The 288358-nt window shown below is 43.6% G+C and overlaps 5 protein-coding genes across 8 annotated transcripts; 2 read left to right on the forward strand and 3 right to left on the reverse strand.

The window, feature by feature from the left end:
• Positions 1 to 12688: 12688 nt before the first annotated feature.
• Positions 12689 to 15074, reverse strand: ALG13 (ALG13 UDP-N-acetylglucosaminyltransferase subunit). 2 transcript variants are annotated; one of them, XM_063170937.1, is made up of 4 exons: positions 14955 to 15074; positions 14376 to 14541; positions 14056 to 14194; positions 12689 to 12822 (listed from the first exon to the last, which is right to left on the reverse strand). In XM_063170937.1, the coding sequence occupies exons 1-4, from the start codon at positions 15033 to 15035 to the stop codon at positions 12711 to 12713; spliced, it is 498 nt and encodes a 165-aa protein (XP_063027007.1). In that variant the 5' UTR covers positions 15036 to 15074; the 3' UTR covers positions 12689 to 12710. The 2 variants fall into 2 exon arrangements, with proteins under 2 accessions (XP_063027007.1, XP_063027008.1); XM_063170938.1 differs by lacking the exon at positions 14955 to 15074 and adding an exon at positions 14770 to 14841.
• Positions 15075 to 31975: 16901 nt separating this feature from the next.
• SERTM2 (serine rich and transmembrane domain containing 2) lies at positions 31976 to 37288 on the reverse strand. The gene is made up of 2 exons (XM_063170342.1): positions 36764 to 37288; positions 31976 to 33812 (listed from the first exon to the last, which is right to left on the reverse strand). The coding sequence occupies exon 2, from the start codon at positions 33230 to 33232 to the stop codon at positions 32957 to 32959; it is 276 nt and encodes a 91-aa protein (XP_063026412.1). The 5' UTR covers positions 33233 to 33812; positions 36764 to 37288; the 3' UTR covers positions 31976 to 32956.
• A 30414-nt stretch (positions 37289 to 67702) lies between these two features.
• Positions 67703 to 151783, forward strand: DCX (doublecortin). Of its 2 annotated transcripts, none has more exons than XM_063170344.1 (7): positions 67703 to 67907; positions 69401 to 69791; positions 79928 to 80268; positions 126083 to 126185; positions 130883 to 131020; positions 138106 to 138200; positions 140617 to 151783. In XM_063170344.1, the coding sequence occupies exons 2-7, from the start codon at positions 69428 to 69430 to the stop codon at positions 140671 to 140673; spliced, it is 1098 nt and encodes a 365-aa protein (XP_063026414.1). In that variant the 5' UTR covers positions 67703 to 67907; positions 69401 to 69427; the 3' UTR covers positions 140674 to 151783. The 2 variants fall into 2 exon arrangements, with proteins under 2 accessions (XP_063026414.1, XP_063026415.1); XM_063170345.1 differs by having other exon boundaries at positions 67704 to 67907; positions 130883 to 131005.
• Positions 151784 to 161460: 9677 nt separating this feature from the next.
• CAPN6 (calpain 6) lies at positions 161461 to 219547 on the forward strand. Of its 2 annotated transcripts, none has more exons than XM_063170346.1 (14): positions 161461 to 161682; positions 169268 to 169354; positions 170179 to 170350; positions 196752 to 196883; positions 197721 to 197929; positions 198611 to 198803; positions 203075 to 203268; positions 204843 to 204920; positions 206092 to 206287; positions 208908 to 209030; positions 211388 to 211590; positions 212675 to 212796; positions 216157 to 216293; positions 217112 to 219547. In XM_063170346.1, the coding sequence occupies exons 3-14, from the start codon at positions 170186 to 170188 to the stop codon at positions 217292 to 217294; spliced, it is 1935 nt and encodes a 644-aa protein (XP_063026416.1). In that variant the 5' UTR covers positions 161461 to 161682; positions 169268 to 169354; positions 170179 to 170185; the 3' UTR covers positions 217295 to 219547. The 2 variants fall into 2 exon arrangements, with proteins under 2 accessions (XP_063026416.1, XP_063026417.1); XM_063170347.1 differs by lacking the exon at positions 161461 to 161682 and adding an exon at positions 166862 to 166983.
• Positions 219548 to 220342: 795 nt separating this feature from the next.
• Positions 220343 to 235540, reverse strand: LOC134425604 (serine/threonine-protein kinase PAK 3-like). The gene is made up of 13 exons (XM_063170348.1): positions 235389 to 235540; positions 234701 to 234856; positions 231043 to 231092; positions 230087 to 230221; positions 229516 to 229669; positions 228546 to 228609; positions 227618 to 227666; positions 226237 to 226349; positions 225279 to 225396; positions 223915 to 224014; positions 223601 to 223797; positions 222435 to 222572; positions 220343 to 220841 (listed from the first exon to the last, which is right to left on the reverse strand). The coding sequence occupies exons 3-13, from the start codon at positions 231058 to 231060 to the stop codon at positions 220713 to 220715; spliced, it is 1215 nt and encodes a 404-aa protein (XP_063026418.1). The 5' UTR covers positions 231061 to 231092; positions 234701 to 234856; positions 235389 to 235540; the 3' UTR covers positions 220343 to 220712.
• Positions 235541 to 288358: the final 52818 nt, after the last annotated feature.

Consider the following 288358-nt stretch of genomic DNA (forward strand, 5'->3'; position numbering starts at 1 on the left):
GGGTAGAATGCTATCTGAGGGCCAAGCTGGTATCTTGCCTCTCAGTTGCTCACAAGACTGATTTTGTGTCTTTTTATCCTCCCTGTAGTTAGTACAGTGCTCTTTATTTTGGTTGCTGTTTTGAAGAAATATTTGAGACTCCTGGGCCAGCTCAGTAACATGGGACTGCTAGGAGCAGCCTGTGCTATTAGGGGTTTGTGACTTATTCTGATGCAGTTTAAGCTTTTCTAGAGCTTCCCTTGTTCTCTCTCCAGGTGATATATATATATATACACCCATGTCTACAAACCAGGCAGATCCCCTGAGTTTAAAGGGGAAAAGGTGCAACTACCAGAAGTGCCTCTCAGCTGTAGTTTTACCAGAATAGCACAAACTCTCTCCCAGCCAGTGTGCAGCAAGAGTGAACAGGAAACAAGTGGCCAGCTCATGTTTTTGAAGGTTCCTACCTGGGCATGCCGGAGTCGCGGTGCTGTCTGGGAGGGTTCTGCTGGTGATAGGGCTTGTAGGGTGCCATGGCTGCAGCTCCCTGGGAGCAGTGGATGGGAGGGAAGCGCCCTGAGGGAGCACTGTGCTGCAGCCTGGGGGGCAGCACTGGCTGGCCCCTGCTGTAAGCCACAGCCATGAACACTTCCTTCCCACGGACCTTCTTGAGCATCCTCTTCCGTGTTTTCATATCCATTTCTGCAGTTTCCATGAAACAGAAAAGATTTACACCTTAAACCTGAGCTATGGCCTCAAATGATAAAGTGAAGAAGAGCCCATAGAGAAGAAAGCCAGAGGCATGTTCCAGAAAAAAGTGCATTGTAAATATGGACACTACAGACATTTCTTTAAAAGAATCAAGCAGGAATTCATGATACAAGCATCTGACACGGGAACACCTTCCCAGCTTCAGCTGATCCAACCAGTACTCAGTGTTAAAATCTCTCTATGCAGGCTGTATTTATTTATAAAAGTAAAAAAACCTCACAATTCCTCCTCCAAATTAAATTGAACCCATATTTAAGTGGGTTCCTGGTCCATCTATGCATCTCTGCTAATGCCCAGTCAGACAAGCTCTCTGGTTCACTGACATGTGTTTTTAGATGGTTCTCAAGGGGCAAATTTGTTCTGGGCAATTTTGAGCAATACCAAATTTACTCTGTATTTCAACAGATTTGCTCTATTGAAAAGTTCAATTCATCCCTGTCTGAAAGATAGCTTTCTATAAAACCCTTACAGTGACCAAGTTTTACATCACAGGGTGAATTGAGTCCATTCCAATATCCAAAGACTGCTACAGGTACAGCTCCCATGAGCAACTCCTCTGCTTCCCCCCAGGGAAGAAATGTTTCTGGAAGCATTGTACAAACCTATTCCTGAGAAGTGTCCACCTGTTACTTTCTGATAAGCTCCTCTTCTGTTGTGAGCCATATTCCAAGCAAGGACAGGAGCCACTTGTGACACTGGCTTTAAGTTTGCCAAAGGAACTGTGTGCCTGCAGGAAGGACACCCATGTTAGCAGTGCCCCAGGGATACACTCTGCACAATAACATAAGCTGAAGCAACACCAAGACAGAGGAAATAGCTTGTGAAATAAATAATCTGCTTCTCTGGCACATTACTGCTACTTGTTTAATAAGAAAAGACAAGCTAGGCTTTAGGTTAAACACTATTTTAGTTTAATCACTATTATTTCCTGGGTCAAGTCTCTCTCCCCAGCCTGCATCTGTGTGCCTCCAGAGGTACACCTAAAAGCAGGGTACAACAGAATTTTTGCAGGATGTTGTCAATCCCAGCTTTGGAGGAGGGTGAATGATTCAACAGCAAGGGGGAGAAAGTGATTAGATTCACCAAAAGTGCCAATTATTTTGTTGCTTGGGTACAGCATAAAAACTCCAGAGAAATCCAACAGAGGAGGGCAATTTGCTCTCTGTGAATTAAGCCCAAGCTGTAAAGATCACTTTTACATTCCAGTGAAGGAAAAGCAGCAAGGTTTCACATAAAGCATTACAATAATGATTTTGGTCATTAGAAAAAAAAGAAAGCCCTCAACCATAAAGAGTTTAAACTCAAAGTCATCACTGCTTACTTTTCTGCCAGCTCCTCAACAAATACAGTCAAAGTGTTGCTATCCTGTCCAACTTCCTGGATGTGAGCATTGTAATACTTCTCTCCTGGTTCCAGACGCACCTGGAGGGAGAATAAGGAAAGCTCTAAAAAACTTGAACTGCATCAGGATATTGCCCACAAACCACTAACACAAAAGGCTGCTCCCAGCCAGTCCCACATTAGTGAGCTGGCCCAGGAGTCTCAAATATTTCTTCAAAACAGCAAAAATAAAGAGCAGTGTACTAACTCTAGGGAGGATAAAAATGACAAAATCAGTCTTGTGAGCAACTGAGAGGCAAGATACCAGCTCCCTAACTTATTTTTATCCCCTGTGCCCAGCAGATAAGTGCCAAGGAAGACTGCTGCTTAAGAACTTAAGGAAAACAGAAGATAAAGTAAGAAAAGGAAAGCTCAGCTCAGTAAGAAACGAATCACTGAGTGAATAATTAGCACTACCTTAAAGATTGATAAAAAAAAATGGGCCCTCACTACATACGACATCAGAATACAAAGAAAACAGACCTTCCTTTCAGCATCTCCTGTCCAGATCATTCTACTCCTCCCTTTTTAGCTCTTCCTTTTTTATTTTATAAAAATATTTTGCTACTTCACTTTTGAGAAACATAAGACTATCCAGAATTGTTGCTTAGCCCAAGTGAAAAACCTAAAGACAACCACATCAAAAGCACCCCCTGTGCATTTTGAGCTCTGCCTGGAACTTCCACACTCAGAGAATGTGGATGACTGGTTTACATTGAATCCCCAAACTGATTTTCTATCAGACTACCAAGTTTAAAGGTAGATTTCAGAAAGAAATTTCATTTAAAAGAACACCTACAGGGAAGAGAATTAGAAAAGCGTTAGAGAATTCTATGAAGTCAAATGACCTCATTGTTTATCACAGTCCATTTAAAGTAGTTTTAACAGCTGATCAGAAGTGAATCTCCTTTGAGTACTGACCTGACACTTATCTCCTAAGTAGTACTGTCTCCCAGCAAACACCATGTAGTCAGTTTTTTGAAGCTCTAAAAAGAAATGAATAAATAAATGGGGGGAAAAAAGCCTTTCAGCTACTGTTCTTTCTTCACATATCCTAAAATACTTCATGACAGCAGCCAACTACAATTTATAGGCCAATTGAGTTAAATACTTCCTGTGCATACCTGAATATTCCCCATAGTAACAGTGGAGTAACTCTAGGTGCTCTTACAATAGACCATAACCAGGCTAAGTCACATGAGACCAGCAACAGCCAGATAATGCAGCAAGCAGCACTGCTACAACACTGCAGCTTCTGTGGTGGCACAGAGCTAATCCTGCATTTAATATAAATCCTGGAATTAAAAATGTTGGACATCTCTTATCCTGCCAGAGTCCCAGTGGCACTTGGCAAACATGAAATGTCATCCAGGAAAAGCTAACATTGCCTAAAGTCTCCTTGCTGTTAGATTTCAGCTTTTTTTACCTCTGTTCCTTGCCTGGCTTTTCTGCACGTCAGTATTCTACACAGATAATTGGTTACCACACTGTTCCAAGAATTTTAATGATCCTCATTACTGATTACTCCGTGGTGAAATGCTGGAGTTCTTCAGCATGCAAAGCACTTTGGGTCAGACATCAAGCATCACTTAAAAACTTATCTTTCTTGGTAACTTCTTGCTTTACAGATCAGCCACAGTGAATGCCAAAAAGCAGCCAACCTTTCCCAAGCCACAAGAACCACAAAATCTCCGCAGAATGTTCAAGCCCAGGAGGGCTAGGAGGCAGGAGAAAAACTCATCTGACAGATCTCAATGCTATATTTGAGATATTCATTATTATACAATTCTGAGGCCAAAATCGTGCTCTAAAAAGAAGTCTCTGCACACATGCTCTAACAAAAAACTCTCACATTTGAACACTTTCCAATACAACAGAATGGCAACAGAGTTCTGTGCTCTGCTGTGAATCCTCCTATTTCCTGTGTACAGTCAATGAGTAGCAGAGATCAGATTTTTAGCAACCTTGTACCATTATACAGTATCCAAAGCTGGGTATTTTGTGCTTTGAATGGCAGACAGGACACCAAGAGCATGTCCTACCTACAGCTGTCTGCTGGGTTCACCCCTGCCCTTCACATTTCAGCTGTGAAGAATCAGGTGACAGGACTCAAGATTCATAAATTTAATGCTAACCCTACTACAGGAAGAGCTTTTTGACTTTTCCCTTTCCAAAAGATACCTTTTCTACTGTCCAGCCAAACATCAAACTCCACATTTCGATAGATGGTAGAGTCCAGTGCCTTTAGCACTTTATAAGGAACAGGCATCTTTGGAGGATTTTCTGGAGGCTAAAAACAGAATTGGAACGGAGCATTAACAAGTGCATTTCATGTGTTCAGCACAGTCTCTATTCTGCCAGCATCTGTGCAGCATTTAAAAAAGTACAGATGCTATTTTCCAAAATTTTCACTTCCACTGTATTTCCCTAAAAACTAAAACTCAAAGAGTATGAAAACAGATTCAGGCACTCAGGTGCTGAGCAAACTGACTCTGGAAAGCAGAACAGGCTCAAGAGTAACACTTGGCATTGTTCTGTACTCAAAATTAATCAAAGGAAGCTAACCAGATCAATGATGCCACAGCTTCAAAAGTAAGTGAGCATTTCAGTTATTACATCTGAAAACTCTGCACAATTTCCAGAAGTATTCTGAAGCAATTTATACTACAGTCAAGACAAAAGTGAACTAATTTAAACCATATTCTGGGAAAAACAAACAAATCAGGAAACATCTGCTAAGCTCCATCTTTTGGGGAAAATAAAAATCAACTAGAGAAGGACTAGAGAATTTCAGAAAGTAAAAGAGCCATTTCCAGTTTAAGAGAATCTCAAGGGCAAAACCAAAAGACAAGTAGATGGAAGAAATAAACCACCTACTAACCAAAAATACATTTTTAGAAAGTGGTAAAGAGGATTTAGCCCTAACAAAGGTAACACCATACAACAGGAAAAAACCCCCAAAAGCAAACCAGAAGGATTTTTCCTGAAGTGCCAAACCTTTTGTTCCTCAATGCCTTGTTTGAACTTGGTTTCCTGTGGATTGTCAGCATCATTGCCTTCCCAGTCGTCCAGTCTAAAAAATTGAAAATAAGATTACAAAAGCTACAACACACAATTTCCAGCCAGGATTAATATCACCAACTGTTCAGACAAGCTGAAAAAGCACCATGGTGCCATCAAGTGGCACATTTTGCCTTAAACACCAGCAAAGTGCAATGCAGTGCAGGACCAGCCTTTTCCAAGCTTTAAGAACTTGACCTTTGCTTGTTGCAATACCCACCCCTAATGAGGGCTTGCATTAGGAAAGGATGGAGGTGATCCCACTGACAGAGTTCTTGCACTGTCAAGGACAAAAAGACACTGTGCCAGGTACCATCAAACCAATGCTGTCTGCAAGCATTCAGAGGCAGCTCTCAAGCCTTTCAGAGCTATGGAGGCTTAGAAGAATAAGTCTCTCATTAAAAAAATAATTTAAAAAGCTCTAATGAATAAGGAGCAATTTTGCTTACAAATAAGCTGTCATTTTACAGAGTAGCACACAACTATAGAACAGCCTGCAGCAGAGGACAGTCAATTATGTGGCAATTCCCAACTCCAAGAAAAGCACGCTCTCTTCAATGATATACCCGAGCTTTGTGTTTGTGTCATAACATAGGAAAAGAAGAGTTAATACTCCATAAAAATCCATAGAAACTTGGAAAAGTTGTCTTCTGCAAGGTTTTTAAGGTGTTTTTTTTTTTTTGCTTTCCTCTTACCAGATCCCCTTCCCAAAATACTACCTCTTTTCTGATGGATTTCGGGGCACTTTTTCATGGAGACAACCAAAGTTTGCATCCTCACTTCCTACAGGAGCACTGTTTCTGTTCTTCTTGGATCCACTTCGAAACACCTCAACTGCAGACCTTAATTCTTCCTCATCCATGCCAAACACATCTTTGTAGAGGATCTCATATAATACAGCTGAACAAACCAACACAAAGCTCGACAATATGAGATCCGTAAGAACTCCTGCAGTTTAAGGCAGGCAGATCTTCAGATATTATCTACTGTTAAAGGGCTGTACTGACATCAAATGCAGTTAAGGACAGGATCATAAAGTAACTTAGTTGGGAATAAGGGACCTCTGGAAGTCATTTAGTTCAAAAACTCACTTAACAGGTAAAAAAAAATGAGTCTATGCATAAAAATATACCAGAAGTGAGCTTCCATCTCTCTTCTCCCCACCCCTGAAAACTAAACAAACCCTGCCTCTAAACATATGAAAACACACAATTCTCTTCCACATAAAAATGATTTCAAGTTTACCCTGGCAAATGGCAGCATTTTCCTGAAATTGTTTTGTATACACAGAGTCATAATGGCCGTTACCGGAACAACACAGTAAAATCTGGGAAAATTAAAAAAACAAAGTTTTAAGGCTGGAATGATGTAATCCCATCAATTATGATGAATTCAGTAAATTCTGATATCCTTTTATTCTACAGTTGACACCAACTCACCAAGAGAACAGTAAATATTCTCAATATAAACATGAAAAAGCTGAGCTTTTTTTGAGCTGTACCATCAGCTCAAAACTGAAATTTAGGTAAAGTCTTTATGTAACTTTGTATCATACAAAGAAAAAAAACCCATCTGTACATCCTGCTGTATTGAACATGAAACAGGAATTTGTTTCCAACACCACCAATTGCTCAGGAGGTAAAATAAATACAACCCATTGCATGCAGCACCCTGAGACACACTATCCCAAGTGTCAAAGGCACATTTCATCCTTCTCTGCCTGTAAGATTAGAGGAGCATTTACTTCTCTAGCCCTTAAAAACTTGCTTTTTAGAAGCAGAAGAGATGCTTTCTGCATCACAGGCATTGACACATCATGTAAACATGTGCCACCAAACTTCTTGGCACACAACCACAGCCAACTGCAATGGGCAGGAGCCCTGAGGCAGCTGTCAGCATGCTGCCAGCGAGGATGCTGCCCAGAAAACTAGCTCCCAGAAGGAGCCCAGATGCCAGGACTCTTCATTCTGGGTGCTCTGTGGATTCTGCCAACACAAGCTCTCCTCTTGTGGCGAGGAGGAGCAACACCAGAAGGAGCTGCTGCCCAAACTCAACAGAGTAATGCCAGATAGCTGCCAACACTTAATGAGACTTCTGGTGGGAAAGCCTTGAGCACTTAGACCATGCTGTTTGATTTTTAAACTCAGCTCATTTTAGAATTAAATTAAGCTACACAGGAAACTGTGTAGATGAAGAAAGAAGCACAGGTAATGAAGACAGCAATGCTTGTCAACAGATCAGTAACAGCTGCAGCAGCACAGGTTCAGAGCAGACGGGCCACCTTTGCAAATCTAGCAGCCCACACTGAAATCCATGCCACAGGAGCTTCACTGGCATCATGCCTGAAGTAGCCACATAATTGTGCACCCACATCTACACAGCTCCAGAGGGGTCAGATGCAAGGTAATACACAGTATTTGTCTTTATGCTCCTTCCTTTGGCTCCTACTACTATCCGCAGTTCTGATGTACATAAGCTGTTCTAATAACTCTCACTCTGAACTGGGATCGGTTTGTAGGTCACAAAAATCAATCAATTTATTACAATCATCCCTTCCCATTAACTTCCCCTTCTCGGGGAAAAAATTAGACAACCCATCCAGCTTCAGTGAAAGTAAAGAAACAGACTGGCAGGGGAACAGCAGGAAATTTCCCTCACTTCTACTGACCTTGTCTTCAAAGCCATTGTCTGTAGCACGTGTGGGTGCCTTCCCGGGGTACCGGTACACTATGAAGTCTCGCCTAGGTAGGCAGAGGGAAAACAAGACTTGCAAGAGCACACTCTCAGTAAACCATCTTATAAGGAAGTTTCCAGGGAGCAGTTTAGAGCTGTTGGTTTACAGAAAAACCAAGCAAAGCACTTTCCCTGATAAATGAATGCTACCATAAAGGAACAGCCATATGAGCAAACCTATCTTGAGGGGGAAACAAAAATTATCTGTGAAAGGCCATGATGCTTACTCATAGATTAAGTCAAGTACTTACACCTACAGAAGGGTGTTCTAGTCAAAGTGACTTAGGCACCCTGCAAAAGGACTAGAACCTCAGTGCAGGGAGCTAGTAATTCCTGCTTTACTGTTCTTACTAGTCACTTAATTCCTGTTCTTACTATTCAGTCTAAGTGACTTAGGCACCCTGCAAAAGGACTAGAACCTCAGTGCAGGGAGTTAGTGATTCCTGCCAAACTTCAGATGCTCCTTTAGTACTGGGACAGAGTGAGCCTGCAAAAGGAGGCTTTTATCTCCCACCACTAGAGAGCCAGACTGCTTTTTACAATTGGCATCATTTAATTAGCTTAATTCAGCAAGACAGCAGCACCTGCACAGTTCTGTGTTACCTCTGAAATAAACAGCAGTGTTTACACACCAGGTAGGGCAGGTACTCCTCACTGCTGGAGCTTTCAAGAACACCTACACGAGTTTTAGCCATGCTTGTAACTACCACACAGTGTTTGCACTGCACACAGCTCCTCAGTTCTGCCCATTTTCCAGTCTTCAGCCACTAGAAGCAAACCTGACATTTAAGTTTAATATCAGCAAAATGATAGCAAACAAGCATCTCTGGAAACTGACCCTGCCCTCAACCCCCATTAGAACAGGGGCTGTGATGGCACCATTTACATGTCAGTTAAGTTTTTTAGGGAAGCATTTTTCATCCTGTTTCATACCTTCACCTCTCAGTGGCAAACACACAAAGTTTTGGAGCCAGAATCCCCACACCAAAGGGCAAAACAAAGTAAACCTTAAGAAAGGGGTACGTACTTGTACATCATTGATAAGGCACTTATTTCCAGCTGGCCAGCACTTTCCTAGGCAATATGATGAGATTATGTGAGATAGCAGAAGAATCTAAACATCAACAACGATATTGCACATTTCTGTAGTATTAGAATTCTGTACTATTAAAACATCTGTTCAAAATCATCAGTTTGTTAAAGCAATAATGCACTGAAAGTTGAGATACAAGGATTTGGGGGAGAGTGAGGTAAAAGGAGTCTGCTACATGGGGTGGCCACAATTACCAAAATTTTTAAGACTGAGCTGCTCCAACACATCACTTTAGATATTATTTTTTAAAACCCACATTTGTTTCAAAAACTGCTGCACTCACCAAAGTTACTGGTTAAAGACTAAAGAAATAGAAGTCTGAACAGTAAAGGAGGAAGCAGGGAATTGTAAAGCCTGACAGACATTTCACTTAAGGTGTACTCCACATATTTAGTTTTTTTTTTCTTAAAGAGTTTCAGTTAGGAATAAGCTTTTTACAGTCCAGCCTGCAGAGACTGGACTGCTCCTTTTCACCCATGCAAATTCCCTACTAAAACTGGTATTGTTTATACATGTACACTTTATTCACATTTATCAGTACAAACCCTTAGTATTACTTATGTAATTGATTCCCCAAGATCTGGGTCTATCTATAAAAACCCCTCAAATTCAAATAATCACATTTCAAACAACTATCTGAACACCTTCCTGTTCTAGTTTCTTCAGATTTAAGTCTCTTAATAAGTCTAAAATCAGGCTTACCTTTGGATCTCCTAGTCGTTCTAGGTATTTCTCAAATGAGCCTTCCACATACTTAAAAAAAAAAAAAAAAACAAAGAAGAAAACAGATATAAAAACTTAAGCAGTTAGAAAGCAAAGTTAAAATTAAACCTAAAGACTACTTAACAGCTACCAGCTGTTGTTTTGGAAGGGGCAAGGCACATAGAACATAGGAATGATTTGAGGTATCAATGTGAGAATACCAAGAGATTCTAAAAAAATATTAAGGATATGAGTCCAAGTAGCATTCAAGTTCCTCCTAGATTAAATGAAGCACTTCAATGTGATTAGAGGGAAAACAATGAAAAACCCCAAAACACCTCAAAACCGTCCAACACCACAATGCACACACACAAACTGCCACGGACAAAACCAACCAAAAACCATATCTCAAAACTCAATGACTTTATGTAATTATTCCAGAATTTCCCACCATCTTTTGATATGAATTTCTCGCTCCAGAAACCTACGCATTTCCCACCTACTAAATTCTGCAATGGTCGCTCCACAGACAATATACTACACAAATAACTTGCCCCATTCACTACTAAGTGGTTTCAGAAACTTCAGAACCAAAGGCAAGTAAAACTTGTGTAACTGCAACTCAACATAAGGAAGCAATCACTCTGTCATTTCCCCTGTCTTTCAAGCATCAAGTGCGCCAAACCATCGTGTTCTCGGTGCTAAACCAGTGACCCCCTCCCACAGCACTTCCAAACCGCACGCACCCAGCTCAGACACAGAACTCGGGGTACTTACGGATTCAAACCTCGACTGGTGCTGCCTCATATACGAGACGCAAGCTTTCCTAACTTCTGCGTGATGAATTTGAGATGAAAACAGCTGGGGAAATAACGGTAACAAAGAGATAACGTCAATAGTTTAACCCACGCCTCGCGTTAGGCATGAATCCTCCAGTCTAACGCCACCACAACAGGAGGCGGTGCAGAGGCTGGGGACACCTGGGGACACCTGAAGCTGAGGGGAGCCCAAGCGCCCGGAGCCGCTCGCACCCATCCCCACACACATTCCCAGCCATCCCTGTGCCACCTCCTCGCTCTGGGCTCACGGCCGGGTCTCCAGGAGCTCTCTGGGGGCACCCCCGGCCCGCCCCGGGCCTGAGGCGCCCCGGCTGCCCCCAGCCCGGCCGGCTGCGCACCTGCTCGGAGACGGCTCGGAAGAGGCAGGAGGCGTCCTTGGCCGTCATCTTGCGGTACAGCCCCAGGCTGCCCAGGTACTCGTCCATGGCCACCTCGCTGAAGGACTTCTGCCCGAAGTACTTCTTGGAGCCTTTGTGCATCTTCCCGGCCGGGGCGGCTGAGGCGGGCGCGGAGACGCGGGCGAGGCGCGAGGCGCCGGGCGCGCGGCCGCCGCTAATAAGGCGCCGCTAATGAGGCACCGCGCCCACCTGCGGGACGGACAGCCCGGCCCGGCCCCTCGGATCCCGCTGGGGTTATTTTAGGTTGGTTTAGGGCAGTTTTTAGAGTGCCTGGTGCCCGGCGTGGGTGCGCATCCCAAGCCCGTGGGAAGCGGCTCCTCCCGTACCTGCCTTGGCTGAGCTCAACTTCATGGCTGGGCTGCGGGGAACCAGCGCGGACATCGCCCCGGTGGTTATCCAGGATTCCTCCAGCTGCCGAGCTGGAGGCGAGTTGCTAGCAGTGGGTTTGAAATAACTCCGTAGAAATCGTTAAGGGAGTGAAGAATCTTAGTGGGTCCTAATCAAATATCTGGGGCAAACTTTGGGGGATTGGCAAAACTGAGCCTTGCACAGCTGTGCGGCCTGATTTGTTCCACCTGTGGCCCATCGTGCTTGATTTGAATGCTTCTATGTACATTTAACTTCCTCATGAAAATTGTACTTAGACATCCAATGGGCCAATTCAGGAGTTTCATCTTCTTGTTTTAAACAACAAAAGCAACCGCCCGCCCCCCCCCAATAATGTCTTTGTGGGAAGGGCAATTAGCACCAATTATACACTTCTAAAGTTCTAGAGCATTAGAAACCTAAGAACCTGCATGGAGGTTTTAAAGTCCAAACCCCCTTTGGTTTTCAAAATATTTACTTGAAGAAATCGATGTAACACATCATTGCCAAATTCGATACTCTAAATGGGAAGCTCTGATCAGCATCAAAGAATCCCAGAAAGGCTTGGGTTTGCAGGGACCCTAAAGTTCTGGTTTCAACACTCCTACCATGGGCAGGGCACCTTCTAATATACCAGGCTGCTCCAAGCCCTGTCCAGCCTGGCCTTGGGCACTGCCAGGGATCCAGGGGCAGCCACAGCTTCTCTGGGAACCTGTGCCAGGGCCTGCCCACCCTCACAGGGGAGAATTTCTTCCTTACGTATAATGTAAATAGGAAACACTCGGTTATGATGGGGTAACACCATGCAAAAGGAGCAATTGCATTGCCAAGCCCATTCCTGTCCTATGTTTTGTGGGTAAATCACCCAAACAAAGGGCGGCAGTTTGGCAGCTTGTAACTTTTTTCACCTGGATGCACCACATGCCTTTTTCCCTTTTGAGCCTTAAATAGCTCACTTTTAAGCTCTCTTTTCAGTGATTCTGTAAACACACCAACCAAGAGCTGAAGGCATCTGCAGGACATCACAGGAACATCAACAAGGACAATTTATTTCCACCTGTACTTGGCAAAAAAGGTCAAGAGACCACAAGGCATATGCCATGCCTGTAAAGAAGTAGTTTAGCTTGTCCTCATCCGTGGAATTACCATCTCAGTGCAGCTTTTGTGATAGAAATAGGTCTGTCCATGCCACTGGACAGTGCATACTCCCTCATTGTTGGCATTGTTCTCTTTTATGCATAAAGCTGAATGAGTTTGATGCCAAATTGGAAGGCATTTAATATCAGTTAATATTAAATGATATTTTCTTTGAGTGTTTGGCCCAGTTGCAGATCTTAAGTGGAGGAGATGACACATTTTATTCCAACTTTTATATTTCTGGTTTTTTGTTTATTGTAACCCAAAAACTTTATCCAAGAATGAAGCAAACTTTTCTGGCTGTCCAGGAGGAAAAGGTTTCAAAGCTGACAAGTCCATCGATTGCAGTGTCTCCACAAGAGTGCTGTAAAAAACAGACCAAAGGCAAAAATTAAAGAAGAAACAGCCATCCCACAGGAAATGTTTTTATACAGTTTTCTTTCCATGCATCCATACATGATTCTTTAGCATGGAAATATTAAATAAGGGTATGTATGGAAAGGAAGAGAATGCCCAGAGCAGCAGGCCCCAGCCAGCACTGGCTCGTAGGCAGCATTGCTGAGAACACACTTCCATCAGCTTTCTGAGACAAATTCAACTTCTAAACTTTTTAATCTTCTGTGGTCGCAATGCTGGGAGACTGAACAAGATCTGAGGCTCTGCTCCATGAACCATAAGAGGAAATCCATCCTATCTGAACACATGGCAGAGTTCTCCCCTGATCACAGAGCCAGAAAGAACAGCTACATCAATCTGTTACTTGCTATTAGCAGGCTGCAAATAAAGCTCAAATGCTTGGCACTGCCCAACACAAAGAAATAAAAATTCCAAAGCTGACAGAAGCACCAAGCTAATGAGTTTAAGAAACTTGCTCAATTTAAATGAATGCCAGGCCTGGTCTGTTCAGAAAGCTCTTCTGAAACATATGAAACTCTGCTTGCAGGGCAAAGGAACAAGATGCAGACTAAGTAATGGGAGTTACATTTTTTCTGCCTTCAGTTTAAAAGTAATCTTTTATTTTTAGAGTGGAGTTAATCACAAGTAAAGAGAAAACAGTAAGATACAGTCAAAACCAGGAGAATAAATAAACCAAACAGGAGTCAGGATGAACTCTTAAAAAAAGGAGCTAGGGGTTTTGGTGATGGTGGGATTTTTTCATGCATTGTTTGTTTGTGGGGTGGGTTTTTCTCCTGAAGTGACAGGCAGTAGATCTGTGAATTTCCTTGTCAGAGGGTATGGTGGATTCAGGAAGTTTGGTTAAAAGGGCAGCCTGAATGAGGACTTGAAGACAAGGGTACTTAAAGTTACTAACCAGAAAATATCTGATTTATTAATCCCCTGAATCCAAGTGTTTTTCTTTTTTTAATCTAAGTACATGTTACCTCAAACGGAAAAAAATTATTATAAGAGGTTGTGGTAAAAAGGCTTGGTAAGTGTGGTAAATTTCTACCTAGTGTTAGTGTGTTCACTCTGGAAAATGTAATATCCAGATGGAGATGACAGAGTAGGATGTAAATTTCCTTGCTGCATTCTCAGCTGTGCAGTCTCATGGACTGAATGCTCTTGCCCAGCAGGAACAGCCCCAGCAGCTCCATACCTGCAGTTACAGTACAGGACACAGCCATCTCTGTGCAGCTGTTTGGCCAGCTCAAGCTGATGGTTGTTCATCAGCTTGTCATTTATTACTACTATTAGTGGTTTTCCTTTCTCTAGAGTCTCCAGACAGCTACCAGCACCTATGAGAGAAACAGAAAACATGGTGAGAGATCAAATAACCCCCTACTTGCTGCTGAAACAGGGGAGCCTCTAGAACAACCCAACTCTAGTGTGAACCTCAGCACTCCCAGCCAGCCCACCCCAGGCCGGGGAGATTTCATCCACGGACCTCCCGCAGCCCCAGAGGCAGCCGGGCTGTACCTGCGTGGCTGATGACCAGGTCTGCTCCCTGCAGGTCCTCAGCCAGCGAGTCCTTGAACCGGAACGCTTCCACCGCCACGGCCGGGCTGCTGCTGGGCTGCGGCTGCGGCAGCGAGCCCCGGCCCACCTGCAGCACCAGCTTCTGGTAGCCGCGGCTCTGCAGCGCCTGCGGGCACGGCACCGGTGAATGGAGGCGATAACGGGGGTAGGGGAAGATGGTGGAGAGATGCAGGGTGAGGGAAGATGAAGAGAAAGATGGAGAAGAGGGGGACAACGGAGGTAGAATGAAGGAGATGAAGCAGGGATAGAGAAGGCGTGTGAGGGGTGTGCCCAGCTCCCGACTACCCGGCCCCGGTACCGCCGCCCTCTCCCCGTCCCTCCCGGCTTCACAGACCGTCCCTCCCCTTCCTCCGCCAACACTTCACGCTTCTCCCCCGGGAATCCCCGAACGGCCCCGGCGCCCTCAGGCACCCCGGGACGCGGTAGGGAGGGCGGGGCAGCCCGCGGCGCGCAGGCGCCAGCCCCGGGAGGGCAGGCCTGGCCTCCGCTGTGCCGCTGTCGGTGTCTCGGCCGGCTGACCTGCAGCGCGGGCGGGGAGCGGGCCGTGGCGATCAGCTCATCGAAGCTGGTGGTGCCCACGGTGACAAACACGGACTTCATGGCCGCCGGGACGGGCCGGGCCGGGCCGGCTGCGGGGCCGCCAGAGGGCGCCGTGCGCCCGCGCACAGCTCCCGAAATGGCGGCCGGGCTGAGGGGAGGGACGGGGCGGGCGGGAACGCCTCCTTCCCTCACGGGCCCGGCCCTCCCTGTCCCTCCCTGTCCACTCCCGCGGCTTCTCTGCAGGGATGTTTTCCTGTACGCTCGTTTCGGCGTGGCTGGAGCCGCTGCGCTATGGGGTTCTCCCTCTCGGTGCCGCACCAGTAGCGATGGTGGCCGCTTTAACGAGCCAACTGTCCGGCAGCGTTTAGAGGCTGTTTCACGCTTTTAGACTTTAAAGGAGAAGAGGTAAAAAATAAATTTGAAAAAGAGATTTTGGCCTCCACGTATTATTTCAGCATTGGGGACGCACATAACAGCCTGGGTGGGTGTGTTCAGAAGTGCCATTGCCAGAGCAGGGCCACAGCCACCTTCCCTGTACAGACTGACACTGGTCCAAGCCTCCCACAACACTTATTGAGGGAGTAACACTTTAACTTCTACTCCAAAATCATGAATATTAAATGTGCTAACACAGTTATGAATATTAGATGTGTTAAATGTGTTCACTGAAGAGTAAGAATGACCCCTGAACAGTTGCACAAACTGAGCTGGCAGTTTTGTTTCTTATTAGTAAGTGTAACACAATGCATAATTTGCCACAAAGATAAACCAAAGTTAGACATCTAAATCTATTTATTCCCTGAATTAAAGTCAACAGATGAGGTCACAACTGTATACACAGTTGTGTATACATGGTGTTGGAAGAGGGATGCAGCTTCTTGTGGAAACCTCTGATTGCCATGTTAATACCTTGTTCACAATGCTCATTAGCCCCCTGTTGTTTTCATTTCGCCTAATGAGCCACGCTGAAATGTACTTATTTTTTGATTAAAGCAATAGTGTTGACAGCAGACACTGTCTGGGGGGAAAATGCTGTAGAACAAAACATTATTGGTGTCCTGAGTGCACAGGGACAAGTGGCTCTGCCCAGCCTCATCCAGCTCTTGCTGTTGTCCCTCAGGAAAAGGAATTTGGGAGCTGAGGGTGGCCACAACACCAGCCAGGTAAAGACCTCACAAACAGGGCACAGTCCAGCAAGGACATGGACACAATGTCAGCCCCAGGAAACCCAAAGAGCAGTTCATGAACAGAATTAGCAGCAAAGACACCCATGAGTCACCTCTGTCATCCCAGCAGGAGAAGGATGTGGTTAGGTAGGTTCAGAGGAGGGCCACAAAAAGGCTCAGGAGCTGGAACACCTCCCCTGGGAAGCCAGGCTGGGAGAGCTCAGTGTTCAGCCTGGAGAAGCGAAGGGTCCAGGGACACCTTGGAATCCCTTCCAGTGCTTAAAGGGGCTCCAAGAGAAAGCTGGAGAGGGACTTTGGACAAGGGCCTGGAGTGACAGGACACAGGAAAATGGCTTCAAACTGAAAAAGGGCAGAAAAATTTAGGCTGGATATTGAGAATTAATTCTTCCCTGTGAGAGTGGTGAGGCCCTGGCACAGGGTGCCCAGAGACGCTGTGGCTGCCCCTGGATCCCTGGAAGCATCCAAGGCCAGGCTGGATGGGGCTTGGAGCAGGAAGGTGTCCCTGACCATGGCAGAAAGTTAAAACTGGATGAACTTAAGGTCCCTGCAAACCCAAACCATTCTATGGTTCTATTTAAACCCCAAGGTTAAATAAAGTCCCTGTCCAAGAGTGTGAGTGGAAGCTCCAGCTGAGACTGGTCACACAAATAGTGCAGTCAGGGCCCTGACAGCTGTGGGAGAAGAAGGTAGATTTGGGATGAAAAGGAAAATGCTAAATTTTTCAGGTGTTGGAGAAAAGGTTCAGCACCTGGTAAAGGACAGGATAATGAAATGTTAGAGATTTTGGTTGGTTTTTTTTTTTTTTGTTTTTTTTTTTTCTGTGTGTCATTAGAAGTTAGTGTCCTCTGCAGCTAGCAATTCCAGATTCATGCTGTATAGGGGTTAGAAGAAAAAATATTCACATGTAAAATTGCAGTGACTTAAATTTGAATTTTCACTGGAGGATACATTCCACTTGCACATTGAATCAGACTTGTTAGGGTGATTTTAAATGGAAGAGAAAAGGGAAAACCATCCATTAAGGGACTCAATTTCATGCTAATTTGTACCTGCTGTTTTAATTAGAAGCTGTGTAGGGCATAAGTAGAATTTTGCCCATGAGTGCTTAGGCTGAGGTCTGTGAGAACTACAGATCACTCTCAAAATGAGGTGCTTGGAGCTGAGCCTGTGCAGTTTTGAGGCAGGTAGAGGTCATGTAATCCAGGCTTGGTGCTCTGTATTGCTTCATTGCTGCCTCTGTGATAAACCACAGAGTGGTCACAGAACTGAGCTGCCAGTGACTTGTTTGCAGTTAGATCAGCTCACTGGGCTGCACAAGCAGCACTGCCAGCACAGGGAGGTGGCAGAGCTGTGGTACATTGGATTTAGTCTGTTTTAGACACTGGGGGATTGCACTTGCATTCATCTTTTTTTGGCCAAAGCTGCAGGCACATTTTCTGAGCCCTGTGGCTCAGGCAGCTGAGTGCCCATAGCTTTGGGGCAAACCTTGTGTGAACCTAGCCCTGCTTGGGCGGGGCAGTCTCTCTTTGCAGTGCCAATTGTCTCTCTCCAGTCTATATGTGTGTGGTATTATCAGGATAGTCCAGAACTAGGGGCTTAATCTGACATAACGTGGTCCTGGGCCCCAGGGAGGGGCTAGGATAGGGCTGAAATGGAAAATAGATTCTCATGAGAGCTTGCTCCCATCTGTGTTTTATAGGGCATAATTTATATTCTCAGATTTTCTTCCTGTGACAACATCTGGGCAAGCAAGTGAAGATGTCATGAGTGCAAGCTGTGTTTTGTTGAGGGAGGAATGACATATCCCTCCCCTCTTCTCCTGAGCTGGTGTTTGAAATGTTTCTGGATGGCTCAGTTCTGAGCACTGTCGCTTTGTATTCAGTTCAGCTTGCCACAATTTGCCCAGAAAGCTCTATAATTATATTATTCAGGGGTAAGAAAAGTGAATGAAAATAAACTAGTCAGCTCACATCTTTGTTTCTGAAAACTATATCCTGCCTTTAGTTTGTTCCTGAAGTCTAAAGGCTGGCCCACAACAGTGGAGAAAAAACTCAGATGACCCTTGAAATGCATGGAGCACATGTATCAAATAATGAGTCATTAAAAAATACACACCAACAGGAAGACAGGAAACCTGTATGAGTCTACAAACTTTGATTTTATTTGAAGGAAATAAAGCCAATGACTGGCTAGTTATTGACTTTCCTTTCCCTTGTATTTTGTGCACAGATTGATTCTCCATATGGCTTGTGATATAATGCTGCAGTGGATGACATGAAGCACAGGAGAGCAATTAGACTTCTCCACACTAAATTTATCTTTTTCTGTGTTTATAAATGTGCAGAAAGAGTAAAGGTAGTCTTACTTCTCTTTCTGATTTGCTTTATATAAATTTGAACTGAAAAAATATTTGCTTCCTTTTCCTCTCACATTGAGATATAGTGCTGTACCTTTGAGGGTTGATATTTTTGTTAATGTAGGGAGCTTTAAAAATCAGATGGAGGATCTTTTGGGGAATAATTCCTTCATATTACTGTGATTCAGAGATGCTTGGCCTGGGAAAATAACAGAGTAGCATTTGTCAGGCAAATGTCAATTTGAAATATTTCACCACATTTCTACATCCTTTGAATTGTGTCTTTGTGGGGCTGTTATTTAGCAGCTGGATTGACACAAAGGCTCAGGCTGGCTGGAGGCAGGGAGAGGTTGGATCACCTCCTCCTCAGGGCTGATGGCAGAAGACAGACACCAAAGCACAGGGAGGAACTTCTCTGACTGAACATCTCACGCGTGGAGTGGAACAGGAGGCTGTGGCTCAGCCAGAATGAGTGTCCACCATCTGACAGCTCTCATGGATTTTTCTGAATTTTGCCACATTTTGTGGTGTGCCTTGAGGCCCCTAGTTCTAGAACTATGGAATCATAGTTTTTAAGGCTTTATGTTTCTGAAGAAGAGACGGAAAACCACTCAGTGACTCTCAGGACACAAACAAAATTTGTTGGAGATCTATAACTATGTATCTGTTTGTTACTCCTGTTTTGCTCCCTATTTAAACAATGTAATGATCCATGTAGACCTGAGCTTCAGGAAGCTGAGTGTTTACTCATTTATGGAAGTGAAGTGCTGCTGGCCTTTGCTCTGCCATGAAGCAGGAGGGCGTCTCTGCCCTGGGATACAGCACATGCTGTGTTTCAATCCTTGTTACAGGACTGTGGCTGGGCTGATTGCTACCTGGAGCTGGATCCTTACTGATGCTCAAGGCCTCTGCTAGTTTTCTGTCATAAATGAAATGCTCACCTAAAGAACCAGAAAATGGGCTTCATATCAAATAAATGAAATTTCTCAAAGCTGTCAGTTTGCAGTAGTGTTTGGGTTATTGGGAGATTAAAGGAAATAATTTGAAGAGCGGTGGCAAAGCAGGCCAGTGTGCAGAGCAAGGAGGGAGTCAGGTCCGTTGCAAGGAGGACTCGGTGTTGTGGTGTCTCCTGGCAACTGGTCCCCTCAGCTCCCCTGGGATCATGCTCCTTGCTGTCTGTGGAAAACACTGACCACCATTCCTGCCTGCTGGCCACCAGCACAGACCTCCACAGCAGCACCCTGCCGCTTCATATTCCTGCATAATCCCTCTGACAACCAAATCTATTAAAAATTCATTCCCATCCAGGCAAATCAGGCTCCCTGAAATCAATTGAGCTTTGTTCTCTCAGGGCAGCTTGTGCTGGTGCAAATATAATCAAATCCTGAGGTGCCTTGCATGCATTTTTACAAGCACTGAGATGGAATTCATGTTTCAATTATTCTTTTTGATGTGCATTTTTAAAGGAAATTAGAATATTATGCTCAAGTAAACCAACAGTTTTAGATCTTTAGGAAGGAACTCCAAGTGAGCCAAATTCCTTTTCCCAGACAGTCCCAATTATCCAAGTGCATACGAATATCTTTATTTGTCACACAGCATAAAAATGGGTAAGGAGGTGAACCCAGTGTGAACTCAGACTAAATTTCACTTCTGTCCATTTGCCTGCTGTTCTCCAGAAGCTGGCTTGAGACAGCAGCAGTCTATGTAGACAGTTTGAATTGTTCTCCAGAAGCATCCAGGGACTCCTAAGTCAGCCCACTGATGAAGTAAATGGATTTTGGAAAAATGCAGACTTGCTGAAAATGCCCTACAATGAATAAAAAGCTGCTGTGATTCTGCCAGAACAGCAAAGGGCTGTTGGGCAGACGTGAGCAGTGTGTTTACACCAGGAGAGGGCTGCCTGCCTTCGCTGCAGTGAGGGCACCCAGCCTGCAGGCTCCATTTTGCTCCATCTTTCCTGCACAGCATTAGCATCTTCCCATTTGCAAAGCCTGCTTTTAATTGCCAATCCGCCTCTCAGAACCAAAGAGAAACAGTGAAAGCATTTGAGGTTCACTTCCCAGCCACAGCCAACACAGATCTGCTCAAGGTCTGAGAATCCAGTGATGTTTCATGGACTGAGCCTGCCTGTTTGCAGCCAGTCCTGTTCAGAGGGTCTGTGCCCTCTGCAGCATCCCCTGCTGCTTTGCAACAGCAGCAGGGGTGCTAAAAGCAGTGTCAGTCATGATTCATTTCTCTCTGCTGTTTGTTTGTGCTAACAAGATGATAGCTTATTATTTACAAGCAGTCTAGCTTCCATCAGACATTAGGGATCACAGCAGCCACAAGGTACTCAGCAAAACCACTGAGCTCAATTTGGAGATTCTTTAACAGCTCTGGGCCACCAGGGTTTTTTTTGTGTGCATGATATACAGCATATACTGAGAAGAATCAATACCAGAAATGTTTTTGCATGCATTTCCTGTTTATGGCCTTCTTTTTATCACCAGAAATGCTAGAAATGTTTTATGCAGAGTCAAACCAGGAGGTTAATGGTATGCAGTGAATTTCACAAAGATGAAAAATTGTGGCTCTTATATTTTAGTGTTCTAAAGATATATGCAGAGAGACATGTAAGAGACATCTAAAGTCATATTTATGCCTGGAAAACAGTTTTGAGTGTGTGTGCATGTGTACTTTACAAATAAATCCTCTTATTTAGGTATCTGCTATTTAGGTGAATCTTCTTTCAGGATTTCTTGTGTCATAATTCCAGGATAACATTAAGCTGTTTAAAATAAATCATCATTCTACAACTTGCTGGGAGATATTGGACCAGATTCATCCCAGGTGTGACTGAACTAGCTTAGATCTAAATCAGACCTTGGTGTTACAATTGGGAGAGCCATTATTACTGCAGGCACTAATGTCAAAACAAAAATATTTTTCATTATCTTGCCTCTAGAGAAATCTTCTGCACTCAAATTAGTCCTGTTTGCTTCACCCTTAGCACACTTATGCATGGCCATCTGTACTTAATCCATGATAATTTTCCTTTTCCTTTTCCTTTTCCTTTTCCTTTTCCTTTTCCTTTTCCTTTTCCTTTTCCTTTTCCTTTTCCTTTTCTTTCTCTTTCTCCTTTTCCTTCTCCTCTTTCCCTGCTGAAACCAAGAGCTATTCAGCTGCTGAATGTTTGTGTACATTAAATGAGGCTTTGTGTACCAACATTTCCTGTGCCATCTTAAAATGGTGATTCATGGTTAAATCCATCCAAAAGAAGGGCCTTGGTTTTGTTTTTTGATATGTAAGTGTATCACAGATTGGGCTGATGGCTGAAGCCCTAAATCTCTCAGAAGTGGGGTGAAGCATGGCAGATGTACAGACAGCTCAGCTTTATGTGCCTGGCTTGGAAGGTGGAACTATTAAAGCTGAAAAATTCTTCCCACTTTGCAGCAAGGTCCATGTTTGATCCTTTTGGTGATGGCTCTGAGGTTTCAGTGTGGGTGTGGGCAGCTGGGCCACCAGAAATTGGCCTGGGGACCCTTGCAGGCTGCTGTGCCACCCGCAGTCAGCCAGTGCTGAACTTGACCCAATGTCTTTGCCATGAAGCAAATGTTGTTCCTTTTCTGTCCCTTATCAAAAGGATGGAATTGCCTGGCAGCACCCACACTTATATGTTGACACTTGTGGCATAACTAGTAAAATAAATTAATTTTTCCAAAGGTAATGAGCTCGATATTAAAGAAATGATTCATGCATAAGATCAAAAGGAAATGTCTTCTGAAGGAGTGTCCCATGTCCCTCCAGGGCCTTAGATCTCTGTCATCATAGGCAAAATCATTCCCTTTGGTTTCTTTGAACCTGGAGTTTTATTTTTTATTTTGAGGCAGTGACTTGGTGAGGATTCAGGTAAAATCTTCATTGATTCTGAGATTGGTATTACACAAGGCACTGCTGGGATGTAGTGATCCCTTACTGTTTTCTGTTTATGAACAACCTACCCCAAGGTGCTAATTAGCTCCAGGAGTTGCATGTACACAGAGCATGGTTTGTTCCTCTGTAAAAATACATTTGGGGTTGATGTGACTTGGCTTAATTGTGAACATCCTCTGTTTTCTGAAATCAGCAAGGCAATGGCAAAAATTTGTGAGACTGGTATTTTTCACTTGAAAACTACTTACAAATATTTAGTTAATTCTTAATAACAACTATCCTCAACAAGGTTTGTTAGATGCAATAAACACATTTAAATATTTTTGTTTATCTTCCACAAAATCTGGCCGCATCTTGTTTGCACTCAGTAAGATCTGTTCTTAGGGGTTGGTACCTTTGTTCTGTGATTGTCACCAGCTATTTTCTTGTCCCAGGTGCTGTGCAGGCTGGAAGAAATTCTTCTGTGTGCCTTACTTTGACATACAAATATCATTTTTGCCATGCCAGGTGTTTGTGTTCTGACTTCAAGGATGCCTCAACAAACACAAAGCAAAACTGGTTGTAATCTGTGGCTTCTGAGATTGGGTAATGCAGATGCCTTAAACTGATCTTAAATTTTATTTTGCTCAGAGGAAGGAGGTTCATGTCAGACTCAGATGAAAGTTTTGAAGATATTTGTGGGTTCTAGATAATAATGGTACATCAGTTTTAAATTGAACTCTGCTTCAGAAGTGGCTGCAAGAGGAGAGCCAGCATGATCTCCATGGGTTTATGTAACAAAAATGAACACCAATTACAGTGCATTTTTTCCATTGGGACTTAGCCCATCATTTTGTCTAATTATGGTAGGAATCCCACAATGGAGAAACCCTTCCTCTGTGAAGAACTAATTCCCCTTAGAAATGCAAAAAAATCTTAAAGAACTCCAATTACAATGAATTTTGCAATAGATAAAGAGAGCCTGCACCAGCCACAGAAAAAAAACCAACCCAAAACAACAAAAAAACCCAACCCAAACCAACCAACCAACAACAACAACACCACAAAAAAAAAACAAAAAAAAACCAAAAACAAACAAACAAACAAAAAAACCCACCAAAATAACCCAACCAAACAAAAACCCCACAAAACAACAACAACAAAACAAACAAAAAAAAACCCTCAAAGAAACCCCCCAGAAAACCATGAAGGACTAGCCTGGAGACGAAGAAGGAATGTGTAATAGTTTGTATAAACTCCTCTCATACTTTACCTAGGCTTGTATTAAATAAAATGACTGATCTATGAAATGTTACTGTCAATTGATTGCTGATGGATTTATTGACATACAATCAAGAAATATTGTTGGATTTGAGAAATTTGGGGAGAAAATGGCTGAAAACATGTTCTACACCGCTAAGAAATTCTGAGACAATGGGACCAGTGGTTCTGTCACCAGGCATGTTACATCCCAGAATGGGTTGCCTGTGGTCAAGAAGGGAAAAACTCTGATTTCCTCACTCACAGCTCTAATCTACATCCTAAATTCCAGCATTGATTTGATTGGATTTCTGCAGATCTGAGATGGTTCACTAAGCTGCAAAGCTCTGCTGAGGGTTGTTCAAAAGACTGCTGAGTGACAAAAAAGGGAGAAGAGCTGCAAGGCTTCTTTGGCACAGTGGAGGATGAAAATGACAAAGATTAGGCTGTGGTCACTTGGGGATGAAAACTCCACATACACGTATTTTATTTTGCCTGATGTTCTCTTATGAGTTTAAAACCAGCAGTATTAAATAAAGAGGCAATGTTTAATATTGAAATTGCCTTTCCCAGCTGTCTGGTGAAATTGAATCCAAGCTCTTATTTTCCTTCAATAGAAAGCAATATATGTTCATACTTCATAACACTGAATGAAAGATCTTTCAGACTCACTTACAAGAAAGAATAAACAGCCTTCCCCAGAGCAAGACTGCATTTATTTGCAAATCGGTCTGCTAAAAAAAAACCCAAACAAACCAAATGATGATTACTACTGAAAAATGATACCTTGGGAACTGAAAACCTGGTACAGCTGGATCTAATCACGTGGATGGGGTGACAACAGCTCTCAGGCTTCCTGGCTGTAGGGATGTTTGTCACGTTTGTCTTTCCTTCAAGGAAACCATTGAGAGAATTTATACACCCAGAAAGACAAGCCCTTGCAATTCTCAGACCTTCCTGCTTCAATAACACTGAACTCAAACCATGTAGGGGCAGTCCAGGGAGAGCTGGTTGTCTTCTCCTTATTTTACCTTTAAATTACATTCAAAGATTTTATCTAGCTAATTCCTTGCTCTCAGTTTGCTGTGTTCTTCTGGGAGTGGTTGTCACAGTGATGTGCCAAGGAAAATGGAAGGAGCAGCACACGGAATGTGTGGAGGGGCAAACGGGGCACAGCCAAGCAGCAGCTCCTGAACCTGACCTCAGTGGAAGGGGCTGCTTGTCCCAAAAGATTTTCAAAGCAGGGCATAGCTAGAGAAAGCAGACTCCTGGTCTGTCTGCATTCCCAAGTCCCAGGCTGGCAGTGCAGCTTGGACTCCTGCATTTGGTTTGGCTGTTTCTGGTTTCTCAGCATCTGCTGCCTGCTGAGAGGGAGGGCACATTGCTCTGAAGTGAGAAATGTCTGGGCTTTTTGTCTGATGTATCCTAACATGTATTTTTACTCTCTATGAACATTGCTGGCACTCTGCTGGGATTCCTTCCTGTGATTTACTGTTGTGTTTGGATTCAGCTGGATTATGGGTAAAACAGTAGGAGAAAGTCTACAGTCACACATCCATCCACAACAGACCTTCCTTGGCCTTGCACACCTCCTCTATGGATTAATATTCTCTGTGTCATGGGTACTCGTGTGCCTGCATGAACTGGACACTCTGACCCAAAGTTTTCATTATAAATATCTTCTTCTGTCCCCTGCTCTTGAGGTATGAATAATTCCTGTGTTCTCAAGTTTCCTCAGGAGGATAAAAAAAAAAAAAGAGGCAACAATGCTGAACTAATCAGTATTCATAAGATAGAAAGGCTTATCTGAGCTTTTAAGTGACAGAAGTGACACCAAATGCAAAGGTGTTGTCTTACAAGCTTTATGTCTGAGCTGTGAGCTCATGGATATGGAAGGCAGCTTTCTAGAGAAAGGCCTTCAAGACATCCCACTACTCAAAGTATGATAATCTCTTCCCAATCTCTTTGTAATTGCTGTTGTCCAGCATGGGCCTTGAAGGCACTGTGTTACTCTAATTTTTAAAGATTTTTAAACTTTCTGATGTTTACATTCTTGTAACAAACTTTCTCACACGCTTTCTGTAAAGAACTTATTGTTTTGCATTCTTTTATTAAAAAAGAGAAATTTAATAAACTCTTAGTTTGTCCAGTGTCATTGGAGAGGTAGTACTTTCACCCTCCAATCCACTATCCGTTTTAGAAATCTATAAATGTTTAAGTCAGAAAATAAACTTCCTTTTTTTCACCTTAAAAACAGCAGTGTGTGTGCATTGTGTTGTTTCATGTCCTATAGTGACAGCACTGAATTTCCACAAAAGCAGTTTCCTTTTGGAGACCTTTTTAGAATTCTAATCCAGCAAAATTCATTGAAAAAGTAGAAATAGAACAAAATCTCACCTAGGCTAAGTATACCCTCAGCCTGTCAGCATTTATTTTCTAAATTGCTTTGCACAAATTATTATTCATCTGAGCAGTGTGAGTGGAGGGAAGCAGGTCAGCAGAACGATGATGTATCTCTAGTAAATTGATGGATACTTACCAGCAAAGGCAAACAAAGGAAAAGCAGCCTCAGCACTCTGATCCCAGCGGTTTCTTTCTTCCTGAGAAGCTTGCAGAAGTGCACGTGGAGAATACTGCTGTGCTGGGGTTGTCTGTTACCCATCCCTTCAGTGCTGGTCATGCTCTGAAAGAATAAACAGCTTGGGAATTCAGCCCAGCATTAGCCCAAACCAGGTGCATTCAGGGTGCTTCCTGCTTTCCTCTGTTTTGTTGGACACAAAGAAGAAGAAGTCACATTTCTTCCCCTGGAGGTGCCAACAAGAAGTGCAAACTGTTGTGGTGTTCCCATCCTGACAGAGTCAGTGCTGAAAGGGCTGTTGGGAGCTTTCCCGGGGTGTGAAAGCATGAAAAATTTGTGAACAACAGCAAGCCCACGTCAGTTTGATTCTGCAGTGACAAGCTGTGAGATTTGCCACTGAGTCCACTGCAGCAAACCTCACCCCAGCCCAGATCTGAGCTTCCTGGGGCATTGTGTGCTGCTCATGCCACACCAACTTGGACACGTCCTTGTTACCTAAAGATTATGGAGTAACATGACAAAAAGTGCTGCATGTAACTGCTGGGAGCATGAATTAATTTGAATTAGGGTTGCTAAGGCAGAAGGAGTAAACTGGAAACACTCACTTGTGAGTGAGACAGAATTCTGGTATGGGAAGAAGAATGGGAAGCTGGAGGATGCCAAAGCCTGTGGAACACTCAAATGCAGCTCAGGTGTTGTCCTGTAGAGTTTCCCAGTGCAGAACTTGCTTGCCCACACAGCTCAAAGGGCAGCCCAGGGCCAGTTTGCTTCCAAATCAACCCTGCACTGCAAGGAAGAGCTTCTCTGCCTGTTGTTTGCTCACACAAGTGAGCAAAATATCACACAGAAATATCCCAGACAGGCCCTCCTTGATCCTTCAGCATTGTTGGTTTGGGTCTCTTTTGGTTTTCTTATTTTGTTTTGTATTGTTTTGGTTTTTTCTTTTGTTTTTGTGTGTGGGTTTTTGTTTTGTTTGTTTGGTTATTTTGTTTTGGTTTTTGGTGGTTTTTGTTGTTTTTGTTTTTACCAAAACTGCATAAATAAACTTCATCCAGTAGCTAAGTGTTTGAGGACTTATAGAGGAACTGGCTTCAGGACAACAGCCCAGCTTAAATAAGCTAAATTTATTGCTTGCAGAGAAGAACAGACTTCAAGCATCAAAGAATGTTGCTGAGCTCTCATTTGGCTTTCAGGTGCCTTTTGTTGTTTTGTAATTGATTTTTATTAGCTGGTACTGTGGGAGTAGGACTATGGCCATGCAGAGAGAATTAATGCAGAGAGAGTCAGCTTAGGAAGTCTGTGGCTATTAGCTTGATCAAATTGTACTTTGAAAATGGGTTAATAAATCTAGAGGAGAAGGGAGGGAGGAGAAGGTATTTTGAATTATTCATCATTTGTTTGACAAGTTTACATAGCCATGAAATGCAGGTGGGAGTATAAGGAGTGGGTTATTTATTAATTACATATGAGTTGCACAGACCTTTCCCTCTTGCAGCCAGATCTGCTTTCACAACTTAACTTTGACTACAGCTGGGCAAATTCTTTTTACCTTCAGCTGAAGAAATTCGAAGTGAAAAATCCAATCCATCAAAATTCAAATCCAGTTTATTTTTCCACTCTTAACATCAGTCAATTTAGATGACAATTTAACTATTCTTGATAATGAAAGGGCTGAGGAGGGAATGTTCATATATCACATTCTGGAGAGCAAGTGTACAAGAAACCAAATGATCACTGTGGGTTTTTTAGGCTTAATTTTGATATCTTTGTCCCCACATGAATGAGTGAACACCAGGAGCTGAAGACTGCTCTTACCCTTGTTGGAACTTCACAACCTTCTGGAAAAGCCTGAGGAAGGTGAAGATCTGAGAAGGCTGTATGGGGTAAGGTTTTGGCAGATGGAATGCATAACATGCAGTTCCTTTTTGTGAACAAATGTGAAATCTGTGTCAGGAACCATAACTGAAAATACCTTCCCTGATCCACAAGTATTTCTCTTTTTTCCTTAACATTCTGTGTAGCCTTTTTTTGAGCCCACTGCAAAGATCAAGCAGACTTCACCATCTCCAGCTTTATTTTTCTACTAAAATGTCAACATTTGAGTCTACAGCTCATGCACCAACAAAGCACTGTTTGGGATTTCCCCTTTCCAGATATATCTGCATCTGAATTTGTAGTCATGAATGCCATTTCCCATTTTTTGCAGGCACATGAATAAACTGAACCAACTTTCTTTCCATACCAGAATTAAGCTGAAGTGTAGACACAACACAAAGATGCATTTCTTTGGAAAAAAGTGCAGCCATTCCACAATTTCACCTCCCTTGCTGCCCAACCTGTAGCAAAAGCAGATCTGTGGCATTATCACAGAGGAGTTGTCTGCATGTGTCCTGCTCCCCAACCTGCCCTAAAGCTGGAGCTGTCTGTCTGTACTTCCCTCCTCAGCAGTCAACTCATCAGTGACTCCAGGGAAAGATATGTAAGGAAATATCAATTCCTAGTCAGGATAAATCATACATCGAAGTTTCCATTAATGCTGTCAGTTAAATGGATGGGTGACTTCACAAAATTTTGAGGCTTTGAACATTTTTAATTTCTTTTTCAAGTAAAATCCAAAAAGATCCTTTGGGAAGGATCAAGGATCAGGGTTGAACCTCTGCTGAGTTATGTTGTTTGCAAAATCAAGTTTTTCTCTGCAGCTCTAAGAGGGTATTGTGGCATTCACATTCTCTGCAAAAATCCCTTCGCCCAGGATTTTTCTCCTGGGAAGCTGAGAAGCCTCAGAGAAAAAGGAAAACAATTCTTATCTCATTTGCTTCTCCTGTGTTTTGCTCCTTTGGAATGTGTTTGGAGATTGTTTACCCACAGGGGATTGTTTTATTGGATTCTGGTGTGAGTTATTTTGACTCATTTGGCAAAACTCTGGAAAGAGTCAGGAGTTTTCATTATTATCTTTTTAACATTCAGTAAGTATCCTTTCTGCATTCTTTAGTATAGTTTAGTATAGTATTCGTTAACATAATATAGTATCATAAAGTAATAAATTAGCCTTCTGAGAACATGGAGTCAGATGCATCATTCCTCCCTGCCACAGGGGACCCTGCAAACACAACAGGGTGCGAAAATATTTACGTTTATTCTGACATAGAGAAGGAACAGATTCTACATATCCACCCCTAAGGGTCTGTTAATACAGAAAATTCCTGCTTGTGGATGGAAACCACGTGGGTGAGATTACTCAATGATTAATGCTGTGTGGTTTGGGGAGTCACACCCTGCTCCTGACAGCTCCCAGGCTAAGAACCCTGCGAGATTTGGGAGCACTGGTGGTGATGCTTGGGTGTGTTTTCTGCTCCTTCCCAACAACAGGTGGCTGTCCTCCCCCGCAGGCAGGGCGTGGAGGAGGTGAGGAATTTACTCAATACTCTATTTATTCCCAGTGTCTGATGGGAGTAAGGGTGGGGGCAAACTGTGTTGATTCAAGTAATACTCACACAGAGTGGTGGGGGGTTTTCTTGCCCAGTTGGTTTGGAATAGCGGGACCTCCTGAGCCTTTCTGTGGGCTGGTCCTCCAGACCCACAGGTGAGGACATACAGAGCACTCAGTGACAGCATTGGTAGCACTGTGCCTCTTTATTTTTGTAAAAAAACCCATTTTCTGTAGCACATGGACAAGAGGGAAGGGAACAGCCTGCAGGAGGGGGAGGGTATGGCTGTGAGACCTGCGGTGCTCCAAGATGCAGCAGAAGTTCCAAAAGATGCTCCAAAACTGTGCAAAAGTTCCAATAACCACTTCGGAAGGCCAAAGGATGCCAAACTCCACTAGAGGCCACTCACCAAGCACAGACCAGCACACCCAAACACTCTATTCCCAGACACATCCCTCAGGTCTGGGACACTGCAAATGATAATGAAAAGAGGGGAAAAGCATTCTTCTATTTCTCAGTGGGAAAAGTTTTAAAATATACTGGCATTTTGCAGACAAATGAGGCACACTGGGTGCCACTGTAGATGTGTCAAGTGGGACACAGAGACTTTATGTGAAATCAAGCTTTGGAAAGGAAAACTTGTCATTTTCCTGTGAGAAGATAGGGCAGCCTTCCATAAGAGTACTCTATAAAAATACCCAGTCTGCCCAAAGATACCATCTGATATATAAAGAGATTACTCATTTATTTAAAGGATACTTACTGAATAAGTTTTAAAGTGTTGTGGGACTCTTCTGAATTAACATTCCTTAGTGTGATGGAAAGAAGCTCAGTCCTGACCTGTACCTCAGGGGCCATTTGGGCTGAGGTCAGAGCACTCAGAATTTGATACTGTCATTTTCCATCAGTAGGTCTGATATTTTATATCAATAAAAGCTGAGTCTGTCCTGCAGACTCTTGGATACAAGGCTTTTCTGCAGATAGTTGTGCTGGGAAGCTGATGTGGTTGAGTTGCTGATTCAGTAAGTTAGAAGAGGGTCTAGGTAAGTGGTAGCTTTTGAATGGAGAAGTTTGCCAGGGCAAGTCATATGTTGAGCCTGGGCTGAGCTGCCTCATGAATGACACATACCAAACCAATTTGAGCAGTGTGGATTTTTGTTAATTTTAAATGTCATTGTCTAACTCAGTAGCCATCTGTCTTAATCCTGATCATCACAAAAAAATTTGGCTCTTGTGCAGTTCTGAGAGTTGAGGAGCCAATCTTCAGATCCGGTGTGATCCTGCCTGGTGTTGTCTCCACAGAGGATAACCTGCATCCTGCCATTTTTCCAGGGAAACACAGCCAAGCATGGCATGGAGAGACACTGCTTAGAGTGAATTTTTTGTGTATTCCCTCACACAATCACTGTTCTGGTTCACTGTCCAAGCCAGGCTGGACATTGGGGCTTGGAGCAGCCTGGGATGGTGGAAAGAGTCCCTGCCCATGGCAGGAGGTGGAACAAGGTGATCTTTAAGTTCCTTTCTAACCCAAAACATTCTGGGATTCTGTGATTCACAGGGATTAATGAAGTAAAAGGAATTATTCAGTATAAGGAAGCAATGTTTAAATGGTTTTGTACTCAATACATCAGTGAGAAGTTGCACTAGTCCTGCCAATGGATCCAGTGTATCTGGGGGGGGGTTTACCTGTTATTCTGTTTCCCTCCCAACCATCTGCAAAAGCCCAGGTATCCCCAGTCCAAACAGCTCACCCAGACCTTCAAAGGTAAGCAAAAGAACCTGTTGTACACAGAGCATTTGAAGAAAAATTTTGTGCTACTATCACAGGTCCAAGTGACAGCGTCTTCTCTAATTTTGCACTGGGTTTGTGTGAGGACTTTGCACTGTCCAATCCCTTGGAGAGAGGAGAATTGGCAAATAAGAGTGTAGGTATGTGTGGAAAACATCCAGGGGATTTTATTGCTGAGCTAGAGTTAGACTGTAATAAAGTGGACAAGCTGTGTGAAATACCTGCCCTTTAGAGATGTGGCTGAAACAATTCACTGAAGGTTTTTCTGTGAGAGGCAGTGGCTGTCCCAGGAGTGCTTTGCCATATTTGGTTCCATCTTTTCCATCCACAGCAGCAAATGCTACCTCTGTACGTCACTCATAGGACTGGGTCAGATTGTTGTTCCATAAATCCAAATAAACATTTCTTTCCCCCGTGAGATTTCATCAGGGTATTTGAATCCAATCGTATCTTTCAGTGCTCAGTGAGTTTATTTTCCATCTGCATGTTCCCTGTTAGTCTGTGTTCCCACTAATTCCTTATTGCAGTGCCAGGCCTGGGCATCTCCTCAGCTTTCTTTGGAGGAAAACAAACGAAAAATCTTTGGAAGAACTCGTCTGTCTTTTGAGGAAAAAAACCCAATATGGATATGAGAGAAGATGTTATTATGAAGTGGAGTCTGTTGGGAGAGCAATGTCAATTGGGCTCCCAAAGCTTACACTGCATTTTAATGACTGAGTGATACTGGGGAGCCTAAAAGCATGGGAGCATAAAATGTTTGCGTTCTGCTCAGTTAATATAAAGAAGGACTAAGGAAGAGGTAGAGTGTCTTATAATTTTTTAAATCGCATTTCCTGCTGCTGCTGCTTCTTTTTGTTTTAAACCTTGCTTCAATTTTGGCTTTATTCTCTTTCCTCTTTAAAGTTCTGTCTCTTTTTGATATCTGGTGTGCAACTATTCGCTAAATGGGTTCTAATGTCAGAAAGACGTAGTTCCAGCAGGTGATGAAAGATTTCTATATTTGTGAAGATCCATTGTTTAATTGCCATTCAAGTGAAAGAGAACAATTTAATGTTTTCCTTCTTGAATGTGAGAAATGCCTGAGAATTTTCAAGCCACCCACAATTTCTGTGTGTGCCCTGTGGGCTCTTCCCACTTACACCACTTCAGCTTTGTTGGTTCAGAGAGAGAGGTCAGCAAACACAGGCTCCAGGACACATTCTGCTATGTTTCTCTGGGTTTTTGGCTGTCATTAATGTGGCTTTTCCCATTTTCTGCAAGGTTTTTAGGGGGGTGTGAGCCTTCCCTGACAGCAGCAGGTTTCTGTGATGTCCATTTTATGGAGGCTGCTGCACACATGCTGCCCGTGGTGCCAGCGACACCCTCCAGATGCTGCTGAGGCTTTGCAAGAACTTGTGGGGCTCAGCAGGCAGCCAGAGCTTCTGTCCACCACCTTTGCTGAACAAAAAGCACCTTTCCCAAGCACAGAGCCCTCTTTGCTGTGGGCTCCCTACGTGGTGGGGATCCTGCTGTGCATTTCCACGTCCGTGAAGTGCTGCACGTTCTCAGTGCTCTCTGGGGAGGTGATGGGGGACACGACATGCTTGAGGCGCAGGAGCATGGAGAAGAGCAGGATCAGGAGGAGAGCCAGCAGGGTTAGGAACAGCCCCACGTACACATAGAGGCCAGAATATTTGTCTGCTGTTGTGTCTACTTCAGTAGCCAGGGTTGGAAGGTGGACGCGGCCAGTCAGGTTCCCGCGGAACTTGAAATAAATCTCAGTCATTGCTCTCTGTCAGCTTTGGTCCATTTTCTGTATTTACCTTCAGATCTCCTGTCTCCCCTCACCAGGCTCACAGAGGAGGTCAGGAGAGGAAACTCAGCACAGATGGCAGGATGGCTTCAGCAGGAGCTGCTCCATCCCCTCGGTGTTGAGGCTGCTGCTCACACAACTGAGGGACAGGCCTGTGCAGACCATTTTGCACCTCGCTGTCATAATGACAACGAGCATCACACTTGTGCTTTACACTTCCTTCTGGCTTTTATTCCATCCTATAAATACTTTGGGCCTCCTCTTGGTAGGTCACCTCCTCTGGATGGTGAAAAGCTTTGGTTCTTGTCTCAAGCTGAGCTGCGAAGGTTGGCACAGCTTTGGTCTTTGCAAGTGTTGTTTTTCCAGACAGACTGAGCAATCAGCTTTCTGCCAGCTTCTCTCTCCCACAGCAGGTGGTTTATCCTTGGGTGAGCTGGGGAAGGTTGTTTTTTGCTTTGCCAAACGTCTGGGAGGATCTCTTCTCTCCTAATTCAGGGCTTAAGGAGTCTGGAGTTCCGAGTTTCTCATTAGGAACGGTCAAAAAGTCAGATTTCTAAAGGGAAAAAAGCGTGAGAGAGATAAATGACACCAGGTAGCAAAATAGCCTAGCCTGGATGTGGTATCTTTAGAGCAAACAGATAAGAAAACCCCTGTAATGCTCCTGGGAGGCACTCTGAGATGAGGAGAAGCACTGAGTATTTAACTTTAGAAAAACACAGTGCAAATCTAATGGTTGATGTCCTCTCTGGTAACACATTATTAAGGGTAATTCATATAAGGGTAATACATTATTGCACAAGCTGTGCAATCAGATGTCAGAGAGGAAGGGGAGATATGAATCCAATCAGTGTTTTTCACCATGTGTCTCATTTATTGTGTCTCAGCACCCTCTTTTTCTGTGGCTGGATGCACCTGGCAGCTGTCCAGAGCCCTACCTGTCCCCCTGCTGCAGGATGTGACACTTCCCTCTCCTGGCAGTACGATTTACTAGAAATTGGGGGAATTTTAACATTTTTGCTGTTTCAGTTCTTCCAGCTGGAAACAGAAATGAAAACTCTGAAATTTCACTGTAAATGGTGCATTCAAAAGCATTATGTCTGCTCTGATAAGACCAAAATTTTGGTTTTAGCTGAAACAAAAATGGAAGCACTGAACAAACTGATGCAATAATTTATAATGTCCACTGCCTATAAACCTACACAAGGTGTAAATAGAGTAATATTAACATGGTAAATAGAGTAATATTAACATGGTGATATACTATGATAATCAGAATAAATGAAACAAGAGGTCAATATAATAAAAGCTCTGACACATTTCACCTAAATGACAAATTGCTGCAAAACATTTTGACTTTCCAGGGACTCAAACTTTCACTACAAGCAAGAAAGACCTGCTTTGGCTCATGGGATGAGGAAATATCTGATTTGCTGAGTTTTGGAGAAGGGTCATGGGGGCTTGGGTACACTTTGCCTCCCAGCTCCTCCTTCAGTACCAAAGCATTTGAGCTCAGTGTTCTTGCAGGGGCTGACCCAGCCCTTCTGGAGCTGTATTTTCTGTATTTATTTTCTGTATTAACCTGTAGTTACTCTGGCAGAGGGCTTGGTGCTGATGCAGAGGTATGGGCAGGGCAGCCAGGCTGTTCTGCTCTCAATTACAGGGCAATAACTGTGATTTTCACACTTGGAATCTATAAATGGAAATTCTTCTCCCGTGAAGAATATTCTCGTGTTACACAGCAGGTGGGGAATAGAGGGTGTGAAGGTAACTGTATTAAATTCTGTTCTTACAATGTGATTTCTCTGCTGATAATGAAGTGCAACCAGCCTGGAATCCGACACTTGTGTGAGTTGAAGCACAGAGCCATGTCTTTGCCCATCCCATCTGCTCTGCTGCTGAGAGAAAAAGCCAGAGCTGGTTTCTCTCCTTAACGAGCAGACAGCCTAATTGCTTTATATCCTTCATAAAATTAGACTGCGGAATGCTAAGGACATTAGTCTGAAGTTCAGTAATTAACTACAAACCAAGATGCTGGATTAGTAAAGCGCAGCTGGGTATTTATTGAAAAAAGGAGCAGATTAATAGTAAGAAGTATTAGGAATGGGGAGCTGACACTGTTTGGGGTTTTTTTTAGGCTCAACTATAGATTTGTCAGGAGCAATCAACTATTCAGACTATTGAAAGCTGCAACATTAACTGCATCTTCTCCAGAAATGAGCCAGAAATAATTCAATAGCTCCAGGCAACCCCAAAGATTTTTTGCTTTTCAATCTACCAATTATCCCATTGAGCACATCTCTTTGGATACCATTAGATTCAGATTTTGTACACTTCCCTCTAAGGAAGAGAAGCTGAATGACTGTAGAGACCAACATGATGTGAAAACAAGTGGTAGACAATAATTCTGTGTGTAAAGCTGTGTGTGACTCAGATTAGAGGAGGCAGAATCTCACTGGTGACCATGAGGAGCCCTCAAGTTCATGGACACAGGAGCATTCCCTGTGATCTCATTTTCCAAGATTCAGTCATTCTCTGGCTGAACAATGCTCCAATTCTGACTGATCACTGGTGCTCAGTGGGTGCAGACTGATTCCAAGCAGACACTTGGAGGTTTTTTTATCAGTTTGTGGCTTTTTTTAATCAGGAATTAAAAAAACCCAGACCCAACACATTTCATTTAATAAAAATCTGCAATGGAAATAGAAGCCTTCATACACAACAGGAGAAGGGTTTTTTCCCCACAGTGTGTCTCTGAGCCAGGAAATTCATCAGCCAAAACTTCATGGGCACTGACATTAGCAGCCTCCCACTGCAGCTCTCAGGGTGTGGGGAGCTTCAGCTCTGGGGAGCGTTTATGAAACCTGCATTGCTCTGCTCTGCACCTTTGGAGGTCACAGGGGAGCAGAAAGAAAGATTTTCCCCAAACACTGCACACAGGCAGTACAAATTGACCCTGCAGCTGCAGTAAATATTTTTGTCTTGCCCACCTGCTTCCTTCTACTCCCGTGCTCAGTGTGAGCGCCACTTGCCAGCACAGCACCTCTGAAAGTGCAGGCAACTTCCCTGAGCTCCCCTTGGCCTCTCCTCCCTTCCAGCCCTCAGGACAGTCCCCAAACTTACAAACAGGTGAGTGGGACAAAATAGAACAATTCCCTGTGTAGCTTCTTCAAGTGCACCCAGCTGGCTGGCGAGTACAGGGTGGTTTGGGGTTGAACAGAACACACAGCACCAGGATGGTTTGGGGTTGAACACACAGCACCAGGTGTGCTCTGTTCAGGTCACCTTTACAGAAAAATATCAGCACTGATAAACACAAAAAACCCATCAAAATTATCAATGCCATCAATGGCTTGCATTTTCTCCCTCGGGGAGAGAAGAGAGGTAGGGGGGTGATTGTGTCTCCTCTTTTAGTGGCAGAGGAGATATTTTGTTCTCATGCTGAACACCTGTGAGGGTGCTGGCCGTGCTGGTGCACAGGGAGAGAAGAGAATAAAGCACAATTACCTTTCAGAGCTGGCAGCAGGGCTGGGATGAGGCTCCAGAGCCCCTGCTCCACACCATGAGCTCGCTGCTGTTGGTGTCCCCGGGAGCATCTCCTCGGTGGGGTCTGTGCAGAAGGCTCTGCTGTCCTGGAGCCAGCACAGTGCCCTCCAGCCCAGTGCACTTTCCTCCTCTGCTGTGGATCTCCGAGGCAGGGATGGCACTGAAATCCCGACCCTGGGATGCCACCAGGGCAGGGTGGTTCTGCTGATGGAGGGCACCGCTGATGATGGGCACTGCTGATTGAGGGAGGGCACCGCTGATGATGGAGAGCACCCCTGGGTCCCTGCAGGGGCAGGGCAAGGGCCAGGGAGCTGCTCTGGCTGAGCTGCTCTGTGGGATGGATGCGGGCAGAGCCTCCCTGCCTTTCTCCCTCCCTCGGCAGCACCAGGAGGGGATGAGCCGAGCTCCGGCTCCGAGCGAAGGGAGGGACGCTCTGAGCTCAGCTCGCTGCAAAGTTTGTGCGAGGCTCGCTTTAACTCTTTCTCGCTCGGTTTAACTCCTTCTCTATGGCTTTAACTCTTTCTCTCTCCGTTTAACCCGTTCGTGCTCGCAAGGCTGCGCTGCCGCTTGTTGAGGAGTGAGACATCACCCTGGAGAGCAGCTTAGGGTTCCTCTCGTTTTCTAGGGAAGTTCAAAATTTGGGGTTTTTTTGTTTGTTTTGTGCCTCCTGGTGAGGGTTCCTAACCCCCCTATTCGCCTGATCAGTCCTAATTACCGCAGTAGCCTACTTCTGTCCCTTCCAGTCCTTACAGACCGTGACCTTAACACCACATCCTTCGACCCTGCAGGGGGAGGAGACCCTGTTGTATGCATCCTGTCCAGAGCACGGACACCTGTCCCCTTCCAGCCCTCAGGACAGTCCTCAAGCGTTGCTCTTTGGCCGTGCAGGTTTTGGTGCATTTTTGTCCCTGTGCCTGCCGGTCGGTGGTTTGGGAAGGGCTGTGCTGAGTTTACAGGTCCTGACCCCGCTGAGTAGTTTGGAACTGCAAGAATAAGCACAGCCCCAACCCTGCAGTGTTGTGGGCAAAAATGATTTTTGCTGATTTATGAATGTGTGAAGCACAAATTTACAGACACAGAAATGAGGCAGGAGGAGCCAGGGCTGAGTGAGAACCCAAAGCACATGGATCCCTCTCACTGCCACACCTCCCAGCCTGCATTTCCTCACCCTCCTGGGCTGACAGAGTGGGGATGTTTTGTGACAGATGCCAGTCTGGGATGCACTGCTCTGGGGTTGCTGTTGATAATTGCTACCCTGAGATGTGCAGGATGTTTCTGCTTCGGCTCTGTAGCTGAAGAACGAGTCTGGACTCTTCACTTTTCCATCTTGAGGTTGTTTATTAATTCTTATCTATAAAATTTTCTCTCTGCCCAGCCGAGGTCTGCTCAGCAAGGCAGCCACAAGCACTCTGTGTTGTCCTTTTATACTACAAACTACATATAACATATTTACACTTAATTCCCAATACCCATCACCTGTGTTAGACAGTGCCCTTCTACTCTAAACCAATCCCAAAGTCCCAACATCACTGCAGAAAATGGAGAAGAAGAAGAAGAAGGAAGGCTGGACATGCCCAAGTTCCTCCATCTTGTCCCCATAACCCCCATACCAAAAATCCTAAAATCTTCATTTTCACCCTGTGATCATTTTGCTATTACACCATTCAAACCTCTGTGACTTTCAGGTCCTCAAAGTTGGCAACTTGCTCCAAGGGTCAAAATCAAATCCCCGGGTGCTCTGGGCTGTGTGCCAGGGTCTCTGAGCCCCCTGGCAAGGTTCTTAGCAACTCTGGGTATCCAAAGGGATGTATTGAGTTCCAACAGACTGCAGCTGTCCCCAGGGTGTCACCAGCACATGAGATGCAGTTTGCACCTCTGAGCAGCTTGGGCAGCTGTGTGCAGCTGTATTTCATGTGCCCATGTCCCTGTGCCCCAGCAAGGGCTGGAGGCACCTTCATGGGGTGGACCTCACCTGCAGCTCCACTCTGGCCTCTGGGTTTGTGGAATTTCCTAGGTTGTTGTTCATGGCCTGTGTTTGGGGCACTGGAAATAAACTTCCCCTCTGAAAAGTAGGTCCTGCACAGGGGTTTTGGAAAGACCTATTAATTCGCTGTCTCTGCAGCTTTCTGTGTGACAAAATAGAGACATTTAATCTCCAAGCTGTCTCCTAGAATAGCTTTCCCTCCCTGGTTCCCCATGGCCACAGCCTGAGCAGAGGGGCCAAAGGGTAATGAAAGCCAGAGCTGCACAGCTCTTTCATCCTCCTGGGATGCATTATAAATCCATCTCTCCAAAGGCTCTTCAGTCTCTGGAGCTCACAAGCACAGTGTATTATTACAATGCAGCGCTCTTTAGATAAATAAAACATAGTCCCTTAAAAGAAACCCCAATTCCTCCATGGTTCTGTGCAGGGATGAACTCTGTAAACTAAGACATAAAAGGCAGCTTTGACTGCTGACTCGTTCATATTTCCTTTGTTGCAATATCAAGTGCTGTCCCCAATATTGCAGTCTATGCCACCATTCCCTGCTAGGCACACAGGAATGAAAGTACAGTGGTAAAGCAGAAGGAAGATTGTGTATTTTTCCCCTGGAATTGCTACAACTGCTGCTTTACCAACAAACTACCTCCAAACCCTTGGTACACATCCTTGTATTTAAGAAGAAAGAAGTGAGAGCTCTGTTTAAGCAGGAATTATGTTGCTGGTTGAATTTATGAGACCCAGAAGAGACAGATATGTTGAAACCTTGCATCCTTGCTTGCTATATAATGCTAATGAGCAGTGCTGAAATGAAAGGCTCTCTCCCTGTCCATGCCATCCAGCTTCTTTTTGTTGATTTTGCAATAAATTATCTCTCCCTTTTGTAGGACCAAGCTGCTGCTTGCTGGGTGGGTGCACTTGGATTTCTTGTTTGTTTTGTGGCAGGGTATAATAATGACAGATGAATTTTAAATACTGCCACAATTTATACCAGCTGAGGCTGATGAATACTCGACTGAATGATTGCTGAATCCCCAAATTGTTGAGAAGTATGTAAATTTTTGGGGCAATCAGTGACATAAAATAAAGGTGTACAAACTCCCTTGGAGATGCTCAGAGATACGGCCCCAGGGAATGTATATTTTTAAATAGCCCTTGGGAATTTGGGGGCAAAAACCCAGGGAGCTTGCTGGACTCTTTCCTGTGCACCATTTGGCCCATGTCTCAAGATTTAATCAGGTCATTTTGCACATCTTATAACAATCCCCACCAGTCTTAGAGTGAAATTTGGGTTTTAGAGGCAAACAAGATCTCTACATGATTGTTAGTGAGTACAATCTGTGTGTCCCTATAGGGATTCTTGGGTTACCCTAACTCAGGAATCCTATCAACACAGTAAATGCATAATTTGGGGCTTTAAAATTTCCTTTCAGTGCAGCTGCAGTGACTGGGGACACGCTAAAGCAAGGGGTAGTTGTTTGTCTTGGCAGACTGGGATCTGTTTTTGTTCTAATGTCTTTTGTTCTGTACCACAAACAGGCTTGTAGAACACGTAAAAAGACATGTTCTGGTAGACTTTGAGCCAGGGGTCTCTAAAGGATGGAATTTAAAATATGATAAATATTCAGGTTCCTGTGAAATGGGTCCAGCTGCCAGCAGCTTTGAGGAGAAACCCCACAGTGCAAGGGGTGGCAACCTTGGAAGCAAAGACAGTTGCCTCAGGCTTGTTCCTTGCTTAGGCCCCAGCCAAATGTACTGACTTCTCTCTGTCTCATTTCTTTTTCATGAAAAAATAAAAAATTATTGTTCCCTTCCCCCGTAAGGGCTACACAAATGCAGTGGTCATGTGTGCCCTGCTCCAGCAGCACCCTTTCCCTCTGTGCTTTCCCACACAATCTCCTTTTCTCCAGCACACTGAGCCTGAAAATGCTCCTGAGTTTGGACTGAAAGAGTTTTGTTGCTTTGAAAGGCTCCAGGGCTGTTTTGACAATTTGGCTTTGTTTGGAACTTCATCATGGCAATGCTTCAGTTTATTTATAGAAACTTAGTCTCCCACAGATGACTGAAGAAACTCAGTGTTGTCTGATGTCGCTGCTAATTTTTAGGAACGTTTCTAATTTGATTTACAGTTGTCAGTGAAGGGCTGCATTGTTCTGCACAGAATTCTGTCTGGAACAGCCCTGGGCTTCATTTTTGTGAGTGAGCTCGTGGGGAAGGCATTGCATTTCCCCAGCATGGCATTAGCACTGTTTGCAGAAGGAAAAGTCAGTGAGGGCTGGCTCAGGCAGGGCAGCTGGCAGTGAACAGGGTCCTGTGAACACCTTTGGAGCAGGGGCTGTTTGGGAAGCAGATTCCAGCAGGTTCCAAGCTACAAGTTCATGTCAGCCACCCTCCATCAAGATCCCACATGGATCACGTGGGCCTTGGCAAAAATTTATTGAAAAATAAACAGATCTTGTGTTCTCCAGCCCACAGTCTGGAATATTATTATTATTATTTCTCCTGAAGCAGGATAGTTCTTGCAGCAGTGCCTATTTTTAAGGGAGTTCAGCACAAACTCCAGACCCAGGAGCTTCATGCAGATCTGGAGAAACTTTGAGATGTGCTGATCCTTTGGTTTTGGCTGGCTAAATACAATATTTTGGTTGCTAAAATACAACATGAGAGACAACAGTGAGCCAGTGTGCTTCAGTCACTGAGAATGGCTGTGGCATTCACATTCTCTGAAAAATCCCTTTGCCCAGGATTTTTCTCCTGGGAAGCTGAGAAGCCTCAGAGAAAAGGAAAACAATTCTTATCTCATTTGCTTCTCCTGTGTTGTGCTGGTCTGGAATGTGTTTGGAGATTGTTTACCCACAGGTGATTGTTCCATTGGATTCTGCTGTGAGTTGTTTTCACTCTTTGGCCAATCAGGGCCAAGCTGTGTCAGGACTCTGGAAAGAGTCAAGAGTTTTCATTGTTATCTTTTTAGCATTCTGTAAATACTCTTTCTGTATTCTTTAGTATGGTTTAGTATTCTTTAATATAATATAGTATAATAAAGCAATAAATCAGCCTTCTGAGAACATGGAGTCAGATGCATCATTCCTGCCTTCATCAGGACATTTCCCATCAAGTACAATAAATGGGCTCTCGTTTTTCACCCAGCTTGTCCCAGAGCTCACCAGAGCTGCACAGTGAACACCACACGTGGGCCGGGCTGTAGCCACTGAAAACCTCCAGGAGATGAGGCTGTCTCCCTGCCTGATGGACAAATCACCCATGAGGACAATGCAGGGTTGTTGAGTCACCCATGGAATTTTCTCCTTCCCATCTGCATGGCAGGGTTGGTGCCCCAGGGGACACCTGGCACCTAACCAACACCTGAGGTGTGTAAATGAGTGAAATTTGAAGGTTTTGTGCTCTCTGCATTCCTCTGGGCATTCTGGATGGAGCCTGGAAATGTATTTTGTATTCCCAGCTCACTTTCCCCCTGCCAGCTCCATGCTCTGGGTGAGGACAGCATTCCCTTGGTGTCAGCCCATGGTCACTCCTGAGGCACTGGAGGACACCTTGTCACCACAGAGCCCTCCCAGCCCAGCAGAGCTGTGTGCTGAGAGCCCTTGGGCTCCTGGGGGCTTCTCCCAGATCTCTGCCTGCAGGAACAGCTTGCAGGGTTAATGCAGGATCCTCTGAAAGGTGCTTTTCACAGCACAGGGGGTGTCAGGAGGGTCTCAGATAAAGTCACACATGTTAAAACCAAGGCACCCCTGAGCTTTCCAGGCAGCCCTTGTGACCACAACAGTGATCAGCAATTCCTGAGCAGAGCCATCCCTGAGCTGGAGCTCCCTGTTGAGCAGGATGGCATTTTGGTCTGAGCCCAGTGCTCACAGAGCCAGGTATTGACAAACTCACTCCTGCCAAGGGACCCACGAGGCAAATCTTTAAAATATGAACAGATAATTCCTGGATTGTGACCAAATCCCCCCAGCCAGGCCATGAAGCTGAGTGCAGGGTGGGGAATGTGAGCTGCAAAACAGTTAAAGCCTTCTCTGAAGGGTTGGTGCCACATTATTTGCGTGATTCACAGTTGACAGATGGGCTTCTGCCTATACTGAGGGGGGACCAGTTCTTCAATTACCATCATTAAATAATAATCATGACCGTTTACACTGAAAGGAAAACAATTTTGTGGTGATCCCCATTACACCAATTTTTATTTCCTTGGTTTGTTTGTTTTAATTCCAGTCTTGGGGAAGAAGGTCTCTTTTCTCAATTCCCATTTACAGAATATGCAGCTGAGAGAGCTCTGCCCACCCACACACTTTAACATTTCAGATATCAGCATTTCCAAGCAGGCTGGATGAACTCTTTCTAAACCTGTCTGGAGGAAGCATGGTTGAAATCTTCACAGCAGAAGAGTGAAAAACAGTGATAGATGCAAACACTGCCATCTCTGCCGTGCCACCCATTTCCACTGCATTTTTGAGGAAATCCTCTGTTTGGACGCATCTGTTCTGTACAGGAGAGCACAGCACAGGAATCCCGAGCTGCTGGCAGTTGTACTGAAAGAATTGTTGTAGCTAAAGCTAAAAAAAAAAAAAAAAAAATCTTACAAGTGATACAAAAGCCATTCAGGTGTTTCTCTTTAATCCCTTCTCAACAGTAGGGATCCCTCTCTTGCCATGGCTCCCTTGGCTTCCACCCCAAAGCATTTGTACCTCAGCATCTGCCATTTACTGACACTGAGCCCATGTGTTGCCTTGTGCAATGTTATCCCACTTTATTCTGCTGCACTGAGGCAATGAGCAGAGACTTAAACCACATAAACCAATCCTGAAATCCTTTCTGATTCATAGGGAGCCCAGTTGTGTCATAGGTGGGACAGTCACAATACAAAGCAACATTCCATTTTCAGAAGGCTTCAAACCCTGTTTTACTATAGCCTGCATGCTTTTTATACATCTTACAAAACTCATAACTTTACATTTTACTCATTGGTCACAAGAGACAAACAAAGTGCTCATTGGAATAGGCAGTTGCAGGTTTCTCTTATTTATCCTTCTTTCTTTCTTGGTTTCTATGTGAACAACCTTGGTAGAAAATTCTTTCAGGGGTAAACATGGATTCTCTTATCAAATATGGATCTTCTTATCGAACTCCTCTCTGGCTCACAGAAGTCACTGTAAAACCTCTTCCACACAGTTGGTGCTTGGGGAGTGCTGAAGGAGAGAGCAGGCAGGATGAAGATGTGAATAACGACTGCACAGTTCCCATTTTGTTCCACATTTGTGAAACAAATTGTTTTATACAACAGTTTTTAACTTGTGCTGTTTCCATGGGAGAGTGGAGATGGTGTCAGCCCAGGCAGCCCCTCAGTCTGAGCTGTGGCAGCAATTCCTACACATTTCTAGTAAATCTAAATGGGAGAATGTTTCCATTTGTTGCCTTTGTTTGTCTAATAGCAGTCAATTCCCTCTAGAATATTAGAATAACAAGTTCCCTCTTCCCCAGCCTCTGGGTCAGTAGCAGAACAAGCTCACTGGCCAGTTCCACTTAATTATTGTTCATTTTTGTTGAAGGAAAGAATAAACATCCCTGTGTGATTCTGCTTAACTGATGTGTCTGGTTATTAATAGCCAGTTTTGGTCTCCCTTCCAGCCTATGTGCCACAAAATATACAAAATATCCTTCTGTCTCCAGGATCAGGCTGTCTGGGAAGAAACTGTTCTGTGAAAACACTGGACAAAAAGCTTATTGAACAACCCTTCCTTTTGAACAGAAGACTGATCTCTCTTTTTATTTTTAGCCTATTAACAACAAATGTTGCTTTATTGCCTCACTTTTCATGGCTGAAGATGTGTTTTCAATTTGGACAAAGATCTCTACCCAGAAAGATTCACCACATGGGTCTTTTCCTCCGCCTTGCCCTACACAAACTCTCTGAGTTCTCACTGGATGCAGGTTTATCCATTGCAATAAATGTGTATTTTATGATTTGCTTTTTGCAAATATTAAAATGAATATTGTATGTGTTGTGTTAGAAAGTAATGCTGTGTTAATTTTCTTAAGTAGTGTGTTAAATAGAGTTTTAGGTTATAACAAAATGTTAAAATAGAAACTATGCTATGTAGGATACTTTTTTTAAAGAAAGGACTTGCAGTGAGATAGCAGCCACAGGACACCTGAATCTTTCAGAGAAAGAGAATTTATTGCTCCATTGTCAGAAGAAATGAACTTCTTCCCGCCTCGAAGGCGCTGTCAGGATTCAGAGGAAGAAGTTGACACTGACCAGACAGAATCCTGTGTTTGAATGGAATTTATGCATCGTGTATGAGGTGTATGAATATGCAACAGGTTATTGTTTTTAAGGGTTAATCCTCTGTTAATGTGGGTCCTTTTTAGGGCTCGTGCTGCCCAGAAAGAGGTACCAAGACATCTGTAACTCTTTGTTTCTACTGTCTCATATTATCCTAATTCAATTTGCCTAAATTATTATTACTCTAATTGTATTACTATTTTATAACCATTTTATTACTATTAAACTTTTAAAATTTAAAAAAAAACCCAAGTGATTGGCGTTTTTCACATCCATGCTCCAGACTGACTTTGCAGCAAGTCCCAGCTTCTAAAACCCCAGAAAACTTCCAAAACTTTTCCAGTGCCTGGGCATCAGTTCCAAACTCTGACCATTTTGCCACGTGGATCTCGTGCAAAATCAGGTGATGCTCTGGAGAGGACAGAGGGGCTTTTGTCCTCCTCCTTTTTGGGCAGCAGTGACCAGCTGAGAGTCCCTGGCTGCAGGGAGGACACTGGGAAGAGGCAGGGTGTGGATGCCAGGCTGCTGCTGGATGGAGATGGGCTTCTGTCCTTCAGTAATAGCTGCCTCTTCCAGTCAGGTCTCATAAGCTCTTGGAGGTCTCTACAACACACCCAAGATAGCTCAGCTACCTTTGGAAGCATTAAACAAGCAGGATGGCTTCTGTTGCAGTGTTGGAAACAAAAAGATTTAATAAAAGGCAAAATAACAGACAGAAAAACCAAGCCAGGTGCAAGAGGCTCCTGCTCCTGGTAAAACACCTCACAACAGCCATCAGTTTCTTTGTTCACTTCTATTTCTGGTAAATTGCTCAAGCAGGACTTTCTGGCTCCTGTCCAATTGGCCATCCTTCAGTCTGAGGTGAGGTCCCCCAGGCCTATGAAGTGAAGGCATTTTCACCTAATTGAGTAGAGAAACTTCTGGGCTTCATTCCTTTTTGAGGGGACAAAGGATGGCTTTGTCACTCCATCAACAGGGAGCACATTCCTGTATCTCACCCTTTATATACATCTAAAAAGAAGGAGGAGAAAGGAACATGAATTGAAAAAGTCTCTCCCTTGTCGACAATTTGTAGTTATGCCAATAATTTTTAAATTTGGTTCTAATTTTCTATCTTAACTTTGGTGAAATGTTTTCCTAGGCAAGCCTCAAATTTCTGGCTATATATGATTTGAACATAGAGGTAGATGAACAACTTTTTGACACAACAACATTCCTATATCCGTCTGATATTTAAACAGCAGTTCCATTTGCCCAGATTAAGGGACATTTAAATAACCCAGGTCAGCTCTGCACACCTGACTCCCCCTGGAATTGTAGAGGATCCCTAGGATTTTAGTCCTGTGCTACAGGGAGGACAAGGCACATCATCTGCTTCTGCATACAATTTATTATCACCATTTCCTCCTGCTTCAGCTCTGCTTCTGATGACAGGCTCAAAATAACAAAGAAAAAGAGGAGCAAGTGCAGGAATAATGTGCTGGACTGCACATGAAGTGACCTCCTTAAGCTGCACCAGGAGCAAGTGGAACCTGTGTGTGATGGTCTGGGGCTCTCAGCAGAGGCCAGTCCTGCAAAGATTATCCTAGGAATAAATATATGCATTAAAATGGGATCAGAATGTAAGAGAATAGAGGAAATCTCCATGGTCATGAGCCTGGAGTAGACCCAGAACCATCAGCTGTGAGATTTCTGTAGAAATTTCTGTAGAAATGTCATGTGTGTGGACCCCACCAGACTGCAGGAGTGCACTGCCTGGTTTAATGCAAACAATTGAATGAATCATTAATCTCACAGATAACTGTGAGAGTGCAGCTTAAATTCCACTGGGGATCACTAAAGTCCAGTCACTGCAGAAGAACTTTACAGCACCCTGCAGTGTAATCAACTCTGCTGATTTAAATAGAAGTCCTCTGAAGGGAATTTAAACATTTGAATCTCCCTGAACCAGCTGATCTCCTTTCAAGAAGAAGGAAGATTTGTACCACTACTTTTTCTACTCATAAAATGCCTCTTGCCCTTTCACATTTTGAGATATTTCATTTTCAGTGCCTATAATTCCACGAGGTACCTTCATGTTGTGTAAAATAAGACACTTTGCAGTGCATGACCTGTGGTATAAAAACTGCCTTCTCCCATCCAATATTTCCTGTAGGCAGGAAAACACTTTTTAAAAGAAAATAAAACAATCTGGAATTCTTTCCTGCTCTTTGTCCCAGGAAAGCACAACATCAGACCTGATGGTAAGACAAGGTCCACAAAAGAATAACTCTCTTCAAAGAAATCCAAGACAAGGTCCACAAAGAAATAACTCTTTCCAAAGGAATCCAAGACAAAGTCCACAAAAGAATAATAAAGGAATTGTGTGTTAATAGAAGCTGGCACATCAGTCCCTGCATTCACAGGTTCCTGTGTGAGGAAATTGTGGCTGTCACTTTCAGAGACACATCCTGTTCTTTCTGGTGCTGGGAGACTGAGGTCTTGCTCAGATCTGCTGACATGTGAGGATTCTCTTTGTTGCCCTGCTTGTGGCTGTCACAGCACATCAGGTTCATTACCAGCTGAGGTAAGATTTGTTTGATGAGCCTGACAAGAAATGTTGAAGTGTCTGAGGTTGCTTGGGATAATTCATCTGAGAGAGAGGGTGAGTTCCTTGCACTGGAAAATGCTTGTGTGCTGGAAAGAGCTACAGCTGAAGGGAGAGCAGATGTACAGAAGAATTCCATCACAAACGATTGCACCATGTCACCTTCCCTTAATAACCTTGGCCTGACACAGCCAGGTGAGGGATGCAGCTGCCAAGCTGACATTTCCCTCAGGAAATTCTCTGTCCCTCATCTGGTTCCCCCCCTCCCTTCACTTGCAAAATCTTTGATAATTAAATCACTCTGAAGGCAAATGATCTGTTGGTACAATTCATTTGATAATTCAGCCTAAGCCCCACATTTTTCTTTGCACAAATGAAATTAGCTCTGCTCACAAAAGATCTGCTCCTGAGCTACCTGCTCACTCACACAATCCCTTTCCTAATTAGATGGCTGATACCAGCAAAGCATGGCTTTCTTCCCAGCACAGGGGAACCAAAAAGATGCTTTTCACTGGAGAGGCCCTGGAGACCCTGATGGAAAGGAGAGGGAGAGATTAATTCTGATTTCTTACTCTTTTTCTCCCATCACTCAGCTATGCTTCCTTTTCTTTAGTGTGTGTTTCTAAGAACTGAATGAAGTTTTCATAAATCCCTATTTAGGGAAGAAGAGCAGCAGTCAGGTTTGGCCTGAAAAGCACAGACTTTTTCATAAATACCTTTTTGAAGAAGAGCATCACCCAGGTTTGCCTTGGAGAGCGCAGATTTTCCCCTGCTCTGGAAGTGCCAGCAGACACTTTTTCCCCATTGCATCCCAGTCCAGCTGCTCCAGAGGATGCAGCACCTTCAGGGAGGATTCCACTTGAAACAAACTCCATGGATTTCTGTTGTTGCTGCCCATGGATGAAGCTTGAATGTTTTTTCCATCAGAAATCAGAGGGGTGTAATGGTCCTTGGCTCTGCATCCTTCCCCCAGGGCAGGTGGTACCAAACTGCACTCTCCAACCACAAATCCCCAAACCCCTCTGGGACTGCAGAGATAAAAGCAAATCTCTCTGTAATTAATATGTTTGATAAGTAATGGGCAGCCAGTTAAAACCCAGGAGATGCAAGTGGTGGCAGAAGTGGCTGAAGATGGCAGTGAGTGAAGGTTGGAGAACAGGAGCCAAGCAGGGACTGGGCTGGGATAGGAACTGCTCGTAGCTCACAGGGCAGGTTCACTGGGACTCCAGAAGAAAGGGGAAACTGAAAATTTTCAGGAAACCCCAAAAGCTGTAGCTGGCATAAAAGGATCCTGCTGCAGCATCAGCACTGCCAAAACTTTACATGAGCAGCCAGCACCCAGCTGGGGCTGACCAACATCCCAGGATGAGCTGTTGTCCCAGCCCCACTGCTCAGATTGTACAGCAGCTTCAGAAGCAGCTGCCATACTTTGTCCCTGACCAGCAAAACCAGATCAACCCTGCTCTGATCTAGCTTCTAGTTGGTGGCTGGCTAAATCAGTGTTAGCTGCTGGCCTCCTGATCATCTGGTGTCACATTTCCCCCTAGAATCAGCCCAAAGGAGCACATTTTAATTTGGGGGGTGTTGGGGAAGATGAAAAAGCCTTATCAATATGATTGCCTGGCAAAAGATTTTGAGAATATAGAAACTATAAGGGAGATTGAAATGAAAGCAAGCTTTGAGATACCTCAGTTACTGAACAACTGGAAAACAATGGTGTGTCCAGCTGAAGGTAATCCCCTTTTGATGGAACAACACCCTCTGCTTGCAGACAGGCCCAAGGGTCAGAGCAGACCCTGCCAGTTTGGCAGAAGGGGCCCAAAGAGGAGTTTTTAGGGTTTAAAATGTATCACAGTATGGTAATGTAATGATTCTTATAAGCTGTATGTAAATGCTATAAGATTTGTATCTTGTACTAGATTGGTTGTGAGAATTAGAATATTCAGCACAGAAGAAGATTTATTGTATTGTAATGAGAACCTTGCACTCTTATGCTTTTGCTCTCTTATATTTTTACTCTCTCACCCTCTCATCCTCTCTCCCCCTCTCTTCTCTCTTTGCTGCTCTGAGCTGTGTTTGGCAGCTCCCAGCAGGGCCCTGCACCCAGGCCCTTTGCCATAAACCCCAAATCCCAGCAGGGCCCTGCACCCAGGCCCTTTGCAATAAACCCCAAATCCCAGCAGGGCCCTGCACCCAGGCCCTTTGCAATAAACCCCAAATCCCAGCAGGGCCCTGCACCCAGGCCCTTTGCAATAAACCCCAAGTTCCAGGCCTGGCTGCAGAGATCTCTCGTCTCCGTCCGTCCTGACCATCCTAGCCCCCAACACTCCTACATGGGGGAAGGCAAATTTCTTTGTTGTGTTTGACCTGAAACTCCAGCTTGCCTGTAATTCACAGGGAAGGCTTTGTTGTCCTGTGCTTGCAGAGCCAGGCCCAGCTCAGCTCTGCTGCCTCAGCTCTCTGCAGGCGTGACCCTCACGTGTGCCTCCAACACTGGAACAGTTTTCTTATGGGAGCCTGAGGGAATCAGGAAGGAGAAATGGGGAAGCATCCATTCCAAGCCTTGATTTCTGAAGAGGAGAGTACCACAGGCTGACTGATATCCTCACACCAACAGGGGGCAAACCCAGCTTTCCTGGCTTCTCTATTCAGGTTTTGCCTGTAACCCATTGAAGCACAAAGAGCTTGGACTTCAGGAGCCCATAATGACTGAAGAGAAAAATAAACACATTGTACTACAAACTTACATACTTTTGAAGTGTTATAGTTTCTCTACCACATCCTACCAGTATCAGCAAACACTAGGAAAAAACCAAGGAAATAATCTCTTTTATTTAAAGTACTCTGAATGGCGAGACCTGACCTTTGTTTAAGAATTGTTGAAGTTGGAAAAGACCTTAAAATTCATCAAGTCCAGCCTTTGACTGAATACCACCAATAGTACTGGAATTCTAACCTGAAAAGGAAAAAAACAACGCTTTGCACTGTGCAAAAGGCCTGGTTTCACTTGAGTGCTTTTTGTGCTGTAGTATCAGAACAAGGCAAGGGAAGTCTGCGTCCTGACTTATGCCAAAGATGCCAGGCAGTCCTACAGAAGCCTGTGTGCTAAACTTAACAGACTCTGCACTCCCTTAGCCAGAGAGGCAATCTTTGTTTCTTCAAGCATGTCAGAGAACTGCCTGTTGTGATGTCCCTGCTGTCATTTTGGTGTTCACATCTGCCATTTTCACTGCTGGGTGATTTCCTGACTCAGTGGGGTTAGGAACTTCCCTGAATGACTGTTTTTCTTATTTTTTCCTCCTAATATTGCTCTCAGGTTAACTCTCCTTTCCCTTTCTTCATGTGAGCAAACAGGCTGAAAACATTTCCTACAGCTCCTTGCTCTTAGGAAACATCAATTCCAGGCTCTTTAAGAGTAGCTCTCCCTCAGTTTGCTCCTTCCCTTGCTCTCCCTTCTCTCCAGGCTGTGCCTGTGCTCCCTGCTTGGAGTCACCCAGCCCCGAGTGCTGCTGGCACGGGGCCACCTCACAGCCCAGATGGTGCCACCTGCTGCTCCTGCCAGGGGCTCTGGAGACCAGCTCCTCATTCCAGACACAAATCCAAATGTTGGGGAAGATGAAACAGGAAAGCCTTATAGATATCAATATATAAATATTATGTATAATATTTATATATAATATATAAATATATTATATTAATTATATACTATATACTATATAACATAGTATATATATTATATATAATCTATTTAATATATAATATATTACATATATCTATTATATCTATCTATTATATATATTATATATATTATATTTAGAGAATATGGAAACTATAAGCAAGATTGAAATGCAAGCAAGCTTTGAGATACCTTAGTTACTGAACAACGGGATAACAATGGTGTGGCCAGCTGAAGGTAATCCCCTTTTGATGAAACAACACCCTCTGCTTGCAGACAGGTCCAAGGGTCAGAGCAGACCCTACAGCTTGGCAGAGGGGCCCAAAGAGGAGTTTTTAGGGTTTAAAATGTAACACAGGATGGTAATGTAATGATTCTTATAGGCTGTATGGAAATGCTATAGGATTTGTATCTTGTACTAGATTGGTTAGTGAGAATTAGAATATTCAGCACAGAAGAAGATTTATTGTATTGTAATGGGAACGTCACTCTCTCATCCTCTTTACCACGCTCTTGCCTTCTTTCTTGTCACTGTCATATTTTCTGAAAAATCACTTTGCTAAGGGTTCTTCTCCTGGGAAGCTGAGGAGCCTCAGAGAGAAATGAAAACAATAATTATGTGATTTGCTTCTCTTGTGTTTGCTGCTTTGGACTGTGGTCTGGAGATTGTTTACCAACTGGTCATTGTTTGATTGGTTTCATGTGAATTGTTTTTAATTAATGGCCAATCACCATCAGCTGTGTCGAGGCTCTGGAGAGTCACAAGTTTTCATTAGTATCTTGTCAAGCCTTCTGTAAGTATCCTTTCTCTATTCCTTGGTATGGTTTTAGTATGATATGATATGATATGATATGATATGATATGATATGATATGATATGATATGATATGATATGATATGATCCTTCTAAGAACATGGAGTCAGATTCACTCATCTCTCACCTCATCCTGGGAACGTCTGAAAATATCACACTTTCTCTTTACCTCTCTCTCTCTCTCTGGGGCCTGCTCTGAGCTGTGGCTGGCAGCTCCTAGCAGGGCCCTGCACCCAGGCCCTTTGCAATAAATGCAATAAACCACAAGTTCCATGACCTGGCTTCAGAGATCTCTGTCTCTGTCCATCCTGACTGTCCTACCCACCGTCCCTACAGCCCCTCACATCAGGGAAGGAGCTGCTCCCTGCTTCCCTCCTGAAAGATGCTCTGGGATTTTTGAGGTCCCCCATCATGGGGAGGAAAGATGAATTTGACTCCATGTTCTTAGAAGGTTTATATTATATTATATTATATTATATTATATTATATTTATTATATTATATTATATTATATTATATTATATTATATTATATTATATTATATTATATTATATTATATTATATTATATTATATTATATTATATTATATTATGCTATGCTAAAACTATACTAAAGAATAGAGAAAGGATCCTTACAGAAGGCTTAACAAGATACTAATGAAAAACCTGTGACTCTCTAGAGTCTCGACACAGCTGGCTGTGATTGATCATTAAGTAAAAACAATTCACATGTTGGATAAACAATCTCCAGCCACATTCCAAAGCAGCAAAACACAGGAGAAGCAAATGAGATAATATTGTTTTCCTTTTTCTCTGAGGCTTCTCAGCTTCCCACAAGAAGAAATCCTGGCAAAGGGATTTTTCCATAAAATATGACAGTGCCAGGATGCCTTCACCCCTCCTGAAGACATCTTTGTTTAGCACCATCTGAATCTGCTCCAGGCTCCCTGGCTGAGGCATGGGGCAGGCTGCTGCTCACCTAGGTGAGCTAGCACCTCTCCTCCTTGCAGCTGCTGTCCTGGTGAGGACTGTCACTTTGGGGCTGGTTATTCTTGGTTTTGTCCACCCCATGGTCTGTGGGTTTTCCCCAGCTGTTGTGGCAAACAGAAAGGAACCAAAAGCTCTTCTGCCAGCTGGTGTGATGTAACCTCTCCCAGCTTCTGATGAGCTTGCTGGTGGTCGTTTGGAATGGTACTGCTCCACTCACATTGTGCTCTTTGTTTCAGTGCTCTAGAAATGTGGATTTAGGGCTTTAGGTCTTGCAAGTTGTGATTTTGCTTATGGATGCTATTGTACCCTCTGGAGACTTCATAGCACCAGAGATTCTACAATGGGGCATTAGTTTTCTTAGAAAAGTAATACTTTTCTAAGTATATTTCTTAGAAAATAATACTTTTCTACTGCTGTGGCTGAAACAATCATGAGATGGCCACAGCAAAAATGTTATCCTGGAATATAGGGGCACAGTTTGGGGTCACTGGGATAAGGCTGTGCTGTGGGCACAGTTTGGGGTCACTGGGATGGGGCTGCAGGCACAGTTTGGGGTCACTGGGATGGGGCTGTGGGCACAGTTTGGGGTCACTGGGATGGGGCTGTGGGCACAGTTTGGGGTCACTGAGATGGGGCTGCGGGCACAGTTTGGGGTCACTGGGATGGGGCTGTGCTGTGGGCACAGTTTGGGGTCACTGGGATGGGGCTGTGCTGTAGGCACAGTTTGGGGTCACTGGGATGGGGCTGCAGGCACAGTTTGGGGTCACTGGGATGGGGCTGTGCTGTGGGCACAGTTTGGGGTCACTGGGATGGGGCTGTGCTGTAGGCACAGTTTGGGGTCACTGGGGTCAGGCTGCAGGCACAGTTTGGGGTCACTGGGATGGGGCTGTGGGCACAGTTTGGGGTCACTGGGATGGGGCTGTGGGCACAGTTTGGGGTCACTGGGATGGGCTGGCCCAGCCCCAGCCCCAGTGGGCACAGCTGTGAGCAGCAGGTGAGCAGCACTGACAGCAGTGAGCCATGGGGTGCCCAGGTGTGCTGAGCAACCACCAAAGGGAGCAGAGGGCACACAGGGGCAGGGCATCAACATGAAGGGTGTAAAAGATTGGGCTAAAGAACAAGAAGGGCAGATGCTTGCAGCCTTCTGATGTAGTGTGGAGCTGCTCTGTGTATTGTGGCCAGCTTGATTGTGGTGTTTGCTGCAACACTGGAGCCAGTTCTTATTGATGGGAAAGTAAATGGAGGCATGTGGAAAGGTCAGTGCATGGCCATGTGTGTGCAGAGAATATAGAAAAAGGTGCCACTTTCTGGGATGCCCACACCCAGCTGGATTGTGGCTATGCTGGAGAGAGGAGTTTAGGTGGGGAGTAGCAAAGTTGAAAGTGTGGTGAGTGATTGTTTCATATTAGCAAGTATAATTTGGGTTTGAGCTCTCCTTTCCTTTGGGGCAAAGGGATGTATGAAGGTGTTTGGGAAATGCAAGACAGAGAACAAATATTATGCAAAGCAAAGGCTTAGAGAGCCCCTGAAGAACCATAAGATAAAGCTGAGCTCTACCTCCTCTGTAACTTGAAGTTAGTTTGAGAAGCCAGAATTAGGAAAAGCCCAAGACACTGTGTGTGCTCATCCTGGGACTTGTCCAGCCCCTGTCACTGTGGCAGAAACACAGAAATGCTACCTACCACATCCCACAGCTGTGAGCTGTGCCCACCCTGCCACAGCTCTGCTCCAATACCCCCTGACCCAACATGACCCCTGCTCTGCAACAAATCCAACGTGAGCAGTGACACAGCTGCCATCCATAGCCTTCTAAATCCTGCAGTGGATTAGAAATGTATTTATAGGAGCTGAGATGAATATTAATAAGTAGTTCCTCCCTGAAATCTAAATGTCTCCTGAAATCACCAGCTTTTCAGCCAACATAAATTAGCATAAAACTACTGCTAATCTCTGTCCTGGGTGAGGGGTTGGAAAGCAGCCCCGCAGCACAGCAACTCAGAGTCTAATTAAAAGCACCAGCTCAATCAGTAGTTCAGTGGATGGGACCTCCTCTCTATTAATTAGCAGGATGCTGCTGTAATCTCATCCCTCACCAGGCAGATCACTCATATCCCCTTTAATGGCTCCAAGTGGTCACTACAAGTCCTTCTAGATGTGTTTGCCACAGCAGCTGCTTTGCCCTGTGGAGGGATAATCAATAGTTTGTCTCTTCTCAAAAAAAAAGTACATTGGTGAAAATGTGCCTGGGTTTGGGGTTTGTTCAAGTGCTGGGAATCCTGACCAGTGTTCTCCATTTCATATCTAAATTCTCCATTTTGTAGATGTAGAAGCACAGATTTAAGAATATTCTGGACTCTAATCTGAGCTGGTATCTCTCATGTAGACCAGGTAAGACCCAGTCACCAGACAGGCACCTGGGGTGGGCTCTTTCTCAGCACAGAGCTGAGCCATTGACAGGAACATGAGGGAAAAGCATGTGGGCTGTGGCTTGTCTGAATTTCTGCTCTAGCTTCAGCCCTTGGGGTCCTGCTGTGTCCCTGGGCACCCTGGTTCTGTGGCTGATTTCTCTTTCTGTTCCGGAGTGGATGTAAATTGTTATTTGGACTAGGCTGATTAAAAAGGAAGTTTTGACTGTGTTTATAATTGTGCTAGGGGTATTTTTGAGGTTGTTGGATAGAAGAGGGAATAGGATGGGGGTGGACAGGGTTACTAGGGTTAAGAGCATAAATGTGTTTAGGACCAGTGAGAGGTCCATTACTTTCACTTGGACTTGCACCAAGATGAGTTTTGCTCCTTCAAAACAGGCAGCACAGCAAGTCTGCAGGGAACATCAGACCTGCTCCCTGACAGCCTCTGAAAAATCCAGGAGGACTCTGCTTAAAGCACTACTGAAAATGTTTCTGCATCTAAACCCTAATCAGTTGTTGTTGGAGGAAGAGGGAAATATGATCAGCAATTCACTGCATAAATTAGGAGCTCTTCTAGAGCTGGCTGAAATTAATTCCTGGCCATGGGGATGTGAGAAGATGGGCTGAGGGCAGATGGATTTGTGCTGCCTCAAATGCCAGAGTGTGTAAGATCAATGCTGTGCCTTGGACAGCACTGCTCAAAGGAAACCACCTGCACCCAGCCTGCAGGGGTGGGAGAGAAAAGGGACTCTGACACTGCTAAATCACAGTGACCATGTGCAGTGGGGTCAACTTCCATGTGCCAGCGCTGAGAGGCCAGCAAGAATGCCATGGGATGAGTTAAAGGCTATTGAAATGGGTAAAAATTCCATGGGATGAGTTAAAGGCTATTGAAATGGGTAAGAATTCAATGGGATGAGTTAAATATCCATAACTGTTGTGGTGTGCTGTAATGTCCCATTTTGGCCTTCCAGGTCACTTCCCCAGGTGTGCCTATACCTCTCTCCCTTCCCCCTTGCCCCCATGCTGAGTGAGTCCTGTCAATCAGGCTGAACATTCCAGCAAGGCGTCGTGTGGTTGGCCAAGTTCAAAGGATGCCCCTCAGGCCCAGGGGTCATTGGCCTGTCTGGGTGTCATCTTCCCCTGAGACCCTGCCCCTCTCACCTGGTTGGTGGCTCACCTGTACCTCCCCTCCCCCTGTCCCTGAGCTTAAAAGGGTGATCAGACCATGCGGTCAGCGTTCTGTTGGAGCAGGTCCTCACGTTCAGACCTCTGTAACCATGGAATAAACCTCTGGACATTAAACCCTCCAGCAGAATCCTCTCCTTTTTCTCTTCACCATCACCTGAAGTTATTCCTCCTGAGGTAAACGGGGTTCCTAACAAGCCTGGACTTGTTCAGTGCCCAGCTGCAACCACCAGCAAGCCAAGGTATCTCTGGGGTGATACACCGCAGTTGCTGCCTTTGGCCCAGCAGCGAGGGTCAGACTGGCCCAGGCACAATCTAACTGGTAATATTGGGAGCCTTTTTCCAATACATAACAGAGATGGGTATTTTGGGGAATACCATAAAGCTGTCACTACTGCAGAGTGGTTGGCTGCAGTCTAAAGCACCCAGGTGTTCTCTTCAGCCTCTGAGCTCCTTCAGAGTTTTGGCTGCAATGGTACAGTGTGGGGTCTTTGCTTCATTTTTGCCAGGGTTGGGATTAAATGCCTGATGTGAGATGCTATTTCTTGTTTGGGCTCAGATGTTTATTAATTCTTATTCATGTTACAGTCTCACAGACCCTGAGTTCTACAGCACTTCACTCTAACAAACTAAAAATGGAGCCCCATCTCTCTCTCTACAAGGCCTTTTAAGGATAAACTGTATAATTATGAAATGACACCTAAATTATTTTACTTTTATGTAGGGGGATAGAATATAAGAAAATAAAGATAATGTAGAAAGTAACCTTACCCCTAAGGAGTTGCAGCTGGGCCAAAGATTAGGAACAGCCTGATTTTACCAGGTCACAGCTGTATCCAATGAGAAGAAAATGCTATAAAAGAGTGGGGTGGTGTTGAGAAGGGAGCTGGAGTCAGTGCTTTGTGAAGAAGAGTCAGTGCTCTGAGGAGCTGTCCATGAGGAACACCAAGAAGGTGTGAAACCTTTGTGATAAGGAGACAACCTTATGGAACCCCTGTGATAAGATGACAACACTTTTAACCCAATAACCAACCACCCATGGCCTGCAACGGGGACTTTTTTTTATCCAATTGCACAAAACCACCCAAACCCATGGAGAAAGTGAAGAAGAAGAACCAGCCTCTGACCTGGTTCAAATTATAAACTGGTGTAGCCTAAGGAAGGGCTATTCTGCTTCTGATCCTGGCCTGAGTAACCATTCAAAATTATTTGAGAGAAGCTGAACAGGGGGAGAAAGATGTGATGAAAATATTACTATATTCCAAACCCTTAAACTCTAAGTTGTCCACCCTGTGATATTGCACACTTCTATTCAAACTCCACACCCACAATCCCAGTTCCATCATTCCATTTTGGAAGCTTCTCCACAGCCTCAGGTCAGTGCAGAGTTCTCTTGGGGGCCAGTGTGTGGCAGCACAGAAAGCCTGACACTCTCAGCACCCAGGGTTCCAGCAGAGCTTGGGGCAGGGAAGGCAGCTGGTCCCCAAGGCTGTGGCAGCCCCGTGGCTGTGGCAGCTGCTGGGAGCTCAAACCCTTCTTGGATTGCCATCTGCTGGCACCGCATCTAACTGCTGGGGACAGAGGGGACACTGCAAACCGGGACAGGAGGTGATGTGTCCTGTGACTCCTCCTGTTCGAGTGTCTTCCTTGGGCTGACCCCATAAGGCTCATTACAGCTGTTTCAATGCAATATTGACTGAGCCAAAACTCCATCTAGGGAGAGTTGTTTTTTTCCCCTGAAATAGCCCGATTTATAAACTGGTGTAGCCTAAGAAGGGATCTTCTGTTTCTGATCCTGTCAGGCAGTCCATACCTGAATAACCATTCAGAATGGTTTGAGAGAAGCTGAACAGGGGGAGGAAGATGTGATGAAAAGCTCGTTGGGGAGATAAGGCCAGGGAGATCACTCAGCAATTACTGTCACGGGCAAAACAGATTCGTCCTGGGGAAATTAATTATTACAAATCAAATCAGAGCAGGGCAGCAAGAAATAAAAGCAAATAATGAAATATCTTCCCCCCAGCCCTCCCTTCTCCCCGGGCTCAGCTTCTCTCCTCCTCTCACACATCTCGCTCCTCTCTGAGCGCTGATGGTGCTGTGCAGTTTTGGGTTTTTTTTCCCATTTTTAATTACATTATCCCAGAGGCGCTGGTGCTATCGGTGTGTGCTGGTCACCCTCGTGTGCAGGGACAGCACAGCGCTGTGTGACAGCGCTGCCAGCCCGAGCCGTGCCCGTCCCGCTGCTCGGTGTCACCACGCGGTGGCACCGCTGTCGCCTGGCAAGGGGCGGTGGCACCGCGGGTCCCTCCGGTGACCGAGCCTGGCGCGGGCATCGCGCCCAGGGCACTGAACTCACCAATATTGCAGCCTCATCAATATTTCCTGTCCTTTCTTCCACGCTCACAGGGACACATTTGTTAATAATGTCACTGTCTGTGAGTGGGGTGACTTAAAGGATCACTGAAATGAGGATTTTGGGGAGTACCACAAAGGTGTCTCTGCTGCAGAGTGGCTGGCTAGGGTCTAAACACCCAGGTATTCTCTTTGGCTGGGGTGTGTGACATAATCATTTAATAGCATAATTAATATTAATATTTAATATAAATAATATATACTATAATATATACAATAATTATATTAAATACTATCAATTTATTATCATCATAGATATTATTTCTATTAACTATTAAGTTATATTAAATATTATATACATTTATATTATATTATATTATATTATATTATATTATATTATATTATATTATATTATATTATATTATATTATATTATATATTAAAATCATTTTAAATTATATTTAAAATAATAAAAATTATATTAAATTATTATTTAATACTTAATAGAAATAATATCTACTATGATATAATTTAATAGTATATAATATACCTTAATAGAAATATATTATACTTAATAATGAATAGAAATATATATATACTATAAATATATTTAATAATAGTTTAATATAAATTATTTAACATAATAATTTAGCTGGGGTATGTGACATAATAATTATGATTACCATATAGAATTATTTTGTTAATAATTATAAAAATATAATAATTAGCATTGCAGAAAGCACATGCAGACCTCCCTGCAGGTCCTCTCTCCATGGAAGAGGTGAGGAAGGAGGCCTGGAATGGATGTTCTGTCCCACAGTGAAGTAAGAAGAAAATGAAAGAATCTCTGGCTTGACCAGCCTGGAGGTGATTTGGCCTAAAAGTGAAACAAGCCCTGCCTTTCATAACTCTCTGCCGGGGTTATGGTCACAGCCTGAGCCCACAAACTGGAGATTTGTGCTGGTCAGCAGAGCTGGGGCTGCAGGGTGAGCACAGTGGAACCAGTCATGGCCATGGCCAGGGCTGTTCATGCTGGGTGGGCCTGCAGTTAAACTGGGTTTAACTGGGCAGAGTGCTCCCTGTGCTTGCAGGGCTCAGAAAAGTAGGGAGAAAATGGAAAATATTTGTTGGGTTGCCTAGAGAGTGGAAGTCATCTAATCCAACAGGCAGTTTGGGTTTCTATTTGGAAACAGAATCAAACCTGGGCTCAGAGCAGCAGAGCCTTCCACGGATACAGAACCAAACAATGTCCTGTCAGTGCTTGTGGCTCACCCTGGCTCTGCTCTGGGGCTGCAGCAGCTGAGCTGCAGCTCTGGGAGTTACAGCAAAGCAGGAGCTGGGCAAAAGCAGTGCCTGTAGCAATTATATCATAATAAACCATTATCCCACAGTGCAAAGGTGGGATGGGCACATTCTGGGGTTTAATGTGCACACAGCACTGGGCACTGCTGCTGCTGCAGGAAGAGCCCTTGCCTTTGCAGTTTGGCTGCTCTAATGAAAGAGATGACAGTGGTTACAGCCCACAGGGCCCTGGGTAAAGCCAGGCTGCTGCTGAGACCATTTGCTTGCATCTAGCCAGCACTGAAAATCATCTTTATCTTTTTTTTTTTTTCACTACCACAGCATTTCATCAGTTGATTTTCTGGCCTGAGCCACTTGCCCTGTGCATCCCATGTAGAGACAGGGCTCAAACTCACACTGAGTGAATTTACACACTGCACACTCAGTGGTTCTAGGGCTTGTTTCCCTGGAGTTTGGGGCCACAGGAAACAGCCAGAATTCCCTTGTGATTCCTTGCAAGTAGCTGCTCTTTGGCTGCAGCTCTGTGGTGACTGATAACTGCTCAGAATGGATTTTAACTGGAAACCTGCTGATTTTTTGGTGCCTGAGCAGCTGCTGTGCTTGCTCAGTGTGAGTGTTTACAGAGCTGATGTTGGGTAACCCCTAGGAGAGCTCATGGAATCAGAAATGTGCTTGACAGCACCCTCAGAAGAGATCAGGAGTTTCTTCTTGACTTGGCTCTTCATCTAAACTTTGGGATACCAATCATGATGTTCTGATATGGTTGTTATTCCCCTGTTCAGTTACTCTGTGGTTCATAAAGTTTTCCAGGCTGGGAATTTCATAAAGCAATCTGTGAGTAGTGTGTGCCCCTCTGGGAGGGTTTCCTGATGAACAGAACCTGCCTAACCTGGAGACAAAATAGCATCAGAACTATTTCTGTGGAGTTTCTGGTGTTGGCTTCTTGTCCAGTAGCTCCTACAATCATCTCCTACTCCCCTGCAGTGCTAGAAGGGACTTTTCCAGCCAGTTGCAGGTGTTCACAGGTAAAAGGTAAAGGTAAAAGGTACTACATTTTTTCCTAAAAAGGTGAGTGCCTGTGACAGTGTTCACAGGAGTCTTAGGATGAGAGAAGAGATGAGGATTTGACTCCATGTTTCAGAAGGCTGATTTATTATTTTCTGATATATATTACATTAAAACTATACTAAAAGAATAGAAGAAAGGATTTCATCAGAAGGCTGGCTAAGAATAGAATAGGAAGGAATGATAACAAAGGCTTGTGTCTCAAACTCTCTGTTGGAGCCAGCAGACTGTGATTGGCCATTAATTACAAACATCCAAGATGGGCCAATCCCAGATGCACCTGTTGCATTCCACAGCAGCAGATAATAATTTTTTTACATTTTGTTCCTGAGGCCTCTCAGCTTCTCAGGAGTAAAAATCTTAAGGAAAGGATTTTTCATAAAAGATATCTGTGACAAATGCCAAAGTCATTGTCACCCTGCTGGATGGTGCTTCTCTCCAGTCGTCTGTCCAGGGGCATTAATGGTGCTCAGTGCTTTTCTCTTGGTGGTCTCACTGCAGACAGGGAGAACTCCTGCCTGCAGCCATCTCTCACCTCAGCACAGCTCTGCTGTGTGTGGAGGGAGCAGGGGAGGAGCTGCACAAGTTCAGCTCCAGTTGCAGTACTTGAAATAAAGCTATTTAGAAGGCAGAGTGTCCCACAGTGTTTCCATACTGTAACCTTTGCTTTAAAGATTAAAAACACACAGGGATCCACCTCTGCAGCTCTTCAGGAGGTGTTTTAGAAATCCCTGGGTGCCTCAGGAGCTGCTTGGGTCGGGGCTTTGCCTGTCAGGATGTGTTTGGAACCTGCTTTGTTCCTGTGCTCAGGGGTGCCGTGTAAACAACAGGGCAATGCTGTGTGCCAGACCCAGGAATTACTGAAAAAACCCCAGATTTGGTTCAGTTTGGGGCAGAGTTTGCAGTGCTGGCTCTCCCTGCTGGGGAAAAGGGGCTGAAGATGCTGACCTTGTACTCGGTGTTTAATTGTTCCTCCATCGTGTCAGACTCGGATTCTGTGTCTCTCTGCAGACAGGAGCCCCAGCTCATTGATGCTTAAACAATGGTCTGTCAGCGTGCTCCTCACTTGCATGAGACTTGGGGCAGATAAGCTTTTCTTTTGATGTAGCTAAATGAGTTTTCTCATTGCTGTATCTACCTCTAAATGCCAGTACAGATGCAAAGCACCGATTTTCAATAGTTTATTGTAGGTACATGATATGTGTGCCTGAGGAACAATAGCAAAATAGCTGGGGAATATTTGCTGCCGTGAAAAAAAAATCACCATTCATTAGTATTGTCTGTATTTTTAGGACAAAACAGATTGAAACCATCTCCTGAAAAGAGTAAAACAGGCACAAAATCTTTCTTTACCTGCTTTCCTACCTCTTCATTCCTGCTCTACTGCCCTACTCCTGGGACATTGATACAGCAAATCCTGCAGCCTCTGCTGGGCTTGGTCTGGGATGACATTTACTGAGTGGAAATCTCATGGAAAACAACTTCTGAAATGGTCTCTTGCTGGGATTTCTATGCTTTTAAGATGATCTGCTCGGGTCTCTTTTACAAATGCATCCCCAGTGTCACCTGACTTCACTGTCACTGCCTCCAGAGTGACAGAAGGGATCTGTGTTTGAGAGGAAACATCTTGCACTTCCAGCTTGAATGTGACATGATCCCCCGTGATGGCTTTGATGGGATTTTCCTTTCCATCACTTAGAATTCCATCAGGAAAGTCCTTCAAGCCAGTGTTGTGCTCAGCAGGCATTTTGAGAGAGGCTGGCAATCAGGTATTCAATTCCAATCACTGTATAAAATGAAATTATCAAGAAGTTATTAAATTCTTGGTCACAAGTCTCCTAACTACTATGATGAAGCCCATGGACAACTTTGGAAAAAGGAGAATTCGGATGTTTTGCTGTTCCATTTGTCATGACCTGGGGCTCACAGACCATGTATCATCCATAATTTGGTCAGCACAAATGTTCTGACAAGCTCAGGGGGGTTCTGCACGTCCCTGGGTACAGGCAGTGCATGAGGCAGGCACAGCCATGGATTTCTGCAAGATTTGCACTTGGATTTTAAGGGAAAATGCTGCTACTGAGCTGCCACCAGAACCTGGCTCCTGGAACTCACTGGTTCTGGCAGAGTTCACCCAAAATACACAGGGTGGGATGCTGGGGTGGGGTGCTTCCCTTCCTGCTGTCAGGGAATTTGTTTTCAGCTGGGAAAGATTTATTAATTGTGGTGGTTTGCTGTAGAAGGAAGGGGATTGAGCCAGAAGAGATCTAGTGCAGAAGGTATTTTCCTTTTGGATGACTGATGTGGGGTTTAGTGCTTTGTTGTATCTGGATGCGTTTGGAATATCTTGAGTTCATTGAGCTGCACATTTTCCAGATGCTCAGCACAGAAAATTGCCTTTTCCCTTCCACCCTGCTTCCTGATGGTCCCTCCGAGGATGCAAAAGCCCCTGGCTCCCAGATTTCACAAATACCTGAAGCTAAAGTCACCTGCTGAGACTGAGGGCATCTGCCAGGGGTGTAATGGTCTTCACAGGGGTCTTCTGTTGAAGGAAGAGACGGAGATCTGACTCCCTATTTCAGAAGGCTTGATTTATTATTTTGTGATATATATTACATTAAAACTATACTAAAAGAATAGAGGAAAGGATTTCATCAGAAGGCTAGCTAAGCTAAGAATAGAATAGGAAAGAATGATAACAAAGGCTTGTGGCTTGGGCTCTCTGTCCGAGCCAGCTGACTGTGACTGATCATTAGTTACAAACAACCACGAGACCAATCACAGGTGCACCTGTTGCATTCCACAGCAGCATATAACCATTGTTTGCATTTCGTTCCTGAGGCCTCTCAGCTTCTCAGGAGGCAAAAATCCTAAGGAAAGGATTTTTCATGAAATGATATCTGGGACAGCAGCCCCTGCAGATGTTTCCAAGGCTTGCAGAGGGGCAGCTGCTCTGGAGGTGACCCTCCATCCACCCTCCTCTCCCCACTGCCTGGGCTGACTTTGGCTCTCCAGCTTTGCTATTTAAAAGCCTTTCAGATGTGTGTGTGGTCCCTATAAAAATAAATCTCCAAAGGAAACAAATGTTATGTGGTGAAAGTCTGCCAAGTCCCCATTGCTTGTTAGCTCGTAGTATTCTGTAGGAGGAACTTTATATCCTGATATAGGATAACTCTCTGATGAACTCTCAGCTCTTTTGATGATTCAAATTTAAAGGATGTTGCTCTATAGGGTTGAGATTGAGGGACTGACTTGATGGGATTTCAGCTGTGAGTGCCTTGACACCCTTGTCAGACCCCTGAAATAACAATTTGTCATTTCAGAGAGTTTTGGTGTTTAAGTTACATCAAGCAGAGCTGTGACAGCAGTGATCAGGGATGACAGTTTCTACACAGTCCAGAACCACAGAGGTTAAAGTCAGAAATGTAACTAAACATGTGCTTCCAAATAGACTGACATGGAGATGCTCATCCAAGACTTTCTTCTAACCCAATGATCACTTGATTTTTCCGTGTTTCTGTGGCACAGCCAGACCTTGGCTGCTTATCACCCTACCTTGTCTCCTGTTCAGACAATGTGCTGTGCCATTAGAGGCAATTTTTATCCAAGTCAGGAAGCTGCACAGCAAAGCAACAGGGCATTGACACAGAGTATTTGAGACTGCAGATCCTGGTGATGCTAAAACCTGGATTTTCTAGGTGTATGTGAAGAAGCTGGCACACAGCATCACACAATCCCTGTCACTGCAGTCTGTCCCTTTGCTAAGTGTCACAGTTGCTCAGCAATGTCAACAAACATGTATTTATATGGATTTAGTGACACAGGCAAAAGTCTAAATATTACCTTCCTGGAGGAAAGATGATTCACCTGATTTGAAGTAGATAATTTAATGGGAAGAGCTAAATTTATCCTTCCTTTGCAACTAGATGAAATTATTGATGGGAAGTGGAATTTTCTTTCCAAGTCTCAATCACTCACACTGCCTAAAATTGTTTAGAGTGTGATGTCTCAGAGGGTGAGTCTCTTCTGATGTAAATATGTTTTGACTGGCATTAACTCCTTAAGGCCAGGAAAGAAGCTCTGAAGAAGAAGTGAAGTCAGGAGCAGGCCCTTGCTTTCCTCAAGGAACTGCTGCTGATTTCTGGGCTGATGTCTGTGCTCTGAGGTGATTCTGTTCTCACTTGGAGAGAAGCAAATATGGTGTGATTTCACTAAGGACATGTGAAATCAGTCTGGATCCTGGGCTCTTCACCTCTGATGGTGCTCTGGCTTGTGAGATCCTCCTGGTCTTGTGGAGGGATTAAAGGAGGTTTTTCTGGGCACTGTTTAGGAGGAACTCAAGGTTTTATTCAAGATGAACATTACCATGATTTCCTGTAGAAACCTTATCCTTCAGTCAGAGACAAATTCCAGTTCTCTTCTTGGAGTAATTAGTTTAAAATGCTTTTCAAAGGAAGTGCCTGTGCTTCAAAAAGCTTCTGTCCCTGTCCTGAGCAGAGGTGTCCATGCAGATGTGCTCATCTCACACAGGGCATGGGCTGGGGTGCAGAAAGAAGAGCCATCTGTTAATGGTGCTTGGCACCTTTTGCTGCCCTCAGAACTTCCCATACAAGTCAAATTTGGGAGATTGACACATTATGGTACAATTCCACCTGGATCTACATCATCCTGCCAGGTTTCTTTGGTGTGGTACCTGGATCCTGAGCCATCATCCCAAAAATCTTCCTCTTCTCTGTCAAAGCTGTGTGCCACTGAAGGCTGAATGAAGACTCTCCTTTCCTCTGTTCTTGCTGCTGCTGTACTTGGCACATGCTGAATGATTTATATTTTTGGCAATTTTTTAAAGCACAGGCAGATTTATATTTACAACAGTATTGTGTTAAAGGAAAGAATTGTTAATTCTGGACAGATTAAGCTCATGGTGATGAGCAGCCAGGAATTATCTAATTCAGAAAACAGGACCAAATGGGAAAGACAAGGTTTGAAGTCCCACATACCCCTAGCAACTGAATCCAGAGAAACACTGAAATGTACCCTGGAGAGGACAGACCCTGTTCTTCCTCTCAAGGGCTGATTCCTGAGGGAGGAGAGCAGCTCTGTCTCCTCTGCAGTGATCTGACCACGCACACAAGGGAGCAGCCAAAAGCCCCAGCAGAGGATGTGTGGGAGCCTTTGAATAAAAGGCTGGTTTCAGGGAATAAGAAACTTTTTACAAATGTCATGTGTGAAAGTTGCTGGCAGACAGAGAGGAGCTCTCAGCGGGTTTGTGTCAGTGTTGCCTGGACTATCATGCACAGGGCAGACAAAGCTGGAATAAATACCAACTCCTTCTGTGTAAATGTGATACTGCTGGGATGTGCCAAAATGACAACATCTGATGTTTTCACTCGAAACAGACGCAGTGTTGTTAGGAAAGGTTTCCTTCTACAGATGGGAAACCTCTCCCATTTCCAAATCCTATTCTTTTCTAATGCAAAGATGAGGCCAGCACCAGTGGGGTTAGGAGCAGGGTTAGTGGTGCTGCAGCACAGGAATCTCCACCCAGAAAGCAGGTGAAAAATTTTGCTGTCAAAGTGAAAGAGCTCAGTGCAATTTTTTAACAGCTGGCTCGTCCTGTAATGGAATCAGAAAATAAACTTCTCTTACAGTGGGATATGAGCCACGCTGGATCCGCTGGGTTTGGCTTGTGCTGGATGACTCCATCCCGAAGCCCCTGGGGATTTGAATGAACTGGGATTCAGCACTCGGGCTTTGGCTTGTGTCCAATGTTAACAGAGGAAAAGTATTCAGGGGCACCTCATGCAGAACCACCAAGTGAATTCTCCCTTTCTGCTTGCCAGTGTAAACCACAGATGCTGTGTAAAACCAGCACAGGAGCAGGACTGTGCCCAGTTCTACTGGTCAGAGATTTTCTCATTTGCCTTCCTAATGCACAGGTGTCTTGTGCCAGCACTGTGCCACACTGTGGGATTGTGACTGTGACCCCCCTGTACTGCTAATCCTGTAGGATTGAGGCAATTATCCTGGCTTTTTCCCCTTTTTTCTTTTTTTTTTTTTTTTCTTTTTATTTTTCCTTTTTTTTTTTTTTTTTTCTGCTGAGCCAGATGATTTCTTGGTACAACTGGATTCAAGGGGAAATTTGCATCCTTCCAAACACCACCCCCAAGCGTGCCCCTCTAAACCTTTTGTTCACCGATTTGCTGACCTCTCCAGAGCTGGAATCAGCACCTCGTTTTCCCCTCAAGCACAGCCCGTGAGCAGCCAGCTGATGGTGAGAGTGAGAATCACTGAGGCAAAGTTACCGTGAGGGGATGGAACAAGGCACTAGGACCTAGGAGGCGTCTCATCCACCCTGGCAGGAATTTCTTGCTTGGAGCTCAGACAACAAAGGCAGAGTGAGCCTGGTTTTCTTTCTCTGAGCATCTCCACCCTGCACGCTGAAAACCGGTGAGTAGAGCTTTCCTGAGTGACTTGCATGCAGAAAAGTAACAGAAAGGAGGAATCTTTTCTTGCTGCTTTACAGCATCTGCAGCTCATTTTAAAATCAAAACCCCGGCATCCTCTGATTCATTCCCGAAGTTGCTCGGCTGTTTCATTGTTCAGTGCATGACACCAGACTGAACCTTCCCCGGCTGGCATCGTGGGGGGAACGTTCCCAACTCGGGGTTTCTGTGTGCATTGCCTGCATTGTCACCTGCCTCCCTGCAGCCTGGGGACAATGATTTTTTTCTCACATGGGTCACGCTGACATTGTAAAATACAGGGAAGGAGCTTCATTCCGGCGAGTGTAAAGGGCGGGGATGAGATAGCAACAGCTTTTCCTGGGTTTATAGCTGGCTGCCGAGCGCTGTAAATCCCCTCTCAGCCCTGTGTTAACGTGAGAAATGCATACAAGAGGTGCATGCGCCTGGTGCTGCTGGGGGAGAGGAAGGGTCTCTGTTGCAGCATTGAGGGGGCTCCTTCTCCTTTTGTGTTGGGGTTTGGTGCAGGGGAAAGGTTGTTCTCGAGCATAAAGTAGAGACAGTGCAGAATTCCTGCTGGCTGGGTGTCAGCTCCAGCCTGGGCTTTGCAGTGCTCAGAACAATGAAAGGTGAGGAGCAGGGTTGGCGTGTCCCTGGGGCACGGGCACTTCCAGCTATTAAATCACTTAGGGCTGCGAGCGGGGGGTGGAAATAGCCCCTTTATTTTCTCCTCCTCATTAAACGGGAGCGAAAATGCAATTCAGAGGAGGCTCGGGCTGAAAAGAGCTTACCGAAGCTGCGTTTCAATGACAGATTTTTTTCTTTGCAGTCATTTCTTCTTGGAGATGTAGGCTGGTCCTGGGAATTGATTGATGGGCTAGGAGGGGGCTGCGGATAGGGGGAAGGGTGGGCTGGATCTCATTGCTAACCCTTATTGAACAGGCTGTCACAAAGAAACTGCTTATTCCCCTGCGACCATTCTTTCATAAATGCCAGTTTATTCTAATGTTAAACATTCAGATGCTCTGGGTCCTTCCGTGATTCGACAGATTGAAGGGCTGACTTACTGGGATCTCCTTGTTTTCTGTTGCCAAAGGAAACCTCACAGGGCTCAGAGGTTTAATTCATTGCCAACTGGTGTTTGGATGAGTTTTTTGGGGCTGAGTTGTGATTGCCATGTATCCCTTTGGCCCCGAGTCCCGATTTGCTGCACTTTGAAAACTCCCAGGTGCAGGAGGAGCAGGCAGCTCTCTGGAAACGTGTTCCCTGCCCCCAGTAGTTGGATCCCTTTCAGAATGCGAGGACCCCTCCTACTCTCAGTCCCCAGAATCGATACAAATCTGGGTCAGGGGAGGGGGCGCTTCCCAAATGCATCTGTCCTGCTCCAGGCACAGCCTTAGCGTGGTTTTGCTCTCCGGATCGCGGCTCTAACCCGTCCCTTTGCCCTCCTTCTCTCCCCATCTCCTTCCTGCCCTTCAGCTTCAGATCTTTAGGGCTCACCAAACTATGGAACTTGATTTTGGACACTTTGACGAACGAGACAAGGCGTCCAGAAACATGCGAGGCACACGGATGAACGGCTTGCCCAGCCCCACTCACAGCGCTCACTGTAGCTTCTACAGAACCCGGACCTTACAGGCGCTCAGTAACGAGAAGAAAGCCAAGAAGGTTCGTTTCTATCGCAACGGGGACCGCTACTTCAAGGGGATTGTATACGCCGTGTCCTCCGACCGCTTCCGAAGTTTTGATGCCCTCCTGGCGGACCTGACCCGCTCCCTGTCCGACAACATCAACCTGCCCCAGGGCGTGCGCTACATTTACACCATCGATGGCTCCAGGAAGATCGGCAGCATGGACGAGCTGGAGGAAGGTAACGAGCATCCATCAGCATCCCTTGGTGCAGTGAGGAGGAGGAGGGAGGGATGGGGAGGGGGCTGCAGCACTCGGGGCTGCCCGCAAGGTCACCTTGCTCCGGCTCTGGGGGTGCCGAGCCCCGCTGTGCCTGCCCGGGGCTGGGGCCACCGCTGCTGTGTGCCCAGTGCCTGCAGATGTGCGGCTGGAGGGGCGTGTCCGGCTCACGGCCGTGTCCGTGTGTCCGGCTCCTGTCTGTGTCTGTGTGTCCGGCTCGTGGCCGGAGGGGCGTGTCTGGCTGCTGGCCGTGTCCATGTGTCCGCCTTCTGGCCGTGTCCATGTGTCCGGCTGCTGGCCGTGTCCATGTGTCCGGCTGCCGGCCGTGTCCGTGTGTCTGGCTCGCGGCCGGAGGGGTGTGTCCAGTTCGTGGCAGTGTCCATGTGTCCGGCTGCTGGCCGTGTCCATGCATCTGGCCCCTGGCCATGTCCGGCTCCTGGCTGTGTCCGTGTGTCTGGCTGCTGGCCGTGTCCGGCTGCTGGCCGTGTCTGTGTGTCCAGCTCGTGGCTGTGCCCGTGTGTCCGGCTCCTGACCGTGTCCGTGTGTCCGGCTCTTGGCCGTGTCCGTGTGTCCGTGTCCGTGTCCGTGCCTCGGGGGCTGCCTCAGGGTGTCCCCATGTCTGTCCGGGCTGGGGTGACCCCGGCTGGGTTTCCCACTGGAGTGGGTGGGGATGAATGAAAGGGAAGAGGGGCTGAGGTGTTCCTGAGCGTGGGATGGGCTGGGAAGGGTTTGTGTGCTCCGTGTAGGGTTTTTGGGGTATGGCACACACGGTGTGAGTGTGCGCAGGGGTGTGGGAAGGGTTTGTGTGCTCTGTGTGGGGATTTTGGGGTATGGCACACACGGTGTGAGTGTGCACAGGGGTGTGGGAAGGGTTTGTGTGCTCTCTGTATAGGGTTTTTGGGGTATGGCACGCACCATGTGTGTGCTCAGGGGTGTGGGATGGGCTGGGAAGGGTTTGTGCTCTCTGTATAGGGGTTTTGGGTTATGGCACACACAGTGTGTGTGTGCTCAGGGGTGTGGAATGGGCTGGGAAGGGTTTGTGCTCTCTGTATCAGGGTTTTTGGGTATGGCACACACGGTGTGTGTGTGCTCAGGGGTGTGGGATGGGCTGGGCAGGCATCTGGGGGTGTGGAGAGGGGTGCTGGGATGTGAGGGGGGTTGGGAGGGCGCGGGGGTCTCTGTTTGGGGAGCTATGCAGGGATGTGTTGGGAGTTCACACAGCCTGATTAGATAGCAGATTTAACGAGCGAGGCTCGTCAATAGAGAAGGGCGTTTTTGACAGGTTGCGCTTGGTGAAATTTGGGGTTTATGCGTGAGGAGGGTTAATGACGGGAGCTGTGGGGGTTTCTTTGCGCTGGAGTTCGTGCTCAGGGGGTGTGGAGGTGTGCGGGGCTGTCTCTAAGGGCGTCTGGGGAGTCTGTAAGAGGGCCTGGAGGGTCTGTAAGGGGGTCTGGGTGTCTGTCAGAGATGTGCACGGAGGGCGCGGGGAGTTCATGCGTTGCAGGGCTGTGAGGAAGGGAGCGCCTCGCTGCCTTTGGGGAGCGGTCGCTGCGCTGGCTCTGGAGCATCCCGGGGGTGCTCGGGGCAGGGCCGAGGTGTCCCCGCGTCCCCAGGGGCTGTGGCTGCTGCTCTGCGGGGTGAGGGATGAGCCTAAATCGGTGCTGCTCGGAAGGAAGGGGTGCCCCGGGGAAGGTTTGCTCAGCTGCCAGCCTCGGGTGCTGCCTTGCTCGCCGATTTCCCGGCAGGTCAGCACAGCCCTGGGATGGCATTGCAGCGATGGATGGGCAGTGCATCCTGCCCGAGGGCAGCTCTGCCACAGCACAGTGGGATGGACAGAGGGCACCACAGCCACGCTGCTTTTCTCCTCCCCGAGCAATCCATTCATTCTTTGTTCGGACCTGGAATATCCTGTTGCAGGAGGGGAGGTGCTCTTCCCTTTTCCTTGGTGTTTTTATCCCAAGCAGACATCCCTGGCCAGTTTGGTGACTACCAAAAAATCCACGAGGCTTTTGCCTTTAGCGAAAGACAATGGAAGTGAGGCACGAACTGCAGGGGCAGCGTCGCTGCGAGTCATTGTGTGACCTTGACTAAAGCAGCTCTCCCTCTCATTCCTTCCCTGTCAGGCAGGATACTCATCTCCCAAAAATACTTCTCAGGGACAAGGACGTGGAATAAATCTTGGTTTCCATAGAGGAGAGTTTTCCTGGGAAGAAATCGCCGCCGTTCAGAGCTGCGATGCTTCCTGGTGGAGTTATTCTCAGCCCATTTACAGCTGTCGAAGGGAGGTGTGGCCTCTCTTAATTTTAGAGATTCTGCCATGTTTCATTCTGGACTCTTAATATGGCCACAGCCTTTCTCTAATGGCAGCTCTCAGTCCTGCTTGTCCTAGGTTTTATGCAAATCTTCAGAAATAACTCCAGGAGAAAATGCAGTTCTTTATTCTCTTTTTACCCTCTTCCTCCTCTTATACTCAGCCTGATTTTTGTCAGTTAAGGAAGCTTTAGTTGTTACACCTCCTTTAAATGGGTTTTGCTGCAGGTAAGGAGGTACCTACTTCATGAAAATACATTTTTCTGGTTGAAGTACAGACAGGAGATTATGGCATTTGGGTTCTGGCTTTGTTCTGCCAAAACAGCACTGAAGAAGAGGCACTAAACCAAAATGGGATTGTCTCTGTGGCTGTGTCCTCAGCAGAGCATCATCTAGGAAAATAAAACCTGAGCAGAGTGAAGACAAAGGAATCCATTTTTTGACCATGCCAGAGTAGGTCTGCATGCTGTTATTGATCCCATATTTCTAGGGGTGACCTACACTACTGTTGCAGAAAAGCAATTTACAACACTGTGGGTATAACCAGCCCTTGTGGTGAACTCTGCCCTCAGCTTGGCTGTTTGCATAGCTATGTACAAAATACCTGTGTGCCAAAATACCAAATACCTGCATGAAACCCAAAATTTGGGAGTAGTTCTGCTGTGACACACCAAAACAGTGCACACATAACCAAGGCATGTGTGCTTTATAAACTGACTTTCTGCTTGGAGACTGAGGGTAACCAAACCAGTCCTTGTTGCTATAATGGGACTAATTTATCATTGTAATTTCCAATAAACAGGTAGAATCTAGGAAAAGTCATCAAAGAGGCTCATCTCAGTGGTTTGATGGAAAAAACTTGTGAATTAGTGACAATATTTCACATCATGTTCACCTGATTACTTCTGATTGAAAAATGTACTTACATAGTGTAGCCTGAGTGTACTTCTGAAGGGTAGAGAATGATATTGCACAGCACCAATATCTAGAGACAGAGATTTCAGGTGAATAAAACCCACGTGGTGTGCAGCTAATTAACTGGGGCTTGGAATCACCCTTTGTTCTCCAGACCCAGAGTTCTTCCCTGGCACTCAAGGTTACTCCCATAATGAGAACAAGTGAAGTTTTTTATGTCTTTTGTCACATTCCTTCCATCTGTTGGGCTGAGCCTCTTGGTCTTTTCCTGTGCTGCACCCTAACATCTCACATTTTGGAAGCCCTCAGAGCTCTGTCACACAGGTGCCTTTTGCTGCCAGCTGAGCTCTCCCTCACTGGTCACAGGCTGCTTTTTCCATTCTTTTCCAGGCAGCTGTCTCATCTCCCAGTGACTTTCTCTCAAAATCCTCCCAATGATCATTTTTTCTTCCCCTCTTCAGTCCTAGCAGCCATCTTCCATCACTGTAGTCATTGTCTCAATCCTGATTTCCTACTTTCAGCATTGGGCTGTAATAGAAATAAATAATAAGCTATAATAATAATTATTAATAATAATATAATAATAAGCTTTAATATAAATAAAGAACGCACCTGCTGATGTTTCTTAGAGCTGCATTCCTCCTTAACTTCTGTGCTGGTCAAGTGCAAGACAAATCCTGTTCCAGCTCATCCTTCCACTCACGTCCCACTGCCTTGGCTGGGTCAGGAGTGGATGTTGGCCCAAGGCGCTGCTATTTATGGTGGCAGATGAATTTTTTGGAAAATAGCACCATGTGGGCTTTATTCCCCTTCATTTAGAATTGGTTCCAGTGGCCAGGGCTTTGGGAAGTTGATTTATAGATCTGCATTTACTGGTGAGTCACTTGTAACTGATAATTCTGTGCCTTGTGCTGTGATCAAACTTGCATGTGAAAGATGCTAAAATAATCATGTGCCATCCTTTGCAGCCTTTCTCATGATGATCATAGAGCAATTCACATTTTTCATCCAAGTTTCAGCTGAAATTTAGCTCCTTTGGTATTTGGATGTGGTGGTTTTGTTCATTTTGAGCCTCTTCTTGAAGATTTCATGTGATGAGAAGTTGCCCCACCTCAGCTCTGATTATTTTTTGTCCTTGAATGGAGAGCTGGGTAGAGGTGGAAGCTGATGTTGTGCATTGACTTCAGCAGCAAAGGTGGCTTAGGAAATGCTGCTCTTGGTCACTTCTTCCAGTTCCCATTGTCCCATAAATGAGTTCTTTGTGGGACATAAGGGATTTTTTTAGCTCTCTTTGTAATTTTGCTGCTTTCCCATATTCAACTTCCTGGCATAATGGACAGTGAGGCACAACCTGGGAGGGAAGGCAAGGCACATCCCAAGGTGGATTTTATGCCTTGTCCTGGGCTGCTTGTTTGAAATTTGTCTTTGTTTCAAATCAAACTCCAGAAAAAGCTGAGTAGGATTTGTTTTGCTCAGTGTGGTTTTATTGCAAATGTTCTTGGGCTGTGTGAGATATTCCACAAAGTGATTCCAAGCTTTTTGTATCCTGTCATGCCCTTGGGAATATTTTCCATAATCTTGTCCAGGAACATTTAAAGTAATCATAGGAGGGGCTCCACCCTGGAACTGAGGAGTCTGGTGTGTGCTGGGACTGAGGGGTTTATAGGAAACATCCTGGAACCTCCACCCAATGTGTGTGTTCCAGTTTGCCTGGGAAAGTGAAGTTCCTGTAGTTTCATACTGAAACCTTGATAACCTGTGGAATTGTTTTCTGTGGGTGTCTGCTAGCCCGATAGCTCAGCTAATTACATCCTACAGAACAAAATTTCTCCATGGGGCTCTGTTTTATTTGCTTGCTTACCCCAGCTAGGTGCAGCCAGGACTGGTGTGGTCCCAAAATTCTTTAGGGGCATCTTGTGGTTCTGAAGATGATTTCTAATCAGGCATTTCTTCCACTTCTCCAGCAGAGCAAGAGGTGCTTCTGTTCATGGAGGAGCCAAGGGAAGGGAGCTCTTCCAGGGCTCATTTTGCCATGCTGGAGTAGGCCTTTCTAACTGTAGTAGGCCTTTCTAACTGGAGTAGATCTTTCTAACTGAGGTAGATATTTCTAACTGTAGTAGGCCTTTCCAACTGGAGTAGATCTTTCCAACTGGAGTAGGCCTAACTATGGTAGGCCTTTCTAAATGGAGTAGATCTTTCTAACTGGAGTAGGCCTTTCTGACTGGAGTAGGTCTTTCTAACTGGAGTAGGCCTTTCCAACTGGAGTAGATCTTTCTAACTGGAGTAGATCTTTTTAACTCATGAAGCAGCAGCAAGTTCATGCATTTGAAACTCAAGGCCTCCTCCAACACCACATGGAATGAACTCTGCATGGTGTTAAGTCCCCTTAATTCCTGCTGCAGCCCTGGTAAATTCCATGAAACACAAAAGCTGGGCACAGTAGCACATTCTCAACTTTGCAACTGCAGATCTAACAGCCAGAATAATTGACTGCTGCCCACAGAGACTGTTCCTGGAATAACTGTTAACACTTAGACATTTAAAATTGCCTCAATCCAGCTTTCTTGATTTTTCTCAAAAGACTTCTGCCCACAGTTCATTATCCTTGGAAAGTTGCTGGTGCATGCTGAGGAAGGATAACTTTTCCTGAAAGCACAGCCTGTCATTTTTGGTATTGTCACAGGGAGCTGATCTAAGAGGGTTGGAGGATTAGCACTCATCTGGAGCTTAGGGTTTTTCTAAGGAACCTTCTCCAAGGCAAACCTTATCTTTGCTGAGATCATCCCTTCTTTAGGAGCTGAATAATCTCCTTGTGCTTCCATCAAATCGGTACCACAGGGATGTGTCATGCACTCGGAGTAGTTCTGTGTGATGCAAGCCTGCCTTCAAATGGCAAATATGATGGTCATGACAGCATCTCTGAGGTCTGCAGCCAGCCCAGCCATTGCTGAGGGCAGGCAGGAGCACTGAGGAAATGCCTTGGCTGCTTTGGTGGCACCACAGGAATCGTGACACGTCTGGAGTAGCCTGGCATGGTGACAATGCTCATCCCCCTGTGGGCTCTGGCTCTGCAGTGTAAAAAGGACTTCATGCTCTGATCTGGCCCTGCACTGAACCAACACTGTCCTTGGCACCAGGGATTTTGTCAGGGTGATGCTCCCCAGCCCCAGTGCATGAATGTGTCTCTTTGGGGCTGCCTTTTTGGGGTTTGTTTGGAATTACTGACCTGGCTGTCCATTGTACCTTCTCATGGCTTGCAGTGGGATTTCTGCACAGCTGCTTGCTGGCTCAAGACGTGCTCCTGAAAATATTTGTGCACAGATTTTTGTGCTTAGGGCTGGGGAGCAATGTTCTTCTTGGAGCTGTTTCTTTTGCTTGTGACAAGATCTCACATCCCCTTCCCATCCCTTCTGTTATGCTGAGCACATCTTCTGCTCTCATGCTGTGTCTGTCAGTCACATTTCTGTGCCTGGCACAGTTGTACACCTTGACTTCTCATTACAGGCTTAGCTCAGACAGATGTGGCACAGAAACCCACAGAGAGCCCACTCCTCCCTCCATGGTATCTCTATTCCCTTTAAGATTTCTCTTCTTTATTATCTCTGGCCACATTGTGCAGTTCAAAGCAGCAAAGTTCACAGGTCTCCAGCCCGTGCTTGCTCAATCCTGCTGCCACCGTGGTAAGGTTTGGGTAAAATTCCACTGTGGGATGTGAAATACAGTGTGGGAAGTGTGTTCCTGGCTGGAAAATGTGTGTGCCTCGCTGAGGGACTTGAATGATGATTTTGCTGCTGTTTGAGGCTCATAAACTGAGTTAGGGAAGACATTAGTTGAAGTGGTTTTTAAATGAAGTTAAAGCTTCAGGTCACATCCTTAGGTCAGGGAGGAAGGGAAGAAAAGCTCCTCTTCCCTGGAGCTGTGCTGCTGTGACTGCAGAGATGATGCTGAGAAGAGCTGCTGCTCTGAACTGCTCCTCTGGAGTGTCTCTCCAAGGAAATTTGTCTCCAGTTTTAGAATCGAATACAGCACGGATTTTATTTGCTGGAGTTTGGGTGCAATGAGACAAACGGAGAAAAGGCAGATTCCATTTGGCACTTGTGAGTGTGGGCACAGCTGGAGAGACTGTGTGTGGATCTGCACAGCTGCCCAGGATCACATCTGGGGAGCAAACCCTACAAGAGCTCTGCCTTCATGCCACTGTTCCCTTTGGTGTACAGTGGTGTAAATCCACAAACAGCTGTGCTGTGCAGTGAGCAGCTCAAAAGGACTCAGCTGGAACTAAGGGTAATGGTACTGTATCAAACAGATCAAGAATCTCTTCAGCTTATTTTAAAATATGCAACTTGTTAATAAAAAATATGCTCTAGCACCTCAGGTGTCTACAGAACACAGTGCAAATTTGCACTTTCTTTCACTGTGAAAATAATACAGATGAAGGTCAAATGCAGATGAAAGCCAAGCCTTGCCGCACTTCAGTGGCTGATAGTTTATTTCTGTTTTTCAGGTGGGGAAGCAGAGGTGAATGTGAGGTCAGGAGCTGGCACATGGAAGCTGGGGTGACAGCAGCACTCAAATCACTAATTCTTAGTGCTGCATTTAAACAGAGAAATCTCTTTTCTCAGAGGATAATGCACAGTTCTGCTGAGCACACTTAGGAGGGCTCTGCTGCCCGGGGATTATGGGCTTGGCAGGGCTCATGTTCTTAGGATGGTTAATTCCTGGGAGCATTCCAGACTCTTTGCTGCCCTTCTCTCAGTCATGAAACTGGAGAGAAGCCTGGGCCTGCTCTGCACCAGGTGTTCCTTGGCTGAAGCAGATGAATAAACCACAACTTATCACTTATTAATCAGAGAGATCTGAAGTATTCAAAGCTTCTGGAAAAGGATATCCCCAGAGGGAGTTTTGTATAATGTGTGGTATTCTGGAGGGTATATTTGAGTTTTTATTGAGTCAGATTCACAAAATGTTGGGGATTAAGGAGCTCCAGCTATGGGCAGGACTGCAGGGTTGGTTTATTGAGGGGTGTTGCTGTCAGCAAATAGAGATTTTTACTGTTTGTTCAGGCCAACAGAACCTGCTGGTGGGATTATTGTTGGTTTGGGTAATACCCAGACAAAAAATGCTCAACTGAGTGTTCATCACAAACCTTGTCAGCTCTCTTCTGTATTTGTATTCCATCTTTAGAAGGGGAAATGGAATATCTGCTTCCTGTTGATCAAGGATTTTGGTCGTTTTTATACACATGGAGAAGAGCTGCAGTTGGTGATGCAAACACCACGCGTGGGCATCACGGTGGCAAAGTGGGTACAAAGGTGGGGTTGAAATAAGTGAGAATCCTGCATCTTTTCTATGGCTGCTTGTGGCATCACACCCTGGTCAATAATAGGGACAGAAATACACATAGTGCTGTCATAAGCCTGTTCAAATCTGGTTTTTGTGTGTCTGTTGTGGTCTCACCATGGGTTCTGGTGCCTCCATCAGAAGTGCAGTTTAGTCAGCAGAAGGAGCTGCAATATGAACTTTATCCTGGGCATGTTACGTGCCTGGGCCATGTGAAAATCAGTGGGATGTTTGGAAATCCATATTTTGCCAACTGGATGTCAAATCCTGTCCTAGAGATCCCTGGGTTCGAAGCCAGACTTGGCTGTGGGATAGGCTTTTCAAAGATGTCTGAGCCTTGGAGTGTGCAGTCAGAGACAGACAAGGAAATGCAGCCAATCTGTTTTTGGTAAAGAAGGAGTTTCTTTTAAAAAAAAAAAAAAAGTCTTTTAAAATAGTTAAATCTGTATTTTGATTTTAAACATATCGTAGTACATGAAAAACTTAATTCTGTAAGATCAGACAAAGAAAACACCAGAAGAGACTTTAAAATCCTACAGGTCATGCCTTCAGTTTCTATTAAAATTTTATCTAATGGCGAGACGAAAGCTTCTTCCTCCAGCAGCGAGTGACTTTTTTTCAGTGCAGCCTGAGTCATTTCAGACCAGACAGCTACATTCCCTTAGGGATACTGGTTTACAGTCTCATTCTGTAATTCATCAGCATCCATCAGATTTTCAGGCCCAAAAGAAGCTCCTACAAATCCTTTAAGGTGCTTTTAAAACCTTGGATAGATAGGATCCTGTAAATTACAGACAAAGCCTGAAACTAATTTTGGGTGGGATAGGAAAGGGCTTTTTGGGAATTACTAAAAAGACCCTGTAACTCTTCTCTGCCATGTCTAAATTCAGATTTAATGTATTTTTGGTTGGTATCAGCCATGTAAATCAAGAAGTGGTATTTGGTGCAGTGTTTAATCTCAGCTGCCACTAGGTCTGTTCCCTAATAAACCACTGATGCTCCAACAGTGCATATTTGTTATGCCTGCTAGATTTATCAAGGCTGCTTTTAGTGGAGACTGTTCAGGACAAGATTTTGATTATTCTTCAGGCATGATGCAGAAGGCACTTTGTGGATGAATGTTGATGTCCTCTTGGCAGGGAATGACACACTGAAGTAGCATCTAGGTCTGTAAAGATAAAGGGAAAACTGGCAAATTTATAAAATAATCAAGGTTGTCAAATGAATTTGGTGTTTTGAAGCTCTTGGAGGGCTTAGATGCATCTTCAAGTACCTAAATACCTTTATAACTCAACCTCTCTCAACCCCTGGTTCACGTGATTTTATGTATTTGCTGATGGCTGACAAGCTTATTTTGTGGAAATACCAGCAATATTTAAAATAACCATAAATATAGCATTAAAACAAGGCAGAATGTTTTAAGAACAAGTTGTCGTGGGAGTGCTAATGGGAACAATTATCAATGATGTGCATGATTTATGGGGGAAGAGCACAGAGCTGGCGCTTACAGCAGAATCTCGTTTCTCCCTCAAGGCGAGAGTTACGTCTGCTCGTCCGACAACTTCTTCAAGAAGGTGGAGTACACCAAGAACGTCAACCCCAACTGGTCTGTCAACGTGAAGACCTCTGCCAACCAGAAAGCACCTCAGTCCCTGGCCAGCAGCAACAGTGCCCAGGCCAAGGAGAACAAGGATTTCGTGCGCCCCAAGCTGGTGACCATCATCCGCAGCGGGGTCAAGCCGCGCAAGGCCGTGCGCGTGCTCCTCAACAAGAAGACTGCCCACTCCTTCGAGCAGGTCCTCACTGACATCACTGAAGCTATCAAGCTGGAGACAGGGGTGGTCAAAAAGCTCTACACCTTGGATGGGAAGCAGGTAGGAGCTTTTTACAGATGTTACGTCTTTTTGTTCTTCTTGTTGCGCGGCTTTGCTGACTCAGAGCAATTCTTGAAGGCTAAAATTAAGCTGAGATGATTGCTGCCATCTGTTGCCTTAGAAGTATGGCTTCTCATGCCAGTGGTTAGGTTACTAAATTTTCCCTGATATTAATACCAAGTAAAGAATGCAGCCGTGGGTCTGGGTGGAGCAGATGCTCGCCCTGCACGCCGGCGTGCGGTGCGTGTCCTCTGGGCCAGCTAAATAAATAACAGGGGGGCTTGGGCTCACAGCCTCCAGCTGCTCTGGCTCTGGACTCACTGGAAGAGCTCTCCAGCTTTAGCTCCACTCGGAGAAAACGTGTTGCTTGACTTTCCTTGCCCTCTGGTGAAGGCTTGCTAAGATAAAGCGATTGATCCAAGCATGCTCTTCTGGCCAGCTCCAGAGCGAGCAGGGAAAGTGTGGAACTGGGGAGCATTTCCTTGACTAAGTGCACGAGGAGGTAACGTGCAGAAAGAGTCAGAAATATTTAGCAGGTCATCAAAATGTGCTTCATGTCTACATGTTGCTGGAGCTGAAGGAAACATCTGTCTCTTGTTAGCAGCTACACAGCAACGAGCCATTTCGTATTGCTGTATCTATGAAAAGCCTTAAAGGAATGTGGGGGATCATTTTTAGAGCTGGGAAGAGCTAGATTCTTCAAGGAGGATTCTGAGCTTGATTTAACATTTCTGTTTATTGTAATTGAGGAATGATCTTATTTTTGTCGCTATTTTTCCTGCTCCAGATTCTGGAGCCAGGCAGCACATATCTTGTGTGGGTTTGGACACTGGCTATTCTAGGGATTGATGGGTTTGCATTAAATTAATTTCTGTCCTGTCTCTGGAGAAAATTATTCAAGAAAATGATTCAAGTACTCTGCCCAAGGAAATGCAGATTTTACAAATAAAAATGTTCATCCCAAATGCAGGTTCCTAAATGTCCTGCACAGTCCAGGAGTGCAGTGTAGTTCCTGGGAGAGCAGCATGTCACTCTGACCTGATAGTCTAGTGTCCCTGCCCATGGCAGGGGGATGGAACTAAGTGGTTTTTAAGGTCCCTTCCAACCCAAACCATTCTGTGATTCTTGCTTTGTCCCATCCTGTGTCCTGCACATTAGTTACTGTCTGGTTCCAGCTTCAGATGCACAAAAAATCCCATCTGTCTGCCAAAGCTTTCCCTTTTCCTTCCTCAGATGCACAGTTTGAACATGAGAGGGTGCCTGTCCACAGACACAAAAACCTGTGGGAAATGAACAGTGATACCAGGAGAGGTGCACTGGAAACTCTGGGAGAGTCCAGGGACAGAGGAAGGAGATTCTCAAATGACCTGTGCTCCCTGAGGTGATCACACCTGGGCACAGGCCATGCCCTTGGGGTCACAGCAGCTCTGCAGAGGGTTCCATGGTTGGATCTGGCCTGAGAGCAGCTCCCTGCTCATGCTGACACAGAGTCCTGCTGTTCTACCAGATGGGAAGGGGGATCTTAATCTGAGCCTGTGAGTGGCCTCAGTTCTTTGAGAGCTGCTGGCAGCTTGGGGGTGAGATGTTGCTTTGGAAGGTGCAGAAATAGGGATGCTCCTGCCCTCTTCTCCCCCTTTTAGCTGTTTGCAGGGGCAAGTGGTGATTCCCTTCCACCTCTGGCTCTAGAGCAAGACAGGATCAGCCCTGATATAACATTTTACTTGTTTCTCTGGCTTTATAATTCACCATTTTATGAAATCAGATATTTGCATGTTGGAGATGTTGCTGGGAGATTGTGTGTGCAAATGTACACCCAGTAATGCAGTTATTGTGAACAGTGGGACTGTGATTTGGCAATAATGGGATGTTTGGTATTTGTTTGCAGCACCATTTGCTGTTGAAGCCTCCTGAGGAGCAAACCTGGTTCAGCAAGGCTTTGTTTTTAGTGAAAGGTTTCTTTCAGTGCTTGTTCTTTATTACAGATGTGTGTTCTTAGTGTGGAAGTCTGAGCTAGAAGGTTATGCTGGCTCTAAGGGTTTCCATGACATACTGCTCCATAAAATCTGACCTCCTGACATGACATTAGGGGGTTTTGCATGTCTGATGCTGACATTAGAAAGAGATTACTGCATGCGTGGTTCTGACAAACAGCGCTGTATTTTTGGGAGGAAATATTCATGCAAAAATGCAAGCTGCTCAAAGCTGAAATACTGACAAGAATCCTGACAGTCTGTCTCTTTGAGTGCCATCAGAGGCACGTTGCTCCCTCTGTTGTGAAATGATAAAATTTACAAAAGGAACGTACAAAGGGAAATCATCCTGCCTCAGTCCACGAGCTGGAACTTAATGAGGGGAGATGATTATTTTATTTATAGGCATTTCCATAGTGCTCATCAGTGCAGTAATCAAGATGCTTTAGAAGTACAGACAGTGGTGGCAGTGACAGGGTGGTGTGAATAATTACATTTCTGTGCACTGCAGACCTGCTGCAGTTGGAGTGCTAAAGCAGCTAATTGAGAGCTGGTGGGCTGTGTTTGAATAAATGTAGCACTCAGAACAACAGTGGGGTTAGGTTATTTTAATGAAATTGTGTCTTTTTATGTCTTGGGTTGGCTGGAGAAATATGGCCCTTGAAGCTGCTAAATTAGCATCTTGTGTTTAAGTAGTTAATTTAACTTGCACATATTTCTGATGTCTGTACTGAAGCTCCTTCCCTCCCTGGAGCACAGCATTACCTCTGGATGCACACCCCTGAGCTCAAAAGGTTTTTCAAATAGTTGACCAAAAATGAGCATGACAGGGGATCACAACAGAGATTTAACATTGGAACTTCATGGCTGTGCAGGAAATGGAGTGGGTAAGAGAATTCAGTGCATTAAGCAGGTGCTGTAATGGGCCAGATTCAGTACTTGGTTCTGTGACTACAACTGCTGTGGTGTTGAGATATAAATGTAGACAATTAAAATACACACATCCAGGATTTAATTTGGTCAGGCCTGTGGATCATGCTGGAAAACAGTTATTTTGGTAGATTCTTCCTCTTTTTTTAAGCTCCTAGTTCTACCCAATGTCCCAAATAAGTCCTGGGTTCCTGGGAGCCCTGGCTGCTTCACAGACACACGATGACAGCTCCTGCCCCGTGTTGTTAACAAGCCAAATTAGAAAGCAGAATTTGAGACCCTGGATGGAGTTGCATTGGGATGTTTTGAATGCAGTAGGCTGAGCTAGACCTCGCAGAGGTTGTGTGGATTTCCTGTCCTGCTCCTGCTTGAGCTCCTTCCTCACCATGGTGCACAATGGGTCGGTGTTCACAGGAGGCTGCTGCACCCCTGTCAGCACCTTGCCTTGCGGGTGGGCTCTGCCTGCATTCCTCCCTGCCTCTCTGTGACCTGTGAGAGCTGATGTTCTCTGCACCCTGAGCTCCTCTTTCCCTGCCCTGTATTTTATTCCAAGGTCTGTGAGTTGTTCAGCCAAGTGCCTGAAGAGACTCAGTGACAAAAATCAATCCTTTATTTATTGGTTGCTGGCTGAGTTTGGTGATACTCTGAAATTCATCAGGCATCAGTCTGAAATTCATCAGTCCAGTTGTACTTTATGTACAAAAGACACTTTATGTACTTTTGTACTTTATTTACAAAATATATTCTTTTGTGGTGTGGAATTTCTTCTTTTTCTCCAGCTGTTTTATTGCCATGCCTTAATTAACTAAACACCCCATTGTGTGCCCCAACAATTATCATCACCAAAAGATAAGCTGAATAGTTGCTGTTCAGAGCAGGGAGAGCTAGTGTGCTTCAGCTGCACATAAATAGAGATATTCTGGTCAAGAAGCAGGGAGCAGATTGTGGGTTTAGCCATGATAAGATCAGTGATCTCCTCTGGCCTTTGATATCTTCAAACATGAGGAGAAGTCTCCCATGCTCTGCTCATTGGCTGTTGCCTTGCCCAGACACAGTGCTGCTGCTCCAGCTGAGTGTTAGCTGTCTCATCAGATGAAATTACATCCATTTCCATATGGCAGGGCACTTGTGACTGCACTCCCAATAGAATTTCCAGTCTTAATAAAGTGGTCCCCTCTAGCAGCCTGAGCTTTGATAAGGATATCAAGTGGCAGGTGATGAGGGGAGTCCATCCTGTGTTTGCGAAGCTGATGCCAGTGCCCTGGGGGCCAGCCCACCTCTCCTGGCCAGGCAAGAAGTTGCCATTTCGTTTTAGATTTCCTGCACTGAGGAAGGGCAGCAGCCACAGAGGGAGAAGCAGGATGACAAAGCTTACAGCAAGTTTAAGGTTGGGACTTTGTGATCAAATTCAATAAATGAGTTGATAATAAAGCATCTCCTATTAGTTGATAATAGGAGATGTTGATTAGTTGATAAGTTGATTAGCATTTCCTAAATTAGTTGATAATAAAGCACTAAGGCATCTCTACAAGTTGCACTGAAGAAACCAAACTTTGGACTTGCTGCACTGATTTTAAGCTGGTATTTGGGGAAAAAAAAAACAGTAAAAATTTAATCAATCAAGTGTTGATAACAGCAGTGGACCAAACTCTTCCAGGATAATGTAGATCTATTGATTGTATTAATGAAATTGTATCAATGAGACACGGAACAAGGTTTGTGCTGAAATATAAAAGTGCCTCCAATAGCTGTAATCTGTAATTGGTTCTGAGGAAGGAGGTGACACCTGTGTGGCTGTGCCCATAACATCTGCACTGCTGGAAGATCAGAGGGAGCCTGTTCCCCCCAGAGCCCTGGCAGGAGTTAACTCACACCCTGAGGCACCAGGTTCAGGGCTACAAAGTGAGCAAATTGCTTTGTGCTATTGCACATGTTGTGGTGAAGGATGTCAGAACAACTCCTCCCTCTGGATTGTTGGCTGCCTTTTAGGATGCTGAAGAGCTGCCTTGGAGTGACCCCAGAATACTCAGTTTATGCACTGGTGTTGTCCTGTTTTTTAACTTTTTTTAAACTTTCTGCTGTTTACATTCTTGTAACGAACTTTCTCACACACTCTATGTAAATAACTTATTGTTTTGCATTCTTTTATAGAAGAGGAGAAATTTGATAGACTGTTAGTTTGTCCAGTGTCATTGGAGAGGCGGCACTGTCACCTTCCAATCCCCTGTCATTTTTATAAATCTATAAATGCTGGAGTCAGAGATTAAACACCCTCTTCTCTACCTTAAGAGAGCTGTGTGTGCATGTTGTGTTATATCTCTAATAGTGAGACACTGGAATTCAGCCTCAGAGGAAATCAGAGAGAAGAGCAGGAGAGGAGAGATGTGTGTTCTGTGTCCCACCTTCTGTAAAGCTCCTGCACAGCCAGTGCTAAGGGGAGTCCCCCCCTTCCCTCCCTGCCTCACAGAGCTGGAACAACAAACCCAGATCTGCTTTGCATCTGCTCCTCAGCCCTTTCCTCTTGCAGCTTCTTCTGAGATTTGCCAGGCCCCATGTAAATGACAGAAGAGTCCAGGTCTGGCTGGGCAGAGGAGCTGAGCTGGCAGGATCCCTGCCCAAATCCCTCAGGATGGGGATGAAGCCCAGGCTCCCTCCTCCCCAGGGCTGAGCAGGCAGGATTCCAGCCCAAATCCCTCAGGATGGGGATGAAGCCCAGGCTCCCTCCTCCCCAGGGCTGCTGCAGATGCTCTGGCTCGGGGTGCTCACGTGAGATCACTGCTCTGCAGCAGCAGGGAGTCATGCAGGGAGGATTAGTAATAATGTATGGGCTGGAGAACTTCTGAACCCAGCCACTTACAGAGCCAGACAACACAGCCTAGTTCTCCTTCTTCAGGGAGCTCTCAGTGCAAGCTGCAGCTCCAGCACTGCCTGATTCATGCAGTGACTAGACACTAACACAGACAAAACCAATTAGTCCACAGGTATCCCACAAGGATTTCAGCACTCACCAGAATGAGCAAGCCCAGCTTCCATGAGTGTGTAGCTAAGTACTTAGGATAAAATATTCAGAAGACTTCCTGAGATGTTATTTAGAAACCTCATGCTTATTAATTTCTGTTTCTCCTGGGTCTCTGGGCCACGGAATCTGGGTGAAGAGGGGCCTGTCTGGAGCACTGTGGATCCTAATTCCTTGTGCTTCCTAAAGCTGGCACAGGCTGATCCCAGCAGCTGAACTCTCCATCAGACCTGTTCTCCTGTAACCTGGCTACCCCTGGTGTGGTGTCTGACCACTCCTTAAGACAGGGAGTGATGGAAACAGGGAAAATTGGATTTAAACTGTCAGATGGCAGATTTAAATTAGATACTGGGGAGAAAAAATTCTTGCCTGTGAAGGTGGTGAGGCCCTGGCACAGGCTGCCCAGAGAAGCTGTGGCTGCCCCATCCCTGGCAGTGCCCAGATGGCACTTAATGAGCTTTAAGATCCTTTTCAAGGCAAACCACTCTATAATTCTGTGTGTAGAGCAAGGGGAGGCAGTGGAGGACAACATCATCTTGCAGACTTTGCTGGGTGTTTTGCCACTGCTTTGCCTCACTCTCAGGCTCTGGAGGAGGTGTCATCCCCTGCCTGCCATGCACAGGGCTTTGCGTACTCATTGGCTGGGGTAAAATCTCTGTAAATCCATTTTCTCTCAAGGCAGTGAAGCTCCCAGTCCACAAGCAGGCTCCAGAGCTGCTGTTTGCTGGAAATGGTTGATTTTAGAGCCATGCACTGACCATGCTCCACATGAACACCTGCTCCTCGTGCCACAGATGGCAGGCTGTCAGAATTATTGAAAGATGCAGTCAGAGCTGACCTGGTGACCTGGGGGTGTTGGCCCCTGGTTCTGCATCCTGGTGCCATTCACACCCCCAACAAGACGTGTGCTCAAAATTCGATCCTCAGCAGCATCTTTATTTTAGCAGCTCTCTCTGTCATACAGAGTGACACGTTCCCTTTTCACTCTGAATCCCAAGAGAGAAGAGGATTATTCACTGTAGTGCCAGAGGGTTTATCTTGGAATAAATGGGCTGAAAATGAGCAAGGGAAATAAGGCTGAATATCTGGAGCTGTGGACAGGCCAAGAAAGCCTTGTTGTTTTTTCCATTGTGAGTTTGTGTCATTGTGTGAAACCTGAGTTTCTGGTTCCTTTTTGATGCTTCAGCAGCAATTCCACCAATGTGAATGAAAATCCCTCCTTCTCTGAGAGGGAGAAGGTTACACTTAAAATATCCTGAGCAAGGGTGTGGCTTCTTGTATATGTCTTTTTTGATCATCTGGAAAGATCAAATATGTGAATTTCCCCTGTTTGTATTGGGGAAGATATCTTGCTTATTCTGAATTCACAGAATAAGCAGAATTCTGAGAATTCAGTGCTTACTCTGCTGTGCCAAGGTCCTTAGTGTTGGGCTGTGAGTAGCACCACACATTATTTCTGTTCACCTCTTCTTACCTGCAGTAGCTCAAAGATTGAGCAAACACCCCTGAATTCCCTCAGGGGGACACACCTTGAGGATGTCCTGGTGGTTGGTGCCACGTTCCACATCTTCTTGCAAGTTCATCTCTTTTTCTTGACTGCCTGAAACAATTTCTTCCCTTCCCTTCCCTTCCCTTCCCTTCCCTTCCCTTCCCTTCCCTTCCCTTCCCTTCCCTTCCCTTCCCTTCCCTTCCCTTCCCTTCCCTTCCCTTCCCTTCCCTTCCCTTCCCTTCCCTTCCCTTCCCTTCCCTTCCCTTCCCTTCCCTTCCCTTCCCTTCCCTTCCCTTCCCTTCCCTTCCCTTCCCTGCCTTCAACCAAAGACCAGTTCTTACTGGCCTTCAACCAAAAAACTGTTTTCACTCAGTGGCAGGCAAGTTATGAGACAGTTCACACTTTTCTCTAGGAAAACCCTGCTCTAGGTGTGAATAAAGGCAAACAACCAGGTAACAGAGGCTGGGAGAAATGCTGGGATAGAGCTGTCAGCCAGCACAACAGCATTTCCTTCTCTCTTGCCTCTGAAACTGCACATGGGCAGAGCCAGATTATCCATTTTTGTGTCTACTGCCTGTATCTGGATGGAGCTTGAATATTAAGGGCTCTGTGAGTGTGAGAGGTTTTCAAAACCCTCCTCACCCTGTCTTTTGGCCACGGTGCCAGTGGCCACAAAGGTGTTTTTATGGCTCAGTAAGGGAAGCAGGGATAGCCTTGCTCACCTGCAGAGGATGCAGCAAAAGGCATGCAGAAATGTGTCTGCATAAAGGAACTGAGGAGGAAAAATCCAAGTTGGATGCAATCCCTGGAGCTTTTCTGTGACGGTGTTCACAGGGGTTTTTGGATTGGGGAAGAGACAGGGATCTGACTCCATGTTTCAGGAGGCTTGATTTAATTTTTTATGATATATATTACATTAAAACTCTACTAAAAGAATAGAAGAAAAGGTTTCATCAGAAGGCTGGCTAAGAATAGAATAGCAAAGAATGATAACAAAGGTTTGTGGCTCGGGCTCTGAGTCCCAGCCAGCTCACTTTGATTGGCCATTAATTACAAACATCTAAGATGGACCAATCCCAGATGCACCTGTTGCATTCCACAGCAGCAGATAACCATTGTTTACATTTTGTTCCTGAGGCCTCTCAGCTTCTCAGGAGGAACAATCCTAAGGAAAGGGTTTTCCATAAAAGATGTCTGCAACGCTTCTCCTAGCTTGTTAAGGTAGCCCTACACACTTGGGGAGGTGCAGAGAGGAGCTGTGAGAGCTCAGGGCTGTCCCTGTGCTCCTCAGGCTGCAGAAAATCGATTAAAACAGAGCAGGAACTGCAGGCCTGCTCCTGGAGATTTGCTCAGGCTGAATAGGGGGAATAAGCAGGGCTAATAACCAGAGCATTCACTGCTCCCAGCCACAGGCACACCCTGTTCCATGTCAATGTGCAGCCAGGCCTTGCTGGGTGTTATATAGAGGATATTTAATAAAAATCTACACTATTAAACCCAGTTCTAGTTCCCTAGTCAACTGCAAGCACTGTGTGTGTGAGTAAACACGTTTTTGTCTGTATAAATACATTTTACTAAGTTTGTACAACACAGCTCTGCAGCTCAATTTGCTGTCTAAGCAATCCTAATTCTTCCTGTAGTTAAAGAATCCCAGGGACTGGAATTCTTGTGCTCTGATATCCTCAAGCCGCATTATTGTTTTTTGTTCCCTAACCCTAATAAACCAAAAGCAAAGGCATCTCACTGTGGTCATTAACTGCACTTTGAAAATGTTTGCTTACTTTTACATTATTCTTTGACAAAAATGCAAACCTCAGTGTTATCACTAGTTTTTAAATTATCCACGTAATCTAAAATAAGTAGGAAATTAATGTCTATTAGCTCATGGCACTTTTGTAATTTTTTATCTTAAAAAATACCTCAGAACAAGGATTTTTCAGCTAGAGTGGCTGCTAGAGCTATCCTACCTTTTACTGTTTCTTTTTTCTGTTTGTTTTTTTTTTTTCCCCAGATGGGGGATTTAGTTATGAAGATGAGGAAGATGAGATAATATGCCCCATTAATTAGCAGGATTTTTTCCAGGGGATTTTGCTCCAGTCAGAGCTGGCACGAGAGGTCAGTCCTGCCAGTGCTCCAGGTCTGAGCTCTGTTATCAGGAGGACAATGAGCTCAAGGAGCTTTGATTGGCTCCCCAGGAATCATTATGCAGCCCCTGAGCCTGCGGGGCAGCCGGGGAGAGCAGGGCTGGGGCTCCTTCCTCCCTGCCCTGCCCTGCCCTGCCCTGCCCTCACCATCTGCTCCCTGCTGCTTATCTGCTGCTGCTGCTGCTGCTGCATGCCCTGGGGCTGCAGGACCCACTGCTGGGGTAGTGGGCATCCATCCCTGGCTGTGGGCATCAATTCCTATCTGTGGGTGTCAATTTCTGCCCATGGGCATCCATTCCAGTCTGTGGGCATCATCCCCTGCCTGTGGGAATCAATCCCTGGCCATGGACATCCATCCCTGTCTATGGGCATCAATCCCTGGCTGTGGGCATCCATCCCTGCCCGTGGGCATCAATCCCTGCCCGTGGGCATCAATTCCTGTCTGTGGATATCAATTTCTGCCCGTGGGCATCCAGCCCTGCCTGTGCGCATCCATCCTTGGCTGTGGACATCAATCCCTGCTCATGGGCATCAATCCCTGGTTGTGGGCATCCATCCCTGCCTGTGGGCATCAATTCCTGGCTGTGGGCGTCCATCCCTGGCTGTGGACATCAATCCCTGCCCATGGGCATCAATTCCTGGACGTGGGCATCAATCCCTGGCTGTGGGTATCCATCCCTGCCCATGGGCATCCATCTCCATCTGTGGGCATCAACTCCTGCCTGTGAGCATCCATTCTAGTCTGTGGGCATCAATTCCTGCCTGTGGATATCCATCCCTGCCTGTGGGCATCAATTCCTACCCATATGCATCCATCCGTGGCTGTGGATATCCATCCATCCATCCATCCATCCATCCATCCATCCATCCATCCATCCATCCATCCATCCATCCATCCACCATCCATCCATCCATCCATCCATCCATCCATCCATCCATCCATCCATCCATCCATCCATCCATCCATCCATCCATCATCCATCCATCCATCCATCCATCCATCCATCCATCCATCCATCCATCCATCCATCCATCCATCCATCCATCCATCCATCCATCCATCCATCCATCCATCCATCCATCCCTGCCTGTGGGCATCAGTTCCTGGCTGTGGCAGAGCAGTCCAATCCCTCACCTGAAGCACCTCCCTGTGCTCCTGGCAGAACAGTTTCTGGCTGCAGGTGTTGTTTTTTCTGTCTTTATTCAGGTTCTCTGAGCAGGGAACAGAAATAGGTTTGGGAAAGCATCTCCTGGTGTGTGCACTCTTCTGTGAAAGAAGCATTTCCTCAAGTTATTGCTGTGTCACTTCTTGTGCCCTTCCTCACTCCCTCATGCCCAAAATAGTGCAGGAAGAGGAGCAGAGTGGGACCAATGGTACCTGCTCTCCTCTGTGTGTCTGGCAGTGAAAATACACCACGAAATTCACCTTCTGTGCTGGATAAATCAAGTGAAAGACAAAATTGTGAAAAAAAAAAAAAAAAAAACACCTATGCAAAAATGTGCTACAACATGCAAAAACCCCTTTCACCTTGCTGATCTATTAATATATCAAATAATAAAACCATGGATGGGGGAGAGCTAATAAATATTTGGACTTCAAAATTCATAAGGAATGAAAGGCTCCTTCAAGAACCTGTGAAGAAACCTGAGGTAGTGATAAGGAGTAAAAATGTTATCACAGATTTGAAACAGGTTTAGAAGAAGAAACCAGGGTAGAAATAACTTCTTATCAGAGTAAAGAAAAATACCAATAAACAAGTGGTGTTTACTATCTTCTGAAGTGATCTGGAGGTGGGAGCACTTGGTGAAGATGATGAAAGGACTGTGGTAATAAAAAGCATGGAGGACTGAGATGAACAGGCAGTGTAATGGATAATTGTAAGTTCAAAGCAGCACTGGTAGAAATTACTCTTATATTTGTCTTTTTAAACTAAAAATAACTCTTCTGGAGAGAGGATTGCCTTGTTGAGGCAGGCTAGTAAATAATACCTTAGAAGAGAATGAAAACAGCATGCTAAAGCATATGGTACCCATTCAAAATTCAACACAGAAAGGCACAGCTTTTAAAAATATTGCTGCATTCCATTTATCTTTCCACTTCACCTCTCCATGTTCTCAGATGTGTCTCAGAGGATGGAAGGAAATAAAGAGCTGCCCCAGTGGCTGTGCTGTGCTCCCACCTTCTGCAGGCTGGGCTGGCTCCTGCAGGTGCTTGGGAACTCGAGTTCGTGCAGGGTTTTGGAGCTTGGTGAGACACCAAGGGGGTTACAGATGGTCAGAGCCCCTTTTCTCTGGAGTGCTGAGTGCTGAATCACCCCTGCTGCCCAGTCTTGCTGTATTTTTGTGCCTTTGAATCTAGGAGTTTGGCTATGAAGGTGATCTGGCTGCCAGGTTCACTTATTTTGGAGACCCAAAGTTTCCAGTTGTGCAAAGATGCTGAGAGAAGCTCCAGCTGTAGCTCTGCAGGTGGGGAATACCCTGAATTTCTACTGCCAGGTGACACACCTTATCCCCCTGCATGGCATGGCATGGCATGGCATGGTGCAGCCTTTCTGTAAATAAAGGGGGCTTCTAATAAAGATAGGGGGACATTCTTGGCTGGGATAAGGTATAATGGTTTTAAACTAAAAGAGAGTAGATTTAGATGAGATAAAATGAAGAAGGTTTTTACAATGAGGGTGCTGAGGCCCTACAGGAGAGAAGCTGTGACTGCCCCTGGATCCCTGGAAATGTTCAAGGCCAGGTTGGACAGGGCTTGGAGCATCCTGGGATGGTGGAAGGTGTCCCTGACCGTGGCAGGGGGCTTGGATGAGATTCCCTCTAGAGGTCCCCTCTAACACAAACTGCTCTATGATTCTGTGGTGGAACCTTTGAAATGGTTCGTGAATGTTTTTGTCAAATGAAAGTTTTTGTCAAAACTGCATGGAATGACCCTGCTCTTTACACGAGGGACATAAAATTCAGTGCTTGTAGATGTCTTGGTGGATATGGACCTGTCCATCCTTCAGTCAGATGTGCTGCAGAGCCACTAACTCAGCATTTGTGTCTTCTCTCAGCCACTTCTGTAACTTTTGCTCTCCTTTTAACTACCAGGTAGTATAAATGGAGTGGAGAGAAAAAGACACCCCTCACTTTTCTCCCCACCACCCAGTGTTAACAGGAAGTCATAAAATATTTTACTAATGGAAAAAAGCAAAAATCCAGTGCAGACATTTCAACTTGGTCAAGAACTTTAATCTTGGCAGATAAATGATTTGGGGAGAAATGCTGAGAAGCATTTGCAGACAAGCAAAAAATCAGTGTGAAACCCTAAGAGCAGCCTTCCATCATGGAGCTCAGCTTTAGCCCATCATGAACTAAACTTCTCTTTCTCAAATGTGCAGATATCAGGAACCTTATCAACTGCTGGCAGGCTGCAGGATTACATGTAAATGAAGTGTATCAAAGAGTCGAGTTAGGTAGCCAACATTGGGATCTAAGAACGTTATTCTTGCCTACTTGAAAGCCCTTCATAATGGATTAGAAACAAGAACTAACATCTCTTAATACCAGCTGAAATTTGAAGCATCTTTTTTTTCTGCTTCTAGTGAATTTTAATATTTTGAGAGAAAATGGTACTGGGGATTTCCTTCATTTTAGACAGCCCCAGTCATGGAGGTTTGCAAAATGATGTGCTCATTTCACAATCAAAATGAAAGCCATAAGGCTGAATTTTGTGCAAGAGACTTGATGGAGTTGTTGGCAAATGTTATTTTTAGCACCGTAGAGCAACAGAGATCTTTACAGTCTTGGCATTTCTTGCAGTTTTAAAATGGAGAACAGCTCTTGAAATGTCTGCTTTTCCTTGAATTTTCATCCATATCATGAATTTCTTCCTAAAGTTTTTGCATTGCTCTTGGCAGCAGGTAGTGATTTCGTACCAAGCAGTGCAGAACTGCTCCATTTTACACCATTTCTCCAGAAGGCCCTTTCTTCCAAAAGGAGATGCTGGAGAAAATGCTGTCTGATCCTGACATTCATTGTTTGGATTGTTTCCAGTCGCGTGTGTTCAGTGTGCTGTAAAATGGACAGCAGATAAGGAAAAATAAAGTTGGGCCAAAATTGCACTGATCGCTGTTTTACAGATCTCATAATGAGTGAAAGCCAATTTGGTTTTTTCTTCCCAGCACAGCTGACAAAGACCTTCTTTCTCTCCAAAGCAGAAGAAGGTAACTGCCCCAGGAAATATCTGATGTCACAATGAGGGGCAGTGTGCTGCAGGTATTCAGGAGTGGCTCTCAGGGCTCCTGGCCTGAACCCAACTGCACTGTGTGACCATGAGCAAGGCAATTAATTTGCTGTTTTCAGCCTGGGCTGCTGTGACACATTTAAACTCACAGGGAGCTGAAATGAGTTTGTCAATTTGTCTTTAATGTCCAGGTTGGAAGAGTTTCCACGCATCCCTGTCTTAGCTGCCTTTAGGTAAAACAGGACTCATTTGTAAAGCTGCTGAGAGCTGGGGAATGCTGGGGCTCAGGGAAGGTGCCAGCCAGGGTTTCTCAGCCCTGCCTAAATCTTTCTATTCTAAGAGAGCAATGCCTCTCTTAACAGTGATGTACAATCAGGAGCAAGCAGAGCACGCTTTGAATGGCCATTTATCTCTCCATTTCCCCTCCTCCTATTTTATTCACTCCCTGCCTGTGTGCATGGGGATTTGCCTGTTTGCTTTGCTTTCCTTGCCATATTGTTCCAATTACCACACAATCTTTTTTCACCTCCACTTGACTTACACGTGGGTATGCCTTACAGCTGAGACAATGCAGTCATTCTGGCAGCTGCACCGTGGGCCACCTTCTGCTGCTTTTTGGACCACCAGCTAAGACTGGTGGAGAGGAAAAGTCTCAACAGCATCATAGCAGACTGAACCCCTCTTCTTTTCATTGCACAGCTTACAGAATACCTGATCTTAGTTTTTGTAGGAGTATCGGGGGGTAGCACGGTGGGGATGGACGGAGACGAGAGATCTCTGCAGCCAGGTCTGGAACTTGTGGTTTATTGCAAAGGGCCTGGGGGCAGGGCCCTGCTGGGATTTGGGGTTTATTGCAAAGGGCCTGGGTGCAGGGCCCTGCTGGGATTTGGGGTTCATTGCAAAGGGCCTGGGTGCAGGGCCCTGCTGGGATTTGGGGTTTATTGCAAAGGGCCTGGGTGCAGGGCCCTGCTGGGAGCTGCCAAACACAGCTCAGAGCAGCAAAGAGAGAAGAGAGGGGCAGAGAGGATGAGAGGGTGAGAGAGTAAAAGGGGTAAGACAGTAAAAGGCAAGACCTAAGACCTAAGAGGCAAGAGCTAAGAGAGCAAAGTTCCTGATACAATGCAATAAATCTTCTTCTGTGTTGAATATTCTAATTCTCACTAACCAATCTAGTACAACATACAAATCCTACAGCATTTACATACAGCCTATAAGAATCACTACATTACCACACTGTGTTACATTTTAAGCCCTAAAAACTCCTCTTTGGGCCCCTTCTGCCAAGCTGTAGGGTCTGCTCTGACCCTTGGGCCTGCCTGCAAGCAGAGGGTGTTGTTCCATCAAAAGAGGATTACCTTCAGCTGGCCACACCATTGTTTTCCAGTTGTTCAGCAACTGAGGTATCTCAAAGCTTGCTTTCATTCCAATCTCGCTTTTAGTTTCTGTATTCTCAAAATCTTTTGCCAGACAATCATATTTATAAGGCTTTTCTGTTTCATCTTCCCCAACAAGCTCTGCAAGGGTCTGGCTTCTCAAACAGAGTAAGCATCCGGGTTCTGCCCCCTCAGCGGGTGGGATGCACTGAGGGCACTCTGGTGCCATATTTAGGCAGGAGACAAAGCTGAGATTGATTCAGTCCCAGCCTTCACGTGTGCTGCCTCCTTTCCATAAGTCATGCTTTCACCTCCCTGAGCCTGGCAGCTGCCAGGGCTGGTTGCTTGGTGACGCTCTCAGCAGCACAAAGAGCTCTCAGCTGGGAGGCTGGGGCTGTCTGTCCGCCACAAACAGCTGGGATAATTTTATTTATCTTTCTCTTGTTCCCAGTAATTGCGAGGACCTGAATCAAAGTCAACATAATAGAAAAGGGAGCACCAGCAGATACTATTTATGGCTTCTTTAGCATGCACCTTTTTCTCCCTGAGTCAGGGAGGTGACAGCATGTGCAGAAGCGGCCTGTTATTTCAGAAAAAAATGCAGCAATGAAATGAAAAGCTGTGATTGCCACTGCTGGTTCAGGCAGGCTTTTACCAGGTTCTATATAAAAGCAACATGTGAGACGGGGATTTGGATTTATGAATCATTGTTCCTTAATCCAGTGTGTGACTGCCTGCCTGTTCATTCTTTGTAATAATCCTGTGCTGTGCAGGTCATATCTGTGAAATAGCCATGAATGGCTCCTCCTCTGCCTCAGAAAAGCACACTGCTCCTCAGGTATTGTGAAAAATAAAACAATGAATAATATGTTAGTTCTAGTCAGGTGTTAATGGCTTTTTGGTAATTTATTCATGCAAGGTGCTATGTGGTGACAAATAAACCCTAAATGTTTACGGTTCACTGATGAAATGCACACTAACATGGATAAACTGATGTATGAACGCTGTTAAACTCCAGACTGGGAAGTGTTGTTGGTTTCTGGCATTTTCCTCCCAGATCAAAAGCCCTGATGTGCCAAGAAGTAAAACTACCTTTTGAGAGTTTGGGCTGCCCTGCTCCCAGGGCTAAAGTCAAAGACTGAGGAACATGAGCTGAAGTGGAAATGAACCTGCCTCACTCAGTGCTAAATGTGGCATGCAGAGCTGCTGAGGGAAAGGGAAAGGGCTGCTTTGGTGTGATCTTCTGATCTGATTGTGAGAATGAGGACTCTGAATTTTAGTGCCTCTCACTCATGAGCTGTCATAGCCAGTGTTGTAGTGGACACCTGGGGGCTTTGGGCCTTTTATTTATGCCCACATGCCTGCACAGGGCATTATTACATGAACCTTTTGAGTGAATAAACCACAGCCAGGGTGGAATTTCTTTCTTAAAAAACACATACTTAAGCCATAATCTCTTTCTTGCCCTGAAAACATTTTGTCACTCTAATACAGGCACTTCTGGCACAGTTTTCATCCCTGAGCTGGTGCTTCCCAGATACTTTTTGCATGTGTGGTATTTGCATGGATTTTGCTGATTCTCAGTCTAGCAGTTTCCTCACTGATTACTTTTGGATGTATGGAGACAATAATCAGGGCAATCCTCCAGCTCATGCTTTGGGGTTTACAGCGATCACTGAAGGGATCAGGGCTTTTCCAGGCAGCATCATGCTGAAGGATGTAAGTACATTTGTGAAGGAGGAGCTTCCCTGTCTGCTGAAACAGGGAATTCAGCTCTGAGCCCCTGACAGAGGCTGTGCATCAGCACCCATGCACTGATCCTCTGTGTCAAATCCTTATGTAAATGCAACAGCCTAATCCCCCTGCCCTAATAGGAATTTCACACCTTAATCCTCGCTGTGTTCAGGGGCAAAGACATTCCTAGCAGGCAGTTTGAGGAGCCCATCCTTTTTGAGGGAAATCACTAGCTATAAGTTTGTGGTGCAGGGGAAATATAGTCTATGATTTGTAGGGAAGACTGAAGCATGCCACTAATAAAAGAGAGGGGATTATGTTCCTAAATTGTCAGTGGATTTCAGAGGATTTGCCACACCAAATGAGACCATTAACCTTCCAAGTCCTTCATTTTGCCCCTGGCTGGCTCGTTGCTTTAGCTGGAAATGCTCCCTGGGCATAGCTGTGGGGTGTGCAGGAGTAGGAGGAACAGGATTCCCTCCTGAGCCCTGCAGCAATGCAGGCTGTGCCCTGCAGCTTGACACAGCTCCCCAGTCCTGGGCTTCCACTGCTCAGGTTGGAGGAAGTGTCCATCAGTGCAGGGGTGTCATTCTGAATAAACCTGTAATTTGCATTATTATGTAACCTCCAAGAAGTTCTAAAAAGGCTGGAGTACAGCCCATGGCAGGGACTGGGCCTGGCTCATCTTTTTCTGTAGAGATGTGCATGAATCTCTCAGGCATGGAGATTTTTATTTCTTGCCCAGCTGCAGAGCCTTATCCAAAGCTCACTGAAATCTACAGTGAACACTCCAGGCCATGACCTCAGTCTGATGGTCCAGTGCCTTCCGTGGCAAGGGGAAAACCAGCACTGCTCCTGAGTTGTCCCCTGTGACAATAAGGATGCTCTGCTCTCCCCTCACAACAGGGAGGGGAAGTTGTCTCACACACAGAGGCTCCTTTCTCTGCCTCAGAAGGGCCATGTTTGTACCCCTTGTGCTCCTGGTTGCGGGGGTCATTTTGGGTGCCAGCTGATCACCTGATTGTGCTGCTATGGAGCATCACTCCCCCATGCTACTCTACATAACCTCACCATCACTAATCCCTACGCTCTTAACCATCCTGGCTATCCTCTCAGCAGCCCTGGGAGGATGAATGGGTCTCAACCAAACACAAATCTGAAAAATCCTAGCCTTTTCTTCCATGTCCCACCTAGGCTGAATAGCAATCATCATCATCTACAACCCTAAACTCACCCTCCTCAACTTCTACCTGTATGCTGTAATAACTGCAACCATTTTCCTCACTCTAAACACAACCAAAGTCCTAAAGCTGTCTACCCTAATAACTGCATGAACCAAAACTCCGTCCTTGAACACAATGCTGCTCCTAACCCTGCTCTCCCTTGCAGGACTCCCTCCCCTGACAGGATTCCTGCCCAAATGACTTATCATTCAAGAACTGACTAAGCAAGACATTGCTTTCCTCCTCGTGCCCTGAGCGTGGATCTCACCTGGCATCAGAGCATGGTGTGTGCACAGCTTTACAAGCAGCAGTGGTTAGCTGGCCATTTGGAAGAAACCTGTGTAAATGTGTCCTGTTTTTCCCCCTGCCAAAGCTTTCCCAGACCAGCCTTTTGTTTCACTTCATTCCTCACTGCAGAAGCTTGTTACTCCCTGCTTGCTCTCTTGTTGTGGCTCCAGCCCCTCTGGGCTGCTCTTTGTCTGCCCTGTTGTTACTCCATGCTGCACTCTGGACTTGCTTTTCACCAGTGCACGAATGAGGCTCTTCAACAGTCCCCCCTTTATCCCCATTCTCAGCAGAGCCCATTCTCCCCTTGCAGCATTTGCATCCAAAATGCCAGCACACTGACTCAAATCTGCTGCTGCACAAAATAAGCCTTGATTTTATGTTTTTTTTCCCCCCTGGCCAGCTGGCTGTAGAAAGTTTTGTTCTTTTGTAACTCTAAATGCTTGTGTTGTTTCAAATTGGATTTGACTGTAGCTCACTTAAAGTTTGTGGCTTTTCCTTAGGAATGATATCACTGTCCCAGCAAGGACTGGAAAAACCTACTTAAAGGCAAACTATAATTTGGGAATCAGCAATGTCTGATGTAGCAAGAAATGCAATTTTGGAGGGGAAACCATTACCCGGTCATTTAAATGCTTCTGTCATTTGGAATAAACTCATCTGTAACAGCAAAGGTCACAGCATCCCCAAGAGCTGCTTTTATTTTGTATTGTTTTACTCGTGCCTAGCATGGAGTTGGTGACCTGTGTGCAGGTCTGTGCCCTCCTGCAGATGTCCCTGCCCTGGCTGGGCTCAGTGTGTGGTTTTAGGGAACCCCTGAGCAAGGCAGAAGCAGCTGGGGCAGTAATCCAGTCTCTGGGTGGGTCCCTGCAAATGCAGCCTTTTCTAATGGTTTTGATAATTGCATGTCATTTTTTCAGCCTGACTAAAGCAATTCTGATGTTTTCTGGTCTTGATGCCCTGCATCATCAGCATTTTCTTCTACTAAAGGTGCCTAAGCAGAGCCTGTTCTCTGTTGCCCAGTGCTGTTTCAGCACTTTCTGTTGTTCTCCCATAAAAACAGTGCATCTTGTTGAATGCAGGAATGGGCATGGCTGGAGCTGCCTCAGCCTTATTTCAGATTTTAAATAGTACCTGTAAGAGGGAAAATATCCAAGCTTAGGGAGAGATGAAGCTCTGTGACACTTTGCAGGTGAGGACCTCAGCCCCAGCCTGGGAACATCCCCAGTGCCACAGTGTATTTGTAATAACCAGGCATGATACTCAAGGTTTCCATCCCTTTTCTTCCTTTTAGCTGGGAGCAAGATGCTGAGCTCTCAGTGGAGAGCTGTGGAAGAATTACTTGTGGGTAGCACCCATGTAATTGATGGCACAGTGGTGGAGATGCTATTTCTGGTAGCACTCAAAACAAACATATTCCCAAAGCACAGTGCATACAGGTCTAGACTTTGCAGAAATCCATTAGCAGGGCTGGTACGGGAGTTGTCTGGCTGTCACATTTGGGGATGTATTTGCAAGAGAACTGTTAGAAAAATAGATCCCTTTTGACAATGGAATATCCCCAAAGCATGAATTTGAGACGCTGTAAACAGGAAAGTCTGAGGTGCTATTTGCAGAGGAAGGACTCACATAAGCCTGGGTCACTCTATTAAAAACAGTGCAGATTTATTGACTTACACTGGCAGATAATCTGTTCCTAAAGCTGCTTTTAAAACCAAAGTAATGTAGTTCATATTGCTTTCCTTGTCCTTCCTAGCAGTGCTGCTTCTGTCCCTTGTTTAAGTGCTAACAGTTTAAAAATGCATTTGGAAAGGGTATACAGAGGATTTTGAGCATGATACTGTTAGCAGGAGCATTGTACTGCCAGTCTCAGAAATTACCCAGTTTTCTCTTAGGGCAGATCTGCCATTTTATCCACTTAGGCACCAGACAAAACAACCTTTACTGTTTTCTCCCTGCCAGCATCTGAGGCAGCTCCAGGCAGGAGGTTCAGTGTTTGTCCTCTTCATGGCTGCAGAGAAAAAAACAAAATGTGCAGAAGAAAAATCTCTCCTAATTTATCCCAGCCGAGCAGCTCAGGGTAATTTCTGCATCCTTGCAGCAGAGTTCTCTGAGCAGAGGGGAGGTGAGGGGTGAGCATGCAGCATCTCAGTGCAGCTGGGCTCACACATCTTCCCCAGCAGCTGTGATGGAGCCCAGCACATCCTTTGTCTGAGGAATTGCCTCAGCCCTGTGGAAAAGCTGAGCTGCTCAGGCTGTGCCAGAGGAGCTGCATTGCACAGGAGAGAGCTCCAAGAACTAACTTCTGCTTGCCTTCCAAGGGATATTTTCCTCTGAGGCGCTTCCCTAATTATCTTATTTTCATTCTGTTTGTGCCACTGGCACGGATCAGAGCTGGACTCTCAGCCTGCTGTCCAGAATGTGGCCCCTTTCCCTCTGCTGCATCACTGAAGGGTAAGACAAGCACCTTCTGAGATGCTGCTCTGGCTCATTAATGTACAGGGATGTGCAGAACAGACAGACTGGAGCAGTCAGGAATACTGGGTTCAAATCTCATCCGAGAATCTGTAAGCAGAACTGGACTTTATTAATCCAACCATTTGTGTGTTTACCTGCAGAGCACAAAACAATCTCCCAGTTCCAGGTTTCCTCCATTTTTTTGGAGGTAATTTTCAGATTTTTATTTTGCTCCCTGAGCAGACATCTACTCCAACTTGCTCTTGGCTTCCCCACTGTGCTGGCCATCAGCAGACACGAGTTGTCAGTGCAGCAGCAAGTGACAGGGAAATGAACCTGGACAGAGGCACTGAGGTGGGGATCCACTTAATATGCTAAAAGGAAAATAGGAAAATGTCTGACTGAAGAGGAAGAGGGCATTATATTGAACTTCCAACTACAAATGTGTGTACCAATAGGCTCGGTGTGCCTGCCCCAGAGCTGCCACCTGTAGTGTCAAGCGCTGCAAATTGAGGGCACGGCCCCAATCTGACTGTTTGTAAACTTGACACACTTGTAATCTAGCAAGAGTTTAATCCTATTAGTGGAGGTGCCTGTTTATTGCCCAGCTGGCCACAGAGCCCCTGATTTTCTGTCTGCCTTTGCAGTTTGCTCTCACTTTATATTGGTGTAAATGGCCGAACAAAGCCTGGTGCTGCTGGCAGCGGGGTCTGAGGGGAGCTCTGCTGCTGTGAGGTCCCCAAAGCCAGAACAGATCAGAAGTAGGGCAAATAGAGGGCTGTTGTGCCTTGCTGTGGTAGCTCTCCTCTGCAGACAGCTCTGGTTCACGTGGGTCAAGGCCGAGGGGCTGCAGCGATTCCCATCAGTGCGGGTGGCTGGCAGGGCAGCAGCAGCAGCTTCCACACGTGCCCGTGGAGGTGAGGGAAGAGACATTTCTGCACAGCCCAGTGGGCCGAGGATTCAAGTATCTGCACAGGTGAATGGAGGGGTGCCCGTGGGATGTGCTGCCTCCTTCCTGCAAAAAGAAATAAAATTCTTGTAGGAGGCCAAATGCTCTAAATCCATCATGGCCGATGCGCTAGACTGGAAACGTTCATCTTCTTGTGGCGCTCAGGAGGGGCATCAGGAGGTCCCAAAGTTCATTTCCTTGGTTATAAGAGGTATCCAGTCTGATGATTATTTCAGCCTTATCAAATAGGTCGCCTGCATTTGCTTGCTGGGGCAGATCTGAAGTCTGAAAGGCCTTGGGTAAAGGTAAGCACTGTTTCTGTCAGGATTCTGTCACTAGGGATAAGGACACTGAGCCACTTGCTTGGCATCTCCATCTGTGGATTAGTACTGCTCTAAAAGGTGTCACTGGATGAATTATAACCAAGAGACCAGATCTTGGAAGTCACCAAAAAACAAAGTGCAAACAAAAAAAACCCCAACTAACCAACCAAATAAAAACCAACCAAAAAACCAAACAAACAAAAAAAAAAAAACCAACCAAAAAACCAAAAAAATTTCCACCCCCAAAACCTGTAGGAGGCAAGTATCCAGTGCCTTTTTAACCTACTGTAGTGAATTTGACTAGATTCTCCATTCAATCCAGCATTTATATAAAATAGGTAGACTGAAAATTAAGCTGAAACACGATTAGGTCCTTGAACACCAGTTATAAAATTCAATTATATGAAAGAACCAACATTTACCTCCTGGGGAGATGTTATAATAATTCCTCTTGCTTGCTATCCTTCTCTTTCTGCCTAGAATAAGAAAGAATATGGATGTTTTAGTATACAGGTTACCAATGCATGGGGCTTGGATGCTTTGGGTTTTTTGGTATCTCTTCAGAGGAAAAAATTAGTGCAGGAAATTTTAAGTGATGTACTAAGTTAGTGCAAATTAGTCTTGTTTATTTGCCTGATGTAATGGAATAAAAAGAAAGCAGTGGAAAGGGAGCCAAGTCATTTTCTTGCAGTCTGCAGGAGGGAAGTTCAGTGCATCTGGAAGGCAGCAGAGTGGAGACAGAGTATTTGTAATTGAACTGGCACATGGCAAAAGAAATGTTGGAGCAAATCTGCCTCAAAATAAGGGTGGTGTCAAATTGGGCTCAAATTCAGTAATCACAGGCGCCAAATGGATGAATTTAAGTTCAAAGTTTAGAATTGTTGTGATCACTGTGGTTATTCTGGGCTCCTTTCTCAGACGGTCCCAGCAGGCGGCATGAAAGATTAAAAATTTTAATGTAAGGACTCTGATAGGGAGAGGCACTTGCTCCTGCAGGAATTCAGAGTGGGAAGTTCAGGGAATATTGATGAAATGGAGAAGTACTTATGATTCAGTTCAATATAGGACACTCTTTAAGTTTTCCAGCCCTCAAAAGCTGAGTGGTACCTTTGGTAACTTGCATAAATGGATTTATGCCTCAACAAAACAGGATTACTTTGGCTGAGCACACCTTTTAATTTGAGGGGAAAAGAGCACCTTCCTAAACAAGCAGGTAGTCAAGCATAAGAACACTCCAGGCACCTCATGCTTGATTAAATTATTCAAGGGTGAGTCAGACCAAAACCCAGGGAAATCAAGTACCTTTGGTGTTGGGTGTGGGAGGTGATGCTGCATGCTCAGGAAGGACAGTGCAGCTCAGGTGTGTTACAAATGAAGCCAGTGCTGCATTGAGATGTGGGTAGGAGATGTCACGCTGGTCCTAAAAGCAGCCAAGACCCCTTCCCTCACTGATTTGTTTTTATTTTACACCCTCAGCCCTCTTGGCTGGTCCAGGTCACCCAGCAGGTGACACAGTGGAGAGGTTTCAGCATTTCCCTCCTCCCCTGCCCAGCTCAGTGATCCTTTCCACACCTCTCTCACTCCCCCCAGTAATGCTCCCTACAGTCCTTGGAAGGTTTATTTCTATTTTTCCTTGCCAATTAACCAGGCTCCCAGCTGCATTGTGCTGAATGCTGCACTGTGTGCACTCCATACCTGTTCGAAATTGCTCTTCCTGGACAAAGAACATAGGCAAATTCCATTTATCAAAGTAAGGACTTGGGGGAGAGCACAATTAATCTCCACTTATCCCTGGAGGACCTCCAGGTGGAAAAGGGGCCTGTAGGTGTGAGCAGCTGAAATAACTGGATTTTTTTTCACAGCTCCAAAATGAACACAGAATTCCTTGTGGGGGAGGTGTGCATGGAGAGTACAGGATGAAATGAGAGGGCAACAAACAGGCTGGTGACCTGAGGCTTGGGATCATTACTTGCCCCATCTGTGGCTGGTAGAAGAACCTCTTTATCATTATTTTACCACAGGGAATGATTTGAAAGAGCAGGAGAAGGGAATTAGCTAAAACAGAGTCAGCAGTGCTTATTCAGCATCCTTTGCCAACACTGAAGTTCTGTTTAGTAGAAGACGCTTTTCAAGCTGCTTTGCTGGTTGGATAAATGGCTTTACCTGTTCCTGGAGCACCTGGATGCACAGGGAATGTCCTGCCCCTGCTGATCCTGGGTGCAGGACAGGAATCCTGCCCTCCTGCCCCACCACAGAAACATTGGGTGTGTGTGCCATATCCCCCATGCACCAGCTGCAGGCAAAGTGGAGAGCTACAATGGACTGATAAAAACCACCCTGAAAGCATTGGCTGGGGGATTTCTTAAAAACTGGGTAAACATCTAGCAAAGGCCACCTGAGGCTGATGGCACCGCCTGTCACCTGCAGGGGTGGCACTGGGGCAGTTCTTTGCATTGTCAGGACACATCTGTCATGCTGGTTTGTGCCAGTGCTCCTTATGCTGTGTAGATGGAGGACTACAGTAATTACATAATTACATATCCTCTGAGCAGAGAGAGACCTGGTTCTCCCAGGAAAATCCTGGGAAGTTGTGTGGAAGCTGTGGGAGACTTAGAGGAAAGAATTCCAACAATTATTATGGATATGGTTCTCCAGAGCGTGCTATTCATAAGTTCACATATGAATAGTGAGAGAAGATAGGTGAGAGAAGGTTCCTAAAGGCCAACCAGGTCTTAGGTCCACCATGGTTTCTATAAGATCTCTGAATTTCTAATAGTAAAGTGTCTTTTGATGCCTTCTGAGGATGGAGTCTGTATCACCTTTGGCTGTCCCCAACACCCCTTTGGTGACAGGGGATGGTGGGAACCAGCTGGGTTATGTCACCCTCAGAGAGAGAGAGCAGAATGACTGAATTTAGCTAAATTCAGCCACTTCAGTGCCTGTGCTTTGCTGGCCCAAGAGCAAACTTTGAACCTGCCCAGGCAGGATTCTGGCTGCAGCCATGGCAGGGATCCTGACCTGTTCTCCAGGCTTGTCCCAGGCTTTGTGTCTGTGAGATCCTGTCCCAGGGGCCTCCTGTGCCCATCTGCTCCTGGTGCCTGGGTGTCAGGATGCCAATCCAGCCCTTTGGAACCGGCCAGGCTGGGCTTTGTTCTCTGCTCTTCCGCCCAGAGAACATCAAGAGGGGGGAAAAAACCTCTAAGGCAGTCATTTGCTAAAACACTTGCTAAAACACTTTTTTATTTCTCTTTTTATTTCCCTGCTCCTCTGTTACAAAATCAGGGTATTGACTTGGATTTTCAGAACTGCAGATAATTTGGGGCATGAGCTCCTGAGAAGGTTTCTCTTGCCTCAAGTGTTGAGGCACCAGCAAAGTGGGGGCTCTGAGAGTTTCCCAAATCCAAAATCCAATACCTCAGGGGTGACTTTACCTTGAAAGCCCTCGCATTTGGACACTGCCTTCCCAGTGGCCAGAACTACACTGAAAAATTATCAGTGGTGCTCCTCACTCTCACGTTTCCCTGGGCATTATTGGGTGTCCACAAAGATGGTAATTTTTACATCTATATATAAAATAATTTTATATATTTTATAATATATAAATAATAATAATAAATGAAATAATAAGACAATTTTAAATAATTAAGTGAAATAATTAAATTATTGAATCAAAATAAAATAATTTTATTGATATTTTATAGCAGTATTTTATATATTTATATAGAAATATTAGAAATATATTATAATGTACTGTTAATATATATTTATATAAAATTTTATATATTATTCATTTATCTATATATTTGTAATAATTTTTATATTTATTATATAGATAAATATATAATATATATAAAACACATATTTAAATATATTTTTATATATAAATAATATATATATTTAAATATATTTAAAATAAATGTTATTTTAAAATAGATTTATATATAGTTTATATATATTATGTATATATATATTTTTAAATTATCATTTATATATATACACACACGCACATGTATATGCATGTGTATGTGTATGTTTCTTTAATTAGTTTTTGTGAATCTGCCCTGATGTGTGTTGGGAAGAGGATGTATTTTGTACTGCTAGAAATAAATACATATGAAATTTGTTTATTCAATTTCTCTTAGGAAAATGGCCTAAAATTCATGTGTTAAATTTGAGTGCAAAAACACATATGGCATTTGATTAAAAAGACATCACTCTGCAAGTGGATTGATTTAAATTATTTTGATACATTCATGGAGCTTTATTCAAATGCACAAGTTCTAACATGGGTCATTAAAGCCACCAGTGATTTCTGTAGACAGTAATCTATTTCTTTGTAGGAACTAATTTGATGTAGGACCTTCAATAGCTGCTTTGACATTTTGTCCTTGAGGATCTGATGGTGAAACCATGTCCTCATTTCCTCTGGGATATTGTAAAATATTATATTATTTTGTGTGCTCTTTCAAGATGTGAAAATGTGTGCTTGCACATAAGGATATAAATACACATCAAATATATAAACATAAACAGACATGTACAGCTCTGCAGACAAAATCTTTTATGCATTTTTAGGTGGCTCTTTATAGGATTAGCTTGGGCTGTGGAGTGAAGTGAATCACCACACTGCTCTACATCCTTCTTGCTGAGCTCTTAAGAGCTGGGAGACTCCTTTGGTGGGTGAAATAACCGGTTGGAAATAATGTACTGCACAAATGTTCATGGTTTCCACTGCCTGATCTTGCAGTGTGGTGCACTGCACTGCCCATCCACAAGCCAGCCTCTTAACTTAGAAACAGCAGCTCAGAAAAAAATTAAAAAAAAAAAAAAAAAGATGGTCAGCATTGGCTTATCTTTTGTGCAAATATGCCATTTTCTTAGTATTTTACCAAATAATAATCTGTATTTCTATGAATAAAACTTAGTCCAATCACGATGACTGTGGGTGAAAGTAAAATTCCAAGTTTTTTGGTTTATGTGAGTAGAGTGGCCATGGATCCTGTATCTAAAAAGCTGGAGGGTGGAAGTTTGTAGGAATGAGGGAGCTGGGAATGGGATCGTCATTGTGATGGAAAATCATGGGCTGAGAAACCCAGGAAGGGAGCAATACACAAGGAAAAACAGGAGCCTGGAAGGATCGTTCCCTCCTTGGGACAGGAGGGAATCCCAGCAGTCACCAACACACAGGGCTCCATGCAATCATGGGTTATTAGGCACCATTGCAAAAGCAAAATGCTGGAGGAATTGGTACAAACAGTGCAATAAAATATGCATCAACATGATGAAATATGTATTGGAATGAACGCTGAGTGGAGTGAGCATTACTCTCAGCTGAGTGGTGGCCTTGGCAGGGCTGGCTTAGTGGCTGGACTCGGTGATCTAAAGGCTCTCTCCCAACATAAACCATTCTGAGATTCTTTCCTGTGAGGCAAATCAGACAGGCTGTAACTTTTGCTGGAGATTTTTAATGTTTCTTGCTGCACAAAATGCTCCTTCTCTATGCAGAGACTGTGCTTTAAAGGGGATTTATCCCCTGCTGGTTTCCCCTTCCCAAGGAGGGCAGGCAGGGGCTGTCACAACCCCTGGGGAAGGACAATGTGCTGATGCAGGCTCCACAGGGCTGTGCTGGAGGTGGAATGTCACATGTGTGCCCACAGTGAGAGTTGTTTTTGTGACAGTCTTTACAGAAAGAAGGGAGAGATGAAATATTTTCTGTAACTCATTCCCACTCCAACACATGGACAGGAAGAACAAGGCAAACCCCAAGAGGGGAAGCCCTGGGCTAAGTTCTGCCCTGCTTTATGTCATCATCAATTTTCCTGAAGATATGAGAGTTGGACAGGGCATAAGGGAGGCAAGGCACTGCAATTCTGGCAGTGAAATGCCACTGAAGTCACAGAATCACAGAATTCACAGAATCACAAGGTTGGAAGAGACCTCCAAGATCATCAAGTCCAACCTGTTCCCTGACACCTCAACTAAACCCTGGCACCCAGTGCCACATCCAGGCTTTGTTAAACACACGCAGGGATGGGGACTCCACCACCTCCCCAGGCAGCCATTCCACAACTTTATCACTCTTTCTGTAAAAAACTTTTTCCTAATATCCAACCTGAATTTCCCTTGGTGTAGCTTGAGGCTGTGACCTTTAAGGTCTCTTATCACCAACACTTCCCAGGGATGTGGAGGCTTGTGAAGGGCTCCAGTCAGAGTGTAGGGACGCAGAGCTCTGAGCACATCTCCACCAAACAAAATCACTTCAGGAGGGAAACTCCAAAGCTCCTGTGGTTGTGTCTCTTAGTAGCTGTTTATAGCTTTGGCTGTGATCCTATTGTAACTATTACTATTAATCATATTCCTATCATATTCCTGCAAAGCACCAGGGAAGGTTTTCCTGAACAGATTAATCACTAATGAATCTGTAATCTGGCTTTGATCACTCATTCCTTTTGAATGCTGGTAGGTGGAGTTTACATGCCAAGATTTTCTGAATAATGAAGATGCTGCCCCTAAGGACCCTTTGGAATTAATTTTTTTCAAATTTGGATCTAATATGTAAACTGGGCTCTCATAGTTATCAAGAAGGAGGGACTCCAGCAAATTATACAGATACAGAGGCTTCCACATGCTCCTCTGGAAATAAAAAGCAACATTCCCTCTCCTTCTGGATAAAGCTGGAGCAGACAGGTAGAAGAATTGCAGTCACAAGGGCAGACAGGGTGTTATCAGAGGAGTTTGAGCAAACAGCTCTTGAAAGGTTCAATCTCTGATCCTTCCACACTGTGGTTTCCAGCACTGAGCCCTTTTGCAATGTCAGCAGCACCTGACAGCAAATATCCAGCCAATAATTACGGTCAGCTTTGACACAGCAAAGTGTAAATCTTGTGTCTGGTGAGGCGTGAGTGTCAGAACACGGTCTGCACAATAGCCAAAGGCAGTGCAAATTGTAATTAAAAGCATTTAATTTAAGTTAATCTTCATTAGAAACATAATTATGTCCGCACACAAATTGCTTCAATGCAATTGTCACAGTTGTAAATACCTAGTTCTATTAACCAGCTTTTCTTCAGGATAAACTGGCTGGGAGATTATCAACTGTTTCAGAGCAAAAACCCATTAGTGGATCTGTGGCACGTGTGTGTGCGTGGAATTAGACCAAACTCAGCATCTTTGTCCCTTCAGAGTGGGACCAGCTCACACATCCCCCAGGGCTCCAAATCATCCACTGTGCAGAGATGAGAGGATGCTGTCTTGGAAGTTCATTAATTTATTAAAACTTGGCTGTAGAGAAGCAGAACAAATGGTCCTCCCCCAAAAACTTGGCTTTCCAAGGGATGTTTTATCTTCAATGGCACCAGCTTCAGGCTTGTTCCTGTCTTGTAGGTTTGAGTATATGGGAAAAGTCCACTTTCCATGAAGTTTTCCTTTTCTAATCTGATTATCAATGAAATCTGATTTGCCATCCTGATGCCCACATGAGAGCTGCAGGTTTAGGAGCTGTGTTCCATCAGCGATGTTCCTCTGCTGCTGCTCAGGTGGCACCTACCAACCCATGTCTGGAATTCTCTCCCTCAGGTCCTTGATTGCCATGGGGATTTGGGCCTGATCCCTCTGGAATATATAGGAAAAGTCTACTTTCCATGAAGGTTTCCTTTTCTAATCTGATTATCAATGAAATCTCCACATGGATTTGCTGTTCTGATGCCCACATGAGAGCAGCAGCAATGTTCCTCTGCTGCTGCTCAGGTGGCACCTACCAACCCATATCTGGAATTCTCTCCCTCAGGTCCTTGATTGCCATGGGGATTTGGGCCTGATCCCTCTGGAATTGAGCAGGGAATTTCCCCAGTGGGGTCTGTGTGGTTGGAATCACATCTGCTGCAGAGGAGTGCACAATGTGACACACATGGGTCTCTGCTGAGGGCAGCCTGACCTGGACCCAGAGAAGGTTCAGAGTGCAAGATTTATCTTAGGAAAGGAACAATTCAGCCTTTTTCAGTGCCTCAGGAAACAATGCTGTAGATACATGTAAGAAATCAAATAGCGCTTGGGAGTTGAGTAAAAATAACCTTGTAAGTGGAGTTGAATGCTTGAAATGGAGGTCCCACCAACACAGTTTGAAAGTAGAGGGAGTTTTTAACTCTTGTCAATGCTCTTCCCAATTAATCTGCACTGTTTCTGCTAATTGGCATGAATCTTGCCCTGTAATACCCATAGCAGAGATTTGTACAGAATCCATTGCTAATCCTATAAACTGGTGAGTTTGATAAAGTGGGTTGCTCTGGGCATTGCTAATTTTATTTCCATGCTTTCACTTGCTATCATTCATTAACCCCCAAACAGCAGGCTGGGCTGTGTACACAAACAAGAGAGCAACATCATCTTATTAGGGGCAGTAAGCATGAGTGGGAAATTACAGCACGATGAATATGTACACAATTCAAATGGGATCCCTTTTCTTGTGTGTTGCTATGATGCTACCTGCTAAAAAAAAAAAAAAAAAAAAAACAAAAAACAAAACAAAACAAAAGAAAATCAAGTTGTCATCAGCACATTTAAAATTAAATCTAGTTCAGGGAAATTTTACATTGAATGGCACAATTTTTCCCAGGTACCCAAGGCACCTCCAGGTGGGACACAGCTGCTGCTTGTGTCCCATTATTTGTTTCCCATTGTTCCAATTCTGCCCCACACACAGCTCCAGGAACAGCTCTCAAGCCTTGGTCTCAAGGGCTCAGACTTTCTCTCTGGGTGTGCTGCTCACCAGGAAAAGCCCAAAATTCCCCCAAATTTTGGGACATCTCTCATCAGCATTAGAGGAGCTGCAAAGGATGGAATTAAAGCACCCCAGGGCTCCTCAGAGATGTCCTTTAATGCAGAACTGCAGTGCATGGCTGCAGCACAGTGGCAGACCTTACAAAAGTGATGCTTTATTTCTAATTCAATATAGGTGAGTTGAAATGGGATTAAATTGGCTCTTTAAATGGCATTAGAAAGGCAGAGGCTCATCATAAGATAAGACTTTCCAGATTTCCATTTGCATCCTGAAGAGAAGAAAAAAAATCTGTTCTGGAAAAGACTGGGAACTTTTTCTGCCACTCACTGGCCTAAATCTTACACACAGTAGCCAGAATAGCATTCTTGTTATGAGTCAGTATGTTATTGTGATATAATGCTTAGTTCTATGACCACCTGATGGTACTTAAATAAATGTATATTTACACATAATGTGTAAATATACATTTATACATTATAAATAAATGTATATTTATACAGTCTCCCAGTGAAGATCTGGCGCATCTCACTGAGTAACCAGGAGAGTTTGGTTTGCACACGTGGTCAGAACGCAGCTGAATAAAACTGTGAATTAATCAAACACACCCAGGGACAATGGGTGCATCTACAGGACCAGATGAGAGAAACAAAGGAAAGGGACAGCAGAGTTCTCAGTAAAAACTGAAATATAAGTCAGCTAGGATAAACGAATTTAATATTTGCCTTGCTGTTGAAAAGAAATGAAGAGGAGTTGTAAAGAGAATGTACCATTCATTATCTAAGGCTGATTTTCTAGGCAGCTGGTATTTTTCTTTTGTCTAAGAAGGTTGCCTTGGAACTAAAACAAGACAATAGTGTAGATTATGTATTCTCTGGGGGAAAGAAACAAAATATTTCGCCTGGACTACAAAGGGAGAAGAGTGTCAGGTTTTTAAAATTACTTTGGCACATTTGAGTACAAGACAGCAAAAGCAAAATGCTTGTTAAGCTGCTGTAGTGTGCAAGTATCATGGCTGAGCTGATGTTCCAGGAATTGACTGCACCAGCATGTTAATTGTCAGGACATGAGTCCCTAATTCTTTCATAAGGATGCTGGTGTGTTGCCTTATTTGGTTACAGATGTTGCACTGCCTGGGCACACAGAGGAAAATTAGAGAAAGTTGTTTTAGCACAGTGACATTTTAGTGAACTCCAGCGCCAAATTCCGGATGGAAATGTATGTTCTGAACAGGACTTCTTCAGAGACACCAGGGAAAGCACAACACTGGTTTTGTTACAACTACCTCTCTGCACTTATCCCTGCTATCCCAAGCCTCAGAAATGTTGTTTTTCTGCAGTTCTTGAGCCCAGCTGGAATTGCAGACATTCAATATTTCTTAAAAAAGCTCAGCCCTGGCTGTCTGTGCTGGATGTTGATGGGAGTGCAGGAGCAAATGGAAATCACACCACTGAGGGGAGGGAGAGGCTGATACTGCTGGATTACCTGTCAGAAATGATCTGCCTCTGAGATGGAAGGGGAAGGCAGCAAAGGGAGGCTGTAAAACATTTCAGGGGGAAAAACTAAAAATACCAAGTTTCAGAAGTGCTGTCAGTGTAATCAGGGAGCAAAGCCCGAGTGATGCTCTGTGGAATTCTCCCGTGGATTTGCACCAAGAGGCTCCTGTGTCAGCATGGCCTTGGCCCTTCTATTTACATTCCTGCTCATGACTGCATCCTCAGCCTCTGTGCAATGCCTACATATCCATTTATGTATGAGCAGCATTCCCATCATGAGCAGACAACAAACCTCGCTTCTTTCTTGGCATTCACAACAAAATTAAACTCTGAAACAAACAAAAAACTCCACAATTACAAGCCCAACAAGACACCTGCATCTTTAAATGGGTGTTATTAATGTGTCAGCTTTGCTGAACCTAACAAAGGGTTATTTAAAATCCTTTTGTTTAACTGTAGTTGCAGAGTTTCTGATCACAGTCACAAAGAGGACTCAGAATGATTTGACCCAGGGCTGGTGGGCACATAATGGAGATCAGAACCTGACTCAAAACCTGCCAAGGAACAAGAAACTCCTTTGTGCAGATGTGAGGTGTAGGAGCACTGGGGGTTAGGACGGTCAGGATGGTCAGGATGGACAGAGATCTCTGGAGCCAGGGCTTGGAACTTGTGGATTATTGCATTTATTGCAAAGGGCCTGGGTGCAGGGCCCTGCTGGGAGCTGCCAAACACAGCTCAGAGCAGCAAAGAGAGAAGAGAGGGGCAGAGAGAGGGTGAGAGAGTAAAAGGGGTAAGAGAGTAAAAGGGGTAAGAACGTGAGGTTCCCATTCCAATACCATAAATCTTCTTCTGTGTTGAATATTCTGATTCTCACTAACCAATCTAGTACAATGCTATACAAATCCTATAGCATTTCCATACAGCCTATAAGAATCACTACATTACAATACTGTGTTACATTTTAAACCCTAAAAACTCCTCTTTGGGCCCCTTCTGCCAAGCTGGCAGGGTCTGCTCTGACCCTTGGGCCTGTCTGCAAGCAGAGGGTGTTGTTCCATCAAAAGGGGATTACCTTCAGCTGGACATGCCATTGTTTTCCAGTTGTTCAGCAACTGAGGTATCTCAAAGCTTGCTTTCATTTCAATCTCCCTTATAGTTTGCATATTCTCAAAATCTTTTGCCAGGCAATCATATTTGTAAGGCTCTCCTGTTTCATCTTCCCCAACATCCAGCAGGAAGGGTCAGGGGAGGAAAGAATCTACAATATCCACCCCAGGCAAGGTGAAGGACACTGTGAGGTGCCCCCTGTGCTCATTCCTGCCTCACAGCAGAGTGCCAGGGGGGATGCCAGCTCGGCCCATGGCTGAGGCAGGACAGGGAAGCACTGTGGGGCAGATGCCAGGCTGGTGTCCTGCACACCAGCAGAAAGGATCCATTTACCATGGAAATGACACGCAGTCTCTAAGGATGGGAGCTGGGAAGAGCTGGAGAGGGAAGGATGGGTGAAGAGCTGAGGAATTCATGCAGACAGAGTTAAAAATCCTAATGCATCATTCCTGTGGTTCAAACAAGCAAAGCAACCCCCAATTATCCCAGGGAGTGCACAAAGGGAATGTCAGGGAGTGCAGCCATCTGCAGCAGGCTGATCTGGGAGCCCTGCAGCCACCTCTGCACCATTCCAGGGCTGGAATGTGCTGTTTCCTAGAGATTGGCAAAGAAACAGACACACTTCTGCTTGTAAGTCTCTGGCCACCTCCTGTTTCCATCATACATCTCTTGGGGGAATCTCATAGCAATTAGTTTCTAATTGCTTCAGTAGTCTACAACTGATTTGATGAGAAATGCCATGCAAATGTAGTGGCTCTTGCATGTTTCACAGGAGCAGAAATTAAATTGCATCGTAATTTTAAAAACCCATGTTCTTTCCATTCCCCCTTTTCTTCCACCACATAATATTTTATATTGCAAAAAAGAAAGGTCAAATATTACAAAATCATATTTTTGTTTCTCTAATCAGGCGCTCTTCTGCCACTGCTCAGTGGCACAGCTCCACCCTGATGAGCTCTGTGCGTTTATCACTGAGCTGTAATTTGAGTGGTTGCTCCCCAAAGCAGTGTGAGCCCTGTAATGCCTCTCCCAGGTGCTGTTTCGTTGGGGTAGGAAGGTTTTGACCTCCTGCCTTCTGGAATCCCTCCAGTAAATCAACTGCATCTTGGCATCATCTCCAAATGAAATCTGCTCGCCACGCAGCAGCGAGGAGACGTGAGGGGAGTGTAAAACAGGACAATTTTTCACTGCAGAAATACTTGAACTCACTCCAGACAATTATGCAGCCTGCCATTTTACACATCATCTATTTCACTATTCCTGCATCAATTATTCCATTAAGGTGCTGCATACTAAGCTAGAACCTGTCACTGGTCCTGCAAGCATAGAAGGGATGAAATACATTGCAAAAAAAAGAAAAAAAAGGTATTTTCATGTGAAAAGCTTTGGGACATCCATTTCAGCAGCCTTTCTACATGTGCTATAAAAAGTATTTTTATCTCCCAGCCTGCTTAACACTGTTAATTTCTACCCTAATATGGTTTAGCTCAGGATATAAAGCTGAATTTTCCACTACTCTGTTCTCTGTCAGCTGAGTTGAAAAGACCTGTTAATTAGAGAAAAAAAAATAATAGCTTTATTCAAAGATTAACAGAAATTAGGGTGAAAACAAAACTCTTCTGATAGGGAAGGGATATGCATTAGCTGTAAATTCAGGATATCTCCCAAAACACAAAGAACAGGTTCAGACTTGTAATTAAGGAAGAAAATTTAGCTCCCTGGAAGGAACAGCTTGATAACAATTGTTACTTTCCTTTAGATTTCATGTAGCATCTGTTACAATTTAATTTTTTAAGGCCGCCATTTTTAATTCCCATTAATCTGCAGAATTAACACTGTGATAAAGATCCTGGCAAACATTGAAATTTAACGAGTCAAAATGCCTCTAGGAGCCTTTACAGAATATTTAAAGAATTGAGCAACAGCACTGATGCTTTGGGTGAGATGAAATGCAAAGCCAGTGTTAATTAGACACAGACCAGTTGCATCTTCCCTTAATTCAAGAATTTGGCTGACTTGGATCCATAGGCTGTAAATTAATTTATACTGCTGGAGGATGGGACATTTGTCCCTCGCTAGGTTTGTAGATGTATTAGGAAGGTTTATTTAGTATTGTATTTGTAGGGCACCCCTGACCAAGGCAGGAATGATGCATCTGACTCCATGTTCTCAGAAGGCGAATTTATTACTTTATTATACTATATTATATTAAAGAATACTATCCTATACTGAAGAATACAGAAAGGATACTTACTGAATGCTAAAAAGACAATAATGAAAACTCCTGACTCTTTCCAGAGTCCCAGCTTGGCCCTGATTGGCCAAAGAGTGAAAACAACTCACAGCAGAAACCAATGAAACAATCACCTGTGGGTAAACAATCTCCAAACACATTCCACATGTGAGCACAACACAGGAGAAGCAAATGAGATAAGAATTGTTTTCCTTTTCTCCTTCCCAGGAGAAAAATCCTGGGCAAAGGGATTTTATCAGAGAATGTGAATGCCACAGCTTAGAGATTGAACACTTCACACTGGTGTCTTTTTTCCATGAAGGTTGATAGAAGGAAGTAAAAATGTCATCTCCTCAGCATGTCCCTCGATGGGGATGTGTGTAGGATTTTAGAGGTGTAAAAAACAGAGGGGCAAACCCTGTACCTGTGCCCAGGCCCCTCCCAAAGGGGGGCACACACATCTCAAAGGACTGGGGCACACGCACTATACCTGTGTCTGCCCTGGGTTGGGAAACCCAGGATGGCACACATGAGTCCGAAAACATTTGCCAAAGTGCCAAATAATATTGAGGGAAAGCATTTATCCTGTTACTCTCTTGATTTATTGTGTCTTGTTGTTTTTTTTTTTTATTTTTTATTGCCACTCTTGAAAAGAAGGTGACGTAGGCCAAACAAGGCCAGGCTGCTGTGTCTTTTTGAGTGAGATTTGTGAGGTTTTTGTGACTTACTCAATCCTACCCAACATATTCTGTCTATCACAAGTGCCAAGGAGGACGAGGGTGTCCCTTAGAAGTGTGTCAGTGTGCTGCTGTGCCAGGAGAGACACAGCCAGTGCAGAATTTGCTCCTCCAGAGGAATCCTGAAGCCTGACTCAAACTGAAATGTCCCCAAACTCTCCTGATGCCCTGATAAAAACAACCAGTCTGACTCTCATTTCTCCCCAGCACCTATTTTGGAAGGAAGTTACTGATGTCAGCAGGATGTGGGACAACCTGAAATAACTCCATTTCTCAGAGGGGCTGCCTCAGTGAGTAAAGCACATCCACGTGTTACAGGGAAACGCATCAGTCATATTTGATGTCATTTCCTTTGTCACTCTGGGTGACTACTGAGGACAGAATTTTCTCTCACGTCTCTTTACACCACATCACAGTGGATGTAGGAACAAATACAGCTATTTTGTGTAATCCCAATTTTCCCAGAACTTTATTTGTGCTGGGATGCTGCCCTGACCTCCTATGGCTTTGTGCTGGGCAGCAGCTGGGAAGAAGGGTGGGTTTAAAGACATTGGATTTCCCTCTGGAAATGGAAATGCATGGATACATCACTTTTGTCCCAAAGCACTCCATGCTGCCACAGAGTGCTGTGTTTGTGTTGTAAGCAAGGATTTATTTCCCAAAATCTCATCACTGGCAGTGCCTGATTCAAGAGAGACCTGCACAAAGCTGAACAACAGCCTTTCCCTTTTGTGAAACTGTGCACAACAGGACAGCAACAGCTATAGATTTTAGGGTTTTTTTGGAGTTGGAAATCCCATTAATGGATATTCCAGCATCACCTTTACAGGCTCTCTGTGTCCTTACTTTCAAGGCTCCCATTTCTATTAGTCTTGCTTGACTTTGGCCATGTACTTGTGCTACTTCCAAAGTCTCTGCTGCTCTTCTGTCATCCAAAACTACAGTTTCCTCTCAAGAGTGATGATGGGATGCTGTTTAGGATGCAGTTTTCTGAATTGCTAAGTGTTACCTGTTCTGGGGCTATTTGTGCTGGCAATCTCTCCTTTCAAAGTCAATCTGTCACCCAGAATTCCTCATTTTATGGTTTTCCAATGGAGAAATGGTAATGTTTTATATATTGGTGTGCATGGCTGTGCTCTTTGTTCCCCCAAACGTCACAGCACGTTTATCTCAGCGTAATACCCTCATGAATGCAAGAGCAAGCCTTTCTTCTGCTTAAAAAGAATCAACAGCCTGAATATCTGTTTCACAGTCTCCTCCATATGTATAGGCAAGGGGGATAACAAACTAACCTTTCTCCCAGAGGCTAATTGGATTTCACACAGTTTGGAAGCACCACTAATTCATCAGAGATATTAAAATTCAGCTTTTACATTCCTACTGGGTAGCTTGGCTGTTGACCTCCCTCCCTCCTGCTTTCTGTTCCATTCTGCTTCAAACTTACCCATTTCCAGTACTTAGATAAACAGGCCCTGTGTGCTGCAGCCCCTTGAGAGCAGCATTTCTTCATGCATGAACTCTTACAAGCTGCTGTGGACATACATGCATGAATATTCCTTATTCCACTTAAATAAGCATCACAAATGCTTATCCTAGAAATAAAGCATATTGGTCAGGAGCTGGTGTCCCTACTCTGGTTCAGCTGCCTCATAAAGTGGATGTAATCAGTCATGATCAACCTGCTGGAGTCATGCAGCCTAATTTAGAGAATCTGCATTTTTCAGCAGCAAAAAGGTGTAAAGATTCCTTCTGGTGTCAAAGGAAACATTTGATGGTCTTGACTGGCCCAGAACTTCCTCTTCTGTAGGTGAGAAAGGAAGAGAAAAAACCTCTGCAGGAGAGAGGAGTTTGATTGTTTCAATCAAACCGTGTAGGTAGGGCCTGAGTGGTCTCTGTGAACACAAGAAAAAGCTGAGATCTCTGAATAATGCATGAAGGAATGGGAAAAAAAATCTCTGAGTTTCTATTGAGAGGTCACAGAGAAACCCAGATGGCAGAGGTGACTTCTCCTGCCCTTGATGGTGCCTCACAGGAGTGAGGGGACAGCATGGCCATGGTCTGGCCAGGTCTCCACGTGGACATTTGGTGGCCCAAGGGGACAGAGATTGAAGATCAGGTGACAGAGGTGAAGAGATGGTGGCCCAAGGGGACAGAGATGGAAGATCAGGTGACAGAGCCCCTTCCCTCACTGCTGGGTGGCTCAGAGAGGGCTCCCCAAAGTGCAATTAAAATATTTGTGTCACACAGGCTGGGCATGCAGGAGTGCTCTGGGTCCACTCTGCAATGTTCATATTTGTGCTTTTCCTGCTCCTCTTTTTATTGCTTATCAATTTTAAGTAGTATTTTTTTTTCCAGGAAAGCAGATAAGTAATTCTCTTTCTGTGAATGCAAATGTGGAAACTATTGAGTGGGTGTGTGCATACTTTAAAGAAATAATTGAATCCAAACATGTCTTATTTTTAAATGCAGGAAACCAGAATCTAATAAAATGTAAATCAATTCAGTGTCTGCTTTGGGCTTGCAGTCTTCAGACTGTTAAAAAGAAAAATGCATTAAGTGCTGAGCATTCCAATACCAACATATTTATTTTCCATTGCATTGCCTTAACCCTTCAGTCTTCTGAAATCTTTTTTCTTTGTGGGTGTGTGGTGAGGAGCTTGCTACCCATGTTCATCAATTCCCATATTCCTTCTGAATCTTTCTGTGGGTCACTCTGAGTGTGTTTGGTGTGGGCTTTGCTGATTGCAGACACCCAAGTGACACATCATAAAGCACAATTTCCTTTGTGATGTAGGGCTTTGGCTCCTCAGACCTGAAACAAGCAGGCCACAGCCAATCTGACTTGGAGTCCAGCTGATGGAGGGTAAATAAATCCCTGAGATTGCTGATGTGAGTTAAAACAGAGTTTAAAGAGGTTTTAGTGTCATTTTCAGCTCAGTGAGCTCTTGATGCCTGTCTGGCTGCTGGTCTGACTTGCTCAGCTCAGTGCTGAGAGAGAAAGGACAGGAGCAGGCACCTATAGCACATTATTGTATTTATCTGATTATTGGACGTGTTCAATTTTACAGCGCTTATCAAAGCAGCCTAGACAAGAAAAGTGTGTCTTAATTCATCTCTGTTCTTGCAGGCATGCAATTGTCTTCTGGGGTCTTTTTGGCCCTTTTTTGCCTTTTTCTGTAGACAGTTTTCCCCCTGTTCTGGCCTTTGGAAGCCTACAAGCTGAAGAACTGTGATGATTTAAAGAAAGCAAGTGGAGATCTGTTATCTTTCAACATAACCATTAGATTTGCAGAAACTTAGGGACTTTGAAGCTACTTATGTGCTTATCACTGTTCTGCTGCCTAAATTCCTAAATGGGAAGGAGATTGGAGAGAGATTGGTTTACAAAATAATTATGACTGAGGGAGAGACCTGAAAATAAGAACATTTTCTGTCTGAAAAGGAATCTTCTCTGAAGGATGAGGAGGATGGTTCAGCTCACCCTCTGTCACTGCTGTGCCCATGATTGTCCTGGAGTGACAGTGAAGGACAGTGAGGGACAGTGTCCATTACCTGTGAGGGACAGGGAGGGGCTGAGAGGGGCAAAAGGAGCTGGGGAATCCCAACCCTTCAAAGCAGCCCAGGCTCTGCACTGCTGGGCGTTAAAGATTGCAATGCAAGATGGTTTCTATTACCATCTGCATAGCAGATTACCTTTGTCAAGTGGGCAGTTTGCCTTATCTCTCTCTGAGTGACCACAATCACTCCTCCCTGGGAGGGGACATTGCTGATAACAGCTACTGAATGTCGCTGCATGGCTGATAAGAACTACAGCATCCCATTGGGAGATGGGAGCCCAGAGGGAGGAGCCAAGCATTCCTACCCAGATATAATCCAGAGGTTTTGAGACACCAGCACGGCTTCTCCACTGGATTCCCCAGAGGAACAGCAGCTGCCTCTCCTTCCACTGGATCTTCAGAGGAAGAATCCATCCTTCTCTACAGGATCCCTGCTCCAGCAGAACCACCCCTGACACTGCAGGAGGGCTGAGCCACAATTCCAATGGGACTGCTGCCAGCACCCTGACCCACAGGGTGTCAGGCTGGGTTCTGACTCTGTCAGTGTTGTTCTAGTGTACTGCATTGTTTATTTTATCCTTTTTTTTTTCTTTTCCCTGTTAAAGAACTGTTATTTTCTGCTCCCATATTTTTGCCTGAGAGCCCCTTAATTTAAAATTTATAGGAATTTGTAGGGGTGGGGAGGGTTTACATTCTCCATTTCAGGGGAGGCTCTTGCCTTCCTTAGCAGACTCCTGTCTTTCCAAACCAAGACACTGGGTGATTCAGGCTGAGGCTGAAGTCCTCAAACTTTTCATTTCTAATTCTTTTTAATTGTTTTATTTATTAATAAATCACGGTTTCTGAATAGTGCTGCTGCCTCCTGGAGGAAGCTGGGGACAGCCAGTTGCTCTGAGCTGGGCCAGTGTAGATCCTGTGGTTTTACTGCTCCTTTTCCAGGTGAACTCAGAATTTCTGGCATTTCAGCAAACTGTGAGCTCACATACAGGGATGTGTGTGTGAGGCAAACTCCATTTTGTCAAAATCCTGAAAAATGCTTAGTTCTACAAGTGCTGTATTAAAATGAGGCAGGGGCTCAGCAGCTCTCACAAGGCTGCAGCTTTTCCTCTCTGCAATTAAAATTGCTGCAGCAGGCACTGATGGACTCTCACTGCAGAAACCCCAGCTAGGCTGCCCTCTCAGGGAAGCTTTTTCTCATAGAAGCAGAGAAGGATTTAATTTAACAAGGAAAACCTAAGGAATTGCAAACTAATCTCTACAACCTTCTATTTCTTCCATAATATATATTATAAGGGTTTTTAAAGATCAGACCTTGGCACAAAGAAAAATGCTACCATCAGACCTATTAGGAATAATGACTTTGTAAGAAATAAATTTGTGCCTCATTGACTGGGCTGTGAAGATATGATTTCCTTCTTTGGAATTGCTTAAGCTACAGGAATTGGAGAGTAAACATTTCATGCAGTATGATCCTTTCCCAAGTCAATATTGTCCCTTCAGTGCTGAATTTCAAATTCAATATTATCCTTCCTTAAACAAAGGCATGCTTGGAAATCAATGTTATTTACCTTGTCTACTGTAGCCATAAACACCAGTTTAATTTTTTTATTATAGATGAGAATGCTTGGAGACTGAAAACTGCAGAAAGACAAATTCTTCCTATTTTGCTGATTCCTGGTGTCATTGCTGAGGGTGCATGACAACAGCCACCAACAAAATCACCATTTTCAAGTGGCAGCATTGCTCCTTGCACTATCTGGCTACTATTGGGTTTTTGTCCCGTGCTTTAATAAATTTATAATGAAAAGGAAAACACAGCGTTACAAAAAATATTTTCAGGTTGTAATCTGGGGTAAATTTTTTATTGTTATGAGCCTTTCAGGGATTTTTTTTTTCATGGTGTTCCATTATATTGGATATAATTAGAGTTATAGATCCAAGTAAGCTAAAGCAGAAAATATTCTTTCAAAAAGAAAAGTCTACACTGCTTGGGGGGAGACTTGTACTACATTCATCTATCTATCTATCTATCTATCTATCTATCTATCTATCTATCTATCTATCTATCTATCTATCTATCTATCATCTATGTATTTATTTATCTATGTATGTATTTATTTATTTATGTAAATGGAGGAAACATCAGAAAAAAGACTTCTGAAGAATGCAGAGAAGACCAATAATGTTATTTGGGAGTCACTAAAAGCCTCTCCAACATTACTGCAGGCAGAGGTTTGGCCTTGCCTGTCAAGAACAACCCTTAAACGTTCCATACTTGTTAATGAGTTCTCAAACCAGTTATCCCAGCATGGCCCCACTTCCCAGCTTCACGTCCTGTAGGGATGAGCATATCCAAGGCTTTTTCCTGGTGGGTTTCTTTTTTCCATTTTCCTTTTTCCATGCCCCCCTCAGTCAAGCTGGCTCTGGTGCTCTCAGATCCAGCAGAGTAATCACATTTTTTCCCAAAGAAAGTTTACTCCAGTGGCTTCCTGAGGGCAGGAGCCCATCTGGGACGTGTTTCAGGGCAGTGATCAAGGTCTGGGGTTGAATAAACAAAAGGTAAATAGAAAATACCACACATGTGGTGAACATAAGCAACAGAGCTACAGGCCCCATAGCACAGGAGCCCAGCTATTTTCTGAATTTTGCAATGTTTTGCACTATTTAAGGAGACTAGGATTGGGTTTTGGCTGTCCTTTCTGCTGTGTTGTGATGAGCTCTGAGTAGTGGAAGTTACAACAGGAAACCAAAAAGGAACAAATAGGGCGAAGGCAGAAGTGATTGTTTCCTTAATATTCGGAGTTCAGCAGGTAGATTATTGAATTCTCTACCAGCCTCCAGTGCTCACCAGCTGTTCATAACTATTTATATTATATTATATTATATTATATTATATTATATTATATTATATTATATTATATTATATTATATTATATTATATTATATTATATTATATTATATTATATTATATTATATCATATATTCTATTCTATTCTATTATATATATTATATTAAACTATATTACATATTATATATTTATATATATAATGTACATATTGTATATATTGTTATATATATAATATATAATATATAATATTATATCTATAATATATATAATATTTATTATATACATAGATATGTATAACACTATTATTTTATATATATATTCTTTTTATATATATATATAGCTATAACTACTTTGTGTATTTATGCACAATAACTGCTCTCTGGAGGGAGAGGCATGCAGAAAAGTGAATTGCAAGTGTCTCTGTTTGAAATGTAGTCAGGTTCCTGTCCTTGGACACTCTGGGACTTCTCCATCGCATTTGGACCCTTGGATCTGAAGATTTTCTTGATTGCCTGGACTTTGTTTTTGCTCAGGGTGGCTGTGGGAAGTCAAGGACAAAATCCACATTTGGACTTCTGACCTGGAGACAACAAAAGCATCTGTGGGCCCTTTCTGATGTCATGCAAAAGGCTGGGAAATTTCTGAAGCCTTTTGATCCAAGTTTAGATCACAGATTTAACTGCACAGTGGAGCAGAGCAACCCATAGGTCTTTTGAGTGGCACAAGCGTGGTACTTAGCATTCAGATGGGAACTGGTATGCTGAGCCAAACCCAATTATTTGCAAATGAACCAGTGCCACACATCCTCAGGGGGAGGGCTGTAATACCAAGTGCTGGTTTGAAATGTCATCTTTTCTTTGGGAGAATTCTCTATAGATGAAGTTAGCTATTTTCAATCTAATTTTAGACAATCAAAAATAGGAATTCACTGGAGTTAGCAGAGGAAATTTTAACTCTGATCATCAGAGCCACAGCAGATTTCAGCCTGCTCCATTTTGAAAGTCATGACAATGTGAAAAAAAGGCTTTTCACTAAGGTCTGGCATTGTAACCAGAGCTGGCACTCATGGGCAGTGCTTTAATTATACATTATACTAACCAGTGTGAAATACTGAGCCTTATTAAGATAGCCAAAAGCCTTCTTTAGAGCTGATTTATTAGAGCTTGAAATTAACTTTTCACAGTCCAGCTCCAAGAGATCGGTAGATAGAGAAGCTCAGCTCTGCCTCCAGTGAGTTCCCCATGGTTATCTCCAGTGCTCTCTGCAGTCCCTCTGAGTGCCCAGACATGGCAAAACACTGCTCAGCAGCAGCAACAGCAGCAGCAGCTCTCAGCCTCTCCCCTCCATTACAAACACCAAAGCTGACCCTGGGCTTGCTTGGAATGATTTCCTGGGAAAGTGGAGCTTTGGGAAGCCACCCTGGGCTCTGCTGGGTGCTCAGGTGTGTGGCTGCCCCAGGCTGGCTCTGCTGGAGCTGTTCCACACTGGGGTGGTTGCAGATGAGCATCTGTGCTGCTCCTGACACAACTGTTGGTCAGGATATCTGGGATATCAGGATATTGTTAGGAATTGCCGTGTTAAAGCAAGTCCATAATCTGCAGATCTCTGTTTGTGACCGTGTTCACAGGGGTCTGAGGATGAGGGAAGAGATGAGGATCTGACTCCATGTTTCAGAAGGCTTGATTTATTATTTTATTATATATATTACATTAAAGCTATACTAAAAGAATAGAAGAAAGGATTTCATCAGAAGGCTGGCTAAGAATAGAAAAAGAAAGAATGATAACAAAGCTGTTGTTTCGGACAGAGAGTCTGACAGCTGACTGTGATTGGCCATTAATTAGAAACAACCACATGAGACCAATCCCAGATGCACCTGTTGCATTCCACAGCAGCAGATAACCATTGTTTACATTTTGTTCCTGAGGCCTCCCAGCTTCTCAGGAGGAAAAATCCTAAGGAAAGGATTTTTCATAAAAGATGTCTGCGACATCTGTTAGCTGAAAATGGGGAGGAGCTCCCAGCTGATGGGATTTTAAAGTAGAATGCAATATGGAGATTGTTTACCCAGAGTGATCGTGTTTTGTTCCCTTGGCCTGTCAGGCCCAGGTATGTGTGTGTGAGTTGGGACTGTTGGGGGACAGTCACGACATTCTGGGCAGTGTGTGCAGAGCTGAGTGTTGGGAAGGATGAAAGTTTGACAAGAAAGTCTCGCAGATATGTGTGCTTGGCAGAAAGATTTTTAATGTAGAATCTGAAGAAGGAATAGAGATGGAAGCAAGTTTTTATATTGAAGAAAAGAATTGCTGAGCCAGTCTTACTGGATAACCAAGGAGGCAAAAGGTGTGTTAGTTAGAAGGGTTTTTATGACTTAGAGCAAAGGATAAACCCACCTCAAACAAGAAGATGTTTTTACCAAGCAGGAAGAGAGCACAGGCAAACAAGGCAGCAAATGTGGCAAGTAGAAAAAAGGTCTCAGAATTTTCCACTGCAAGAAAACTGAAAAACAACTTCTAGCTTAAACTGTAATGTACTAACTTTTAGTGACTGGAGAACAGTAACATGAATATGGTAATTATAGTAGTTATGACAGGCTATAGGTAAGAATTAAGGTATAGATTGGTTCTACTGTATTAAGATGCTCAGCAAAGAAAATGCATTGTAACCTAAACTAAGGGTCTCCAGGCCTGCCTGCAGCTGGAGTTGACAGCTGTAGGCACAGCTCTGTCACCCACAGCCCTGGATGCTGTAACTCTTGGATGGAATAAACTGCATTTTGGAGAGCTCCTGGAGTCCCACATCCCTCATTCAAGCTCTTACAGTTGAATGTTTGGCAGATTCTGTTTAGATGTAATGTAACATAGTGTAACATAGTATAGAATAATGTAGAATAATAAAGTAATTAATTACCACTAAAATGCACGCCTCTGCTCTCTCTGCAGGTGACCTGTCTGCACGATTTCTTTGGGGATGATGATGTGTTCATCGCCTGTGGCCCCGAGAAGTTCCGCTATGCACAGGACGACTTTTCTCTGGATGAGAGTGGTAACGTCAAACCCACCCTGATCCTCTACTGCACTGCCCTTCCCTGCTCCTGTCTGAGCTCAAAGCTTCTGGTCTGCTTTATGAGACCCAGTACATGGAATTTAGCTCTAGGAATGTGTGTGACCGCGTTCACAGGAGTCTCAGGTTGAGGGAAGAGATCTGACTCCATGTTTCAGAAAGCTTGATTTATTATTTTATGATATATATTACATTAAAACTATACTAAAAGAATAGAAGAAAGGATTTCCTCAGAAATCTAGCTAAGAATAGAATAAGAAGGAATGACAACAAAGGTTTGTGGCTCAGACTCTCTGTCCAAGCCAGCTGACTGTGATTGGCCATTAATTAGAAACATCCAACATGGACCAGTCACAGATGCACCTGTTGCATTCCACAGCAGCAGATAACCATTGTTTACATTTTGTTCCTGAGGCTTCTCAGCTTCTCAGGAGGAAAAATCCTAAGGAAAGGATTTTTCATAAAAGATGTCTGTGACAAATATGTTTTCTGTTGACAGAGTGACAAAGCTATCCTTTGTCTCTTCAAAATAAAAGAAGTCCAGAAGTTTCTCTCTTTGAAAAAAGCCACTTCAGAGGCTATGGGGACATCATTTCAAACTTAAGGATAGCCAATTGGACAGAAGCTAAAAAGTCTCACTTGGGCAATTTACTAGAAATAGAAGTGAGGAAAGAAACTAATGGCTTTTGTGGGGGTTTTACCAAGAGCAAGAACCTCTTGCAACTGGCTTGGTTTTTTCTCTGTTTGTTATTTTGCCTTTTCTTAAACCGTTTTGTTTCCAACACTGCAACAGAAGCCATCCTGCTGATTTTTATGTCTCCAAGGGTAGCTGAGCTATCTTGGGTGTGTTATAGACCTCCAAGAGCTTATGAAAGCTCTGGCTCAAGAAGGCTGCTATAACACTTAACATCCTTTTGGGATACTTATCCAGTCAGCACTATTATAATCAGGCAAATACTGACTGAGGTATAGTCAGAATAAATTAAGTCCTGGAGCATTTTGACATTTACTGCAAAATCATGGAGTGTTTATATTTTCAATTTTCTCCAGTCACATTCAGATAAGTGCATTTTTCTTGAGAGCTAATCATCCTTATGTAGACACATGCAAATTAAAAATGGAAACAAGAAACAGTTGAAAAAAAAAAAAATCACATTTCCACTGCTTACTTCTGCTGTTTCAAAAAGCAGGGCAATAATTCCCTTTTTGGGGGCATGACTGGGACAGCACCATTATTTTTCCCTGTCACCACTGCCAGCAGAAATCTGTAATAATGTGAGTCTCTGTGATCAATTACACCATGAAATCTTTGATTTTACAGAATATACAGAGATTACTTGTAGGCCTTACCACCCACCCCACCTGGCAACTCTACCCACCTGTCTGCAGGTGCCAGTGAGTGCAGCAAGAGGAAATTAATGTCATTTTAACCATTTAAACAGAAAAAATATGCTCCCCAAGCATCTAGGCACACTTCCCAAAGCTCTAGGTATGTTGTGTGAGGAACACAAGCCTCCTCCTGTCCTATAAACTGCAAACTGGCTCAGTATTGAGGACCAAAGAGGATTTTTGGATTTTTGCTGGATGCCAGGAAGCCAAGCAGCCTCTAATCTCCAAACACTGACTTTTTTATTACTCCCTTGCAAGCCTGATTTTATTTTACTGCTTCTAAAGTGCTTCTTTAGGTACTTTTGACCTGTGTACTCCAGATGAACCCATTTGATGGTCTTGGGGTAATTCAAAAGAAGCTTCCAAGGTTCAGCTGAGACTTTGCAGGAGGAGAATAAAGCCTGTGGAAGTGATCAGTAAGCTGCGCCTCTCATTGTTTTTCACCACTCAGCAGTTGAGTCAGCTCCACAGGGAGCTCCACGCTGGAAAACAGCTTGGATGCAGAACAACTGGATGGAAATCCCAGCCCTCTGCCTCCACTCCTGGGCACTGCTCACTTCTCCAGCTTGGATTTCTCTGGCAGGAAAAAGCCAAGTTTGCTGTTGGGAAGGCAGTGAGCAGCTCCAGAGGTGTTTTTGGAGGAGCCTTGCAGCTCCCAGGGAGCAGATGAGGAGCCCCAGCAGTGTTTCCCCATTGCGCACCCATCACCCTTCCTCCTTCCATCCATTTGCTGCCAGGAGAGCCGCAAATCTTGAGGTTTTGCAGATGAGTGTCACTTCATAAAATCTCCTCTGTCATGGGGAAATTTCTCCTGCCTGTTTGGATGACACACTCCAAGATTGCTGGTTATTATGTTCACTCTGGCAGGACGTCAGGAAACAAAAAGAGAAGCAGCACAAGAGAGGATTATGTCATCTTTTTCCTCCTGGCTGCCCACCAGAGCTTCCACCCTCTAATCCTGCTCTGAGCACCTTCCAGAGGACATTGCTCTGTCCCTTTTGTACCCCCTGGTTTCAGCACTGTGGAAATGTCACACTGGTGACATTTAGAGGCCTTTTCACACCAAGCTCAGCACAGCCAGGTTTCCACCTCCTGCAAAAGCTCAGGGATTGCCTCTGACACTTGCCAAGGGCTGAGCTGGAGGAATTCCTCAGAGTCAGCCTTTCTGTGCTGGAAAATGCAAAGCCAGGTTTCCTTCCAAGGAATTACTCCCCTGGGAAGAGCATAAATTTGGAAGCTCTTGCAAAGACCTAACATGAAGTATTTTTACTTTTTTGGTTTATTTTGGATTTTTTTTAGTGAGTAATTCAGGTGACTAAACACAGCTGCCTGACACCCTTTGAGTCCCCTCACAGCACCAGTACTGCTCTTCATGTATAATACAGCCCCAAAAAATTGGGGTTATATTGGGGCTGGACCTCTACAAGCCTTTCAAGTGACATCATCAATGAGAATCCAAGTATTTTTGAAGAAAAAAACCCCACAACTTTTTCTATCCCTGATTTAGAATTTCCAAAATTAGTTTAGCAGGAGAGAAGATAAACTGACTGTAGGATTAATTCTTGCCATGCAGCATCCCTGGAGCACAAGGCCTCCTCTCCTGGCATTCTTGTGCTGCATGGCCCAACAGCAAAACTCTCTCAAACCATCCAGAAGGAGCAGAGATGGAGCCTTGGCTGGCTGAGAATGAGCAAAGCCTGGGGAAAAATTGAAGCCAATTACATTTTCATAGATACACTGATATATAATTAAATAACACATACATTTAGGTCAGACAGCTTGATTTTGGTTGACCAATTATTTATCTGCTCTGTGCTGCCTTAATTCCATTGGGGACTCCTTTCTAGGGGGCCTCAGTGTGGAGCATGTGGGGCTGAGCTGAACTTTTCCATAAAAAACTGCCTGCATGTGGAACACGTAACTCACATCTGTAAAAAACACACATTTTTCACATCGTGGTGAGGACAAGCTGTTGGAGGAGATGAGGTGGAACCAGCTTGCATTTGACAAAAAGGAAATCCCTTTTTTATTGCCTTCTTCTTAACTGGGTTAAGTTAATAACTTGAGGGGTGGAAAGTTCCTTTTCTGTTAGCTCTCAATGTAAATAAAACCCAGTTCTGAAGATCAGGCCTGCCTGAAATCCTGGGACACGTGGAGGTTTGTTAGCATTTCAGTTCCCCTCTGCAGGACTCTGTGGATCATGTTTACATTTTCCCCTCTTCCTGGCCTATTTAGTTTTTAAGGAAGCACAGTTGGGGTCCTCATCTGCTCACATCTTCCAGTCCATAAATCTGCTGGGCTTGTTTGTACAAACCTTGCTGAAAGGGAGGAGTGGCCAGGACAGAGGATGTGCTTTGTAAAACCATTTTGTCTCCTTTGCTTTGTGCATCTGAAGAGTTGCAGCTTGTTGAGGACAGAAGAGGCAGGTTCCAGCTGGATGAAAGCCTCCTGGGGCAGCTGCCCCATCTGCCACTTGGAGGCTTCATTTACAGCACACCATGAGCTGTTTGCTGGCTTTCTGCACCTGCAGGAAGGGCACTCATCGTTCCTGGTACTGGGTCTTCACGGGAGTGTGACCGTGTTCACAGGGGTCTGAGGATGAGGGAAGAGACGAGGATCTGACTCCATGTTTCAGAAGGCTGATTTATTATTTTATTATATATATTACATTAAAACTATATTAAAAGAATAGACAAAAGGATTTCACCAGAAGGCTAGCTAAGAATAGAATAGGAAAGAAGAATGATAACAAAAGCTCGTGTCTCAGACAGAGTCCAAGCCAGCTGACTGTGATTGGCCATTAATTACAAACATCCAACATGGGCCAATCCCAGATGCACCTGTTGCATTCCACAGCAGCAGATAACCATTGTTTACATTTTGTTCCTGAGGCCTCTCAGCTTTTCAGGAGAAAAAATCCTAAGGAAAGGATTTTTCATAAAAGATGTCTGCAACACGGGAGGGTTACAGCAAAATAACTGAATTTTCTTGAGTGTTCCCTCAGTCAGTGTTGGCCGTTTTCATTGTGCTCAGGAGAGCCAAGGGAAGGGCAGAAAATGTTTGGTGGGAGCCAGCCTGGCACCCACAGAGTCTCAGCACCTCCTCTAGAGGAGCAGAGCTGTTCTCTTTGCCCTCCCCTTGATGAGTCTCCTTTCAGCCCTGGAGAACAAGGGACAATATCAGCTTTTCAGCTTTTCCCTTGCCCTTGGCATTTCCTGCATCTCTCTGGGGACCAGGCACCGAGCTGTTTCACAGCAGGGCCATAACCAGGTGTGTCTGTGTTCCCCCAGAGTGCCGGGTGATGAAGGGGAGCCCAGCAGGTGCCACGGGCAGCAAATCCTCGCCCACCCCTCAGAAGAGCTCGGCCAAGAGCCCCGCGCCCATGCGCCGCAGCAAGTCCCCGGCCGATTCAGGTAACCACCAAGATGGTGAGTGATTGTTTCTTGGTGTCTGCCTTTCACTGTGCTCCAGGGAAAAGCACAAACTACCTGTGCTTGTAAAGAAAACTTGGGTGTCTCTTGGAAACAAGAAGCTATTAAATATTAGGAAGGAATCTCCTGGTTGGTGAAGCGCGGTCGCAGTTTGGGGTTGTTCCAGCCACAGGCTCACAGCTCCTTCCCCAAAAAGTATTTTAAAAGAAGTTTCTATTCCCCAGGCAGGAAATCAAGGCCACAGTGCTTCCAGATGGTCCCTGCAGATACAGAGTGATTTAGGGTGACCTCCTGTGCAAAGCAAATGGTGATTATTGCACAGGTCAGGAGTAGCTCCTCGCAATCATTATTTAAAGGAGACAAGTGACCTTGCAATTGCAGAACTGCTGATGGGTTTATTGATGGGACACTGAGACACTCATCCAGTAACGGAAGAGAGGGAAAATGGGAATCCTAATTTGCTGCAGCAGCTTGCACCATTTGAAATGGTTTCCCTCCCTCTGCAGCAGCACCTGGGTTGGCAGCACATGTGGGGAGCTGCAGGGCTGTCAATCCAAGGCTGGGCTGCATATTGCAGTGATTCTGGTAATTGACAGTCTTTAGAGTCATGGAGAGTTTCTGGGGCTATGATTGACCAAAAATGTCACGGTTTGATGCTGGTGCAATGCCAGTGCCCCCATGAAAATGCATTCTCCCTGGTGTCTACTGTGAGATGTGACCAGGAACAGAGCAAAGCAGGCTCCAGCTTAGGAATAGAAGGGGGAAAAAAAAACTTTATTAACTTAAAATATATAAAAGAAACACACAGAACTCAGGATGAAAACCTTCCAAACATTCCTCCTCCCCCCAGCCAAGTTCCCAATACATCACAGTAAGACAAAACCTTGGACTCTCAACTCAGTTGCCATCCCTCAGATCACCAACTCTCAGTCCATCACCACCCTTCAGATGTTCCAAAAGAGAACCAGACATGGCCTCTCACTAAAACTGCCAAATCGTCAATTAAACATGTCAGAATTCCAGGAGAGCTTCACAGCTTGAGTTCAGGTGTCCCACAGCATCACACAGGTGACATAAACCAGAAATTCCTTTTCACCATCATGCTAACATGCTGCATATTGCATGGGAACATCACACAACAGCTGACCATCAGTAGAAATGGGATTATTAGTCAGAGAATTCTCTTGGCAGCAGTGAGAAGAATTTCCCTCAGGAAGCAATTCATTTGTTTAGGGTGTGTGGGTGTTCTTCAGCTACCTAAATGGACAGTGTGAAATGGGTTGGCACATGCCAAGAGTCTGTATTTTTCAAACAATATTTCTCTCTGAGGTGATTTTGCATTCATAAAGTTTTTATTCAAGATTCCATTGTTGGAATGGCTATTCTCAAACTCAGGCTTGCCATAATTTACCCACTTCCACAGTCCCAAATGCCTGCTGAAGCTGTGTGGGCACACTGAAGGCACGATGGGAAATGTGATTTACAAAAGCCCAGAAGTAACACTCAGTGCTGTGGGAGTCAGCTCATGCATGAGCAGCTTTAAACCTCCTCTACAAGCATCAGGTGCTGATTCCCACCAGAAGCAGAGCTTACTGCATGAGCATAGGGTTTATTATGAAATGGCAATTATTGTGTGCCTGATTTTAACTGATTGAGGCACTCCAGGCCCAGGATGGTGACTCATCTGATGAGCTTTAATGAACACACTTAGCAGAGCTTTTCAGGGGGAGATTAAAACAACCAGAAAGGCTGAACAATAACCAGTTCCTGGAGTTAAGGTCAGTAATGAAGAGCAAATCAGGTTTCTTTAATCCATCCAGACAAGAGTCTTTCGTGCTTTCCTGTAATTTCAATAAAGGAAAAAATGGCACTTGTCCTGCTTAATAAGAATAAAAAAGACTGAGCTCTTTTAGTACTGAAAAATAGAAGACTCTTGTTTTCTCAGGACAGAGAGAAAAAAGAATACTATTTTGTATTCTTGTATTGAACTGGTAATAAACTAAGTGGATTTACACATCTTATAAGAACCAATATTTACATTTAGATGAGATTTTGGAGTTATCACATTCAAAAAGCAAAGAAAGCTGAATGAAGTCTGATTAATAAAAGATGATCTGACCTATTTTTCCCCCCAGAATCTCACCCATTTAATGTGTGAAACTATTTAAAAGCAGTTTTACTTCAAATATATGCAATATTTCTGCTCTGTGTTTGCTCTCCTACCCATTTGTACCTTTTGTCTTTGTTATCTTTCCCTCTGCTGTGGTTGTCATGTGGAAACTCATGAGCACTTCCTTGGTTTTGTGTTGTTTCTGTTCTTCCCAGTTCTTTTCTGTGCAGGTTTCTGTATCCTATTCTCCCACCAAGGTCTCCAAGGCCATTGTGACATATCTGGGCACTGATGTCTGGGCAGGTTTGGAGGGGAATCTTTGGGTGAGAGGAGTCTGAACCCACATCACAGTGAGGTGTCAGGGCCTCATTGTGGAAAGCTCAATCCCTTTAGGCAGCCAGAGCCCTTCAGCTCCCAGGATATCCAAAAAAGTGAGGTGGCAAATCCACAGAAGTAATTAAAACATTGTTTTCTTGGCACGGTGCATTTCTCTTACCGTGCAGTCATTTAAATGAATGAATGAAAATTAAATGAATGAATGCAGAACAAAGAAATGTCTCCCTGCTCTGAGGAGATGGGAACTCACCCCAATCCTTGTATTCCCAAGGAAATCCTTTCTCCCTTCCCTCACTAACACCCAACCCATATCTGTCCTTCCTAAGCAATGCCAGTGGATTTCTGGCAGAATTTGAGTTATTACAAAGCTTCTGTGTATTTCTAACCTCAGTCTTTCTTCCTAGGGAGTCAGCTTTGCTAAAAGAGCCAGCTCAGAGCAGTGAAATCCATACAAACTTCACCTGCAGGGCACCAGCCAATTCCTTCTCCTAACATGGCAGAGAAAAACTGGGCATGAGGAGCCTCTGTGCTTCTGCTCTGATCCATGAGATTCAAACGGAGTAGGGTCAGCATGAAGTTTGGCAGAATTTCTTTAACAGGCTGCTTCAATAAGGAGTCAGGCTAAGCAAAAGCCAGAGCTAAATCTCAGGGGAGAAATACAGGAGAGAAAATAATGATGTCATTTACCATTCTTGCTTTGTTATAAAAACTTGAATTTATCTTACACAAACTGACATGCCAAACAAGGGTTCAGATGTATAAAAACATGTGCTGTGATGGGAGAGCTTGTGATTATTAAAACCAGGACAGAGTCACTGAAATTTGAAAATGTCTTTGCCTTGATTTGGCCTGGGGAGAATACGAGCAGGGCTCTGAGGCTGCTGCAGGACCTTTAATGTCTCAGTCCACTAATGGACAGAGGGACAAAAGCACATTCAGCGGGCAGCAGCAATTAGCAAACAGACCCAGAGTGTCCGTCTGTCCTGGCTGCAGGGCTGCTCCCAGGGGTCATTAGGGATGAGTGTGTCCAAGGCAGCAGATGTCTGGGGAATGCCATGAAGCCTCAGGTTTTGGCTTTTATATTTCTCAGATTCTGTGCTGCTTCAGTGTGTGGGTCTGGGCTTCATATGAGGGGATGGTGAGCTCTGTGCACAGAGCAGGGAGACAAAACAATTCCTGCTCCAGCTGGGGACCAAGGACAAATGACCCAAATCTCAGCCCAAGAGCACAAACACCGTGGGCTGAGAGAGAAAAACAAGCAGGGTGGGACTGCATGGGCTAAAGCTGGGATGGGACAATTGACTCTGGATCCAGAGCCCTGGCAAACCTAAGCAGCACTCAGGGAACAATTCCATACTGCCCAAAAAATTCCAACACTGCCTAAAAAAGGGCCTTAAAAAAGGCTGAAGAGGGTCTTTTGACAAGGGCATAGAGTGATAGGACAAAGGGGGAATGGACTTATGCTAAAGGAGGGCAGGTTTAGACATAAATGAGAAATTGTTCCCTATGAGGGTGGGCAGGCCCTGGCACAGGGTGCCCAGAGCAGCTGTGGCCGCCCCTGGATCCCTGGCAGTGCCCAAGGCCAGGCTGGGTGGGGCTTGGAGCAGCCTGGGACAGTGGAAGGTCCTGGGACATGGATTGGGATGAGCTTTAAGATCCCTTCCAACCCAAACCACTCTGTGATTCTAAAATATCTCTGGGGGAAGCAGACAGAGAATTCAGCTTCCCTGGATCTCTCATCTCAAACACAACAGGAATATTCTCCATTCTCCCTCTCATGTGCTGACACGCCTGATTTCTCTCCTGAGTAAAAAGTGCCTCATGCACAGGGGGAGGTGAGGATCCTTTGGAAAAAAAGTGCACATGCTCCTGAAATTAAAGTATATTACATATTAAGGTAAATTGATGTTGCAAAGCAAATACAATGCCATGAATAAGCCATAATGCACAAAGAATAAAATGGTGGGAAAAGGCAAGTTTGCTTATGAGCACTATTCTTCATTAGCAGGCAAAGAAAATTAAACTGGGCTTCTTCATTGTTGCTCCTGCTGCAAAATTCTGCTGTCTTTGTAATGATATCCATCCATCTCATTCCATTTCTGATTTGGATGTCACATCTGGTTTTTTGTTGATGCTCATAAAATATTTACAATGCCTGCTGTAGCACTTAAAACTCTCATTGTATTAGGGAATTTCTGTCCTGCCCTGCAGCAATCACATTCATTTTGCTGCACACTGGCTCTGCTGTTGTTCCAGTCTTGTTTATGGAAAGGAAATTGGGGTTTCTTGCAGAGTTGTTAGGTGGCATTCTTCAGCTTAGGAAGGATCAGTGACAATTGGAGATAAAGCAAGAGGCATTTTAGAAATTGGAAATGGATTCTAGCTAATGGAGATTATATCAGTCCTCTTGTTCCCCACGTTTTCTCTAATAGGAAACACAAATTCACTCAGTGAAATAAAACATAAAAGAGTTCCAAGTTATTTTTTTTACTGAATTGCCTTCATTATTTGGCATACAGTTAGAGAACTCTACTTTGTTTCCCACCAGCCTGGAGGGCAGCTCATTTTGTAGAGTGGCACAGCTCAGTGCAGGAGCCAGCAGGAAACAGCTCCTGCCTTTCCAGAACAGATTTTTCCCACTATCAATAAAGCATGGCTTGAGTAAGATAAGGAGGTGAAGTGTCACTCTGTTCCCCAATTATCTATAAATCATTATTTTTACCACCTTTTAAAAATATCCATTTCCTCAGTTAGGTGCATTTGTAATAGGAAAAAAAAGCTGTGTGTGATGAATACCCTCCTCTTGCAACAGGAAAGGATGGATGTGAAGGCAGAGGAGCCACACCACCATGAATTTGTTGCTTTTAGGTGCTGGCAGCTCCTCCTTTGTCCCAGGGCTTTGAGCATGTGAAAAACTCCAATCACTTGTTTTTAAAATTTTAAAAGTTTAATAGTAATAAAATTGTTATAAAAATAGTAATACAATTAGAATAATAATTTGGACAATTTGAATTAGGATAATATGAGACAATAAAGACAAAGAGTTACAGACAGTCCGGGTTCCTCTTTCTGAGCAGCACCAGCCCAATAAAGGACCCACGTTAACAGAGGATTAACCCTTAAAAACAACAGCCTGTTGCATATTCATACACCTCATACATGATGCATAAATTCCATTAAAACACAGGATTCTGTCTGGTCAGTGTCAACTTCTTCCTCTGAATCCTGACAGCGCCTTTGAGGCGGGAAGAAGCTCATTTCTTCTGATAAGAGGGCAATAAATTCTCTTTCTCTGAAAGATTCAGGTGTCCTGTGGCTGCTATCTCACTGCGAGTCCTTTCTTTAAAAAAAGTATCCTACATAGCATAGTTTCTATTTTAACAATTTTTATAACCTAAAACTATATTTAACACAGTATTTAAGAGAATTAGTACATCATTACTTTCTAACACAACACATCTAATATTCATTTTAATATTTGCGAAAAGCCAATCATAAAATATGCATTTTTCACAAGCACATGTTTCTTTTCACACCTGCTTGACCTCTGCCTTTGCTGCAAAGCTGAGCTCCCCCTGTTCCTCACAAGGAGGTAACAGAGAAGAGCAGTGAGGTTTTGTGAGGCTTTAAAGCAAGAGCTGTGCTGGTTTGGCTCTTAAAAATACAACATCCACACATTTTACTCTATGATACTTTATACACTTCTTCAGTCTCCTCCAGACACTCAAGTACGTGATGAATTTTAAGTAACTGATTTGTAGATTCAGCTGTCACAATTGAAAGCATAATTCTATCAGGCTCTTTGGTCACTTAATCCCACCCACAGCAACTACAGCCAGGGCATTCCATGCTGCTGTTTGTCTAATTTTTATGTCTATCATTGACATTTGACATTGCTTGGGTAAGATTCAGGATATCTTCAGCCTCTGGTTTCCATTCATGCCCTTAAACAGTTTGAGAACACAGAAATTGTCTTTCGGTTTTTCTGATGATATGTGCCTTGGATTGTCTTGGTGAGTATTTGTTGTGTGAAATATTGCTCCCTCTATTTATTTTGTATCTCCCTGTATTTTGCAGCTGGAATCCTTGAGTTATGATTAAAGCTATGCTGTTCACTTGTTTTGTTTTTTTTTCCTCCTGTGAACATGAATAAACCATGGTGTTAAATGTTCGGAGACCTTCCATCTCCCCAAAGGGGAAAACCCTTCCCCTTGCGTGACAGTGTTCACAGGGGTCTTAGGATGAGGGAAGAGATGAGGGTCTGACTCCATGTTTCAGAAGGCTGATTTATTATTTTTTGATACCTATTACATTAAAACTATACTAAAAGAATAGAAGAAAGGATTTCATCAGAGGGCTGGCTAAGCTAAGAATAGAAAGGAATGATAACAAAGGCTTGTGGCTTGGACTCTCTGCCCGAGCTAGTGATTGGCCATTAATTACAAACAACCACACGAGACCAATCACAGATGCACCTGTTGCATTCCACAGCAGCAGATAATCATTGTTTACATTTTGTTCCTGAGGCCTCTCAGCTTCTCAGGAGGAAAAATCCTAAAGAAAGGATTTTTCGTTAAAAGATGTCTGCGACACCCTTGCTTGCCTGATGTCCAGCTTGTGTTCTGTTTCCTGGCAGCCAACGGGACCTCCAGCAGCCAGCTGTCCACCCCCAAGTCCAAGCAGTCGCCGATCTCCACGCCCACCAGCCCCGGGAGCCTCCGCAAGCACAAGGTATTACGTTTCTTATACCTTACTACACCTCCTTCTGCCTCAGCCCCTCAGCTCTGGGGGACACTCATGTCATGGCCATATCCTCTGGAAGAATAACAACAACTCATGTTCAAACAGGGCAGTTTGGCTCTTCACCTGTAAAAGTTGTCCTTTAGGGCAAGGTGGTGAGCAAAGCCTGACTCCTCCCCTGGAGTTGTTAATGTGTGCTGGAGACCATCCAAAGGGATCAGTGGAGACAACTTAACCATGAGCTTGTGCCACTATTTGAAAAAATCATATTGATGGATGTGGTTTCATGTCAACCCTCCCGGCCTGAAAAGCTTCAAGTGTTGGCAAATCAGGCCCATTAAAGAGCAGAAGCAACACAAATGTTACTGGAGCTCTCAGACATCACTTTAATGATGTTCCTGAAGAATTTAAGTGTTTTTTTTTTAATTATTTAAGGCCATGCTCTGTTTTACAGGAAGCAGGTGATTCTTACAGCTGGTGTGGTAATTGTGTTGTGGAACAGGCCAACAGGTAGCACAGCATCCTGGCAGGGACCAGGAAACCTGTGCTGGCTCATGGATAATTCATGCATTGATTTATTTAAAAGGTACAGCAGCTGTCACAGCTTTTTCAGTTCCTGTTATTCAGGGCCACTGTGTGCTGAGTTCTGACTTTCATTTCTGTGGGCCTTTGCATTTCTGGAATAGCCACAGTGCTGCTTCCAACAGTTTTCACTTGTTCCGGGAATTGGAGCTTGGGCACAAAAGTAGGTGTGAGAGGAAGTCAGGTGGGTTTCTCTTTAGTAAAACAGAATCCACCTCTCAGCCTGACTCTGAAAGCATTGACTCAAAGATTTTGAAGAGTAATTTAAAAATTCTGGTGGTGCTGAGGTTTTGCAGTCAGCAGCCACGTGGAACCCACCGTGGGGCAGCTTGCAGTGGTTGAACCAATTCTGTTTAACAAAGGCATAGCTGGATCCAAATGCAAACTGTGTTTTCCTCAGGACCTCACTCTGTTCTCAGCTGCTCACTCTAAGTTTGAGAAAACACACCAAATTTAACACAATGTGTCCAGATTTATTATTCATTTATAATTGAGGACAGAATCTGGCCCATGGTCTGAGTTCATCCCTTCAGCAGAAGTAATGCTGCGAACCTGCATCCTTTGCTTCAGCATTAGGAACAATAAATATTTTCCAAACTTTCCATCTCATTGAGAGCTTTGGAGATGAGGATTTGTTTCTTGCTCAAGACAAGTAAAACTCACCTTTTTAATGTTTTATGTATGTTTGCAGCTGGCTGATTTATGACCTTTCCAGTGCAGCCCTGAGACCATTTGTAATAGATGGAGACCACTGAGGGCAAAGCCAACCCAGCTATGATTTTCTCCACTAAGTTAAGCCAATCAGCAAACACTAATTCAGCATTTTATGTTACCAGAATATTCATGCATCATTGTCTTTCTCCCAGAAGCAATTTCCTGCTTATGGTGAAACCACTTTTCTCTCCTTAAAGCTCAAGTGATAAATGCTTAGGTTGAGTTCACCACAAAGTCCTACTTTACCTCTTCTTATATCAAGATTTCTGGGATTTCTTTCCCAAATACTTGGTTTTTTCTTCATTTTGCTCACAGTTATTACCTGTGTGTGGGTCAGAGCTCAAAAAGGTCCCAGGAGAGCTCTTGAGCTCATTCCTGTACCTTGTCCCACACAGAACTTTTAACAAATGCAATGAAGTGGTTACACCAGAAAGGGACACAGCAAAAGCTTTACATTGAGCATTTGATCCAAATAACAAACTTGGGATTATTTTATTAACCTTTCCAACTGATTAGAAGTCACTTAAAATAAAGAATAAACCATGGAACATGTGATTTTCCTGGAGATTTGTCCTGAGGGCAGCTGTCAAACCAAGGTAAGACTCTTTATTTTGGACTTAGGTTTACAGAGATGTGTTTAAGGCACGATGCTGCTCTTTCATGCATGTGCTGGAATGGCCACATTGATCCAGAACAATAAAAAAACACTTCTGAAACTTATCCCTGAATAGTCATCAGGAACAGATATGCACTTGCTGGAATGGACACATTGATCCAGAGCAACAAAAAAAAACAGTTCTGAAATTTATTCCTGGCCAGTCATCAGGAACAAAGATCACTTGCTGGAATGGACACATTGATCCAGAACAATAAAAAATGCCTGAAACTTATCCCTGACCAATCATCAGGAACAGAGATGCTCTTGTTCCTCTGTGCAAGGAGCCTGCCTTGATTTTAGCCCGGAGCTCCCTGGATTCTGGTAATCCCAGCCCAGTCACCAGCACATTCCACCCTCTGGAATGTGAATTTCAGCCTCTCAGCTGCTTCCCTTTGCGTGGCCAAGGGTGGGAGCTGATGGTGAGGGTTAACATTTTCCCCTTTCTCCCTACAGGACTTGTACCTGCCTCTGTCTTTGGATGACTCGGATTCCCTGGGAGACTCCATGTAGAGCGAGATGTCCACGTTGCATTTGGGATACAGCAAAGTTCCTCTGCCACACAAGCAGATCGGTGACTGGTGCTTTCAAGTCAAAGGACACGCAGTTAAATGTCATTTTTGTTCTGTGATTTCTCCTCTCTGTGCCACAAACCAACACCTGCCAGTCTATAGAGATAGAGGGATACCATTCTTCTTAAGTCACAGGGGTGCAAAATGGGCATTGTGAGAAATTTGGGGCCTCCGTGCCAAGGATTCTGTGCATTTCCCATTTTCTTCTGTTGTTTCCTCTGCTGCTGCAACCATGTGGTTTTCCTGGTGTTAGTAAAGTAGTTCCCCTGGAGGTGTGCAAATGGAGCCCTTGCTGGGCAGTTTGCAGGTGATGTTCCCCACCTGTGCAAACTGCCAGCTCACCTGCTCCTCATTCACAGCCCCAGTTTTGGCACCTGCATTCTAAAGAGTCTTGGTTTTATTGTGGAGAGCAGGAAGGGAATTTCTAGTTGGATGCTTAATATGCCAGCAGAAGCTTGGATGAGATTAGGAACGATTGTGTCAGATGCTAAGTAAGGTTAGTACAATAATTCAAATTATTCAAATATTGTTTGGGATTTTTTTTAAATAATTAAGCAAAAACCCCCATAAATCAGCTGAGTTATCTGGTGTAGAACATCTTCCACATGCAATGCTGCTAGCTGGTAACAAATATTTATACCTCCCCTATGGTATCTCTCTATCTCTGTTTGTAACAGTAATGCCTTGTGAACAGCCAACACTGAAAACACTGTGAGAATTTGTTTTCAGGTTTGACACCCTATAGGTCACTTTTTATAGCAAAAAAAAATCAATACACTTTTTATAAAGGAAAACCTTTTATCTGTGTTTTGGGAGTAAGGATTCAAGCTCCTTCTTTTTTATAAAAGCTGGTAATTTTCTTTTGTTTAAAAAACACGTTCAGAAAAAAAAAATGTACAAAAAAAACCAACCACAACTGCAGAACAATAATAACAGCAACTCAGTTTAGAAATCCTGTCATCACTGCCAAAACAGACACGTGTAGGGGGGGGAAAATGGTCAGTTCAAAATATTGAATGTTTTGATAGTTTTTGTAATGTTTAAGACTACGTATTTGGTTTTTTACACTTCAGTATTCCTAACTATGGCCAGATTCTCTACTTATATAACAAATGAAGTTTTGTGGTGTTCTAAAAACCTGTATTTTAAGAAACTCTTCTATCTGAGAAAAAACAAACTCGCTGTATTTAGAGAAGCTTTTGCTTTTTATTAATCAGTAATGCCTCCTCCAGAATGCAAAGTTCATCTCCTCACGCAGGGCTGGTGGTTTTTACTGCGCCAAAGCTTCGTCCTAGGCCAGCTGCCACTGCCTCCCTCCCTCATGGAACAAGCTTTGATGAAACTGATTCTTGCAGAACTTTACCTAATTGAAATCTGTGCAATCAAGCCTTTCTTTGTTGCTCTATTTGCTTTTTTCTATTTTTTTTCCCAACATAGACACCTACTCCCTGTTGCCTTGCAGCCCCTTGTGGTTAGGATGGATTTCATCCTCGTGATGTTTGATGCTCCATGAATGCTGGGTTGTTCCCAAAGCCACTCCACGTTTTGTTTGCTTGCATTGCTGGGATGAAACAATCTGTGCAGGGTGCATCTTTCGAGGCTCGTGTGATCATACTTACAATGCAACTTTTTAAAAGAGATTTATCAGAGAGAGGCCAGGATTGGGAATTGTCAAGGGGTCAGAGTTATCATGCACCAAATTTGCACCCAGTAGTCTTAGTGCATGGTCATTTACAGCCAGAGTTTTGCACAAGGAGCCATTTGTTCTCACTGATAGCTTCATTTGATTGAATAACTCTCTGACTGCACAACTGCTAAATGGTCATTTTAAATATTGTAAATAGAATCTGGGGTTAGTTCACAGGCTAAGGGCTCGTTGAGGGTTTGTGGGGGGGAAGGATGGTGCTGTGGACAAAGCTTGGGTGCAGCAGTCAGCACACCTCTAAGCCCTTGGCACTGCTGAATTTTGTGTCTGAATGGGAGCAGGTCTCTGAGTAACCCTGTGCCTCAATCTGTCTGTCTGTCCCTGCAGGGACAGCTCTGTTCTACCTCACTGGGGGTTGTGAGGCCAAATGTTGGTTAACATTTGTCAAGTGCTTTCAGATCCTCTAACAGAAGGTGCTGAAATATTCTGGGTGCAGATTTGGTTATGGGTGCTAATTTTTGGCTGTTTAATCCTGTGAGTGCTACTGCAGAAGCTGGTCATGAGCAAAAAGGACTTTTTTCAGCATAAGGATGTCAAAGGCCTTTGTTATGCTAATAACAATATTATTCATCAGAGCTTTTGTCTTAGGGAAAGCTTTAGTGGGACAGATACCTTGACATGCTTTTACCCTCTCCTCTGTTGTGCTGGTGGAAATCTCAGAGTCCCTCCCTGAATCTCTGCCTGTGCAGGGACCCTGAGCAGTCACCATGGATGGACTGGAGCTGCAGCCCAGGGTGTTGTCACACTGTGACAGAGGCCCCTCCTGTCACAGCCAGGGAGAGCCTGTCCTGCCACCTTTCCTCAGACAGGAGACCAGCCATGCAGTCCCACCCAGGTTCTCGTGCTGCTCAGTGCAGGATGCTCACCACAGATCCAGCAGGACACCCAAATCTGGGCTGCTCTCTGCAGCCCGAGCTGCTGGTGGGAGGAAAGGAATCTGGGAGATGCTCTCGCCCAGTTTGTGTAAGAGAAAGCAGGATCCCAAGGGAGGAGTGATGCTTTGTTTGGATGGTTGTTGAGCAGGGGTTCCTTTCCTTCCTGCCAAAAGCTCTGTTTGGTTATTTGGAGATGCTTTTCCTGGTGCAGCATCACTGAGGAATCACTGAGCTCTTCCTCCTGAGCTGCACCTGGTGACACATCCCAGACCTGATCCTGCCAGCTCTCCCTTGGAAATGCAGCTTTGTTTGCATCAGGATCATCCTGTGGTGGGGCTGAGCCCAGCAATTCCTTCAGGGAATTAGGGGGACCTTGAAAAGGCCTAAAAGGATTAAATTTAATTGTTCAGTGGGAAAAATAGCCATTCAAACCAGCAGAAGCCACAGAGAAAACAGGGTATGAGGTCAGACTCCCAAGTTTTAAGAAGCAATTTTCTAGGTAGAAATGCCTGGGCAGTAGAAGTCAGTGAGCATTTCAGCTGTAGCATAGAGTGAAGTCTGTATTAATGCCAATATTGCATGAGTTCTTGTACAGAAATGCATGTGGAATGTGACACACATTCAGAACTAGTTATCTTTGGCTTTGTAGGATCCCTCATCTAGATTTGAATACAAAGAGAAACAGTGCACAGGCATCAGACCTTAGTCACTGAACCAGAAGGACAGCTGTGATTCAGGAAAAAAACCTAAAAGCTTAAATTTTAGCACGTGCTTTACTCCTGTTGACTTTTCACGAGATTGAGCTTGGATTTGGTCAGAAAGCTTTCCTGAACTGCTGTGAATTAGTAATTACTTCCAATTTACTATGGCAATTCCAGACCCTGTGAGATCCTGGAGCAATGATAGTAATTCCACTATATACTCCACAGTTCACCTTTCATATTTTTATATTTTTTTTACACTTACAAGCACATAAAGCTCCACATGATATGAGGATTTGCCATATTAATTCTGCTATAAAAACCCTGTCTAATTTGCCTCATGAGGCTGCCTTTAGTGCTTTCAGAGCCTAATTGAATCACTGAGACTATATTGTTTTAAAACAATACAGTATTTAAAAACAAATTGGAGAAGCTCTTGAAGTAGCAGGGCTTTGTTTCTTTGAAATCTGTCTTTATTCAGAATAATTTAGCAAATTTGCATATTAAGATCCCTGTTTCAGGCACAGTCATTAGGAAGGAATTGTACAGACAGAAAGGTTTAGCATTTTTACACTCAGGTGATGGTCTTGACTGTAGAAGATGAGAGCAATGCAGCAAAACCTTCAGCCTTGGGATTTTTATCACTTGAAAAGCATTTATAATCCTGAAGTTTCTGGTTTAAAGCCTCATCTGGTATATGATTTGGAGCTAGTTCAGTTCCACCAGCTAAATATCTTGAAGTGATTTGGAAAGAGTTTGATAATGAGATTTTACTTTGTGGTGGGAGTTGGGAGCAGCTTTTCCCTACCGCTGTCTGTGTTTCCAATATCTGCACATTATTTATTGTCTTCTCAGGAGTTAGAAACCCTAACTGTGTTATTTCCATAGATAATAGAAGAATCCTGCTTAGAAAACAGCTTCCACATCTCTCTCACCCTCAGCTAACACATGTATAGGCACATAAAAATCCACACACTTGGTCGAGCTGCCATTTCTCTCTCATTTGCTTGTTCAGTACTTTTGAAGGGGGAAAAAAGGAGGCAGAACCAAAAATTGTGGCAAACAGCAAAGCAGTGTCACACCTAGGCATTTCCAATGGGAAGCAAGGGCATTGAAGTGTTGGTTTCTCTTTAACCACATGGATAGCATTTCCTAGGATGCCTTGACTTTGCCTTTTCATGCCTTTGAGGTCAGTGCTGCTCTTCCTGCTGCTTCCCAGCACAGCCTGTGGGATGCTCTGGCATTCCAGGCTGGATCCCTACCCAGACACTGTTCCAGGGACAGCCATCCCTGGAAGTGACATTTTCTCTGCAGGGCTCCAGTGTGGATTTTGCAGCCTGAGCCCCCTCCAGTGTGCTGAGAGCACTGGAGTGATTTTATTGCTGACCTCTGTGGTGCCCCACAGCCATGCAAAGCAACCAAGGGCTCTCTTCCACCGTAGCAGAGGCAGAATCATTTTTAGAGAAAGAGATAAAAAATAGCCAAGTAAAGTAGATATAAAATTAGCCTAGAAAGTGTCTCCTCAAGCTAAGACAATCCATAACCAGAGGAAAGCTCTGTAGTGGTGTGTTTGCCACACGCCAGGTGCTGATCATGGCCATGATGGAATAAAACAGCTTTTTTTTCCACGTGGTGACTTAGGCTCCAGGTCAATTTTCTGGTTGCTGATGGAAGCAGGCTGGGACAGTGTTTGGGACTGGTGAGGTTCTTTGCAGAAGCAAATGGATGGCAGGAGATGAGGATCTTTTTTTCTGTGTATCTAAAGAGTCGGGCCAGTCCATACAACAGTGCTTTACACAAGACACCTGGAAGGGATCCAGCTGGAACCCCACCCTGCTGTGATGAGAGCAGGAAGGTGAAGACTTAAGTGCCTTCTAACACCCCCTAGGCTTCAGAAGCAGCACTGTGCATGTGCCCAGCAAGGCCTGGGGTTCAATGGCCTTGACCACAGGAGACAGGGCACACTTCAATTCTCGAGGTGTTTAGCACATCTCTTAAATATTGCTGTCTCCAGAACCACAGAATTCTTGTGGCTGTCCCATCTGCATGAATCTGAGCCTCTCCACAGTATCTCAGGAAATGTTACAGCTGAGCCTTGTGTCTCACAGCTGCTCCTCACTGAGGAGAGAACAGGGCTGGGTTCTGCTGCAGCGGTTGTTGATTCTGCTGTTCAGATGTTCTTCATCCTCCTCCTCCTCTGCTCCTGGCTCGAGAGCTGGCTTCTCCTGGTGCCTGCAGGTGAAAGGCTGGGAGCAGCAATGTACAGACCCCTCTTTGCTTTGTTTTGTTTCCTCTGGAACAGCTCTAGTCAGTGATGACTGAAGATTTGAGGCCAAGGTGACAAGCCCACATTTTAACAGGGAGAGGGGAGATTTTCAGGGAATTTAGGTAGGTGGGTGGAAAGGGTTTTTCCTGCAATGCCATTGCACAGCCGCTCTGACAGGATCCCAGCTGCAGGGCAGGTGTGAGTACTACACCTGCAGAGGAAAATGTGGAGCTTTGGGATCACAGACCACTGTCCACCCCTCAGGACACTGCTTAGAGGAGGTTAAACACATCAACACCTATTTCTGGCCAACAGATGATCTTCTGGGCAAATGAGAATCAAACCTAGTGGATTCAGCAGTGGGGTTTCAGAGCCATTGGGGTTTCAGAGCTGGTGGGGTGTGGCACTACTCTGGACAGATCACTTCTCCTTGTGCCAGCGCACAGAGGGGTGGGCCCAATACTTCCCTCCATCTGTAGCTTGCTTTGAGATAAGCTGATACAAAGAGCTTGATTTTAAAATGTATTTATTGCTCAGCAATTCTGAGCATGTTACAGAAGCAAACTGGCAAGTCTCTCACAGAACTCTGGCTCCCTCAAAACTCTGCTGTAAATAAGTATTTCAGTCATGGGGAAAGAGAGACACCTCATTTTTAGTTCCCCATTGAAACCATGGGGGAGCCAGCAGCATTCCTGGGAGGAAGGAGATACCCTCATCCAGCAGCCCATTTCTCTCCTGCCTGATACAGCCCCCACTGCCCCTCTGTTTGTTAGATGTACTTGCACATATCAGGGCAATTCGTGCTAGTAGTCAAAATATGGGCCTTCTGTTTATAAACAGTGAATAAGTCTAATTATTTCAGTGGCTTTCTACCAAGAAAACAGTGGACCAGATGTTGGAAACCTTCTTGTTTAGAAATTGTTCATGGTCAGATGTCTACATGGGAGAGAGCAGTGTCCCTGCTTAGTGCACCTGAACTCACCTCTTGTGACTCTTGCGCTTTATCACCTTAGCAGGTAGCAGGTGAAATCCTGTGATATTCTGTTTCCCTCTTGAACTCAGAGCTCTTGAGCCAGTTTGGAGAGTCCCTAGGTCTGACAGTTTATCACTCAAAGTGAAGAAAAAGGAGGATGCCCAAAGGGAATTAACAAATCTTGGCAGTAATTAATGTGTCAGCTGAAAAAGAGAAAGCTGGCATCATCAGGGAAATATGTCATGATGGAAAACACAGGGAATGAAGGGGAAAGCCTGTTCTTAGAGGAATGGTGGGAGATGTTTGTTAGGAGGTAGGTGCTGAGTCATGAAATGAGCTGGAGCTTCAGAGAAACTCCAATGGCAGAGAGAGCACTGGGACATGTCAGTGCCACTGATGTATGGGAATAATGAGAGACAAAAGGCAAGAAATTCCAGGGACAAACAAAGAAGGAGGCTGGGGCTCACTGAGGATCAGCTTGGTGTGGACAGAAGAGCAGCAGCAGCTCCTGGCTATTGTTGAGAGTGATGTCCCTGCAGGTACCTGGGCCAGGGGGTGGTGTCTGTCCACAGCAGTGTCTGTCCCTCTCCCCTTGGCAGAAATAAAGCCAAACCTTTTTCCTAAATTCAGTTGAGTTACTTGTGAATTTAATCCTAAACCACAAAATAACTGACTCATGCAAACACTTTTTTGCTGTACAGTCTCAGAGTATTCGTTTTGTGGCATAAAGATTGCATCTCTTTTATTTCCATAAATTCTCAGACACTCAATACAATGCAAACGGAACCCAATACACCTAATTTTCTGCTGCTTTAACCAGGCAGAAGCTCCTCTGTAATTAATTTATGAATCTATCTGGTCCAAGGTTGGTCTCCTGTTTCAAAGATTGATTGCAGTTGATAATTCTTGTGTGATTGATTACTTGAGTGCAGATTCAGTTTCCTGGGTGACAGCTGCAGCCTTTGCAGAGAAAAGCTCACTGACCCCAGTTATCAAGTGATCTCTTGTATGGACCTTGAATAGCAAGTTGTAGATGGGAGATATTTTGTATAGTTTAATTATAGTTACTGATAAAGCTGAAATAGTTTGCTGAAATACATTACAAGTTTTAGAATTGAAAATTAAATAAGGAACCTCGTAAAATCAGGGCCTACTCCATATCTTTTGCTTCTAAAGAGTGTTGACTTTATCTCACTTCACTCTCACTCAGTCTACCAACAGACATGCCCTGAACCCAGCAGGTTTATGGGACTAGAAGTAGTATTTCTATTTTTACCAGTATTTTTCTACTCTAGTCCCAGCTAGTACCAGGCAGAATAGAGATTTGTGGTTGGCTTGGTTTTTAGAGAAAAGCATTGCCAAATGCCTCTGAAATAAAAAGGAAGGTTGGGTTCATTTTAGGTGACTCATCTACACTCAAGGCTGCTTTTGAGTTTTATCCAAGCTGGTTCTTCCATCTCTCTTTGCAGGAGTTATAGATAGGAAATGGAGCTAAATTGGAGTCACACTTGCACAGGGGGGTTGTTGCAGAGCACTGGGACTCACCTGGACATGCAGGCAGGATGGAACACATGGTGGCACCTGGTCAGAGACAGCCAGAACCAAACCTGAGCTCTGGGAAACCCATGCACAGGGTGAGACTTGGGAAATACCTGAAAGGGACCAAAGGATCCCAACCTTGGGTCCAGGCCCAGTTCTTAATATGACAGATTTTATTTTCAGAGAATACCTGAGAAACATTTTGTGGGGTTTGTTTTTGTTGTTGTTTGGGTTTTTGGGGTTATGTTGATGGAATATTTTGTCAGTTTTTTTAAATTACAGCATGGCTGCTTTTCTCTATCTGCTTCCAACCACTGCAGAGCATGTATGGATGGACTTGTAATTCACTTTCCTTAGCAGGTGGCAGGTGAAATCCTGTGATATTCTGTTTCCCTCTCATGCTGACCATACAGTCACAGGGGGGTTGCAGAACACACAGCTTTTTTTTTTTTCTTTCTCTCCCTCTCTTTAAGACAGAGGAGCTTTTTCCAGATTTAGTGTGATGTCTAATGATGCATCTGCCTAAAAAGAAGAATGTCTAGGGAATTAATTGCACTTAATTGGTGTTTTTAGATATGGTGAAGCAGGAGTATTGAATGTAAGAACAAGGGAGCCTGTGAGTTATGCTGAATTCTGACATGTGAAATTGTTGTTAGTTTGCTTCTTATTTAAATGATGGGTGATCCAAGCAGCTTGAGCACCGTGGCAGTCCTAGCACAGCTGTGATTAGCAATTAGAAGACACCCAGGGTCTTTTGGAAAGAGGAAACCTGTCTAGCCAAAACTCTTCTGTTCTCTGAAATGACACATTCCCCTCCATAATCCTCTGGATTTTGTGACACAGAAGTGTCACAAAGCTAGCCTGGAAGCACGGGAAAGGAGGATCAGCCTGCTGGCTTTGCTGTCACCAGCCTTTGTCTGCTTTCTCAGTTACAAATCCTGTCCCAAGCAGGATCCTTCCTGTCTGGAGAGCAGGAGCTGCCTTTGCTCAGGACCCAGAGCTCAGAGCCAGCACCCAGCAGTGCTGAGGGAGGGAGATGTGCAGCTCAACTGGAACCTGATGGTGGATTTCTGTCTCAGACCATGCATTGAGTTCGTATGATTTCCTCATTAACGACAAAGCTGCAATATAATATAACAGAACTGAGAGGCCACCATGGATTTTCTCTCGTGGTTCAGAGGGTGGGGGTTGGAGGGGCAGCTGGGTTTAAAGTTTAGCTGGTATACTTTAAACTCTGTGTACATAACCTTGGAGGACACGGGGGTGGGAAGGGGTCCGTGGTTATTTTGGTGGGATTGGTAAACTTCAGGATGTTTTTGTTTAAAGAGTAAGGTATTTAATTAATGACATTGTACAAAGAGTTATTAATTTAAATGGTGCTTTTGTTCTCCTACCCCAGACCTGTCTAACCTTTCTTTTTGGCAAGCCTGCAGCAATGCTGATCATGTTGACTTTTGTACCTTGGGGGAGTGTGTGGAAGGGGAGGGGAAATGCTTTTCTCTTCAGACAAATAACGTTGCCCATAGTTAACTTCCTGCTTGGATATGTACCTTGAATTCCCTTTATGCTGAGTTTTTATGTGAAGGTCTCTTCAAAGGGACAGAACAAGCAGAGGTTATTCCAAAAGATCTCAACTGTATCATCTTGTAATATATTGCAGCTTTATGCCAATGATTCCTTGCTTACCTGTACACAATCCATGCATGTTTTGAACTAATTTTGCATTCTCCATTTGTGGTGAGTTACTTAGCATTTTAACCACCTTTTGTGCCATTCAACTTGTACAGAAAACATTTTTATTGACGTTTTAAAGGGAGGGGGAAGAAAATAAAAAGACCCCTTCTGCTCTCTAGTTGTAGGTAGAACTCAGTTACTTAGCAAACAGATGTAGATGAGTGGTTGTAGTGTTAGAAATGTTGGCTTGCTCGTGAACAAGCTCTTGAGAGTAAATGCATGGTCCTGTACCTCTCTTTTCTTAATTAGCTCTTCCTTTCCTCCCGGAAAGATTCTCTCTCTCTCCCTCTCTCTTACTCTGTCTTTGTCTCTCTCTCTCTCTCGTGGTTGTAAAGTACAGATTTGGGCATAAATAAAACGGTGAACGACCAGGTTTGAAAAGCAGTTCTCAACAGGTTCTCTGGGGGAACGTACTTCTCGCGGTGCCTTGCCTTGGCACGTTGATCAGATCCAAACCTGCAGGACCCAGCAGGAGCAGGAGCTCAGCCCCCGGTGCCTGTGCCCGAGCTGGGGGGCCAGTGCAGCCCTGGGGAGGCTGGCTCTGCTGGAGGCTGAGGCGCTGCTGGGCCTCTGCAGCCGAGGCAAGAGGCGCGGGCGGCGCAGGCCGTGGCCTCCACTCCTGCTGCTGGTGGTGGTGGGGGTGATGTCCCTGGGACGCGTCCCACGGCCCCTGATTTGCGGAGTTTGCACACACTTTTGATTTTCCTGGATAACACAGCAAGGGGGTGGGGATGGGATACGGGAATTGTGTTGTTGGGGGGGTCTGTAAACAAGTCCTTCTCCACACTCCTGAGCTCTGAGTTGAGTACAAGGGGCTTCTTGTTTGTTAGCTGTGGTTCTGTTGGCAGTGGAAGACAGAAAATGGGCAAAGCCTTGGAAAAGATGGGGTCACTCACAAAGATGCGTTTTGTAAGAAATGGACTTAAAGAAACCCCAAAAGCCGTGCCACAAAATCACAAAGTGTACCTAGATCCACACCTCTATTCCCTATGGCTCTTCTCCCTTAACAGAATTTCCTTTTGTCAGAAGATTTGACTAGGAAAAAATTCCATTTTTGTGAGGTGTTGTGAACTGTTTTTACTATTTGTAATAACCATCCCAGGTCTGAGTATTCCTGTAATGCAATGCCATGCAGCAGAGAACCTGTCCACTTTATAGCTTTGCTCTCAATATTTGTTACTCATTGTTTTCTCATCTAAATGTACATTTGCAAGATGTGTGTAATGTCATTTTCAAAAAATAAAATTTGGTTTCAATATTTAGGCCGATAAAAACCTTTCTGAGGCTTTTATTTGTCAAGTGTGTGTTGACCGTGACTTGTGAATTATAGAACACTCGTTCACTGTGGTACCTCAACTTTCCCAAATCTGCCCCACTTGTATAAAGGCAGAAAAAAAAAGAGGCTGGGGAGGGAATTTGATGCCCCTGAATTAATTACGATACAAATCTGCTGACTGAAGCAGCCCAACCTGTGCAGGACCCATCCTTTTGCCTAAAGGGATGAGCTCTATGTGGGTCCCACTCTGGGAGAAAAGGGGGAAATAGGGGCAGATCTTTCCCTGTGTGTCATCCCTGCAGATAAAACTGCAGATTCAGAGCACCAAATGTGGCCCCCATCTGAACTCTGCCCTGGCACCCAGAGCCTGGGCAAGGCCTGTGCAGTCCCACATGAGTTTGGGGAAGTTTGGTGACATTTGAGAGCTGCACTGTGTTTGTCCTGCCTTCCCACACAGGCCTGACAAAGCTCCAAGTTTTCCTTTCCCGGCCTCTCTGTCAGAACCACAGTGAGCACAAAAGCTTTCTTCCCTGTGAGCCCTGAGAAACGACAATAAAGCTTGGGCCACCAACCCATGGCCCCTCTTGGCAAAGTGCTGGCACCCACTGGTGCCTGGACAGGCCCGGGCAGCACAGACAGTGCAGTTCTGTCGGCAGGGAAAGGCCTCGTGGAAAAATATGCAGTTCCCATCATGAAACCAGGAGAGAACCACACTCAGGGCAGCCTTTATGTGAATGTGCATGGGCTGAAACTGAAGGAAATGTTATCAGAAAAGCAGAACGAGTGCTTTAGAAAACTCTCTGCTTGTGTCCCTGTGCACTCGAGGAGCCAGCAACAAAGCAGCCTGGTGTCTCTTTCAGGGACTGTGTGTTGGATCAGGTCAATAAAATCCTGGAGGAAGCGCTCCTGCCCATGCAAAATGTTCTGAAAAACCTGCTGTGTGCATCTATCACAGCTATCCCAGGGACTCTGGAGAGAGAGTTAAAAGGGAATCTAAATGGTAGTGTGGCACCCCCAAGCAGCGCTGCAAGCCATTGGAAATGATGCTGCTGTCTTAGCAGGAACTCCTCTGGCACATGTGGAATCACTCCAGATTTATTGTTGTGTCAGTGAGAGAAAAAATTCCAGCTTCCACAGCCTGGACTTCCTGCTGCATCAGCCTGGATCTAGACAGAAATGAACATCAGGGATCCTGGAATATGTTGGTACATCAGAGCAGCAAGAGTGTTTGCTCCTGGAAAGTCTCAGTCCAAGTGTGTCAGCCCTTATGTGGTATCAGTTGCTTGGACTGAAGTAACTTCTGGCCTGGTTCAAAACCCCTTGGCTGCTGCCTTCTACGTTTCCTGGTTTGTGAAGGCAACACAGAGGAGGATTTTAGACCCCTGGAAATGATGCTCAGCATCTGTGTTCAGATTTTGGGCTTCCTGAGCCATCAAATCCAGAGTCTGACCCCACTTTCTGCTGCTCCCTTTCACAATCTGCCATCAAATCTTGTGATTTAAAAAGCTTTTTTCAGGTTGTCACCCCAGGCTGGCTCTGTGCTGTGCTCCACACAACACACCAGGCAGCGCTGGACCACGTTCTAAAGCAGAGGTGTCCCAAAGGGTGGGAGTGACCAAAACAATGAGGAGATTCTCCAGGGAGCTGTGAAAACGCCTGAGTGGGATGAACACCCCAGTGGCACTGCTTTAATTGTGTCAGTGCTTTGTCAGCCTCATCAGCCTGACCTGCATCTTTAGCTACCTTAAAAACTTGTGCAAAAGCTTTTAATATTCATATTCTGAACATGAGAGACCTGACTAAGAGTTCCCTGGCCTGGTTTTGGCTGGGAGAGAGTTAATTTTCTTCCCAGGAGCCCCAACTGTTGTGGTTTGGAGTTGGTGTGAGGATAATGTTGGTCAACACTTGTTTTCAGCCATGGCTAAGCAGTGTCTGTGCTCAGACTTTTCAGCCTCTCATGCCCTGCCAGTGTGGAGATTCGGGGCACAAGGAGCATGGAGGGGTCACAGTCAGGACAGCTGACCCCAACTGACCCAGGGATATTGCAGACCATCTGGAGTCATGCTTATCACATAAACTGAGGGAAAGCCATCCATGGGCTGGACAACTGCATTGTGCATCACTTGCCTTGCACATTGTAATTCTCTTTTATCATCATCACCATTAGTTTCTTAATTTCTGATGCATTAAATTATCTTTATCTCAACCCACAAGTTCTCTCACTTTCACCCCTCTGACTCCTCCCCATCCTCTGGTGTCGCAGACATCTTTTATGAAAAATCCTTTCCTTAGGATTTTTCCTCTTGAGAAGCTGAGAAGCCTCAGGAACAAAATGTAAACAATGATTATCTGCTGCTGTAGAATGCAACAGGTGCATCTGTGATTAGCTCATGTTAGTTTGTTTGTGATTAATGGCCAATCACAGTCAGCTGGCTCAGACTCTCTGTCTGAGCCACAAGCCTTTGTTATCATTCTTTGCTATTCTATTCTTAGCCAGCCTTCTGATGAAATCCTTTCTTCTATTCTTTTAGTGTAGTTTTAATATAATATACATCATAAAATAATAAATCAGCCTTCTGAAACACGGAGTCAGATCCTCATCTCTTCCCTCATCCAAGAACCCCTGTGAGCACGGTCACACCCTGGGAAGGCAGTGAGTGAGTGGCTGTGTGGGGCTGGGGTTAATCCAGGGCATGGGGTTAAACCAGGCCACTGAGATCATCCCCTGTGTGCCAGGGCAGGGGCTGAGCTGCGCAGCCCTGCTGGGAGGCAGCACAGCTCCCTCTCCCTCTGATGTGGCCTCGGTGAATTTGGGGACACAGCAGGGTCCCTGTGAGTGCCACAGCCCATAGAAGATAACACTGGGGGAAGCAGAAAGACCTTCCTGGGATCTGCTCATGTCTGCAGGGTTGGTGGAACAGGAGAAGTCAATTACTCTTCTTGGGAAGAGGAGGGGGACAAAGATGCCACTCTGACACGGCCTCAGCTTTGCTGAAAAATAAGGCACAATGCCAACATAAGGTTGAATTAACACAGGACAGAAGCCTGGAATAATCTACAGCCAAATCAGCCTGTAAATGGTGCTTCTTCCAGTGCTGCCTAGAAAGGTGAGCAGCACCTAGAGCAGGGTGCAGCAATAAAACCTTCATTTTAAATTAACACATGACCAGCCTGGCCTCTGGAGAGAGAGACACATTTGTACAAGCAGGAAAGAAAATCTTTGGAAAATGCCATTCTGTCACAAATTGTCCATGCTTTAATTAAGAAGCCCTCATCAGGGAGGAAGATAACTGTGAGATCCATGAGGGGAGGAACACAGCTGATCTGAAATGAAATCAGCTCTCAAATGAGGTCGCCCACCCAGGCACTGCTTGTGCACACACAGCGGGAGCAGGAGCCAAGTGCAGGGAGATGAGGCCAAGCTTTTGTAGCTCTGCAAATGAAAGGGTCAGGCTTTGGGTGGGGAGGGGACACGAGATGGGGGAATGCAGTTACGTGCTGGAGAACTTGAGGACAAGGGCAAACGTGTCCTCCCGTGCTCTCCTCTTAAAGGACAATTCCCTTATTCCTGTGTTTTGTGACAAGGTACCCTGGAACAGGCTCCAGGCACACACAGGCCAGTGCAGCATCCCCACAAGGCATACCCCGTTAAAACAGAAACTAAAAACCCCCTTTCTGTCCCCTTGACACAGATTTAGGTACACAAAACCAAGCCTGCCCTTAATATCCTTAATTTTTTTAAATGACTCACCATACTCTGCTTTTCTGGTCAGAAAAGTAGATCATCTAAATGCCAGGCACCACAACTAGGAAAAGACTGTTTAGAGCAGTAGGATAAAACTCAGGAGACTTTTAGCTCTTGATGTGGCCACAGGTTTCTGTGTCACTTAGGGAATCACCTGGGACCACAGAAAAAACACAGCGAGTGCTCAAAATGGGCTTAGAACTTCTTTGGTCTCCAGGCACCAGCAGGATGGGGATAATCACACCTTCAGGCTCCACGTGAAGAGTTTCACCTGGAAATCTACAACAGCACAAGAAATCACCAGCACTGTGAGAGCAGAGCTGGCACCTGAAACTGCAAGAAGACAAACCTTCACTAAATAAAAAAATGTCATTGCATGATCAACACACCACCAAAAATGGCACGTTCCAAGGTGGAACATCCCAGTGCTCAATGCAGATGTAGAACTGCAGGGAGCATGGCCTGGGCACTGCAAAACAACCCTAAAGCTTGGTGCAGTGGGTTGTGTTTGGGAGTGCAGAGCTGCTCCTATGCTGAGGGAGGTTTGGACAATGTTCCAGCATCCCACAGACCAGGAATGACAGGGCAAACATGAGCCAAACCCCGTCCAGCTCCTGCCAGCATTAAACAAGGCTCTGATTTCAGGCTGTGTGAGAAGGGCAGCGCTCCTGGAGGCCCTGGAATCTCTGATGGAGAAGGGGAACATGCTAAGCCTGAGCACATTTCTCATGACCCTGAGACAGGAATGGCGTTATCCAAATCCCACTGCGAAACAAGAGTGCTACAGGCAATGTTTTAAATATTTAATGTTTACACAACACTCGGAATACGAATGGCAATTCAAAGGGAAGGGAACTCCTGTCTCTGTGAGCTCCTCAGGGAGTTTTCTCTTCATGTGTGTTTTTCTGCTTGATTGATGCCTGCCCACACAGAGGGCAGATGGCAGCAGGGATGTGTCCTGTGTGCCCCGAAAACACCCATCCTGCTCTGCTGCACAGGGCCCTCACTGCCAGAAAAGTGGGGAAGAACTGGTGATTTCAGCTCCTTCAATCCCTGTCCCAGTGCAGGGGGACACAGTATGGGTAAATGAAGGTGGTATAGAGTGTAATCTTATCCCCCAATGAGTTGCAGCTGAACCAATTACTAAAGATTAGGAGCAGGCCTGATGTTAACAGGCCACACCTGTAGCCAATAAGAACAGTGTTATAAAAGAGTGGATTGGTGGGAACTGGAGTCAGTTGGCTGTTGTGAGGACAAGGAATAGTCAGTGCTTAGAGGAACTGCCTACAAGAAACATCAAGGAGGTACAAAACTAGCTATATGGAACCCTTGCAATGTAATGATAATAGAACTCTTGCACTATAATGACAACATCCCAGCCTCACAAGCTTTATTTCAAACTGGCTTTTTAGTGCCAGCTCTGCCCATTCAGCTCCTTCTACTTCCCACTGCCATCAGGTAGGCTCTCACAGCAGGATCTTGGCCATAGCTCCAGCCCAGCCCCACCATGAGCTCCACCACTACAGCTGCTCTCCCATGCTAACCCCGCAGTTATTTCAGCTGCAGCCTCACAGCTTTACTTCACTGCCACCTCAGTTTCCACCCCAGCTCTCCATCTCCCCGCTGCTGTCAGATGAAGCTGCTCCAGCTCCTTGGCAGCATCTTCATTTTATCTCCAGCCCTCCAGTCCCAACCCTGGCCCTGCCCCACAGGGGTTTCACCCCCAGCCATAACCATGTTGATGTCTTGCCAGCTGTGCTGCCTCTGCCTCCAGCTAAAAGCTGCTCCTGGTTCTCACTGCAGCCCAGGGCTGTTAACAGGGACACAAACCAGTCACTGCCATTGCCACTTCAGTATCTCCAGGGGCTGTCACACCCGTCCCAAATGGGCTCTGCTAATGAGACCTGATCCCAAACACACATTCCATCTCATCCCAGATGGCAACAGGGGCAAGGAACAGCCACTGTGCTCCCCTTGGGATGCCTTTTGCAGCTGCAGTGTGCCTGGAGCTCTGGGCTTGGGGGTTTTCAGAACCCTAGCAGATGACTGGGCATTCACAGCCACAGGGCCCTGAACAAAAACATGAGCGCTTTTCCATGGGAAACAAAACTCACCATCCCAGGTTCCTGATGGCAGATTGCAGGAGGCAGCTGGGACTCTCAAACCAGCCCAAGTTGGCACTGGTGCCAGCTTGGGTCTGGGAGGCATCCTGGTTTTCGTCCCCCTTGGGATGCCTTTTGCATCTGCAGTGTGCCTGGAGCTCTGGGCTTTGTGGTTTTCAGAAGCCTAACCTAGGCACAACCCTAACCCTGGGTGCCACTGGAGGCTGGTGCAGAGCCTGTGAGTGGAGAGTTGCCCTTGAATGAGGGGTTTGCGGGATACGGCCCAGTAGAGCTTGAAGTAGTATTAAAAATATAAGCAATAAAGTTGTTTTCTTCTGTTATTATGTTGCTTTTATGTTCCACTAATGTTTTGCAATAGAGTATTTTTATTGTAATTTCTATTCTTTTACTAGATGAGTAGTGTTTATGAAATAAAAGTTGTAGGACTGGGGCCACAGAGAACATAAAGGGCTTGGCACTGGAGGCAGACCCAAACCCACGTGGAGCTGAAATAAATGCCACAGGGAAGGAGATGGAGCTGCCCTGGGGTGGGTTCCTGGGGCTCGGAACCAGCCCAAGGGCACATTTTGGGATGGGAAACCTTGGGGAGCACAGTGGCTGTTCCTTGCCCCTGTTGCCATCTGGGATGAGATGGGATGTGTGTTTGGGATCAGGTCTCATTAGCAGAGCCCATTTGGGACGGGTGTGACAGCCCCTGGAGATACTGAAGTGGCAATGGCAGTGACTGGTTTGTGTCCCTGTTAACAGCCCTGGGCTGCAGTGAGAACCAGGAGCAGCTTTTAGCTGGAGGCAGAGGCAGCACAGCTGGCAAGACATAAACATGGTATGGCTGGGGGTGAAACCCCTGTGGGTCAGGGCCAGGGTTGGGACTGGAGGGCTGGAGATAAAATGAAGATGCTGCCAAGGACCTGGAGCAGCTTCACCTGACAGCAGCGGGGAGATGGAGAGCTGGGGTGGAAACTGAGGTGGCAGTGAAGTAAAGCTTGTGAGGCTGCAGCTGAAATAACTGCGGGGTTGGCATGGGAGAGCAGCTGTAGTGGTGGAGCTCATGGTGGGGCTGGGCTGGCAAAGAAAGGCAAGAGGGGAAGGGAAGGCAAAGCAAGGGAGCAGTAGGCAAGGCAAGAGAAGGGGCATTAAGGAAAGGGAACACAAAGCAAGGGATGAATATGCGAGTTAAGGCAGGGGAGCTATCGCACCTTAGCTACTCGTCCCTTCCCTTGCCTTTCCCTCCCCATCCTTGCCTTTCCCACCTCTCCCTTGCCTTTCCCACCTCTCCCTGCCTTGTTTTTCTCACCCATTCCTTGTCGTTCCCATCCCTGGTTGATGCCGCCACCTCGCGGCCGCGTTCCCCCTCCCCGGGCTCGCAGGAGGGAGGGAAGGAGGGAGGGAGGGTTTCGTGTGTCCTGCGGGGAAATAAATCCCGGGGCCCTTCCCTCGCTCCAGGGCTGTTCCCCTGCTCCTCCTTCCCCCTGTGACCAGTCGGCCTGGAAGGTAACTCCAAACCCCACTTCAAACCCTGCAGGGCAGTGCTCCCTTGTCTTTTTAGAATTTTTTCTTCTGATTGTGGTTAAGGTGGTTGAGGGGATAGAGGCTGCTCTGTACACATTCAGCCTCTGTCGCAGCTGTAGACAGAGGCAAAGCACAGCCCCTTCTGTGAGTTTTGTTTTAGGGATTGTCTTCCTTTAACTCAGTGCTGGCAAGCCACCAGTCTGGGACTGATCCCTTACTCCAACCCTTCACGTCATTTATGCTTTAGGACAAAGCAGGAAGGAACCTGTCATCAAAATTCCACAATGTGAAGGATGAGTGATCCAGGTTCAAAATGCTGTTGTTGAGCAAAATCAGGCATGACTGGACACACAGCTCTGAAAATTTTCAGTGAATCTTGCTTAGTTTTCAGATTTCTCTATTCAAACTGCTTAAATTAGAAAGGGTAGAGTAAACATGTAGGATTTAAGTTGAATCTCTGCTGGAAACCACCTCATGCTTTATTAATAAATTGCCCCATGAAATTAAGTGAATAATAGATGAACATATCTCTGGCGGGACACAAGAACCTGGCAAGGTGACAGGCAGGAATTTCTGAAGCCGTGATGGGCTCTGAGCTCAAGGTGATGAACACACAGATATGGGGTGTAGAAAACCTTGTGAAGGAGCAAGTTCTGGGGGTTCCTTGCACTGTGGTGTCTCCTTACAAACCAGGCTGGCTCTGGGCTCTGGTTTGCTGCTGAGGGCGCAGGAGGAGTCAGGTTTGGAAAGCAGCAAGTCTGTGGTGGGGCACTGCTCAGGGAGGGCCTGCAGGCTGGGCAGGAGAGCACTGAGAAAACTGGGGACACCAGGAGATGCAGCACAGTCATGGATGGAAACCAGTGCAGAGCGGGTGACGCATCCATCGAGGAAGCCAAAGGCTGCAGGGCTCATTCAAGGATTTCAGGTACGATGTTTTAGGTTAAATGCTTCACAATAACTGAGACCTCTTTTCCAGGTTGTTGTTTTTTGTTTTTTTTTTTTTTTTCCATTAGTTGCCATCTGTGTAGCTGATCTTGCTGCCTGTCCAAAGGAATTTCTGTTTCTGACAAGACTTCCAGCAGGAGCTCCTCCTCAGCCCAGACAAATCCCATCTAGTTCTTGGATTACACCGCTCACATCAAAAAGTTCTCATGGTTTTGTTCTGCACTGGATCAAAGCAAAGGCAGCTACTGCAAGAACGCTTCTTATAAGCTGTGAATATTATTATCAGCTCAGAGTGGAATTTTGTTGTGCTCTTGTGGGAGTTTTCGTGTTCGTCCCTCAGCTGTGCAAATGAATCACAGTGTGCGTGTAATGTACAGGCATCAGCTTTTTATTATGATTTAAACTCTGGGCTACTTACTCAATCAGGAATTGGAAACACATGGCTTTAGTTTGTAAGGCTTTTTTACTCATGAAATGGTAAAACTTGTAGTGGCAGCTTCCAGGGACTTTCAGTCCAAATTTCAGCGTGAGTTCTAAAGGAATTGGGGTAAAAGAGCAAATATTCCTGCGGTGAACCTTGCAGTACAGAAATTTGTGATACTTCTTAATCATCTTCAGAGTAGTTTGTGGATGTAACTCATCCCCTGAGGTCCAATCTCCTCTAGGAAATTTGCTCAATAATAATGTTGAGGAGAAGGAATTAACCTATTCGTAAACTTAGACCAGTTATGCTAAAATGAGGATTAACTGGAGGAAAAAAACTGGGGAGAATATATAAAACTGTGGTACAGATGAAATTTTGTAATGCATTTTGAAATGGTGCTTGTTCAAAAATGGGACTACGTTTACTAAAATACAAATAAAAGCCACATAAAGACAAAATAAAGGTATTATAGTCCTCAAATCAGAAAAAATTCAAGTCAAATTAACCCAGATGTTTAGGATTTACCCAAGAGGAAGTTGAGGCTGAGCAAAGTATGGAGAGAAGCTTGTTTATCCAAAACCATTTCTTGTTGAGAATTTCTTATTGTCCTGCTTTTGATTTTGCTACAGCACTGAGAAATGTATTATTTTCTGTGTCCTAAACTTTGTTATCCCCATGAAGTGATACCAATTCCTTTACTAGGACAGAGAGAAAAGAATGAGTGCTGTGCAGTCTAATAAGGAATGTAACTTTTTTTTTTTTTCCACGGTACGCATTAATCTGTTGCTTTCCCTACCGAAAAAAAAAAAAAAATTAAATAAAAAAAATCCAAACAAACCCTGCAACTCTTGCCAAACAGCCTGGCCTTATCTCCTTCTTTAAGAGTTCATTCACAGTTCCAGGCACAGCCACACTGATGGTTTGTGTGTCAGGAGCACATGAGCCTCTGCACTTTTGGTCAGCTCGGAGCTTTCCCTGGGACATCCCTGGAAGAGTTATCCCAACACACACGCCCCTAGAGATGTGATCGTGGTACAGCCCAGAGAATTCCTCCTTGAGAAGCCGAGGGATCACTGTTTGCAGGAGCTGCTCTGGAGTTGGATGTGCCCCAGCAGCAGGGTCTGACCCCAGCCAGGTGAGTGCCTGACCGGTGTTTACTGATTAACACCTTTGTCACCAGGAACGAAAGCTCTCTGTGAACACAGGCAGAAAACGCCTTGGATTACTTCAGTTTGTTTAATATATAGTTCTTCCAGAAAGTCTGTGCCAACTCCGAGCCAAATTTATTGCAGGATTTATTACCAAAGCGTGGGTGCTCTCCTTTCTTTGGGGTAACCAGTTCTACTCTTCTCTCTACAGGCATCCTTTACAGTTATTCCAAAGAAAGGGGCCAGGCTGAGAAAGTGTGGTTTGATCTCTGCTCATATAATTCCATTTGCCATCCTGTCTCTGATCTTCCAAAATATTGTCAGTTCTCTCCATGGATTCTTTCACTGTGAAATTCAAGGGGTTTTTTTGTGGTTTTTTTTTTTTTTTTTTTTTTTTACTTTATTTCATTGGTCTTGTGAAGGAGAGATTTTTGTACTGTATCTAAAATAATTGATAAGGGGATATATAAAGTAATGGACTGGCCTGATAAGGAGTTACTGATTAATTTGCAATCTCTTTTTACCCTCTTTATTTAAACTAACTTTTATGAAAAGGCAGAATGGAGAGGTACTGGAATTCTAAAGAAAGCTGTTCCTGTGGTTTCAGCACAAAACTTTGGCTTGAATGAATTAAGTGACAAAGCTGTTTGCATTTTCTTCAGAGCTTTTTATAGGTCACTTGATTGGATTAATGTTAATTGTAACCATTGCCATTGTACTAAATGACTTTTTAAAAAAATCTAACTGGAATTGTACCTCTCTGATGTTAACTGAAAATGTGTCTGATTTTGAGGATATACTGGAAGCCACTGAAGGACAAGGTTTCTTAAAACATGAGGATACCTGTGCACTTTGGAAAATCCTGAAAGGAGCCATGGGTTTTGTCTCTGCTTGCAGTGATCTTTAAGAATTCCAGGATTTTGTTGGAGGTTTCACCTGGAAGTCAGGCGGAGGCAAAAGTCTGCTCTGATGATTTAAACTCATTGCTATTTAAATCTTTGCCCTTGCCTGAGGGGAGAGAGAGCAGTTCAAGTGTTTCAGCTACTGTGGATAAACTCCCATGGGAAAGGCAAGGAGGGGAGAGAGGGAGTCCAGCCAGAGTTTATCCCCTCTGAGTGTGCTCTGCCAGGGCTTTGAGTGGCTTTGACTAAGGAGTCAGCATTGTACTGCTGAACAATCACAGGTGTATATTGATATCACTCTGTTCTCAAGCTGAAAGGATCCCACACCCCCTGACCATCAGCCAGCCCCACAAATCTGGGGTGTTTCTGCTCCTGCCAGGTGCAGCTGTTCCCCCTTGGGCACACTCACCTGCGAGGGCAGCTTTCCTCAGCAGCTCTTTGCTTCTGTACTCCCATCCTGAAGGGTCAGAATGAGTTTGCACTTGATCTCACCGAGAACTGGAGAGATGGAGAGAGAGAACAAGCTGTGAAAAATCAGTTCTTGGCAGAGCTCCTGCTCCACTCCTGGGCTTAGCAAATGTCAGCTTGGTCCTGACCCAGCACCCACCCTCTGCAGTGCAATCTGAATTCTGACCCCCAGAATTCTGAAGTACCACAGTGTGACGGTGTTCACAGGGGTTCTTGGACAAGGGAAGAGACAAGGATCTGACTCCATGTTTCAGAAGGCTTGATTTATTATTTTATGATATATATTACATTAAAACTATACTAAAAGAATAGAAGAAAGGATTTCATCAGAAGGCTGACTAAGAATAGAATCAGAAAGAATGATAACAAAGGCTTGTGACTCAGCGCTCTGTCCGACCCAGCTCACTGTGATTGGCCATTAATTACAAACAACTCTATGAGACCAATCACAGATGCACCTGTTGCATTCCACAGCAGCAGATAATCAATGTTTACATTTTGTTCCTGAAGCCTCTCAGCTTCTCAGGAGGAAAAATCCTAAAGAAAGGATTTTTCACAAAAGATGTCTGCGACATCACACAACCTCTCCTATCCCAGTGAGATGTGAAAGAAGAACCTGGTTAAGAACTGTGCTGTTGCAGTACAAGTGTTGTAATTAATTTTATTGTGGAAAAACTTTGGTTGATAGCCTGTTGATTCTGCCAGGCCGTGATGCTGTTGGTGAAAGCAAACAGCTTGTGGGCTGTCCAGTTGCTCTCCCCCACATTCCTGCTCAGAAGTGATAGGATATGGGCTGGGATACTCCCAGATGAAAATATGCCGTTTTCTTTCTCGATTTTAAGTGTGGCAAAACTGCACAGCAGAATAAGGTTGGCATGGTCCTGCAAGAAGGCAAATGCTTGTGTCTCCTTCCCATAGCCAATTCTTGAGCTGAGCTAACAGAGAAACCTTCTTTGTATGCCTATAAAAGTCCTGAGGTACAGAGGCTATAGTCAAACTAACCTTATTTTGTTGGAAAACCCAAATACTGGATGACAGAAGGGCTAATGCTGCACAATCCTGGCATCCCCAGAGCACACAATGAACTTGGTGTTTCTCCCAGTCAGGGAGAGCACTGCCATCCAAACCTACTGAGAACCCTGGATCACAGTCATTTATACTGGACAGGGGGCTATTAAATTATCCTGTGCAGCAAATTTGATCAACATTGAATACATTCTTACTAATGCAATTGCACATCCACACAACACAGATTTAACACTGACTTTATACGTTTTTATTGGCTTATGCAGAGGAAGAGAGGAGATCCAGTCCAGCAGAAAGCCTCCCAGTTAATGTTGGGCTGTTTAAAGAATTTGAATGAGTAAATTTCTCCAGAAGAGATGCTTTTACAGCAGCAGTAGCAGTGGAATAGCCAAGATCATGAAACCACAGTGTTTATGAAGTGGAAGATTTTCAACTGCTTTAAGTTCCCCTGCACTTAATACAGATTTGCAAAGTCACTGTGTCGTAAGGACCTGTGATCACTCTGCACAGCAAGCAAGAGCAATAACCTTTTTCAGCTGGGGATCTGGAAGTTCCTTTAATTAGTTTAACAGAAACCCAGTTCAGAGTAATTTAAAGCTTTTGGCTGCAGGGCTGCTTTTTTGGAGGCATTCACTGGTTTGATTGTTCTGAAGCAAACTCTGGAGACAGAGATGTTTGGGAAAATACAGAACTATGTTTGCAAACAGTGAAATACTTGAGTCCCTGTTTTGCTCTCGTAGTCCAAACAGGGGCATTGAGGTTTGGTGAGGAGTCAGTGTTGAAGGAGCAGAGTTTGGGGCTGGGATGTTTTTGTGTGCTGTCAAGACAGGCACACAACTGTGTCGCAGACATCTTTTCATGAAAAATCCTTTCCTTAGGATTTTTTCCTCCTGAGAAGCTGAGAGGCCTCATGAACAAAATGTAAACAATGGTTATCTGCTGCTGTGGAATGCAACAGGTGCATCTGTGATTGGCCCATGTTGGATGTTTGTAATTAATGGCCAATCACAGTCAGCTGGCTAGCCTTCTAAGGAGAACCTTTTCTTCTATTCTTTTAATTTTAATGTAATATATATCATAAAATAATAAATCAAGCCTTCTGAAACATGGAATCAGATCTCTGTCTCTTCTGTGATGGTGTTCACAGGGGTTCTTGGATGAGGGAAGAGATGAGAATGTTGACTCTATGTTTCAGAAGGCTTGATTTATTATTTTATGATATATATATATTACATTATAACTATACTAAAGAATAGAAAGAAGAGTTTCTTCTCAGAAGGTTAGCTAAGCTAAGAATAGAATAGAAAAGAATGATAACAAAAGGCAGCTCTCTCAGACTCTGAGATTGCTCGGCCTTGATTGGCCATTAACTATAAACATCTAAGATGGGCCAATCAAAAATCTACCTGTTGCATTCCACAGCAGCAGATATCTATCGTTTACATTTTGTTTCTGAGGCCTCAGCTTCTCAGAAGAGAAAAAAATCTTAAGAAAAGATTTTCACAAAAAGATGTCTGCGACACTCTTCCTTCAACACAAGACCCCAGTCAACACCATCACACAATTGCAGGTACAAAAGAGAAACCTGAGAACCAGGTCTGGCTGTTAGTCCTGCTAAGGTGACAACTTGGTACCTGCAAATGGACAATAATCCTCAAACTGGGTTCATACAATAACAGAATGCTTTGGGTTGGAGAGCTCATCTCATCCCACCACCCTGGGCAGGGATATCTTCCAGGCTGCTCAAAGTCCAGTCCAGCCTGGCCTTCTACCCTTCCTGGGATGGGGAGTCCACAGCTTCCCTGTGCCAGTTCTCAGGAAATAATATCTTCCTGGTATCCTAATCTAAACCTCCCCTCTTTCAATTTAAAGCCACTTCCCCTTGTCCTATCACTCTCTGCCCATGTGAATAGTTGTTCTCCCTCTTTTTTTATAAACTCCCTTTAGGAACTGAAAGGCTGCTCTAAGGTTTTCCTGGAGCCTTCTCTTCTGCAGGCTGAGGCACCCCAGCTCTCTCAGCCTGGGAGGCTGCCCCAGAGCATGGAATATGCTGTGTGCATCATTCCTGGCATCCCTCCATGGCCTTCCCAGGCAGGGGCTCCTGAACCAGCAGGAATGTGGGCCTGAACTCAGGATTCTCAGGAAGAAGCAGTTTCATTTTCAATGTTTTGTCCAACTGTGACCTTAAATCCTGCCTGGAAATGCACTTTGCCCTTTTAGTCCTGGTGCTGTGCATGGAAATTCCTTGGAGTCCTGCAGCTGGAACAGCAAAGTGGGGTGTGTGATAGAATTTATGTGTTACAACACATCAAGCCTCCTCCTTGCAGAGGAGTTTCATCTGGCACCGAGGGCCCTCTGCAGCTGCTTGGATTTGGGGCTGAAACTGCTGGATTTGGTTAGGAAAAACCCAGCCCTGCTGTTGCTGAGCCCCTTGGGCCAGGATGGGAGTGGGAGGGATGGCTGGGCTGAGCAGCTGCAATAACTGCTCTGCCTGGGTTTTTACCCTGCGTGTCACTTGGTCACACAGAGTAACCAAACTAGGATGAGAGCAGGTGAATTCTGTTCAGGTTTGTGTGTTTATTGCATGAATTCAAGGATAAGGAGGGTGTAGTTCTCCCTCACGTGCCTGTCTGGACAGTCAGTGCTGTTTGTTTGGATCTCCTGTGCAGCAGCTGGGGGAGAGAAAGGTTAAGACAGGGAAATGTGAGTGTAAAGAAACACTGTTGGGAAGTTTAACACTTGAAGCTTACCTTAATGCTCTGGTGAATACCTGGATTTCAAGTGAATGTCCCTTTAATTTATGCTGCTGCTAAGGCCAGGAGCTGCTATTTGCCCAGTGCTGAATGGGATTTAGCTGTACTCTGGCAGAGGAATCATCTCTGAGAATAAACTGTAAGTAAAACTGAGATTGTTCTGTGGTCAGGCTGAAGAGGGGACTCTGCACCAGCTCCATTTCACTCTTCTGCTGAATTCCTTTTCCTAATCAAAATGGGAAATTCTCTGGAAAAACAGAGAGGCAGAGAAGGACTTAAAAGCTGTGAGGTTGAAAGCTCAGTAATGTGAGACCTACCATACTTCTGCTGATACCCCAGGGGATTGGGTGACCTGTAGAGCTCTTCAGCGTTTTTTCCCCTTTTTTCTCCTCTGTCCCTTCTCTCTGCAGAACGACAGTGTCTCTGGGCTGGGGTGCAGTATTTTTAGGATTGTGTTTCTTAGTCCACTGTGCCCAGCTGATCTGTGTCACATGGCAGAGCAGCTGCCAAGCCCTGGAGTGTTTCCTCAGCGCTACAAGGCTGGAGTGCCAGCTGAGCCAGGGTAAAGCTGTGGGTGTGGAGCAGGGGATGCTCTGCTGCACGGTGCCCCAGCTGCAGGAAGGAGGAAGGAGTGTGTGCTTCTTAGTTTGGGAGCTTCAGTCATCAACTGAGGGTCAAAAAATGGGAGCTACTTCAAAAATAACCCTTGGAATGGGAGCCAGGCCATGTCCTGGTAGGTGAACCCTCCAGGAGAGGTGGGCTCAGCTGTGCTCCTCCATCCTCAGCACTCAAACCACCAGGCTGTTGTATAGAAACTGCACTGACATTCTTGATGGAGGGCTTTCCAACTAGAAAGAGATCTTTTTATTGAGTTTAAAATGGGCAGCTCTGGGTTCCTGTGAAAGTGGGTGGGTTCCTCCAGACGGCGATGAGACTTCAGTTCAGTGCCTCCTGGGTGGGGGTGAAACATTCAGCAGCCAGGATGAGCAGCCCTGGGAGCCTGAGCCCCTAAAACACACTGCAGATATCACAGGGAGCCTGGAGAGGGGCAGGAGAAGACACTGGCAGGAGAAGCCTCCTCCTTGTTGGTGTTTCCCTTGCAGCCCAGGGCGAGGCAGGCAGCGCTTTATCACCACCTTCTGTGCATGGCCGCAGAACATTGCAGGCTGTTGTGGAATGGAGTGTTAATCCTGGAAGGACTCATGTTCCTTTCTGGCTGATAGGTGGGGAGAAAGGGCAGGGGAATGAGGTCATGAAAGACCTGTCTTAATGAATTAGGCAGTGACAGAAACCTCATCACCCAGGGGCTATTTTAAAAGCAAATAGGCTCGGTTTAGAATGTTAGATAGATCATGGGGAATTTTTAATGATCGAGACTGCCAGTTATCATGAAATAATCTATATCCCACCCAAATTAGTCAGACTATTTTGTTGTGGTCCCTGAGGTACCTCTGCAAAATTGACAAGTTGTTCTACACTTGAATTTGAAGAAGTGGTTTGTGGGGGGAAGTGTAACTGTGTTCACAGGGGTTCTTGGATGAGGTAAGAGATGAGGATCTGACTCCATGTTTCAGAAGGCTTGATTTATTATTTTATTATATTTATTATATTAAAACTATACTAAAAGAATAGAAGAAAAGATTTCATCAGAAGGCTAGCTAAGAATAGAATCAGAAAGAATGATAACAAAAGCTTCTATCTCGGACAGAGAGTCTAAGCTAGCTGACTGTGATTGGCCATTAACTAGAAACAACTCTATGAGACCAATCCCAGATGCACCTGTTGCATTCCACAGCAGCAGATAACCATTGTTTACATTTTGTTCCTGAGGCCTTTCAGCTTCTCAGGAGGAAAATCCTAAGGAAAGGATTTTCCATAAAAGATGTCTGCGACAAGGAAGCAAATCTATTTGCCCTGTCTTGGGGAGGCCACCTGCCAAGTGAGAAGCCTTGAGAGTTTTTATTGAGGGAGATAATTAAGCAGAAAGCAATGGAGTCACAAAATGGCTTTGGTGGGGAGGGATCTTAAAGCCCATCCAGTCCCACCCCTGCCTTGGGCAGGGCCACCTTCCACTATCCCAGGTTGCTCCATCCAGCCTGGCCTGGGACACTTCCAGGGATGGGGCACCCACAAAGAGCTTTCACTCACAAGAACAAAGACCACAATAAATTTGACATTTCCAAGTGTTCCTCATTAATCTTCTGTATTTCTCTTGCTGTGCTCACTTTGCACACCTGCAAAAGCTTGGTTCAGTTTCCTGCAGATTTGCGGAATCTCATCCAATTTGTGCTGCAGGTGGCTCAAGGAGCACCAGCTGAGCTCCCTGCAGCTGGACACAGCGGGTGGCTGCCAGGACCATGTGGTGCCATGCTCCAGAGCAGGATGTTGGTTAATTCAGCCTGCATTTGTCTTTATTGCTGTAGGCAAGGAAGGGGAGATACATCTCTAACTCCAGCCTGTGTCCAGAAGGAAGAGGAAAGGAACTGACACACAGGACCTTTCCAAACAGGGTAAGCTCAGGTGCTCTCACCTCTCTCTCTCTCGTGAAGTAGAGATAGCATCCCTCATGTCCTCCAAATTTCAAACTATCCTGAGTGATTTCTGTAATTGATTCCTCATTTGTAAAATGTTTTAAAGCAATTTATTTGAGTTCTGTGGGCGCGACCATAAACCTGCCAAGTTTGATAATCAGGATTCTGGGAATTATGGTTTGAAACACATTGTTTGGGTTTTTTGTTCTTGTTGTGCTTTTTTTAAGATACTTTTAGTTCTTGTCAATTATTTGCAAGTATTTTCTCCTTCTGGGAAATCTGTTCTCTGAAAAGTAACATAAAGTTCAAAGACAATAGTACAAGCCAAAGTATTGTCACTTAAATTAAGATGGAGAAATGTGGAAATCTGGTTTTGGTTTTTTTAGGCACAAGATTTGCAGTAGATAATTTTAGCTTTAGAGACCAGAAGAAGAATGTAGGACAGGAAGATGGCCCAGCCGTTCACACATGGTGCAGACTGAGAGCCAAGCTTCACTCTGCTACCTTTCCAATCAATTAGACAAAGCAAAATGTTGTTTTTGTGCCTGGCCTGGGCTCTTTCCTGATAAGAATACTGTTCAGACAAAAATATGATCCTTATCTATAAGATCTTCTTGGGTTTATACTTTCCCAGTCTTTAACCTAATCTAATTTATAATCTGGGGGTTTTTTTGTTTTATTGTAAATAAATCAGTGACCTCATTTAGAACAAGTCACATGCTCTTTTGTTCAAGACCAGGGAGTGGTATCAGTTATAGACTTTCAAGAGCCTTCATGGTTTGTCCAATATTGATCTTATCTAGACAGGAGATGTCCTCATCAGTGCAGCTCTTCAGAGATCAGAGGTACCACGAGCTGAAGGGGCAGTGCCTCCAGCAGGGGATCCTCTTTGAGGACCCCGAGTTTCCAGCCTCGGATGAATCCCTGTACTACGACTCAGCAGCAAAAGGGAAAGTGGAATGGAAGCGGCCAAAGGTAATGGATGTGTGCGTTTGCACTGCTGGTGGCTCCTCCAGCAGAGACACTTCCACCAAGAGGGGTCTGAGCAAAACTTGGTGTCTTGGTTTGGAAAGACAGCAGTCTGCTAAGGAAGGCAGGAGCCTCCCCTGAAATGGAGAATATAAACCCTCCCCACCCCTCCAAATTGCTATAAATTTTAAATTAAGGGGCTCTCAGGCAAAAATATGGGAGCAGAAAATAACAGTTCTTTAATAGGGAAAGGAAAAAACAAAAGGATAAAATAAACAATGCAGTACACATGAACAACACTGACAGAGTCAGAACCCAACCTGACACCCTGTGGGTCAGGGTGTTGGCAGCAGTCCCATTGGAATTGTGGCTCAGCCCTCCTGCAGTGTCAGGGGTGGTTCTGCTGGAGCAGGGATCCTGTAGAGAAGGATGGATTCTTCCTCTGAAGATCCAGTGGGAGGAGAGGCAGCTGCTGTTCCTCTGGGGAATCCAGTGGAGAAGCCGTGCTGGTGTCTCAAAACCTCTGGATTATATCTGGGTAGGAATGCTTGGCTCCTCCCTCTGGGCTCACATCTCCCAATGGGATGCTGTAGTTCTTATCAGCCATGCAGTGACATTCAATGGCTGTTATCAGCAGATGTCCCCTCCCAAGGGAGGAGTGATTGTGGTGACTCAGAGAGATAAGGCTAACTGCCCACTTGACAAAGATAATCTGCCATACAGATGGCAATAGAAAACATCTTGCAATGTAATCTGGAACACTTTGTTCTGTTCTGAATTGCCACCCTCTCCCTCAGCTGTTTCAGTTTGGTTCTGGTGAAGCCTTAGCAGCAAGTTCTACACAGAAAGAGTGGGAAGTTCTCCTTTATTGGTTAATGCCAGCTCTGGTCTCTGCATGGCTGTGCTGAATTCATAGTGGATTTTGTCTCTGACTTATGCAGAACCTCAATTACTCACTAGTGATTTTCTGTGCCAAATGATCAGCTATTATCTGTAAGTAACCAAGAATGCTTGTGTCTGTTTGCCACTTTTACTGGCATCTTAACAGGAAAACAAATATGTGATTTGCTTTGAATTGTAACTAATGTAGTAGGCACTTCAAATCATTAATACCACCTATATCTATGGTCTGTTAGTTGGTTTACTCTGAGGTTTTATGCTTTACGTGTATTTTTAAATCGGTTCACAGCCATAGGCAAACAATTGAGAAGAACATAAATCCATTCCCCAGTCTGGCTTTCCATCAGTGTCATCTGTTCTCTTACTGTGACAAGTGTAATGGAGAGGACAGTGGAAGCCTCCAGCTAGATGCATGCAGTATTTTTGCCCTTAAGCATGATGAATCACTCCTTTACTTCACCCATGTCCACTTTTGGGATTGGAGTTAATCTTCTGGAAGCACAGACTTGGGTGTCTGTCCTTAGAAAACACAATGCCAATGTGATGTCCTTCATATGCAGCTGGGGCTGTTCTGTGTCCTCTGTGGCAGGGGACAGCAGATGAGGTTGACCAGGGCTGGACTCTCTCTGCCAGGATGCCCTGAGGCTGCTTCTCTTTCTTGCTTCTCTTCTTTCCTGGCGGTGCTCATTCCTCACAGCAGCTTCTCTACTGGAATTTTAGTGAGCAGTTCAAGGGTTGCTTCCCTGCTTCTCATTCCAGCTTTTCAAGTAAGACATGAGACTGAAGAATGGGAAGAAGTAATTTGGGAAAGAAAAAGAAGACATTCCAAAGTCTGTGGGTTTATTTTCATTTCTGAGCACCTTCCTGTTTATTGGAGTCTTTCATCCCCTCCTACTGTGCAACCATTCACAGTGAGGTCAGGAAGAGTGTTTGTTCTTCATAAAAGATGTGAAGCAAGAGCTAAACTCTATCAAGGATGCCATTTTGGACCATTCTTGTGCCTATGAGTTTGTTCAAGGTGGTGGTCAGTGGTTTGAAGTCTAATTGTAGGTCAGTGATTACCTTTGCACTCAGTTATTACCCATTAAACATGATGCTAATGTAGGAAACCTCACATATTAATTAATATTCTAGTTACATAAATTTTATTATCATTTATCACAAAACCAAGCACAGATCAACCCTGACCCTCCTGAGATGTTGAACCATATCCCACCAATCCCTGGTGACGTTCAGAGGGTGAATTCTGGTGTTGATGCCAACAACACAGAACCATAGAATCTTCCAGGTTGAAAAAGACTTTTAGGTTGAAAAAGCCTTCTAAGGTCACTGAGTCCAACACTTACCCTGACACTACTGAGTCCATTACTAAGCTATGTCCCTAGCACCAGGTCTCTAAAAAACCACTTCAGTTCCAGTGCTTGACATCCCTTTTGGAAAATAAATTCCTCCTTGTATCTGATCTAAGCCTCTCCTGGTGTGTGAATCCTTTGCTGGTGTTTCAGAATGTTGGGCTCTGCTAATACTCCAGTTCCTCTGAGATAAACCTGTGAAATAACTGAGCTGAGCACAACCATTTCAAAGGTGCAGCATCTTCCAGAGCCCTTCAGCTCGTGCAGGAAGCCTCCTGGGGAGACTCTGTGGAGAAAACCTGCTGATTTGTTGGGAAAAGGGTAAGAGACATTGCCTCTGGTTGGTGGACATTCTTTCTGCCCACTGATATTAGCATCATCCCGCTCTTTTCCTGTGATTTCCCTGGGAAAAAAAAAATCTTCTTTTCCCCTGGAAAAAATTTCCTTCAGCTCTGCCAGGCTGAAGTGGGGCTGGGGGCAGCTGTGTTCTGCCAAGAGGGGAGTCCGTGGCCACCTGTCCTGGTTAACACTGCCTCTGTGTGGTGGTCCTGCTCAGCATGGCCTGAAAATACCCAGGAATTCCTGTCTCTGCTGAATGGATGCTTTGTCTTATTTTTAACTAAACCTCGGGTTTGTGTGAACTTTTTCACTGACCCTGCAGAAAGGATGGAATCTCAAGGACATCTTTGTCAGTGTTAAACAAACAGCAGTGATCCCCCAAGCAGGGCAGGCAGGCATGTGAGGAAGGAGTGGGTAAGCTTGCTTCAGAGATAAACAGTGTTCTTTAGTTATTCACAAAGGAAAATAGTCTGATCCTACAGAATGAGACTTTTATCATGTGCTTTCCTGGTTTCCCTGTTTGACCCTGTGTTTTTAAGCCCTAATTCTGCTTTCATCTGCATCTTTTCTTTATGAGAGGGCTGTGATTGCACCCTGATGTTCTGGGAAGACAGAGCTGGTCTGTGTCCAGGAAAACAGCACAGAAAGGCACCGTGAGAAAGGGCTGCTGATCTGCTTCCCCAGAAACCCCTCCCGTGTCCCAGCCCACTGATTAAATTCCCATTAACTCCAAAGGTCAGCTACCTGGCTGAAGGTGGGGAGTTGCATCTGCACAACCCAGTGCCCTTTTCCCAGGAAACACTGCATGCCATGGGCCCCATTCTCCACTCTTCTCACCAGTTTTCCAGTTTTTTCAGGGGTGGTTATCACCATGCAAGTGAAAAGTCCAGGAAATAAGGCAGTACTGTGTTCTGGAATGATACAGTGATAGGAATAGATGGAACAAGTGTATCCCCACTTCTCAAATTGGGAGGTGTGAGATGAGCAGGTTGATTTATCCAGGGCTGAGGTCCCAGAGAATTCAGGGGCTCTGACTTCTGCACCTTCACATGTTTACTGGAGGCAGCACCAACTTTGTTTGCTTGTAACTGGTGGAAAATGATCCATTGTCTCAGGAGCTGAAACAACTTCATATTTACAAGTGCTGATTGAAACCCTAAATCCTCCTCTACCTTGTTACCTGTTTAAGATTTTGCTCTCATTTGGAAGGCAGAGGAAGCTTGGGGCAAATCCCTGTGTAGGCATTTAGTCTGGGTGAGCTTTACATTTTGCATTAATGTTCTTTATTCCACAGGATTTGTGGTCTCAGTGTCCTCCAGAATGTTCAGCAATAACCCAGTTGTCATAGATTTAATGGAAAGAGGGTCATGAAAGATTTGGCTGTCAGGTTAAATGTCCCTCAGATGTAATGCTCTTCTTCATTTAATTCCTGTCTCCTCTGTAGCTGTGTCACTGCAGTCTGACCCTGTTTTCCAGTTTGAATAAGACCAGAGACATCTGCTTATGTTTGGGACTTGTGTGGAGCCCAGTGGTGCCTGCAGGAGAGGGAGGTGTCCTGGCTCTGTGTCAGGCTTTGAGCAGTTGCATGACCACTGCAAGAGGAGTGACAGCTCCTCGCAGCCTGGGATATCTGCCAGGATGGGGCCTGGGGGGGATCCAGAGCTGGAGGAGAGTGGATATTAAAGGGGAATGCCATCAGCTGGCATGGCAGTGATGTGCACTCCTCTCAGAGCAGCTACACTGCTGCCTTCTGTGTGACTGTCTTGGCTTGGAAAGACAGCAGTCTGCTAAGGAAGGCAGGAGCCTCCCCTGAAATGGAGAATGTAAACCCTCCCCACCCCTCCCAATTGCTTTAATTTTTAAATTAAGGGGCTCTCAGGCAAAAATATGGGAGCAGGAAATAACAGTTCTTTAATAGTATAATAATAGAATTATTATTTTCCTGAAAAAATTGCTTATTCTGCAAAGGCTACAAGCAGAAGTTTAGGCTTCTGTTTCCCTGCCTATCCCATAATTGTGCACATTTCTCTGCTGTTGGTGGTTACTGACTCTTGTTCAAGTGTAGGTAAACACAAGTTGCAAAGCTCTGTGTGCTGACATTCGTGTTTGCACTGGAAATAATGGCGCATGTGGCGTCTGGGAGGTGAGGAAATGTGTTTCAAAAGGTGCTGAACTTCTGCTGAGCTTTGAGGGAGCTCACAAATCCTTTCGTGTGCCTCAAGCACAGCTGGGGACACAAAGGTGGTTTCAGGTTGGAGGCTGTGTGAGCCAGCGTCTTGTGGTTTGCTGGGCTTCTCTGGGACCTGTTTGTAGCAGAAAAGGGCTGTGAAAGACTCAGCTTTGCACTAAGATGAAATCAATCCTGAACTGGTTTCTTTTCCTTCTGTGTTGGTCACATCCTGGATTTCAACACCGTGAATGTTGTCCTCACAGAGAGTCCAGCATCCTTCAGTGGGTGACTTTCAGACATTCACTGCACGAGTACAGCTGTACTGGAGGATTTTAGGAGTTCCTAGAGGACACTGGTGATCCTTTCAACAGGCATTTTGTGTGCTGTAATTAGTTGTGAGTGCACTAGCAGGGAGGCTGTTTGCCATTGTTGCAAATAGTTTTCCTTGCCATTAAAAGCAGATTTAGCTCGTGATCTTCAGCTACAGCTCATTATCTGTGGAAAAGTTTAAAGTCAGATATTTCTTTGTTAACTGCATGTGTGTGTGTATAAAGAGAATGATTGCTGTGCACCTTAATTTTTATAGAAGGGTTTAAGCCTTGCAGGCTCAAAAGTGGTATAAAAGCCTTGCAGACTCAAAAGTGGTATAAAATGTCATAGGCAAAGTAGGCTCTGACCTAAGTTTAAACCCTTCATCTTAAAGAAATAGGAAAGCTATTAAGAGCTAAGCTCTGGGAAGGAGTCTGCTCTGGAAGATAATCACAGATTGATGGGGAGGTTTCTATACACATTAATCATGGTTTTTAGGTTAAAATTGTGGAGGCAGGGACCGTGTACTCCTCCAGACATGGTGCAGTGTGACAGTGTTCACAGGGGTTCGTGGATGAGGGAAGAGACAAGGATCTGACTCCATGTTTCAGAAGGCTTGATTTATTATTTTATGATATATATCACATTAAAATTATACTAAAAGAACAGAAGAAAGGATTTCATCAGAAGGCTAGCTAAGCTAAGAATAGCAAGGAATGATAACAAAGGTTTGTGGCTCGGACAGAGAGTCTGAGCCAGCTGACTGTGATTGGCCATTAATTAGAAACAACCACATGAGACCAATCACAGATGCACCTGTTGCATTCTACAGCAGCAGATAATCATTGTTTACATTTTGTTTCTGGGGCCTCTCAGCTTCTCAGGAGGAAAAACCCTAAAGAAAAGATTTTTCATAAAAGATGTCTGCGACAGTGCAGTCCTCTGTTAGTGTAGAGGGGGTGGGTGAAGGGACAACAACAGGCAGATGGGAAACCACAAGAAGAAAATAATTCCTGAATGATGGTGAAGCACCTTTTCTTTCCTCACCAAGGACAAACCATGTACCCCAAAGCTCGTGCAAACGGAGTCTGGCACTGCTGCAGCTTGAGGGGAGCTGTTCCAGCACCCTGGGTGCCTGGAGCTGTCGAGCTGAGCTGCAGCCATCTGTCCCTGCCATGCAGGTGTCACTCTGCAGAGCGGGAGGAGCGTCACGATCCGTCCTAGTGAATGGATGACATGATGGTTCGTAGGGGTGATCTCAGGGTGCAAAGAACCAACACGGCACAGGGGATTTGCAGCAACAATCAACAAGTGTAATTTTATTGAAATAACCACAACAGAAAGGCGTTGGTGAGGGGAACTGGGGAAAAAAAGGAGAAAATAAGGAAAAGAGGGAGGAAGAGGAGGGGTGGGTTATAGCTACCAAACATGGTGCTGCGTTATCCTTTGGGATCCTGCCGACAGAATTCACCAGGCCACGTCCGGGAAGATCTCGGAGGCACAGTTCATCTGAACCCCAGTTATACTGTTTTTTGTTGGGGGAAGGGGGAATGAATTTCACAACCGAAACAAAGGTCTTCAGGGGGAAAGAATGGATTTGGTCAGGGGTACACAAAGTCGAGCCAGGCAGCAAGCGAGAATCATTGTTTTCATGGCCCAGTGCTCTCACCTGTGCTTGCTTTGGACAGCTTCCCCCCCCCTCCCTGCACACCTCCCCCGAGTTGGGGGTTTCAGTGCCAGTCTCTGGAAGAAGGTGAGGGGGCCTTCTCACACAGGGGTTTCTTGTCTCAGTTCCTTGATGAAGAGGCCTACAGCTCTACTTGTCTGTCACGATGGTTGAGGACGGGCGAGAGGGGTCTTCTCTTGGAAGAGGGACCACCCCAAAGCTCAAACCAACCAGGCTGGGAGGTGGGGAGGATTCCTGGGCCACTGTGCAAAAAGGGCAGGGTGCCCCTGCGAGTTCAGTGTGGCGTATAACAAACAACACCTGTGGAAACGGTGAGCTAGGAATCAGGCACATGATCTCCCCACCACACTGGTTCAGCAGAGAGCAGTCTTTTTCGGTGGTCTCTCTCCATGACAATCGTGAGGCAAAAATGAAGCATATTTCGGCCAGACTCTCACAAGGAGCAGCTTGCCAAGGGCTGGAAGGACAGACAGACGGCTCCCGGGCAGGAAGGCGTTAACCCAACCCCATCCCAGCTGCGGGAGGTTGGCACGGCTCCCGAGGATGCAAGTGGCAGCACAAAAGCATCCTCTCCGTGCCCGTTGCCCTGGCAACTGCACATTCAGGGGGCGGGATTGGCAGCGGGATCCTGCAGGAGATGATGCAGCTGCAATTAAGTCGAATTGTCTTCACGTTGTCTGAATTAATTCTGAGCTGGGAGGGAAGGGGAGGGGTGGTGGGGGTAGGACAATGAGCTGCCACCCCTCTGAGATGCCGGCTGGGCAGGGCTTCACCGTGCTCTGGGCTTCTCTAAGGGTAAATTAGTGCTGGCACTTGGCTTCTGAACCTTGGGGGCTTTTTTGTTGGAGAGACTAAAAATCAGCCTCGGGAGCTTTATTTGTTTAATGAGGGTGGGTTTGGTGGAGTGAGTGATCTTCTGTGCAGCTATTGCTGTTCTTGCATTCTGGTGATGCACAGACTGGAAATGCAGGGATTACCAAGATCCCAGGGCACTGGGCTCCTAGGAGGAGGTGTCCAAAAGCGGAGGGCAAGGTCTGTCAAATCCAGGTCAAAACAAGTCTTACCCTTCCTGCATGGCTGCAGTTCTGGATCAGCTGGGTTCAGAATCTGCTTTCTTCTTTTATTTGGTGAAATCAGTTGATTTGGATATTTTTACCAGCAGCTGGAAATGTAATGTCATTTTCAAGAGAAGTGTGCCCACCTGGTTTTGCCCTGGCATGATGAGACAGAGGAGGTCAATTGTGATTTGATGCATGAGATACGTGGGAATTCACTGAAATTCAAAACTTTCTACAGCACTTAGCAGCCAGGATTTTGAAATCTAAATGTAATCTAAATAAGAGTTCTCATAACTCAAATACATATAGGATGCACTGATCTACAGAGATCAAAAAAGTAACTGGAACCCCTTGGAACTGGAATTCTCATTTTACCAACCAAGAATGGAAGTTTTCATAGAGCACATCATGATAGAATAACATTGTCATTATTTATGCTACCCTAATACAATCCTGTAATAATTTTGAAGTTAAGAACAGTCCCAGCTGTTCCAAGGAATTGATCTTTTTGAGGAGCACATGCATTTTGTAAGAATGGAAGGGAGAAATAGTGGGGTTTCTGTGGGGGAAAAATACTCAGTTAAAATACTTTTTGGGTTTAATTTTAATGTTGCAACTTTTCCCCAAATGTGCTAATAAATCTGAAATATTTATTGAATTTTTTTTCTTGGAGGCAAGGAAACATTTTTCAGCCCTGAAGGGCTTTCCCTTGTTGGTGATTTAAGGCATTTAGAACAGCATGTTCTGATGGTGTCCAGCCAAACAATTCACTGAAAACATTGTGGGCTTTGTTTTATTTTTGCTCTTCTCCCATTATTATTTTCTCCTAAGATTTTGAGGTTGAGTTGTTTTATTTTTTTTTTTCACTGAACATGTTCTGAAGAGAAAATGTGGCACCTACTAGCACCCTGGCAGGTGAAGGTAGGGAGCTCCAGGAAGCTTTTTCCTACAGACCATTGCCCTTTCTTGGCTGAGAAATAGCAAAGGTGTATTTTTTTGGGGGAGTGTGTTTGTGTGTTTCACAACTGGGAAGTTCATTTGGGATTTTTTTCCCATAGCTGGATGGAAAAGGAAGAACCAAACAGGAGGATTTTTGTTACATCAAGCATGTAAAACGTGCTTGACACCTCACGATATCTGAGAGCATCTCCTGAGGAGCCAGGGAGATTCCAAAGGAGTCTCCTGTGTTCCAGGCTGATATTATTATTAATGTGCTTGTTAGCTAATCTTTTCTGGAGCCAGCCTGCAGTGCAAAGGGAATGGCCCTTATTGCTACATCAGAAGAGCTGCCACAAAATATACCTTGTTGAATAAATTTTATATATATATATATATAATTATTTATTTATTTATATAAATAAATAAATTTTATATATAATGTGTAATTATATTTATTTTACTATAAATAGTAAAAATACTCAATAATCAGTTGAGGAAATGTAATGTTGATCCCAGGAAAAGAAGATGAGAAGGTTGAAATGTCCAGACCATGGCCACTGTGCTAATTCATGTTCAACATGACACTGATCCTTTCTCTGTGGCTATGACATCTCTGCTGCAAGCCCTGCCTCAGCTTCTGCAGGTGTTCTGCTGTCACCAGACAAACTAGAAAATGTGTGTTGACTTTGTCTGCAGGTTTGGCCTATTATTATTCTAAAGTAACCTTTGTCACCAAAGCCTCAAAGTAATAATTAACTGGCTTGTCTCTGGAAATCTGATGGGCATTGGACCGTGAGAAAATCCTGTTAACAGCAAATATTTCATATTGGATTGTGTTTTGCTAAAGAGAATTTTAAATTGAACAATATAAACTTCACATACAATTATCAATTTCACAATGTAACCCCCAGCAAGCTGAAATCTTGATTTATTTGCAACAGCATTTCTGTCTGTGAGGACACCAACCCAATTTCTAAGAGGAAAATGAAGCCTGGATGGTGGGCTGTGAGAGCATGAACCCAGAGCAGGCAGGCAGGGAGCTGTTTAAATGTATATATGCACATGGATGTGTGTACATGAATGGGGCAGGGGCTTGGGAAGCAGGATGCTGAAGGGTGAAGGCTTTGGGCTTGCTTTGCCACCCTGACGAGGTCTCTGGTGTCAAGACGACCCCAAGGTGTGAGAAAGTCTCTTTTTCCCAGCCCCGAGACCAAAGAAGGAGTCAGGATTCTTCTGTTCTGGTTTTCAAGGTTGTTTATTTTCTCTTATCTCTAACATTCTTTCTCTGACCTGCCCAGGTCTGTCCAGCAGGTCAGTCCATGGCACACTGATTGCCCTCAGAGTGGTGTTATCTTTTATACTAAAAACTATGTGTACGTTATTTACAATTATTTTCCAATACCTATCACCTATGTTACACACTGAGTTTCTACCTTAAACCAATCCAAAAGTGCCACCATCACCCAGAACATGGAGGCTAGGAACAAGAAATAACAAGGACAGGGTACACCCAAATTCCTCCATCTTGAGACCCTGAGCCCCCATTCTAAAAACCCCAAAAATCTATTTTTCACCCTGTGACAAACTAACTATCATTCTACTCAAACTTTCGTGGCTTTTAAATCCTCATACAAGGTTGGTCATTTTTTCCATGGGTCAAGATCAAAGTCACGGGTGTTTTGGGCTCTGTGCCAAGGTCTCTGAGCCCCTTGGCAGGTGCTTGAGCCATCCAAGGCAGCCAGAGGGATGTCCTGGGTTCTGACACCATCCCAGAGCAAATCTGAGGCATTTGGAAGGCAGGCAGAGCCCCAGAATCTGGGCTGTACAATTTCAATGGTGGTAGCTTTATAAGGGAACTACAACTTTTTTTTTTTTTTTGGTACTATGAGTAGTGATGGGAAAGAGGATGGGTCCAAGGAGAAGTGACTGGGCTGAGGAGGCACCAGACACAAAGGGTTGTTGCAGATGGTGTTGTTGAGCACTTTCTTTGCCAGCTGTTTGGGTCCTGGAGGCAGGAAGGGGAGCAGAGCTGTGTGTGGTGCCCCCAGGACTCCTCTCACACAGCCAAACAAGCAAGGAGGGATCTCTTAATTCCCTGAGTCCCTCCCAGCAGTTATTGCTGGCAGGGGCTGGGTTCCACTCTCGGGGGTTGTGTCCAGCTGTGTGAGCCTTGTCCAGGCCCCATTTCCCAGGCCAGGGTCTGCAGGCCACATCCAGGCTGGGGTTAATAGTATAGGGATAAAATGTGTCTAAAATCATGGTATATTCAGGGGAGTTAGAAAGAAAGGGTCTGCAGGCCACATCCAGGCTGGGGTTGATAGTATAGGGATGAAATGTTTCTAAAATCATGGTATATTCAGGGGAGTTAGAAAGAAAGGGTCTGCAGGCCACATCCAGGCTGAGGCTGATAGTATAGGGATAAAATGTTTCTAAAAACATGGTATATTCAGGGGAGTTAGAAAGAAAGGGTCTGCAGGCCACATCCAGGCTGGGGTTGATAGTATAGGGATAAAATGTTTCTAAAATCATGGCATATTCAGGGAAGTTAGAAAGAAAGTCATGCTTAGTAGGCCCTGGGAAAATGTTAAGGGTAGGCCCTGGGAAGTGTTAGACCTTGTGTTTGCCAGATCATGTGAAACTGCACCTGTGTAATCAGTATATGATAAGTGATATAATTGTTAATTTGATGATTGCTTAGTAATTAGATATAATTATTGTTTAATCGTAAGAAGAATCATGAGAAACTGTGTTCAAGTGTTTGAGGGGGACCGTGAGTTGGGTTTCAACCCATGCTTGAAATCAATGTATACAATAGAGCAATGTAAGTTTAATAATTAATATGTAAGTTTTACAATGATAGAATATAAAAATATGTTCATCCCAAACCCATGTTGGAGTCAGATTTGGGTCTGTGCACCCCTGACACCCACTCTTCAATAAAAGCACCTGCATATAAACATTCTGTGATTCTGTGTTCCTGAACACTAACACTGAGTGCAGTGTGCTGTGGCTCTAGACCAGAAACCCTGAGAACCTCATAAAATTCCATTTCTGTGTTTGAGAAGGTCCACCAGGAACAGGATCAGGAATTCCACACTGTTCCAGGATTTTATGTCTCTCCTCAGCTTTCTGCAGCAGGCTGGTGATGCCGAGCTCTGGCAGAGTGCTTCACCCCAAGGAGATCTTGTGTGTTAATTTGAAAAATGAAAATATGGGAGCACATAGTGCTCCAGAACTTGGGAGGGCCTCACTTTTTTTGAGATGAGTGTTTAATTTAAGAAGCTCTATTGAGACTGAAACAGATACTGTTGTGTTCTCTTGGAGATGTTATTTTAGAGAAGTGTCTTTTCTAAACAATAGAAACTTATAAACATAGTTTAATTCAGTTTTATTCCCACCAGTAATTTATGCTGGTACATTAATATCAGAGTTTTTAGTCCCTGGCTCCTTTCAAAGCTTTGGGAATCTCACTGTGTTCTGTTTGTCACCTTGTCTGTCCCCCAGCAGGCTGAGTATGGGAGGCATCTTGAAAACACTGTTTGGCATGGTTCCATCTTGGTTTCTGACTGAATAAAACATTCCTCCCATAATATTCTGTCCTTAATGTTTTCAGCGGGGGAAGTTGTGACATGTTCCTTTCTGGAATTGCCGAAATGTTCCCAGAACTGAGCTGTTGCTCACCCTAATTCTATGAATTCTATCATTTTATTTTGCCTGGAAATTCTTGTTAACATGGGGCTTGCCCAGAAGAAGAGCTGAGTAAGGCACCATAAATCCTGGAGGTCTGAGCTCTCCAGTACAGCCTGGTGACTGAGTGGACCCCATATGACATCAATTTGATGGCCCAATCCCACTCCTGATGTCAGTCAGAAAATTCTTTGGTTTTAGTTGTGCCCTTTGTTGCTGGCTGCATCCTGACAGGAAGCAAAAACCCCTCAGTGGCCACCCTTTATTTCCATAGGATGGAGTGGCAATTTTGGAAAGTGGCAGCTTGCTCAGTGGGATTATTCACCCAAGTCTTGCAGGACTATAATTAAAGGCAAACATTTGTAAATGACATTGCATGCTTGCCAAGCAGACAGCTCTCCAGATGCCAGTATTCTGTTATCTCCTCTCTTGGCACTTTTTCCAGTTTGTATTTCCCTCCCTCAGACTGGATGAAGGCTTTCTTATGTCGTTGTGGTTGTTTCCTCTAAAGAAAAAAAAAAATATTAAACAACCTTAATGTCGTTTTTAGAGCACAAACAGTACAACTCCAAGGCTCTGAATGTTTCTTTAAAGTTTAAAATGTCAGGTTTCATTTAGTTGGTTCAGTTGTCATTAGATGAAAATTGGTTTCTGTTTGCCCTGAGGCAATGTGGTGATGGCAAGAATGACATGGTAAAATTTATTTTGAGACTGTAAAACAAAAAGCCTGAGGATCATATCCCCTGCTAGCATAAGTCTTCTTACAGTAATTGGTAGTTCATTGATTTAGTCTTCCAAAAGAATTAAATGTCTGACTTGTCTGAAGCAAAAATTACAGCCTAAACATGCCAGTTGCAAAGGAAATGGAGGTATTGTTCTGTCAACACTCTTCAGCAAGAGTGGAAAGCATCCACATCCAAAAACTGCTTTCTGTGTGAAGAGCTTCATGCTTTTGTCATATTATTTCCATATTTAAAAGGGTATTGGGGATGAGCTGGAATTGGAGGTTTAGTAAACCATTCTGCCTTCAATTTTCAGAGTAATTTGTTTGAATTTCATGCTGTGTTCCTGTGATTCAAATGTATGTTTCCTTCAGGATTAATTCTATTTAAAGATTAAATAAATATGTATGTTTTCTTGGCTAAAAAGAAGCTTTTAAAAATCCTTCACAGCTGAAAGAACCTTTTAGAACTGCTTTCTTGCCTGCATGTGGCAATGTTTCTAACTTAATCACAAAGACTAAACAATTTGGAATTTGCATTTTTTTCCAGCTTTCAGGAAATAAAATGTTGCTCCTCTGGAAAAATACACTTTTTGCTAAGAGCAAGGGTTATCTTACAATTTTTCAGTTCTTGCACTGAACTTTGGAGGTGGCAGAGGCCACATTGAGCTCCTCAAGTGCATCAGAAAATGGAATTTGTGTCTGGAGCTATCCAGGAGCCATCTGGGCACTCCTGGGCTTGGGAGGTGCACAAGTGGCTTCCCAAGATCTGCTTAATAAAGAGTGTCTGTGCTGTAGAAAGCACTCTGAGGTCTGATTTTTGTCTGGAGACAACATTTTCCAGTCTGATACACTGAATAATTATCAAAATGGGGTTGGTTTTTTGCCTAAGACTGTACTGAATCTTCAGTCCTGTGATGGTGAGTAAAAAATAAAATCTCATTTAGCTGCGATCCACCTGTGGGTTGAGCTTTGGTGTGCAGGTTTGGAGTTTTATTGCTGCTGCAAGTTTACCACAGAAGCTTTAAGGAGGCACTTCTGGGACAGTAAAAGACAAAAGTTCAGGAATTTTCTCTCCCTAGGTCAGTAAGATAACTATAGATAATCCATTTGCGTGCAGAGCTGCATTTGCTGTGCATGACCACTGCTATATGTTTCCTCCTCCCTTCAGATAAGGGCATTTAAGCCTTGGACATCTGATTTTCCTCCCTAAATGGAGATGTGAATGCAGGTCCTTGTCCTCTGGCCTCTCCTCCCTCACTCTCTGAGTCTGCTCTCCACAAATAAAACTCCTCACAAGTGACAGTTGCCTAAAAGCTGCTTTTCACATTTGGGCACATGACCCAACTGCTCAAACAGCTGGTGTCTGCACCATAAGGGGAATAACTCCAATTCAATCCAAATATTTCACATGAAACCCAAGCATGGCATTTCTCCCTCCTGATCTTAAAGAGCACATTTATTCCCTTAAAATGCTGAATGTCTCATGAACCAAACCAAAGCTGTATGTGCCTATGGACAGAGGTGGATTGAGGAGACTTGCAAGCACCATCAGCCCTTGGTTTAGCTGAAGTGAGGATGACTTAGAGCTGATAATCTGAGGATGAAGATGGTTTAGCTGCAATGAGGATGATTTAGAGCTGATAATCTGAGGATGAGGGTGGTTTAGCTGAAGTGAGGATGATTTAGAGTTGATAATCTGAGGATGAGGGTGGTTTAGCTGAAGTGAGGATGATTTAGAGCTGATAATCTGAGGATGAGGATGGTTTAGCTGCAGTGAGGATGATTTAGAGCTGATAATCTGAGGATGAGGATGGTTTAGCTGCAGTGAGGATGATTTACAGCTGAGAATCTGAGGATGAGGATGATTTAGCTGCAGTGAGGATGATTTAGAGCTGAGAATCTGAGGATGAGGATGGTTTAGCTGCAGTGAGGATGATTTAGAGCTGATAATCTGAGGATGAGGATGGTTTAGCTGCAGTGAAGATGATTTACAGCTGAGAATCTGCCCTGCAGCTCTGCATCGGGGTGGAGTGCAAGCTGCAGACCCTGAGGGGGAGGGTGTGCTTGGAAGACACCAGGTTAAGCTGCTTGTGCAGACATTCCAAAATCTGCAAAAAATTAAAACCAACATCCCCCCCAATGAACATAATGGCTGAACTGTAAATACTTATGTTGTAAGACAAGGGAAAAGCAACACTGACAAACCTCAAGATTATTAGAAACAGGCTCTTCTCCTGTCTTTTGAGAGTTAAGAAATGTTTCCTTAGGTTTTTCACTGACTTCACTTTAGCTGTTAGTCCCTGATTAAATAAAGATGATGAACTTCTTACAGCAATTCCTGGATATTCTTTGAGAATCTTCATCTTTAGAGGAAATTCTATGGTACTTTGAACACACAACAGGAACTAGAGTTCTGGATCCCTTTTCTTTTACCCAGAATGTGGCTTCAGATCCATAATTCCAAATCAAACACTTTGTGTTCTCTGGGAAGTGCCGTGAGGTTGGGCACTGTGAATGTTCCTATGGCTGCCAGCAGTCATTGCAAAAGATAGGAGGGAGATAATTGGGATTCCAAAGATTTCTAAGCTGGTAAATCAGGAGGGTAATGTCTCAGTAATAGATGGCACTGATGTTAGTGTTTAATAGAGAAATTTGTTTGAAATGAAGTGATGAATTCAACTCAGTGTACTTATATCGCATTGGGAAAATCAAAAATCGGCTCAAGCAGTGAAAGAGCTATGGAAAGAAACAGCTTGATATAAATAAGTAAAAAAAATTCTTTTTCTGTCTTTGCAAGCAAGAAGTCTCTTAAATGTCTCAACAATTTAATCACAGAGATGAAACTCACTGTGCTTCAGCTGGGATAAAGTCATGACCAAGTAAATATTCTGACTACACCCTGACAGGCTGGGTCCTCCCAGACAGCCAAAGGCTTTTGTCCATGGAGCTGTCTGACTGAATCTGCTCCAGTCCTTGTTTTGGGTTGAAGCAGAAGGAGAATCCAAAATTAATGATCATTAATGGTGCTAGGAAACTTACTGACTGTTTAAACAGTGGTAGAGCTCCACATTTACACAAGTCCTTAAGTGATTAAAGCATCCAAGTTCCTCTGGCTTTTCAATGGTTTGGGCTTTTAAGTTGCATAGTAATAATATCCAAAGTGACATGCAGAGTTTGTAAAAACATTAAAGCATATTCAGACTGGTTTATCCTGGAAATTCTCCTGAGGCTGGAATGAAGAAATTCTCAAGATCACTTTGTATAACAACAGCATGTTATCCAAACATATTTTATTCATTTTAGTACTCTAATAGCCATCTGTGCAAGACAAAATCATCTACACAGAGGGAAAAGCATGGGCTTGATGGCCTGGCAGATACAGCAACTGTGATTTTCCTTAATTTTTCTTTGGAAGTCACTGATGTGGATTTTTCAGTGTCATCACTCGAAACTGAAGAAACTTATCTCACATGCTGATAACTTAATTGCTAAATGAAAAGCTTTCCAAGACAAAGTTTTAAAAGATGTGTTAGAGATAGACAGAAGCTGCTATTTGTTTTCAAGATGTGTAAATAAAAGCCTTCCTGGTAGTTCCTGTGAATTTATGAGTCTGGGATACACTGATTTGGCTGAGTCATAAAAGTGCTTTCAGTATTCAGGAATAAAATGAATGCTGCTGTGTCACTTTTGAGGCAATATTTTTATAGCTTAGAATTTGAGCCCTCTATCTTCCTGACAGAAAAATACTCTTGTTTACATGTTCTAAGGCTGCTCTTTGCCAGAAAGGATGTCCAGACTAGAATTTAAAGTCTGGTATGTGTCATGTTGGGACAGAGACATAGACTCTGCCCTTCACAGGCTCAGCAAAGTTGTGCTGTGCTGGCTAGAACAAAATTTCTATTAAAAACCAATTTAAAATCCAAAATTTGTTACAGCTAATAGTCTAAAAAGGTTGTGTCATGCTCAGGGCTTTATGTAATTTTAAAGTTCCTCTTTTTGTGTTATGATGCAAACATCTAGTGCAGAATGGTGTGGGGTGAATCACAATCCCAAAGGTTTCTGTGCAAGGTGTCACTGGATAGGCCTTGAACTGTTATCCCAGGCATTCACAGATTTTTGCCTGAAGCAAATAAGAGGGAGAGCACCTCAAGGTGCAGCCTGAAAAAGAAGAGGAGTCTGGGTGAAGAGAATAGAAGATTTTTATCCTTAAGTGCCTGAGATAAATGGTAGATAGTGGAATCTAGGCTGAAAAAAACCCTGCTGGAAAAGGGATATGGAAAGGAAGAACTTTTTGCTAAAGGGGTTTATGCTCTTTAATGTGGTGTTTAGACTTATGCTTTTTAATCTTTGTAGTCTGTGCATTGCCACTGGGCAGGGGAGAAATATCTCCTTTAAGGAAAAACAAATCATCTCCCAGACTAATTTGAATTTTCACTCCAGACAATGTTTAGATGACTTGACTTTAGTTTTGCCACCAAACACTCAATGCAATAAAAAAAACTAAATGTGACTTTGCTGAAATCTGCCTGATACTCTTTTGTAAACAGCAAATTCCCTTCCTCAGACAAGGCAGTGATGGAGAATTCCATCTGCATCTGTTGCCAGCCCCCTGAGACAAAGCAGAAGGTCAGACTGGACAAGATCATGGCCCCTGAGCCAAAATGATGCTCATTATCAGGCAAACAAATATTTTCCTCCCCAGGCAGAGCTGGACAGTCAGGAGTTCTGACCTGGGAATAGTTTATTCCACACTGCTCCAGTGCTGAATATGTCAGTGCTGTGAAAAAATGTGTGTGACTTTTTCCAACCTCCTTTTCTTATTGTTTTTATTCCCCATCTGAGGAAGCTCGTCCAAGAATTTGATGGACAAACATATTTTGAGGAAGCAGTAAAAAGCTGGAGCTGAACAGTGGGTGGCCTTTGAGTGTGATGAGTGGCCTTACAGCCCATGTCTGACCTCACCACGTCAGGGTGTTTAGGAAATGATGTCAGAGAGTTGCTCCAAGGACTGGCTTTGTTCCTGGCCATCCTCTTTTATTGCATTTAATGCAAAAACATTTTCCCTGCTTTGGTGCATGGCTACATTCAGATTTTCTTTCAAATGCTGCTACTGTATCTACCTGTTTTTCATGGAGCATCACCACCTCAAAATCAGAATGAATCCTTGTAAAAGCAGTTTGCAAGAAAACTTCAGATTAGTGATCCCAAAATGGTCCTTTTAGGATGGAAAACTATCACTTTTCCCAGAAAGTTGAAACATATACATTTTTAGCCAATTAAATTGGGACTTTGATTAATTTTTTTCCCCACATCATGTCACAGTTGTTGTAGTTTGGAATAGCTGAAAATCAAGTTTCATAGGGGTTGGAATTGCTGTGAACAATTTTATATTTAGGTTTATTGTCGCAGACATCTTTTCATTAAAAATCCTTTTTTAGGATTTTTCCTCCTGAGAAGCTGAGAGGCCTCAGGAGCAAAATGCCAACAATGGTTATCTGCTGCTGTGGAATGCAACAGGTGCATCTGGGATTGGTCTCATGTGGTTGTTTCTAATTAATGGCCAATCACAGCAGAGCTGACTCAGACAGAGAATCTGAGGCAGCTGCCTTTGTTATCATTTTTTTCTTTTCTATTCTTAGCCAGCCTTCTGAGATGAAACCCTTCCTTCTATTCTTTTTAGTATAGTTTTAATGTAATACATATCATAAAATAGTAAATCAAGCCTTCTGAACATGGAGTCAACATTCTCGTCTCTTCCCTCACCTGAAAACCCCTGTGAACACCATCACAGTTTATATGATCAGTAGAGACCCATGGCTCTCTCCATGTCCCAGCACCACGGCAGTGGCAGGGTGATGTCTGTGCACTGCCCTTTGGAAGAACCTGAGCTCTGCTTCCAGGGGAGCTTGGACATCTGGCTGAGAGAATTTGATGTTCCCTGAGGTGAATCCTGTCCTAAGAATGGCATCTCTGATTGCTGCTGCTGCTGGGGAAAAGTCACACAAATTGAGTTTAGAGAAGGGAATAGGTCCAAGGGGAAGAAGGCAGGAGGCAAAGGCTGGGTTCTGGTAAATTCAGTGAAAATCAAAGTGTTCTTCTCAAACAAGGCAGCTTTTCTCTAGAGGTGTTATGGATGTGCTGCCGTTCTGGAGCATCACAAACTCGGATGGTGCAGCAAGAGGTGATTTGAGGTGGTTTGTCCTTGTCTGAGGGCTCTGGGAGAACAGCAAATCTCTCACTGGAGTCTGCAGTGATTTCTGGGCTGCACTGGCAGAGGGCTGGCAGAGCTTCAGCAGAGGCTTTGTCAGGAGGTTCAGGAGGAGGTCAGCCCTAGGGCCCATCACTCACTGAGCCCTGCCCAGCCCTGTCAGCATTCTGGAGAGAACAGCACAGCTGCTCCAGGGGTCAGGTGAAACCCACAGACAGCCAAGATACACACACCATGTTGCCCAATTGCAATTTTTGGGGTTTTTTCTTCCAAAACATTGATTCAGATCCTCCTCAAACACACGTGTCCCACAGGCAGGGCAGGGCTGAAACCCATGGACTGAGCATTAGTCACCACTAGCCCCAAACTGAAAAAGGAAAAAAAGTACACTATAAAAATGTTGTGATGCATTTGGTTTTGTAACAGGATTTAGCAGAGAGGGAGGAGGGGAAAGAAGCATTTCTCAATCCTCAGATAGCTGAGTTTTCTTTTACACAAGGCTGGAGCTCTGGCGTGTCCTCCCCCTTGCTCCTGTGCTGCTCAGTTTCTCTTGAAGCAGCACTGGGCATTATCTCATTTTCAAGAACTGATGCTGCTGGATGATGGGCTCAGAGCTTTCAGAGGAGTTGCACATCCTGAGCTCAGGGTGGACAGACAGAAACCTGGGGCTAAACCTGCCCAAAGCCCCCTCCTGATCTCAGCAAGTGTCAGAACTCAGTGCATCCCTCCTGGCATCCGGAGTTGCTGGGACACTGCCAGGGGGCTCAGAGACCCTGGCACACAGCCCGGAACACCTGGGGATTTGATTTTGACCCTTGGAGCAAGTTGCCAACTTTGTATGAGGAGATGAAAGTCACACAGGTTGAATGGTGTAATAATAAAATTATCACAGGGTGAAAATGTAGATTTTAGGATTTTTGGTATGGGGGTTATGGGAACAAGATGGAGGAACTTGGGCATGTCCAGCCTTCCTTCTTCTTCTTCTTGTTCTCCATTTTCTGCAGTGATGTTGGCACTTTGGGATTGGTTTAGAGTAGAAGTGCACTGTCTAACACAGGTGATGGGTATTGGGAATTAAGTGTAAATATGTTATAGTAGTTTGTAGTATAAGAGGACAACACAGAGTGCCTGTGGCTGCCCTGCTGAGCAGACCTCGGCTGGGCAGAGAGAAAATTTTATAGATAAGAATTAATAAACAACCTCAAGATGGAAAAGTGAAGAGTCCAGACTCGTTCTTCAGTTGCACAGGCTGAAGCAGAGACACCCTGCACATCTTGGGCAGCAATCATCAACAGCAACCCGAGAAGCAAGGGCTGTTTCAGTCAGGTCACATCTGACCCTGGGTTTTATGGATGCCTCCTGTGGGGTCACTTCTCTTTTTCCACTCCACAGGCAGATTTTTTTCAGCCACAACGAGGTTTAGAAGTCTTTTTGCATGCACTGGAATATCCAGTGCAGTTGGGCTTGGTCCTTTTGCTTCTTGGGTTAACTGCAGACGCTTTGGCACACAGCCTGCTCTGGGGAGAGCTTCTGTGGCCATGCCAACACAGCTGGGGTTTATCACAGGATGGACAACCCCATTTACCTGCTCAGCTCCACAATCACAGAGTGCTGTCTTTGCTGCCCTCCTTTAGATGAGTTTGGTTCAGTGTCAGCTGCAGCCAAAGCTGAATTTTCCCATCCATGTTCAGAAAGAATTGCCTTTCCCCTGCTCCCTACACTGTCTCTACAGGAGTTGTCTCAAGATGATGTGAGGGTGGGAGAAGGGAACAAAATGGGAACAATTCTCAGCTCTGACAGAAATCAACCTGCTTTAAAGAATTTAAGGGAATGGTGACTGGGCTTAAGTAGATCAGTCTGATAATGCCTGCCTCTGTAGGTCTCATGTGCAAGCAAAGGTGGATTATTTGTCATGCTAAGGCTGGGTTAAAGGGTGCTGGAGAAAGAAGGCTCTAAATATTAAAATACCTTTGAAAATCTAAATTGCAAAAAATTACTGCTCTTCTGTCTTCTTCCCTTGACTGAATCTCTATATAATCTCTGCTATATTCTCTGAATAATGAGGGTCTGTCTCTGAGACAGTTGACAGTCCCCAGTCTGTTAAAAATAATCTTTCCCTTTTCTTGGACATATGAGATCGTCCAATAATTAACATTTTTTTACAGTGCAGCTTCAGCTAACACCTGTGAAGAAACACAGCTAATTAATGCCCTTCTGAATGTCTTTCTCCCTATCTCTAACCAATACTGCATAACCTTTAGTTAATGAATATTTGTAATACTCACACCAGGAGATGCATGTTCAGAGCTAAGGGGAATTTTTTTCCTTTAGCTAAATTGCTCCAAGAGTCAATGCATTTATCAATGCACAATCAGTTACCTGCTGGACTTTGTGGTGCATCTGGTCTCAAATAAAGCACATTCTTTCTTTTTTATTTAGTTATTCTTTAATTTTAGGGAATTGTGGAAGAACAACACATAAACCATTTCATGGCTCCAGTGAAATCAGTGTCTCGTGTCTACCATGGTTCACACTGTTTTGCAAAACTCCTTCATGGGGATGCATAGCTGGTGAAATAAATTACTTGTAGTACTCTCAGATTGTGTTGCAGGAGTCCTACAGGAATATCCCCCATCACAATTTTCATTGCTGCTTGGATGAGGGGCTAGGAAGGTAGGAATGGGAATTCTGTAGGATCCAGACTGGGACAAGATTACAAGCCAGCTGACGAGGTTGCTCTGTTACAAATAAAGGGACCGTTTAAAATCAGGAAAAAGGAGTTTCTCAGCCACTTTATTCCTCACAGCATCAGTTTCTGAATGTCAGATATTTCAACTGCACAGCAAGGATGGGAGGTGACACAACCAGACTTCTGCCATGCAAATAAAAGCCTGGTAGGACAATGAGGGCATCAGGGCTTTCAGCAGAGCCAGGAGGCCCTGAAACCTCCAACCTCACTTCCAGACTGTGCCCAGCCCAATTAGAGCTCTGCAGATGGTGTTTATTTCATTGTGTGAGGGGAGAAATGGGGAGAGCTCTGCTCTCCCATTTGGGATGCTCCCTGCAGGCACAAATACTGCAACAACTGCTTTTATTGTGGGGCTGTGTCAGAAACAGGGTGGCTGTCAGGCATTAATGGTGTGTAGTGGGATCCTGTAGTAACTACAATTAAATGTTTCCTTGGAAATGGGAAGATATTTCTCTCCTTCACAGCACAGATGATGCGAGATGATCCTGAGAAAAAGGATTGGGGTTAAACCATTGTGTCTGCAAAGGAGGAGGTTCTGGTGGAACTCCCAGCCCCAGTGCTTGGGTGCTCAGGCAGCAAGAGAGAGAAGGGATTGGGACTCCTGAAGTGCCTGGATCACATCTCCTGTCAGTGTCTCCTCCTTGGAATTCCTCCAATTGTAACTGGTTTGATCCTCAGCTATCCTAAATTGGGAACATTATATTGTCACAGACATCTTTTATGAAAAATCCTTTCCTTAGGATTTTTCCTCCTGAGAAGTTGGGAGGCCTCAGGAACAAAATGTAAACAATGATTATCTGCTGCTGTGGAATGCAACAGGTGCATCTGGGATTGGCTCATGTGCTTGTTTCTAATTAAAGGCCAAGCACAGCTGGCTTGGACAGAGAGCCAGGCCACAAACCTTTGTTATCACTCTTTCCTATTCTATTCTTAGCTAGCCTTCTGATGAAATCCTTTCTTCTATTCTTTTAGTATAGTTTTAATAAAATATATATCATAAAATAATAAATCAGCCTTCTGAAACATGGAGTCAGATCCTTGTCTCTTCCCTCTTCCTGAGACCCCTGTGAACACGGTCACGTTAGATATACTAACTGCTGGGAGCATTGTAGACAAACATATTTTTAAATTTTTTAATATATTTTCTTTTTAATTTCTATTTTTACATGCTTAGGGCAACCAAAAATGCTTAAAGACCCTCACAAGGACTGCAGAATAATACACTGAAATAGCACATTTCTAACTTGTGTTGGGGGAATTGTGGCTTAGACAGATAAAAGTATTCCTAAGAATTGACTATATGGCATAAGTGGTGAAAATCCCAAAGCCCAGAAGAGAGCAAAGAGCTGAAGTGAGCTCTGGGCTGTGCCTCAGTGTTATTGTGTCTCATCTGAGCCACACAGTGACAGTCACCACAGAAGGTGTTATAATGACATTATTTCTTTAATTTATTAATTTATTAATTAATAAAAGAAACTGAATTTGTGGCATTTTCTTACACTGTTCTTTAGCCCCAGAACTCCAGGGTTCTTAGGTGGTTTAATCAGAAAGGGTGTATCAGGCAGGATCCTGGAGGATTTGGTGGCTCTGGGGGAAGCAGGGAGGTTCTGTTTCTGAGCTGTGCTGTTCCCTGTTTGCTTTGGACCCTAGCACTCAGCAAATGCTGATCTCATCCATAAATTTTGGCAGTTGGCACATGCTGCTCTGTTTTTCCTCTGAGGACTTTGTGAGATGCAAGACACACTTCAATTAAAAAATGGCAGTTTAATGTGGTTATTTTTATCAAAACAAACCAAATAAGATATTCATAATACACAGCAGTGCTTAATTTCTTTTTAAAACCAATTAAAGTTTTGGCTTCCACTAGTGACAGAAAAGTTTGGACAGTTCTTACCCCAATGGCTCCATTTATCCCTCATTTATTATTCTAAGAAAATAACATTTTGAAAGGAAAAACAAACTAGAAATTATTAATGCCAGAGCTGCCAGGAAATGGGATATAAAATGGAATCTGGCCCACGTGGATGTGGGATGTGTGCTGCCACCATGAAAGCCAAGTGGCCAAATGATGTCCACCCCTGCAGCCAGGTGGATTCACATCTCTGAGGTGCCATTCCATGTCAGAACATCCAGGGAGGCTCAATGAATCTGTCCATGATGCTGATGAGCATCTTGTCCGTGCTCAGTTTTCCTCCTGGGCACCTTTTTTGTTACTCAGATTTTTGTTGAGGTCTCTTAATAAGCTTTGAATTTTCTCTAAATGCAGACACGTGAGAATTCCTGACAGGAGAGCAGTGTCATGCAATGATCAGTTGCTTGTTTCTCAAAAAGCACTTAAAATGTCTGCTTATTTTATGAGAATAAAATAAACTATTATTTAATGAGAAAAGCCTCATGCCCAAAATATTGGGCATCTCCTTAAGGAGAACGGCTGGAGCTCTATGAATTCCATGCTGTGAGCTGATTTCAGGATCCATCACCCAAACCAGCCCAGATTTTGAAACCATCAGCTGAGCACTGAGGTGGCTCTTTTCTCTGGAAATGAGTTAATCTGGCACTGATTTGTCAGAGTCACATCAGAGGGATGGATGCCTGTGGTGTGTAGCCATGCTTGGGTTGCACTCCTGCTATTTGGGGATCATCATCTTTAATTGCCAAAGGGCAGAGAGAATCTACAGGTAAGGAGCACAGCTCCTTCCTCTGCTGCTGATGGCAGACAGGACAAACTGCAGGAGATCTGGGGTCTCCTGCCATTTTGAGATGAGATGGAGTTACTTATTCTGCTTTTCTAATGCTTGGGTACAGGATCATCTCCACAGTGTTGAAATTGAGGGTTATTAAACTGTGAAAGAGCAGAACTTCTTTGCTATCTTCTCAGTCAGTCAGGAGGAGCTGTGACTGACAGGAGAGTGTCAGGAGTAGTGACTGGGGTGAACCCTGCAGGTTCCACACCAGTTAGGGATGAAGTGTTGGTGGGAGGTTCCCTCTCCATTCAGCAGGACACCTCTGCCAAGGATTTTGTGGGGACAAACACATCACTGCTGCAAAATGCACCCCTGTGGCTTTCCCATGGTCCATGAAACACTCCCTTTAGTGCAAGGTGTAATCCAGGGAGGAGCAGGGAGACATCCCAGCCACATTCTGGTGGGAATCTGCATGTGGAGAGAAATGGAGCCAGGAAAGGAGGGACAAATAATTCTAACAGGAGCCAGAGCCATGAGACCCAGAGAATGAAAAGTGTGCTTCACAAAGGGATGTTCTCTTGGGGTCACTGCAGTGACCCAGGCTGTTGGTGAAGGAGGGTTTCCAATGTGTCAGCCAAAGGAATGGCAGTGGAGATGATGCCTTGGAGTGGCCGCCTAGAATAAGGCAAAGGACAAAGTTACAATAATAAAGTGAGTATTTATTAAAGGCCTTTAACAGGCACACCTTGGGCAGTGCAGGAGCCTGGCAGAGGCTACACCCAAGATGGACAATGGTCACGAGTTCTTTGGACAGATATAAGTTTGGTCTATTTGCATATCAGAGGTTCATTCCTCAATTACATCCTCAGGTAATGAAGTCACATTCCCTCAGTTTGCTTCTCCCCAATTCACTTTTGTTTGTACTTTTTTGGGGCCTGGGGCTGTAGGCTGTCCTTGGGTTCCAGGCCCAGAGGAATTGCTTTGTCTGACCAAAGTGTGAAGACAGTAGTTAATACTTTATATGAAGTGTAGAGTTATGCACTATTGTAGCACAAGATTTGAAAAAGATAAAGGCTAAAATCTTAAGGCAGCATTCCCCCCCTTTAGAGGCTTGACAAGGAGAATCTCAGAGCTCAGGTGTCAGCAGCATCAATTCCTGCTGCTTTTCTTGACTGGAAGGATGTAGGGGACACAGTATGGATAAATGAAGGTAATGTAGAATGTAATCTTATCCCCCAAAGAGTTTCAACTGGAACCAATTACTAAAGATTAGGAGCAGGACTGATTGTAACAGGCCACACCTGTAGCCAAGAAAAACAAGTGGCATAAGAAATTGGATTAGTGGGAACTGGAGTCAGATGGCTGCTGCAAGGACCAAGAACAGTCAGTGCTTAGAGGAGCTGCCTACAGAAAATTTTGAGGAGGTATGCAACTCTGAGGCTATGGAATCCTTGCACCATAATGATAATAGAACTCAATACATATAAGACAACATTGCACTGTTAATGATAAGAGAACTGTTGCAATATATAAGACAACAGAAGGATGCTGTGCTCATTTTGGGAGTGGAGTCTCCAGCAATCTCTGGTTTGCTTTGCCAGGACCTCTGTGACGATCCCCACCTGCTTGTGGATGGAATGAGCTCCCATGACTTCCACCAGGGCAAGCTGGGGAATTGCTGGTTTGTGGCTGCGTGCTCCTGCCTGGCTTTGAGGAAGAGCCTCTGGCAGCAGGTGGGTGATCAGAGTGTGTGGTGCAGGAAATAAAACTGATAAACCAAGCTAGCCTTGGTTGTTTTTCTCCCTAGACTAACAAGGGATGAATTTTGGTGGATTCAAATCTTCCTTTTCTTTAACATGTTCTAGGGCAGTCTGCCCTGGGAATAAACCTCAGCACAGTGCACTTGCTGAACTTCCCCTCTGTGAAAAATGTGTATTTTATGATTGGCTTTTCACAAATATTAAAATGAATATTATATTTGTTATGTTAGAAAGTTATGCTGTATTAATTTTCTTAAGTAGAGTGTTAAATATAGTTTTAGGTTATAACATGACGTTAAAATAGAAACTATGTAGGTAAGATATTTTTTTAAAGAGAGGAATGAGGTACTCACACCAGATAGCAGCCATAGGACACCTGAATCTTTCAGAGAAAGAGAATTTATTGCTCCTTTATCAGGAGAAATTAACTTCTCCCCACCTTGCTCAGCTCTGAAGATGCTGTCAGGATTCAGAGGAAGAAGCTGACACTGACCAGCCAGAATCCTGTGTTTGAATGGAATTTATACATCATGTATGAGATGTATGAATATGCAGCAGGCCATTGCTTTTAAGGGTTAGTGCTCTGTTAACGAGGGTCCTTTTTTGGGCTTATTTTGCCCAAAAAGAGGTACCCAGACTGTCCATAACTCTTTGTTTTTATTGTCTCGTATTTACCTAAATCCTAATTGTCCAAATTTTTATTACTCTGATTATATTACCATTTTCATAACCATTTTATTACTATTAAAAGTCTAAAAATCCTAAAACCAAGTGATGTGGCCTTTTCCTCACCCTTCCATGGTTTCTCAGGTGATTCCAGACTACAGTGAGCAGGAGTGGGACCCCAAAAGCCCAAGGAAGTACGCTGGGATTTTCCGTTTCCGCTTCTGGCGCTTTGGAGAGTGGACAGAGGTGGTGGTGGATGATCTGCTGCCCACTGAGAATGGCAGGCTCATCTACTGCCATTCCAATGTGAGGAATGAATTCTGGAGTGCTCTGCTGGAGAAAGCTTATGCTAAGTATGAGCTGGTTCCTTGTCCTTGTAGTCCTCAGTGTTGTCCATTTGTCTGATTTGTCTTTCAATCCCGTCAGACTTTCCACAGGTTTTAGTTTTGCTGCTGGTAGAGAACCTAAAAAAGACTGCAAACTCCTTTAATCTCTGTTAAAATAATAAATTACTGCAATACTGTTTACTTCAGCAGCCCAAATCCTTAAGGATCCTAGAAACCAGAGAAGATTTATCTGCAGTTTGCTCAGGCTTTTTTGCTCTGTTCTTATATGTGATTCTATTCACTTATGTGATTTCTTACCTTTGAGGCTGAGCACTGTTGTATCAGCGAAACATTTGCCTTAATTCAGGGACCTTGTCTGTTTAGACCACCTAAATTTTGCAATGGGTAAAAATATCTGAGGAAATACTATGTGCATTTCATACTTGCGGTAAGTCCTTCTTTATATTTAAATATTCATATATTTATAGTAATATATTAATGTGCAATGACAAAAACATATTTGTATTTAAATATTTGCATTAATAACACCAAGATACCACACCTCTTGCTCTCTCCACCTCTATTTTGTTCTATTCTTTTTTGTTCTGATTTTCTTGGTGAAACACAAACATGTTCCCTTCATTCAAGCCAAATCAGAGCACTTGTTCCAGCCCCCTGTAAACTGAGGATGTTCTGTGTTGCCCCCAGGCTGGCTGGATCCTACCAAGCCCTGGATGGAGGCTGTGCTGCAGAAGCCCTGGTGGATTTCACTGGAGCAGTGGCAGAATCCATCAATTTGGAGGAGGGCAAATATGGTGAGCTTATTCCTGAGCAGATGAAGCTGTTTGAAGACTTGATGAAAGTGCATAAAAGAGGAGGGTTCATCAGCTGCTCCATTTCGGTGAGTACAGAGAGCTGGATTTCAATGAAAATACTCTGAAAGAAATAGCATTATGAGGATATTGAGTATGTCCTTCCTTGGCATGTTTGGAAAAGCTTTGTATGGAGAAATCTAGCAAGTGCTTCCAGCTCCAGGAGCCACTAAATACAATCACAACTGCTTGTGCTGCCACTTCACTGTGTGTCTGAAATTCTTTTTTTCTGCATGGTCACAGTTGTGAACTGACCTGAGGTAAATCCACCCTAATTTACACAGCAGATAGCAGCATTCAACTGCTTTATTTCTTAGAGAAATCTCTTTAGAGAAAACACTTCTGGCATAGAGCTGCTGAGACCTCTTGACTTTGGTTGTGCCAGTGCGGCCCAGGGTAACAGTGGAGCTGAGCTGAAGGGCAGAGCTCCCCTGGTTATTAAGGCATTTGGTATTTAATTGATATTTCAGCTATTTGCTATTGAATATATTAAATATAGTCAATATATTGAATAATTTCCCCACAGGAATTAACCTGCAGAGCTTGCCTGTGCTGGCTCACGTGGGGCTCAGGTATCTCAGTGCCCACATTAGGAGCCCTGAAGTTCCTGCAGTCAGTAGAGAGGGGATGGTGTCTGAGGAAGATTTACCCCTCTCCAGTCCTATGCTAGAAGATGGTTGAATAACAGCTCCCAGAGGATGCTCTGTGCTTCACAAAGCACCTCTGGCCCAGCCCCTGGCCACAGGAGGCAAACCATTGACAGCTGGACTGAACTCCCCTAAGTCTGCAATGTCAGACCCTGGCTGGATAGTCTGAAATCCTCATCTGGTCCACAGTTATTATCACATCTGAAAGGCCAACAAACTGCAATGGCACCTGAATATTTCCTTAAAAATTGCTTTAAAATGATGTTTTTAATCATTTATAATGAACCATTAATCCAGCAGCCCACAGAAAAGGGATCATTTTCTAGGAGCTGCAGGGTTGGCATCTAAGTGCATTTCAGCATCTTCTTCCCACAACCCCTGCTTCAGTTTAAGGCCTTAGCTAAGGCTGATCTTAGTTAAACACTTAAACATTTTGCTTTAATTTCCCTCTCTGTGAATGAAGATGATTCCTTCAGAAATTCTTGTTACTATAAAGAGAGCTGTGGAATTGTCAAGAACAGTAGAAAACTAGCTGGTTTTGGGGGTTCCTCAGAATGTTACCTGTTGATCTAGCCCTGGTCCTGCATCAGGGCCTGGCACCAAAGAGGAACATCTGGTGTGGCATCAGCTCTCTTCACAGAAAGCAGGAGGCACAAGCTTTCCCAAATCCACACTGGATTTTTCCACACTCACAAATCCACACAGCATTTTTCCTGGGAAGGCAGTGAGAAGCACAGAGAAGGGAAGAGAAAACAATTCTTATCTCTATTCTGTGCTCCTGTTGTGTAATGTTTTAGGAAGATTGTTTACCTGGAGGGATTTGTCAGTTGGATTCTGCTGAGGATTGTTTTCATTCCTTGGCCAATTGGCTCAAAGCTGTGTTCTGGCTGTCTCAGACAGTTATGGATTTTTCTTTAGTATCTCTTTAATAGAGTATAGTATCTTTTTAGTATAGTTATAATACAGTATTAAGTAATATAGTACAGCTTTAATAAAGCAATTGTTCAGCATTCTGAATCAATGCCAATCATTCCTCACATCAGGGGCACCTGAATTTGATACACTTGGTACTTTCTGGGACACAAACTTTACCCTGAGATAGAACAGGGACTGTCCCTTCAGCAACATCAGGAAACAGCTCAGAAACAAAAGCTTCAAGGTCTTTGGGTTTTGTTTTACCTTTTTTTCATAAGACCTGAATTTTTATTTGCAAGAATTCCATCTGATTTGCTCAGAGCAGACTGCCTGGTGTGAATTGTTGCTGCAGACATTGTTTCCAGAATGATGGGCTGCTCCCAAATGCTAGAGCAGTTCTGTTTGTTAACAAGAATTTACTGAGGTGATTGACCAGGACACAAGGAGCTGTATTTTAAAGAGCAAATAATTAGGCAGTTGTAGTGCTTCCACTAAATCCTGGCATTATGTTTCTGCCTTCCAAATTAAACACAAATGCTTCTAAACATTGATTGCAGAGAGGCCATTCCTAAGTTTGCCTGCATTTGTCACTTTTTGATGTAATATGCACCCAGTGGAGCTTGCTAGGTGTAGAATATTCAATACTCGAGTGGCTTCATTGCTGCCTTACAAACATGTCATCATTTGCCTTGGATTACAGAATGGCCCTGAGCATCACCATTTGGAAATCTGAACAGACAGGAGATGCTTCAATATCCCATTTGAATAAAGAAATAAATAAGTATCTGCAGAATGAGGTGGGAAAGGCCAGCAGTGAGAAAAGCCTGGGGGGTGATAAAGGCAGCAGGAGAAGTTACAGACTCCCGTGCTGTCAGGGACTCTTTGTTTGCTTTTAGTTGTGAAAAATGCCAGTGAAAGTGTTACACAGGAGGGAGCCCAGAGCCAGGGGATGTCAGCCAGGCTGGGGGAACACTTGAGCTGATTCTCTGGGAGCTGCTGTCAGTGAGAGGCACAGAGGCCTTGGTGACACTCTCGCAGTTGCCCGCCCATCTGTCAGCTCCAATTTGATAGGAATTTCTCCTTCCTCCTTTTTTTTTTTTTTTTTTTTTTTTAATGTGATTTCTTACCTTTGGGGCTGAGTACTGTTGTATCAGTGCAACATTTGCCTTAGGACAAAGATCTTGTCTGTCTAGACCAGTTAAATTTTGAAATGGGTAAAAATATCTGAGGAAATACTGTGTGCATTTCACACTTGTGGTAAGTCCTTATTTATATTTAAATATTCATATATTTATACTAATATATGAATGTCTAATTATAAAAACATATTCATGTTTAAATATTTGCATTAGTAACACCAAGAGACCACACCTCTTGCTCTCTCCACCCCAGCCAAGGCTTGATTGAGCATTAATTAGGTAATTACAAGTTTACACACAAGGATCTGCACTGAGTCAAATTTTCCTTCCTTGATGTCCAAGGGAATGAGTGTTTCCAGGCCCTGTGGGGTGATAGATGAGAGAGACTCAAAGATGGCTTGGCTGGATTCAGTGAGGGTGAGGAGAATCTGGATCCAGCACCATCAAAACAACTCCAACATCTTTGTATGGTGCTGCTTTTCTGGGTTTAGATCAGGAGATTTGGATGCATTAAATGAAATTGTGCTCTTTTTCAGAGCTTGACTACTTTTTTGTATTCTTAGATCAGCATCTGATCAGGCCTAGGTCATCAAACAGGACAGTTTAGGGACATCAAACAGGTTAGTTTAGAGACAGCCTGATCACTGCTGGAAACTGGGATTCTTATGTGGAGTTTATGATGAGCAAACCCAGTTCCTAAAGCACCCTACAGATCTTCCCTTTGCCATGTAAGAGAGCCCTGCCAGGAGTGAGTGAGGTGAAGGACACAAATGCCTTGGAAGCTTTTTCACTTGAGCCTGTGCTCTCCCATTTTTACCCACTGCCAGTAGCTCTTCCTATTAATTTATTCCAACACTAGAACAAGCATTGGATAGCCAAATAAATTAATGAGTGCCCAGGTGAGGACACCCCAGACAGTCTGGGCACACCCATCAGTGTCCAGAAGAGCCATTTGGTAGAGATGCCAAGATTTTGGGAGGGCTGATTTTCTAACTCTGAGACCAGGAGGAGACAGACTGGCTGCAGCAGGCAGGATTCCCCCATGCCCTGGGATTGTCTGGCACTAACAACACCACACTAGTGAGCCCCTAGTTCTGATTCCTAGTGGCATTATTATGCATAGTAAAATCGCTCAGGAAGAGAATGAAAAACAAATATTTCTCATCCTTCCCCTTGAACGTGGAGCTGTCAGGTTGTCTGCACAACAGTTCCCCAGCTAGATAATAATTGATATAAACTCTATGTATTTCAGAAGGCTGATAATTTCTTTGTTAAGAAACCCATAGTTTTTATACTCTAGTTTGCTACAGGGTTGACCTAATTGGTCCTTTAGTTAAAACACCATCACCATTGGCTAATTAAGAAACCACCCTTTGGTAAACAAATCTCCATAACACATTCCACATGTTCACAACACCAGGTGCAGCAAGTGAAGATAAGAATTGTTTCTCATTCTTTTCTCTGATCTTCTCCCAGCCCTTCCCAGAACGATGCCTGGCAAAGTTGTCTGTTTCTCTCTGTGGCCAGAGAGCTGCTGCCACATCAGGTTCCTCAGAGATGTGAGTTCTCTTTGTTTAATTGTCATTTTCCATGCCCCAGGAGTCCCCTGGGCGGCCCAGCGAGGCAGAGACAGAGAAGGGGCTGATCGTGGGCCATGCCTACTCCGTGACTGCCATCAGGAAGCTGCGCCTCGGGGAGACCATGGTGCTCTCCTTCAAGGCACAAAAGCTGTTCATGATCAGGCTGAGGAACCCCTGGGGCAAGAAGGAGTGGCATGGTGCTTGGAGTGACAGGTAAGAGCTGCAAACCCGGTGTCAAGGGGTGAAGCTGTGCTGGGGCACTGCAATTTGTGGGACACACTCCTACTCAGAGATGGTTGGACCTCTTTGCCACCTCTGAGAAAATGAGCGTGTCCTGGAGGAGTCTGGACCTTATTTATTGTCCTGGCTCCCTCGACCTTATTTACTGTTTACATCATTCTTCTGGCCCACTGGAACACGGGAAGAAAAACAGCTCAGGAGTCAAGAACACAAGGATCATTCCCAGCTTCACCACTGAGCTTGTCTGTGACTCAGTTTCTCACCTGTCATTTCCAGCTGATGAGGATGGTAAAAGTATTGTAGATAGTTTAAGTGACTGGTGAAAAATGCTGTAAAAGTGCCATATTTGTGATTTTTTTTTTTTCTAATTAGTTTTCTTGTGGGCCATGGGCTTAGCAGGTACATCCACAGCAAGAGAAATTGTTGCTGGAGGGGATGTCTCCTATCATGGGTGATTTATACATGAAAAATATGTGACAGTTCAGCACTGGGCTCACCAGCTAGCATTTAGTATTTAACATTGCAGTGCTCTGAACAGCAGCATATTAATTTCTTATAATCCCTGCTTTAGCAAGCAAAAATCTACTACTTTGAGAGATTGGTCTGGGTGAAATGCAGAAAATGCACAAAAGAGCTGCTGTGTCTCGTTTAGCTGAAGCCCTTGGGGTTCTCCAGTAACCTGGCACAGATGCCACTCATGCCAGCACTGAGCACTCTAAAAGTGGCCCATGGCTTTGGTCTAGCAGAATTAAATTGACAATTTCCAAATAGGTTAAGGAAATTACTGTTAGGGTGAGCATCCTCCCTTCCCTCCTTCCAGCCTCCTCCAGCTTTAGCCTCCAGGTCCTTTTGGAGGAGCAGGGGGGAGTTGTGGCTCTGTTTGTCTGGTGTAACCCATCAGGACCAGGGTCTGGTTTGGGTTTCAGCAGGAGGCTGCTGGAATTTAGGGTCTGTGCTCCCCTGCAGGGGCTGTGTGCCTGAAGGGTCTGTGCACTGGAATACCCCTCTGCACACTGGACAGTGAGCTCAGGCTCCAGCAGTTTCTGCTCAAAGGCCCCCGGGGAAATCTCAGACCTCAGGGCTGTTTTATTAAGGTGATTAAAAGACAAAGAGAATACTCTGGTCTAAGTGAAGCGTTCAATAAGCTCCCGAGGAGGAAAACCAGGTTTCATTTGAGGGGCCTTCAGGGAATGGAGTCAATCTCCTGTGACCTTGGAAACCAGCTGTTTAAGTGTTTAAGAGTCCTAATGGAGGGTGTGACAAAGGAAATCAATAAAGTTCTGCTCTAGTTGAGCCTATTTCCTATTAATCTCTTTCTTTTTTAGTAGCTTTCAAATCAATTAATGTTTTAAAACCCCTCCTGAAAGCCTCACACTTTCATCAATATCATCTGCCCTTTCAGTACCCTGATATTCTTTTTAAAACCACAGAGCAGGAGAGATTTTTTTTTTGCTTCATTTTTTTTTCCAGATGAGGGTTTTTATTTTAAATTATTAATCATCTTTATTGTTGATTTCCCCCCCCCTTTTTTTATTATTTCCTTTTAGCTCTGAAGAGTGGAAGAAAGTCAGTGATTCTGAGCGCAAGAATTTGGGGCTCACTGTTGAGAACGATGGAGAGTTCTGGTGAGTGGGAGTGATGAGAAGGGTTTGGAGACACTGGCTACACCACTGAGGAACTGTCATTAATCTGCCATTTAACAGCTTCAAAAACAGATGGGTAAAGTTATCCCAAGGTCTGTTTCTTTCAAACTCCCAAGGGGTCACAGGGAAGAATAATAAAAATGGATTTAAAACTAGTAGAACAGAATTAGTAGCTCTCACAATCTATTGCCTATATTTAGGATAATCTCTCAGAAACTAGGAGAGCATGGGCTGGTTTACAGGACACAATGCCCAATGTTGAGCACTGTTTAGACCAGTTAAATTTTGAAATAGGCAAAAATATCTGAGAAAGTACCATGTGCATTTCACACCTTGTTTACTGAGTACTATGCCTGTCTGCAGTCAGCCATGGCTGAGGCATCTAAAAATAGAGTTGCATCCAGTGAATTTTGATATTTGTTGGTGTTCTCCAAGTGTTCATTCTCTATCCAATGTCTAGAGCTCTGTTAATTTTGAGCTTGCTTAAAGCTTAGATCCTTAGCCCAGCAGGTCCTTCAGGAGATGATCAATATTGCATCAAGTGAGCTGGCAGGGCTCACAGTGGAAATCATTCTGTTGGCTTTGTCAGGACTGGCAGCTGCAGGGTTTGGCTCTGGGCCATGAATTAGCCAGGACATGATGGTAATTCAAAGAACCAAGCTGGTTTTCAGTTGCTCTGCAGTCCAGCCCCTTCCTTTAGCAGGCACAGGCGAGATGGGGTTAAAGGAAAGCTCTGTCCAGAGGGCAGAGATTGGAGTTGTGCTCAGGGACAGATGTGACAATAAGGACTGTAACAGTGAGGAGTGCATCCTGCTTTAATTGCAGGTGATCTCTCTGGCCTTTGTAAAATGTGTTATCAAATCCAACCTTGGGGGTTCAAGCAGTCATTTATGCTTAGGAGATGCAACAGGACAGATCCTGATCTGACCAAACGCACTGAGTGATGCTGCTCTGAATTAAAACTCTGTGATTGTGGTTTCACAAGTATTTCCACATGGAAAGCTTTCCAGTGAATCAGTTTGTCCCCTGGACAGCTGAGCAATGCCTCCTCTTCAAATTACTGGAAGATTTTGTGTTTTGTTTTGGCTCTGTGCGTGAATATCACTGTTTATTTTTAAACAAACCATTTCTTCCCTGGTGTTGCCTGGAGCAGGATGACGTTTGAGGACTGGTGTAAGAATTTCACAGATGTGGACATCTGCAGGACTGTGAACACCTCCTGCTTCAGCCTCCACAAGACTTGGGAGAAGGAAATGATGTATGGGGCTTGGGCAAAGCATCCAGAGCCCCTGCTGAACCGATCTGGGGGCTGCTTTGATAACAGAGAGACCTTCCTGCAGAACCCCCAGGTGGGAACCCCTGTGTTTTCTGGGGTATTTGATAATAAAGAGACCTTCCTGCAGAACCCCCAGGTGGGAACCCCTGTGTTTTGTGAGGTATTTGATAATAAAGAGACCTTCCTGCAGAACCCCCAGGTGGGAACCCCTGTGTTTTGTGGGGTATTTGATAACAGAGACCTTCCTGCAGAACCCCCAGGTGGGAAATTTTGTGAGGTATTCAAGTGTATCCACTTTAACTGGGGCTCCTGAAGTACCCACGCTGTTTAGGAGTTGGCAGTGACTACCAAACAAAAAATCTCATTGCCTTGGGGGTGTGCTGTGTGCTGCATGTTTTGGTGCAATTTCTCAGAAGGGTTTATGTATTTATTTAGGACTGATCATGCTTGGGGCTGGTGAGTCACACACACAACAGAATTACTGATATCCTGCCTGGACTTCTTTCATTTTCCCAGGCATAGAAAGGCAGCAAGTCTGATTTTATAATGACAGAACCCACTTAACCCCCTTAAACAGCTCAGGGATTTGATCCACTGTATTTAGTTAGTACCCATTGGCATTACTGTCAGATTCTGGAAGTACCTGATCTCTTCCCCAAGCTCGCCCTCTCATCAGCATTATGGAATTTTCCTTTTCTCATCCTACCTGGTCATTTCAAGCTATTCAGTTGATCTACTCATCCATTCCTACTCCCTTTCCCACCTTCCTGCCTTTCTCTCTCCCAGCACATGCAAATTTAGACCTATAACTTCTGTTACTGTCTGTGGGGTCTGGGCACTCACTCTGGTAGTTACTACTTTGAGAACGGATCTTTCTGTCCAGATTAATTAAAGATATTTTTGCATCTGCTTCTGTGCACTTGCAGGGGAGGTTTCTGCCTGCAGCCTGTTTCAGAGCAGGATGCTGCAGCAGTGCAGCCTCTGCTGCTCACATCAGGTCTCAGCTTCCCAGCTCATCCTCACTGCTCTGCCTCTGTCAGTGCCTCATTTCCAGGGGGTGATGGAATTCAGGTATTGGCCTGTGAGATTCTGGATGTGTTCCAAGAGCTTGTCTGGTCTCATTTGTAAGTGTTTAGCTGTCACAGAGAACAAAATGCACAGTTCCAGCTGAGTGCAATGCCTGATGCAGTGGAATGCCTCTGTATTCCAGTGTCATCTCTGGGCCAGGTGATTAAAAGGCTCTTAGCAGCAGTGCTGGAACACATTTCTGTTATCTTAGGCTACTGTGGCACACCCCACTATAATCTAGAGATAATCTCTCTGTTCTCCTGGCTCTGAGGCTTCCTGTGAGGTTTATCTGGGCAGAGAGGGACTGTGCCACTTGCAGTCCCTTTGATAAGGCAATTTCAGCCAAGTATTTGTGTATTCTACAGTCATGTGCTGAATTCTAGATCATTTCCCATCGGGACAGCTGAGGTGCCATCAGAAGAAGCTCACAGCTGCAGAGCTGTCACCATACCAGGAGAACTTTCCTGATTCCACTTGTTGCCCTTCCACCCCTCCATGGCCTTGGAGCAGCCTGGGGGGGGTAACCTGTGCGTGGCTCAACAGGGACAAGGATTAAAATGTGCCTTACTGGGTGTTGCTGCATTTTATATCTCACTTTCTAGGTTCTCTTACAACCCCTGGGACTCTCCCAGGCCCTGTGCTTTCTCTGCTGCAGTAAGTGATATAAAACACAAATCAGAGCTTGGGATGGGGCCTTGCTCAGCAGAGCTCCAAGGCAAAGGGATGTGGATGGTTCTGTAACCAAGGCAATCTCAATATCTACCTCAAAGCAAAGCTCAATAATTTGTGTTTTAGCAGCAGTCAAAGGAAGAGGGAGGGGGGAATTGAACCAATGATGATATCCCTCTCTATGCTGCCAAAGAATTTCTGCTTAAATCAGAACATGTGGTGCACATGGTACCCAGCTGTGCACTGCTGCAGGTTTATGTTTCTATTTATTTTCTTCACATTTAAATGTCTTTGAGGATGGGAGAGTACAGCATCTGTCCAAACTTGGGGTAAATTATCTCCTCTCCTCTCCTCTGGTCCTGACAACTCAGGTTTGCTCTCTGCATGCACAAAGCAAAATTTAAAGGGCTCTCTAATAATGAACAAATTAATTAAATTCCTTATCATATAAAGAGACATCTGTCTGACCTTCTTTTGTTCATACTTATGAACTGGTCGGGTAGTGATTTTTAGTAAGGTAACTGTTCAAGTGGGATTTAGTGAGATGGGCCTGGGCTCCCTCTGGCCATGCAGGGCAGCAGAAAGCTGCTCCTCTGGCAGTGCAGGGGGCAAAGGCTGCTGTGCTGTGCCAGGCTCAGATTGCATCCAGGCAGGAATGCTTGGCTCCTCCCCTGGGCGGAGCATCTCCCCATGGGATGCTGGGATTGGCTCAGCCCTGCAGGGACACTCAGTGGCCATGGACAGCAGAGATCTCCTGCAGGGAGGGTTGGTGTGGGAGAGAGAAAGGAAAAACTGCCCCATGGACAGCAGAGAACTGCCCCAGCTCTGACAGATAGCAAATAGAACACACAGCCCCATTTCTAACCTAAGATAACATATTTCCTTGATGATGGCTTTACCCTCAGCCTCCTGAGGGTAAAATTCCATCAGCTCTTCTCTCTCCTGTCTCCTCCCAGTACCTCTTTGATGTTAAGAAGGCCCAGGACAAAGTGCTGGTGTCCTTACAGCAGGAGGATCGCCGCAAGTACAAGAAAGAAGGCAAAGGAGACAACATCACCATTGGCTTTGAAATCCTCAAGGTAGGCAGCCAGCTGTGCTCCTGGTGCAGAGCTTGTTCAGTTTGCTCAGTCCTGCTTCTCCCTGACAGTGAGGTCTTTGGCAGCTAGAGATCATCTCTAGATAGATAAATCTAGATAATCAGTGATATGTTCATCCATTCCTACTCCCTTTCCCACCTTCCTGACCTTCTCTCTCCCAGCACATGAAAATTCAGACCTATAACTTCTGTTACTGTCTGTGGGTGCTGGGCACTCACTCTGGTAGTTACTACTTTGAGAACGGATCTTTCAGATAATATACCAGGATTATCCTGGGCTCTGGCTCTGTGCTCAAACTCTGTGTGGGCACTGCACTCAGGCCATGGGAACTCAATTGATTTTAGTTCAGCTCAAACTCTATTTGGATAAATTTCATTTATTTGCGATAAATAATTTTTGCACATTGCAAAAGAATTTTAAGTGTTTTTCCTACCCCAAAACTTTCTAGAGAAAGGCAAAATTATATTAATACTTAAAACATGGAGGGTTTTTTTCTCCTTATTCTGCCTCCATTTCACCAGCAAATACAGCCAGGACAATGAGGTTGAAAAATCTGCAGTTTTTCTATTGCCACTTAGAAAAAAAGTCTTTTGAAAAGCTGGACTGGTGAGCAGGAAATGAATATATGGGAAAAATATATTGGGAACCATAGGGATCCCAAAAGGTAATTTAATTGTACTCTTAAGGCAAATTGGGTAAAATGAAAACACTTAAACTCAGAGGAGGGAAGCAAAGAAACAGCAATTTTTCTACTCTTTCATTGAGGATTGGGGTAATCCTGTCATCTGTTGCTACACCTCCTGGGACTGCATTAAATCTATGGCCGTACCCTAAAAAAAAAAATCAATTTTTAACAGTTGGTTAGATCTGCTGACATCTTCATCACACCTACTCATTTGCCAATCACCTGTTAACCACATATATTGAAAAGTGTTGTTGAAGAAAGCAGAATAATTTCCCTTGTTCGTGCCTGTAATTTGGAAAGGCTTGAAAAAGAAAATCACACCTTCCTAAAGGCTTCAGTGCTCTATTTTTATTTCTAATCAATAATTTTTCTATTTTAGATATATTCTAACACACCAGGCTCATTAGCATGACTAAAGGCCTTGGGAAGAGAGCTGCCAGTAAAGAATGAAGGGCTGCCTTTGCTCCAGAGCTGCTTGAGAGAGAGGTTTAGATTTAAACTCTGCTCTGGCAATACCAGTCCCCTGGAGAGGATGTTACGAGTTAAGCACAGCTTCAAGGCTTAGAAGAAAACATTCATGGTTATTCTGTGGCTTTTTTATTCAGAAAAGGGCAAGAAAAATCCAGCTGTGTGCTTCTGGATTGGGAGCCTGCTGTGAAAGGCTAGAGAAAGGAGGCAGAGGGATTTTGTCATAGTTGAGATGGTCACAATACAAAGCAACACTCAATTTTCAGAAGGCTTCAAACTGGTTTTTTTACAGCCTGCATGCTTTTTATACATTCTACCAAAGCTTATCAGTTTACACTTTACTCATTGGTTGTGACGGTGTTCACAGGGGTCTGAGGATGAGGGAAGAGATGAGGATCTGACTCCATGTTTCAGAAGGCTGATTTATTATTTTATGATATATATTATATTAAAATTATACTAAAAGAATAGAAGAAAGGATTTCATCAGAAGGCTAGCTAAGAATAGAAAAAAAAAGAAGGAATGATAACAAAGGCTCTGTCTTGGACAGAGAGTCTGAGCCAGCTCACTGTGATTGGCCATTAATTACAAACAACCACATGAGCCAATCCCAGATGCACCTGTTGCATTCCACAGCAGTAGATAACCATTGTTTACATTTTGTTCCTGAGGCCTTTCAGCTTCTCAGGAGGAAAAATCCTAAGGAAAGGATTTTTCATAAAAGATGTCTGTGACAATTGGTCAGGAAAAACAAAGAAAATGCTCATTAGAGTAGGCAGTTGCAGGTTTCTCTTATTTATCCTTCTGTCTGTCTTGGTTTCTTCGTCAACAACCTTGGTAGAAAATTCTTTCAGGGGTAAACATGGATCCTCTTATCAAACTTCTCTCTGGCTCACAGAAGTCACTGTAAAACCTCTTCCACGGGATTTCAGCCTTGTCTGAGCAGGTGGAGTCCTTGGGCTGTGTGTGTGTCCATCTCTGAAAGTGTTCCAAGCTCTGCAGCAGCATCACATCATCTCTTTCCGTGGGCTCCTGTCTTTGCCAGCCCCAAACTTTCACCTGCCACAGCTTAACTGGATGAGAAAACACTTGCCAAAGGATTTGCCTTGTTGGGTGAGAAGCTGTGTGGTGCTCAGGGAGAGCCCTGCCCTTAGCCCTGCTGTCCCTAACCCCTCTCCTGCTGCAGGTGGAGGACAACAGGAGGTACAGGCTGCACAAGCTGACGGTGCAGGAGAGAGTGGCCACGTCTCCCTACTCCAACACTCGCAGCGTGTTCCTGAGGAGGACCCTGCAGCAAGGCCGCTACGTCCTGGTCCCCACCACCTACATCCCAGGTGTCCCCACAAAATTCATCCTCAGGCTCTACACAGATGTGCCCTCAAAACTCAGGTGGGTGCCACTCACAGCTGCAGGAGGTCTTCCTTAGCCCACAGGCTGCAGCTCCATGGAGGGGTTGCCAGGTTGTCCTGCAGCTCACTGGCTCCAGAACTGGGCCTTGGAGACATCATGAGCAGCTCTGAGGATATCCAGGTTTGTACATTGTTAAAAATAGGTTAGAAGCTGTTGTAAAATAGTTGATAGATCGTTAGGGATGTACGGTTAGTTTGGTTATTATATTGTAAAGGGGGTTAAAAGGGGAGTTGTAAGAAATACGGTACTCAAGGTACCAGAACACAGCTCAGTAAAGTGCACCACGAGCCAGCCTGGACAGAACTGTAATGGCCAATCAAGCGCCTTAAACCTTCATGAAAATGAAGGATCCAGAAAGAAACCAATCCAAAGGGACAAAAAACAGGATAAAAAGGGGCTTCTGACCCACTGAATATGTGCTGTTCCATCTGGGACATCAGGGCCATCGCTGCTGAGCAGCCCCAGCGCCGGGAGCGCTCCTGCCCAGGGCCCCCTTGCTTTAGGCCTTTCTTTTCTTATAATAAATGCTGAAATCACTTTAGAACCAGGAGCCTGCTCTCGTTTTTATTGTACATGGTCAGGGAATGTTTAGTTAAGGGCATCTTGGATGATTCACTTTGAGTCTTTTGGCTTTTTTAGTTCAGTTCTTGCAGTGGCCCCCAGTTCTAGGTCAGGACCCTGAGCACTGGTGCTTGTGGTTACAGTGATACTTGTTGTTTCTGTGGCCATCTCCTCTGAAAGCAGTGGCTGCTGCAAGAGTAGAACCAGTGCTTCATGAATCAGGCCCGCTGCATTTATTTCTTGATTTGATAGTATTTTCCACTATTTAAAATTGGGGGTTTATTCACCATTTTTGCTTCCACACAAAAGATAACACAAATTTGTTTTACTTTGCTTTGCTCTATTTTTATTTCTTACATCTGTCATTTCTGCACCACAGAATTCAAAAACGGCAGATGAGGAAAAGCTACAAATCTCATGTTCTAAAAATGCCAGATTTCCACAACCATTGATTGCTTGCTTGACATTCTTTGCTTAGGTTGTTTTTTCCATGATTTTTCAGGGAGCTGAAGGAAGATAGGCCTAAAATGACGTGTTGGAGTCTTCTTTGTGGCTACCCACGCAGAGTCACCCAAATCAAAGTCCACTCTGCAGAGGGTTTGCAGAAACAAGACAGATCAGGAGGTAAGTGGAAAGAGAGTGTGGACGAGTGGGATTGGCTTTTCGGTCCTCTAAAGATGATTTGGGTTGATATGTAAGTAATCAGAAATTATTCGAACTGAGGATTCATGGGACTTGTTTTTTCCATCTTGCTGTAAAACCTGCCCCAGTGGAGAGATCAGATGAATATGGGGATGCACAACAGCAAGTTATGGGCAGGTCCGTAGCTGGTCAGGATGGGCAGGAGTGGCCAGACCCTCCTGAGGAGCTAATTGTGGGGATTAGTAAGGTTCTTCTGTCAGGGCTGTGTGTTTTCTAAATGGAAAATATCCAGGAGGCAGCTGAATGGCACAGACTCATGCAGTGTGTTACATTTACCTCGTTAGAGCGCTTCAGGGAGGACTTTGTGGTTTTCAAACATTCATTTTCAGCTGGGTAAAGTAGAACAGGGGTTATATGCTTTATACATGACTGTGTGTCTGTCAGAGGAAGTGTCCTGAAGGACATCAAAATGGCTTTATAGCACCTGATGTTGAGTTAATTAGGAAACTTGCCCAGTTGTCATTTGCTTTTTCATTTTCTACTCCTGCTCTGTCTGATAGTCTTCATTTTTCACAACTCAATGCTGGTTATTATTAGAGCCCTGTTCCAGGCCAGAGGAAATTTATTTTATTTTTATTTTAAATGTTTATTGGAAAGCTCCTCCTTGGTGCTGTCTTTGATCCATTGCTCTGTCTGGACAAGATAATGGATGGTTTGCTGTTGTCAGGAATAGTGGATGAATCCAGACTCAGTCCTGGATGCTCCTTGTGGAAGTACCTCTCTCCAAGTCAATGTTCTGAAGTGGATCCAGCTGTCTGTGAGCCAGGCACAGTGGCAGGTCTGCAGGATGATGAGGAAACTCTGTGCTAGAGGATTTTCTGTCACTCGTTCCCCAGCCTGGTTTTGAAATGGCTCTCACTACTGTCTGTCAGGCCTTTTCCCTGAGTTTCTCTCTGAGAACAAATCACCTTTTGCACTTTTAAGTCTTCCTGCTGACATTCCACGTTGGATTTGGACATTGAATTGTTTTTCACCTCTTAGAATATGAACTGAGTGCTGAGATCTGTGGTGTGTGACATCGCTGGAGGCAGAGAATCTTTAGTGGGAGCAGCGTGAGAAGCAGGAGGAAGGAGAAGCAGAGATTCACCTGCAAGGGGCAAAACAACCTGCTGTGACTGCCAGGGCAGTGCTCGTGTCTCAGCACTGTTCCTGCTCTTTGGGCCATGCCCTTTTCCAGTGGCGGAGGCTGTAAGAGCTCCCCAGGTTCTGCGAAGAGCAGCAGAGGAGTGGGAATGCAGCTGGCAATGTTCCCTCAGGAGTGTTTTCCTGAAAGCCTTTTGCTTTGGTACAGTGCTGCAGGGTGTGGGTGTTAGATCCTTGGAGCAGTTCTCAAAAACCCAAAAATTAAGCCTTAGACTACTGAGCACAGATTTCCTTAAGCCTTAGAAATGCCATTACTGTTCAGGTGTTTCTGGCTTTTACAGATTCCAACTTTCTCCTTTGCACTGTTCTTTTGCACAACTTCCCAAAGGAGCAGCATGGCCAGGGCCGAGGCAGGAGAGCTGTTATGGGGTTCAGGGCAGGGCTGGAGCCATTTGTGTGCCCCAGAGCTGAACCCAGCCCTCCTTCCTCTGCCAGAGCTGTTCCCTTGAGCAGCAGCTCCAGTTTCACTCCCACCTCATGGCAAATTCCGGGACATTGATTTTCCACTCTAGCAGACCTTGGTGTCTTTTCTTTGTCCTGTAAATAAACCAGGCACAGAACTGGGCCATCCATAGCTGAGAACATCTGATCCCCCATGTGCTCTCCCACTGCTTGCTTTTGTTGTGGAATTGGAGCCAGTTTTCCTAAAACAACTGACCCATCCAGCACTGCCATCACGGGGTCAGAACATTTTGGAGCATCATGGCTACAGGAACATTTTGTGTCCCCCTTCTACCTCCCTCTGTGAGGTCTTGCTGAGAATGTGAATGTTTCCTTCAGATATTTTCTTTCCTTTTCCCTTCACTTAGCCAGTCCCCTCATTAACTGCTCCCTCATCCATCCAGCAGATGTGCCTGTCACCTCTTTAGCTCTGTGCCCTTTCCCCACCCCTCCTTATGCTCTCTGTCTCCTAATTACTGTTAATGATCGGGTGCTGCTCTGCTCTTTGCCCTCAAACAAAGCTGTTAACACCATTGGGGTAACAGGCAAGACCCCTCTTATCCAGATCCATTTTCCAATTTGCTTTGCAAGGAAGGCAGCTTTTCCACCCCTGGTGACACAGCCTGGTGCCACCCCATGCCCCAGAGCTGAATTCACAGCTCAGTGACACAGAAGGCAATTGCCCATCAGAAAAGCCAATATCCTGCTCCCTGCCATGGAGCTGTGAGGGGTTGTCAGGGAAACAGCTCTGGCCAGGTGTAACCACAGAGCAACATATGGAAAACTCTGTGTCTGCCTTGGATGCAGCTGTTGTGCGGTTTGTTCATGTTGGTACCTGGTCGTGTTGGTAATTGAGTGATGAGTTTGAGGGAAATCATCTGGCTATGGTTTATTAAAAAGCTAAAGTTGCCTAAAATTGTGCTGCCTTCTGGCTGCAATGGTATTTTCAAGTAGACGGTGAAATAAAGTGTGTTAGAAACTCTCATGAGCCTGACTTACAGATACCCTGAGTTTATTTAAAATCTGTATCTAAGAAGTTGCAAGGTGTGGGAAAAAAGGTATTCCGTCATTAACAATAGAAAGGGATAGAGTTGTGTTGAAATAAAAGCATAGTATTGCCTTTGTTTAATTAAAAATTAATTAGAAAATTGAATGGCCCATTCTATTTGAATGTGTTTGGTGTTTCCAAAATGGATCTTGCTCCTCATTGTAAAGGAAAGAGAATATCAACTTTAATAAGAAAGAAAAAAAGCTCAGTGTCTAAACAAGGTATTTTTAGAATGTTGAACAATTGCAGGGAGGTCATATATGAGGGTTAGATTGGATATTAGGGAGAAATTGTTCCCTGTGAGGGTGGGCAGGCCCTGGCACAGGATGCCCAGAGCAGCTGAGGCTGCCCCTGGATCCCTGGAAGTGTCCAAAGCCAGGCTGGATGGGGCTTGGAACAACCTGGGACAGTGGGAGATGTCCCTGCCCATGGCAGGGGGTGGAACTGGATGGGCTTTAAGGTCCCTCCCAACCCAAACCATTCCATGATTCTGTGTTTTCACCGGGACAGGGAGCCGTGGCTGTGATGTGCTCTGGTGCCCTGTCCTCTGGTGCTGCCAGGCACAGGAGGGGATTGTCTCTGCTGGGTTTCTGGGCAGCTCTCAGCTGCCATTCTGTGTGCCCAGAGCTGTGCTGCTGACTGTGTTCCAGGGGCAGATCCCTACGTGCTCATCAAGTGTGAGAACCAGAGCCGGCGCTCCGCGGTGCAGCACGACACCACCAGCCCCGTGTTCAACACCCAGGTGATCTTCTACAGGAAGGACATCGACAGTCCTGTCACCATCCAGGTGAGACAGCCTCAGGGGCAGCACAGCAGCAGCCCTGGCCTTCACTGGGCCAGCTGTTCTTTGTGTGACCCACAAGAGAAGAGTGAGAGCCTCTGCTCCCCTTGCTGGGCGCTGCCTGGAGCTCTGCTGCTCCACAAGCACCAGCTGATGGCACTTGGGGATCACAAGGAATGTTTCATTCCAAGAAATGTTTCATTCCAATGTATATTTCTTTCCAAGGAATGTTTAATTCCAAGGCTTTGAAGGAATTTACAGAATTCCTTTTGCCCCTGGTGAAACAGAGACAAAGAAAAGCCAAGTGCTGTCCCAAGTCAGGGTTGGAAACAAACCCAAAGCTAAGGATGCTATTAAGAAGTTTTCTACCCTGAGTTCTAGTCCTGTGAGAACGAGACCTCACTGTTTACCTCAGCACTAGCTGGAGAAATAGAGCCTGGCATTGAGATGATGCAGTCCAGGAAAAGTTTGTCTTCAGCCTAGTCTGTGGGCCAGGCTCTAAAACTCTAGCACTGAGGAGGGGCAGAGGTAGGCACAGGCAGGCAGAGCAGCAGACAGGCTACTGTGGGTAGGTTTTACTGCTGATGAGCTAAAAAAGGTCATTTTTATTCCTCTCCTAGGCAGGCTCTGACCTAGAAAGCAAAACGCTGCATTTCTCTCCTTATTTGCATAGTCTATGTAAATGAGCATGCAAATCCAGACTCCCCCTCATGCTCTCTAGACAATTAGCTAAATTCAGACACACTCTTTCCCAAGGGGTTATCGGGGGTGACCCTTCCCGGCGGAGCGTGACAGCCGCGTTCTTTGTGTCCCCTCGCCGCCAGGTGTGGAACAGCAGCCTCCTGAGGGACCAGCTCCTGGGGCAGGCGGTGCTGGCAGCGTCCCCCGGCGAGCCCCGCCAGCAGCAGCGGCTGAAGCTGCGGGGCAGGGGCGGCGGGGAAGCGGCCGAGGTGCCGGGGCACATCAGCGTCACCGTGCTGAGCAGCGATGACCTGGGCGAGCTCTGAGCGCCGCGGAGCTGCTGTCACCGCCGGGCAGCGCATCAGCATAATCGCGATAAAGGGGGGAAAGAAAAGCCCTCCGTTGGGAAAGGGGGAATATTAATATATATATTACTATTATATTAATACATATCTATGATATGTATTAATATAATATTAATATAATATTAATATAATATATATATTAATATATATATTAATACATATCTATGATACAGCCCATGCAGTAGGAGAGTGTCGCAGTAGGACACAAAACAAAACTACGTGGACCAGCAAGGGAAGAGGAAGGGTGGTTTATTTCTGGACTCTAACATTTATAGACTTTCAAAAGTGACAGTGCATTGGAGGATGAAAGTGCCACTTCTCCAGTGACACTGGACAAACCAACAGTCCATCAAATTTCTCTTCCTCCAGAGAGGAATGTAAAAACAAGAATTATTTACATAAAAGTGCGTGAGAAACTCCATTACAAGAATGTAAACATCAGAAGAACTTTGAAGAACAGGGTGACAGGAGAGGGGCCAAATGGAATACTGAGGTAAGCTTGTGAGGATGGGAGCATCCTTGAGGATGCAGGCAGGAATGGCTGCAGCTCCATCAGGCACCCACCAGCAGCTTGGGGACTGGCAAATACAAGGGGGATTCGTGGGGATGTTTTTCCATATTCTTCCCACAGAAGGATACACATTTATTGATTAATTTCACTACAGATTAGGTGTTTCTGTTCCTTGGTGAAAATGTCACTACTTGAGGAGCTCAGTCATAGCTCATGGCCTTAAGACCAGTCTTGCCAGGACAACACTAAAATAGAGGGGCAGATCTTGCAGTGCCTGTTTGAACACCACAGCAAATACCAACTTTGTCCACCCAAAGGCTCTCAGATTGACTTTCTGATAGTTCTCTTCTCCACCTTGAGCTGCTGACTCACAGTTTGATATTTCTATCCAAGGGCACCTCACAGTTCAGCTGGGGCTTTGCTCAGAGCACAGATTCAGTAATGGGAGCCTCCTTGCTTTGTTTAAGCCACATAATGCTAAAAATGAGATAACAGCCCTCTTGTTTTGGTGGATGTAGCACCAGCCCAAAAGAGGAGAAAATGAGCTTATGAGAAGGGTGGGTTTGTAAAAGCAGGGTGCTGTTCCCTGGCACTTGTCAGGTCTCACTCTCAAAGTTTTGCAGTCATTTATTGCTGGCACGCTGATGTTTGCTGGAGTTTCACTCGGGTACCATGGAGGATGGGTGTAATTTCACATTTCCCTCACAGCAGGGCTCTGGTGCCAGCTCTCCCCTTCCCCTGCAGCCCTGGGCAGGGTTCCCTCAGCAGCTGTCTGGGGTGGGCACGCTGGGCAGTGATCCTGGCAGTGCAGGGGCTCTGTGCCACACACTCAGAAATGGATTTTACACAGCTGCACATTCCGGGTGGGAAAGTGAAGCTGAGGGACCATTCTGCCTTTTCACAGCCAGGAAATTTGGATTTCTAAGCAGAAGGACCATTCTGCCTTTTCACAGCCAGGAAATTTGGATTTCTGTGTGCCTCGTAGCCACTTCAGCCACACTGTGCGATTTTTACAGTTTATGAAATGGCCCTTGACAGAGCTAATGTTTTCACAAAAGGTCTCCTCAGGGCTGCAAAAGGATCATTGCTGTGGTAGGAAAATGCTTTCTCTGACATGCCAGAGATGGTCTGCGGGGCTGTGAATGATGCTGCAGTGCCATCAGCTTGCACGTACCAAGGACCAAAACCCAGCTCTTTTCAGACAGTTTGGGCTCAGGCCCTTTGGCACAGCAGAGATCTTGTCAGAGGTGTGAACTACAGGCCCCACAGGCAGGTGACATTCTCTGTGAGCTCATGGCTGCAGGGCTGCTGACTCCAGAAATGTTTGTAAACTGAGATTTCTCTCTTTAAAAGCATAAAAAAGCATAAAGCATAACTGTCTCGTGCAGACCAGAGCTTGGACGAGGGGAACTGCAAAGGTCAGGGCTGCCCTCGTCCTGCACTGAGAGCTGTTTGACGGGGGCTTGTGCTGCTGCCTGCTTTTAACATTGGTACTTAAAATTGTTAATTTTGTAACAATATCAGCATGTGGGAAAATATCTTGGGGTTGGTTTTTTGGGAGGGAAGAAGGGCTGCATTTATGTACACACTCGAACCACCTCAAAAACAAAAACAGGTGGGAAAGGGTGTAAAATATTTCATTGCAACATTTTGGAACTTTTCAATACGAAGTGACCTAAATAAAATGTTACAAAAATTTTCAATTTTAGTGATTTCTGCGCCTGCTGCGGCCGCGAGAGGGCGCTCGGTGTCCACCCACACAGGTGTGACCAGGGCCAGGTACGGACACCTGACCGCGGTGGGTGCAACACACCCGGATAAAAACGGTGTTTAACTTATATAGTTGCTCTATACACGCTATTATAGCTCTCTACACACTGTCTAACAGGTATAGAAGCACCTGTGAGTTAATATAAAAATTATATATATATATATACATATATATATATATACATATATTAATATAAAAATTTAATATATTTTTAATATATGTACATATATACATTTATACATATATTCACACACTATATATACACACCCCCAATATATATATGTATATACTGATATGTATTCCATATATGTACATACATATATGTATACACTGATACATTTTTTTTATATCATATATATATATATATATATATATATATATATATATATAAAAGGAACATTATATAAGGAACTACAGTTCAGGAGAGTTATGGGGGCGTTTGTGCATAGGGGACAATATAAGGTACAAGGTAAATGTATGTCCATAGCTCTGTAACACACTATCTGTACATATAATTATATAAACACATTATATATATAGTGTATATACATATATAGTATATATAATAGTATGTATATTCTATAAATATTTATACATATAATAATTATACACATGTATATTTACACATGTAATAATTATCCAGTACATCACGTGTCTATGTACATTTGCACACCCCCATCCCCCCCCATTTAGCAATCTATGTTATATACATATCTTCCTCTGTAATCTCTATTTTTTTTTTTTTTTTGTCAATGTGTTCTGCCAGGTGGAGGGAGGACAGTGAATTCCCCAAACACTCCACAGTCCCAGCTGATTGTGTGTATCCAACAGGATGTTTTGCCTCCCCCATTTGGCTGGAAATGCATTGCACTTTCTCCCTCACCCAGAAGTGCCACAAGTGGGCAAATCCCAGCCCATGGGCATTTCAGAGCCAGCGTGGTCTGGAGCTGATGAATGAAGGAGACCCTTCCCCATTTCCAAACCATTCCAAAACCCCCATAATTGGGACTTTGCATCTTTGAGAAGCAACCAGTAATTCAGAAGTGAATGGAACCATTGGGTGAGAAGGGAGCAAATCTCCCAAAGGAGTGAAAATTTTATTCCTTCTTTTCCTCTGTGTTGGCACTGCTGTCCTGAGCTGTTTCCGTGGTCTGACAGACTTTCCTGGCTATACAGATCAAGTCAGGCAGGACAGAGAGACTCACGGCTGTTCGTAAAAATGGATGCTGCCCAAGGGGAAAAAAAGAAGGAAGAAAGAGAGAGAGAGAGAGAGAGAAAGAAAGAAAGAGAGAGAGAAAGAGAGAGAGAAAGAGAGAAAGAGAGAAAGAGAGAAAGAGAGAAAGAGAGAAAGAGAGAAAGAGAGAAAGAGAGAAAGAGAGAAAGAGAGAAACTGTTACTTTCCAAAGCCAGTTTCTCACAAGAGGAAGCATGAATTCTCTGCTTACCAGAAATACACATAAATAGGACTGAGGGGGACCATCTCTACTTCAGTCTTAATATTCAGACCTTGCTGTCAGAGGCAATAATCAATTTATCAAGGTGTCTTCAGCTGGCTGGGATTTTGACCCTGCCAGCACTCTGGGAATGCCACTTGCTGCCTTAGGGCTTTTTCCATTTCAGGAAACTCAAAGGACTCACTTAGGTTCCTTTTTTCTAAAGGTAGGGGCTGCTTTAGTTGTCAGAAAAGATGAGTGCAAACTGTTCCACAGGGAACTCCAGCACCGCTAAGAAAGGTTGATCCCATGAGGATTTAGGGCTGTGCTGTTCTGAAGAACACCGAGGTGCAGGTTTTCAGCACCAAGACAAGAACAGCCAAATCTCTGACTGCTGGGCTGGGACTGGGTTCCTTTTCCACCAACACCATTTTGGCACCATTCTACTGCAGTTCTCTTGCCACCAGCTAAGACTGAATGCAATCCCAAAATACAACACAGAAATGGTCAGAGGGTGGATGGAACACCCTTCCTCTGAGGAAAGGCCAAGAGAACTGGGATTGTTCAGCCTGGAGGAGAGAAGGCCCCAGGGAGACCTTACTGCAGCCTTTCAAAACTTCAAGGGGACCCAGTTTTAGTAGGGCCTGTTGCAAAGGGGCAAAGGGACAAAGGATAATGGTTTTAAATGAAAAGAGGAGAGATTCAGGTTAGGTCTAAGGAAGAAACTGTTTATGCTAGGGGTGGTGAAACACTGGCACAGGCTGTCCAGAGAGGTGCTGGATGCCCCATCCCTGAAAACATCCAAAGTCAGGTCAGACAGAGCTCTGAGCAACCTGATCAAGTTGAAGACATCCCCACTCATGGCAGGGAGGTTGGACCAGATGGACTTTAAAGGTCCCTTCCAAGCCAAATTCTTGTATGATTCTATTTTGCAAAGCACCCAGACTGGGTGTCGCAGACATCCTTTATGAAAAATCCTTTCCTGAGGGTTTTTCCTCCTGAGAAGCTGAGAAGCCTCAGGAACAAAATGTAAACAATGGTTATCTGCTGCTGTGGAATGCAACAGGTGCATCTGTGATTGGTCTCATAGAGTTGTTTGTAATTAATGGCCAATCACAGTCAGCTGGCTCAGACTCTCTGTCTGAGACAGAAGCTTTGTTATCATTCTTTTCTATTCTATTCTTAGCCAGCCTTCTGATGAAATCCTTTCTTCTATTATTTTGGTATAGTTTTAATATAATATATATCATAAAATAATAAATCAAGCCTTCTGAAACACAGAGTCAGATCTCCATCTCTTCCCTCATCCTCAGACCCCTGTGAACACCTTCACAACAGGGGATTATCAGGAGAGGAGACTTCCCCCTGCAGCCCCTGGGCCTGTACCTGCAGGAGCTCCCTGGCTGTCCAGCGGATGCTGGGGTTGGTGTCCAGGCAGGAGTGCAGGAAGGCGTGGAACAGAATTGACATCTTGCTGGGCATCCTCAGAGGGGGGTACCTGTTCCGGGCAATCAGGCGCTGAGCCTGGGGACAGAGGAAGCACGGGGCAGCCACTGACCATCCCTGGGCTGACAGCTCCACTGCAGGCCCCTCCTGGCTGTCTGAGAGCTCCTGGTGCCTCTCGAGGGGCTGTGATCAGCGTTTGAGGGCAAGGAAGGAGGGAACTGTCAGCCTCCAGAGCGGTGATGACAATGAGCCTGAGTGTAGCCGAGCTGGTCAGAGCATGGTGCTGGTAACAGCAATCCCCAGATGGGCCATTCACTCAGGAGCTGGACTTGGTGATCCCTCCCAATTCAGAATATTCTGGGATCTGGAAATCATTCTCTTCATCTGGGTTTGCTGCCTTATACAAGGCAAAAGCAATCCAAAAGTGGTCTTCCAAGAAAAGTCTAGGAACTTTTTAAAAAAGAGTAGAAGACTCAAATCTTCAAAACTGTTGTATTCCTCGGGAATTAACTGTGCAGCATTTAACCTGGTTTCAGCTAATAGCCATGAGATTTTATCCTGGTATACATTCTTCCACTATTCCTTGCTTGTTTGGTATAAGAACTCATAATTTCATTTTAAGGAATTAGGATCTAAAACTGAAAGCTTCAAAATATGTTTAATATGTTTACTACAAGTAGCTTTGCTCAAATATACTTTTAGAAATTTTTATGGTAATACATAATTATGGCATCACTAGAACCAGTGACCCTCCCTTAAAGGCACTGGTCAGAATTTGAAGAGGCTTCTGGGCCTGCAGATACGCTTGTAATACTTTTCATAATAATTTCCCAATTGGAGAAACTTGCTGCTGTCATTCCCAGCTCCAGCTCAGAGAGAGATCAAACACAGCAGGAGGAACTCAAACAGTGCTGGAGGAAAAAAAGGCACATTTTTGCACTGGCACAGGTCACTTCTCCTCTGATGAGATGTTCTGCAGGCACATTTCTAGAAGTAGGCCTTGGTGGAACTATTTCAGGCTGATTTAAGTGGGATTTTGGTTCATGGGAGACAAAGAATGGGACAGATTGGCAAGACAGTGGCATCTGACAGTGTTTGCACCTTACCTGGATGGGGCTTTCTTTAAAGTATGGAGGTTCTCCCTCCAGCATTTCAATGGCCACAATCCCAAGGGCCCAGATGTCCACTTGGGTGTCATATTCCTTTCTTTTCACAATTTCTGGTGCTACCCAGTAAGGAGAGCCAAGCATCGTGCACCGTGTGCTCCGCTCCGGGCTCAGCTGAGCACACAGGCCAAAATCAGCTGAGGAGGAAAACAAAAATACTGTCAAAGCCAGCTTGAACCATGGAACCAAGCACAAGAATTCCCCACTCTGTGTCTGAGAACACAGGGATGCTGTGCCCGACCAAGAACACCTACTCAGTTTCACAGAGCCGTCCATCCCGAGAAGAATGTTGTCACTTTTGACATCTCTGTGGATCACATTCTTTGAATGAAGAAAATCCAGGGCTTTGAGGCACTGAGACAAAACCCATGAGGGTAAAAGTTAGTTAACCTCATTTCATCACACAAGACAAGGAAATGGCCCTAAAAGATTGAATTTCTAGGTGAAACACCAATTGTTGCTATAGACTGTCCATTCCTAACCCAGCCAGAATGGCTGCAGTGGTTCTGCTCTCTCCATCCAGGTGACAAAGGAAAGTTTGCCAAAAAATAAAATCTCTCCCTCCATTATGAGGTGGATCACTTTTGTGTGGGAGGCTGCATGACAGAGGTTTTATGTTGGCCTCAACAGCACATTAAGCAGCACATTAGTCACTTTACAGAAACAAACACCATTTGGAATGCAATGCTCTCCTTTTAAGCTGAGGGCTGTGAGAAATGAGTCTCTGTTTTAATTTGCTGTTAGTTTAAAATTCTGCCACCAGCATGTTTGCTTTTACTGGCCAAGAATGCAGTGCAGACATGCTCCAGTTTAATGAGGCAAAGTTTAGAATGTTAAATAAATTAAAAAAGAGACTGACAAAAGTGTCTAATAACAGAGTATAAGAAATGCAGTTGTATTGGCAGGAGGCTCACTTAGATGCCCTTTGTCTTAGGTTGACACACATTTTGCAAATGTACATTTAGATGAGAAAACAATGAGTAACAAATATTGAGAGCAAAGCTATAAAGTGGACAGGTTCTCTGCTGCATGGCATTGCATTACAGGAATACTCAGAGCCGGGATGGTTATTACAAGTAGTAAAAACAGTTCACAACACCTCACAAAAATGGAATGTTTTCCTAGTCAAATCTTCTGACAAAAGGAAATTCTGTTAAGGGAGAAGAGGCATAGGGAATAGAGGTGTGGATCTAGGTACACTTTGTGATTTTGTGGCACGGCTTTTTGGGGTTTCTTTAAGTCCATTTCTTACAAAATGCATCTTTGTGAGTGACCCCATCTCCTCCAAGACTTTGCCCATTTTCTGTCCTCCACTGCCTGTGGTTCTTTTGGCAGTGTACTGTTTCATTTGCATTTTTAACTTTCCTAGTAAAGAACTGTTATTCCTATTCCCCTATCTTTCCTGAGAGCCTCTTAATTTCAAAATTATAATAATTCAGAGAGAGAGGATTTACATTTTCCATTTCAAGAGAAGCTCCTGCCTTCCTTAATAGACACCTGTCTTTTCAAACCAAGACACCCTTTTATTTTACATTTCATAACAGCAGCACTGAAATAAAGCTCTGAACAAGAAGTCACTCCTGTCCAAGCTATTGGAAGCCCAAGCAGGGTCCCTCACCTCCTTGCTGATAGCAGCTATCATTCCTTCCTCCATTAAGACTCGGACAAGAACACTGGTTAAAGTGCCTCCATCCACATATTCCATCACGAGCCACAGGTCTTCATTCACCAGGTAGCTGAGAGAAGAAAACAATGGCATGGAGATCAATGTGCACAGCTAAATTACCTTGTGGGAAAGACTGCAGGGGGGTTTTGTTTCTGGGTCACTTGTAAATGGAGGCAGAATGAAATGGAGAGACGTTCCTTGTAGGCTACAGAGTATTTGGAACCTGTGCAGTCTAAATGAGAAAGGCTCATGAGAAATGAAATGAAAAATGCAATTTAGTAACAGCAGAGACCAATCTGGAACCAGGACACTTGCCATCAACTGAATCATTATCTTAATTTATCACTTCCACCATTCACTCCAGGAACAAGGCAACACAACTCCAGAGTTATCCGTGGGAGGAGGCTCTGCAGCACTGAGGACAGCTGTTGGCCAACCATTTTGAAAACACTGCATAAAATACAGTCAGAAACAGGAAAAACTATGTAAAACCTGGCAAATTATGTGGATCTCCAAATGAGAATTTAGTCTTCCTGGCTTCCACAGCAATGAAAAATGGAAAACAGCCCAAGGGAGATAATTTCTATGATGGTTTATCAGCACTTGTCGTTAAGGCATAGAAAATATTATCAACCTGTAAAAACCAAACCCCCCAAACAACACAGAGGTAATGAACTGACAGGCTGTTGTTTCAGTAAGACATGGCACATCCAGGTTTTTGAAAAGAGGTTTCCAACTACATACATCAGAAAAGATTAATGGAGACCCAAGGCCATCTCCACCCATCCACTGGAGATGAATAGAGAAATAAGAAAGAGCTCCATGTTCTGCCAGTGCTCAAAGGGGTTTTTTAACCTTTGCCTTGCTGTGTGTGAACAAACATTCCCATGCTAACAGCAGAACCACTCACCTGTCTATATAATTGACAATATTGGGATGCCTGTTTTCCTTCATGATCTGAATCTCGTTGACAAGGAGTTCCTTCCTGCTCCGTCTGCGCAGAGGCATCTTCTTTAGGGCCACCTGAAATGAGAGTGGAGCCCAGGGGCTCCAGAAGTTCTGCTGCAGGAGAGCACTGTGGCCACAGCTCTCTTCACAGAGAGCAGCAGGCACAACTCCCCAAGGATTTTTCCTGGGAAGGCAGTGAGAAGCACAGAGAGAAGAAGAGAAAACAATTCTTATCCCTATTCACTGCTCCTGTTTTTTCACATGTGGAATGTGTTATGGAGACTGTTGACCTGAAGTGAGTTGTTAATTGGACACAAGTGAAAGTGGTTTTGAGTGATTAGCCAGTCACTCAAAGCTGTGTTTGTCAGGAGACAGTTATGGGTTTTCTTTAGTATAGTTATAATATAGTATTAGTGTAATATAGTTTTAATAAAGCAATTGTTCAACCTTCTGAATCATGGAGTCAGAGCACATTATTTGCTGCATTGGGGGTGCCTAGCTTGGATAGAGCAAAATGATCATGGAAAGAGTGTTTTTGGAATGATAGGGCCGGGCTGTGCCAACTGCCCTGTGACCACACACCAGGGCTCAGGAAGTGACAGGACAACAGCTGGTTTCACCACTTGTTTAGGTGCCACTTACAGGACACTTGCCAGACACATTTTGCCTTCTAAACTCTGCAAAAATTTCCCTAAACTATCACCCACAGATCTCTGACAACACCCTGCACCCACATTCTTCCCTGATGGCCTCAGTTTATCACCTCTGTTGTTATTCACACAGGTTTTTGCAAGCAGGTTTTTGTGACTTCGAAAATACATCAAAACAGCTGGGAATCCTTCAGCAATTCAATGGGGTTTGGCCATTATTTCAGCAACTGCTGATTGTCTTGGTTGCATAACAAAGCAAACACATGTGTACATGATGGATAAAATCCCATCCTAAAAGATCATAGCAGTTACACACACACAAAAAAATTATGATCCCACAAAATTTCTCAGCTCTTGGACTTCGATTTTGCTACTCCATGAGCAATCTGAACTCCACAGTTCAGATTTGCAATTATTTTCTGGGTTTCTAAAGAAGTAACCCATTCTCTGGTATTTTAAGCCTTAATTATGTCCCTCTCTTAAAGACACCACTGGCCCTCCAGCATTCTTTCTGCACCTGAGTAGGAACAAAGCCTGTCCAAAATGAGTTTTTTGCAGGCTGCCATTGCTCTGTGCTTGAGGAAAGGCTGTGCAGGAAAGCTCTACTGGGCACCCAAAGCTCCAGCAGAACTCACAGCAGAGGGGAAAGCCCTGAAGAGCCGCTCAGTGTGCTGGGAGCACACTGGCACTCACCACATCTCCTGTAGCTGGGTCCGTGGCTTTGTAAACAGTCCCGAAACCCCTGGAAACAAAAGAGCAGTGAAGAAAGGAGAAGCAGTTCAGGTGCTGGGGGTGAAAGCCCGCCCAGACAGGAGATCTCTGCTGCATGAAGTGTTTTAAAACACCTTGGTTCATCTATTCTTCAAACAGCAGCACAGCAGCCCTCTGAAGAAAAAGAGCTGGAGCACAGATCTTCAAAACCTAAGAGCAGGGGGAGGGTGTGCCTACAAAAACTGAGAAATATTTAAATTTTATCAATTTTGCCTTATTGCATTGGGTTTTTTCCTTCTTTTTGTATCTCTGTGTGTCTTTTTTTCCCACAGAATGCATGCTGCAGACTACACAGGGTGGGATTTTGTATGACAGTGCAAAAGTTTATTATTTCACCTCCAGTTTCAATTGCTAAACGATGTGGTTATAATCTGGATTACTGAAGGTTTTTGAGTAAAATATTTGAAATAAATGTCATTGAGAACTTTTATCAGACAGCTGTGGGGTAGTAAGGTGCTCTTTTAGGCAATAAGGTTGGAGGGATGAGAGATCTTGCAGGTCCTGCAAGTGTATAATCCAGAGTACCAAATATTTTTTTAGCAAAATATTTGAAACAAGTGTTACTGAGAACTTTTATCTGACAGCTGTGGGGTGGTAAGGTGTTCTTTTAGGCAATAAGGTTTGAGGGATGGGAGATTTTTCAGGTCCTGCTCCTTGTTGCAGGTGAGGCATTGCCAGCATCGAGTTTTCTTTGACAACACCTTCTGACCACAATTATTAATTCTGACCTGTACTGAGATGGAGGATCTAAACCCACATCATGTTTGGAGCTTGCCTGGATTCACACTTGATATTACAGCAGCAAAATGCCCAGCCATGGCTTTGTAGGAGTAATTGGGATGGGACTTACCCCTGGCCAACTTGAACAAAATCAATGTATTTGGTCTTAGGGTCCCCCTCGTTGACAATGCCCCCTGAAAGAAATGAAATGCAGGATGCTCACTTCAAACAGACACCACCCTCCAGCATATGGGAGATGCAGCCCCACTGTCTGGCTGTGAGCCCTCTGTGGGCAACAACAGCAACAGAGGCAGCTCCAAAGCACAGATATTTCCACATATATTTCTTTTTGAAGACTTACCTTGACAGGAAACAAAGCACCAGCAGAAATATTCACAAGAGACAGGAAAGACCAGGTACCAAAGCAAGAGTTTGTTTTCTACCAATATTTAGGAGATCTAAAACTACACAGCCTTTATTTTCCTGGGAATAAACCCTTTGTGTGATTCAACAAAAGGTTTAATATTTCTGAAGATTTAATGCACCTTGGGTTCTGGGATTCATTTTTAAGAAACGGTGCAAAGTGTTTCCAGGAGAGAAGGGGACCTTCCCAACTTTCAGCAGTTCACCAAAGGATTGTCTTTATGATTTTAAAGAACAGCATCTCATGTTATAATCAATAATGATGGGGCTTTAGGATCCAGGACCCTCATCATGGGTTACCAGGCTAAGTTCTGGTGATAACCTTGCCTGTGCCATTTGAAGGACCACACTGCTTGTCTTCAGTCTAAGAGGTTGCTGTGAAGTATTTTTGCTCCAATGTCTTGTCAGGGGACTAAAGAGAATTTAGGAACCCAAATATCCTGCTTGATTAGGCCATCAGCACTCAGGAGTTCAGTAGCTCATTCACTAGGTCACAGCACCTTCTGCTGAATCAGAAACCATCCCTGCTTTTGCCTTCAGCACAGATGGAAGGGCAGGGAAACTGAACCCAGTCTGAGCTGTCCTGAGGAATGCCCAGAGAGAATTCTGCTTCCTGTGTCCTTTGGTGCAGCTGAGGCTGGGACACACACACCAGACAAGAGGCACAGCACACGTACTCAGCTGTTCCAGCACTTCCTCTGTCACACAGAATTTCTTCTGCAGCCGGACCCTGGGTTTGTCCAGAGGACCTGAGCTTCTGCTGAGGGTGTCAGACAGGAGAAGTGTCTCATCATCTGCATCTTCAGCTCCCAGCAGAGAGCTCGTGTGGATCTGTGATGAGAAATCAGTGTCAGGAAGGGAGCTGGCAGGGATACCCTGAGCTTGTATTCCAAATGCAAACCCTCAGGAAGATGCCTGTCAGCAATATCCACTGCTCTAAACAGCTTTTTGCTGTCCACATGACAAACTGAATGAATAAAACCAAAGCAAGTTCATGGCCAGTTACATGTTCAATTTTCATGGATTTTCTCAAATAATCTGTGCAGAGGGGCAGGTACATCCAGGAGACAATTTCTCCTGTATCCTGCAAGGGAAACTAATGACTAAAAGGGAAATTCAAACCCAGTTTTCCAGGTGCCACTGGCTGGGGTGAAGCACAATGTCATGGCAGGACTCCAGCTGTGAATGGCAGCTGCTGAATGGCAGAAACTCTGAATTGCACCAATGGTAACCAAAGCTGGCACTTACTGATCCTCCTGAGGAAACAGCTGCAGGTTCCTTGTCCACCTTCTTCTCATTATCCTCTTGTCCAGGAAGGGAAAGAGCCAGCTGAGGTTCTGGTGGCAATGTTGTGGCTTGGGGACAGGAGTGAGAGTCTCCCTTCTGCCATTTGGGAGGTTTGATAGTTACACACAACTTTCAGCTGCTTTGACATCAGAAACTGATCTAGACATGCATATGGTCCTACAGCCTCAATTCTCTGTTGCACATGTCCCAGTACAATTTAAATATCTATAAATTATGGGGGGTTGAAACAACCCCAGCTGCTGCCCTGCAGGGGCAGAGCGCTACATCAAGTTGCCCCAAATTTGATGTTTCCACCTGCTTTAAAGCTTAAAGGCCACTTAGAGAACTGAAGCAAATCAAAGGCACCATTTTACACCTTCACACCTCACTGTTGCTCTATTTAAAATGCTTAATATTAACCCTAATAAATTTGGCCAGTGGATGTCATGCCTCTCTCTAGGATTGTTACTGCAACCCAACATTTATTAGTGTGGATTGTTATTTAAAACTTCCTTTCAATGGTTCCAGTGAGTTACATTATCAATTATAACCTTATTTATGCTCAGCTATATATCCAGCTGTACTAAAGATAAATCATGAAACTTGCTAGAAAGGGAGTTCTAAGTTGTTAAAACTAAATTAAAATGGGGCAATCATACAGTATTGAAAATTGCTGTGAATTAGATATTCCACCATGGCTAAACCCACAATCTTCCCCCAGCAAAACCAGACTTTAATTTGTTTAAAAGCTTTGAACAGAAACTGAGGAAACAGCCAGGGAACCCTTTGCTGCTGCTGCAAAACCAGACACGGACATTTTTTCAGGGTGGCACGCTGTTGGAGCAGGCAAAGCTCATTCACAGCTCGCTCCACAGTTCTTAAACTCTAGGAATGTCAAAGGTTCCTTTCCCACTCACCAAAGGACAGGTTGCCATGTATCCACCTCTGGATAACTGGATGATCAGATCTGCAGTGGGCAAGAGAAGATGAACCAGATGCTGTTAGAAAACTGCCTCTTGTGGGGCATCCTCCATGGAACAAGTCAGCCCAAAGAAAAGAGCATTTTTATTTCACCAAATCCCTCCAGGAGCAACAGTTCTTTTCCACAGTAAGGAACTGAACAGGACAAAATACCAGATTTTTTTTTTACATACCTTTCTATTTTTTGTGCTGTTTCACCAGCAAATAAGTAGAAACTCAGTCAAGAAAATGCAAATTGTTCTTTAATAGTCAATGATTCTGCTCTGCCCAAGAGCTAAAGAAGTTTTCCTACTATTAAATTGCATATGTTGGTTCTCTTTAGCTTGCTGAAAATGCTTCCCTAGAAAAGCCTTCCCAAAATCCCCTTAGCTGTGTGAATTCTATTCTGATACTGCACAGGAACAGCTCCTGGGTTCAGGAGCATACACTATTGGGAAGTTACATCTCCTCATGAAGGTTATCACTATTTTAGCACAGGTGGTTAGTAAAATCTTTTAATTATGGGGGGGAAAAGATCTTTTCCCTCAGTTCTGAAGATAATTGCACAGTTTTTGTAAGCACTTCTGACAAGCTCTTCCAGGCTGCATTTTGAAAAGAGCAAAGTGAGGGAATTACAGACTCCCCAAACTGTTGTGCATAGGGAATGGAACCCCCACAGGGCTCCCCACATTCCAAATGCTGTCCCCATTGAGACACCCCTTTTAGCAGAAGCTGTTGACAGGAGCTCTACCAAACCAATGCCATCACAGTGTCATTGCTGTTCCAAACTCAGCTCAGTTCCTAAGGAAGAGCAGAAAGGCCACAGTGATCCCAAAGCCAGGTATGCTGCACCTAGGGCAAAGCACTACTCACTCCTCAGATGAGCTGTCAGCAGCCAGGGTTTATCTGGGTCAAAATACAGCGCAGATGCAGCAGACAGAAAATCACGCACTGTGGCAACAACTTGCTGGATCATTTCTGCAGAGCTGTGCTAGAACTTGCAGAGCTGCATAACCCAAAATTCAGCTAAAACCCTTGCTGGTGTGCAGGCAGCCCACTGAGAACTCCTGGAGGAGGAGGATCCTCCTGGAATGCCAGCAGAAGGGGCATCGAGGTGGTCTGGGTTGCAGGAATGGCAGTGTCCTGTTGGCACTGCAGGGATGTGCCAACCTTTCAGTGGCACCCCAACGGGCCCTGACATCACAGTGGCAGCAGCTGCAGGCTCACACTCTGTGGAATGGTTCCAGGCTGCTCCTGCAGCAGCTGGATGCTCCATTTGGCTCATTGTGGAGATCCCTTTATGGCAGTGAGATGTCAACCTTCCTCCTGATGCAAAGCTCCTCTTTCTGCATGGAGCTCATCATGGAAATCAATTCTTCACTTCCATGGAGTAAAAATTTAAGGCTAAACTCGACTGTATTTGCAGGGTTCCCAGACGAAGGAAGGAATGATGAATCTCACTCCATGCTCTTAGAAGTCTAATTTATTATTTTATGATACTATATTATATAAAAGAATACTAAACTAAACTATACTAAAGAGTACAGAAAGGATACTTACAGAAGGTTAAAAAGCTAATAATGAAAACTCGTGACTCTTTCCAGAGCCCTGACACAGCTTGGCACTGATTGGCCAAAGAATGAAAATAATTCATACCAGAATCCAAAGAAACAATCACCTGTTGGATAAAAAAAATCTCCAAACATTCCACATGAGCAAAATAGAGGAGAAGCAATGAGATAATATTGTTTTCCTTTTTCTCTGAGGCTTCTCAGCTTCCCAGGAGCAAAATCCCAGGCAAAGGGATTTTTCCAGAAAATATAACTGTGACAAAACTCATTTTCCTGATGATTCTTTGATTCCATTACAAATCTCTTCTCCATTGGTAGACAAAACACTGGACTTTTGATGCTCAGTAACAAAATCTTGCTGAAATGGTCTCTGCTGTCAGATTAGAGGGAAAACCTCACCCTGATGGAATTGCTTTCCAGCACACCAGGGAACACTGTGGGGGAAAGACTCTGCCTCTCACAATCCTAACACTGAGGTGCTAAGGACTCTCCTGGCCCAGCTCCTGTAGCTCTGCTGTCAATGTACAGAACACAGAGCTTGGAAATCCCTGATGCCCCTACAAAAACATATTCCCTTGGATGTGAGGGAACCCTGCAGGATCAGCTCCCTCAGTGGACAGACAGCTCTTCAATCCTCCTCTCTAATTTCTGTGTGCACAGAAGATGTGCTCAGGCTCTGAATAGCTTTTCTCTCTGCAACAATGGAATATCAGGGCCCTTTCAGAGCATAATTTCATCCATTTCTCTCCCTTCCACCCTCTCATGAATTACTAATTTAAAGTGACTTAATATCTATTCTCTATTCCCCTTCGGCTTTGCATATTTTAATTATGCCTCTTCCTAATCCTCATTTTCCCAGAACAGACTTAAATAACCCAAATTACCCCATCAGTAACTGTCTTTGATACCTCAGTTATTGCAGCTAATTTGCCAAACATGCTATTTTTGTGGGTTTTTTTCTAACACCAAGTGATCACACACTCTGTTCCACCAGCTTTTACCTACAAACCAAAGTGATCTGCTGCATGAAATTACATCTCCATCAAAATTTGGGGTTTTTTTAAAGTATTATTGCTGCTAAATCACTTCCTGGAAGATTTTAGTGACATTTTGCAGCCTTATCTTGGACTGCCAATGGGCAGGTGAGGACAGTGCTGGAGATGTTGGGAGAAATCCTGCTTGTCTCTGCTCAGCCTGAGGACTGCTCCAGTTCAAAACAGAACAATAAATGTCCTTTGCAAAGGGATTTTTCTGCAAAACACTGACATTATTTTGTCAGAATACAATGTTTGCCAAGAGAGGAGCATTCACAGAGCTATTTCTGCAGTGAGAGGGCATCTTTAGCCAAGACAATAAATAACTACTGGTCCCAGAGAGCTGCTGCCCACAGGCTCTCAGGAGTGGCTGCAGCCATGTGCTTGTGCAGCACAAGAAAAACAGCCCCAGGTAAATTAGAAAGCCCCTAAAAAGAAAACAAGCTCACACTCATAGTTAATAATACAGATATTGGATCTGTCGTATTATTTTAGGAGGCAAAGAAAATGTGACCTTGGCATTTTTATTAAGCTTTTCCTCTGTCACTTTGAAACAAACTTTTGAAGGGTGAAATTCCATTTATTTTCAGGAAATACAGATCCTGGGGCAGGGGACAGGCAGACAGGGAGGGGCTGCAGGAGCAGGCTGTGCCCCTGGAGCTGTGAAAAAGGCAAACTGCCAGGCACACTGGCTCATCAGGGTCTTTGTGTTTTCCCAGTTTGGAAAGAAGTTCCTTGCAATCCCATCCTTTTCTGCTCCAACCTACTGAGTGTCCTCAGCAAGAGCAGGAGTAAGGAATGGCATTTGAGCACAAGGCATCATGTAAAACCAAGCCATCCAGACAAGAAATGCCAGCAATGAATGTGGAGCAGGGTTCTGAGCTGCCCCAAGGCTCTTGGACCACATTTCTGTGTAAATGTGGTACTGAGATCACCAGAACCAAGAAAGCAAAGCCCAGAAGCGCCATGAGCTTCTGAGGAGTGGGGAGCACTGCCTGGGGATTACACACCAGAATTGCTCCAGGCCTGCGTTTCACTTTCCACCTGCTGAGGCAGGGAGATTTATCCAGCTTCAAGCATGGAAGAGCACGTCATGTTTGCAGTGTGCCCTGATTCAGCAATGATCTTCTCATCCCCCGCAGCTTCCCTTCTCCACGAGCATCCACCTGTTGGGAAATATATTTGGAAAAAAAAGTTACTTTAATAACTAGCACTCAGGAATGACCCCTTCTTCCAGAATTTCATTTGGTGTTATTTGAAGAGCTCTTTCCTTGCATGTTATCAAAAAATTTACTCATTTGGGCTTTCCTACTGTATGAGATGGCTTTACTTTGCCCTGCTTGTGCAGCTGTCCAGGGTTTACTTTTACCATCACACATCCCTCGGCACTTGGAACATGTTCCTGCTGAGCTGAGAAGGACAGACCGGGACAGCTTCACGGCAAGGGTTCTCACACCCTGCAGGTCCGACCCCACCTCAGCTCGGAGCTCTGACTGGCCCGAGCGCCAGATCCGGAGCTCCCCTCACGCTGCAAAACTGCAGGGAGAGGCCCCAAAGGCGGAGCCCCCGCTGTCCCCACACCCTCACATAGCAGGCACCGGCCGCTCCCGCGCCGCCCCGCCGCCCTCACAGGGGCTGACTGCCTCCGCTGCCTCCCCTCACGGCCCCGCAGCCCCGTCCCTGCCGGAGCCCCCTCACCCGCTGCCGCGCTGTCGCTGCCGGGCTCGTCGCGCAGCTGCATCCCGGTTATGCGGAGGATGCCAGAGCTGCCCGCCTCCCCCAGGGATGAGAAGGAGAGGGCGAGGTGCGCAGGACCCCCAGCCCCGCCGCTCCGGTTCGGTCCCGCTCCCCGTCCCCCACCCAGCCGCCATCTTAGCACCGACCCCACCAGCCCCTCAATAACCACGGGGAGGCGTGGCCTCCGTCCGCCCCGCGGCCGCTCCCACCAATCGGCGCTGGGGGCGGAGCTGGGGGGCGGGGCTCGGCGGGGAGGGGGCGGGGCTGTGAGCGCGGCCGCCAGGGGGCGCTGCCGGGCCGGGACTGAGGGGCCTGAGGCGGGGAGGGCCCGGGAATGGGGAAACTGGGAATGGGGAACTGGGAATGGGGAGAGACTGGGAATGGGGGGAGACTGGGAATGGGGGGAAACTGGGAATGGGGAACTGGGAATGGGGAAAGTGGGAATGGGGAACTGGGAATGGGGAACTGGGAATGGGGGGAGACTGGGAATGGGGGAGACTAGGAATGGGGAACTGGGAATGGGGAACTGGGAATGGGGGGAGACTGGGAATAGGGAGCTTGGAATGGGGAACTGGGAATGGGGAAAGTGGGAATGGGGGAAACTGGGAATGGGGAACTGGGAATGGGGGAGCTGGGAATGGGGGAACTGGGAGTAGGGAAAGTGGGAATGGGAAGAGACTGGGAATGGGGGAAACTGCAAGTGGGGGAAACTGGGAATGGGGAGAGACTGGGAAAGGGGCAACTGGGACTGCAGAAAAATGGGAATGGGGGAAACTGGGAATGTGGGAGACTTGGATAAGAGAGAGACTGGGACAGGAGGGAGACATGGGTCCCTCCTCAGACCCAAAGGTCACCTGTACCAGGTGCTACAGAGCTTCACTTTTCTGGAAAACAGCGAAAATACCAAGCGAAGAATCTTCATGGCAGAACAAAGGGAAAGAGCCTGGAAGAGCAGTTTTGTTCTCTTTATTTTCTCCAGAAGACAGTTTTCAAGTGACACCGTGCTGTTATAGGACAAATTCACATTTAACAATAAATCATGAGCTCTTGGTGGTGGAGTGGCACCAAGGAGCTGTCCTGCTCCCAGTGAGGAGCTGGGAGTGCTCCTGAGGTTCCCTTCATCAATTAAAGGCACAAATATTGTGTGCAAAATGCAGAGTCATGGGAAAGTAATGGGATTTCTGGCACTGTAGCCATTGGGGTGTAGGGTGGAGATCCTCCATACCCTCAGGTACAAATGTGTGCATGCAGATGCTGAACAGTTCCTGGCATGTATTCCCACAGCTACCCTGGCTTGGTCCCCAAGGAAAAAACATTAACTTGCATTTGAATCGTGTAGTTTTGGGTCCATTTCACTGGAAGTGAACAGTCATATATATATTTTGTGGTTACATATTTAAAACCTGTGATATGATGTGACTGTGTTCACAGGGGTCCGAGGATGAGGGAAGAGATGAGGATCTGACTCCATGTTTCAGAAGGCTTGATTTATTATTTTATTATATATATGACATTAAAACTATACTAAAAGAATAGAAGAAAGGATTTCATCAGAAGGCTGGCTAAGAATAGGAAAGAATGATAGCAAAGGCTTGTTATCAGAGTCTGAGCCAGCTGACTGTGATTGGCCATTAATTACAAACATCCAACATGGGCCAATCACAGATGCACCTGTTGCATTCCACAGCAGCAGATAACCATTGTTTACATTTTGTTCCTGAGGCCTCTCAGCTTCTCAGGAGGAAGAATCTTAAGGAAAGGATTTTCCATAAAAGATGTCTGTGACAATATGAGGTTCTTTATTTTTGCTATTGTTTAAAAGAACCAGAAACTACCGAGGGAAATAGAATTATAGAATCATTAAGGTTGGAAAAGGCCTCTAGGATCACCAAGCATCAGCACTGTCACCGTGCTCACCACTAAACCATGTCCTCAGCTGCCATGCCTACATGGATTTTGAACATTTCCTGGGATGAAGACTTCACCACCTTCCTGGAATCCTGTTCCAGGGTGTGACAGCCCTATCCATGGAGAAGTGTGTGAGAGCATCCTGCTAAGTTTAAAGACAGAGAAAGGAAATAATTCCAAAATTATTGTTATTATTCAAAACTCTTTTTGTTTTTGATAGGAACATTAGATTGCATAAATGTTTCTTATGAATGCACCTTTCCCATCCCAGTGATTGCAGTTTGATTTTTCCCTCGCTGCTGTTGTGTGAGTACAAGGGTTTAATGCAATCCTACCTTGCCACCTCGTGGCATTTCTGTGAATTAGCACAGCTCAGTTTCCTGGAGTCAGTTTAGGATTGTGTTCATTTCCTCAGGAGAGGGCTCCTGTTTGCCCATTCACCCTCCCAGCCAGGGGAAACCAGCTGGGGGCTGTTCTGCAGCCTGGAGTGGCACAGAGGTCACAGGGGGTTGAACCAGGTGCTGTGAGGCTGCTGGAATTGTGGTGGGCCAGAGGAAACGGGACACATTTGTCATTGTCATAGCAGGAACATGAAATTTCAGGAGGAAAAACCCCATGGGATCACCTACAGTTCTCCTTGTTCCTGCTTAGCATAAAAGTGCAAATTAATATCTTCTTCACAAATATGTGTAGCTCAACAGAATTTTGTTTTCTCAGTAATATTCCAGTTTCTGGTATTGAGATGGAGGGGGCTTCTGCTCTGTTTATTTTTTTAGTAGTACTTAGAACTGTGCTGCTTTATTTCAGCTGTTTATTAACATGTTTGGGTTTGTTTTGTTTTGTGAGAAAGCAGATAATATGCCAGGATGAGTTTCTAAACATATTTTTTTCACTTGAATATAGAGATTGAATTTTTATCAGATAATCTTTCACTAGCACAAAAAGTTATGAGCATGTAGAGCTTCCAGAGGGAATGATTGTTTAGAGCAGCTTCTTTCCTGTGGAGGGGCCTAAATGCTGATTTATCAGTGCTGAAAGTAATCTGCATCTTCATTCTTCTATTTCTCATCTTCCTCCTCTCCCCTTTCCCCTCCAGAACAAAGCACTGACCCCCACAAGCTTTGTTTCAACAGATGAACACATTCTAACACAATATTAATAGCAGTGATCAGTAAATAATGAATTGTCAGTGTTTGCCTGCCTGCTGGGGTGGAGACTGCTGTGTAAATAAGTTGACCCAGCAGAACTGCAGTCAGGCTGCTGGAAGCAGTGCCCCAATCCCTGCTGGATTCACTGGTCTCCAGATGAGACCTGGGGCACAGTAATTACACTGCACATCCCTGACTGCCTTTTCTCCTGCTGCTAATTGTTGCTTGGTGGTTAGCTGAATACTTAATAGAGAAGAAGAACATCATGTTGTATTCTATCGTTTTCAATTTTTTTTTTTTTTAATAATTTTTGTTCTTTTCCACTTTGGAAAAGAAAGAGCTAGCTGCTGGCAATGCAAATCTTTTTAGTCTTGCATGTATTTAAACACAATTGTTAAGAATTGATAATTGATAAATTGGTACATTAATTGATAAATTAATTGATAATAATTGATAAATCAGCATTTAGGCCTCTCCACAGGAAAGAAGCTGTTCTAATCAATCATTTTATTTATATTCCATTTATATTCAATTTTATTTATATTCCATTTATAGCACATTTATACGGTGCAGAAGAAATCTTGGGTTTGTTCTTTTTAAGGTTTAGGGGAGAATTCCAGGGATTTCCTGGCTATCAGATAGTTACAGAATTATAGAATATCCTGATTTGGAAGGGACACACAAGGAACATCTATGTCCAACTCCTGGCTGGCCTTAGGGTTTTGCTGTAACCACAGAATGGGACCACAAGAGGTCAACAGCGACCTGTAATGGCTAATACCCCTTCTTCCTCTAAATGAAACACTTTCTAATAAAAACAGCTAATCAGACTAGATTTTCTAGTTATTTTAGAGAAGATCTTCTATTGTTTATAATTATAATTATAATGTTGTTAACAATCTCTTTTTATAAAGACTTTGAAGGGTGATGATCTAGCACTCATTAATTAATCTGTTTACCTTTATACAGAAAGGAAGTTATCAAAAACTAAGTAAATTGTCAAGAATTGTATGTTTTCCAGAGATCATGATTGGTTTTGTTCATATAATAATAAAATAAGCTTACATTCACTTTGTTAAATTTGTCGCCATGGCCATTAATGTGCAAATTTATTTCTATATCTATATACATTTTAAAAAATTTCACTGAGATGTAAAAGTGGCATGTCGATTTCCTTCTTAAAACTTGAATATGTTGTGTAAGGCCAAGACTTCCCAGCTGACCACCCTCTGACAGCTTTTATTATAGCTGTTTGTGTTGATAGAAAGGAAGCATTTACACATCCCCAGCTTTTATTAGCACCTAAACCTCAGTCTGGGCAGCTGGAAACTGCATTTTTTCCTCACACCCCGTTTTTTCATCATTCTACGTCTCATAATCACTTTCTCCTTTATCAATCAGATGAAGAGCTCAGAATTAGCTGTTCTCCAGGGTGAAAAGGCTGGATGAGGGTAACACCCCAATGGTTTGGGGAGGGACATTAAAGCTCATCCAGTTCCACCTTCCATTATCTCAGATTGCTCCAAGCTCCGTCAAACCCAGCCTTGGACAATTCCAGGGATGGGGCAGCCACAACTTCTCTGGAAAACATTGTAATAGCAAATACAAAATAAAAAAAAAAGTCTTGTAATACTTTCCACCTGAATGACACATGTATGATATGATAATAGTAATGAATAACTGATGTAACAAGGAATTCCTGTTGCATATTTGCTCCTTTTGCATCCACAGGTAATTCAGCAAGTTCCCCTTAAGTTTTGAAAAAGAAAACATTTTCATGTACATGCTTTCAGAAGCCTTAAAAACAGGGGATGCCTTGAATAGAGAGAGTTCAATTAAAGGAAGTAATTTCAGACTATAATTGACAATTTTTAAGTAAATGTGGCCCTGTAACAGAATGCAGATGGCAAACCCACTCTGCGGCCGACCCCGGGCTGTGATGGAGAAACAAGCAGGAGGTGCAATACATTCTATTAATTATTTTCTCTGCTACAGTTGTTTGCCATATAATACAGGTCAACAGGGGTTAGCCTGAAGCTTCTCCTAATATATTAGTAAATAAATTTGAACAGATTTTAATTTGCTAATGGAAAGGTCTGAGCCAGTTGCAAATAGGAGTGGAGCTACTCTGTCTTGCTCATTGCTATGCAACATGGCTGCTGCCAGCCATTCATACAAAATGTTACATTTCCATAAAGCACAATGTAATTTGTCACGGAGAAAAGGGGAAAAAAACCCACAAAAAACAACAACAACAACAATAAAAATCCCAACTCTGTAAGCTATATTAAAGATAAATGTGTATCTTGGAGCAATCATCCTCATGGAGCCCGTAGAATGATGAACGCCTGCCCCTGCAGCTTGCCAAAGCATCCAGCATGGAATCTTTGTAATACTTGCATGTTTCAGGGAGAAGTAAAAATAAGATGTGCTATTTCCAAGGGGTATAAACAAGAGTGAGCCTTTTCCCATGTCTCCTAATGGTTTCTCAGCCCTGTTCCAACTCACTCAGCTGCCAGTGCTGCACATCCACACAAATGTAACACAGCACGAGATGCATCAACTGCTTGTTTCTCACTCTCTGCTCGTAACAACAATCCCTAGGATGGGGATTTCCCCTTTGTAAATATTTATAAACATTCTCATCTTACAGATGCAGGAACAGAGGCATCCAGGTCTGTATCTTGCCCAGATCAAGACTGGAATTGGGAAGAGAGGCTGTTTCCAAGCCTTGTAGCACTGCTAGGTATTCCTGCCTCATTTTTCACACTGCTCAGCAAGGACTGCTGCCAGCAGAGACCACCAGCACCTTTAAGCAATGGCAGCGATCCCAAACTGCAGCCCCTCACTGCTGGCAGGGGTTTCAGCCCAGCATTGCCACCCCATTGCTTCCTCTTGCTCATTGTGCACCATCTTCAGCCTCAGCATTCCTCAGATTAGACCATGAAGCTTCCCTCATGTGCATCAAGAATTTAATTACATTAACATCCCCCTCTCTGCTAAATTTTCAAACTTAGGCTTCCCAATTCACTCATTCCGTGATAAATAATAAATATAAATGCTGGAGTGATTATTTAATTATATTAACATCTCCCTCTCTGCTAAATTTTCAATCTTAGGTTGCCCAATTCACTCATACCATGATAAACAATAAATATAAATGCTGAGATGATTAAAGAAATTGCTGTCACTGATGTATTCTTCAAACAGGCTTCTGCTGGGGAGAAAGGGAGTGTTGGAACCCTGGATGCTGAGAATTTTAAACTTTCTGTGCTGAAAGGCACAGACCCACAAGAGAATACCACATTTGACCTCAGACCATGGAGAAGGCTTCCAAAATGGAATGATAGAACTGTGATTGTGGGTGTGTAGTTTGATTCGAAGTGTGTGATATCACAGGGTGGAAAACTTAGAGTTTAAGGTTTTAGAATATAGCAATATATATGGGGCAAGATGGAGGTTTTAGGGCAGTGGCTGGTTTTTCTTCTTCACTTTCTTCATGGGTTTGGGTGGTATTTTGTAATTGGACAGAAAAGTCTGCATTGAGAACTTCAGGTTTAGTTATTGGATTAAAAGTAAAAATAATTTAAGTGTCATTTCATTGGATAGCTTAACCTTAAAAGACCTTGCATAGAAGGATAGTTAGCTATTTTGTAGCTTGTTAGTAGAATGCTGGAGAACTCACGACTTGCAAGACTGTGATAGAGATAAGAAATAATAAACATTTGAGCCCTAACACGAACTAAGGTCTCTAGCACTTTCATCCCGATCCTGACAAGGAAAAGAAAAGAAGATAAAAACGTGATAGGGAAGAGTTGATGCAAACAAGCATTTGAGGGTCCATGCACAGAGCTTTCACAAGTTGAAATATCTGTCCTTAAACTGTGTTTGCCTTATCTGCACACAGAATGTTTCTCACCATCAACACATCTCCAGTTTAAAATCTCTCTTGATTTTCAGCCTTGCTTTTTTCCGAGGTGCGGTTCTGTGCTCGGGTTTGGTTTTAATGACCTCCTGGTTTTAAATATTCCACCTGTTTGCGTTGCTCAGATGCATGAGGTGACAGGAAAGGCTGTTAATGTTTAAACCTTTGTGAGTTTCACCTCTTCTTCTCTCTTTTGTGATGAAAGAAGTGGCACTCCATTCTAAAACGGACACAAATTAAGAAGCATCCAAGGATTAGTCCCTTAATTACAATAATCCTTAAAGGATTATTCAGAGATTGGCCCTTACTAAAGTTTTAAACTTAGCCATGCATTTTAAATCAGGAGCAGACTGATTTGTGGCCCAGCAACAAAGGAGAGGGTTCAGCCTTCAGCATGTTTGCATAAATATATTTAGGTTGAGAAAATAGTCCGCAATGCAACTACTGATGCAGGTCCTGCTTGTTACTGCTCAGCTGCTTGCCCAGTGAATCTCACTTGAATTTTACCACTTTTCAGTAATTCAGAGTCCTGTTGCTGCAAAGAAACAACCAGAAAGGGGAGCTCCCTGACTGGTGTGAGTTTTCAGGTAAATCCCTCTCTACCATCCCTCAACCTTTTATGAGGGCAGTGGGTAAAATCCTAAAATCCTCAGGTTTTTTCTGGTCCTGTGGATTCCTACATCCAGAGGGTTCAGCTGCTTCTTTCTGTAAAATATCTAAAAAAAAAAAAAAAAAGTTAAAATATCTCAAAAACCTAAATGGCAGTGATAATTTCACTGGCTGTCCCTGCAAGAAACATTTACTTTCATATACAATGTACTTGATTAATTAAGATTCCAGAAGTTCAACTCACTATGAATATTTTCATATTTTAGCCTGATATTGTAAACAACTCTAATTTAACTGTTTCAGGAAGGGTAGAGGTAAATTATATTATTATTCTATTCTATTCTATTCTATTCTATTCTATTCTATTCTATTCTATTCTATTCTATTCTATTCTATTCTATTCTATTCTAGTCTACTTTTTTCCTAAATTGTTGTGTAACCCTCAAGCTTCACCTTGGCTCCTTCCAGAAGCAGCCAGAACTATTGCCAGGTGGCTGAGACGATGAGTCAAATGAAGAATTTTTATACAAAATTCCACCCATTTTGTCCCAATGAAGGAATAGTAAGATAATTAATAGCAGAGAATTTTCCTGTGCTCTTTTCCACCCAAGAATGTCTTTCCTCCAAAAGAAATTATGCTGTGCCTTTGGAGCTGCTGAATTCAGCTCCTGTTATTATAGAGCAGCTTAACCTGGGGGCTGCGTATGTACAATTTTAATAACTTCACTGTACTGGAGCAGTTTGTGTTTTATTTCCTATTTCCATTTCTCTGCAGCGTTTATGGGCAAACCAGTGCAGAGAAAGCCACCTTAAAGTTCCTCAAGTGTCATTGTTGTGGCTCAGCTCAATAAAAGAACCCTGTGAAAATTAAACACCAACAGGTATTGAGGGGAGAAAAATTAATATCAAAACTATGTGAAGTATTATAAATTATGGTTAAAAAATTATGTTATAAAATGATCTTGAGAGCTGTATGTCCCATGGTAACAAATCATTGTATGATCAGAAGTTTTTAATCACTGGGCTCATTAAATTTTAAACACTGTGCCCCTGCTCTCATTCTGCTCCAATCTTGATTTGTTCCCTTCTGCTTTACCTGAAGCAGGTAAAGCTTTTTTGGTTTTCTCCTGTGAAAGCTCACATGAAGATGTTGGAAGCCAAAATATAGCAATAAAATTGAAAACACACAGAATCTACGCAGCCAAAAGAATTTAGGTTTTTAACTATGTCAATATTTTATTGCATTTTATACAGTGGCTGCATATTTTGAGGATAGAAACAGTTCATTTGAATATGTCTGATGGCAAGTGTGACACACTGAAAAGTTTTTCCTGATTATTCCACAATAAATACTGACTAGAAATTAAGTTATAAATATATTTATCACTTATGTGATAAATTTTTGTGAATTAATTTTTTGTGAATATATCAGAATTTACTCATTTTTTTGGCTAGTACACAGTGTAGTAAAGGATTTTATGCAGGGTGATAAAGGAATTACCTTTATTTATATTAAGAATGAAAGCAGTTGCTTTGGTAATAAGCTTAAAGAAAGTTCTTTTGAAAATTAGTTACACATGTCAGCTCCTTATTTAGGATAAGATTCCAGTCATTGATACTTGAGATTAAGGAAGAATAATCCACACATCCACCAGGAAATCTGCATTCTAGGCAGCATTTCCCCTACATGCGGCAGGAATTTGGAGGAAGTCTGTGGGAAAGGCATTAAGCTCTTAAAAGCAAAACTAATTTTAAATGTCTTTGAAAGCAAAACAATGCAGTTCCTATGGCTTTTAATGCATTTTTGTATGTATATAAAAAATTCGTGGCATTTATCTTTTCCTTATGTGACTGAAGAAAAATAAAATTTTGAGGCAACCTTGCATTGTTTTCAAAATCAGATCATGAATTATGTCTCTTACTGTGGAAATGCTCTGCTTTCTAAAACCAACACATAGGTATTCAAATCAAGTTAAAATATATTTACTATGATTATTTTTTGAAAAGAAATATTACTTGAAACAGATTTTCCTTTTTTTACATGTTTACCTAAAATACGTTACTTCATTTTAAGGGAAAATGTATTTTGGGGTGAATGTAATATATTTTGTAATTTAATGTAATATAATGTTTAAAACAATTAAAATTAGCAGGGTTTCTTTTCTTTTTAATCAAGCCTTTTTATATAAGAGGTGTTTTAGCACTAAAAATATATTTATGGCCGTAATTTTGAGAGCTTTGCTTCACTATCCACTTGTTAACAGCAGATTTTGGGTTTGTCTGTCCATCCATTTTCTGCATGAAGTTTTCAGCAGCAGAGCAGAGCCAGCAGTGCTGGGAGCACATCCCTCAATGAACAGGGTGGAAAGGCAGCAGTGATTTTAGGATTTGCTCAGCCCTCTACATCAGTATGGAAGAATATTGGTAACTGCAGCTGATTCTCCCCAACCACCTCCTCCTGGATTAAATGAAGACTTGCATATAAGGCTTATTTATGAGCTGTAAATCAGTTGTTTCTGTGCACAGAAATAATTATTGTAATAATTATTGTGAAAAAGGAGTTCCAGTAGAGGTAGAAAGTCTCCTGGCATTTCCAGTGTGAAAGGTGGGAAATTCTGGATGCCTGTAAAAGATGGAAGTGATGGTGGGAGATGGAAATGATGGCTGGCTCTTGGAGAGGAAGAAGGTGTGGGCTTTTTACATTGATGTCTCAGGTTTTGCTTTTATATTTTTCAGATTCTGTGCTGCTTCAGTGGGTGGGTCTGGGCTTCACATGAGGGGATGGTGAGCACTGCACAGAGCAGGGAGACAAAACAATTCCTGCTCCAGCTGGGACCAAGGACAAATGATCCAAATCTCAGCCCCAAGAGCACAAACACCGTGGGCTGAGAGAGAAAAACAAGCAGGGTGGGACTGCCTGGGCTAAAGCTGGAACTGGACAATTAACACCAATATGCAAATGGAGCAGAACTGATCAAAGTCAGAGACCCCGTGCCTGGTTGTGCATTTTGGGACCATTTTGGTTCATCTTGGGTGCAGTTCTGGCTGGGCTCTTGTGCTGCCCAAGGTGCATCCATTGAGGCCTTTTAATAAATCCCTGCTTTATTCTTTAGCTCTGTCCAGTCTCTGTTCTAGCTCAGCCTTCCCAAGGCATCAACATGGGTCGTCCTCCTCAATGAAAGTCTGAAAACGTAGAACACCTGAATTCTGCCACTGTGGGTGACTTGTCTGAGCTTTGGGAGCAGGGAGTGACCTGAGTGCTTTTCCCTGGCCCTCCCCAGGCAGCCCAGAATCCCAGAACAGCTGGGGCTGGAAGGGATCCCTGGAGATGGTCCAGAGTGACCCCTCCACCAGGGCAGGTGGCACAGGGACACATCCAGGTGGGACTGGATGAATCTGGAGGTGCCACGACTCCCTGGGCAGCTGTTCCACTGCTCTGCCAGCTTCATTCCAGGCTCTGTGTGTGTGTGTCTTCTGTCCATGGAGAGAAGCTCACCCTCGTGCTAAGGTGGAACTTCTTGTGTTTTATTTATAACCTTACACCTCGTTCTGTTGCTGGGCACCACTGAAAAGAGTCTGGCGCCATCCCCTGACACTTCTTGGAGATATTTATGTGTATTAATGGGATCCTTTCTCAAGCTTCTCTTCTCTAGATTAAACAGCTCCTTCAGTGTACTTTAGATTTATTTCTTGAGGAATGCAGGCTAAACCCAAGACAGCGGGAAGTGGATAAAATAATGAATTACCAATTTCCAAACAACTAAAGAAATATCTGTTATCAGACAATCATTTTGGCACATCAGGGGAGCAATATTTAGTGGCTCTGTTAAGTACCTGTGTCTTTCCTGGGTATGGCACTGCTTTGGGAAATGGAGAAAAGCTTTATTTCCTGCTTTGCCACATGGCTCCTGACAAGTGCCTGCCAGTGTTCCTTCTTTTTGTTTGTGTCCCACAGTCTTCACAACAGAAACTTTCTCCTACTGCTTGGTTGTGCAGCATTCATCACCATAGGTTTTTGATTTTGGCAGGAAAATCTTTTTAAAACATGATGTAGTACTAGTAATAAAAAGAAATAATATGGAATACATCACTCCCCAGGACTAGAATAAGAGGTTACTACAAATTCACTGCATTCAGTTATGCATGTCCTTTGCAAATTGACAGAATACAAATAACGTTTTCCCTGCACTCCCTGACCTATTTTCTAATCTGCTTCTGCTTTCAGAAAAGACATAATAACTGTCTTATTTTTACTCACCTTTCTGACCTTGATTCATGTGTGCTATTCCTTTTGTCCTCATCAAGTCAGCTTTAGCATTGAGAATGACTCTTTAAAGAGAGAACTTATCCTGCATGTGTTGCTTTTTCATTCCAGGCTCTGTGTGTGTGTGCTTTCATCACCTTATTTACTATAACAATTAATTACTTTGTTTTTGTCAGCAGAAATATCCATGTCACTTTTCATAGGATTGATATCCTTTAATGCCTCTCTTAATTTTCACTATGGCTCTTAATTGTCACCAGGCTACTCAGCTCTTTGTTGGGAGATCATTTACTCTGGTGAACACTCCATTATTTCCAACACCATCCTAAAAATTCCATGTCAGTTTATTCTAAAATTTAACCCATGATCCAGGAATGTCCATAAATTACCCAGGGCATTATGGGGGAGCAATGCCATGAGATGATTCCTAGGAGGAGCATCAGTGATAAGAGTTGGACTGGTTTTGTGCAATGGGAAGATGAATATTTTATTTCAGTACTCACGTCTGTAGTTTTACATTCTGGAAAATATTGGTGTTTTCTTGGCTTTCTGTCCCACCATTTGTTAGGATTTTTTTTTTGCTTTGTTTTTTGTTTGTTTCTTTTGTGTTTGGTATTTTTTTTCAATTTAACTATTTTAAGGTTTGCTACATGAAAATAAACAAAAACCTGGAATGATGCCCCAGCATGACCTTGATGCAAAAGATTGAAGAGAAACAAGAGTTAGTATTTATTCTAGTGGCATTCTGAGCAGGCTGAGCATATTTTAAAACAATTTTTATGTGCTGTCACAGTTTTAAAGGGATTTCTAACTCACACCCATCTTTTGAAGCCTCAGCTAAGAGAGTGAATGGACCTAGTGCAGGATTTTCACCATTTGAATGTTTAGGTACAGGAGTTGTTGCAGATTGAAAACACTGGGCAGTAACCAAGAGGAGATTTCCCGGTTTTCAAAGCAGAGCTGAGAAGAATTGAAGAAATATCACCAAACACCTGCCCCATCAGGGGTGATGCCACATATCACACTTAGGTGAGGCACTTTAATGCAGGGGACACTTGAAATTATTTCTGTGAGCAAAAATTTCAGGGTTTTGGTGCTGGCTTGCCTCTCTCTGCTCAGTCTTTATTAGACCTGCTGCTGCCCGTGTTATCTTCAAGTGGAAAGTTAAATGGGACTAATGCATAATCCGTGAAACCTCTGCACACCATTTCAGAAGGCAGGGCCATCCAAAAGTTCATGCTAAGTAGACTGCTCCATTCAGCAACAAAGTGACATAAAGCACCCACAATTCATTCAATAGAGCACTCAAGACAGGGGGCAAAAGTGCTCCAGAAAAGCAGGTTTTGCTGTAAGCAGCTATAGACACATTTTTCATTTCATCTTTCACCCAAACCTTTATCACCAGGGTGAGTACTATTCAGCTGTTATAGGAGATTGGCTCTCTCCTGATAATGTTTTTTCTGCCTGTTTGCTGATGTCAAGAACACTGAGCTGCTGTATCTCTATTGCACCTTTACAGAGGTGAAAAAGAATAAAGGCTTGGAGTCAGCCCTTTGGAGTCAGCCCTTTCTGATTAAAAAAAAAAAAAAAAAACAACCCAAAACATACACATTTAAAGAATCTTTTATTTCAGTGTGAGCTCTGCGATATTAGTCACTGCAGATTCATCAACTCAGCTCTTCACTTATTTAAAGGGGAATTTTTATTTGAGTTGCTTCTGCTAAATCAAGAAAAGGCAAAAATTTCAAAAAAGCTCAGAGTTTCAGGGAGTTTTTGCCTCCAGACTGATAATGGTTACCAGGAAATAGAAGGTGCATCAAAGTAGAATTAAAAGAACTTATCTGACACATCACTATGTGCATCCAATTATCCAAAAACTTAGGGGCTGTGAGTGGTTCTGGCAAAACCAGTACTGTAAGCTCTGCCCTCAAACAACCCATAAACCAAGCAGAAGTCAGCTTTGGTCCTCTGGAATGTTTTATTAAGCAGCAGACCTTTCCTAATGGGCACAGATACCCTTTCTCCATGGCGGAGGGAAGTGGGGGCTGTGCCAGCACTGTCCTTCTCCAGGTTTAGATCAGCCTCAGGCAGCAAGGAATTCCATTCTTTGCTGGAATTGTGATTGTCTTTCTCTGGTTCTGCCCTGAGCCTTCCATGTCCCCTTCAAATGGAACAGCCATGAAAGAATTGCCATTTCAACAGCAGAAATCAAGAAGGAGAGTTCTGGAAAAGGAGTCACCAAGGCAGCTGGAAGGACATCATATTTTCAAAAAGTAATTTTTCCCATTTACTCCCTTAATAACACAGTTAGGTGAGACCCACACCTTGAGCTGCCTTTCCTGTCCCCATTGCCTTCACCCGGGGTCAGCAGTGGTGGAAAATCCCCTCCCTCATTATCCCCTCCCTGGGCATCACTCTGCTTTCTTCTCTCTTCAGGTCATTTTCCTGGGTAAAAGCACCATGATTTAAAGAAAATTTTAAAAAATTAAAATAAAAAATAGATAATAAGTATAAATACATATATATCGACATATATCTTATATATAGCATATATAATTTATATTATATTATATTATATTATATTATATTATATTATATTATATTATATTATATTATATTATATTATATTATATTATTATATTTTTATATATTAATTTAGACAGACATTTATATCTATATATTTATATGTAAATACATTTATATTTAAAATATATAAATATAGAAAATATAAATATATAAAAAGCTATGGAAATATATACTATATAATAATAAAATATCTAGAAATATAACTATATAGAATAAGTATTTATATTTTTATATTTTATATTTATTATATTTTAATAGATAAGATTTTAATGTATAATATTATAGTATCTTGCTATATATGTATTTAGAACATATATACACATATATATAACATATATATACATACATATATACTTATATATATGTATAACATATATACATATATGTGTATAATATATACTTATATATGTGTGTATATATGTATATATATTAGAAACATATATATATATAATAAAATATAATTATAAATATAATTTAAATATAAATATGAATTATATATAATTTTAAATATACATTGACGTATACATACACAAAAATATAAACATAAACATATATAAACATATATGCATATACGCATATATATACATATACACACATATATATACATATACATATATACATATACATATACACACATATATATATACACACACACATATATATATAATATATATATAATACATATATAATATCTATATATAAATATATAAAAATATATATATAAATAAATAAAAAAAATATATACATATATATATGTATATAATATATTAAAAAATATATATATATAAAAAATCGGGCCCTAATTAGCAGGCTGATCAGCAGAGAGGGGAGCAGCATTGCGGGGAGCCCCGGCCCGGCTCACGCTGGAGGTTGAGCCCTGCGGGTCAAGGCTGGGGGGCAGCTCCGCCCGGGCTCTTCTGCTCCCTCAATAGAGGACTTCAGTCCCGCCATTGTCAATCTGGCACCTTTCAAAAGCACTAAATTCACTTAATTAACAGGCTGGAAAAAAAAAAAAATAAATAGCCTTCCCTAGCAACTCTTGCATCAAATGGCACTTATGTTACCTTATATTCTGAGCACCTAACCCTATTAGCATGGCATTGTGTGCTCCTCTTGGAGTGCCTTTATGGACGCACCAATCTTAACGTGCACACTCATGGAATACGGGCAGATTTAGCAGCATTTTCAATTAAATTGACATTACTAAGGAGAATTTATGGCTTTTAAAAAATAAATATATTTTCTCTTATCTGTTTTACACTCTCAAGTTCACAGAAGAGCTTTTTTCCCCTATATTAATATTTCTTTTTCCATGCAATTAAATCACTTTCTCCATTGAATTTCATGCTCTCCCTGGTCATTTTGTTCTTTTCCTCCTCCTTTTTTTTTTCCTTTTTTCTTTTTTTTTTTTTTCCTGTTGACACAAGGCAACACTTTGCATTGCTGTGTTCTCATGAGGGATCAGTTTATTGTCTGCTGGGTCTACAACACAGCTCAAAACCATATGCCTCATTTTCCTTCCAAAGAGATGCAGGATATACTGGTTTGTACAATAACACAATATGGAGATAGCAATTACCCAGTTTTGCCCAGTTCTGAGTGTGATTATTCACAGTTGTGTAATTCTTAGGGCCACAGCCACGAAGGAGTCTGCACTCCATAAATTTGTTTTAACAGTGGATAAGCGGAGTTTTCCTGGTATAAACCTCAGATTTCTCAGAAATCTCTTAATAGGGTCTCTTAATGCTGTTATAAATACCTGTATTTATTCCTGTAGGTAATGTTTGTCAGCTCTAATGTGCTTACTCTTCAGCTTGGAGTAGATGATTATGCTCTAAATTAGCTACCAATGAATAACCAAGCTACACTTGGCAACTTTGATTTTTTTATTTGGTCCTAACACATCCTTTTGCATCTCCACTTTTCTTCTCCTTGCTAGAGCTCTCCCTGTTCTCTGTCTCTTCCTGTAGATGAAAATCTGGAAAGGACATTCCCAGCTCTGAAAGTTTTAAGTGAAAACTGTTCTGAATATAAAAGGTATTATCAGATGGTGCTTTCTGAGCAATGGCAGCTGTGAGAGGTTTTCCCTCAAGAAAATAAGGTTATCTTCCAGATATCTGATGAATTATCTTAAAGATGACAGAGAAGCACTTTTCTTGGTGGAACTGCTTGCTTTTGTGGCCACAAAAACAACTCATTTTTTTGCATTACCCTTATCAATAAGGCTTTAAGGTTATAAGTTGTTGTTCAGAGCGAGCACTACCTCACAGTAGGCAACATACATCAGATAAAATCACAATCAATCACAATCACAATCAATATAAAATACAATGATCTTACTGTATAATAAACCTAAGTATGGCAGCATTGACCCTCAGTGAGTCATCTAGGGGACTGACTGGACTTAAATCTTTTTCTCTTTTATTAACTGTCTTTCTCTTTATTTTTCCCCCTTTGTTTTTCTTTTTTTTTTTTTTTTTGGGTCCTAAAACATCCCTTTGCACCTTTGCCTCTCCATTTTTCTTCTCCTTGCTAGAGCTCTCTCTGTTCTGCGTCTCTTCCTGTAGATGAAAATCTGGAAAGGACATTCCCAGCTCTGAAAGTTTTAGGTGATAACTATTCTGAATATAAAAACCATTAGCAGATGGAGCAGGACTGAGCGGTTCAGGGTCACCCCCGGGTCCCCACTCCCGCCTTATCAGATTTCCTGCATCCCTGCATTTCCATGAGGGAGGGATGGGCAGGGAGCCCCAGCCCTGCCCAGCCCAGGCTGGCATGCATGCCCTGGGGCAGGAGCACATTTCCTGCTCGCACCCCTCCAGGCACTGCAGCCTTGGAAAGCTTTTTTTCAACAAGCCTTTTTACCTTATCTTCAGTTTCTCAGAGAGTTTTCCTCTCAATCCTCCTTGTTTCTGTTATTCATTGGCCATTCAAAGTTGACCTGGTCCAAACCTTCACTCTTACTTCCCTAGCTTTGGCGTCCCTCTGCTTTCCTCTTTCTTTAGTTCATCCTACTGGGTAAAAGCACCATTATATATATATTAAAAATATATATATATAAAATATAATGTATATATATTAAATATAATGTGTATATATATATATATAATTTTGCTCTCGTTTAAAATCACTGTATTCTTTAAGGTACCAGAGGGAAATTTTTGACTGAACTATATATTCTTTCTATATATTTTAATATATAGAAAATAAAATATATATTATAAAAATATATGAAATATATAATAAAATATATTATATGTAATGTATAATATATAGTATATATATTGTAGTATACAATATTATATTATATTATATTATATTATATTATATTATATTATATTATATTATATTATATTATATTAATTACATAATGTAGTATATATTGTATATAATATATTTATTAAAATAAAAGTATATAATAAAATTTATGTCTATCTGTATAGCTATATCTATGTATTACATATATAATTAAAAATTTAGTGTTCAGTCAAAAATGTCACTCTGGTACCTTAAAGAAGACAGTGATTTTGAACCAGAGCAAAAATCACTGAGCATCTGATGGAATGTCACCAAGAGTCTCAAAATGTGTAATTAGGCAAAGAATAAGGAAGAATAAGGAAAAAAAAGATAAAAGCACTTGGATGAGATATATGGAGGAAAATAAATTAATAAAACCAAGCAAAGAGCGTAGAGGTGAAATTTTATATCCAAGAGCTGGACTAAAATAGTGTTGGTAGAAAAACTGGGGGTTTTCTGGTCAATATTTCCAAACACATCCCCTACTGCCTAAGCATCTGTAAAATCCAAGACATGATGTGCAACTACATCAGAGATATTCTGTAGCTCTTGTTTTAGGCTTTTTTCTAAATTGTGTTTCTGTGAGACTGAAAGCAATCTGAACTCAATACCATCAATTATTTTAAGCACTTCAATTTTGGTTAATATTTTCCTTTGTTAATTTTGAACTTAATTTGTGCTTCCTGTAATCCTGGGACTGCAAAAGTTAAACAATTTCATAATTAAACAATGATGCATGCATAATTCTTTTATCCCTACAAATGAAACTCATGTGACATGATTTTAGGAGATTGATCTCTTGGATAAAACTGAATATTTCAAGAAAGCTCTTCTAGAGAGGAGCAATGCAGACCTGGTTTATCTTCCCTCACTGCCCAGGACAGGCTTCCCCATTTCTCTGTTGGTCCATTCATTCCCCTACTGCAACTTTGAGTAAATTGGGATAAAATTGGATATGTACATGTTAAATCACATCTGCGCACTGCAACTGCTGGAAAAGGGGCTCCTGATTTGTCTGCAGGAGAAGGATTAGCACAACTCCACATGTGCAAGTGGCTTTCAAATGTTATTTTCTTTTTCTTTATGGCAGAGCACTAAGTGAATGGTCTAACTGAATTTTACAACTCTGGGAATTATTACAACTTTTCTTTAAAGCAGGAAAGTCTAAGGGCAGCCAATAAAAGATTTTGGGAAGGGTCTGATCACCTGAAATTGCAAACAAGGTTGGCACTGTAGATTCCCAAGAAATGAGATTTTTCTGCCTACTGTGGTCTTCTCTTGGGCTGAAATTGGATGCATTCTTGGATAAATGGGACCCCAAAGAAGAAACATGTACACAGCTGTGATAAACCAGCTTATTTTTAAGTCAGATTTATGAATCTGAATCCACAACTGAAAACAAGGCCATGCTGTCGGAATGAAGACTAATATTTAGTACAAAATCAGAAATGGGTTTCTGTAAATAAGAGATGGTTAAAGTTGTGGTGAACATGTACAGATTGCAGAATATCAGCAAGACTTCTCTGCTGCAAACTGATCTAAGGCAGCTTTCCTGTTTCCCCAGCAACCTTGAGCAATGCTAGCTTGTTTCTTTGGAAGTAAATTAAATGTGACTTTCAAGTAGTTCATTATTTCAGTGGCCACAATGCCTTTTGGAAGCAAGGACTTTCGATAAATCATATTAGGATTTGCTGCACTTCTGAAGGGAAGCAGATAAAGGATTTCTGAAGAAATAGTTTTCAAATCTAGTACCTTTTTAAAATAGCAATAACAAAATTTTTGTTTCTATTGATACAGGGGAAAAAAAAAATAAAACGTATTTGCTGTGTGTAAAGAAAGGTTAGGTATTGGTTGGTGCTGCAGGTAGATCTGCAGAGCCCTCAGCTCCACCTGAGATGTGGGGCTGAAATGCTGGAAATTGTCACATGTCTTGGTTTGGAAAGACAGGAGTATGCTAAGGAAGGCAGGAGCCTCCCCTGAAATGGAAAATGTACACCCTCTCCTCTCTGAATTACTATAAATTTTAAATTAAGGGGCTCTCAGGCAAAAAAATATGGGAGCAGGAAATAACAGTTCTTTAATAAAGAAAGGAAAAAACAAAAGGATAAAATAAACAATGCAGTACACTAGAACAACACTGACAGAGTCAGAACCCAGCCTGACACCCTGTGGGTCAGGGTGTTGGCAGCAGTCCCATTGGAATTGTGGCTCAGCCCTCCTGCAGTGTCAGGGGTGGTTCTGCTGGAGCAGGGATCCTGTAGAGAAGGATGGATTCTTCCTCTGAAGATCCAGTGGAAGGAGAGGCAGCTGCTGTTCCTCTGGGGAATCCAGTGGAGAAGCCGTGCTGGTGTCTCAAAACCTCTGGATTATATCCAGGCAGTAATGTTTGGCGTCTCCCTCTGGGCTCACATTTCCCAATGGGATGCTGTAGTTCTTATCAGCCATGCAGTGACATTCAATGGCTGTTATCAGCAGATGTCCCCTCTCAAGGGAGGAGTGATTGTGGAAGAAATAAGGCAAACTGCCCACTTGACAAAAGACAACTGCCATACAGATGGTAATAGAAAACATCTTGCATTGCAATCTGAACATCACAGAATGTCCACACTCAGGCCAGCACCTCCAGTGCTCAGGACTTGGCATCCTGAGAAATCTTCCAGCCTCTTTCATGACCCACCCTATGTCTGTATCCCAACTGTGACATCTCCTGAGGCTCTGTAGGATGCACAAAAATGGATTGGACAAGGTTTTTTATATAGTAAAACAAGGCAACCCCAACGAAGGGAGAAATTATGTATCTGAATTGATATCAGAAGGCTAATTAATTACTTTATTACACTATATTATTCCGTGCTGTGAATCTGCACAAGCACTCAACTGAACCAAATCTTGTGACTGTCAGCCAACAGTCCCAAGACACATGTGGATTCAATTAGTCAGTGAATTAAAACACTCAGACCAGAATCCAATTGCTAATTCTTTTCAGGTAAACATTCTTCCATGACACATTCCACTTGTGCACAACAAGAGGAGCAGAAACTGAGATAAAAATTGTTTTTTCTTTCTCTGAGGTTCCTCGCTGCGATTCGCATTAAATATCCTTGGGAAGTTGTGCCTTGCTTTTCTCTGTGAAGAGAAATGTGGCCATGTTTTTGTGCTGGTTTTTGGTCTGCTTTTGGTGGCAGTGCCAGAAGAACAGTGCACAAGAGGTGTGCAGGTGGAGCCGCCCCTCTGTGCTGCCTCTGCACCAGGGAGGCATTTTCCTCTTGGAGAAAAAGACAAAAACCTTTCAATTCAGTGACCACACATTTTTAAATCTAGGTTTCATCCTGACACTGAGAATCTGTTGCTTTGCCTGTCCATGTGAGTTACCTCATGAATTTCCATCAATTTGTAGCTGCTTGAAGACAAATCCTTTCAGGTTTGGTGGTGGCTGAAGCTGTTTTGATTAAGGTTGGTAGGAGGTCAGCAGAACTGCAGGACAGTCAATTCAGATTTAGTTTCATGTTGGGATGAAACCCTCTCAGCTTTGGTATTTTCCAGGCTAGGAGAAAAGCATTCAGCTTTGGTGCTTTATTTTAGTGGAATAGGATTAGAAAGGAAAGCGTTTTGGGAGGTCAGTTTTTGGTTGTTTTGTTGGTTTGGGTTTTTTTTTTCCCAAATATATATGTTTGATGGGAAGAGTTTATGATAAATTTTTTTTTAAATGAAAGCAAAAATCTGTTATAGATTTTTTTTTTAAGTCTCTGTAACAAGAAACCCACTTTTTCTTAAAAGCAGTGTCAAGGAAGTGAGATTGTTGTCAAAGCAATGTGGATCATGGCTGGTCCTGGCAGAGCTGATCACATTACACAAGTTATTTCAGTGCATAATATTGCCATTCAAAAGGACTTTGAATGGAAGGAACCACAGCATAGAATGGAAAAGCCATTAACCATGACATGGAATACCACATCTCCCATCACCATAACTCACTAATTTTTGAAAATTTTACTGGGCTGGAATGGTCAGATGAGCTGCTTTTGTAAGAACCATGATCATCAGTTTATTTTCCAAAGTGTGATTGATCTAAGAGGATATCAATTTGTAAAATCAGAAAGTGAAAGTGCCTGACATGTATGAATTTAGTCAAGAAGTTTCACGTGACATTTTCGTTTCATAGTAACTTACTTCTCCTTAAGAAATAAATTTTTCAAAATACTGAGACATGCTAACAAAAAATAAATTAAATAGCACATCTCAAAATCCTCAGAACATTTGACTGGCACATTGCGTATTTTTCAGATTATTGATGTGGGAATATTTACAAATGTCAGTGTTTCCATCTCATTTGGGCAGAAAATGTTAAAATAGACTGAAAAATGGAAGTAATGCCACTCCCCTCTTGAAAACTTTGTCCAAAAGATTCTCTGATTTTCTGATAAAGGGCAGCCATTCAGGTGGGGCGACAAATCTTGTCCCAAAGAAAGCCACAGCAGTGGCACCTGGACCTTCACAGGAGCTTTGCCTTCTTGCACAGATCTGGGGCTGTGATTCCGGGTGGGGGAAAATCTCACACATGGCAGCTGAAATTGTCACGGCATCATGGAATGGTTTGGGTTGGAGGGGACCTTAAATATCCCCCAGTCCCTGCCTGGTGGGCAGGGCCACCTTCCACCAGGAGGACGTGGTGCCAAACACTCATCACTGGTGGAGCCCAGCCCTGGGCTCAGTCCCTGTCCCCAATGCCAGCCATGGCTCTGTCCTGCTGCCACCCTCACCCAGAGCCCCCAGGGCTGGCTCAGTGTCCCCCAGCGTGAATATTTCCTCCCTCCTGGTGCTCTCATAAGTGATTGCTTGTGGCATCTCCCACCCTTATCTCTGCTGGTGCAGCCCCCTCATGAATATTCTGCCCGTATGGAGGACCTGGCTCTATCATTGCCCATTAGCAAGGGGGATAATCACTCATCCAGTTATCAGGAAGTCAGGGGAGGCCTTTCCTTGAGCCCTCAGTGCTGAGAATGTGGGACACCAAGGGAGGTTAAACGTGCCTGACATTATCACCATCACTTTTTTTTTTCCCTCTGTAATTACTGTATTATAATAAAGTTGATCTCAGATAAAGAAACTGGGATATTAAACTCTGTTTGGGCTAAAAGAGCACATTAGTGACTCTTACCTTTTTTAAGTTGTGGCACAAAATGCATTTTGGGGCTGATTACATATAAATGAGCATTCTGTCACCAAACCCTCCAGGAGGTCACCACTGTACACAAAAATGATGTTTTAGTACACAATTGCTCCAGTGTAAATGCAAAAGGGGACGGGAAGGTGTAGGGAAGCATCATTCCTAGCAGCAGCAACACTGAGTTTCAGGTTCAGCCTGAAAAGTCTTCACCTGCAGAGAATTTTAAATGTTTAATAAGATTAATGAGCTTTACCTGCCCTTTCTCAGCTGCTGCATCACAATTTGGGCAAGCTTTGAAAAGCCAATGCACTAAATGCATTCTTGCACATTAACAGAACTCAGTATTTTTGCAGAAGTGGCTCGCCCTGTGCAATTGGCATAAATGTAACTCAAAACTGGCTCAGCTGCCCTTCTCCTGGGTGTTCTGGATCTTGCCAGTGAAACCTGGCTTCTCTCAGGGTTTTAACTCTAAATCAAGTTTTCTTTAAATTCCATTCTAAAAAAAAACCCCAAAACCCCAAAAAAACAACCAAAACCTCAAAAAAAACCCCCACCAAAGCAACAACCCCTCCCAACAAACACATAAACAAATAAAAAAGCAAACAAAAAACCCCACCAATAATCCCCCCAATAATATTCAGTTGCACAAATATCATTATTGCTGTAGCTTTTCCTGATGGAAATTTGGGAATGGGGCCATCCAAAAAATGAGAAACAGTTCCTGACACAAGGCTGTATCCTTTAGCTAAAATGGGAAATGCTTGCTCTGGAACCTGCAGATTTCAGTTTTTCACTCTGGGCCCTTTCCTCTTCTGTATCTGTCTGAAAAGTTTCAGTCTTGTACCTCTATTTCAATTTTATTTTCCTGCAAGTGATTATTTGGGCAGTAACTCATGTTTTGATATACAAAATTTACTCTCACTGTGCAAGATTTCCCAATTTTGCAGGCTTTAAGAAACTGTCACAGGATTTTATTTCTTGTCTCTTACAACTAACATTTTTCAGTTAATTTCAGGAAATAATAAGCTGCTGGTTTCTTGAGTCACCTGATGTAGTTGTCCACTGCTCAGTGTTGCTGTCTTTGAGAGCATTTTGCAGGGCACAGAGGTGACACCTAATTACTGATACACAGCTCCTGCCAGCAGCAATTTTCAGAGTGTAAAATCTGTTGATAATTGAGGGAGAGAAATATGTGAGGTATTGTTAAAGTCATACTTGAGTAGGAAAGCTCTCAGGAGGAACAGAGTGGAAAATAATGGATATAATTCCTGGTAAATATGATATTCTGTCTTAAGGATCAGTGGGAAGTCAGGTGCCATGATATCAGAAATAACTCTGAATATACAGTCTGAGAAAATGACAGAGACAGTCTGAAGGTGACCAAGTTGACTTCTAGGTCCTTTCCAACCCTAAATATTCTGTAATTCTGTGATTTTATGACTGCTTAACATGGGACAATATCCATATTAATTGACCCCTGTGTTCACAGGGGTCCAAGGTTGAGGGAAGAGATGAGGATCTGACTCCATGTTTCAGAAGGCTGATTTATTATTTTATGATATATATTACATTAAAACTATACTAAAAGAATAGAAGAAGGGATTTCATCAGAAGGCTGGCTAAGAATAGAAAAGGAATGGAATGATAACAAAAGCTTGTGGCTCAGACTCTCTGTCCATGCCAGCTGGCTGTGATTGGCCATTAATTAGAAACAACCACATGAGACCAATCCCAGATGCACCTGTTGCATCTCACAGCAGCAGATAATCATTGTTTACATTTTGTTCCTGAGGCCTCGCAGCTTCTCAGGAGGAAAAATCCTAAGGAAAGGATTTTTCAGAAAATATCATGGCTACAGACCCCACCTCTAGATGTAAAGAAGCCTCATCTGAGAGAGATAATGTTATTTACAGGTTATCTTCATCTGCAGAAAAAAATGGAAATATCAGTTAGGTAGATATGAAGAGGTTATGACTGCAGACTGGAAAAACAAATATACTTGACCACCCAATTCCATTTAATGCCTTTATGAATAATAGCTTTCCCAACCAATATTACTGTAATAACAACCAAAAATTCCAGATGTTCACTTGGGCCTACATGTCTTACAAGCCTCCACCACAGCACTACCATCATTCCATCAACTGAAACACAGGAGCTGCACTCATTTCCTTTCAGATTGCCTCTTTATTGCATTTTGTCCTTTTTTATATTCAGTGTTCGGGACTGAACTACATCTCCCATGGAGCAGTGCAGGCTCCTCCCTGCCTTCCCCAAGGGTGCAGGACACCATTCACTGCAGGGACTTCTCACTTCTTCTTTTGTCAGTGCTTGCAATTTGTCCCACAGACTCTTTTTGGGGTTGGAAATGTATTTTTCAAATTCCTCTCTCTTCTGTGGATTTTTTGTCGCATGTCTGAGACAGCTACACATGAATGGCTGTTAAATTAGAGCTGGGCAAGGAAACAAAATTATATGTGTCTAATTAACCCTGCCCTAAGTGTTAATGCTGAGACTGTTGGGGTGTTTTGTAGGAAGATGGGCTGGAAAATATCATGATAAAATGGATTAAAGGCTTTTTGTGTGCTAGGAGTTGTTTAGGAGCTCTCCTTCCCTGTGAATTTTAGTCAAATATGTTCTTGCCGCATGTTGGAAACTCAATACAGCCTCACAGAGTCAAGCAAAATTCTGATGTTAAGACAGTCCCAGACATTTGGGCAGGTGGAAAAGTTTGGAAATCCTCGTTCCTGCAGTTTTATACCTCCTAATAATCTCTGGAAAACAAGAAAATAAATATATAAAGGTGTTGATAATGTAATGATTTCTTGAGACCCCCTTTAATTATTTCCATGAGCCCTTTCTGCAGCACCAACCCCTGCACTGCTGAAGTACATTTTAGTGTTCCTTGGAGCATTTATGTAAATAATCCCAGCCAGGCGTGGGGTTTTGATTTTGCTTTGGTTTTTATTCCTTTTGTACTTCTGATGGGGGGACCTTTTGTCTCTGACTTTTCAACCTGCAAGCTGAGGAATACATGCAGTATTGTCCTGCTCTTCATGCCTCAGCACACATATTCACCCTCTGGAGCTGGCATTAACTTTGGGGACAGTTCCACTTTTTAAAGCCAAAAGTCAGTGGGACTGTACTCATAAGCATTCCCTGGAAGCAAGACAATCTGATGGAGTGGCCTTCAAATTCTACTTTTGAAATGCTGAAAGGTAAGAAATATAATTAAACTGCAAGTGCATTAACATTTATATAAAATATAAACCAAATGCTTATCCCGATTCACCAAACAAATTACAGTTTGAACATTATTAAAAAAAAAAAAAAAAAATCCCAGCTACTTATCAACAGCACCATTTGAAATTATTGCCAGTACTACAACTCTAAATGCATAAGATGCCTTAAATACAAACCCTGAACATTTACATACTGATTCCATGAGCAAAGCAAAAGGTATTTGCCAGTAACAGTACAGGACTCAGCATTTTTATTGTCTGAGTAATCCTGGTTCGCTCTGATATGAAAATTCAATTATTTTAGAACTGGTCGTCTCATTAAATTTTGACAAGGAGCACAAGCTCAGTACCAGCTCCAGCTCTAAGAGGCTGTGGGAGCCTGACAGCTCCACGGTGAATTTTAAAATGTAGTATTTTTACAGGACAAGATTATCTGACAATTTTATATTAAAAAAGAAAAAAATTAATCAAATACATTGTAATATCCAACACTGCTAACTTGGCCTTTTTGTAGATATTTTTATGAAAATTTATTGTAAAAAAAAAAGGAGTCCACTGTTTATTGCATCTTTTCCCCCAAACCCACCTCCATGTCTTATGCTAGGAAAAAAAAAGTGTCTTTATGTGAGCAGCAAGTATTTAGCCACTCATTGTTAGCATTTTTTCCTTTCCTCAGTGGAAACGTGTTTGCAACCATTTTTATAAACATTATTTCCATCAGTGGCAAATCTTTTATTTCACCCCCATATTTACCATCGGTGCTATCAAGGGATGTTTAGACAAAGGGGTTTTTTTATCAGAAAATGTCACTTCACTGAAATGAAAACTTTTTGATGGGATCAGAGCACTTTGGAAAGACTTTCAGTGGGAAAGGCTTCTCAGGTTTAAGATGACTTTCCATGAGCACCAGACTGTTGGAATATTTTGATTTACAGCCCGACCCTCTTGTAGCACTGCCCTTCCACCACCTGGGCCATCACAGCCTGCCCATGAAGCTGGTGCTGGTTGTGTCATGAATTTCCTTTATCCCACCCTGCTGAGGGTGTGAAACTTTCATAACCCACATAAATTGGACAGCAGCGGATGGACAATGTGGCAAGAGCCCAGCTGGGGATGAGATTTGGGAGAGTACCAAGGGCTCCACGGCCTCTTGCCATGCTTGGAGCATTCTCTTGAGGTATGGCAGACCTGGGTAGCAGACTGGGAGAAGAAATTCTGTCGAAAGGATTTGAAATTGTTTGGTTGTTCTGGTAATGTCCCATCTTCCAGGGTTTCCATCATTTCCTCCTTCCTTGCTCCTCCCTCCCTCACAGCCTCAGAGCATTTCTCTCCCTCTTCCCCTCTGATCCCCTGGAAAAGGTTTCAGAGAGATGATAAAAGGATGGAGCTCCCCAGTACTCCCAAACCTCTAATATTTCTGTTAATTTTTTACCCAATTCACACATTGTACCTCTCAAATTTGGGACTGGGGAAGAGATCTTCCTTCAGACTTGTAGCATTTAGACTTTGCTCATTTTTGGCTTCTTTCTGTGCTATGGACATAGAAGACTGCTTAGATGTAGCTGGGGCTTTTATTGAATTTTTTCCTGCTATGTCAGGAAAGTGGCTTATTGGTTTCTTCTCAATATTGTTTCCTGTGGAAACAGCTCCAATAAAATTTAGGACAGTATTCCATCTCTTAAACTGCCTGGTCCTGATGGCAAAAAAGGTGGGATGGAGTAGGAGAACAAAGGTTTGGGTTGGATCTTCCATACCATAGGTAAGAGCTTTTGCCATGGGATTCACAGCTCTGGGATTGGGGGGTGGAGGGAAAAATTGAGGTTTGTTCCACCCCAACCCAGAATGCAAACCTGGGGCAGTTCTGGAAACACTCTGTGGATCACAGAACATTATTTCCCTGTTCAGGTTTCACCAGTTCTTGTAGCACAGAGGTCTGGGCATTTCCAAGTAACTCATTGCAGCTAATGAGCAGTCAGTGAGCAGAGAGTGTACAAAATGTAATTTCCTTCCAATTTGAACAGCCACTGCAAGCAAACATTGATTTATTAAGCTTCTTCATGACTGTTGCTCAAATATTACTTGAAGGCACTCATTGAATTTTCAGACTGATACTTCATCAAGCAAATAAATTTGTTAAACTTATGTTACATCATTTCTAACACTTTTTTCTTATTGCTGTAAAAGAACTCAGTAAATCAGAAAGTCTGTGTACTTATCACTGCAATATCCTTATTACTGCAAATTTAAGATAATTATATTAAGGATAGAAATCATTAGATAGTAACAGCAATTAGACTCAATTATCTTAAAGGTCTTTTCCAACCTAAACATTTCTATGATTCTATGGCAAGGTGAACACAAATGTTCCTTTTAATGTCTACCCCAGGATTTCTTGAGAACAGAGTGAATGTTCAAAGCCTAAATGTCACATGTTGGCCAGCAAAAGAGGATTTCTGTTAAACGTGTAAATACCAGTGACAGAGAATCTCTCCCTGTGACAATCTCTAGAGTGAAGTTATTCAAGGGGACCTTGTGTGGCAAACAGGAGACATGCTGGACTGCCCCATGTATTGCTCAGGGCCAGGGACATTTGAAATACACACTTCCTAGAGGAAAAAAAAAGCAGTTTGAATTTTTTTTTCTCCATATTTTAATTAACTTCTGTGAAGGTCACACATATCTCTATCTCTGCAATGCACAGCATGTCAGTCATTCTAAAAATCTGGATATTTAGCATTATCTTGCCATTATAGTCCAACTTTTTTTTTTTAATCCAAAATTCCACTTTAGTGATCAAATTAAAGAGATGACAAGCTCCCTATCCTCACAAGCTAAGCATTTTATGTTTTATACTCAGATATACTCTGTGTGATATAAGATGAGACTTCATAATGGGATTCAGTGCAGTTGAGTGCTAAATTATAGCAGGCTTATATCACAGAACATTACAACAATGAGAGGAGAATTCATATCGTGCCTTTAGGAAGAGAGGAAAATCCAGACTTTGCAATTAAAGTAGTAACCTAAAACTTTAAAATAATTTAAACAGTTTCTGAATACATGTAATGTTCTGTACTTATCTGGAAGCAGGATTGGCAGCTGTTTGAAAGGACCCAAGTGAAATGTGGACAAGGTGTATGTTATGTCCTCAGAACACAGATCTGTCATTTTCTGCATTGTTCAGGGATACATTGGTATTGAATATCTCTTTCCCACAAATTCACAGGCTCCCTGCAAGGCTGGAGAGAAAACCAGTGTAATGTTATCGTTAAATTGATGTTGCATACAACTTTATGATGGTCCTGACAACTGCAGTTTGTGAATTTGCCAAGGGCAGCCTAATAAGTGATTTTCAGCGATGAACACTGAGCTGTGTGGTAAAATAATCCTCTCCTTCAGGAGGACAGAACTGCAATTTTCTTGTAGACATAATTTACAGAATTATTACTGACAATTTTAGAATTCCTCTGGGTGAAACACTGGGGGCTTGAGAAGAGAATTTCTCATCCTTTTAAGAAGAGGCAAATTTTAAACAGACAGTGTGTCTATAGCATCTGTGTAATAGCACAGGAGGAACCTGACCCAGAAAACCAGTGATGGAATCCTTTCCTTATTTAAATCTTCTGCCTGTTTGAAAGCTGAGGTGCTCTGTGATTCACAGCTTTGGATAAGATGTAAAAACAGCTCAGGTTCACATTCTGATTTCTTCTCACGTAGCTTTGGAGTGCAGTCAATAAATGCATTTAGAACCAGGTTTTTCCTACGAGCACTGCTGCAGAAAAGGATCTTGCACAGCTATTTAGGAGATTTCCTGCCCTGATGAAACCCAGAAGTTTATGCAATTGTTTAGATTGCAAATCACAGTGAAAATGATTCAGTCTAAGTGTCAAGAAGGAAGAAAGAGATAAAAAGGTATAGCAAATTATGCTGATATTTGATGTTTAGATTTCTTGTGGAAAGATGGTTTATAATCTTATAGGAAGAAGAGAAAATGGAATAGTGTTCAACATAGATGTCATATCTCTAGCTGGTTTAGACCCAGTCCTCTGGCATGTGAAAATGTTTAGCAATATCAGTGAACTGATTGAAAATCAATGAAATAATTGCAATGAAAGAGCTGGAGGTGTCGTTGTATGACTTAAACTTGAAGGCCTCTTCAAAACAAAATGCCCTGTGCTTGTTTGATTTCTTTCTGATATCAATGGAGGCATCAAATCCCTTCTCTTTTAGCTTGGAAAATACATTTCACAGTGAGCTGGACAATTCACAGGGTTTGGCCCTGGTAAGAGTCAGCTTTACAAATATGGGTGCAACTCTACCTGTTCTGTGTAAATTCCAACATCCAAGGACATGGATGAGCTGCTGTGAGGCACCTCCAGCTGCAGTCATGGAAGGACCAGGAGTTTTCCTTCCAACTCTCCTGGACTGAGAGATTTGACCACTTCTGTTCACAGCTTCTGCTCCCAAGGTCAGAGAAAATCTGGTTTGTGCTGGTGCCTTGTAATGGACCCCGGACCAAAGTGACTTCAGTTCAATTTCCACTCTGCTGTGTGAGGGTCAAAGGCAGGATTGGAAAATACAACTAAAATGGGCAATGGCTCCTAGGACTTCTTCTGAACATGGAAGTGGAAGTAGAAATGGAAGTGGAAGTGGAAGTGGAAGTGGAAGTGGAAATGGAAATGAAGTGGAAATTGGAGGTGGAAATGAAAATGGAAATGAAAGGGGAATGGAAATGGAAATGGAAATGGAAATGGAAATGGAAATGGAAATGGAAATGGAAATGGAAATGGAAATGGAAATGGAAATGGAAATGGAAATGGAAATGGAAGTGGAAGTGGAGGTGGAAGTGGAAATGGAAATGAAGTGGAAATTGGAGGTGGAAATGAAAGTGGAAATGAAAGGGGAAATGGAAGTAGAAATTGAAATGGAAGTGGAAATTGAAGTGAAAATGAAAGGGGAAGTGGAAGTGGAAATTGAAATAGAAATGGAAGTGGAAATGGAAATTAAGTGGAAGTGGAAATTGAAATGGAAGTCGAAATGGAAGCAGAAATGAAAGTGGAAATGGAAATGGAAATGGAAATGGAAATGGAAATGGAAATGGAAATGGAAATGGAAATGGAAATGGAAGTGGAAATGGGAGTGGAAATGGAAGTGGAAATGGAAGGGGAAATGGAAGTGGAAATGGAAATGAAAGTTGAAATGGAAGTGGAAATGAAAGAGGAAATATAAATTGAAATGGGAATGGAAATGGAAATGGTAATAGACGTGGAAATGGAAATGGTTGCAGCCATTGTGCTTTGCTGCAGTGCAAAGGATCCTCAGCAGGTTTCAGTCCTTGCCTTTAGGGGAAGTGTTTTTAGGGGGACTTGGGGAACAGCCATTTAGGAGGATGTGATCAAGGCCACCCTTCCCTGCTCAGAATTCCTTGCCTGGCACTCTGCTTGGAGTCATCTCCTGGCCACTTCTGGCATTCATCACATCAGTGGCAAATCTGGGTTTGACAAAAATGAGTGTGCTTGGTGCCAAGCTTTGGACACACCTGGATTCCAGATATTTACTGGGATAGCATAGACAAACCAAGCAATGTCCTTTCTTCAAGGAAGCCTGAAAAATGCAGGTGATGTCTAAATTTGAGTCACATACCTAATAGGACTGAAAATAAGAGGGGAAAATGCTCTATGAAATGCAGTTACATTCCGTGTTCTGAACTCAGGAGCAAAGTTAGTGGATGATACACCAGCGTTAACAAACAAACAAAAATCCTCCCATGCTAAATTGCTCTACCAATATTCATCATAAACTGCTTGGTCCAGCTTGAAATAACCTGTTCTCCTATAAAAGAAATTAAAAATTTAAAAAAATGAATTTATGCTGCATGGGTGAAGCAGCATACAATGAAAACCAAGGCAGAGGTGGAGAAATAACGCGGTTCTGAGTAATGGTAAAGTAGAAAGCTTTGCTGCCATATCTAAGTTATCAAGAAATATAATTGTTTAAACTCATCCTTTGCTGTTTTTACTGTGGTCTAAACAAGGTGTTTCAGGTATGCCACTAGAAAAAATAAGATATTTTTGTGCTGATGCAGTTTTTCAGAGTGGGACAAGGTGGGATTTTCCTCTGGTGGCACTGAAATCTTAGGCAAAACAACCCCAATATAAGCAGTTGTTAAAATAAGCCATTATCTGTGGTGTGCAAGATCTCTGAAATGTTAGTAACTCCTTCAAAGACTGGATACAGTGCTCTGATATCTTTTTATTGAGGAAACTGGGAGTTCAGACACAGTAACAGGAATTATAAATAGTGGATTTTTCACAGTTTAAAAAAGTATTTCACAGCAATAAATATAATGTATGAAAATAAATAATTTTTAAACAGGAGTTTAGAAAAGTATTTTACAGGAATCCTTTTTCTGATATCAGGATTGAAATGTGTGATCTCCTCAGCCTGGGCAGGTGGGTCTGACAATCAATGGGAGGATCTTTCAGTGATTTTGCGAAGTCCTTAATTTACATTAGTTGGTATGTGAGCCACAAAAAACATTTGTCTCTCTCAGTGCCAGCATTTCAAACTGCACCTAGACTTAAACAGATGGAATTAAAAAAATATGGTTTATATTTAACTCTCCCCTTAAAACCAGCAGAATTTCAGCACAGTAAAGATCAGTTAATTGATGCATTCAGGGCAAAAAATGAGAATCCCATATTTATTGTCCATTTTTAATGCTTTTTTTTCCCTTTCTGAACCCAGACTCCAGGCCAGCCTCCTATCCAAGTTTTCCTTCATGCCTTATTGTCTATTCTGTTCAGCTATTTAAAAAATGTTGAATATCAACAATGGCTTTCACTAGTGTATTGTCAACTTTTGTATGAAGCAATCTTGGTTGAATGAGAAGATCCCAGAGCTTATAGTTCTATCTACTGTGCTGCACTGGCTTTCTGCTTGAATGTGTGTGACTGATAACAGGACAAATTTCTACCTTCGTTATTACATTTCAGCTACATAATTCATTTGCCAAAATCTTTTAGGAAATATCTTTATAACACGTTGCACAAGACATCAGGTAAGTGCTTGTAACGTAAAAATAAGTACAGATCCAGCAACTGCCTTGTCAAATTTTGTTTGTTAATTGTAGATCTGCTTCTGCCATGTTGTTTTTCATGATTTTGTGGGGAGCTGTGTGCTGTGGCACATCTCTAGTACAATATCTCTGCTCACACAAAGGAATTTGTACTGGATCTGCACTGCTGTTAAAGTCTGAAGGCAATATTTAGAAATATCTTGTGGCGGGGGGGAATGTTGCAAACGTGTGCACAGCTTATGGGCTTTTCAAATAACAGATTTTTGCCAATGTTATTGTCAATGTTCAAGCTCTTTCTGTCTAGAATTTGGGTTACTAACACTGCTTAAAGCTTTTTTATTTTTAAAACTGCTTCTCGGCTTTCACAGCCTGATGTATTTTTATTTTGCATAGAATATAATTGTAATTTAACTTATAAAAACCAGTCACCAGTGTGTCTTTGGTTGGGAGCTGATTTTCTGGACACTCTTCAGGAAATCCAAGGGTTCCCCAGCAGTGCTCAGTTTATTAATTCATTTCAGTTAACAGGTGGCTGGACAGGTATAACACAGGCAGCTGTTTTCCTTTCCTTCTCCACCTCTTTTGCTGACAGTTAATGTAATTTTGGAAGGAATTCATTTGAGGGGTCGTTTTTCTAAATTATTTGATTGCTACAGTGGCATAAAGGGATCCTGCTGTACAGGACTTGATCCTGTTAAGTAAATGAAGCAGAATTTCCTTTGCAGTTTGTGTTTTGCTTAAATTAGAAGCGCAGGATCCAGCTCATCCTCTTGTATATAAAAATTAATTAATGCCTTCATCATGTATCATATTTATTAGCATTTACTTAGATTTTTTGCGGTTTTTACACTAAAGAAAAGGAAAAGACAAATTCCCAAAGGCAACAAATATCAGTAAGGTGTATAATACCAGTTCTGGCTCTGGCTGGTCATGACCAAATTGATGCTCCTGAACTGGGGAGAAGCCCTTGGATGTCTGCTTGCAGGGACATTGTTTCTAACTCACATACTCCAACTGCAGCTGAGTTACCCCCAAAGCACCAAAAACTTGTCTGGGGCGATCCCTGCTGGGTGGGATTTGTAGGTATTGTCCTGTTGGACACCCTGTTATCAGTTTCCCATTAATTCATCCACTCGTCCCTTTGTGCCAAAGCCCCCTCTCCTTTCAGGGCTGGCTCTGCTTTGTCTGTGCCCTGTCTGCAGGCAGACAATGACCCTGCAGTACCTTGCACTCTGTGCTTGTGTGCCTCACCAAAAAAAGCAGCAGCAGATGTATCAGTTGCTCCTTATTTAGGGATATTTACTCAATTATGTCCTTGTCAAATGCATGGAAGCTTTCTGTGGTTTGAAAAGTGAATGGAAAACAGCTTAAAAGGCAATTTATTTCAGTGGAAATTCAAACTTCAGGGGATAAAATGCAATTCTTATACAGGTACTCTGCCACAAACAGTGGCAACAGATTATTTGGGGACAGCACATTAATAATAAAGGTTTGCTTGCTTAATTGCTCATTGATACCTCATATATTTATAGTTTTACTAGTTTTGAAACATTGTACACATGCTAATCATGCTGTTGTTATACTGATTACTGTAACAGTCAAAGTAAGGGGATTTAATAACATATTTAATATTAAATTTTTTTTTTTCCTGAAGGAGTTAAGGGTTTTTGTGTAGGCAGCATTACAGAGGTGGCACAAGGACTGAGGCAGTGTAAATGTAGGATTATTTTATATCATAAATCAGGAACTGGTGTCATGCAGAGGCTGCAGAGAAAGAACAAAACTTTATATGGTTTTGTCTTTTGAATTAGTCAAAGAAAGCTTTCTTTAAATCCAAACAAAATTCCATTACCCTTTAAAATCAATCTTTCTTTATATTTCAGTCCTCATTTTAGTGGGAGGAGATTCACAACTGGAAAAGCCTGAGAGAAAAGTTGCCTGAACCTCTGGAGGAAGATGGGGAAGCAGCAGCAAGCACAGAGGTACTTTGTATTTTATATTTGTGTATTTGTGCCCAGTGCAGCTGGGATGTTTTAATACCCAAAATAGAACACATCCCACCTCCCCAGAGGTGCCCAGCTGATCAGCCAATTGTTGTATCTACTGCAAAATAATTTTCTGGGTTTAATTTAGAGATTTTACCTGTTACTGAGTCAATACCTGAACATTTCCTTGGCCCCTGGGAATCATTCCCATATCTCTTGTGAAATCCAGGTATTTGTTAGGTGTCATAATGACAGCTCTGATTTAAAACCCCAGAACATCCTGCCAATGATAATTGTATTGAACTCTTCTGGTTTTGAGAATGTATTGCTCTTCCATAGTGAAATAATGGAATGTTAGTGTTCAGTGATCTTTTTATATCAGTGGATTCCTGAACTCACACAGCTTTATCAAGAGGATAAGATGGGTTTTCCTTTGTGGAATCTGCTTTACTTTGTACGATACAAACTGTGGGAGGCTTCTAATATGTTTTTTTAATTTTTAAATTAAAATTAAAAATAAATTTAAGAATTAAAAAATCTTTCTGGTTGTGTAGCAACAAGTTAATTCCCTTTCAAAACCAGAAGGCTTTTCCATCTGTGGAAATGGATTCTTAGGAGGCACGCAGGTTTTAAATATAAATTGATTCTCCTGTGAAGATCACCCAGAACCTTCCATGTGGGCAGTGCTGATGTCCTGGGACCTTTTCCTTAGTTGGGCACATCAAGGATGGTGTTTGGGATGGGTGTGTGACACTGGGTGGCTGCTGATCTCAGGGAAGGGTGGCTCTCACTGCTGCCTCTGAGTTTTAGAGCTCTCAGGTCAATATTTTGCTGTTCAATAGCTTTGTTCTATAGAGTTATCCCTCACAGGCATCAGGCAGGTCTCATAATTATGAAGGGGTAAAGATGTTCCTTTTCATTTTACAAGAGGAGAGGTTGAAGTGTGAGGTTTGTTGGTCTGAGATCATCCAGGCAGTCTGGGAGAAGAGGAAGATTTAAATCTTGCCACTGGAGGTGTCAGAACACAGTCACAGAGTCCATCCCTGCAGTGCCACAAATGAAACTTTGGGATTCGGATTGTTTCATATTTTACATTTGGTTTCAATGACCAGCATTCCCATTCCTGGAATAGACAGGAAAATGCTCTTTGCCCCTCCAAATTCCTTCACTGCCTCACTCCACATCCAAATGCACATTTCTCACCGTTCCAATTCTCTTTTTTTTTTCCCCTGGATAATCTCATATATATTCTGTGACAGTTTTAAGCAGGAGATGATGCTTCACTCCTGCAATATTTCCCTCATCCTGAAAGACCAGGGTAGCCCTTTGCCTGCCCAGCTGCTCCAGTCCCACTTTCTTTATCCATCCATCCATCCATCCATCCATCCATCCATCCATCCATCCATCCATCCATCCATCCATCATCCATCCATCCATCCATCCATCCATCCATCCATCCATCCATCCATCCATCCATCCATCCCTCATCCATCCATCCATCATCCATCCATCCATCCATCCATCCATCCATCCATCCATCCATCCATCCATCCATCCATCATCCATCCATCATCCATCCATCCATCCCTCATCCATCCATCATCCATCCATCCATCCATCCATCCATCCATCCATCCATCCATCCATCCATCCATCCATCCATCCATCCATCCATCATCCATCCATCCATCCATCCATCCATCCATCCATCCATCCATCCATCACCACAGAGCTGGCTCATCCCCTGCATGCTCAGGAATTTTTAGCTGTTGGCTCCATCCTTGTCCCTTTGTAGAGGGGAAGAGGAGTTTGGAATTTTGTGGGGGTGTGTGGTGGCCAGTATAGACCCAGAATTTTGGGTGTGCATCTGCGTGGTGCTGGAGAGACAAAGACCTTCACCAGGGTTGGACTGAGGTCAGGGATGAGCCCTCACATGCTGTGACAGCTCACAGAAATTGAGAATATGAACCCAAACATTCCTCCTTCTGGATTCTGCTCACTCTGGACACCCCAAGCACAGCCCATGTGCTCCTGCCCAGGTGTCCTGCTCCCCAAAATGTCCTTCCCATGCAGCTGGTCAAGGTTACTGTTGTGCTCTTCTGACACATTATCAATTACCCTGCCACCACACTGATACTGGACCTGTGGTTTTCTTATAAAATAAAAAACTGAGTTTAATTAAATCATCAGTAACTTGGACCTAATTATTTCAGACAGTATTTAATTAATGTTTCATGGACACCTAATGTAATTAGGGTTCCTTTAATAAGACCTTCTATGACATTAAAATATATGACCTTTATCTTTCTTATCATCCATAGTGTGACAACTCAGATTTGTCATTTTCACTATAGGTATAGTTTGATTAAATAGAACAGAACATAAAATTAATCTGCCAAATTATACTTGTTTGTTTCTCTCTTTTTTTGCTACTTAAAGACTAATAAGTTAAGTCTTTTAATTAGCAGTGTCTGTAGGAATGTTCATGCTGGTGCTTTACCTTTGTGGTTTTTCAGACTGTTTCTTTTGTATATCATTTTTTATGACAAAAGAAGATAACAACCAGACTTTATTAATCATTGTGAAGGGTTCAATCTTTAAGATATGAAAAATAAGGAGCTATTCTTTACAGTAACAATGACTGGTATTTTTTTTTTTTAATTTAAGACAATCTTGGAAAGCACTTCACTTTTCTGGTCACAAACTTTCCAAACATAAAAGTGCAGTTTAAATATGAATGAACATAAGTGAGATTATTAGGTTTGCCTATAGTTGTTTTCAGGAGCTACAGGTTCTCTCTTCTTCACTCATTTTTGGGGCAGTTATCAAGATCCAGTGAAAGAGCATTTGTCAAATGCAAAATGTAGAGAAGGAGAGTGATTGAAGGGATTTTATAGCCTTCCTTGGAGCAACACTCAGCTGATCTTGTACCCTCACTCACCACAGAGACAGAAGAACCTCACTTTAAACAGTAGAACTGCTCCAGTGCCTTCACTCCTGTTTAAGTTCCACTCACTGAGGTAAATTTGTATTTGGAAAGACAACACAAAGCTTGAAAAGTGGAAGTGAATCGTGGTGCACTTTTTGTTATTACACTAAAGAAGAAATTGAGGAGTGATCCTCTAGAGCAGGGAAACAATTTCTGTTGTTTTCTGTTCTCCCACTCAATAAAAAGGAGCAGGACAAAGGAAACTCTTGGCTCAGAACCAGTGCAGGTGCTGAGGTGGAACATCTTTGCTTTGCTCCAGGTGGAGAATGAGGAGAAGGGAGCAGTTCACTGACTCATGCTTTTATTCTCTTCATAAGGGTTCTGACACCAGAGATGTTGTCATGAGAAATAACATGTTAAACAAATTGCTGAATGCTCCAGAGTAGATTTCAGGCAAAATATTTGAGGAATAAGAAAGTTTCCTCTGTTCCCCTTCAGAAAGGAGCAGAAACTCATGGAATTTAAACCTCTGAAGAATCCCATTTAAGCCTCTGAAGATATTGCCACAGCTAAAATTAAACCTGAGCTGAAGGCTTGTGTTCCACAGGCAGGGGACAGGCTCAGGGTCTACACAGGATTTTTTGGTGTGCTAAGATAAAATGAGCAAGGAGCTGAAGTTGTGGTAATTAAGGGTGGGAGAAGAGCAACCTAAAGCAACCAAGTGCCAGGTAAATCTCACCCCCTTTGATTTATTCTGATATTCTGCCATAGTTACACCAAGTAGTTGGCAGTTCTTTCTGTGTGCAACCCAAAATTTAACCTGAGGATTTACAGCACAAATCCATGGGTGACACCAACACTGCACCTTCCTTTCCTCCTACAACCCTGACCCTTTTCCTGCTGACAGAACCAGGCACTGCTTCAGACCTGTAAAAGCTCCCCCTGAAACCTTCTGCTAAACCCTGTTCTCTGTAGATTTCCAGCAGGCCTGTCACACTGTGAAATACATAATGCCCAAAAGAGGAAGAAAAAAAAATCCAAACAAAAAACCCCCATCAGATACCAGAAAGAAACAGAGAAACTCTATCTGAAAAAGTGACACCAGCATCTTTAAAAAAATGACAGAAATCCTTGCCTGGAGCCCAAATCTTCTTTTTTTTACCATTAAAGCATCCAGCACACAGCAACCCCTGGGTTCATACATTGGATAAAATTGTCATTTTAACTTAATAAGTCTTAATTAGTAGCTCTCTGTTGTTTGTTGATTGCAGGCTGTGATTAGTGTTGAGAATGCAGCCACTCATCAGCACCGGGGGTATTCAATTAAGATTTCAAGATGTAATTAAGGCAGTGCCCAAGATTCATCCCACTTGCACCAATTCCCAGTAGGGGAAGAGGATGTGAAGGGGTTAAGCCCAGGAAATTTATCACGGCACAAACAGGCAGCTGCACAATTCTAGTCCTAGTGCTGCCCTGAGTCTGTGCTGAGCAAAATCTGCCACAGAGGAAAATTCTGGGGATAGGATTGTTTCACATTTTGCATTTGGTTTCAATGACCTGATCATTGTCTCCTTGCAGATTGTTTGAGATATTTTACATCACACATCTTTATAGTCACCACAGTTAGATTTCATTAACAGGGTGAAAATTGAATTATGGCGAGCCTCTCTCTGAGGAGAAAACACTTAATCTATCCATGGATATTCGAGCAATATGATTAATATAGAAAAATCTATGGGATAAAAGAATCTTGATCCAACCATGTAAAAACAGATTAATCTGATTACATAGATTACTGAAAACTGGTCACCTTGGCTACATTAGGACCTTTAAAAGCAAACACAAATCAGTGAATCATTTTAATCAAATTTAATTTAGATTATACACTTTCACATAAAATCTAATTTAGTTGGAATTACTCGGTCATGACTTGTCTGCTCCCCACAGGACAAGGTTAAAGAGATTACATTTGGGTTCATGTCAGCAGCATCTGCTAGTTAGCTCCCTGAATGCTGATTTAATGAGAGAGGTTGTGCTCAGTCTCTTGGAAAGACTTCTGGTTCAGGCAGGTGCTTGAGAGATGTTATTAATTTAGTGTGGTACAAAGAGTGATGTTATCATGCTTGGAAAACTCTTGTATCATTATTTTCATGTGGCTAATAACCCTGGTGGGTTTGTTTACATCTGATCAGCAGCTTTTGAGGGTTTCCCTTTAATCTCTCCCTAAATATACTCCTTTAGAGAGAGAGGAGATTCCTGCTAAAGAAAGAACAGCCTTTTTTTTAATATAAACAATTATCTTGGGGCTTGTCTAGAGGGGCAGCAAGAGAGCATAAAGCTGCAATACGAATTAAGGAGCTCCCAAATCCACAAGTAGGCAATGCCTTATTGTCTCCTGGAAAATCAGCACTTCCAGTTAGCCCACAGAGAGCACCTTGCTTGTAGCCCACCTGCTCTGCAAACAAACCCTTTAATTCTTTGTGCTCAGCTCTGCAGAGCCAGATCCTGTCCCCCTGATGCCTTGAGAAGGCTGACCTAGAACAGAGACCAGACAGAGTTAAAGAATAAAGCAGGGATTTATTAAAAGTATCTCCTCAATCGATCCACCTTGGGCAGCACAAGAGCCCAGCCAGGGCTGCACCCAAGATGAACCAAAATGGTCAAAAAAATCCCCACCTGCTCATGGGGTCTCTCACTTTGATCAGTTCTGCTCCATTTGCATTTTGGAGTTCATTGTCCAATTCCAGCTCCAGCCCATCAAGTCCCACCCTGCTTGTTTTTCTCTCTCAGCCCACGGTGTTTGTGCTCTTGGGCTGAGATTTGGATTATTTGTCCTTGGTGCCCAGCTGGAGCAGGAATTGTTTTGTCTCCCTGCTCTGTGCACAGAGCTCACCATCCCCTCGTGTGGAGCCCAGAGCCACACACTAAAGCAGCACAGAATGTGAAAAATAGAAAAGCTAAACCTGAGGCATCACCCCTCTGACCATAGCACTGAGGTTTGGTGTTGAAATGAATGGGTTGCATTGCAGTTAGTTGGTAATTGATGAAAAAAAGAGTGTCAGGGAGTTCAGCCTGAGAGAAGTGAGGGCAAACTGTGCTGATGGAGCAACACCAGAGGCAACAATCACTGTTCTACTCCTTCACCCTGTGGCAGAAGATCAGAATGTCAAAATAATACTGAAAACCTGTTGCTCAGTGCTTCCCTCTTAACCTTTCCTCCTGAGAAGCTGAAAGGCCTCAGGAACAAAATGTAAACAATGGTTATCTGCTGCTGTGGAATGCAACAGGTGCATCTGGGATTGGCTCATGCGGTTGTTTCTAATTAATGGCCAATCACAGCTGGCTCAGACTCTCTGTCCCAGACACAAGCTTTTGTTATTCATTCCTTTCTATTCTTAGCTTAGCTAGTCTTCTGGAGAGAACCTTTTTTTCTATTCTTTTAGTATAATTTTAATGTAATATATATCATAAAATAATAAATCAGCCTTCTGAAACATGGAGTCAGATCCTCATCTCTTCCCTCATCCTCAGACCCCTGTGAACACCGTCACAAATGCCCAATGGTTTATGAGCCCCCAGTGACACAGAGATCTGTCCATGATTCCCTGGCAGGGCTCAGTGCTCGGGCACAGGGTGCATCAGGTGCCTCTCTGACCTGATGCTGAAATCAGAGCCAAAAGGGTGATCCCGCAGATTCTCCCTGGGCATATTTCCACAAGAAGAGGAAGGGCACACTGAGAAACTCTGCACATATCCAGACTTAAGTGATTCTCTAACCCAGCAGGTGAACTTTAGGCTTAAATGTGTTTCAGTGTCCTTAAAGTGCATCCCTGCCCATGCAGGAGCCTCTCACCCAAGTTGTTCTCTCCCATCTAGAAGAGATTAGCCAGGAATTCTCTGGGGGAAGTCACACCCATTTCACTGAAATCAATAGGAGTTGCATCAATTTTACATACCCTGTATGTTTCCTGCTGCCTTTTTAAAGCTCCGTTTATGGTTGTCCAGAAGGAAAAAAAAATAGTGCAACTATTAATCCCAGAAGTGCTGATAAAGACTTTTGAATAACAGTTGAAGCTCATCACAAAATTTTACTATTTTAATGCAGAATTTCCCTGGTGGAGGGGCTTCAAACTCTCTCAGTAATTACCATAACAGCATAAGGGTCGAGCCATTAAAATAATCTCTGGCAATTGTGTGTGATTCCTGTTATTTATGAAGAAAGCTGCAGACACAATGTTCTCTGCTGCACCCTCTGTTTCCTGTGGGTCTTCTACCCTTATAAATGGTCAATTCTTATATATGTACTAGAAGAATGTACAGCTCCAAAATTAATGAATCCACCCTGAAGGAATACCATTTATATATGACATCCTTAATAATATCAAAGAAAACTGGGTAAAATTGAGAAAAATAGGGACATACCTTATTACAATTACCTTCTATTCTAGCATATTTTTCTTATTAGCAGCACAGACAAAAAGGCAGCCCTCCTATTTCATTTCAAATGAGCCTGGTAGAAGGATCTCATCCGCTTCATTTTCATATGAAATTGCACTGTGGAGCCTGATCCTCCTTGCCTTTATCCAGGCAAAATACTTATTGCTGTGCCTGGAAACAAAGTCTGTGTCAAGATCACAGGGTTGGGACCTGGGAAATGCACTTTGATCACTGATATTTGTTCTGTGCTGCATGTGGCATGCCCAAATCATCTTTTAAAGAGGGGAATACCAAATGCTGCCCTCATCTTGGCCAAATTTTGTTAAGAACAGGTGTGGGCCATGCTGGGTTTCATCTGGAAGTGACAGAGTTCTGTGCCCCTTGTGACATGATTAAGCTTGTGTCAATATATTTTTGAATAGATTTGTGTTAGTGCTGAAATACCAAATAATTCTGGCATCCAATTCATCTGAGTTTACAGTTTTACTTTCACAAAATGTGGAAATTAAAGTTTTCTGCCAGTGTTATGTTTGTGTGATCCTGATAGGGATGTACATCATTTCCAGCATGTCCCTGCTGCCCTGGGATATCCCTCTATCCCCAGAACACACCTGAGTGAAATTCATAGAGAGAAAGCCAAAATAAAGTAAAAATAACCAAATTATTGCATTCTAAATCTGAAATCTTAAGCACTGAGAAATAGATTTTGACATGGTCTCGTATTTGACATGAGAATTTCAGTCTTGGAGTGGTGTGGAGAAAAGAATGCAATAAAAAATAAACCCAAAATGCTGATCCTAACAGTGCCAAAAATGAGCAGAGTTCACCCTGAGTTGTGAACAGCCCCAATGTGGAATTATCCCAGTAAACAGCAGTTTAATCTGAAATACAGCACGGACACCAAAACCCTCCTGCTTCCTTCAGGCTCCTGAAGGAAAGATAAATAGCATTGTCACTCCTCAAAATTAAGATTTTTAGAAAACTGGGAAAAAAGTGCTGAGCCTAATTACCCTTTTAATTAGCTCACCAGACAGCTCTTTAGTTGCTGTGATTACAGAGGAGCAAGCAGAGCCTTTCACATACTGTTCCTGTCAGAAATCTTCAGCTGCAGAAAAACAGTTTTTCCTACTCTTACAGTAATTTTTATTTATAGGCCATTTCTAATGCAAATATTGGCCTAAAATCAAATGCTAAGTGATTTGGCAATAGAGATAGAGTAGGAATGTAAAGGATTAGAGTGCTTAATGTACTGGAAAGAAGTTTATCAATACTGACAATTCTCACAGTGCTTAATCAAACATTTAAGACAAGTGGAGAAGCAGACAGCGAAGACTTAGGGGCTTTTGAACAATAAAAGCAAACAGACTGTCTTGTTAGAACATGTCAATTTATGGTGGAATAAAGAAACACCTACAATTTAGTTACTCTTTTCATATAGATAACAGTGGCTTTAGGGAGTGAACTGACTTTAAAGTGACTGTGAGTAACTGCTGAGGAAAACAAAGCACAACTTCGCTTTTATAATCAAATTTTCCTGTTTGCAGCTTGGTGTAAAAAGGATGATTGAGGATTTTTTTTTTCCTTAAAGGCCATTTATTTTTTTTAAGTCAACTCATAATAACAGATTTAAGGATCTGATCCTTCAGTAACACATCTTGTATTTATATTTGTAGAGCTTGAGTCTGTCTGGAGAGGAGCAGAGCTGGGAGCTCTCTCTGTCTCTGCAGTGTAAATCTGGGGAAGAGGCTCACACACCTGCATTGCCTGGCCTAGATTTTCTTAAATAACAAGTCTGAAAATTCCTGCTTGAAAATTTGCTGTCGATTCTGACCCCTATCTAAAAAAACCTGACTTAAATCCTGTAGTTTTTGTAAATATGCATAGTGAAAATCAGGATCCAATTTAAAGAGAAAGGAGATTCCAGTTTCTGGTTGGATTTCAGAGATGACTGTAGGTTAATCAGTCCCACTTGTGGCATTGGATTTACACTCAGATCAGAATGCTCTTAGCCTGCCACTTGGTGTCCTATTATGAGAAATAAAGATCTGTGAATATTTTTAAGAAAACAGGTGCTGTAAGGCTGGGAAGGTTAAATTCACATGTGACAGAGCAATAGGAATATACTGCAGACAATGTGAGCAGAGAGAAGAGGAAGTATCTAATAACAATAATAAAAAGTTTCTAATAATAATAATAAAAATAATAAAAATAATAAAAATAAGGATGACTGCTTATCAAACTAATGTAGGTGTAATATGACACCTACAACAAAAACATAATTGGCATCCAGGTACTTAGTGAAATTTAAATCTCAGAACAGCAGAGCAGGGTTAGCTGAAAAACACAAAATGCAAAGAAGATGTTGAGTTCAAAGGTGAACTTAATTAGGAAGAAGCAAGCAATTGAAAAGCAGTAAGAATTCAAATGGCAATTTATTCTCTTTTTCAGAACTGAGTGTGTATAATCCCACCTGAGTTCCCCTATGCAGTTCGCTGCTACAATAAAATATGCTGAGCTTCCACCTCCCCACACTGCCTTGAGTTCCTGAAAGCTGCCTGTCAAACTCCCCTGAAACACTTCTGGCATTTTAACCTCATTTGTGTATAGTTTTAGTTTATTAGTTTATAGTTTATTAGTTTTAACTGCATAGCACATGCAAGCATTGCCACATTTCAGGTCAGTTATGGTTTGCTACTTGATCTCAATTGTTGCTCTAAAATCTTTTTTTACCAAGAATCTTCTGTTCTATTCGTGTTTTCCTGCAAAACTGGAAGACACAACACAATTGTTCTGATGCAATGGATTTGGACTACACGGCAAGTGCCCTAAACTGGAATATTTTCAATCTGAGAACCATGCCAACAAGAAGAGATCATTTGTATAAGCAAGATTAAATCCTTCGCCTGGCAGAATGAGTATTTGAGTTTGATATCAAACTTTGCAGATGTGCATCACACCCTGTTTGTTCCTTAAACAGTGTGGAAGCTGTCACTGAGTGGGAGCTCGATTTCAATATTAAAAAATCCAGTTTGCATTTTGGCAGCCTGGTGACAGTTGTGTTTACCCCGACCCTCCCAGTTCCGAATTTCGAATTTCGTGTTGCTTCAGGCACTCACAGCTGGACCTTGGAGCTCTGGTGCTCAAACCTAAACCTGCCCTGGCCACCTAATGAATATGCAGAGAGGTTAATTCGTGTTTGCCACATGCAGATGGGGCTGTCCTGGTGGCCATTCACACCTGCTCAGGGCCCATATGCACATACAGCCAGGGCAGCTTCTCATGCAGATTATAAATTCTATTGCGTGTCCTGAAGAGTGAAAAATCCCACTTAAAATCGCCCTGGCATTTTTGCTAAAATGGTTTTACCTCATTCTGTATCATTCTGTTCCTGCTCAGCCATCTGCATTGTTTGTAGGTGCTTTACCTGTGTTTCTAGAAAAAAGCACATCACCATTAGTAACATACCTAAGCACATTCCTGTGGCACAGAATTCAAACAAATAAAAATATGCCATGCACAACCCTTGTTTATTAATAATTTTAATTGTCATGTTTTGGGCTCCTATTCATCATAAGGAATGCGCAAGTAGACACATCCATGAATTTAACTAGTTTGAATCAGTCACTTTAAGCCATTTGTAAAAGCATCCCAGCAATGTTACCCTCATTGAATTGATTTATCATTTTTCTACCCATTTTCTAAAGATGGAGGAAAAGGGCTGCTTATCTGTTTCCGAAAATAAAATAAAGCAGTAGGATGTATTTTAGTGTGATGCAGGCGCATCAATAATCAGCAATAATCAAAGTCAATGGTATAAGAACATTGTAAAATTTGCATCAATAGTTTATTTTTTTATTGTGAATTTATTGTGAATTCTATATGCTTTATCAACTATAATTTCATTATGTTGTCATAAAATACTCTTAAAGCGGGAAGAGAGCAGGCATTAATTCAAAACAGAGAGTTTTCTCAAATATGTCCTGCTCCTATGCCACAAACTTCAGAAATGAGAATACAAACCCCCTTATGTGCAGAACAAATTTCTGGGGAAGACTCATAATTGTGAGATATTACCTTGCTGTTAGTAAATAGACCAAGTTGGGCTGTGTGATGTTTAATTCCTGCCTGCAACTCCACTGTTACTTAAGTGGAAATACAGATTCAGTCTCACACAATGACCACAAAAACAAAACTGGGAGATTTTTTCAGTTTCATCTTATTCTTGCTTTAAATTGCTCAGTGATTGTGTCTGCCACCCTGTGTGTGCACACACATGTATTTGTCCTATCTGCAACGTTTATATCAGTCTGTAAAACACCAGAATTTGGGGAGCATAACATGAACAGCTAAACAGTATTGATCCCTCCGAGAGTCAGTGTAGTCAAAGCCTATGTTTGGTCAATGTGTTAGAAGTATTTATCATCATCCTTTAGATATTATGTCACCTGCAGGTATCTGGGATGTAATTGTGGTTGTTCTTACTGAACAAACATGCATGACCTGCCTGATGCCATGAGCATCGTAAGTAAAAATCATGATTTAAAAATCCCTCTCATTTTGCAAACATGTGACTGGCAAAAATGGGAGGTGTGTGATTATATATTATATATTACATATTACAAATTACACATTACACATTATATATTATACACATTACATATTATATATTATAGAATATATACAATATATTATACATTGTATATTATACATTATATATAATATATTATATATTATATATTATTTTATATAAGATCATATATTATATATTATTATAATTATTTTGGCTCTCATTGAGGCAATAAAGCAAATAATCAGATATTACTTCAAGTCTGTAAAAATGTGGCTGGCTGTCTAATTAGCTCGAAGCAAAATGCATCAAATGAGTATTGGTAGCAGGGCCAAAAGCTGATAAATGCCATGGAAAATTCAAATTCTCCTTTTAATTGTAAAAACAGTTTTTCCGCTAGAAATCTGAATGTGGAAATGTTGCTCTTTTACTGAGCATGATATGAATGCAGGAATAAGGAGAAAGATCTGATTAGAAATTATTTCAAATAAAAAAATCCTCTATTTTCATCTCGAGTGCAATGGTATGAGCAGAAAGGAGACTTGTTCGTCCACACTTTCCTGGCAATTTAACTGGGAGGGCTCTTTGTGTGCAGGAGCAGCACACACATTTCTCTCAGAACGCTCAGTTCACACTCACTGTGTCATAATTACAACTTATTGAAGAGTTAATGATGCACAAATGAGTACAGAGAACCAAGGACTTCCAGCTCAGTGTACATAAGGCAGCAGCACCTAACAAACTGGCAATTTTCTTTTGTAACCATGTGGGGTTAACCCCAAATACCTGTAGAAAAAGGGACTATTTTGACCACTCCACATCCTCTGTGCCACCTTGTCCTTTCTTGAGCAGAAAGGACAAGCAGTGGAACTCTCTTTGCTCTTCATCTTCCAAAGGTTTTTAAGTAAAATATACCAGCATAAATCTCAACCCTGTGTCAGCCCAGCAGGTCTCATATCCCGCCTCAACCTGGGAGTGTGCAGCTTTACAAACCTTAAAAATGTGCATTTGCTTCGAGCTCAAGGCTTTTCTTGGTTAATCTCCAGCCCTGGTGTAAAGCTATCAATGGAAAATGATCACTTGGGAAGTTGGGGTGTTGCTGAACTCTGACTGTGCATTCTCATACAAAACAGCACAGGCAACTTTTCCCTGCAGCCTCAGGCACTTATAATTAAAGGAATAATAACACTGTAGATTTAAAAGTGTTCTATGGCTCGGGATCAGTTCTGAATAGGGGAAATAGTAACAGGGAATGTTTCCCTGGCACTGTGGCAGCACTGGAGAAGCACCTGCAGGAGGCACAGGGTGCCCTCTCCTGGGGTAGGGAATTATCCTGTTTATTTCTGCAAGAGCTGTGGGACATGAGATGATTATTCCCATTTTTGCTGGCACACCAAGGCTTTCTGTTTTGGGAGACATCCTAGCTGTCTGTGTCTGTCTTAAGTGTTTTGCATGAGCTTGAAATAAATAATTTGGGGTTTTTTCAGAGTAATTCCTACTGCCCCATCTTTTTCAACTCTCTTTAGAAAGTACTTTTTTTTTTCTTTTTTTGCTATAATACTGCAGCAGAGTATTTCCCATGTCCCTGCAGTCAGTCCTCAGCTCATTCAAACCATATCCTTTACATATTCCTGACCCAAGTTACAAGGAAATGGAGCTTTAGATGGGATTGCTAACAGTTCTTCTCTTTCTGGATTGCTTTGTCCTGGTGTTTGGTTTGGAGTGTTCCCAGGGAGTTACAAAATGCAGATCTGACTGCTCCCTGCTAGTCCATGTTGATTCTGAGGACTTTCCAGTATTTGTGATATTTATGGGCATGATCCATTACAGAAATACAAGATGGTTCAAGCCCTGTGTTGATCTGATTTAGCCCGAGATCTCCTGCTTATTTCCCATTTATTTTACATCTCCTATTTATTTCAGACTTTCCCCCACATTGCTATTTGGCCCATTTCCTGAATACACCCAGGGCTTCCTTCCCTCACATGAAATTGTTTTCAGTAAAAACTGCATTTATTGCAATATATTCAAATACTGTGATAGAAAGAGCATAAAAGCATCAAGTGGAATTTGTGGTTCATTTTAAAACGGAATCTGGAGAACAGAAGAACAAGGTCCTCTTTTTTAGTTAAAAATTGTCTATGAATGTTGCAGTGCTTTGTGTGGTTTTGCTGCCATTTTTTAATGCAGTTGAGCTTGACTCAACCTGAAATGAGAAGCAGCAATGCTGTTGATAAGCAGAGTTTGTTTTTTCAGGCAAAAGTAAGGCACAAATGCTTCCCTGTAATTTTCCGTCAGCTTTCCTGGGAGCCATGGGTGTGCAAATAGAGCAGGTTTGGGTCTTTATGGGCTTTGTGCATAGAAATTGGAAAGCAGGTACAAAAATCATCTGCATTTGCACTGATTAAAATACAAAATTGTAAATACCACCTATTTTCTTAACAACCTGCAATGGTTTTACAGTTCCAGTCCAAATCAATGTATGGATGAAACAAGCTCTGTACAATATATTTCTGCAAGCTAATCCCAACATTGGACATAGTTTAGACATACCTTGTTTGTGGGTTCTTCAAATCAAGTTAAATCAAAGTGGAATATGAGAGTATTGTGAGATTACGCCATTTTCCAAGGGGTTGTGGAGTTCTTTTTTAAAAATAAATTGAACTTCTTATTGATGGGCTGTTTTGCAAAAGTGGGAATGGGGTGAGCCAGGACAGAGACTGCATGGTGTCCCTTTTCTGGCTTCCCCTAAATGGCTCCTTTTGAATCTTTTTCCCCCTATAAAAGTCCTCCTGCATTCCCTTCCTCAATTCCTAACAGGGTTCTTCAGGCAGTAGCCTCAGGACCGCATCCCCAAGGTTCTCTTTTCCTCCATGATCCCCTCACTGAGCTGCCTTTTGTTTTGTTTTTTTGTGCCAGAACAAGGCTGGGTTTGGTGGGTTCTTCCCTCTGTTCTGCCACCAGATCATCCTGTGACCCTCACACACTCTGGGATCACACATCTCATCACCTGGGAACACCTCAGTGCTGTCCCACAGAGCCAGGAGCTCCAGCTCCCAATAATCCCCTGCTTGTGATCCTGGCAGCAGCAGAGAAGGGAGTCCAGTGCCATCAGAAAGGCTTCTTAACCAGGGAAAACTGGATTTGCCTCAGATTCTTTGCATTAAAAAATCTGTTGGGTACACCAGCAGCAAAATCCACTGTGTCCCTCTAGGTGCCCCTTGTGTAATTGGTCCACTTGTTTCAAAAAAGGCCTGGAAATACCTATTTTACAATTTTCACACCTAATTTACCCCTATTTTACAAGTCCTTAATTTATGTATAATCGAATAAGTTCCTCCCCTGCAAGTGCCTGCTGCACTTGCCCTACTAGGAGAGCAATTGTTGTCCACAGAGACAACTAAGAGCTTCAAGACAGGAATTTGAGTAGTTCTTGGGATACCTTGTAAATCAAATAATTGATTTGAGCTATTAGAGGAATAAAGGATGAGTGATGAATACCAATTTAAATGGTGCAGCTATTTGTGATTATATTCAGGTCAGAAATGTGTTTGTCCACGGAAACAGCCCATATAATAATTGTTTCTTCAGTGAGCTTCGTGTCTGTTAGTTTATATCTATTGTATATATCTATTGTTATTTTATATCTATTGTATTTTATATCTTTTGTTATTTTACATCTATCGCGTGCATAGATGTATATATTTGCTTTTCACAAACTGCTCACTCTACTTCGCAAATCAGGTTCCCTATTTCTCAATTTTTCTGTACAGCTCTGCTCAAAGATCTCGTTGCTCCGGTAGTTAAAGCAATTTCAGGTGAAATGTCCAGGTTCTGAGTGTGAGCTCGGTTTAAATTCCCTTGTTCTTGTGCTCCTTACCCTCAGCTCCTTTCCAGGGGCTGGAGACACGATCAGGACTGAGAATTGGAGCAGCAGGACTGGGTTTTCCCAAGTTCTTAATCTCCTCAGGGATGCAGATCTTTATGTGGGTTTTGTGTTGTAAATCACAGTCTCAAACGACACTTGAGCCCTCATTTGCATGGAGGGAAGTTTTTCCCACTAGTTAGTTCGAGTGACTTTACTGAGACGAAATAATTCCAAATCAAATGACGTTGTAATTAAGATCTTGCAAAAAAAAAAAAAATTAAAAGAAGGTTTGTTCCAGTAAAAACTGAGGCAGAAGTTTGCATTATTCATAATTTTCTAACTGCTCTCAAGCAGTGGGATTACTTCAAATACTGACATGAGTGACTCCACTCTGGGAGTTAGGAGATCATTCTTTACCAGATTAAACTATTTCTTTTATTCTTCTCTATCTCAGGGCCAGACAGGAGTGAAGGGAGATACAGACATTAAATAGAAAGCCTTCATTTGTATTTCATACCAAAATCACTTCTAGGTAGAAGACAAACATGATTTAGGGTTTTTTTTGGACAGGGAAAAATTTTTCCCTGTCCAAAGATGAAAAGGATTTAAAGACACCTTATAATAGCAAAACCAGTTAATATTTATTTGATCAACTCTTTGAATTAAACATCTAACCTGATTTCTAAACAAGTAATACAACAAGGAAGGAGACAGAAAGAAAAATAAAGGCAGAGGAGTGGGGAGAGGGAAAGGAGAGAAAGTATGAAAGTCAAAAGTAGATTAACAGAAAGGATGAAAAACAATGTGTATGTAATCTTTGTGATTTTATGGGGTTTCTTTAAAGACATCTCTATAATCCAGCTGAGTTAATATGAGAACAGAACTTGTTTACAATAAAGCTTTTTGGTTATTATGTTTAAATCATTACTGAAAGACTATTTCAATTACAACATATTGATTGGATAGTAAAAAATTATAATTTACTTGTGACACCTAATCATAAAAGTGTGGCTAGAGACAAATGGTAGAGGAAGAAAGGATTGTTGCTATGATTGTATCTCAGATTCACAAGAAGACTTGTATTATTTTTATATGCAGGAGAATAATGGTCAGAAATAAGTTTCAAACCAAATAACTTGAAAGAGAGCTCATATTTAAAAGCTATTACGTGGCAAGTTAGTTTTATATTTTGGGAGTAGAAGTATTATTTCTAAAATAACAATGGGTTAAAAGTAATATGGGGAGAACCTGCCTGAAGTAATCTCTTGGACCTGAGTGTAATGAAAGAACCCAATTTAGTTCAGAACAACTGGGGTTAGTTTTCGACTATAATCAAAAGACAGCAGAGTGTTATTCAGCACTTCATTTTCCTCAGGTTCTTCAGTCCTGTTTTGTTTTCTCTGCAGAATGCACACAAGTATGAGATGCATGTGCAAAATGTAATTATTTGATGTGCAGTGGAAACATCCAGCTACCTAATGTGAAGTTTCTCATGTTTCCCCAGTTCCTTTACTGAACATAATCCATCCTGACTGACCTGGAGAATGCTATACTGGACTGTCTGAGTATTACAAAATATGCAATATTAGTTAACTGATTATAATAAAAACAAAAGGGAAACGGGAAAGCTGCCTGCCTGCCCTGTCTCGGGCTTTTTTTTTTTGGTGCAACAGAGTTTATATTCCCCTCTGTGTTTTTCCACTTTCCTTATTTGAAATGAACAGCTGTAATTGAAAAGCAAGAAGCTCCATGGTTTATAGAAATAGGTGTTGTTAAGAGCCTTAGCCATCTAATTTTCTTCCTATTGCAGGGCAGGCTTCCTATTGTCTGTCCTTTAGAGCTAATTTCTTTTCTGATCAAAAGGCCCACATCATTGAAAAGGTAGTAATGACTATTCATTTGCTTGAAACCTCCATTCTGC

The sequence above is a fragment of the Melospiza melodia genome, chromosome 16 (genome assembly GCF_035770615.1).
Source record: "Melospiza melodia melodia isolate bMelMel2 chromosome 16, bMelMel2.pri, whole genome shotgun sequence".
Classification (NCBI taxonomy): domain Eukaryota; kingdom Metazoa; phylum Chordata; class Aves; order Passeriformes; family Passerellidae; genus Melospiza; species Melospiza melodia.

What these genes read in the sequence shown, in the direction of transcription:
- ALG13 (XM_063170937.1), bottom strand. Translation starts at nt 15,035, where the DNA reads ATGAAGTCCGTGTTTGTCACCGTGGGCACCACCAGCTTCGATGAGCTG. An exon ending in GCTCCCCGCCCGCGCTGCAG is followed by an intron (nt 14,542 to 14,954) that starts GTCAGCCGGCCG and finishes CCGTGCCCGCAG; the next exon opens with GCGCTGCAGAGCCGCGGCTA. An exon ending in GTCCTGTACTGTAACTGCAG is followed by an intron (nt 12,823 to 14,055) that starts GTATGGAGCTGC and finishes TGTTTTTTACAG; the next exon opens with CACTCTTGTGGAGACACTGC.
- SERTM2 (XM_063170342.1), bottom strand. Translation starts at nt 33,232, where the DNA reads ATGACTGAGATTTATTTCAAGTTCCGCGGGAACCTGACTGGCCGCGTC.
- DCX (XM_063170344.1), top strand. Translation starts at nt 69,428, where the DNA reads ATGGAACTTGATTTTGGACACTTTGACGAACGAGACAAGGCGTCCAGA. An exon ending in ACACCTTGGATGGGAAGCAG is followed by an intron (nt 80,269 to 126,082) that starts GTAGGAGCTTTT and finishes CTCTCTCTGCAG; the next exon opens with GTGACCTGTCTGCACGATTT. An exon ending in TTCAGGTAACCACCAAGATG is followed by an intron (nt 131,021 to 138,105) that starts GTGAGTGATTGT and finishes GTTTCCTGGCAG; the next exon opens with CCAACGGGACCTCCAGCAGC.
- CAPN6 (XM_063170346.1), top strand. Translation starts at nt 170,186, where the DNA reads ATGTCCTCATCAGTGCAGCTCTTCAGAGATCAGAGGTACCACGAGCTG. An exon ending in CCTTCCTGCAGAACCCCCAG is followed by an intron (nt 206,288 to 208,907) that starts GTGGGAACCCCT and finishes GTCTCCTCCCAG; the next exon opens with TACCTCTTTGATGTTAAGAA. An exon ending in GATGTGCCCTCAAAACTCAG is followed by an intron (nt 211,591 to 212,674) that starts GTGGGTGCCACT and finishes ATGATTTTTCAG; the next exon opens with GGAGCTGAAGGAAGATAGGC.
- LOC134425604 (XM_063170348.1), bottom strand. An exon ending in GGAAGTGCTGGAACAGCTGA is followed by an intron (nt 228,610 to 229,515) that starts GTACGTGTGCTG and finishes CATTTCTTTCAG; the next exon opens with GGGGCATTGTCAACGAGGGG. An exon ending in GGACGGCTCTGTGAAACTGA is followed by an intron (nt 223,798 to 223,914) that starts GTAGGTGTTCTT and finishes TTTCCTCCTCAG; the next exon opens with CTGATTTTGGCCTGTGTGCT.